The sequence below is a fragment of the Bombus huntii genome, chromosome 10 (genome assembly GCF_024542735.1).
Source record: "Bombus huntii isolate Logan2020A chromosome 10, iyBomHunt1.1, whole genome shotgun sequence".
NCBI lineage: Eukaryota > Metazoa > Arthropoda > Insecta > Hymenoptera > Apidae > Bombus > Bombus huntii.
The window spans coordinates 9531899-9820256 of record NC_066247.1 but is presented as its reverse complement, the minus strand read 5'-3'; the positions used below and the strand labels follow the sequence as shown (position 1 = coordinate 9820256).

Genomic DNA, 288358 nt, shown 5'->3' with positions numbered 1-288358 from the left:
GTGTCACATGGGGGTCTGTGTGTGCTTACCGGTAGCATGCCGATTTACATCAAGGCATGGTTGCGGTGGAAGCAGTATGGAGTGAAGAGGCGGATCAACGAGAGCCCTGAAGAAATGGCACATGTTGGGCAAGAAGAAATGAAGGATTTGGAGACGGAGGCAGAGGACAGGTGGAGATTGGAGTGGGCGTTCCACAACCCCACAATTGAACTACGAGACTGGTAGAAGATCCGCTGATCTTCTACAAAAGAAAGAGGAAGATCAACTACCATACAGATGCAGATCCTTACGTAACACGGTATCTTTAACTGGCACCGTCATAGGATCGGCAAAGAGTCGCACACCAGTTGTTGGGATTGTGGTGCGGTGCTGGATGACGCCGAACATGTGCTCTTTTGGTGCCCTAGATGGACGGAGGAGAGAACGGAGTTAAAGGTCGCGATCGGTGAAGACTTTAAATTGGAGAACCGGGCCGTTGAGAAGATGGCCGCGGAGGAGCGGTTTTGGAATAGGTTTTATGATTTCTGCACAAAGGCGATGAAATGCCGGCTTTCTAAAGAAAGGGAGATGGAGGTCAGGAGAAAAAGGGAAGGTAGGAGGAGAAGAAGGACCAGAGCGTGTTGCGAAGTGGGCAATTCTTTTAGAGCAATTCAATTAGGCCAGGGAGGAGCATACTGCACATCGACGCGCTAAGTCGAAATCCGTTGCTCATGGTCATGCTGCTAGACGTGGACGAACAAAGGATTGTTGCACGGCTAAGGAAGCCGCATTTGCAAGAAGATAATCTGCGGTAGATCCGGGACAACATCGAACAGCACGAAGCTGGCGGATACGTTTCAAAGGACGAAGTTTTGTACAAAGAAATAAAGGAGATACCATTGCTGGGCGTGCCAAAGTCAATGCAGACTCAAGTGGTTCGACGAGCTCACGAACACGGCCATCTGGGCATCACTAAAACGAAAGCGTTATTAAAAAGGGACTATCGGTTTGTGGGCATGCGCGAGAAGGTGGATAAGGTAGTGCAGAGTTGCATCGATTGTATCCTTGCGGAGAAAAAATAAGGAAAACGAGAGGAATTCCTGAACCCTATTGACAAGGAGGAGTTGTCATTTGACACTTATCGTGTCGATCATTTTGGACCATTGCCATCTACGAAGAAAAGGTACCGGTATATCTTCGTGGCGATTGATGCCTTCACAAAGTTCGTTTGGTTGTATTCCACAAAATCAACAAGTTCTGCGGAAGTTATTCGCCATTTGAGGAAGCAGTCTGTAGGTTTCGGAAATTCGAGAAGAATTATCTCGGATCGCGGGACGATATTCACAGCCGTTGCCTTTGAGGATTATTGGAATGAGAAAGGTATACAGCACGGCTGGACTACAATGCACAAGTAGAAAGAGTGAAACGGACGCTTATTCCCCTATTGACGAATTTGTCTGCGCCAACACCAGACAAGTGGTTACACCTAGAGATAGCGCAAAGGTATTTGAACGCAACCACCAGCAGAAGTACGAATGTTACCCCGTTCCAACTCTTGTTTGGAACGCGGATGAGAATGCGCGCAGCTGATCGAAGACGAGTGGGCCGTGATGTTCTAGGAGGAGCGAGATCAGCTACGCGTAAAGGCAAAAAAACGGATCGAGGAAATTCAAGCTAAAAACAGACGGACGTTTAACAAGAGACGTAAAGAGGCAACAGCGTATAAGACAGGAGATTTAGTGGCGATCGAGAGGACGCAGGTCCTGGTCCGAAGTTGCAGTCGCAGTTCCTTGGGCCGTACCGCGTGGTAAAAGTCTTGCGGAATGACTGCTATGTGGTACAACGAGAGGGCGAACACGAAGGGTCACGAACAACAACCACGGCGGCTAATCGCATGAAATGGTGGGACGTTGTTGAAGTCAGAGGTGAGGGTGAAATTAGTGATGATGAGCACATCCGAGGGCAGATGTGATTGTCAGGTACGGCCGAAAGTAGTATCATGAACGAGGGGCCTAAGGGGTGTTGTGCGGATCGTAAACAAGCGGTTGCCTAGGTGTGAATTATAAACAAGCGGTTGCTCAGCATATGCGTACTGGGGCTATGACAAAAGACAAGGGGATGCTAGGGGACGATAAACGAATTAACAGGAGTATGAATTGAGAAGTCCGAGAGTGCGGATTGCGTTGTCAAGATAGTGTTGTTAAAAGAGAGTTGAATTTGCGTTGACGAAAATTGTTAATTAATTATCTAATTGTTTTAATTAGTATACGTTTATTGCAATTGGGTCATGTTTAATAACCACTGTTTTCTGTTTAATTAACATCTGTTTAATCCATTTATCATTAATAAACTAATCATAATAATTTACGATATGGACATTTGATAACTAATAAAACAAGTTTAAGTCGTCATATTATCCTTTCTGGGGACGACTCTGAACAGGTATTCAATGTCAAGAGCGCTATAATTGTCCGAATAACTACCGACATTGGCGCTGAGATTATGCGGGAGATAGAGGAGGTGCAGCTGTCACTCCTTCTAAAGGCCTGAAGGCTACCTATGTTCATAGGCTCAGGCAGCCATCCCATAAAGTACGACCGGTTAGAATATACGCGCTTCTGCGTGAAACGATGCGTATCCTCGAAAATGAGGTTAATCTCTTCCAGGCGACGGTGGCGAGTCCAACCTTAGGGCGACTTCAAGAGGTGTGGATCATTCCAAGAGGTCTTGTCATTCCGGCAATGAATTTGGGAAGAGATCGCGGTGCCTCAGAGAAGCTCGGACGATGAGATGTCATTCGCATGTCAACGTCGGCGCTCAGAAAATGTCTTATTAGACACTAGTTACCTTCAAAGACAAAGAAATTCTGACCTGGCCTGGCCAAAATAATGCTCTAAAGAAAACCGGCCACGTTGCTGCTATTATCCTTGCGAAAGGCATAGCTACAAGATATCAACAATATTTTACGACAAAGAGCAAGTTAACTCCATTATATTATAAGATTTCTATCGTAAAACGATGTTATCAAAAACTTTTGCACGTAACTGTATATATAAATTAGCAACAAATTAGCAACACTGCGGTTTAAAGACTTACTTCAGGTTAAACACAGACGTTGATTCAAGAATCACCCAAAATTTAATGAGCTAGAGAGGAGCAGAGTTCAGTTCTAAGTTCTGCTGGGTCTGCCATTTAAGGTCTATCTACGGATTGATTGATAAAACAGATTTTAAGGATTTCAATTATTCTACATATTCGAAAGCCTTTCATAATATTATAAACTTTTGTGTTCTAGCTTCCATCATTATAGTATATTATTATGATTAAAATGATTGCCATTTTAGCTATTCTATTAATATTACTATATTCCTTGTACAAATATTGTTATTTGATATTTCTGTTCTTTGATAAATCTCTTTAAAGATAGTAACCTGTAAATTTCTACACGCCCACGATCGCTAACCACTTTCGATCTTACGAGATACCATTGGAGTAAAGCGCTCGTCTAAAGATCAGTGCCCGCTGGCCAAACACTGAACTTCGTAAATTGCCCCCCAATTGGTTTTCGAATAGAACTCTTTTGCTTGCTGTTACTTCGCAAACAGCTTCAAGGACTGTTCACAATGTAAAGTTGCAGAGGACAACCTCTCTGACGGATACTTCCATCGTGAATCTTTGTTCGCGAATAGAATAGAGTTGGTTCCAAACAGAGGACATAAAAATTTGGCCATGCAGGTCCTAAACCGTAATTCCTTCCATATATTCAATGATTGTTCGCAAACTGTTCAACAGCGTGATCTCGGTGATCGAACTTTCCCTGAACACATTTAATGAATAGCACACTTCAATAACTGTAACTTCAGTAACAATAAAAAAATTAAAAATATGTATACATTAAGATATCTACTAATTATTACACATTATATATTAATATATAACATATAATATGTTAATATAATAATTTTTATGCGGTAGTTAATGGATAAAAATCCCTATATAAAAGGGGTTTAAGAGATATTTCAACTTTAATTTGTCAAATTTATTGTGCAATAGATAGGAAAAATTGAATGGTGCAGACGGAGTACATTTTTGACGAAGCCGAATTCTTTTTACATTATTATTTCCCAAGATATAAATTAAATCAAATAAATTGGATATATGTATATGTCGGGTTTACATTAAGAATTAGGGTTAGGGGCGTGAAACGAATCTTCGTTTGGGTTACACGTTGTTGTTATGCAATAGAGAAGACATCGACTAGTGCAAATACGATTATCATAGAACCGGACAAGTAACCGTGATAATTAGATACTCGAGAAACTAATGACAATAATCCTAGGTTCAATAACGAATCCGCGGTCGACGGAATGATAGATGAACGTGCTCACAAAATCTAAGTCGGACGCGTAATATTCACTGGTCGTAAGGGGTTACTCTTTTCGTCGATGAGATCGCGAGAGAGAATGGCTTTCCGTCCCAACGATGCCACGGAGGAAAAATTATGATGGGGTGTGTCTAAGGACACGAGATCATCGGATTCGTCGGGGATAGCCTTCGTTCGGAAAGTAAGGAAAATTAGCGTTGCTGCTAATTGGTCAATCTCCACATCGGTGGTTAGAAAACGATGCTAGCCGCCCTCGAGGGAAAGTTCCTAGTGGGAGACGTCGTTCGTTGAAAAAATAGGTCTTCCCTATCTTCCCGTAGTTGGGGCAAAGACTGTTCGTCTGTTTGAAGGACTTTAGATAACTAGATCTTAGTGTTTATAACGGCCCTCGGGCTAGCTGATCACGTACTGTGGAGACGTGTCGGCATCTGGTATCCATCATACCCGAAGGATAGGATCTGCATGTGGTGAGCCACGGGACAGAAACCGTTGGAATGTTTACTGTCGCGTGCCGCTACAAATATTTCTTTTAAGGAGAGCTATAGAATTACTCCGTACCTTTGTTAGACAAAGCGTACATCTCGTGACCGCGGCTACGTTCGGCGACTGGCTGTCGCATCGAGCCAAGTTCATTATCACAAATCACGAACAAATACAATCGGATCGAAAGACGACAATTGTTTAATTACGACTATGATAGAATCTAGATTACGGCGTTAGGGGATTATCCCGAAGTTCCAAAGGGGGGGCTTCGATGTCCTTTCATCTCCGACATATATAAAAGACATTTTGTGTATATATTAAAAAATAAGACGTTTATTTCTAAAGTAATAAAAACTGATTATTCCGGAGAAGAATACTTCCGTTTAGTTATAATTTTCATACATGCATCTCTTCTTTCCCATTCCTTCATGACGTTCCGTAATAAATAAAAAACCCGAATGATCACCTTTTAACATCATTCATCTGATACTGAATTACTGAGTTTTCTCACATTTCTTATTATATCATTATGACACGAGTTTAGTCAGATTATCTAGGTACGTAGGATAAAATTCGTGGGGTCTGAAAACGTGAACTACCAGTATTCGCGAGCAACGGCCATAAAAGTTTGCCGAAGAAGTTTGCTCAAGAACACGTTCGCACATAGTACTCTTGAACACATGACCAGCCTTTGGGGAACGACGTTATCAATAACAGACACAGTAACCTGTATGGACGTTACACTACGTTCCAGGTAATCCAGAACAATCGAGATCTATATAAATAGGACCGATGAAGATTGGATCCACAATAAAACTAAATATAAAGCTCGGGTGTATCTCTCTCGGGCATTCCATTATCGCGTGTTCGCTACTGTAACAGTTCATCTGCGTTTGCTCGTTCGAAGGTTGACAAATCTTGAACAAGTGCTAGACTGGTGAAATTAGTCGTGATGCTTTTACAATTTATCAATTTATCAATTCATTAATTACAATTTATCAATTTGCAATCCGTAGGAAAGAGATAACATGTTCGATATTCTAGTTTGTAGCTGTAGAAAAATAAAACATATATTTTCTATACATCTTCTATATTGCACACCTCATTGAACATATAGAAAATCGCTAGTAGAACATAGATTATGAGAATATATTTAACTCATAAATACGTTGTGAAAATTATAGAGGAAAATATAAATAGAATGTAAGCCGGAGGTAACAAAATTATATGAAACGTTATTTAATATGTGTTGTAGAACGAATATATTATTCGCTATTTATAATATTTCATGTTTTAGTTCCCTTGTAAGATATTTATTATATTTCAATTATATACTTAGTTTTCGAATATCTTTCTGCTAAATTATATTATTTTCCTAGAACTTCATAATTGAATTTAATCTTACTGCTTGAAATGATTGACTTCCTTTTGTGAAAACACTCCTGACTAAATCTATCCGAACACTTTCCGTAATACTCAGATCTGTTAAATTTGCGAAACAAATCAAGGTTTGAATATTTTCAAAAAGATAATAGTTTCAGTAAATTTAAGTGTATCGAACATTATCACGTTGAAAGGATCTCTCCGTTCAATGCGACTAACATGCTTTTCTTATCTTCCATATATTAAACTGATATATCTATGACTGTTTATAGCACTATATCATTACTAATTCTATTCACTGCTTAAATTAATTAAATTTTTTTCTGAAAATTGCGTTTTGTTTCATCTCTTACTTGCCACGTTTTCGAATATAAATTTCGTTTAGATTAAACAACGTTTAATTTAACAATGGAGAAGTCATGACACAGGTTCATATATGTTCCTGCTCCGAATTTATATCACAGGAAGTTCCTCCTTTCTGAAGTTAAGATCACGATAAGTATCTGTTCTTCTGTCTGTTCTGATGGAAATAAGTGATCGATGAAATAGTATACAACGAAATATAATATTGTCAAATACACCGGAATCTGTTACAATATTCTTCAAGGACGGTATAGTTAATCTTCACGCAACACGGATGACTGTGATATTTGTGTTCTATCTGTTCCCTCTTCTTTTTCTATCTACTTAGAGACTCATTTTTTGCACTGATTCCTAACGAGCAATCTTGTCTGAACGTGTCGTCACTTTTGCGGATACTTGTACACGACTTCAATACGTATTCGCCATTCGGTCATTAAAGAGATTGAAAAAATTCTGATACATTTTTCTTTACGCATCGTCATCTCAAGAGTATTCCTATTAAAGCGTGCAAATGTTTCATAACGGTAATAAATACATCGAGTTCAGCAAACGTTCATATAGATAAAATTTTGAGCATCTAAATTTACTAGCGTAATGCGATGCAACATTTGCTTAAGTAGTTTCACAAACTGAGTTGAGTTTAAGAAATTGGTAGAACACTTGACAAAAAGCTTCTCGATGTTCAGGATAATATGCTCCATATATTATAAGGAACTTTTTATGAGGCAATTGTTTCAATAGACTCGGATGTTAGAAAGGATATTTTACAGGATCCTTAAATCCAAGCTGAAATTGCACTTATAAGCAGAGTTGTAGTTTTTATATAAGGATTTCATCCTTGAGTGAAAACGCTAAATATGTTTTCACTTAAATGATCTTTTTATTTGTGTTGACTGTGTCAATTTTTTTTTTTTTTTTGATTGTTTGTCTTCAAGATTTTCTTTGCATGTTGTCTACTGACAGTCTTGAATGCAGTAATTTCATATTTGCAAATCTCGAAGGATTTGTGAATAAAACTGTCGCCAGAAGCCCGAGAAGAAAGAAGCATTAGATACTTCTATTATTCAATTATAAACTTTTAAAAACTATTTACTTTTTATTTTTATTATTTATATTATTTCTGAAATAATACTGACATTTGCTATAACATTTGAATGAATTCGACATCTGTGTTTTGGTGAGAAACATAGCTGTTGACAAAGCATCCACTGCATCCGCTGCACTGTATCGTATTGATTGTATTGTCACCTATAATATTATTATAGTTAGTTTCCAACGGTACAAAGATTATTGTATGGAGAAATTACGGAGTGTGTTGTTTGTAATCATAGCGGTGAAATTTTGTGCTCGTGTTCAGCAACTGGAGATCAAATTATGCGAATTGCATTTTTCTATGCAACAAAATGCAAATACCTATAGAAAATGTGTCATGAACAACCTACTTCTCGATAAATGTGCGGACATGTTTAAGATATCCAATATTCGAATGTTTTTGAGATGTTCATCAACTTTCTTCCAGAAGCTTTTGCATCTTACAACCTTTTTCCATTGATTGCGATCTCATTGCGTATAGCTTTATTTGTAAGTATTAGGCAAGCAAATGTTTCATTTGTTCATTTATCCAAATTGAAACTTGATATTATTTCTTATTGTTGTTACTATATTACATTGCACAATCCTTGTATCAAGAGAAATATGTTAAAATTCTGGACATATATTTTACAGATAAAGCACAATTCTAGATTCCAAGTATACAAATGTATTCGTTTGTGAAATAATGAAAATCTCCTCTTCATGATTAGAAAATTGATGTGTACTGCATTGTATATCTGACAGCAATAATTGGATCCATTTCCTTCGCGTGTTCTGTTCACGTGGTCATCTGATTTCACATATAATATCACATGCATCTTCTTTCCGTTTCCGTCTCAAACTTCAAAACGCAAGTTTATCGTTTCTAATCTTTTCACTTTTATGTTTTCTTCGTTTTCTTTTACTAATGATCGTTTTGTACTGCACCATTTATTTTTATTGCCTGATTACTCTGAGTACGAGTTCTTCAAACTATTCAAAATTCCTCATCGTATAAATAGATATTGCAAGTTCAAAACACGTTGCTGTGTCATTGGTCAATCTGCATAAAGTTCTCGACCAATATCAATATCTTTAGATTTGTTATAGATTTTCCAACATATGTTGATATACGACAAATTACAACATAATATATAGTACATTGTTGGCTAGAAACTTCTTGCATATTCTACAATTCCGTCCATCTAGACGGATTGCTTTTTCATCGCTAAGTACAATTTTTCTTTAATGTTTCCTGCATTGTATACTGTGCACGTATCTTTATGAATTCTATACATTATTCTTTACGTTGAGACGTGAATGATATCTAACGTTGCAGTGTTGCAAATGTTATATCGCTGCAAAATACGTTGAACGGTTTATCGCAAAATCTACTATTTTAGCAAATAAATTTTTGGCAAAGCGATTGCTCTCTGCTCTTGTTTGTGTTATATTTCGTAGAACTTCTAAGCAATTATACTGTTATCTTTCCATTTCTACTAACAAATGAAGGAAGACTTATTTCCAAAATTCATTAAGGAATAAAACAATAAAATATTGAGTAGACTTGTACTTTATTACTCTGCTATCAAAACACGTCAACAGCAATTAATAAGAGATATAACAAGATTCTATTATGTTTCCCTCCATAAATTTCATATAATATTAATCATATAATATTCTACAACATATGACAGCGATCTTCCCAGTGCGTTTAGCATAATATATATAATTTATAAAATATATGTAACATTTCCCCTTGTAGAACATGTTAACATTTCCCCTTGGAGTCCTTAACATGCGTCATGATGTAGTCTGTATCAAATGTAGTGTCAGGTTGCACTATAACGAATAATAATATTACTGGAAAAAATGGAAAATACAAGTAACCAATGTAAAAAAGTAGGATGTCTCTTTTTTGAAGCAACACAACCTCTATACATCATCTGTTGTGTCAGTGCTTTTATATATGAGAATCATCTACAATTAATTACAACCGATCAGAATGAAATAATTACATAACTATCATACAGAATTATTTATAACACTGAGAGTAATTTAAAATTGTACGATACGATGCAAGAAATATTTTTATGTATAAAATATCGCAAATAAAAGTATAAGATAGTTTATATCAATGTAATCAGTAATTGAACGATACTATATATATCATTTGTTTTGGCAAAAAATTCTCATACTCATACAAGTCAAAAATGTAGAAAGAACGAGTTCCATCATCGGAAGATAAGTCAACGATTGCATAATTCTTGGTTTTTTGTAAAGAACTATTGCAATATTTATTGTGAAACTGTTTTTAAATATATTAGAACACTTGCGCTACTGTCATCGGTATTTATAATCTACCTCGGAATAATAACGGTAATATTTTATTGGTTATGGTAAGCAGTAGAGAACTAAGAGAACTATAGAGATTGAGGATCTCTCAGCGAAGAAAAAAAGGATATTCCTTGTCTGCAATGCCTGGAAAATATAAGCTCTCGAAAATGAGAGTCAGAAAAATGCTTTTTTTATTATTTAATTTGTAGTTTGAGGACTTTCGGTTTGGTATGGGGCTGGAATATGGAAGAAAGACTGGATAGAATACAAAGAAGATATGTGAAATTGATCTTAGGTTTAGATATGACAACACCAAATTCTATCAATATATATTGATAGAAGAATGCAAGCTAACATAAATCAAAGAAAAAGCATTAAAAAGAGCAGCAAGGTATGACGAGAAAGCCTTAGTATCAAAAAAAGGAACTAGTAAAGGAGTGCATAAAGGAAAGAGAGAGAAACTGGGGAAATGGCCAAGAAGAGAAAAGAGCAAGAAAGAGAAAGAAGGGACCAGAAGAGGTGAGAAATGGAGGGACACAGATGGAAGCAAGAGAAGAGCAAGAAAGGATGACAGCAGACCAAGTTATAGAGGAAAGAAGAAAGAGAGAAGTAGAAGAGAGGGGGGAAAGGATAAGGAAATCCAAATATAACATACATTACAGAAAAATCGTCAAAGAAGTATTACCAAAGTACTCAGAAGGGAGGATAAAGTGGAAGGACAGAAGAATATTAGCAAGATTCAGATGTGGAAAGCAAAGGAATACTGGAAAGAAGAAGGAGAAAAAAGATGCAAACTATGTAAAAGGAAAGAAGAAGACCTGAAACATGTAACAGAAGAATGTGACATAACGGGAGCACCAAAGGACATAGAAAAAACACTAAATGAGACTAGAGAAGGACTAATAGAACTAAAAGCAATAATAGAGAGGAGAAGGGTAATACAAGAAGGGGCGGAACGACAAGAAGGAAGCACAGCAAGGAGGCAAAGGCGCAAAGTTGCAATAGCTTTTTAGTCATTAGTTTTTAGTTTTTTCTAGTTTTTTAGTTTTTAGAGATAGAATAATTAAGGGAGTGCAATATAATAGAATGGATAAGAGGGGAGGTAGATATATAAGAAGCGAAATAGGTATAAGGGATGTAAAACCGAAAGTTCGTCCAAAGCCGAAAGGCGCGGACTAAGCAATAATAAATAATAAATAATTTGTAGTTTACAATTTGTTCAGCTGGACATTCCGTAAATTTTTCTAGCTTAAAAAAAAAGAATGCCATGTGATTCAGTCAAAGAGAGATGTTTCGCTGAAGATGTGCCAAGAACGGGTAGAAAACGCAAAATGACGCTGCGGCAAGATATTCGTATCGTTCGCGAAATAAAGCACAATCCATTAATTACGATTCCTGAAATAAAATGAACAGCGAACTTGAAGAAACGTTCCATTCTTCTGGAGATCGACGGAAAGTGAATTCAAAATTTACGAGAATGCTCCAATGCAATACAGATTTAAGATATCAAACTAAGATAACGAGTGTTTCACAGAAGCACGACCGTTCCTATAGAATAAACTACGTCGCACAATTAGTAAAAAATACAATCATACAAAAGTATAACAATAAACACTGAAGAAAGTTCATTTAATAGAGAAATAAATTACAGTATCGATTATTAATAAAAAATAATCTTCAACATCTGGAAAATCGTCTACTAACACATTATTGAACAAAAGGGGTATCGGACAAAATATTGGACTTTTATGAAAAATAGTATTGCCATATTAGTTTTTCTAACATTAATTTATAAAATGTTCAGATATTTTTATAACACCAAAATTCACATTTTTCAACACTTCTTATATTTAAAAAACGCTTTCTTTTAAATCAAAAGTTTTTTACTTCGAGACCTATGCAATATAGTTCAGTATACTGCAAAATGTTTTTGTTGTTTTTTCCGTATTTATTTCAAGTACAGGGCAGAGAAATCAAAGTTGTTCTAGTGTCCGAATATTTTCCGGCCTGACTATATAACCGGGGATCGGCCTTATTGAGATATTCGTAAAAAATGCCGGTATCGCTACAAAGTATATTTGACTACAGTTATGCGTATTTGGCAATGGGAACGTCAGTATTAGTTGTAGGTTACCTTTTGTTTATAAACGAGAGTAAGGCGAGCAAAGGCTTAAAATAATGGCACAACATATACGATAACGATAACCACATATACGATGTGCAGCATATGCCTGCTATAACTTATCTACTATAACTTATATACTAGCTCAATAAAAAGAGAATATCATCATTTATTAGGTTTAAGTGTGGGTTAGAGTTCTCGCCGACCGCTGCAAGGTGGGCGCAAGCGGTTGCGTGAAGTAATAACAAATTAATTATACAAATAGCATGCGTAGTGTATTATAAAAATAAAAAATGAATGAGTAATTGATATTATTTTAGGAAATAGAATAATCGTTATTGTACACTTATTATAGGCGGATGATTGAAGGATTGCAAACTCAAGAGTGTCTATCACAAAATAATAACGTGCAATCCTGGACTCTTAGAGATAAAGCAAACCTATATCTTTTCAGAGCAGCCCTTCGATCAATATCGTGCTATTTTATATATTTTTCATTACTGAGTTAAACATTTTATTTTGGATATAATATTAAGGTTTAATATATTGTTTATAGCAACATACTCCAAAGTAGCGATCTTGCTCTGTCAGTTATGCATTAGAACTGGCAATTATATTAAAAAAATGGGGTTGAACTTTACTGTAGGGAACTAAAAATCATTGTCTTTTTTATCTGCAATTTTGTAGTTTTCAATGTGTGGAATCCACAAATCCAAGTTTGAAATTACGGAATCCAATGACGCATACCATATGACTATGCAAAGCAAAACATCTTCAGAGTATTTTACATTTCTCTTTGGCGCCAAATGAGCTTATGTCCATTATATCATTCAATGAGTTGACGTCGCCATAAAAATTCGCACAATCCTCATCTTTGTCCCCATCCTTAGCTGGTCTCTAAATGAATTCTATTTCCTGAGTATGCATACATGTTACATTGAGTATATTATATTCGCAAAAAATTAGTTCGTACTAACACAATTGGCCGTCTAGCGTCAACCTGAAAATAAATACAGGAAACATTCGATAACTGCGAAAAGGTGCATAACACGATAAAAAGAGAGCGAAAAAACAACGCAGTGGTGAAAAAACGCAAATGAATTCTTTGGACGCATTGGAAAAAACTGTTACCTACAGGCCTTGACACTGATATTGTTGCAATGCGCCGTTCACGCGAACTTTTACTGAACTGTCTCGAGATTCAACTTAATGTAACCAAGTTTCTTTAGAGCATAAAGGCAGCTCTGGGAAAAAAAGGAGGATGCATGCACAGACTTGTAGAAAAATACTTAAATAAGTTTACTTAATAAAGTTCTATTACAGATCGATGATTGAAACGATGTTGAAAAGCGAGTTCCTAAGGGTGGACATCCGATTTTTCGGATTTGCCACTTTTTTAAGATGAATGGAAAATTAGAAATAATTGGTGGGTACATGTTCCAAAGAAGGTTCAGCACCTGTGTACCGGTCGCATCAAGTAGCAACAGGTTTTACCGTTCTTCAAGGTGGATCTCACCAGTAATGGGAGAACTCTCTAACCTGAACATACGGATAAGACCAGGCACTTGCAATATTAATGATTTTTATTAAAAAAAGGAATAAATATTTCAATTCATAGATTACTTATGCAACACTTCAATTTGCCGAAAACAAAAAAAGAGTATGAAAAAACAGTAATATTACAGCCTTTTTTAAAAAAAAGTAATCGAACTAATCCGGGTTTGCTGTATACAAGTGTCCTTGAGTCGTCAGAATGAAAAACCAAATACATGTATACAAAATACATGTAATCAAACACGTTTGACTCAATAGGTCAAAATGATTACCATCCACGCGCAGTCAGTGGCTCCATAAACGGTACTCATTGAAAGATCCAGAATCCAATTTATTGCTAAAATAAAATGTAAAATACCATACAAATTTTACATAATTTTACATTTCCCCGTTTTGAAAACTGATAGACTGCAAAAAAGTGATTAATTTTTGGTTTTGCCCTAAAGCAAAGTTCAGCCAAAAACGATAATAACATAGATCCAAAATTCGTCCACATTTTCCCATTTGGGCCCGTAAACGCCATAAAAGTAGTGGTTTATTTCGTCGTATCCGGAAGCAAGTAACATTTTCCTTTTTTTATTATTCTTGTGATTTAGGTTCCATGTGAACTAAAATCTCGATTAAAACAGCACACCAATACTATTGTATACAACAGAAATGCTGAAGCAAAATCAGAAGATTTATGCAGTGACACATGATATAATAGTACTTCAAAATAACGTTTATACTGATTGATGCGAAGTAATGGTAACTGCATATGGTCCATAGGTGTTTAAATAACGTGATATTGGTAAATTTTTTGAAACAATATGCAAATAAAAATACTCTTAGCAAGTCAACGCTAGAGGAAGATATTAGAGGAAGACGTTGTTCGTATTTACGACTTGGCATGGCCTGAATACTAGACGAAGATTCGTGATCACAGAAGTAAACAAGGCCCCGCGGGACTTTATTTACAAACTCCGGGTAAACAAAATAAAAATACAAAACTACCAAGAAAACAACAAGCACTCACGACGAAAGAAACAAAACGTAACGTAGTTTGATCTTTAAAAATAACGACAACAGAATTGCTGGAACCGGGAGACAGCAAGCAACACGTGTCAGCACTGTGTATGCTTACGGGCACTATATCGATATATTTTAAAACACAGCTGCAGGCGGAAAACTATGAGATAAGAAGGGTAGAATAACAGGAGCGATATAACACCCGTTCTAGGTCAGGAACCGCCTCAATTTTTATAGAAAGGATTAGGACAGTGGAAGAACGTATGGAGAAAAAGTGGAGAGAAGAATGGAGATATTACAGGGAGGATAATTGGACAAGGAGACTTATGAATGACGCTTGTATTTTTAAAAGAAGTACAGAAGGAATATTGAAGACTTTACCATGTAGAACTTGAGTGGACATGGAATATTTAACGTATATCGTAAGGCTATTAATAAGGAGGCCCACTCAAGATGCTGGGATTATAATGCTGAAGAAAATGATGCGGAGCATGCGTTGTACCACTGCCCTACGTGGATCAATGATAGAACAGTACTAGAAAAGTACTTGGGCATGCAACTCTGCTAAAGTACCTGGAAGAGAGAAGCTGGATGATAATCACTGGAAGAGATAAAGAAGGGGAGGAGTGGACATATATGGGGAGGGAGGAAACTCAGTAATAGATTATGTGATTGGAAATCAGGAGACGACAGAAGAAATAATCGACATGAAAGTAGGAAGAAGAACAGGGTCGGACCACATGCCGTTAGAAATAGAAATAGGGGGCCGGAATTACAAAAAGTGAGGAAAAGAAAGAAGAGGAGAAGGAGAAAAGGGAATGAACAAACTAAAGTGTGGAAAAATACCTGGAGGAATGTAAAGGCTGGACCTGCAAGGGAAGAACAGTAGAGGAAATGTGGACTGAAATCAAAAAGAAGATAAATGAAGCAATGCCTAAGCAGAAAGTGAAGATAAGGAAATGGGGCATGGGGGAGAAAGTGTGGTACGACAAGGAGTGAAAAGAAAGGAAAAGAGAGATGAGAAGGAAGATGACAAAGTTTATGAAAGGAAAATGCAGCAGAGAAGCGCTCACAGAGGAAAAAAGCCATTCAAGCAGTGGTGTAAACAAAAAAAGGAAAGACACGAAGAAGAAGGAATGTAGAAAATAAAGAGGATCAAAACAGAACAAGAAGCGTGAAAATATATAAATAAATACAGAAGAAGTAGAGATGGTATAGATGAGGATATAAGCGAAGAAGAGTGGAAAAATCACTTTATGGAAATTTTAGAAGGGACAGAGCACAAAGAGGGCAGAAAAACGGGGCATAGAGAGGAAGAGAAAATAACGGAGGAGAGAGAAGATGTTGCGTCGGACAACACTGTAAACCAGGCCACACACCTCGGGCAAGATGGCAGCCAGATGTCTTCGGATCCTTACTGCGTACCCTCAATAGTCTCAAGTGCCCTCCGTAAATCTCAGGAATTTATCTCGAGGGCGGTTAGCATCCTTCTTCACCCACCACCATAGTAAATAACCAATTAACAACGAAGCCTATTTCCCTCACTCTCTTAGCCAAAATCGTCATCAACAAATCCGATGGTCCCGTGAGCTAGACACACCCATCCTTAGCTTTCCTCCACCACAGCATCGTCACCGAACTGCACTGATTTTCCATCTTTCAAACAGTCAACATCTTTTGACCGGGCTTACACCCGTAGAGCAGCCACTCACTTATCTTATACATACGCACCAGCGTAACTATCTTCCTTACAAAGTTGTTGGAATAAATTGTGATTTATAACTTATTATACAGTGTTACATTCATTGAACCATCTCTATTATCTTAATCGAAACAGGGGAACGACTATTTCGCGGCGTCGAGTAACCGAATCGTAGCGAGAATTTACGCCTCTCGCTGACGCGTTTTCCTAGCGACCGCGTCTCTCCGCGAACGATCGTAACATTTTGGTCCCTTGAGCCGGATTCAGTGGCAAGTGAAAAGTGTGAACACGTAACCGGTCGAATCATTTTGGTCCTTCGAACCGGATCACGTGTCAAGTGAAAAGTGCACGCCAGTGACACCCACTGCCATACAGTGCCACGTGAATCCAACACAAACAGCAGTAGAAGCGTTATCACTCCAGCGAAGTCAGTAACGCCAGAGTCCATCAGTTTTTTGAAGAGGCATAACCCGGTGGTTGAAGAACGCAACCACGCAGCCTCGCGCCAACAACTAGAGGGTCAACTTCCGCAAGAACACGTCTTACACGTCAAACGAGACACACACGGTGACGAGTAACATTTAAACTCACAACCACGAGGTAAGCTCGTTTATTGCATTGTCTTCACAATCTACTATACCAATGGAGAACACAGACAAAATTACCTCCTTGCATCGGAGACGAGGCTTTCAAATCGGCCGATTTACTACTCTATCTACACAACGGTACCAACTTCGTTGTCGCCAACAACGAATTACGAGAGCTCTGAAACCTTCTGCAGTCCGACGATCATAAGGTAAAGGTTCAGTCCTTTTTAACCGACCGACGGATCGAATGGCGCTTCATTCCTCCCAACTCACATCACTTCGGCGGGTTGTGGGAGGCTGCAGTGAAATCCTTCAAACCACATCTCAGACGTATCGTAGGTAACGAGCTCTTAGCGCCCGCTTAGCCGCGGTGGAAACGCTAGTTTCCCATCGATCACGAAGGTTAAGCAATGGTCGCCGCGGCACGGACAAGGATGGGTGACCGTTCGGCGGGCGCTGACGAAGAGGAAGGAGGCGCACCGAAGCCATTTTTCTGGGACTATCCAAGGAGCACGAGGCAGGCGAAGCCCCCGGGACACAGGACTACCCTGGGAAACACCGATGGATCTGATATTTCTTATAGTCGGGTGGCGGCTGGCCGGTGTCCGCGGCACTAGCCAGTTCGCCGATCCGGTGCGGAAATTTCGGAGAAGTTGGTGGCCCCCACGCCTGTTAGGACCACTCACCACCTCATCACAAGGGGCTCCCTGGCACACCTGCACCAGCTCTGACCGGATCAGGGTGTGAAGAAGAGTGAGCGGCACCAGGACACGACACACCGTTGACGACCTCGGCAAAAAAAAACCAAAAACAAGAAACATGGATATAGAAAACTTAAGTAACAAAGTTTGCGGTGCAGGGGAGGGATACTCCAGTACCGGCGCAGCCGTGGGTAGTGAAGTGGGCCCCACTGCGTCGACATCTCGCGACCACGGCCGTTCGAGGGTGGACCGCCAGGCCCCCGGACGTGTTTCTACGCCTGGCGATGGAGCAGGAGACAGGAGGAGGACAACAGGAGGACAACCGGAGGACAACCGGAGGACAACAGGATGGAAACGGCGGAGGAATCTCCGAGGAGGGTGACAAGACGCTCGCTAAGAGCCGCGGACAGGCCGGAGGGCGTCTTTCTCACACCAGCGAGGCTGGACGATGGCAGGAGGATGGATCACGGGCGCGAGCGAGGTCCGACGACGAGGATCCGACCGCCTCGATCACCTCGCGCTCGGCTTCGGCGGCATCCAGGGAGAAGAAGAGGAAAATAGCAGCCACAACCCCGGAGGTGTCCGAAGAATTAGAGGCGGAGATGAGGACGAGCTCCCCGGCAGACATCAGCGCGGGCCTGACGATGCACGTGTCCGAAATAATGCACGTCGCGACGACGTCCTCAAACCTCAAGGGGACCTACATTAGATCCCTGAAGAACGCGGCGAGTTACATCACCGCCGCCTGCAACACGGAATCCTCGAGGAGGACGAGACCAGCGCGAGGCACCGACGACGTAGACACGAGGCTGTCCGTGCTGAAAAAGGAGAACGCAGCCCTCCGCCAGGAACTAAGGAGACTCGCTGCTCGAGTCCACGAATGCCCGCGATGCGCCAACGCGACGCCCGAATACGACCGTCCTCCACGAGAAGATGGAAACGACAGGACACGCCTAGACGCCCTAGAAAGAGTAGTCCGAGAACTGGGATCCTCCATTCTTAGGACCATAGAGGAACCATTCGGGGACACGCGATGGCAACACCCCCCCGAAGCACGACCGAGCAAGGACCACTCCGTCGATCCCCGCGCCGCCCAACCGACGTCGCCCCCAAGGGAACAGGAGGATGGGGGCTGGGACTGGCGGAAACAAAAAAGAAAAGAAGGAGAAGGAGGAAGGCGAACGGGACAAGGACAACCGTCGCCGCTGAAGGAGAGACGGCAAGAAGAGGACCGACCGCGCCACCACCGACGCGGGCACGGCAGCAGCAGCCCCAGCCCGGCAGGACGGCAGGCGCACCGAAACAGAGTGCCCCCGCAACGCAGAAAGGACCACTGAAGACACCCAAGGTGGCCACGCCCCCTCGCGCACCGCGAACATCCGCGGTGACCCTGACGCTGAACGAGGGAGCGAGGATGTCGTACGCCGACGTCCTGGAAGCGGCCAGAACAAGGACCCCGCTTTCGGAGCTCGGAATGGAACGTCTAGAAATGAAAAAGGCGATGACGGGGGCCATCATAATCAAAGTCCCTGGAGACAAGGACAGAGGAAAGGCGACGCTACTGGCGACGCGTCTGGCCGAGGCGCTGGACCCGACGCCGGTGAGAATCGCCACTCCAACCAGGATGGCGGAGCTACGAGCGACCGGGATAGACATCTCGGTCAAGAGGGAGGAGCTGCAGGAAGCACTGGCCTCGGCGGCAGGATGCGGCAGCGCGGAGGTACAGGTGGGCGAGATCGGCGCCACCAGAGGCGGCCTCGGGACGGCATGGATCAAGTGTCCGGCAGCAGGAGCCCGCAAGCTGGCCCAGGCAGAGAAGATAGACATCGGCTGGTCAACCGCGAGGATAAGGGCCATCCCGAAGCGGCCGTTGCAGTGCTTCAGGTGCCTGGAACTGGGACACGTACGCGCCACCTGCGTATCCAGCGAAGACCGAGGGCATCTGTGCTACAGGTGCGGCGGAAACGGACACCGCGCCAGAGACTGTCCCGCCTCCACTCCCAAGTGCCCCCTGTGCGAGTCGCTCGGGGCGCCCGCGAACCACAGGATGGGCGGAGAGGCATGCACCCCACCGAAAGTCAAGAGAAAGCGACCGATCCGCCAACCAGCAGCAGCAGCAGCAGCAGCAGCAGGCGCGGAAGGGACACCAGGAAGCGCCGCCGAACCAACAGCGGCGGACGGCCGGGAGGAGGCCATGGAGGTGACCACATAATTCAAGCGCCTCCTGCAATGCAACCTCGGTAGGTCGAGAAGGGCGCAAGATCTGCTCCTTCAGACCATCCGGGAGAACGAGGTCGCCCTGGCGGCGGTGGCCGAACCACATCGCATTCCCGACTCGCCCAACTGGGTCGGGGACCTGGACGGATCCGCAGGGATAACGTGGACGGCAGCCCCGGGCTTCCTGCTGGACCGTGGCAGCGGCTTCGTCGCGGTCGAGTGGCAGGGAGCAGCGGTGGTGGCGGTATACGTCTCCCCAAACATCGACCTGGCCGCGTACGGGGACTTCCTGGATCGAGTAGGCGAGTGCATCGGAAGATGCCTCCCCCGCCAAGTACTCGTCCTCGGGTACTTCAACGCCCACTCGACGCAATGGGGAAATCCCAGGACCAACTCTCGAGGAAGGATGCTCACCGATTGGGCAGCGGGTCTGGGGCTCCTACTGGAAAACAGGGGCTCGGCGAGCACTTGCGTGGCATGGAGAGGATCCTCGGTAGTGGACATCACGTGGGCCACCCCGGAGCTACTCAAGCGAATCCACGATTGGAGGGTGGCCGAAGGGGTGGAAACGCTATCCGATCACCTCTACATACTGATGGAGGTGGCCCTGGGGGCCGAAGACGACGCCGGAGGACGACGACGACCGGGAGAAAACCGCCGCCGCCCGCCACCGCGATGGCGTTTCAAGGAAAGGGACAAGGAGATGCTACGGGCGGCCACGATCGTATCCGCCTGGAGCTGGGACGCCCGACGGACAACCGAGCAGGAAAGCATCGACGAGAAGGCGGAGGAGCTCCGAAGATACATGTGCGCGGCGTGCGACGCCTCGATGCCGCGCTCCGTCCCGAGGGGGGAGATGCGACCAAGGAACGTACTGGTGGACTCCGGAGATCGCGGAGATGCGAGAGAACTGCGTTCGGGCCGGCAGAAGATTCCTAAGGGCCCGCCGTCGCAGGCTCACGCGCGACGAGGAACAGATCTCCAGCTGCTACGAGGAGTACAGAGAGGCGAGACGCACTCTTCAGCGGCAGATCAAAACCGCGAAAGCTCGGTGTTGGGCGGAACTGATCGAGGAGGTCGAATCCGACCAGTGGGGACGGCCCTACAAAGTAGTTACGAAGAAGCTACGACCCTTGGCGCCCCCACTGACCTCGAACATGGATCCGGCGTTGCTGGACAACGTCATCGGGACGTTGTTCCCGCTGGAGGACACGGACACGAGCCAACCAGCGCCATCCTCCCCCTCTGTCGACGACGACGACGACGACGACGACGAGGAGGCAGCGACGACGACCGCAACAGGATGGAGCGAAGAACTGCGAGTGACCGAAGAAGAACTCTTCGAAGCAGCCAGGAGGATGGCATCCCGCGACGTGGCACCCGGTCCGGACGGAATACCGGGCCGAGCGTGGGTGGAGACGATCGTCACCATGGCTCCCCGCCTGCGAAACCTGTTCACCAGATGCCTAGAGGAGGGCGTCTACCCCCGGTCATGGCGGACGGCTAAACTGGTTCTGCTGCGGAAAGAGGGCCGCCCGCCGGACTCGCCGTCCGCGTACAGGCCGATATGCCTGCTGGACGAGGTGGGAAAAATGCTCGAAAGGATCATCGCCGCCCGGCTGGAGGCTCACATGAGCGAGAGGGCGCCCGGATGGCACGACAGCCAATACGGATTCCGCCGCGGCCGCTCGACCTTGGACGCGGTGAAGAGGGTAAAGACCATGGCCGAGGACAAGGTCTCTCGAGAAGGGGTGGCAGTAGCGGTATCACTCGACGTCACCAACGCCTTCAACTCGATCCCCTGGGTCAGGATCGTGGAAGCCCTGCGACACTTCGAGGTCCCGGCGTACCTGGTAGGGATCATCCGGGCGTACCTGATCGACAGATACATCGTCTACGCCTGGAAGAACGGGGAGGAAAGAAAACGGATCGAGCGCGGCGTTCCGCAGGAGTCGGTGTTGGGACCGATACTCTGGATCACGGCCTACGACTCCGTCCTCCGATGTCCGATGCCCCGGGAGCAGGCATGGTGTGCTACGCCGACGACACCCTGGTCATGGCCGGGGGACGGCGGTGGCACGACACGGCGAATCGCACGGAGGACGCCGTGGCGTGCGCGGTGCGCGCCATTCGAAGGCTCGGCCTGACGGTGTCGCTGGCCAAATCCGAGGCACTGTGGTTCTTCGACCAGCGACGAAGAGGAACACCTCCTCCCGGACAGTCGGTGAACATCGGCGGAGAAGAGGTCCCGGTGAAACGCCAGATGAAGTACCTGGGTCTCACGATCGACAGCGGATGGACCTTCGGACCGCACTTCGAGCAACTGGTCCCGAAGGTGACGGCCGCAGCCAACGCCCTGTGCGGCCTCCTACCGAACATCGGCGCAGCAGGATCGAGAATCCGCCGACTCTACGAGGGAGTGGTTTGGTCCCGAGTCCTCTACGGGGCACCCGTCTGGGCCAGAAGCTTGACGGCCAGTCGCCGCAGCCTGACCTTGCTGCGGAGGCTGCAGAGGACGACCGCTATCCGCATAGCGAGAGGCTACAGGACGACATCGTACGCGTCGGCGACCGTGCTGGCGGCATCCCCCCGTTCGAGCTGCAAGCCCTGGCGCTCGAACGTGTGTACGAACACCAGAGGGGCCCGACGCCATCGACCGCCAGCCAGCCGGCCCCGAACATCCGGGAGGAGGCGAAGAAGGAGACGTGGGAACGATGGCGCTCGCAGCTGATCCAGGAGGACGCCGTGCGGCCGCACCGGGCCGTTCGCGCCGTGCTTCCCAACTGGGAGGCCTGGAGGGATCGAGGCGGAGCGCCGCTGACCTTCAGGATGATGCAGGTGCTCACCGGCCACGGAGTGTTCGGTGAGTACCTGCTAAGGATTCGGCGAGAGGCGACGTCCGTCTGTCACCACTGCGAGGAAGAGGAGAACACGGCGCAACACACGCTGGAGTTCTGTCCGGCGTGGGCGGAACCACGACGCGTCCTACGGCTCGAAATCGGCGAGAGCTTAGCCCCCGAAGCGGTCGTCGCGGCCATGCTCAGAGGGCGCCAGGAGTTCGCCGCCATCCGCACCTACTGCGAGCAGGTCATGCTGGCGAAGGAGCGGGCGGAAAGAAACCGGGAGCGAGCTCGCGATCCGTCCAGGACATCGCAGCGCCCGAGAAACACAACGCGCCGCAGGGGCGCGACGCCGCCACCGGCGCCGCCGCGGCCACCGTAGGAGCGCGAAGAACCAGGAAGAGGCGTCAGGGGACGGGGTCCCCAGGATGACGCGGCAGGAGCGAGGCGCTAGGGGGCGTGGTCCCCCCCCCCCCAGCGGTCCAAGAAGAGCAGGACGGCTCCCTTCGACAAAAAGGAGAGATAGACGCCCGGGGGTAACCGGTAGTAATTCGGGAGAGATCCCGGGTGCATCTCGACTCAGGCGTCAGGACAGGTCACCGTGGAGGTTTTAGCCGGTACGAATCCGGCACTACCCAGCGCCCTCTCCCCGGAGGGCGCGGGGCGCGTATGAAGGTTTCCTCCACGAAAAAAAAAAAAAAAAGGTAACGAGCTCTTAACATTTGAAAACTTCAACACACTCATCATTGAAATCGAGTCTATCCTCAACTCCCGTCCGCTGACTCCAATATCATCAGACCAAAACGATCTTCTTGTCCTTACTCCCGGTCACTTCGGTGATTCATTAACAAGTTTCCGAGAACGAGATTTCAGGGACACTCCATCCAATCGTCTCTCCAGCTGGCAACATATTCAAAAACTCAAACATTTCTGGCGCCACTGGCATCGAGAGTATCTGAACGAGCTGAACATCCGAAACAAATGGAGTAAGGGCAGTCACGACATACGAGAAGGCGCCATCGTCATTCTCAGAGAAGACAACGTTCCCCCAATGCAATGGCCACTGGGCAGAATCATCAAGGTCCAACCCGGCGCAGACGCATCATACGGACGGCTACCGTTCGATCGGAGCATCAAGCGGATGGTACCACTCACTACCATGCAGGGATACTGGACGAACGACTGAAGGCAGAGATTGAAAAGAAACGGAGAGAGCCAATTCGGATTCAGAAAAGGAAGAGAAGTGACCGATACGGTTTATGTAATAAACCACATCACAGACAAGCAGCTAGATGTGGCGACACTCGACCACGGAAATTTCCAACAGCTTCGCGGCACAAAGCTCTATACCTTCAAAGCGTAAGGCCGACAGGCCTAATGTACCATCGATATCCCTACGACTTTTTCGCCGAATATTCGGTAGAATGCATACGTGGCAACCGTCGCGGACTTCTGATAAACGCGCGCGTAGTGGGGATATCGAGGGGCAACAAAGGAAAGAATCTGTTCGGTTTTGAACCAAAAAGATTCATTTTGCCCCGAGCCGCGAAGTGCGAAAGGTTAAGAGAAGCAAACACAATTAGAGAAACGAGTCGTTAAAACTACTCTTGAGAGTTCAGTTTTAATCGTTACTTGTTATTAATTGTTGCTAAACGTAAACCGTGGTTAAACGTTATTTGTTGTTAATTGTTAAGAGTCTAATAAACGTTATTGTTGAAAATCAAGGGTATTTTCTTGCGGGCACCTTCACGGACGGTCACCTTCACGGACGGTCACCTTCACGGACTGTCACCTCATAAGTGTGAATAAATATCTTGGTTGTTAAACATATCCAAATGTTCCTTCAGTACCTATCACGACCTATCCACCTCATAGGCGAAGAAAGAGGGAAATTATATACCTGCCTAAGAGCGGCGTTCGACAGACTAAACAGAGAGAAACTGGAGGAGAAAATGAGGAATATGGGGATTAGTACAAGTGTACTCATCGAATATTACTGTTAATAAATACTGATTGTTGAATACATCTGAGTATTTCTTCCGCACCTATCACGACATCCCAACTCATGGCCATGAAGGGAAAAGAACAAGAAAGAGAAAGAAGGGACTAGAAGATGTGAGAATGGGAAGGATACAGATAGAAACAGGAGAGGAATAAGAAAAGATGACAGCAGACCAAATTATAGAAGAAAGAAGAAAGGAAGAAGCAGAAGAGAGGGAGAAAAGGATAAAGGAATCCAAGTATAATATACACTACAGAAACATAACCAAAGAAAAATTACCAAAATACTTAGAAGGGAGGATGAAGTGGAAGGACAGAAAAATACTGGCAAGATTCAGATGCGGAAACGAGACCAAAGCAAGGGAATACTAGAAAGAAGAGGGAGATAAAGATGCAGACTATCTAGAAGGAAAGAAGACCTGAGGCATGTAATAGAAGAATGTGAAATAACGGGAGGACCAAAGGACATAGGAAAAACGCTAAATGAGACTGGAGAAGGTTTAACAGAACTGAAGGCAATAACAGAGAAGAGAAGAGCAAACGACAGGAAGGATGCACAGCAAGGAGGCTAAAGACCAAAGTTGCAATAGTTTTTTAGTCGTTAGTTGCTAATTTGTAGTTTCCACTTTTAGTTTTTAGAGGTAAAATTAGCAAGGTAGTGCAATAGAATAGAGTGGAAAAGAGATGTAAGAGATGTAAAACCGAAAGTTCATTCAAAGCCGAAAGGCACGAACTAAGCAATAATAAAATAAAAGAATAATACAAGAGGATCCAACAGACCAACAGGCGATCAACATTGTGTAGTAAGCCCTATTATCATAAGAGGTAGAAACGCTACTATTCACTTCTAAGGACGTAGGAACGCTATCAGTGATGTCTAAGGATGCAAAGCCTTCAGCATTTATATTTATATAATCAAATAATAATCAAATCTATCTGCCAAGCAAAGGAAAGAGTAAAGAAAAAAACAAAGAAAAGAGGGAACACTGTAACAATCATCTCGGAACAATGTAAAAGTCAGGTCGAACAAGAACATGGGTACATGAAATTTGCATAAATGTTGAGGACTGATGGTTTAACTAACTAGCACTGTTCTAATTAGACTAATTATATGATCTCTTACGTCGTATCGCAACTTATTCCGGTTATGTCCATGAAGTGTGAGTTATCTGTAAAATTTAATCGTAGCGTTTAGCTTCCCTTCATAGACTTAGCTTATTGTAGTTCGTATCGTTGTCGTCTGTCTTGGAGCCTATATATTCATGCACACCATCAACAGAATGTTTGGATCTCTCATAAAGCGTCTTTTAACTGTTTTGCCAACCGATGCACTGATAAGGCGTCTTACTCCAACACTCACTGCTGAAGTCATGAAGACATGGATTGCATTGGGTGATCGACAGAACGACGAGTTTTTGAAATTGCATGGTCGTCCCGCGGCCTACTCTAAGAGAGCGTCGAACGATAATACCGCGCTCCTTTCTATCTGCCTAGTCGTCAAGTCACTTCAAGTCCGTTCGAATCTATCAGTTTAGAGAATCGGTACCAGTGCACTTCGCTGGGCATATGTTCTCGTACACATTCGCGGGACATTCTCTTTATATTAAACATTGTAGAAACAAACTATGTGTGGACATGATTGGCCTATCGTGCAGATAGCTAGAGAAAGAGAAAAAGAGAAAAAAGGATTAAAAAATTTAAAGGAAGGAAGAAAGCGATTTGGAAAAGAGAAAAAAAGGGCTGAAAGCCGAAAAAACATTTCTTGGCTTGGGGGAACTGGAACGCCCAAAGAACAAAAAAGAATGTAAGACAATTAATGGGGAAAATTAATTTTTATTATAAATTTATGGAAGATGCCTGCAAATTCCTGGAACCACTTCATAACTTATTAAGGAAAAATGTCAAATTCATCTGCAATGAAGAATGTGAGAAGTCATTTCAGAGGATCAAGGAACATGTCTGTTCAAGTCCGGCCCTAGCAACATATGAGCAAAACAAAGAAATATTCATTTATACAGATGCAAATGGTGATGGTTTAGGAGCCGTTTTAAAACAACCCCAAGATAACGGTATGTTACACCCGATTGCGTACTTCTCAAGAAAACTGAAACCAAACAGAATCAAAGATGAAAGCAATCTATCTCGAATGCCTTCCTCTTAAAGAAGCGATTCAATATTGGCAACATTACACATTACTGTTGCTTTGCACAGAATGCTTGATATGAAATGAACCTTATAGCGATAACGTTCGTAATGAGAACTAGCTGCAGTACGTATATAGTAGCAGATGGGTTCACGAAAATTGCATCAGGTCTAATATGGCGTTCTGCGTGTACATCAACTGTAACTCGAATGATACACGTTGCTGAACCGAATAACAAGCGTATCAACTAAAAAATTGTAAAATAGAGATAACAATGAAGTGTTTGCAAGTGATCTTAGTTAATATATCTTGAACTTTGTTGCTGTATTTTCGATGATAGCGACTAGTGTTATTTGCAAGAATTGCAAAAGAAAAATTCAATCTTCTAGAACCAGAAACCGCGGCTTAGGTTCCAAAATTGCAAGTAAGTGTGAGTACCGGATGAAATTTTTCAACTCATCTCCACTAATTGGCAATGCCAATCCATACCAAAAGTCATCTGAAATAAATCGCAGGATTGTGTTGGCGACTTTTAGAGAACGGAATGGAAAAGATAAATTTATTTTGTGGGCTAATGGATATTTTTCAGGGATCGGCTATCAATAGATACTATGGCTGTCCGGAAAATTTACATTCTGTTGTCTTACGGGTATCTAATCGTCCAATTTCGAGAGCTACCGAAAAAGACAGAAGAAAAGTTAGCGTTTCGGAAGAGAGAACGCCAGGAAAATGAGAGAATTGAATTTTTCGTTCGGGCTTGCTACACTCCTCGGGAAACACAGTAAGAATGTGCTTGATATAATTGTAAAATCTAGGTTTCCCAATCTTGCAGCGTTGCATGGGAGAATAAAACGGGCATAGAACAGCACAATGATTAGTATGAAGGTGACAAAGATAATTGCACTATAAACCATATCAGTGCTGATAAAGTGGAAACTTATGTCATCACAGAAATGTTTATGAGATCAGGAAAGAAACATCATGCCAAGTATAGTACATGTATTGGAGATGGAGATAGCGAAACACATAAAGACATTAATCCATACGAAGACATTGTTGTTTAAAAGAAAGAATATGTTGGTCATGTATAGAAACGAATAGGCACAAGGCTAAAGGACGCCAAATAATGTTAAATAAACTGTTTTCGGATAATTACAATAGCGTTTTCACAAAAAGTGGAATTTCTAACTTGAGAAGGACAAACACAATAATTTGTAAATGTCCTAGGAATAGCGAAGAGTATAATCCATGCATGTTTTAAACCAGTTAAAGCTGGATTCCAAGTCACTTTACACAAAGTTCATCTGAAACAGAACTTTTGTTTGTAATTGCTTTTGTTTGTATTTGCTTTTTAGATGAATATAATTAAGTGCTGTGGTCAAAATCTGAACCCTCGTCAATATTTTATTGCTGATCTATTAAATTTGTATTTATGAAAGAAAATGAGGCATTGGTTAGGGAAGAAGGTAATAATGGAAATAAATAATCTTTCTCCCAATACATACAATTCAAACAATGATAATATAAAAGTTATCTTTGCTTTGCGCTTAGCCATGTTATACGGTAGCGTTGGTAATATTTTATCAAATATAAATGTTGGTCCCAAAATATTGTACCGGTGGAGAATCTTCAAAGAAAATGAATTCGATAGAAATTATTCAAAAACCTCGCGTGTGCAGATATTTCGACGTTAGCACGCGAGCTAAGAATTTAATCGTAATTCGACCGTGCCAGTTTGTACTTTCAGGAAGAAAACAACTTTATTGACTGGACAGTTCTATGTAAATATTTATAAATCGCACATTAAGCGAACTTGTTTACGAGTTAAAATCCGAAGGTCTCAGCTGTAAGAACCACAAGAAAAGATAAAAGAGACCTACCTTCAGAATTTCAACCTCATAAACGTCGTGAGGTAAACTGTTTTCTTTTTGGGTTCATTCAAAACAGAATATTGGTATCTTATGATCCCAAGAATTATGATCCCATTAATACAAATATGTATATAACAAAACAAAAATGAAACGTATTCTTTTCATTTGTAATTTTAAATAACGCATAGAAAACATAACGCATACATGGAGTTTATCACCTTCTTTAAATGGTATAATGCATTCCATAATTAAAAGCGAATAAAGAAACGAACTTACCAAAGCACCATAGGAAAGAATTTATGAAGTTTTATCTTACTCGGGAGTCAGTTTGCCTGAATATCACAAAATCCATTCACCTTAAATTTCTGGCAACGAGAACTCTTCAAATTTCCTAAAAAATGAATTTTAACAGACTTTTTTTTCAATTTTTTAAATTTTAACAGGCAATGTAATATTTTAACAGATAATTTAACATTCTAACAGAAATAGTAACAAGGGAAAGATAGCGTGTGCAAAAATGCGTGAAAGGGCATTTAGAAAAATCGAAATAATTGGAAATATAATTAAAAAGTGAAGAGAAAATATCATGGGTTTCATGCCTGGAGCATAAATGTGAAAAATTTCCGCTTTTGTAACAAATTCTACATCTTTTTCTTTTTTTGTTTAAATTGAGGTGTGCATTGAATTTCATGACAAAATAATATATATTCATATATAAATATCAAAAATAGTAGTCATTTTCCTTAGTTTATTTATCAAAATGTCATTTCCTTATATTATTATGATACAAAGAATTATATATATATATGATGTATAATGCAAAATAAGGATATAAAAATTAAAATTGATTTCACAATTACACTTGAATATGGTATGAAAAGTAAGGTTTGAAAGAAAATTTCAGATACATTGATTTCCGGAGTTATTTAATTGCTTTTCATGTTTAGTTGTAAATTTCCACAATTGGCCAAATTGCAAAATTCATGCCATTGACATTAAGGAAACAATATAGAGTGTAATAAAAGGAAAACAAGAAAATACAAATTCTGACAGTGAATTTAGTAAAAAATCAAGAAAAAGTAAGACAGACGTTAGGAAACTATAGCAAAATAAAAGAAGCTCGAGAGGGCGGCGGTAACCATAACAATAAGAAAGAAACACAAGAGAAAGGTCACTAAAATAAATTACAAAGTGTAAAATAGCAGTAGAAGACAAAAAACAAACAACAAGTAGGAGCAAGGAAAATAAGTTATACAATAAAAGAAATGAAGAAATGATTTTAAATCAAACCTTAAATCCTACAGAAAGTACATATAATGTTGAAGGGAACAAAGAATATGAAAGACAAATTAAAGAAGGTAAGAAAAATTTATCATTAATTAAGAGAGATTTTATATTATAATAGAAAGATACCAGAATATAGAAAAAGGTAGGAGAAAGGAAAAGAAAATGAGCAGACGAACAAAGCAAAATGGGCAGAAGAAAGAAGCAAACTAACAAAAAAAAGTGAGGTAATAGAAGAGTCAGACAAAATTAAAAGAAGAAAAGAGAGGAAAAACTATTATTATAAAAAGGTTGTAAATAAGAGATAAAGTAGAAGAACCCAAAATGAAATTGAACATAAATAGATTAAACTTTGTTTCAGGGCATCACTCTTTTCTGGTCATTGTTTATATCCTCTAATGTTATTTCATGAATATGAAAATGAATATGAGAACGAAAAATAACAGTTTTGAGTTTAGTGATCAATTGTTTCACAAGTAGTGATCAATATATAAATTGATTTGGCAAAGGCAACTTTTGGTATTTTGTACGAGGGGAAAAATATATATAACTCAACTTATATTATAGCGAAAACATTCATGTTATGGACAGAAATTAATGCTTTAATGGTAATCTGACATAAAGACAAAGTCAACCATACACAGTGTAGGTATATGGTATAAGAATATGGATTCTCCACTACTCAACAAGAATAGATAAAACACAAACACATTTCCTAAAAAGAATATTATACATACTGAAATACCATGTAATGCCAGATTATGTGATTAAAAGCAATAAGAATAGTCTTGGAACACAAAATAATAAAATGAGGCATAAACTACATGTTAAAACTGGCAAACATGGGAGAACACATAATTAGACAGGAAAACATTGCAAAAAGTAATACACACATAATAAACTCAAATAGAGTTATGAAGCCGATGGTACAGAAATAATAATAAATTTAAACTGAACAATAATAGAAGAAATAACACAAATACTTGCTGGATAAAAGAAAGAAAGAATAGAATAATCTACTTATAGCGAAGTATATAAATATGCTAAAAATATAGAAAAAAATAATTAAAGTTTCTTGCATATGAAACTGCTATTAATAACTAAAAGGATAATCATAGTTAGAGTAGCTGGGAGACAGGAACGATCAGTGAATGCAGAAAATAGCATAAAATACAAAACAGATGAAAACAAAATGTATAATATGTGTAAGAAAAATATATTGGATAATATTAAGAATTTACAACAAAATTCATTAAAAAACAACAATAGGATGGTGATTTTTTTTCTGACAAAGAAAAATAGTTACAAGGACTGACAAATTTTATTAAAAAGCAAAAGCAGCATTAAGCTAAGATCATTTTATCATAGAAGAATAGCAATTCAGACAAATTCACAAATTATAATAATCTAAGAACAACTTAAATACTTTGTTATGTTTGTTTTGCAGTAACCAACAAATTTAAAGACTTAGCCTAAGTATAAATATGCCATAAATAATTCTATGTAGAAATAAACATAAATAATATTAAATAAATAGAACTTTTCTTATTGAAATGTGACAGTCTGTAATAAAAGATAAATTAAAAAAGAAAAAATAACTTTAACAAAAAAGAAATTTATAAAAATTTATTCTTAAAAAATTGTGGCCAATCAGATACGTGAAATAAAAGATTATTAGAAGAAACATGATTAGTCTACAAGAAGATCATACGAAAGGAGAAATGAAACATGTACCGTATTCTCTCAACATACGATTGCGAAGAAGTTTACTTACTCTATATTTCATTTCCGAACTTCTTCGTTTCCACACAGTCATAGCAGTTCAGAACTATTTTATGAAAATCAAGAATTTCCTACATCAAATTATTTGATTTGCAAGACCTCATATATTTCTAAATTACTTACACAAAATTAGCACAGCCTATGAACAATGCAAACATTAAAAAGAAATAAGCGATACAGTAGCCCAAACAAGGACAAAGGTTGAAATAAGACAACAAAAATAGCAGTTATTATTCAAATTTGTATGAAAAATCCTTCAGAAATTAAATTCTTCTTTTAATGAAAGACGGTTATGTATATGAAAATCAAAAATGCAGTAAAAATACAAAAAATATAAAAGAAGAAAACTGTATTTGTTATTACGACTTACTTTTGCATGTAGAATAATTTCCATTTCGGTTACTGCACTACCCCTGTTATTAAATAGGTTTTGGAGTTCGATATTTAATTGATTCACACAGATTCAGTTTTTATATTCTGTATTTCACCACCATGTACAGCCATATGAACACACCGGATACTCTCAGATAATTAACACGTGGCAGAAGCTAAAACAAAAGGGCGTCGTTAGAAGTCGTACCAACTTCGCATGTAGGAACTAGTGATCATACCAACATGACATTTATCTCAACAGATTAAACAGTACTGAACTCTATGATGATGCGCTAGCATGATATAATGTCGACGATGAGGTAGCGTTGTTTGCTGATTGGTTATACTTCAGGACTACATGTGGGACCTCTGTACGATCGCTGGTTAAATCGGTCACTTTGCGATATGCTTATGAAATCTAAACGTAATTCTTTTGTTAACATTTTCATAATTATACTTCAATTTTAGGATTAATTAAACAAATATTTAATAATTATTTTAATATCGATTACTATATATAACGATTATTATAATGCGAAATTTTATGTGTAAATAGTATGTTAAAATATGTAAATGTATATAAAATAAAATATATAAATGTGTGCATATGCAAAATATATTACATGTGTGTGTACCTACATTCAAAACACGTAACAGTTATACAATATTCTAGATTACGAATTTGGATTTATCGTTCATTATGTTCTTTCATTACAATTTAGTTGTCAGTTGCAAATCGATTCATAAGATTCATAAGGGAAGGATCTTTTTATTGCAAATAGACTAATGGAAAGTTTTTCTCTAAAATCAATTGCAAATAATAATTTTGAATAAAAACGGAAGAAGAAATGTCTTTCCTAAAGGAAGAAAAATGAATAAGGTATGAAAATCTAATAGCTGATAAAATTTTATTCGTTATTCCTTATTGACTGTCGATATTAGACCTTGATATTTCGTGTCAGGTATCCCTATCTCTGACATTCAATAAGAAAGGAGAACGTTTGTTTAGAACCTTACGTCCTCGAGAATGTTTCTAGTCCTATAACAAACAGTTTTTGTAAACAAAATCTTATTTTTAAAATTACATATTTACATACATTATATTTAAAAGTCTCGCTCTGACAAAATAATATTATTATACACATGTATAGCATTACAAATTAGAAACAGAAAAGACATGTACCTCTGTAGCTCATAACTTTCTTTGACGAAAATTTATTCCTATTCTAATTATAAAGTTTTTAGTAATAATAATAACAAAATAATGACTCGATGATTGAGTACATATTAACAAAAATACCCGTATCTGAAATGTTTATTATTTTGAAACTTAGTGAGGTACAATTATTTCATAAAGTTTATTATTCTCGCTTTGTTTCGTGCAAAATCAATAATTATATCTTCGTAATTTCAATTTTCACATAACTTATTCAAATTAAATAATCAATTAGATAGTCTTCCCTGAGACATAGTAGTATGTATATAATTTTTAATTAATTTTAATCTAGAGAAAGCACGCCCTGCAGAAGCGATTGGAATAATTAGTAATATTCTTAAAGTAACATAAAATTGGAAAACAAATCCTTAATTTTATGTATCATATTCGAACATTGCATTGCTGTTATATACAACAAATTTTTACTGTATATGTCACAAAATATTTTTATTTCATTAAGCATATCGCTTCTATCTACATTTCGATGATTTTCATTTTCTAAAATAATGTCCAAATTCATACGGTGTTTAATCGGTTCTTCTGCTTTCATATTTTTTAGTATTGTTATGTTATATAGAAATCTGAATGGTACAGACTCATGCTCAATGCTCAATTTGCATGAACCTTTCTCCGATTGAAAATATTCTCTGATCAGTCATAACTAAAAAGTGCTTTTTGAAAAAGATAACTTCGGTGTTATGCCAACGTGTATCTCCGCTTCATAGGCATAACAAATTTTCGTTTTCTTAATACGACGTCTTAAAAATTTAATGAAATGTCATTATTAGAGCAGGTGAACCTGTCGAAGAGCTACTTGCTCATCGATTTCGATGCCCTTGAAATATATCGTGAGATCATGATTCTGAACAACATTTTCTTATAGATACGAATGCTCGGTCTTAGTTTTCGTTATATTCATGCAAAAGTATGTTTGGTATCATAAACATATAAATCCTTTTTTTATATTTTATATAAAATTAAGAGAATAATGTTTGACATCTTATCTGTAAATAAAATAGTAGACGGTATTATTTCTTCTTCTAATGTAAACCAGCAATTTTCTCTTAATGTCCCTTTAAGATGTCTTAGAACCAACAATTTATTCTACACCGGTCAACACATATTGCTTTAATCGTGAGCTAAATCATGCTAACTCCTTTTATTCGAAGATAGATCAACTTTGGCAAATCACAGTCTCCTTAAAACACTTGCTGGAACGTTTATTTTAATTTATTTGTATGCTTGTATCTATATTTAATATATATATTATTTCGAGCATATATATGTCGCGTTCACATTATGATTAGGGTTAGGTGAGTGTAACGAATCTTCATTTGGATTAATCATTGTTGTTATGTAATAGAGAAGATATTTACTAGTGCAAATATGATTATTACAGAATTTGACAAGTAGCCGTAGTAATTAGATACTCGAGATGCTAATGACGATGATGTGAGATCGGACGAGAACGAGTGCACTCAACGTGGTATGAGAGTTGGCTGAAGTAAGTAGTTTTGTTACTTGCTCTTAATATTCAAGAAAAAAAGAATATTAAAAAAACAGATGTATGTAAAAATGAGAATGATACAATGTATGGCAATAGTCGCGTAGTACTAAAATATTTCTTTTTTTCGATGCTTATATTATAGATTATTAAAAATAGATTATTAAGGAAAGCAAAAAAAAAAAAAAATTGTAAAAATGAAAAAACCAATACCACACGCAGTTCCCAAACGGTGAACCATCTAAGTACCATTCGTGCCTAGCGTTGCTTAACTTTCGTGATCAAACGAAAACGAGTGCTTTTTTAATTTTAATTATAACGTTTATTGCCCAAAGAAATACATATTTTGTATATAAGGCCGAAAATTTTTACTATATCGAATGCTTTTTCAAGGCAGGCGGCTACTCGTTGCTTTGCATTGGGAGCCCACCAGATGTCTGACGTTAGTTTATTTATTGCGTACAGTGTGGAATGTTTGTGTCGGAAGCCGATTTGATTGTGTTGGATTACGTTGTTTTTTGTGCGGAAGGAAACTAGGGGGTTGTTTATGACTATTTCGAATACTTAGCTTATGTTGGATAGGAGGGGTCGCAGGTTTGATTTTGTCTTTGTTTCCGCGTCTTCTTTTTTTATTTTGCACTTGCCTGGTCAATGCGACTCAATATATTTTACGCACCGATAATTAAGGTTACAGTTTTGTGAGATATGACATAACAGTTGGCATTTGTGGCATTGCGTCATGTAATTTTTTCTGGTTTTTCCCCATTTTACCCTAAAGTAATTCAGACGGCTAATTTTTGGTAAGTTACTAATATTAGAATATACTTGGACTATGTAGATTGGGAGCAGTACGTTGTTATCTATTGATTTTTTATTGAGATGCGTGAAACTTTTTTTAATTGGACGTCGGACATCTATAATGCTTGCAACTCTACGAGTATTTCTATCTCAGAGATTTATTATTTACATATGTATAGAGGAATATATATAGGTACTGAATTAAACCATAGATAAACATATGATAATGAGTGGACTTGTGGAAAAAAATTATTTCCTCTTCGATTTCGATGGGTTTTAAATATATTATCCGAATATATTATTATATTGAATATATTAGTATCCGAGATATTCGCAAATAACTGTCGATAGTACTATAGTGTAGTCAGCCTATAGTTGTGTGCTGAGGCAGCGTATGGGTCAGTATTGGTTGCCCAAGTCCACCACAAATCTATCTCTTATCTTCTGTTTATAGTATATATAAACGAGAATTGGGCTAACTCAATGTCCCGTGCATAACTGCATAGGTTGTAAGAAATGTCTATTGTAAACCAATTAAATGTAAATGTCATCAATGTATTGCGTTAGGGTTAGTCTTTTTAATAGCTTCCTTGAAATAAAAACAAGTTAATTATACAAATACTGAACGAATTGATAATTGATATTATTTTTCGAAATAGAACAATTATTATTTTATGCTAATCATTTCGCGTGTAACCTACGAGTGCACTCAAATTTTTCACTCTTAACTCCTTTCTAACCTCATCTTTTGTAATTATTGCGGCTTATTTACGGTGTATTTACATGCGTGTAGTATTCGCTGGATAAACACTTCTCAAGCTTGTCGAAGGCGCGGCCCCTTTCCCCCACAGTAGTTACATGATAATAATTTTATTTGCACTAAAGTTCGTCGATTCGCGGATAAATATATCGAAAACTAAATTGAGAATGCGATAATCACGAGACTATCAATTTATATTATTTTATACGTCTTTCAAATTTACGTCAATATAAAAATATAAAAAATACGTCAATATAATTATTTTATACGTCTTTCAAATTTATTTGTGAAATTAGAAGTATTTTGAAAAATAAAGAACAAAATAAAGGATTCTGTTACATTGAACCGCTTAATTGAGCTTAATCACTAAATAAGTTCGGATTATCCTTTTCTCTTTCTTGCTTCAGTTTTTCCTCGGTCCTGTCGTTTTCGACGAACTGATCGATCGTCATAATGACATTAACAAATTAATATCTTATTCGACAATGATAACGGATTTATTTTCATTAGAAAATCGATTGACTGTGTTTACAATCAGAGCATCAGCATTTTCTTTGGCCTGATTGGTTACAAATCTAACAATGTGAAATTCACCATGAAGCATGAAGATAAATGTGCATTTAATTTCATCGTTTGAAAAAAATTGTCTTTTGAACGACGCATTTTCACCTTACGAAAAAGCTTTGTTGCTTTTGTACAAGAAGAACTGTTTTCATCGCAATGGTTATCCGAAAGAATAATTTGAAAAAACACTCTGTATAATATAAATGTGTATATCTGTACTATATGCGAATTCACCGCTAATCTACATCGACCCATTAGCACCTATTCTATGGTCATAACTGACCATATACCAGATCAGTGCTTTTCTATTCTTCGAACGAATTTCTGGTTTTTACGAACATTCATAGTAAACTTGTTTTATGTAGCGATAGTTTATTTTTTGGTAATTGTTCACTGGTAGAATGTCTACAATGAGTCAGTACATTTTCTTCCTTTTGAGTCTGATTTGCTCGATTTCTTTATTTATGTGTTGTTTCCAAACAAATTTGTCTGGATGTAGATGGTCCGGGCAAAGACCTGATTATCTAACTGTTTTGATTTGCTGTATGATGTGGTGGTTGAGAATAATAAGAGATGTGGTACCTTTCCTTAATGTGAATATAGTGAGGTTGCATTTACCCGTATTTTCAGTTTATTTCTATCTATTTGGCCGTTCCTCGAGTATTTCGATGTGAGTTTGTAGCTGTAGCTACATTAGAGTAGGTTCTAATTTATTTTATATAGTGTCGTACAGTGACAACTATCTACTTGCCAAGCCGCGTTACAAGAAAAAACCTGGGAGCACAGGAAATTACTTTGAACCCCGAGACAGTTGGGCTGATATAGTCGGCTGCCCGAAAGTTCCATTATAATATTTCCGAATTAAACATGATAGAATTTGGAAATATTGCGCTATAACGGTTTGTGAACAATATAAAGGAATACCGATAATGTGTAGGTCAAGGTGGGTGTAGTTCGTAAGATGAAGGATAGTGTAGATAAATATGACAAGGTGTATTTATAAACAAGTTATTTATTATAAATTATTTAATATGTATACAGGCCAGTCGTATTATAGCGGCGATAGTTAGAGGCAAATTATTAATTTTGGTTTTTTATCGTAGTTAATATTATGTTGGTTGTGGCCATGTTGAAGGCGAATCAGGATAGTCCTGGCCGAGGTCGGTGGTCTGGCCCTATAACAAATAATATGAACAATAATATAGCAAATAAATATCATAAACATCGATATCATTTGTAAGGGAATGCACTTTGAGCATAGTGAATTTATGTTGAACAGTTTTTGGGTACTAGATTGAAATTAGATAATAATTTTGTTACTTATGTTATAGATTTACCCGTTAATTTTAAGGAGATGCAATTGTTCAGCCGCCGTTAATTCACTGGATATGTCGTCCTTGTAGAGAAATGTTAGGTTGGCATGATCGCTAGTTACTACAAGCTAAGTTGGTACGACTTCTAACGACGCTCTTTTGTCTTAGAAGTCGACCACGTGTTAATTGACCGAGTGTATTCTGTGTGTTAAGACGTGTTGTACGAGGCGATCAAATATATTGGAGAAAATCGAATCTGCGTGAATCGATTAATTAATAAACCCAAACCTATATCCTTTAACAGCCCTAAACCAGGATATTTAAATTTTATATTATTGTATTAAATAATATTGTATTGATAGGAAGTATTTTATCGCTACAATTATGAGTTTTGATTAAATATAGCATAGTGTCGTGTCACTACGAGAAAGGAGGTCAGTCGTAAAAAATGGCAGTAATTGTATAATAACAAAGAACAAGCCAAATATACCGGAATAACTCATCGGCTAGCGGTTGTGTCTATCAAAAACAAAAGAAATTTGAAAGATCTTAGTTTATAGGACTTGTTGACAATCGATGTCACGCGGTCGATACAATGTTTGAGTGGGCTGTGTTTAGACACACAACATAATTTATAAAATAAACAATTCTTATATTTGATTTAAGAAATGATAGATGGTTTGCGAGCAGTATTTATTAGACAGTGGCTGAAATTCAGTTTATAATTTGAATTTAATAATTAAATATCTAACGAATGAGTGTTTAGTCTATAAAGCACGAATGGAACAGATGATAACAATCTACAGAGCGTTCGTGCTTGGCGGGTGTATTATTTTGTTTTGTTTACCTAGTGGATGGGTATTCTGTTGCGACGGCTTTAAATTTGTAGATGTAAATAATGGGATTGTTTGATATTATTATAAGGAGTGGGCGATCACGGCATGCACCCTGAGAGTTGTATAGCACTGGTAGAGTTATTCGAGTGGAGATAGTCGCTAACTATTGATAAACTGCGTAAAATGCACTTGCACTTGCACATAAATTCAATCGAGGTTGTTAGAATCACGTGGCAGGCTAAAGTATATGTCGGAGATGAAAGGTCATCGGAGCCTTCCCCTTGGTATTTCGGAAAGATTCCTTAACACCGTAATCTAGAATCTACCATAGCTGTAATTAAACAATTGTAGTCACCCAGTCCGATTGTAATTGTTCGAGATTTGTGATGATGAGCTTGGGCTCAAGGCGACAATTAGTCGCCGAACGTAGCCGCGGTCAAGGGATGAACGCTTTGCCTAACAAAGGTATGGAGTAATTCTATAGCTCTCCTTAAAAGAAAGATTTGTAGCGGCACGTGGCAGTAAACATTCCAACGGTTTCTATCCCGTAGCTCGCCACACGCAGATCCTGTTCTCCGGGCAGGATGTTTACCAGATGCCGACGCGTCTCCGCAGTGCGTGATCGGCTAGCCCGAGGACCGTTATAAACACTAATATCTAGTTACCTAAAATCCTTCAACAGATAAACAGTCTTTGTCCCAGTTACAGGAAGACAGGAGAGACCTATTTTTCCACGAACGACGTCACAGATGTCGCGAGCGTGTGATCATTGTGAGCTGTGTCAACTCTGTAACATTTTTGTGTGTGTCAATAAAAATAACTTCAGTGTAAAAAAATGAATAGCTTCAGTGAGGAATCCTTACCTGTCCCAAGCCTCCGCCAAGAGGACGACTCGGGCCCAGATTCGGACTTTGACTCGATATATATGTAATTGTACAGCATAAGAACATTTATATAAATAATGTAATTGTACAATAAATGTACGCAAACATTGACATTATTTATTGTTAGGGAAAAATCGACATAAATTTCCTCTATATTGTCTATTGTAATGATCAAGTTTATTTCGTTGATTGGTGGTTCATCGGCTTATTCTGTTTTTGCCGAGCACACGCGTTTTTGTGGCTTGACGGTGAACTCGACCTAGGCAGTTTTTGCATAAAGGAATGTATGTGTGTGTTTGCAGAGAATGCCTACATGAAGACAAGAGGGCTTAGTCAGCGAGTTCAAGCGGACGTCTCTCTTTACCTGGCAGTTAAATAATATTTCAATCTCCCGTAATCTTTCAATCTCCCGTAATCTTTCAATCTCCCGTAATCTTTTAATCTCCCGTAATCTTTCAATCTCCCCCTATCATACCTACATATACTATGAACAAAATACTGTATCCGGTAGCAACCTACGCATAGGTTGCACGGACGCACAACTATAGGCAGAATTCATTCAAGCGATACCGGCAGTTTTTCACGAATATCTCGGAAATTAAGCAAGTTCAGTCCTTGTATGGATAGGAAAAGATTTTTCAAAATATAGATTTGCACGACATACGCAAAAAACATCAAAATCGAAGTTTAGTCAGTCTTACTACAGTTTCAGTAAATAATGAATATAGACTAATATCTACGTAACATAGTGTAATTAATATCGCAATCTCGTTATACAAACTTGAACGAACGTATAAAGTGTCAATTTTGAACGATCCTTTAGTTTTACGATTTATTCCTTTTTTCGCTAGCCGAACCGTGGACGTCAACCGACATGCCGGTGGAAGTGTCACACGCTCAAGAAAGGCCACCCGCTCAGAAACAGTAATAAAGTAGACGAAACATCCTGCATGCCATAGCTATCGAAATAATAACAAAACAGCCCCTCCAAAGGGACTAAAACCTCCATATAAAAACCCTCCTAAATTAGCGCTCAACAGATTATTCTGTTGTAACACTTTGAACCGACACTCTGTTGGATTTATACAATAAAATTTCCATCAACTTATACGAAGTTCAATTTCAATCGGAAGCAATGTCTACTGTCCTCGCTCTCCTAACCAACATTATCATCAACAAATCCGATGGTTAGACACACCTATCACTAGCTTTCCTCCGACAGAGCATCGTCACAGAACTTTACTTATTTTTCATCGTTAGAATAGTCAACATACCTTTATCGGGTTTCTACCCTTAAATCAATCGTTTACTTAACTTGTACATACGCACCAGCGTAACTATCTCTTTACGAAGTTGTTGAAATAAACATTAATTTATACCTGTTAATTTAGTGTAAACTCAATTGAACCACCCCTATTATCGTAACAGAAATCAGGGGATCGATCAGTTTGTAACGTCGCCCAGAAGCCAGGAATCCGCCGACCTCAGGATATGCATACAACACCTGGTCATGCGATAGCGGTGAGAATAGACAGTAACCGAACTCCCACCCGTGAGATATATGAATCATAGTGAGCAGGCAAAGATCCCAGTTCTTTAGTAAGTAAGTCAGTCTGTATTTTGCTACTGAAGTGTAACTTCGCCTTTTGAATAAAGTATTGTTCATTCGCCTATCTTTTTTTATATATATCGAAGATGAAAGGAAAGCCAAAGGCCTTTTCTTGGAAATTTTGGGAACATCCTCTACTCTAGCCTAGATTTTATCCTAGCTGTAATTGTTCAAGATTTGTGATAGCGAGATTGGGTTCGAGGTGACAATTGGTCGCCGAACGTAGCCACGGTCACGGGATGGACGTTTTGCCTAACGGAGGTCTGGAGTGGTTGTATGGGTTTTCCGAGAAATGTGGTAGTGGCGGCATGCGGCCTCGGGAGCGGGCCTAGCCACGTGTGATGTTGCCTCAGAGGTGCCGATACAATGGGACATACATTGTATTAATAATCAAACTCGAGGTAGAAACTGCCTAGCAACGGTGTTTGGAACTTTCTCGATGTTTCCAACGAGTATGTATCAAACTTCAGGCAGAAACTGCCTAGCAACGGCGTTTGGAACTTTCTCGATGCTTCCAAACGAGTATAGAAAGCAAATGCAATCGTACAGCGAGAAAAATCTCCACGAGGCTGGCATTCGTGCGATTGTCTTGGAGAGTAACACATCGAGCATTTTCAACAATCGTATTTTTGCGTCTAAGATTAGTCTACGCTTAGTAAAGAGTTATTCCGTTGACCGTGGATTCGTTTAAACACAAAAACGTTGTTAATAGCATTCATTAAACTTATTATTCGTAAATCATACTATTCATTAAACTTACTATTCGTTAAATAAGTTTAATGAATAGTGCTAGTCTAATGAATAAGTCTAATGAATAGTTCAATGAATGCGCTATTAATAAAGGAACTTGTTTGGATTCAGAAGATGGATACACCTATTGGCAGCCACATCCACTATTCCTATGTAAGTTCGAGCAATATGACGTCTTGTACGAAGGAATCGCCACAAAAATTCAAGAAATAAAAACCAATAGCAACCCGACGCTACCGGGTTTTGCCTTTGCGACTCAAGAAATAACCTTTGTGCTAACCAAGACTGGAGAACAGCCTTTGTGCAGATACACCCTGTTATCCACAGAACACCCCAAGCTCTTTTTCCTAAAAACGACTAAAGGAAATACATTTATACCCAAACGTAAAACAGCAGTCAAAAATTTGGATATATTCGCATACGTTAACTCAAAATTCATTTACGTAGAAAAACTGTCAGAAGACAAATAACGGCACTCTATCAGGATATATTGACACGAAGATGCATCTCGGAAAAGAAAATAATAGAGAATGCATTAAGTCTAGCAACTATATTACCTGATGAATTTGCGTATGCAATAACCAAAACTCCAGGACACATGGCTTTGGTCGCAGGAGAAGCAGTACACATAGTTAAATGCATTCCAGTTCAAGTGAAAGTAGGCAATGCCCTGGCCGCGCTGAGTGCACTCGTTCCCGTTAGATCACGAAAGTTAAGCAGCGCCGGGCACGGATAGTACTTGGATGGGTGATCGCCTGGGATTCCGTGTGGCGTTGGCAGAGCGCGCTGGGCCCGCCGCGCCCCCCCCCCCCCCCCCATGCGGTGGTTGATACGGATGCCAGCGCGAAGGTTCGTTTCTCAGAGGAGATTCCTGATCAAGTGTTGGAGGCTTTCCTACGCCACCATTCCTCAGATCAAGCGGAGGTACTTGTCCTGAAGTACTCTCATGGTGTTTAGATAGGTTTCTTGAAATGTATCCTGATGCTCCGTGTGTAGATTTTGACTTTACTTGGTAACAGTGCCTTATTTATTCATGTGTGTATATATGCCTAAATGTGTTCCCAGCGGGTGTTATTTTATTGGAGTGATTTTGTCTATATTCTTATATTTTATTTAATAAGATATGTTTTGTTTGCTGTTTTTCTCCCTTGCATTGACACGCGGTGAGTAGCGTCGGCTTCCGGATGACGGGTTGTGCATCTTGATTGTTGATTTGGTATATTATCATTACGTAGATTTTGATTACTATTTCCATGTGATTGTTGCCTCCGGTGTTTGATTTGATTTACTGTTATGAACATAGGTTTTGGTCATTTCGATATTAACGTTTAATGATGCATACGGAGGTATCTTCGTCAGAGGTTCCCATGCGGACTGTTCCAGTGCATATCTTGTTTTGTTTTCTTTTATTTAGTTTATCCTTTTTCGTTCATTTTTTATTCACTGCAAGTAGTATTTCAGCGCGAGAAGAAGAGGGGTTGTAACCAGCCACGAGAAACAAACCATGGATTAAAACCTTATAATAAATTATTAAACCCTTAACTACTCATGGTGAACGGATTAAGAAGAAATAATAAATGACAATTAATACAATACACAGTAGCAAAAATGTTAAAATCTGTTAACGAACAGTCACGAGAAAGGAAAACTGGATCGTAATCAGCTATCAACCCGTCCATGATTGACGAATTAGAAGGAATATATGAAACACTGAAAGATAAAGGCAATACCCCGAAAGGAAAATCCCATTGTGACGCACTGACAAAATGAATCAACAAAAACTTCATAATAAAGCGAGACATGTTAATAATAAAATATCTTTGTTCTGTTACACAGAATGGGCGTTGAATTTAACAATCAGAAGAACCAATTGTTATACCTTCCGGATGGAATCTTACCTACGGACTACCCGGATGCTTACGAGGAATTGTTATTCAGTTGTTGCGTTCATCTAATCCGCTCTGCTTACTAGTTCCAATATGTTTTTATTTGTCAAGACTGATTGGATCCGGAGGATCAAGAATTACGCGAAGATACGCCAACACACTTGCTGTGTGGAGTACCGGAGCGAACTACAGCAAAGCATTGCCGAATGTGCGATATAGATATGTCACAGATACAACCCGCGACATCCAGTACTGAGTGTATAAACGCTTACATGGATCTTACCGAAACCGAAAAAAGTTTTCTGGCTTTTGGAAAGATAACTTGCCCCGCTGTCCCCCTAGATGACTACAATATCATTATCGACAACTTACACGGATAAATACATATACATATACATATTTATACATATACATACATATACATACATACATATACATATAATTGTAAATTACTATAGTAACGGGCCCAAGAAAGTAAGAATAAAAAAAAAAAGAAAAACTAAAACAACAACTCAATTGAAAACGTAACAATAACAATTCAAATATTTTTTTCGTGGCAGCGGTGGGATGCGCTCCACAGAGGATTAAAGTTCTTACGGGTATTGACAAAATATAATAGAGAATATGGCAACTCCATTAGAATCATTGAACGAAAACATGCTCTTGACATTGTCAAAAAAACTAAGAGCATGTGATGCAAATTTTCGAGTAATGAGCCGACATGAGTACAAAAACCAATGAATTACAAGACGACATGCGTTCACTCAAAACAAAAAAGGAAATCGAGACACCCGTATCACTGCCGATAATTCCTCAGGTGACAATACCGACAGACGGTAGCCCCCAACCAATTAAGTTAAAAGACGCGATCGAGTCAGTACCAATATTCGACAGACATCGACCCTCAGTATTTCAATTTTTAAGAGCATGCGAGCGCGCACGAAACATGATTCCGCGGCATCAGGAGCCTCAATTGGTAAAATTATTAATGAATAAGCTTCGCGGACACGGGTACCTCGCCGTAGAGGACAGTCAGCTAAACAGTTTGGACGATTTCGGGAACAAATTAAAGGATATGTTCGGCCCAGGGAAATCCCTTAACGAATATAAGGGAGAATTAGGAACAATATTGGAACGACCGGGGGAAGACATACTAGACTATATAGATCGCGTCAGAAACCTTAGGTTAGCAATAATGGACGGAGAAAGATGTGATTACGGTATTATATCTCAGGATGTTCAAGACACAATAGATTGGGACACAAGGGAGGCCTTCGTTAAGGGACTCCCAAACGAGGTATATTTGCGAGTAAAAATAGCGGGATACCATTCTTTAGAAGAACTCGTATCGCCAAGCTGTTAAAGCAACGCGAGAATTAAAACGAGCAAACGACAGAACGCAATACCAACGTCCGACACCTCCGAACAATTACAATCGTAACAACGTTCGTCCCCCGAGCAATAGTAAAAACATCGGAAACAACCGCCAGGATCGAATACCTATATCGCCGCCGCAAAATGGCCCAAACGCTCCGAGACAAAATGCGCTAACATGCAATTATTGCAAAAAAACCTGGGCATTTGATAAAAGATTGTTATACATTCAAAGCCAGAGTAGACGCTAGGATAATCGTACCCTATGCATCGGAACAATCGGGAAACCGGGCACGTCCTTCGGGAGAATGGGGCGAGCCACGAAGGAACGATATTCCGAATCGCCCGAGAGTACAGGCAGTAGCAAGAAAGCCGGCACCTACGCCAGTAAAACAAACACGAGCAGCGATCCCCGTAAAATCAACTACACGATCTACAACAAAAACCAGAGCGAATGTAAAGCCGGCTGTAAAACCAACGGAACCACCACCAAATACTGTGGGAAAACCTTCCTGCTGGATCAAAAAGAGAAGAAAATACGAGAAGAATTGACAAAAGAAAATCACCAAGGATCGGACTCAGATTTGGACTCTCCGGATTGCTTCAATAAAAATGAACGAAACTCCAAGTACTCCCACCGCTAGAATAGTCTCCCCAGATTTAAAAACTAAGACAAATTTACTATTAGACTCCGGATCAGAAATCAATATTGTTACGTTTTTGTTTGGTTCGTTTCGGTTGTGTTGCCGTTAATTTTTGAATTCAGATTAAATTGTAGTGTTGTCTGTTATTTAATGCGATTGACAATTAAACTCCACGTTTCGGGTGACCTGCTACGCGCAGGAGTACTGGCACGGGAGAGGATTAAAGTTGGTGAAAATAAATGTTCGCTTAATCCTATTATATTATTAGACAAATATTCTTCACAAAAAATGTTTATTCATATTCTAATTGGAAATTGTCAGAATTGTCGTTGAAATTTCAAATACTCGAAGTTACTCGAATCGTTCGCAATACGTTTTCACTCTTATTAATTACAAGATTTTAATTTGATAGATTTACAATAATTTACAAATTGACAAATGCAAACACGTCGATTAACAAGACTAACAAGAACTGGGGAACTGAGGAACTCTGAACTAAGGAATTATCTCTCTCTCTTCTATGTCGCTACGCTTATTTATATGTCGGAGATGAAAGAACACCGGAGCCTTTGAAATTTTGGATAATCCCGCAACATTGTAACCTAGAGTCTACTATAGCTGTAATTGAACAATTGTAGTTATTCAATCCGATTGTAATTGTTCGAGAGTTGTGATAATGAGCTTGGGCTCGAGTCAATCGCCGAACGTAGCCGCGGTCACGGGATGAACGCTTTGTCTAACAAAGGTATGGAGTAATTCTATAGCTCTCCTTAAAGGAAATATTCGTGGCGACACGCGACAGTAAACATTCCAACGGTTTCTGTCCCGTGGCTCCCCACATGCAGATCCTATCCTTCGGGTATGATGGATACCAGATGCCGACACGTCTCCACAGTACGTGATCAGCTAGCCCGAGGGCCGTTATAAACACTAAGATCTAGTTATCTAAAGTCCTTCAAACAGACGAACAGTCTTTGCCCCAACTACGGGAAGATAGGGGAGACATATTTTTCAACGAGCGCGGTCTCCCACTAGCAACTTTCCCTCGAGGGCGGCTAGCATCTTTTTCTAACCGCCGATATGGAGATTGACCAATTAGCAGCAACGTCAATTTCCCTTACTTTCTGAACGAAGGCTTTTCTCGACGAATCCGATGATCTCGTATCCTTAGACACACCCCATCATAATTTTTCCTCCGTGGCATCGTTGGGACGAAAAGGCATTCTCGTTCGCGATCTCATTGATGAAAGGAGTAACCCTTTACGACCAGTGAATATCACGCATCCGACTTAGATTTTGTGAGTACGTTCATCTATCATCCCGTCGACCGCGGATTCGTTATTGAACCTAGGATCATTGTCATTAGTTTCTCGTGTATCTAACTACCACGGTTACTTGTCCGGTTCTATAATAATCGTATTTGCACTAGTCAATGTCTTCTCTATTGCATAACGACAACGTGTAACCCAAACGAAGATTCGTTTCACGCCCCTAACCCTAATTCTAATGAAAACCCGACATATATATGTATTAATAAATTGGTATGTTAAATTCAATTATTTTATTAACAATAAAATGCCTCTAATTTGGCTTCAATTTAAAATTTATTTTATTTAATTTATAAATTTAATTTATATGAGAAGTAAAATTTAATTTCGACTTAAAGATTGATTTATTTTTATAAATCCTTATATAATTAAAACATTCAATTTAAATAATTACATGATCATTCTATTAATAAAGAAAAAATTAGCATAAAAAATAAAAAAATTATTAAAATAAATAAATATAGAAAATTTAATGTTTTAATATATGAAATTAAAGGGATTAGTAAAACAATTTCTACATCAAAAATTAGAAATGTTAATGAAATTAAATAAAATGGTAATGAAAATGGAATATTTATTTTTGTAATTGGATTAAATCCACATTCATAAGGTAAATTTTGTTCTATATTAAATTTTTTGTATATTGATAAAAATTTATTTAATAAAAAAATAATTATTAAAATTATAAAAATTAATAAATAATAAATTATATTAATTAAGTATATTAATTTAATATTAAATTTTTTAATTGGAAATTAAATGTAATTTTATTTTACTATATATTTAAAATTTAATTTAATTTATGATGATGTAATAAAATATATAAATGAATAATCAAATTAGATCACCAAATGTCAATATCAAATAGCAAATTCAAAATTAATACGATGAATTATTGAAAAATGATTTTTTATTATTCGGATTAAAGAATATAATAGAAATAATGTTCCAGTAAGAACGTGAATACCATGAAATCCGGTAGATAAAAAAAAAATAGATCCAAAAATTCTATCATTAATACAGAAAAATGAATTATAATATTCAAAAATTTGTATAAAATTAAAATAAAATCCTAAAAAAGTTGTTGATATTAATATTGAGATTCTTGATTTAAATTTATTATTAATTCAATGTATCCTACTATTATTATTAATTGGATATATAATACACTGCTATATAATATTGATAGTTCAAGAAAAGTATTAAAGCAGTGAAAATTATAGAGTTTTTAAGAAACAGGACGACAGAAGCAGGACAGAATCGCAATAGACGGACATTGCAAAAGTGTCTTTTGCTCCGCCTCCAAGGATTTGCACCCCCTCCCCCAAATGTTTTCAAAATTTCCTAAGGAATTATACCTGGCTTTATACCCGAGGAAATTTTATGACCGCATGAAAACATACTTCTTAGTTTCCTACTTTCTTTCATACTTCCCCATTCCTATTTTCGTAGTTAATAAGTTAAAATTAATTTTCTCTATGTATCTCAAATATTATTTATAAAAAATGAGAAAATTAAATATATAAAATATAATGATGTAAGTAATATATTTAAATTAGTATATGGGTATTCAAATATTTGTTTTCCTAATCAAGTAAGTATAATAAAAATATTAATAAATCATCAATAAAAAATTTTATTTATAAAATAAAATTTATTATTTTTTAAATTATTTAAATTAATTAATGGAATTAAATATAAAATAAAAATTGATATAAAAAGTATAATTACTCCTCCTAGTTTATTTGGAATTGTTCGTAGAATTGAATATGCAAATAAAAAATATCATTCAGGTTTAATATGAATTGGTGTAATTATTGGATTTGCTATTTTAAAATTATCTGGATCACCTAAGATGTAATGTATTTGTAAGTTAATTAATATAAATAAAATAAATGTTAAAATGATTGTAATTAAATCTTTAATTGAAAAATATGGATGAAAATTAATTTTATAAATATTTAGTTTTGAGTGTATTGGGTTTGATGATCCTGTAACATGAAGGATAATTAAATGTATAAATACTATTATTAAAATAATAAATGGTAAAATAAAATGAAATGAATAAAATCGGTTTAATGTATCATTATTAATTGAAAATCCACCTCAGATTCATTCAACTGTAAATTGTCCAATATATGGGATAGCTGAAATTAAATTAGTAATAACTATTGCTCCTCAAAAAGATATTTGACCTCATGGTAATACATATCCAAGAAATGCTGTTGCTATTGATAAAAATAAAATTGAATCTCCAATTGATTAAACTTGAAATAATTTAAATGAATAATAAAATATATTTCGTGCAATATGTAAATATATAATGAAAAAATAAAATGATGCTCCGTTTATATGAATTAATCGAATTAATCATCCTGAGTTTATATCTTTTATAATATTTGAAATTCTATTAAATGCAATATTGATATTTGGACAGTAATGTATTGATAAAAATAATCCTGAGATAATTTGAATTATTAAAAATATTCCAAGTATTGATCCAAAATTTCATAAATAATTAATATTAATTGGTGTAGGTAAATTAATAAATGATATAGGTATGAAATTAATTATGAAATAATAATTGATTTAAAATATAAAAGATTTATTTTGATAATTTCAAGAGTAACAATATTAATTTCAGAAATTATAGCTAATTTTGAAATAGATTTTAAAAAAATTAGTGCTTTATCAACATTAAGACAATTAGGTTTTATAATGAGAATTTATTCTTTAGGAATAACAGATTTGACATTTTTACATTTATTTATTCATGCGTTTTTTAAATCTATAATATTTATATGTGTTGGAAGATTGATTCATTATATAAATGGTATTCAAAATTTTCGTTTTTATTCTGGTATATTTTTTTTTATATCCTATAAAAGGATTATTAATGATATTTTCATTAATAATATTATGTGGTTTTCCATTTTTAGTGGGATTTTATTCTAAAGATTTAATTGTTGAATATTATTTTTTAAGAATTAAAAGAACTTTTAGTATAGTAAATTTAATTTTTGGAACTATTTTTACTGTACCATATTCTTTTCGTTCAATATTTATAATAATAAGAAATAATTATATAATAAATTTAATATATTTAAGAGAAGATTGCATTATAATTAGAGTTATATCAATAATTTTAATAATAATATTAATTTTAAGAAAATTTATTTTTAATTTTTTTTTATCATTTAAATATTTAATTTATATTTATAAATATTTTGTATTTAAAATGATTTTATTAGGATTAATATTATCAGTATTAATATTGAATGTTAATTTTTTTAAAAAAAGAAAAATATTTATTAAAAGATTTTTTATAATAGAATTTTTTTATAAGTTTATAATTAATCAATTAATAAATAAAATAATTTATTATGAATTTTATTTTGAAAAAGGTTTATTAGAAAAATTTATAGGAAAGATTATAAGATATATTTGTGATTTATTAGAAATAAATTTTATATTTAAAATTTCTTTTTTATTATTATTATATTTATATTTATTAATAATAATAATTTTAATTTAATTAAAATTATTATATATGTCGGAGCGGACATTAGAATTAGGGTTAGGGGCGTGAAACGAATCTTCGTTTGGGTTACACGTTGTCGTTATGCAATAGAGAAGACATTGACTAGTGCAAATACCATAGAACCGGACAAGTAACCGTGGTTATTAGATATTCGAGAGACTAATGACAATGATCCTAGGTTCAATAACGAATCCGCGGTCGACGGGATGATAGATGAACGTACTCACAAAATCTAAGTCGGATGCGTGATATTCACTGGTCGTAAAGGGTTACTCCTTTCATCAATGAGATCGCGAACGAGAATGCCTTTTCGTCCCAACGATGCCACGGAGGAAAAATTATGATGGGGTGTGTCTAAGGATACGAGATCATCGGATTCGTCGAGAAAAGCCTTCGTTCAGAAAGTAAGGGAAATTGACGTTGCTGCTAATTGGTCAATCTCCATATCGGCGGTTAGAAAAAGATGCTAGCCGCCCTCGAGGGAAAGTTGCTAGTGGGAGACCGCGCTCGTTGAAAAATATGTCTCCCCTATCTTCCCGTAGTTGGGGCAAAGACTGTTCGTCTGTTTGAAGGACTTTAGATAACTAGATCTTAGTGTTTATAACGGCCCTCGGGCTAGCTGATCACGTACTGTGGAGACGTGTCGGCATCTGGTATCCATCATACCCGAAGGATAGGATCTGCATGTGGGGAGCCACGGGACAGAAACCGTTGGAATGTTTACTGTCGCGTGTCGCCACGAATATTTCCTTTAAGGAGAGCTATAGAATTACTCCATACCTTTGCTAGACAAAGCGTTCATCCCGTGACCGCGGCTACGTTCGGCGACTTACTGTCGCCTCGAGCCCAAGCTCATTATTCCAAGTCTCGAACAAATACAATCGGATTCAATAACGACAATTGCTTAATTGCGGCTATGGTAAAATCTAAATTAAAGTATTAAGGTATTTTCCCAAAATTCCAATATACACAAGTGCAGCAAAAGAATAACGAGACCAGGAAAAAGTAAAGTACATGGACGCACAAAAGACGACGCACTAGATCTTTTTTTATTTATTGCTTTTTAAATAATTTCCGATGGACTTGCTTATGATATTCACATGATAGCTTAGAAATCGTCGAAAATTCTTCTAACTTAATTACGTTTCATTTCGTTGTAACAATCAGTTAAATATCAGATGTCCATCCAACAAAAGTTTTAATTCCAACTTTAATTTTCGTAAGAGAAGCAGTTATCTGGAGAGAGGGAAATCAAGAGAGTAAGGACAATAATGAAGTATAAGAATTTAATTTTATCGTTATATTGATGGGCGTTCTTGCAGACGCAATATCGCGGTGTAATCGTCAACAAGTAAGACTTTCATCTTGAATTTTAAAGAATTTTTAAGCAAATCGTCGCATCATTATTAAAGAAATTATCATATCATTCTTGAAGGAATCAATCAAATGTTTTTTTGTTTTATATTAGTTTATTGAATTATGCATGAACATAATAATAGAAATATAACAAAATGGATCATACCCAATTCAATAAAATAATATAAAACAGAAGTTGTTGTTCATATATTATCACCTTAAAAAACTAAAGAAACTTTTCGGACAACCTAATAATTCCTCTGCAATTTGTACACACAGTTCTGCCCGAGCAGCCGAGCTAAACGGGCGTGTGAAACAGTGCTTCAGTGAAAGTGCGGCAAGTGAGGAAAAGTAAGAGAAGAACGACAACACCCAACGCCAAATGGTGGAAAATCCAAAATGCAACAACAAATACCGCCAATAAAAATAACAAGCAAAGGCAAAACATATTTCATAAACAAAGTTACAAATATAACAAATCCAAGTCAGTCACTAAACGAAGAACAGGAGTGCTCAGCTATGAATGAAATAGAAATGGAAACATTACAAAATAATGACGAGAATAAAATCAACAACGAAGTAACCCACCAGGATGAAAGATGGAAGGTCGCAATTTACAACAAAAAACGTAAAATAACACCAAACACAAACATTAGGAAAGCTATAGAAGCAGAAAAGCAACAACGGCTACAAGAAATCACTCTCCGAAACTCCTTCAGCGCACTGCCAGAAGAGAAAAAAACACACTCAGCCGAAAAACCAATAACCCACATCGCCAAACCACCATCAACTTACATAGAAGCCCAAATAGTAGACCCCCTCATTGAACTACTGAACAACACGGCAGGAAAAGAAAATTACAGTATAAAAGAATTAAAACTAGACCAGGTAAAAGTACAAACTAACACCCCAGAAACTTTTAGAAAAGTGACAAAAGCACGAAAAGAAAAAACGCCGGATATCACATTTACCAGCTCAAAACTGATAAAAGTTACAAAGCAGTAATCAGAGGATTACACCCAAAAACAAATACAAACAACATATGCGAGGAACTAGCCAAAATCGGACACCAGGTAAGAGCAATAAACAACATAACGAGATATGATACTAAACAAGCATTACTGCTATTTCTAATAGAACTCGAACCTAAAAATAATAACAAAGAAATGTTTGAAATTAAAAAAGTTCTAAGCACAATAGTAACAGTGGAGCCACCTAGACATAAAAAAGACATACCGCAATGCATGCGGTGCCAGCAATATGGACACACAAAAATTTACTGCAACAGAAATTCGGTGTGCGTCAAAAGTACCTAACAATAAACTGTCCATACATAGGAAAAATAAATGAAGTAAAATGCTACAACTGCAATGGAAACCACCCAGCCAGTTACAAAGGCTGTGTAGTTAGAAAACAACTGCAATGTAAACTGTCTCCGCCGCTTCGAAACAGAACACACAATAACATTCACGCGCAACAGGATAGCACAGAAACTGAAACAACACCAAATCTACAGCACGTAATGCACAATAACCACAGTAACATCAACACCGTTGGTAGCCGAAGCTACGCGCAAGTAGTCAACCAATCGCCACCCTTAGACAACCAAAATCAGAATAATAACAGCAACGACACTACACAAATCAAGGAACTGCTCAAGCAATCCATCAAAAACATCGAAATGCTAACAAAAATGATAAGCGAACAAAACGCAGTTCTCAGACAGCAAACGCAACAAATAACAGTCATGTTACAACTTCTTACAAACATGCTAAGCAAAAAATAAAAACGGGCACGCTGAAAATAGCAGCCTGGAACTCAAACGGCCTACAACAATGGGCCCCAGAAATTAAAACATTCCTATATAACAACAATATAGACATATTACTTGTTTCAGAAACACACTTCAGTCCAAAAAGCTACATGAAAATACCTTACTACACCATATATGATACCGAACACCCCTCAGGTAATAATAAGAAACGATATCAAACATCACTTACACATCCAATTTAGAAAGGAATATACCCAAGCAACCACCGGTACGGTACAAACTAGCAGCAACCACTCCCATTTGCCAGCAATATATATACCATCACGACACAAAATTACATCACAAATGTGGGAAGAGTACTTCCAACACTTAGATGACAAGTATATCGCAACGGGAGACTACAATGTAAAGCACACGCTATGGGGATCAAGAATTACTACATCTCGAGGTAGAACCCTGAAAAAATACACTAGAAACAAGAACCTCAATATATTACCCACAGGAAGACAAACAGACTGGCCGACAGACCTCAGCAAAATATCTGACCTACTCAAGTTTGCAGTTACAAAGGGACTAAACGCAAATAAACTAAAAATAACACCCAGCCTCGAGTTTAGCTCCGATCATACACCCATAATAATTGCATACAGAAACAAGCCAATACTTTATAGCAATCCAGAGACACTATGCAACAAAACCTCCAAATGGCAAACTTTTAAAGAAATAATCGAGAGCAAAACCAACTGCAACATCCAATTGAAAACACCCGAACACATCGAACAGGCAGTAACAACATTGACAGAAACTATCCAAGAAGCAGCATGGGCAACCACTATACCTGATCCAACCACCAGACAAATAAAAATAATTCCGCCAGACATACTTGAAAACATTAGAGAAAAAAGAAAAGCGAAAGCAAAATTGCAAAAACATAGAACACTAGAAAACAAAAAACACCTAAACAAACTTGCAAAGGAAATAAAAAACAAAATAAAAGAGCACAACAATAACGAATTCACAAAATTCATAGAGACACTCTCTGCACACGAGAACTTCAACTGCTCCCTATGGAAAGCCACGAAGAAAATAAAGAAGCCAACCAAACTAGTCCCAGCGATCAGAAAGGCAGACAATACATGGGCAAGAAGCAACGAAGAGCAAGCTGAAGAATTTTCCAACCACCTTTCCAACACATTTACACCACATAATATCAACAATAGCAGCTCCAAATGCCATACGGACGAGGATGCGCAAACCACTAGTACCTCAACTGACAAACACTACATCATACCTAAAACAATAGCACAAGAAATTAGAAACATAATCGAGAAAACAAAACATAATAAAGCACCAGGAATCGACCTAATCAGTGGTAAAATCTTGAAAAACCTTCCGCCAAAAGCCATAACACTAATGACAATAATATTCAATGCAATACTACGAATCCAATACTTTCGTAAACTATGGAAACTAGCCAGATTATAATGTTACGTAAACCAGGCAAAGACCCACATCAAACCGCATCTTACAGACCAATATCACTACTTCCTGTGTTTTCCAAAATACTAGAGAAAATAATATACGACCGCATAAAACCAATAATAGAGAAGTAACCAACGGTCAAAGAGGAAATTAACAGATACGCAGGAAAATACAAAGAAAGAATAGGAACATACCCAAACCGGCTAGCTGTGGAAACGGTCAACACCCCAAACATGGATAGAAGACTGAAAAGGAAACACCCAGCAAACCTCACAAAGGACACAACCTAACAAACATGAAGATGGTATCCCGCTGGGGGTAGCCACCCACATGATAATCAAACAGTTAAAAAATGTCCTACCAAATGTCCAAATTAGACAGATTGTGAATGAAAAGAATTAAATAAAAAAAAAACGCGTATGGCGTTAGCCATACACGCTGGTCATCCTGCTTGTATCTCGGGCTGATAAAAATATTGATAGCATTTTTATGTTGTATGACGTCTTTAAAATTTCACACGACTCTTCCTCTCTGTCTCTCTTTAAACAAGCTTTTTTCTTATTCCTTTCAATAAACACACAACATTTCACACTTTATTTTCTATATTCGTTCAGATTCGTTGACAAAAAATTTGTAATCATCTTAAAAGAATGATTTTACATAACAAATTTTTAAAAATCTCCGATATACTTCTGTTCTAATACTTCTATTTTAATACTTCTTATTTTAAAAATCCCTAGTTATTATTATAATGTAATCAATAATATAGAAGAAGTAGTAGGAAAAGTATTATAGTTTGTATCATTAATCTATATTAATCTGATTTGGTATAGTCACCGAATAATCCTAATATACTCTACTTTAATCCGAATAAATTTCATTATAACTTATGAAAATGAGAGTGATCATTTTAATGAATTCGCAAATTGTTACGACCGTTCGCGGAGAGACGCGGTCGCTAGGAGATCGCGTCAGCGAGAGGCGTAAATTCTCGCTACGATTATGTTAATCGACGCCGCGAAATAGTCGTTCCCCTGTTTCGGTTAGGATAACAGAGGTGGTTTAATGAATGTAACACTGTATTAACAGGTTAACATAGAACAATATATTTTACAATAATATGACGAAGATGTTACAGAAATTTGACTCGACTTTGCGATATCTCTAGATAAATTCGTTTGCTCGTCAGGTTTGTCGAAGTGTCACGTTTGACTCGTCAGAAGGAACTGAACGCCCTTCGATTATTCTTTTGTCTCATTTGGAAGACGACCCCCACTATGCTCGGGTCACGCCACCGCTCGCGCCTATGATCACGTATGCCTCTTCTTGTGTGAAAAACGTAACGGTCAAAAATCGACGTTTCTAGAGCTCGCTACTTGGCGACAACTATGCTCTCGTCGATACATTGTATATGATCCGGCGGGCAGATAAGACGATCTGCCTGCGACGTTGTAGGACCGCGAGCGACGGTTAGAAAATACAGCCTGTGGTAAGCCTCGTGGCGTAACACAAATCTTTTGACATTTCGTGAACAAAAGGACTGTCATAAACACCATTTTTGGTGTTACTACCCGATTCTAGAAACTGAAATATTTTACGTCACGTAACGCGGTCGCGGTCGCGATAGGCAAATTGACAAACCTGTCAGTCCCTATGCCCATTAACATCGTTTCTCCGTCTGTCTGTCGTACATCCAGCCTCAATTACAATTTATTCCCGTCACGGAGCGCTATCACCAGCCATAGCAAATTGTCCCTGAGTTTTCTTATCAATCGGAGAACGACTACCGCTTATCGTTGACCTCGACCGCCGACCACGACGTTCAAAGTTTCCGTCTAGATTTACAAATCGACCACAACCAACGAAATTTCATTTGTTCCCTATCGACAGATTGTTTCGTAACCATTCTCGAGCAATTTCTTCGAATATCGAGGAGATGCGATGCGTTTCGCTTGCCACGCCGCGACTAACCGTTCTCGATCCAATATTTGCGCGAGAAAACGGTCAGTCGTCGATAAGGCAAGTAAAGACGAAAGTGTGAATTGAGATAGCGAATCTGTGAAAAGCGAAATCGGAGCAACTGCCGATGTCTATGGAGATGTAAGTGGAAGTTGAACTTTTCGAGGAAAACAAGAAGAATTATTGGAAGTAAACTGTAAATTTATATTTCTATGAATCAGAAATGGAATTCAGATGGAGATTCTTTTCGCTCTTGAGACATTGTATATGTCGGAGTCAGGTTGGAATTTTGGGGCGTTCAATGAACCTTTACTTACTTTACCATCGCGGGTGTAGCTAATGTTTATTGGTACAAATGTGGACTTGTGACTCTGGTCTAAGACTCGATAACGCATCCACGGTCAACGGGTTAGTAGGCTTGTTTCTTCGTCCAAGTCTAAGATGTAATGGTTACCCAGCAAGACGTTAGTTAACTCGTACAAGAGCGCGTACCGGTGAGAAAGTGACTTTCCGTCACGGTGGCGCTGCCAATGAAAACTATGATGGGTGTGTCTAAGAGAACGACATTCTCGGATTAGTGGAGAGATGTCTTCATTTGAAAACTGAGGGAAATTGACGCTGCTGTTAATTGGTCAATTTGGAACAAAGACTGCTTGTCCGTTCGAAGAACCTTAGTTAACAAAATCCTAAGGTTTAAAGCGGGTCCTCAGGCTAGCTGAACTTATGCTGCGCAGATGCATCGACATCTGGTAATCATTTTGCCCGAGGAAACCGTTGGAACCTTTTTTTTTTTTTTTTACTGTCGAGTACCTCTACGGGTATTTCTTTTAATACGGGCTATGTTATTACTCCGTGCTTTTGTTAGACGGAGCTTTCGTCCCGTTGATCGCGGCTACGTTCGGCAACTGACTGTCGCCTTGAGCTCAAGCTCATTGTCACAAATCTCAAATAAATACAATTGGGTAGAATAACGGCAAATAGTTTAATTACAATTTTTATGAATTTTCCCGAAATTTCGGAGGGGCGGCCCCGGTGTTCTCTCATCTCCGACATATATAAAGAATATTTTATTCCGAATAGTTAGTTGTTTTTGTGGTGGATAGTATAGAGGATTAATAAAGTGGAAACAAGAGATTCCTGTTGCAACCCGTCAAATATATTTGAAATAATTAAATAAGTTAATAAATATATGACGTAGAATGGTCACAAGCAGGGCTGTGAGCTTCCTTGGAGTTGGCCATCGTCGCGGAGGCGCGCGCGGATACGGTTTTCTCACGCGCGAATGAACACTCCCGACGCGGCAATCAATAGCAGCGGTGTATATCTCGTAGTGTGAACGCCGCGGGTCTTAGGTCCGGTAACGAATCCGCGGTCAACGGGAGGAGAGATAGACTGACACTGACTCGAACGTGTACTACTCGCGGATCAAGCGGTGTTGGTCCCTTCGTCGATGAGATCTCCCGGAGGAATGAATGTTCGTCCCAACGTCACCACCGAAACAACCTCTGGTAGTGTGTCTAGGTATGCCAGCTTCTCCGATCGGCGTCGCTGTCGATTGGTCGATTTGGGACAAAAGCTGCCTGTCCGTTTGCAAAAATCTTAATTGCCGAAAAAAACCCCGGTTTTATAGCGGGTCACCGGGCTGGCTGAACTTGTGCTGTGTACGTGCCTCCACGTCTGGTATTCATTGTCCGAAGGGACCGTTGGAATGTTTTACTATCAAATACCTCTATGGGTGTTTCTTTTAATGAGGGTCATACTGTAACTTCGCGCCTTTGTTGGACGGAACGCCCGTCCCGTTGAGCGCGGCTACGTTCGGCGGCTGATGGTCGCCTTGAGCCCAAGTTTATTATCGTAAGTCGCAAGCAGGTAGGATTGGGTCCAGTGACGACAAATTGTTTAGTTATAACTGTAAGCTTTAATTACAAGTTTATGGGTTTTTTCCGAGGCTCCAGGAGGAAGGCTCCGGTGTCCTTTAATCTCCGACATATAAATACTGTCGAGAGACGCTCATACAAACGTATTCGCAATGACAGTGTATGATCGCTCGCAGATAACTCGATAACTCGTATAACTCCGTTAATAACTGTTAATAACTGATTCGCTCGCGATCGCGTCCGTTTATTTATACTGGTTGGGGAGAGTCGAAAAATTCAAATTCGCCTTTGTTCTACGGTTACACGTAGCGGTGACATTGTTTTGCCCGGAGTTTATTTATCGTTACATTTCATGCGTCAAGGCTGTGTCAATGTTCCGAGTCAAAACAACAACATGAGTCGCTCCCGATTCGCATCGTCCTCTGACTCATGTGCCGTTACATCACCCCCTTCCAGTGATAACGTTTCTATTAGGTTATGTTCAAAAAATTATTTACACTGTTTTTCTTGGTAGTCGCTATTTTAAAAGTTAAATACATACTTTCGATACATACGATACATCCTGTGTCCGACAATTTACGACTCTCAACCGAAACCTGCCTGAAACCAATCGGGAAAACGGACTCTTTGCCCAGACCGCCTAACGGACCTATTCCTGGTGTTTTCTTCCGTCGTTCGATCATTATTATTTGCACCGCTTTCGTCGCGGGCGTTCGTTTGTCCTACCGGAATACGTATGTTACGAGTTTCGGCCGTTTTTTTCTCTAAGTCGTCCGGTACTATACACGCGGGTTTTAATCGGTCTATGGAAACCGTTACGTCGCGATTATTTACTTTTATAATATAATCTTTTTCATCCCTTTTTACAACTTTATGTTAAGGAAATTCGAGGATTTGGAAATACAAATAATTGACTATATTTCACACACAACAGCTATACATCTATATTACACTCTGAAGAACGTCTTGCACGCACGCTTGTCGTCAACCGACTATCCAGAATCTTCTAACGGCAGTCTTTTGTCTCAACTAAGACCTGGACGCCCTCTGACCCTTACACACACACTCTTATGTACAGTGTAAATGTATCACTTCCCTAACACTTTAAACGGCCCGTCGTACTGCGGCTGTAAAGGGCCTCCTATCGCGTCATGGCGCAAGAAAACATACAGCGATGATTTTAGATCTTTAAAAACGAAAATTTTCTTTTCGCCATGACGCGTAACCGGGTATGGCCTGACTTTCTCCATCCGCTCTCTTAGCAGGTTCGCGAATTCGAAGTTGGCCCGCTGATTAGTAAAAAGAACTTCGCCGGCAATCGTATACCAGTGCCGTAGATCATTTCGGCCGCCGTTGCGTTAAGGCGCTCCTGTATCGCGGTTATAATCGGCGAATTGTACGATCGGCAGAATTTCGACCCAGTTGCTCGTGTCGTGGTACTTGATCGCCGCTTTAAGCTGTCTATATAAGCGTTGTACCATCCCATTAGACGCGGGATGATAGGCCGACGTGCGTAGGTAGGTTACGCCGAGCAACCGGCATAACTCTTCAAACAGACGCGATTCGAATTGGCGTCCTTGGTCAGTTGTTATTTTTAAGAGAACGCCGAAACGAGAAATCCAAGTTGAAAGGAGGGCCGAGGCAACGGTTGGCGCTTCCATGTCAGCGATGGGAATGGCTTCGGGCCAATGCGAAAAACGATCGATACACGTTATACAATATTGATAGCCCTCCGAATACTGCATTACGATAATGTCTACGTGTGCTGAAAATACGTACCTGGTGATTTTACTGCGTTGGCACGGTATGCATTGTCGCGTCCACGTACGGCAATCTTTGTTTACGGACGGCCAGACAAAGCGCGTTGTGGCCAGTTCTTGCGTGGCTCGTATCCCCGGATGGAAAAGTCCGGCTAACGACTGAAATACGTTGCGTCGTAACGGTTTCGGTACGAACGGCAGCAAGGTTCTGGTCGAAATGCCGCAAAATATTTCCACATTCTTTTCGGAAAAACGAATCTTCTCTAGTCGCAGTGCGCGAGAGTCAGAGTTGAGGATTTGGCGTAGTTCATTGTCACTTTCTTGAGCTGATGCTAACGTTCGGTGATCTACCGAGTTTTCAGTTGTCCCGATGCGAGCTCCGCAGAGAGGACTTGCTTATGTAAGTCTATGGGGGCTGGTAAACCCACGTTCCCGCAGTCAGGGAGGACCATCGGGACCAGCGGCCCGCTTACGTGAGTCCTCTATGTACACCGCAGGGAAGGTCGCCGGGAGTGTAAGCGAGAGGCTCGTTTATGCTGTCTGTATGTGGCCTTGGGTAGTAGCGCACCCACGATCCCGATGCCAAGGATGGGACCGTCGGGATAAGTTCCCGGGTACCTTGTACCTTGAGGCCCCCGCTTACGTAAGTCCCATCTGGATCTGTCGAGTACGGTTAGCAGCTCGCCGGCCGGCAGTGACGTGGCGGTACATCCACATGATAGTCCCACCAATGACTTAGGATGGTACCACGGGGGTCGAGTGTAAGCCCGGAGGGAGTAGCGACCCCTCTGCTCGGCCAATTATGGGTTTGGACTCGTGGTGGCAGTGATTGATGGCCAAGATGCTGGCAAGAGGGCCGATTGAAGGGGTAATGGCTCGCCCCGAATGGTCTTCAGTGGGTGAGCAGCGTCCCGCCTGCTCTGGAACCGTCCTGGTGAGACAGTAGGGCTTGCAATCGCCCCGTTCGACCTGTAACGAGCGACAGCCCCTGCAGGCTTAGCTAATCAAGGTAGCACTGGGTGCCTTGCGCGATGGTTGGGCGTATCCCAGCCCCTATGGTCCTAGGGGTACCCGGGTGCCGGGTAAGTTGACGCCGAGGAAAGCACCCGTTAACTAAGACTGACAATACTTATCCCGATGCGAGATGGCGTATCGGCTACATCGTTTTCTACGCCTTTAACGTACCGGATATCCGCTGTAAAGTGTGCTATATAATCTAGATAGCGAAATTGTCGTGGCGAACATTTTTTAAGTTTTTGTCGAAATACGTATATGAGGGGTTTGTGGTCGGTATAGATTATAAAGTTTCTACCCTCAACGGCGTGTCGGAAGCGTTTTACGGTGGTTTACATCGCGAGCAGTTCGCGATCGTAGGCGCCATGTTTTTGTTGCGTGGGTTTTAGAGATTTCGTGGCAAACCCTAGCGGCTGTCATTTGTTGTTCACGTACTGTTGTAAAACGGCTCCTACTGCATAGTCGGGCGTGTCTACCGTAAGGCTGATGGGCGCACCTGGTATCGGATGCGCCAGCATCGTGGTGTCCGCGAGGGCACGTTTTGATTCTTCGAAACTGTCTTCCGCCTGTTTGGATCACTCGATGGGCGCGTTGCCCTTTTCCGCGCCTCTTAACAGGTCGTGAAACGGTTGTAAAATTTTTGCGGCCCCCGATATGAAACGTCGGTAGAAGTTAACCATACCGAAGTACCTGCGTAATTGTTTAACATCCGTGGGCTTCGGGATTCTGATTATCGCTTCGACACGTTCAGTCGGCGGCTTGATTCCTTCGGCGTTCACGTTGTATCCGCATTTCGAGGGATTAATGACTACACCGTAATCATTGAGGCGGTTGAATACTGTTTACAGATGTTCGCGAGGTTAGTTTTCGTCTTCTGAAGCGATAAGGAAGTCGTCTATGTACGCGTAGACGAAATCGAGACCGCGGGTGATGTCGTCGACGAATCGCTGGCACGTTTGCACGGCGTTTCAAACATCATATTGGTCGCTTCGAAATTTCCGAACGGTGCTGTAATTACCGTTTATTCCACGTCTTCCGGCACAATTGGAATTTGGTGGTAAGCGCGAACGAGATCAATTTTTGAAGAAGATGGGGGCGAAGTCTTCTATGTGTGGTGGCGTGTACCACCTATCAGGTATCATGCGAGCGTTTAACGCACGATAGTCGCCGCATGGCCGCAGGTTTCCGTACCTTTTCGGTACGACGTGCAGAGGTGACGCCCACGGGCTTTTCGATGGTCGCACCACGCCTTGCTCAATCATGAGTTCAAATTCAACTTTCACCTGCTTGAGCCGATCCGGTGCGAGGCGGCGGGGTATTTTGTAAACTGGCGGGCCTAGCGTGGTTTCGATGTTCCCGTAATTCGGCGGACGAGTGAGGCCGGGAAATTCCGCCAGTAGTTGATGATACACTGAATTACCGCAGATGGTTTTTATAGATGAAACGTTGACCGTGGCTGTGTATCCCTTCGAAGATAACTAGGTCGTCGTATCGAGAAGTCTTTTATTACGTGGGTCCACGAGCCGTAGTGACTTAGAAAATCCATACCGATAATAGGTGTTTGGACGTCGGCCACAATAAAATACCACTTAAAGGCACGCCGTAGGGACAAGTTAAGATGGACCGCGACGGTCCCGTACGTTGCGATTTGTGCCCGTTAGCCGCGAACAACTCGTACTCGCTTTATCTCGCATGTCCTCGGATTCTGCTGCGCGGGTAGATGCAAATGTCGACGCCTGTGTCTGCCAGATACGAGATACGCGTGTTTTTGTCGAATAGGAAAATGCGGCGGAACATCAAGCTGTCGTCGTTTGCCGCGTTTACAGCCGTTTCCCGGCTTCCAGTTGCACGGTGAGTTGCATTTTCTCGCGCGTTCCCGAAACGTAGCGTGGTAAAAACTAAACCATCTTGTCGCAGCGTGTTTCAGGATCTCGAACAGCGGCGGTATCTCGTACGAGAGCGTGATCGTGGTCGCGGTCGTCGACGATTATCCATGGGCAGCACGTTCATTTGCGCTTGCATCCGGATCGTCTGCTCTCTCAACGCGCTGATGGCAGCAGCGGTAGAATCACTAGCTCCGACGTTTTGTGCAGGTGGATTAGATACCGCAGTCATTCGGTCTGTGCTGACCGCGACAACCTGTCCTGGTTCCGAGTGTATTTCGTAAATGCTGCCGGCGATCCGGGTCAGCGTTTCGGGGTTCTTATCCTGCACGGCGGCCAGAATATGCTGCACGTGAACCGGCAGCCGGCCTTCCCAGATGGTAAGGATGAAGTCATCGGACGTTACGGGAGTGGCGAGGAATTTTATTTCGCTCACGTCGAATTCACATTTCGCGATATATATTACAACCCCGTACTCGTTAAGGCGTTTAAACAAAATCCGCCAGTATTCGCGGTGTTGTTCTTCGTTTTCGGATGCGATTAAAAACTCGTCTATGTATGCGTAGACGAAATCAAAGCCTCTCGTGATTTCGTCCACGAATCTCTGACACGTTTCTCTGACGTCATGTTGGTCGCTTCGAAAATGCCAAAAGATGTTGTGATCGCGGTTTTTTCTACGTCCTCCGGCGCGATTGGAATTTGATGGTAAGCGTCAACGAGATCGATTTTAGAAAAGATACGTCTACCATACAGATTCTGCGCGAAGTCCTCTATGTACGGCGGTGTGTATCTATCCGGAGTGGTGCGGGCCCGATAGTCGCCACAAGGTCGAATCCATCCGTCCTTCTTTAGAACGATGTGCAAGGGTGATGCCCATGGGCCTCTCGATGGCTGCATCGCGCCTTGCTCTATCATGACTTCGAATTTCGCCTTCGCGGCGAATTGAGCCGGCCAGATTGAGTCGATCGGGGACGAGGCGGTGTAGTTTGGCGTGACGGGGGGGGGGTCCCCCGCGTCGCCCTGATATGGTGTTGCACACCGTGTCGTAGAAAACTTCTCCGGAAAACGGGCGGTTTCGTCAAATCAGGGAATTCCGTCAGTAGATTGGGATACGATGATTCTCCGTCGATGGTCTTGATTGACGCTATGTCGGTGGTGGCGGCGAATCCCTTTGTCGACAGTTATGTAATCGTATTAAGGAACCGTTTGTTTCGTGGGTCTACGAGCAACTCATAATGACTCAGGAAGACGAAACCGATGATGGGCGTTTGCACATCGGCAACGACAAAACGGCACTTGAAAGATCGACGTAGTGATAGGTTGAGGGACACGGTGATGGTGCCATCCTAACCCCAACCTAACCGTCGCAATCCCCGTTCCGTTGGTCGCAAACAATTCATAGTCGCCCTTATTCGCGGATCCGCGTATCTTGTTACGCGGATACACGCATGTGTCGGCACCAGTGTCCACTAAAAATGAGATTTTCGTCCTCTTTGGTTCGTGTCATCTACTGCGGTCAAAATACGCCTGATGCGAACGGATAGTCGATTCCTCCACACTGTGAGGATGAAATCGTCCGGCGTGGAGGGGTTAGCAAGTTTTCTCAGGTGGTGATAAAATTCAGATGACTTCCTATCCCCCATCTCTTCGCTTTCCACCAACTTCTTCAACCTTGCACTGTCCGTATCCGTTAGAATACGAATAAGTTCGCCTTTTAACTCCGCGTACCGTCCCGTGGTTGTAGGATCCGTCATGACGCCCTCAATTTGTTGTAGAAGTCGACCGTCGAGACATTTTCCAAGAGTCGCGAATCTTATCTTGTCCGACGAGATGTCCGCCGTGCGAAGTTGCGTCTCTAATAAGGCGAACCACACGGTGATGTTTGAAGGTAGCAGAGGAGACATAGTGATTGCTACACTAGCTGTGACTTTGCTATCTTCGTTAGCGGTTGCCATTTCTTCGTTCCAAATCACGTCGGATGTCACCAATTTGTGGCGGAATTGTAGAGGATTGATGAAACGGCAACGAGAACTTACTGTTGCAACCTGTCAAATATATTTGAAATGAATTAAATAAATTATAAATAAATATAGATAATGTCCAAAGTCGCTGGTACAAACGCATTCTCAAAGACAGTGTATAATCGTTCGCAGATAACTCGTAGATATTAATCGATAACTGGTATAATTCGTATAACTCGTATAATTATCGCTTCGCTGGCGGTCGTGTCCGTTTATTTATACTGGTTGGGGGAGAGCCGAAAAATTCGAATCCGTCTTTGTTCGATGGTTGCACGTAACGGCGGCATTGTTTTACCCGGAGTCTATTTATTCTTATATTACGTGTGTCCTAACGATCTTGATACTCCGAGGCAAAACAACAACATGATTTGAATTGTCCTCTGACTCATGTGCCGCTGCAGATCAAACTTGGATGGAATAGCTTGTACTCGTGCATCTCCTTTTATGTTATTTCTAGATTCGGCGAAAGGACAAATGCCTGAAACTATTCACTGTGGCCAGCCGGATGCTTCTGGGTAGAACAAATCGTTAATCTTCGGTTGTTAACTAAAATGGTGCGATACGTATCTCAGAGTTTCTGTTGCAGACTGGTGATTCGTTTAGAGTTTAGAGTACAGGTTTCATAACGACTTCTTGTAACATTTAATGCAGTCGAAACGTTTGTTATGCCGAGCTTTGCCATAGACAATAAATGTTTAGTCTAAGAAGAAATCGTAGTGAGTGTTTCTCGATCGAAGAGTCAGTGAGTATAAAGACACAAGATGAAGTTAAGAAAAAATAAGGGAACTGAGACATATCAAAACGAGAAAGGATATTGATATTGATAATTAACTCTTCGGTAAAATTCGGTATGTTAAGATATATTTCTGCAGATGTAAAGTATATATTCGTAGAAAAAATATCTAAAAGTAAGAATGTTGCAATTAGTTTCATTAAAGATAGTAGAACGTATCTATGCTTAGAAATAATTGTGGCAAAGATCGCATTTAACCACGTGAAATTTGGGGTCAAAGGGCAAGATTGAAGTAACGATTACAGTGGCACGAATGTTGCCAAACAGTAAGCTTTGAAATTCTCGCAACTCAATCGCTAATGTAAATGCAACACAGATTCAATTAGAGATAAATACAGTGCAGTTAGTTAGCGATTTGTGAATTATACGACGGAACAGATACGTAGCAGAGAAATTCTGTTTCAGACCCGGAGATATTGACACGAGCGCAACGTCTGAAAGTAATTATAATTAGTCCTGAATAGATTTAGTTGCACTTTGATGAGCGAGAAATTTGTTTTCTTTTTGGATAACCGAAAATTTATTTGTAAGTTTTATCATGCAATTCATGTATATGCAATTTCCTATGCAATTGAAGACGATTGTTCGTTTTTAATGGATGTTGTAAGAACATTCAGCTATGGTACATATACTATAATAAAATGTAATTATCTAAAAGTAAACTATTAATTATTTCATTTAGAACCTGCAAAAAGTGTTAAATGTTAAACAATTAATCAAGTCTCTTGTTAAATTGCTGTTGATTACTGTGAGTAATTTTCTAAGACGTTAAATTAATATTTCTAAGGAGATATTTCGTTAAGTACTATTAGCCAGGGCTCTTTAGATATTTTTTGCTCCTTAATTCTTTTAATTCGTCGTTTTTTCCCAGCTCTTCCCAGGAAACTTTACGTTTTGACCTTATTTTACTCTTTTTGATAATTTACCGCTTCAACGTCGACACCGCGCCGTTCTTTCGTTCACAAAAGGCGATTACACTTTAGAGCTCGTGTCAAACTTCTTTTGTGTTCCCGAAAGGAGATTCCACGTAACGTGCAGCACGCGGTAACGCGTGAATTATTGTAAAGTACAGTGCTTATTCTTAACATTCTACCGGGACGATACATCGCGTAAATAAATCATTCCAACGAGATGGACGTGCAAATAAATTCCATCGATAATTCTAGCTTAATATTATTCGAATAAAATTCTAATGAAAGTACCACTAATTTTTTGTTCCATCTGATTTATTTTTCAGATATTAATATTGGCAAATATTGTCGTTTTTTAATTCAGACGCTACTTAAACTAAAATTTAACTTTCACTTTTTAATAATTTTTATCGAAAGGATGAGAATTTAAAGAAATCTTAATTTATGCTGTCTGGCTAATTCCTATAACGTCGTTAGCGCTCGACGAAATAAAGTAACAGAGAAATAATTACCGTCTTAATTTTTGTACTTTGTACTGTGAAAGTGTGAAGTGAAATCTCAATTTAAATAAATTACGCAAGCTACCAAGGACATTATTTATCGAAAACAACAGCGTTTCCTCGAATTCAAACATAACCTATTCTGACTCGGGACAAAATCCGGAAAATCGCGCGGTTCTTTTCGATCTTTCAAAGATCTCTCTCTTCAGAGCTGTCTGAGATAAACGAGACACTTTAGAAGGTGATTCTCCAGAAATTGTCACGCTGTTAAGATTTGTCGATTAACGGAGTTTATAATATGATCGAGACGAAACATGCTAGTTTTTTAATTCAACTATATAATTTTATTGCATCTGTTTGATTGTACTACTTTCGAAGAAAGAACAATTTTTAGAACTGTCGGAGTTTATATTTCCAACAGCGAAGAACGATATCGTAAATTTAAGAGTTTTCGAGGAACAAGAAGCGAATAAAAATTGGGATATTTCTGGGACATTATTCGAGAGTAATATTCAATACAATTTATAATAGTTACTCTTCCGTTTGCAAATTTTTTTGCTAGAATAAAAACATCTTTCGACTTATTCAATTTTGCTGGTGAAATGAACGAAAAGAAGTGTATTAAAAGCAACTTTCTTCATACTTTTCATTGTTTGCATACAATGGAAAGGAAAATATTTGAGTTTCGAAAGTTAATAATCCTCATTAAGAACTCACTAATCCAATAACACGAAGCAAAATAATTATTTTGGATATTTTAAAATTCAAGGATTTTTCACTTATCAAATTTTTAGTCTTCCTATTGTTAGGATTCGCATTTAATTTTTTTATTACCTTTTTAAAACGAGTAAAACGTAATCGAGATAAAATATTTAATTACGCTCGTTCGAACAATATTCGAAAATTACTATCGGCATAAAATAACTTTGTATCTTGAAATTTCCCGTTGAAAAATCGCAGAAGCGTGGTCGTTTAATAAATGTTCCAAAGATCAGGCGATTATTTGCGTAGCTTCGATAATTACTGTTTCAAGGGACGCCAATATCAATATACCAAAGCTTGTTTTTCGGTGTGGCGTCAATCGAAGAGGCGCGTCGAACCGGAAATTAATCGACGCCGTTACGTACTAGCGGTAACTAATACACCGACAATTAATCACTTGACAGCTGCAATCCCTGGTATCGATACATCCGTGGCCTGACCTCATCCATAAAATACAGTCCTCTGCATTGTGCTCTTTTCTCTTGATACAAAACTGAAAAAAATTGTAATCAGTAATTAACGTATCCTTTGTTAGATTTCCTTTTGCTGATTCGACGAAAGGGACAATTAATGGAGTGCACGATCTCCAATAAAATCGAATACAGGTCGCACGATTAACATTTTTGATCTCGAAAGCCAGAGGAACGTGAGAAACTTCTCGGTATTACTTTTCCTTTTTCTTTGACATTTTTCTTTGACTTCTGCAGTACGTTCGAAAAACTTGGTCGTCGAAATGTAGACGCGCGGCTGGTAATACACTCGTTTTCGACAGAAAGGAAAATAGGGAGGTGCAACTGAAAATTAAATCGATGAACCGAGGCAATATTTGCTCGTTTTATGAAAAAAAAACTGTTTTAGAGGGTCGAGTTTCAAGAAGTTTGAATGTCGATTACGAAATAACGTGAAACTTTATATTTTACGAATAATTTGGTTTATTTGGCGAACAAAATGCAGAGAGTGCAGGGAATGATGGATTTTAATAGGTATAAAGTTTTAAAATCGCGAATGGACCTGTTTCATTCGACGTAATATTACTATAAAATTTTCTCCGTATAATTAATTTCATAACGTTTATTCGTTTAACGCAATAAGAATTAATATGTCAGATAAAATTATAGTTATAAAATTAATCGTAAAAAATATAATAAAAACTGTAAAATTCCTCCATTAACAAACGAAATCTGATAGAATAGAAATTGGGAATTTTTTAGACTCTGAACGTACCAGAATGAAAATGGACTACTCGTAAACAGACAAAATCACCATTAGATTTACAGGTTTACAGTTATCACAGGTAGGTTTACAGTTATCGTTTTCAGGAACAATGTATGTAATACTTGTTCGCCGTGTTACGTCTGGGTCAAAGATGTTTCACAGATAATTCTCTATTCACGATGTATCGATGGATCGTTTGGAATTTGCCAAGTAGCTGTTAATTTCAATGAAATTATTCTTTGTAAATTTAGAACGGAAGTATTATAAATATGCCGGCATCCGACGGTTTTGTGAGAATATCTCGTTATCGAATATAATATAAATTATATTCAATGTTACAATTTTGGAAAAGCAGGTCTCAATGATTTATTATGTGATGTACGTACAATGTTACTGCTTTATGGTTAAACAAGAAAAGAAAAAATGTATAAGAGTTTATTTGTTACGGCTTAATATTCCTGTCGTATCAGCAGACGCTTCTTTCCGTATTAAAGTCTTATCGTAGATGAAAATCTCAATCTCACGCACGATATTACAAGGTCTGGATCACAATACGTTACGAGTTGTTCCTAGTTATTCTTACGAGGCGATGTCCCACGCGCCTCGCTCGTTCGTCCTTCCGGTTTCAATGCATTTATCAGCTAAACACGTGGAAGGTATCAAAAAGGAGATGAGAGCTCGGACTCAGGGTTCAGGAGAGCACAACTGGAGGGGGGAAACAAAACTCTGTCCGCTGTTACTTTCTTTATCTTGAGGGCAACGTCACCCCCTTTGATGCCCCCGCTTCCAGTTTCACGAGGATATCCTCGTCCGTTTAATGCCCGTGCTCTCGCACAGCACCTCCTTCGTTACCATAGGCTCCTTATAGGTCTGGAGACATTCCTTACCCTCCCGGACTTTCACCAAAAGGGCCTATTTCGAATTCTAGGCAACCTTTCCCTCCAGCCTTCGTTAACCGGTGGCCTCCTTTCCTCGTTGTTCCTCCTCTCTCTCACCCGTCTTTTTTCTTTTCTACCTATTTGAACAATCCATTCGCCTCCAGAGTCGTAGGTTTCTCTATCCCTGGGGTCAACTTCGCCCCTCTTCCACATACGAAGGATCGCCTCTCTTCGCCCTTTTTATCCCATCGGCCTTCGTGTCCTCAAGCGGCGACACAGTTTTCCTTTTGTTACGCTGTTTAAACTTGTTTCTCACGTCCCCGTTTCTTTTTCCAATCTAGACTATTGGAGGGGAAGTTTGTGTAGAGACGTTAACCTCAACGGGCCTTTCAACCTGTCTCCTACCTTTACGTCCCTTCTTATTTGATAATTTCTTTTTATTTACAAGTACTTTACAATCAATTCTCGCATTGAGAATTTTGAGTAAGTTTCTCTGGCGTGGCGCAGTGGTTGTTGACTATTATGATATATCTATTACCACATTTTGTTATTTCTTCTCTGACTGTGGGTATCTTGAAGTGGCGATGTATTGCTTCGTTGGTAACATACCAGGATGCATCTATTAGGGACCTTAGAGTTTTCGACTGGAAGCGTTAAACTATTTCAATTTTGAAATTACTTGCTGTTCCCTATAGTTGGATTCCGTATAATCCGATAGAGTGTAATTTTGTTCTGCGTGCTTAGATTAGAACGTCGACCAACGAACCAGTAGAATTTTTTGAGTTTAGCCTTGAGTTGCTTCGATTGGTCTATGTTGTGTTGTTTCCATGTTAGTCTCCTGTCGAGAGTCATGCCCAGGTATCTGACTGAATCCTTGTTAGGAATTGTTATATTGTTAATGGTCACCTGAGGGCAGGTTTGTTTTCGCAGCGTCAAACTGTTTCGCTGTTATATTAGAAACAAAACATGAGTTTCCAGTTTTCCTCGATGCTTTCCTTAGCAGAAGTTTGGTTAACTAATTTTATGAAACAGTATTTTGAATTATCCCTTCGTGCAGCAAAATCCGCTTCAGTCGCACGAGCCATGGAACTTAACAAGGTCAATGTTGGTAAAATTTTTTCATCCGTTTCATGACCTTGTAGACAAGCATAAATTTCGACCATATAAGATTTTTAACGTTGACGTGACAGGTATCACGATAGTACAAGAAAAGTGATTTCAAATTATCGGTTTTAAAGGCAGAAGACAGGTTGGTATAATCAGTTAGCGACAAAAGAAGACAGCTTTCCATAGCTGTCATCTGCGTTACTGTCTCGGGAAATTATGTTCCTTTGTTATAAATTTTTCCAAAAGTTTGGAAAATAAAATAACTGGGCCAACGATTCTATCATTTAAAATTCCTATTCGAGTATTTGCTAGAAATTACGTTTGCGGATTTGATTCTTAACACGTCTGGATTTTCACTTGCCGAGAAATGTTCATTCTGCATATCCACCGTTCCATATTTACTGAATGAGCCCTTGTCCGTAAATAATATTTTCGCAGGAAAATTACAGTTACACTAAATTTTGCGAGACATCCATCTGTAAAATTCTCTCTTCTCGGGAAATCTTCCGCACTCAATTCTTGAACTTTTCGAAAACTGTACGGGTGTAGCTTTTCTTTCTTCAATGCTATCCATATGGTTGTTGGTATCTTCTTCTGCAGCATAATCCATGTTTTAGCTAAACACGCTGCGATGTTCTATACCCAAAGTCTGAATCATCTTGTTGAATAGTCGGACTTCACAGATTTTAATGTACTTGCATCTAATAAATTTTGGTTGATTCTACGTAATATACTTGTTCTTTGTATCCTATTCTATTCGGAGATTTTTCACGTAACGCAAGTGCATATCGGCAAGTGTGTCAAAAGTATGACATTGTACAATAGACTACGAAAAGATGATGATGTACACTACGACCACAATATACACAATACGCAGTAAGTGCATTACACACGCAATAACATGCACTGCACACAATACACACAATACAACTCGCTCAACAATAATTGCTACATTCGCATGGACATTAAAGAACTCAGGACTTTTTTATTTGCTGATATTTCGTGTTTCTGCCAAATCGCTTTTGCTTCCTTCTCACATTTAATTTTTTCCAGAATTTCATTCGGTATTAATTTGTTTTGTCTGGTTGTTGATTTGCAATTCGTGGTTGCTTCCACTACTTGTGTGAGTTCTGTTAAATGCTTACTCAACTTCATCTGGTGTCTTGTTATTACTAGTACATTGCCTAAATAATTGTTTTATTGCAGAGTGATGTTGACTTACTGCAAAAGACTCGTTTGCGTTATATTCAATTATTATTGGAGTATGATCAGAGACGAGTCTTAGGTTTCCTGATATTCTTAGTTTGTTTAGATCTGTATCATTTGTGACTGCAAAGTCAAGCACATCCAGTGTTTTATTGAGTTCTGTTGATAAGTGAGTTAGCTCGTCAGCTGACCTTAAGGTTACTCCTAATATTACTCTGAGAGTGTACTTCCAGTATTCTAGTGTTATTTTATATTTTAATGATGCGTACAATGTTCAAATTTGGAAAGAATTTGTATTTGTTTGTACTGAGACGGTTGTAACTTATACGTGACCCTGATTAATTTGGCTATGGAGGTAGTGTTTTATGTTATTCTTAATTATTATTGCTGAACCTCCATGTGCTCTTCCTGATGAGCATACAGTATAGTGTGATATTTTTATGTAACTCTACTTGTTGTATAATGTATTATACAAAATGTTTTTATTTCATGTATTCTCTTTTGTAGCCCATTAGCGTCCCATGCTCTTATCTTTAATATATCCATTGATTTATTTTTGCATTAGTGCGCTGCTGATAAGTTGTAGCATGGCTGATATTTCTTGCACTTGTTGCTTTAATAGCGAATTCTGTTTAATTCTGTTAAATCCATGTTTTTCTATAGCTTGCCTCACGTAGCTCTTTAAATTCTGTTTAGATTCATTGCTCCAGATTAATAACTCTAACGGGGCCCGCCTACGGCACTGGAGCTGCCAGAATGGCGAAGATGCGGGTGGAGGTACTAGAGAAGGAGATCGAGGTCTTGCGGAAAGAGCAATCAGGAAAGGCCGGGTGTGTCCGTTAGGAGAATGCACGGTACTCGCTCATGTACCTTGTCTTGTAAAGGCGTCGCTCGCACCTTGTCGCCAATAAGTTCGTTTATCTTATTGGCAGCTACTTTCACCTCGCTGCCAGCCCTCATTTCTATCAAGATGTCCCCAGCTCTTGTTCTACGAATGCCCGAGCTTTCCTTAAGAACATCCTTCGCCACCATGAGATCTTTATACACCTGAAGCCATTCCTTGCCCTCTCCTACTGTTACGCCACGAGGCTTGCCACAGACTGTGTTTTCTAACCGTCGCTCGCGGTCCTACAACATCGCAGACGGATCGTCGCGGCTGCCCGGCAAACGAACATTGTAGTGGCAAGCGCATGGTTCACTAAGCAAGGCGACCTCCAGAAACGTCGACTCGTGGCCGTTATTTTACCTCGCGTAAAAGAATGTGGCGTGATCCGAACGTAGTGGGGGTCGCCTTCCAGAAAAGACCAAAATAATCGAAGGGCGGGCAGTTCCTTCTGACGAGTCAAACGTGACACACCGAACATATCAGACCAATAGCAAACGAATTTATCTAGAGATCAAAGTCGAATCAAATTTCTGTAACATCTTCATCAGATTATTGTAAAATATATTGTTCTGTGTTAACCTGTTAATACAGTGTTACATTCATTAAACCACCTCTGTTATCCTAAACGAAATAGTGGTTCCCCTGTTTCGAGAGGAAATTCAAAGAGCTCGGGCCTTCACTAATGAGGATCCTGGAAGAACGCCTACAGGAATGGCGTCATAGTCTGAAAACAAGGCAGAGAAAGGCAACCACGGTTGCGGGCAATGCCACCAATCGCCCTTGAAGTCGAACACAAGAGAAAGAAGGATGCGAAGAGACCAGTTGCTGCCAAGGCGCCTAGGACCTCACAACGAAGTCTTCGGTTTAGGACGCGATGGAGAGCGGATGTGTTGACGGGTTGCTCCCGCTAGCCGAGTATATGTACGAGGACGTAGGAGCGTTTGAGATGGGTGTGATTGTTATAGGGTGTAATGGGTCAATGAGGCGGGAAGTGTAATGTAATAATAATTGTAAGGAAGTAGTGAAATGAAATGAGAGGTATGAGTGGACTGAGGTGGCAGGAGAATGCATGGGAGTGAAATAGTGTTGGGTGATGCGGGCGAGAGTGAGTGTGTGGAAATGGAAATAGAGTTGGCATGTATGATGATTGAGTAGGTGAGCAACAAGACGTTTGTGCGTAATGGGGTGATAATATCCTCACTGAACAAGAATAAGTAAGTGGAGGATGTAATAGGAAGTGTGCAAGAAACAAAAAGTACGGTTGGTAATCGTTAATTTGAATTTATCCGTTATTAGCGACCTCGGATAAAGTCAAATAAACATCTAGACAAGACCCCATCGACTATAATGGCAGATCCACGCGTCACGGTAATTAGTCGCTTATAAACATACGCGATAGTGGATAACTGCAAATAAATAAACAATAACGTGAGCATGTCGTGTGAGTCGACACGATGTAAGTCCCTATTTTTAAGGAATAAAGTCGGGCCGGCCAGGGTTCTTATACTTATAATATTTATTTGGCCATTTATTTATTGTGACACGAGCCGAACAAGGTTCTTTGGAATAAATAAATAACTAATAGGGTGCCGAATAATGAGGGGGCTGTAGGAGTTACGTGGTGATTAGTAGGTTGGAGTATGTAACGGTTGGATATAAGCACCGCTATAATATTATAATATTTTGTTATTTTATTTATTCTTTTAGTTTATTTTACTTCTTTATTTATAACTTTATATTGATTAACTAGTAATTGTTTTATTCGTTTTATTTATTTATTATTTATTATTTAAATTATTTATTTATTTATTTATTTTTATTTATTTATTACTTATTATTTATTATTTATTTATTGATTTATGGTATTTATTACTTATTGTCCATTATTTATTATATATTGTTGTTATTTATCTATATTGTGGCGTTCTTGGCGCGCATCATCGGGTCTTTAGCAGTATGCAAGCGTTTGACAGGGGAAAATTAGATAGCACAATTATTGTAAATATAATCATTGTTTGGCTTATTTGTTGACGACCTGGCGATGTTTATGGACTTGCTTATTACATACAATATGGACAGACGGTCTAAGGTAAAAAAAACGTACGGCGCAGGAGGTTTCGGAACCCCCAGGCCCCGTCGGGAACACGAGTGGCTTACCAGGCTCGACCCGACGGTCATCATGTTACTGGAAGAACGGCGGGGGGGGGGGGTGGAACACCAGGCACCCCCTTGTGCGGTAATAGCTACTGGGGAAAAGGAAAAGGAGAAGGGCAAACTAAAGAAGACGATAGCGGGAGGAGAGAAGCCGAGGATGATGTCTGACGTGAAACCGAATGAGAATGTGATAATCTCGGTTATTCCGAGGAAGGATGGGGGAGTAAAGTGAGGATTTCTGCCCCTTTAAACCGAGTAAGAGGCTTCAGAGGAGCCCTGATTAGTGAAAGGTCGGAGGTTGGAGTGATTGAGGAATCGGAGGGGTGCTTTGGGACTAGAGGGAGCGACCACAGTACGCCCGTAGCAGGGATAGGGCTGGCCTACGCTAGAATGTTGACCAGGAGGGTGGTCGAGAGGAACGTCAGCGCAAAATCCACGAGATCGGCTATGGCTAGCGAAGTCGAGGATAGTGCGAGAAACGATACGCAGATTAGCGATGCTGACGACGAGGATCTTCTGATCTCCAGGGCTGAGTTGAAGGGGCTCACACAAGCCATGGTAGGGATGGTTAAAATGTTCAACATGGTGTTGAAGAGGCTGTTGAAAGTTGGACAAAGAGAAGGATGAAGGGATAAGGGCGATAGGCAACATGATGAAAGGTATCCTATCTACCTTGGAGTAGTGTGGGGAACACAAGGAGAGAAGAAGAAGGAGAAGGAGAGAGCCTGCCGAGGTTGTGAAAAGGGCAGACAGGGCAGAGGTGGAGAGGGAAGTGACGATAGCCAAGGGCGGATATTCAAAAAGAAAGGTATTATCGCCGGCTGAAGGTATCAGAGCTGAGGAGTATAAGAGACCCCGAAGAGGAGAGGGCACATACGCTGAGGCGTGTGGGAGGGAGAATGGAGTGATAAAGGGTGACTACAGCGAGGACTTCGAAGGTTGGGTGAGGGTAGAAAAAGGAGGAAGGAGAGGAGAGTTCGCTTAGAGCAAGCTACACCGATGGTGCACCCGGCAAGCAACCGGCGAGTTGGTACTGAAGAGAGAGGCGTACCAAGAAACCGGAGGAGGAAGGAAGCCATACTAATTAAGGTAGAGGATGGTTGTAAATGGCTTCAGTTGTATAAGAGGATAATGGCGGCGAGGAGTTCATTGGAGGGAGCCACGGCGGTCCGTAGGACGAGAGCGGGCCACATCCTGATTGAATTCGACAGGACGGTGGTGGTCAGCGAGGCGGCGGCTAAATTGAGAGCCGCCTTGAGTGATAGTATGGAGGTGGCCGCTCTGGTGAACAGGGCGACTCTACAAACAAGAAACATCGACACCCTCACCAGCAAGGAAGAGCTGGTGGAAGAAATCAGGCCACACTAGGGAATCGAGGAGAGTGGGAAGGTGGAAATTAAATCTATAAAGGCGGCACCATGGGGCACGCAAGAGGCGGTGGTGGTCCGCCCAGCGAGTGGAGTGCCTAGTGACGAGAGAGAGGAGGCTGAGAACGGGGTTAACGATAGCTTCTGTAAGGCAGTTAGCTAATATTCGGCGTTGTTACAGGTGCCACATGTTGGGGCACGTGGCGGCAAGGTGTACTGTTGCATGTCCTGGCAGAAAGTTGTGTAGGAGGTGCGGCAGCGCTGAGCATAGTATGAAAGATTGCGATAGAGAACCGAGACGCGCCATGTGTCTGAAACACGGTGGTATAAATGCAAGGCATGTAACGGGTTCGTTGGCGTGCCCTATGGTGCGCTTAGGTGGTAGGAATAGACGGGTGCCCAATTAGTGTCTTACAAATAAACCTGAACAGGTACAGGCTTGCACAAGACCTGATGATGCAGTGCGTATGTGAAAGCAGGGTGGACATAGTGGTCATCTCCGAGCCCTATAGGCAGTTGCCTTATTTATTTAATGACGAGGGTGGGGATGCATCGGTATGGGTCACCCTATTTAATGGAAAACATGCGACGAGCGAGGCGCTGATAAGAAATGTAGGGATTGTAGGGGTCAGGGTTGGTGATGTGCTTTGCGTCAGTGGGTATTGTTCCCCCAATACGGGCAGGAACCAGTTCAACGATTATTTGAAGGAACTGGAAGGGGTCATAAAGGAAGGGAGGAAAGGAGCACCGGCGATTATGGACTTTAATGCGAAATACAGCCGCTGACAATGCTCATAGAGAGAAGCATGGTCACGATCCATTCCATAGGGATCAGTATGGCTTCAGGAGAAAGAGGGGGACTCTTGAAGCCCTGGATAGGATCGTCGCAGTTGCTGAAGAGTGTAGAAGGAAGGGCCTCGTGTGTGTTCTGGTCGCCTTTGATTGTGAAGAACACCTTCAACGCTCTAAGGAGGGAGAGGATAATGGAGGAGATCCGAAGGAGACGGCTACCGGGACGGTTACAGGAGTTGTTAGCGGACTATCTGGCTGAAAGGAGAATATTGGTACACTGTCGGGACGATGTCGTAAGGAGGAACGTCTACGCAGGGGTCCCGCAGGGGTCGGTCTTAGGACCGTTACTGTGGAATCTAGTGTATGACAGGGTGCTGGAGGCGCTGGACCGGGAGAAGACGGAGGTTATCCTCTTAACAAGGAAGAGGATTCCGAAGATTTTTAATGTTGACGTGGGGGATAGGGGGGGGGAGAGATTTCCACTAGCCGTGTTGTGAAGTACCGAGGGGTAGTGTTGGATAGTGCTAGGAGATTCTCCTCCCACCTCAAAGCAGTTTGTGATAAAACGGAACGGTTCTTGGGCGCCATACGGAGCCTACTCTCAAACGTCGGTGGGGCCAACGATTTAGTCAGGAGACTGTATTATGGGGTCTGGAAGTCTGTGGTACTAAATGGCGCACCGATATGGGCCTCCTTTCTGGGAAGAGAAACAAATAGGTCGATCATGAGAAGCGTGCAAAGGGCAGCGTTGATCTGTACGTCTACCGCCTACCGTACGGTGTCACATGGGGCTCTGTGTGTGCTTACCGGTAGCATGACAATTTACATCAAGGCATGGTTGCGGTGGAAGCAGTATGAAGTGAAGAGGCGGATCAACGAGAGCCCTGAAGAAATGGCACATGTTGGGCAAGAAGAAATGAAGGATTTGGAGACGGAGGCAGAGGACAGGTGGAGATTGGAGTGGGCGTTCCACAACCCCCACAATTGAACTACGAGACTGGTAGAAGATTCGCTGATCTTCTACAAAAGAAAGAGGAAGATCAACTACCATACGATGCAGATCCTTACGGGACACGGTATCTTTAACTGTTACCGTCATAAGATCGGCAAAGAGTCTCACACCAGCTGTTGGGATTGTGGTGCGGTGATGGATGACGCCGAGCATGTGCTATTTTGGTGCCTTAGATGGACGGAGGAGAGAACGGAGTTGGAGGTCGAGATCGGTGAAGATTTTCAATTGGAGAACCGAGTCGTTGAGAAGATGGCAGCAGAGGAGCGGCTGTGGAACAGGTTTCATGACTTTTGTACAAAGGCGATGAAATGCTGGCTTTCTAAGGAAAGGGCGGTGGAGGTCAGGAGAAGATGGGAAGGAAGGAGGAGAAGAATGACCGGAGTCGAGGAGAGAGGATAAAGGATCGGGTACGTGGTGTAGAGGCCAACCTGAAGTAATGTCGAATGACTGTACCCGGTTGGTGCCTCGAGTACCGTAGCAGAGGGAAAATGAGGAGGGGTTTTTAGTGGGTATGGCGATGTCATCTGCCGAGTCCTACATAACCCGGAGACGCGGGTCTTTGGGTATGCGTAAAAGCGTTTTCCCCTCCTCGCTATTAAAAAAAATAGGACCTCACAACGAACTCCAACAGGAGGGCCGGTGCAGGAGACCAGGAAGATGGTGCTCCCACTTCCTCCGCGGTCATCTGCGGTGACCCTAACGCTGAACGAGGGGAGGAAAACATCATAAGCTGAAGTGCTAGCGACGGCTAGACAGAAAGCCGAATTCGGCATTGAACGAGTTAAAATAAAAATGGCGATGACTGAGATTATCATTCTAGAAGTTCCCGTAGACAAAGAGAGGAAGAAGGCACCCGCGCTTACAGCATGGTTGACACAGGTCCTGGATCTGACCACGGTGAAAGTTGCGGCCCCAACGGTGGAGCTGAGGGTAACTAAGATTGACATCTCGGTCGGCAAAGAAGAACTTCGGGACACCCTGGAGAGGGCCGGAGGATGCAAGGCACTGGAAGTTTGAGTAGGAGACATGAAGACTTCCAGAGGTTGGGTCAGCCTGGATAAGATGCCCGACAGTAACAGCGGGGAAATTAAGTCAAGCGGGAAGAGGGTCGAAGTCTCCCCGAAGAAACTAATAGAAGCTACAGATGCTTAGAACTGGGACACGTGAGAGTGACCTGCAGATCTACGGTAGACCGGGGGCAGCTATGGTACAGATGCGAAGGCATCGGTTACCAGGCCAAGAGCTGCTCTGCCACCGTGCCCGGGGGCCCGCTCTGTGAGTCGCTTGGTGCGCCACCCACAGAATGGGAGAGGCGGCATGCGTTCCGCCGTAAACTAAAGGGACGAGCCGGATTCGGGAGCCTGCTACGGGCTGGAGACAGGGCGACAACGTGAGAGATCTACCGCAAGAAGAGGAAAGAATCACGAGTGGGGCAGATGGCCAGGGGGAAGCCATGGATATGGACTTAGTAAAGTAAATAAATTCATGCGGCTCCACCAGACCAACTTGGAGCGATCGAAACGGGCATAAGACCTGCTCTTCCAGGCGATAAGGGAGAGCAGGGTTTTTCTGGCAATGGTAGCCGAGCCCTATTGTATACTAGACACCCCTGACAGGGTCGCAGACCTGGACGGCTTAGCCGCTATGACGTGGATGTCAGCACCGAGCACATCCGCCGCAGAGATCCTGTTCGAGCAGGGCAAGGGGTATGCCGCGATCGAGTGGGCTGGGATGGTAGTGGTGGGCGTATATGTTTCCCTGAACAGTGGCCTGGTCGCGTTTGAGGAGTTCCTGGACGTGTTTAGCGATTGCGTGAGACGATACCTTTCACGTCAGGTCCTCGTCTTGGGAGACTTTAACGCTCACTCCTCGCAGTGGGGAACACAAGGACAGATGCTCGGGGCCGGATGCTATCAGACTGGGCTGCGGGCCTCAGGCTCCTCTTACTTAACAGAGGCTCGACCAGCACATGCGTGGCATGGAGAAGATGTTCCGTCGTCGATATTACATGGGGTACCCCCAATGCCTTCCAGCGGGTCTTAGGCTGGAGAGTAGCCGAAGGGGTTGAGACTCTCGCAGTCCACCTGTATATATTCATCGAGGTCGGCCCGGAGACAATACCCGCGAGACAGACCTGCGGCATTAGGGGAATGGAACTCTCCAGCCCGCCACCAAGATGGCGCCTCAAGGATAGAGACAACGAGATGCTCCAGACAGCAGCCAGTGACGCGGCCTAGAACTGGGACGCCCGTACAGAGAAGACAAACATGTAGGAGGAGGCGGAGAACCTTCGCCGAGACGTCAAAGCGGCATGTGATGCGTCAATGACGCGCTCCGTGCCAGGGATTAAACTGGTGGACCTGGAGATCGCAAAGCTACGGATAAAGTGCATTCGGGCCCGCAGGCGGTTCTAGAGAGCCCGCTGTCGGCGGCTTTATGACGAGGAAGAAATCTACTTTTGAGTCTGTACGATAAATTGTTTTACTAATAGTGAATAGAGAAGAGGTCTTCTAACACTCCATACATCTACCCGTGTTGATGGGTTATTATTAATTATTATTAGCCATAAGTATATAGGAGGGAAGTATTTGCGCACTTTTACTCACTGGCGTTTACTGGAGAACTAAGCCCTTGCTTGTGCAGTGTTAGGAGGTTACGAGTGTTAGGTTCTGACCTATCAAACCTGAACAGGCACCTTGGCCGACATCACACGGATGCTCGCATCCAGTGGGGATGTCAATATTGTGAAAGGAGTTTCCCGAAGCTCCATGGGGCAAAATGCCACATTCCAAAGTGTAGTGGCACTAGTCAAAGGAAAGAAGGAGCGTACAAATGCAAATTTTGCCCCATGAGCTTCTGTACTCAGAGAGGATTATCCACCCACGAATGGCATGCGCACTCTGCCATGAGAAATGAAAAAAGAAGGAGAACGGGCTCTTGTGAGAGCTCGATGAAATTTATAACAGTGAAAAATTGCCAAATGTTGAAATTAGCAAAGTCCTCACTAACAGGACAGTTGAACAAATAAAATACAAGAGAAAGATATTAAAAATAGCTAGTGAGAATACAAGTCCTCAAGAGTTTGCCGAGGAGACAGAGGGAGGGTGCGATCCCGTTAATTCAGGCAATGCGCGGACATGCGTTTAGCCTGTAACTAGCGGGGAAACATATAATGAGGAGCCTACCCATCAGTGGAGACTCCAACTAGAGTACGAAATAAAGAGAGTAACCGAGGTGCCCCCGTCGTTGAAGGAGGTTAACGCTCGGTTAACAGATATTTGGGCAAAATACAAGGAAAATAAAGAAGTCCTAACAAATAATTAAAATGAGTTTATTTACGCATCTCTATATGGAGCGCTAGAGAATGTTAAAATTAAAAATGACAAAAACAAAAGTAATTCAAAATCCCAAAATAGAAGATATTATAATAATAAGAATAATAATAGAAATAAAGGGAAGGAATACTCCTACGCACGTTGCCAGGAGTTGTTTAAGGAATGTCTAAGAAAGTTGTCCGACGTTGTCGTTAACAACGATCGTGCATACCTGGAACCAACCAGGCAGCCACCGGAAGAGAGTGAAGTGAGGACGCTCTATGAAGATTTATGGCGTCGGGCAGAACCAACCAATCCCCCAATCCCAGGAAGTAGAACCTCTGAGCTGGTAATAAACGAATTGTTTCCGCCGATAACCGCCGAGGATGTGAGCGAGAAACTTAATAAAATTAGGAAAAAGGCTGCGGCAGTAGCGGATGGATTTCAAAAAGAACATTTAATGATATCTGGCCTGCCCGCAATACTAGCTAAAATTTGTAATATATTAATGTATAGTTCCCATTTTCCGACAGTATGAAAGGAAAATAGGCCTACACCAATTTCAAAGCAAAGAAACCAAGCAACCAGGTGGAGAATTGGAGGCCTATAACAGTAGGCCCCATTCTCGGCCGAATTTTCTTCTCCATCCGTGGTGGAAGGATGAGAAAAGGTATTGTGTAAAATTTAAAGCAAAAAGGTTTTACATCTGAAAATGGATGTAAAATAAACATCGATCCATTGAACGCTGCCTTAAATTATAGTAAAAAAAATAACGGGGGGATATTCACAATTGTGGATATCTCCAACGCATTTGACACAATATCCCATTCGGAGTTAAGCAGGGTGACCCTCTATCGCCACTGCTATTCAACTTATGCCTAGAACCGCTGCTGGAAATGATTGAGGAGCAAACCCGTGGCATCATTGTCAGTTGTGAAAGAAAAATATCGATCCAGGCTTTCGCTGACGACATTGTTCTACTTGGTGAAGATGAGAGGGAGGCACAACAAGAATTAATATGCTCCATTAATATCTGAAGAGCCTGGGGATGAACATATCTGGTGAGAAGAGCCAAACGTTCCAGGTGGTCGCCAAAAAGGACACATGATTCATAAAAGAATCGCGAATTAGGCTCGAAAATGTCAACATACCAACGGTTGACCCAGATGAGGCCTTCAGGTATTTAGGCGCCAAAATGGGGCCTTGGAACGGTATCCATTGTGGCATCATAGTGCTAGAAATTCTGAGCATGATCAGAAGAGTTAGAAAATTCTCTCTGAAGCCATGCTAGAAGATTGAGTTAATTACGAAGTACATCTTCCCTCGATATATTTACCATTTCCTTATAAATCTACCAAGTGACAGTGTCTTAAAATTATTGGACAGCGAAGTCAGGCAGGATATAAAGGTCATATTACATCTTGTGCATTGGACAGCCACTGGTTTCTTTTATGCTCCAAAAGCAAAAGGGGGATTAGGGCTACCGAGACTTGAACATATTATCAAACTTGGTACCGTAAAAAGCGCATTAAACAATAAGAATTCAATCGATCCAGCGGTATCTAGCTTGATCAATGGAGAAAACGACAGCAAGCTAAAGAAAATCGCAAACTCTCTAAGGATCAATTGGCCGGCCACTTCCGAAGAGGTAGAAAAAGCTAGAAAGCGACTAAAGAGCGGACATATTAAACAATGGCAAGAGTTGAGAAGTCAGGGACATGGAGTAAATGACTTCTCAAAGAGTAATACTGGCAACGTGTGGCTCGAGGAGTATAATCTGTTCAAGCCCTCGAGATTCATCGATGGCGTAAGACTTAGGACAAACACCTTTGGGACACGGACTGTATTGGCACGGACTGACAAAAGAATTGATGTAACCTCAAGTGAGCGTCTCGACTTGGGCGCCTATGAAATCTTCCTCCACGAAAAAAAGCATAACAGTTCAATGCTAATATAAACTATAAGTATTAATTAATTGATTATTATTATTATTATCAATATTAATACAGATTATTATTACAGTTTAATAGCATAATTGTGAATGTCTCTAAAAATATTATATCCATATTACGTTGTTTTGACATTAAAATTTAGTATTTATCTTACATTGTATTTTGCGTGTTAAAGATATGTATAAAACAATTGATTTTTATAACAGTTTGCATAATGTACATATAATATTAAATACATTAATTAAACACAGATATATCAATTTTCTCTAAGTAAGTGCATATTTATCAAATTTATCCTGCATGCACTTTATATATGTCGGAAATGAAAGGACACCGGGACCTTCCTTTGGAATTCTTCGGAAAACCCCCAATATTTTGCCTCTATAACTTAACTGGATTATAATTGTTTGAGATTTGTGATAAGGAGCTTGGGCTCGAGGCGACAATCAGTTACCGAACGTAGCCGCGGTCACGGGATGAACGCTTTGTCTAACAAAGTTATGGAGTAATTCTATAGCTCTCCTTAAAAGAAATATTTGTGGCGACACGCGACAGTAAACATTCCAACGGTTTCTGTCCCCTGGCTCGCCACACGCAGACCCTATTCTTCGAGTAAGATGATTGCCAGATGTCGATGCGTCTCCACAGTACATGTTCAGCTAGCCCGAGGGCCCGTTATAAATCTTAGGATTTAGTTAACTAAAATCCTCCAAACAAACAGTCTTTGTCCCAGCTACGGGAAGATAGAAGAGACCTATTTTTCAACGAACGGCGTCTCCAACTAGCAACATTCCCTCGAGGGCGGCTAGCATCTTTTTCTAACCACCAATATGGAAATTGACCAATTAGCAGCAACGTCAATTTCCCTTACTTTCTGAACGAAGGCTATCCTCGACGAATCCGATGATCTCGTGTCCTTAGACACACCCCATCATAGTTTTTCTCTGTGGCATCATCGAGACGGAAATTCATTCTTTCTTGCGATCTCATCGACGAAAAGAGTAACCCCATACGACCAGTGAATATTACGCGTTTTATTAACAAAGAGTCCGACTTAGATTTTGTGAGCCCGTACGTCTACTATCCCGTTGACCGCGGATTCGTTATTGCACTTAGGATCATTGTCATTAGTTTCTCGAGTATCTAATTACCACGGTTACTTGTCCGATTCTATAATAATCGCAGTTGCACTAGTCAATGTCTTCCCTATTGCACAACGACAATGTGTAATCCAAATGAAGATTCGTTTCACGCCCCTAACCCTAATTCTAATGTAAACCCGACATTTATAATGTAAAAAATGTATATGTAATACAAAAAGAATGTAGAATATAGGTACTAATGTTTAATCTGATTTTCTGTAATTTTGACAGTTTTGTAATCTTTTATTTTTATATTTTTATATTTTCTATATCTTTGTGCTCTTGTGTTTTTTATATAATTCTATATTCAAGTAACCGTATAAAAAGGATACGAAAAGTATGGAATGGCAATGCATGTAACGGTACGTGAATGTTACGCGTGCGCAAGATAACGAGGAGAGGTTGTATAGGAATCAAGAGGTCGTTGGACAAAGAGAACGTTTTTTAGCATTACGTTATGTTTAAGACATTCATATATTCTGCAGATATTAGTTCCTATCAGTATACCCACGTCGTTATTAACAAGATGTTTATGTATTTCCATTATCTTTGTTCTAAAATTCACTGTTATTTTGGGAATTTGTTAAAAAATCTCTTAATCCTTTTAGGAGATGTATCACTCTAAACTGAGATCTAAACTCAGATCACAGGTTTTTTTTTATTTTATAGATTAGATTCACAATTTGTCCAGTTTGGACATTTGGTAGAATTTTTTAGCTGTTAGATTATTATGTGGGTAGCTACCCCCAGTGGGATACCATCTTCGTGTTTGTTTGGTTGTGTCCTTTGTGAGGTCTGCTGGGTATTTCCCTTTCAGCCTTCTATCCATGTTTGAGGTGTTGATCGTTTCCGCAGCTAGCCAGTTTGGCTGTGTTCCTATTCTTTCTTTGTATTTTTCTGCGTGTCTGCTAATTTTCTCTTTGACCATTGGTATTCCCAGGTCCTTCCGTATGTCTTCGTTCCTAACGTACCATGGGGCGTTTACTATTGTTCTAAGAATTTTAGCTTGTACTGTCTCTATTTTGTTTATATGGCTCATTGCCGCTGCTCCCCATAGTGGTATTCCGTACGTCCAGATTGGTTTTATGATCGTTTTGTATATTTTTAATTTATTTTCTATGCTTAATTTGGATTTTCGACTTGTTAGCCAATGCAGTTGTCTCCTTGCTGTCTGTATTTTGTCTATTATTGATTTAGTATGCTGTTTCCATGTGAGTTGTGTTTCTAGGTGGTCTAGTCCTAGGTATTTGACTTGCTTTGTTTGCGGTATGTGCGTGCCGTTCAGTAGGATGTTTGATGGTGTCTGTTTTCGCAGTATGAGTGTAATATGGTTGCATTTATCGGGGTTTGCTTTTATTTGTTTATCTTGCAGCCACTTTTCTATTTTTGTGATATGTTCTTGTAGTAATTTGACTACTGTTTCTGGGTTAGTGTGCCTGACTAGTACAGCTGTGTCGTCCGTGAGTGTCAGTATTTTGTTATTGGTAGTTGTTGGTATGTTTTGTGTATAGTATTGATCCTAAGACGCTTCCTCGCGGAACCCCTGCCTTGATGTCTTTAACTTCAGAGTATGTGTCCTTGATTTTTATTACGAAGGTTCTGCTGCTTAAGTAAGATTTTATTAATTGGTATATTTGCTCCGGAAATTGTTTCCTGATTGTTTGTAGTAGGCTTTCGTGGTTTATTTTGTCAAATGCTTTATCTATGTCCATAGAGAGGGCTGTACAGTATTGTTTGTTTTCTAATGCTAGTATTATTTCTTTAATGAGCCTGTGCATTTGCTCTATAGTGGAGTGTATGTTTCTGAATCGAAATTGGTGATCTGGTATTAATTTTTCCTTCTATATTATTGGTTTTATGCGGTTGCATATTATTTCCTCTAGTATTTTGGAAAACACAGGAAGTAGTGATATTGGTCTGTAAGATGCAGTTTAGTGTGGTTCTTTGCCTGGTTTAGGTAACATTATGTCCTGTGCTAGTTTCCACAGTTTAGGAAAGTATTGGATTCTTAGTATTGCATTGAATATTATTGTCATTAGTGTTATCGCTTTTGGCGGAAGGTTTTTCAAGATTTTACCATTGATTAGGTCGATTCGTGGTGCTTTATTGTTTTTTGTTTTCTCGATTATGTTTCTAATTTCTTGTGCTGTTGTTTTAGGTATGGTATAGTGGTTGTCAGTTGAGGCACTAGTGGTAAACGCATCCTCGTCCGTATGACATTTGGGGTTGCTGTTGTTGATATTATGTGGTATAAATGTGTTTCAAAGGTGGTTGGAAAATTCTTCAGCTTGCTCTTCGTTGCTTCTTGCCCATGTGTTGTCTGCCGTCCTGATTGCTGGGACTAGTTTTATTGGTTTCTTTTTTTTTCGTGGCTTTCCATAGGGAGTAGTTGGAGTTCTCGTGAGCAGAGAGTGACTCTATGAATTTTGTGAATTCGTTATTGTTGTGCACTTTTATTTTGTTTTTTATTTCCTTTGCAAGTTTGTTTAGGTGTTTTTTGTTTTCTCGTGTTCTATGTTTTTGCCATTTTACTTTCGCTTTTCTTTTTTCTCTAATTTTTTCAAGTATGTCTGATGGAATTATTTTTGTTTGTCTGTTGGTTGGTTCAGGTATAGTGGTTGTCCATGATGCTTCTTGGATAGTTTCTGTCAATGGTGTTACTGCCTGTTCGACGTGTTCGGGTGTTTCCAATGGGATGCTGCAACTGGTTTTGCTCTCGATTATTTCTTTAAAAATTTGCCATTTGGTTGTTCTGTTGCATAGTGTCCCTGGATTGCTATAAAGTATTAATTTGTTTCTGTAAGCAATTGGGCTGTATGCAATGAGGCTGGGTGTTATTTTTAGTTTATTTGCGTTTAGTCCCTTTGTAACTGCAAAATCGAGTAGGCCAGGTATTTTGCTCAGGTCTGTCGGCCAGTATGTCTTCCTGTGGATAATATATTGAGATTGTTGTTAATGTATTTTTCCAGGGTTCTACCTCGAGGTGTGGTAATTCTTGATCCCCATAGCGTGTGGTTTGCATTGTAGTCTCCCGTTGCGATATACTTGTCACCTAAGTGTTGAAAGTACTCTTCCCACGTTTGTGATGTCATTTTGTGTCGCGGTGGTACATATACTGCTGACAACTGTAAATGGTTGCTGCTAGTTTGTACAGTAACGGTGGTTGCTTGTATATATTCCTTACTAGCTTGGCTGTGTTAGTGGTGTTTAATGTCGTTTCTTATTATTACTGCGGTCCCTCCGTGTGATTTTCCTGAGGGATGCTTGGTATCATATATTGTGTAGTACGGTATTTTTATGTAACTTTTTATAGTGAAGTGTGTTTCCGATACGAGTAGTATGTCGATATTATTATTATACAGGAATGTTTTAGTTTCTAGGGCCCTTTGTTGTAGTCCGTTAGAGTTCCAGGCTGCTATTTTAAGCATGTCCATTTTTATTTTTTACTTAGCAAGTTTGTGAGTAGTTGTAACATGACTGTTGTTTGTTGTACTTGTTGCCTTAGTATTGTGTTTTTCTCACTTACCATTTTTCTTAATATCTCTGTACCTTTAATGGATTGTCTGAGCATTTCTTTGATTTCTGTATCGTCTTCGGTGTTGTTGCTTTGATTCTGTTTGTTTGTGGGCGTTGTTTGTCTAATGTTTTGGGTTACTTGCGCGTAGCTGCGGTTTCCTTGGGGATCGGTGTTTCCGTTTATAGCTTTTGGTTCATTTTGTGCTTTCAATGTTGCTTAATTATCCGTTATACTTTGTTGTGGTTGGTAGTTATTGATTGATCTATTGCCAAGTGGTGGAAACTGTTTACGTTGTGATTGTTTTCTGATTTCGCATCCTTTATAGCTGGCTGGGTGGTTTCCATTACAGTTGTAACATTTTACTTCATTTATTTTCCCTACGTATGGACAGTGTGTTGTTAAATGCTTCGTATCGTATCTTGTCATATTGTTTATTGCTCTTGTTTGGTGACCAATTTTTGCTAATTCGTCACTTAATTTTTTGTGTTAGTTTTTGAATGTAGTCCTCTTATAACTATTTCGTAGCTCCTTTCCGTTTTCAGCTGGTATGTGTGGTACACAGCGTTTTTTCTTTTAATTCTTTTATCACTTTCCTATAATTTTCTGGGGTGTTTATTTGAATTTTTACTTGTTCTAATTTTGTTTGTTTTATTGTGTAGTTTTCCTTCCCAACTATATCGTTTAGTCGATCAATAAGCGGGTCTATTATCTGGGCGTCGACAAATATTGGTGGTGGTTTTGTAGTTTGCGTTGATTTAGTTGTGTTTTTGGTTGTTGGGTCGTCTATTTCTTCCGTAAGTGAGCTGAAGGAGTTTCTTAATGGTAATTCTTGCAGCCATCGCTGCTTTTCTGTATCTGAATTTCCTGTTATTTTTCGTTTCTTGTTATAACTTGCCACCTTCCAGCTTTCATCCTGTTGGGTTAATTCGTTATTGGTAATATTCTCTTCATTGTTTGGTATTGTTTCCATATCAACTTCGTTTGTAGCTGAGCATTCCTGTTCTTCGTTTATTGGTTGGCTTGGTTTTGATATGTTTGTTGTTTTATTTATGTAGTATTGTTCGTCTTTGTTAATTATTTTTATCGGTGGGATGTGCTTTTTCATTTTAGTTTTGCTTGTAGTCTTCTTAGTAGAAGACACGAGTTTCCACCATTTAGCTATGGGCGTTGCCGTTCGTAACTTTCTCTTCCCCACTTGCCGCACTTTTTCTGAAGCATTGTTTTACACGTCCGTTTGGCTCGGTTGCTCTGGCAGAACTCGATTTACAACATTGAGAACATTTATATCGAAAATTCTTTCTCGCATGAAGCTTCTGTATTAATACAAAAGGCACGAATTAAGATATATGATTGTTCACAAGTATTAGAGCACTTGCTGATCTTATAGATTTTATAGAAAATGTGATACATGATTGACCAAGATTATTAAGAAAATGAAGTTTACATCCGTATGAGATTAACGATCCGAAATACACACTTTGTGAAAATTCGTGACAGTTGAAGGAAAAGTAATGAATTAACGATTATGTGACAGCAATTAAAATCCGTCGATCTAAGGTCTTTATTAAATTAAATAGTTCAAAATCGTTTACATATTAGGTGATCCCATAAGTTTTTGTGTATATATTTATACACTTTTGTGTATATATTTCATGTGTCGATTTCTAAACATACGGCGATACGGGACCAATGCACTTGAGCTTAGCTGATCGAGAACAGGCTAGAGTAGATCTTCGTGGGCATAAGATCGTAATATAGTGAACACAGTGACTTCTAACAGTAAAAAATCACGAGTGAAATGCGTATCCATTTTCGACATCTCATGTTATATGAATTTCGGAAAGAAAGTTCGGTAACAATTGCCAGGAAAAACATATGTGCTGTTTACAGAGAAAATACGCTTTCATCTCGCACCTGTAGGAAGTGGTTCCAACGTTTTAGAGCTGGGAATTTCTGTTTAGAAGAGGAGGTACGCTCCGGGCGTCCTCCTCAGACAGACGGAGATAAAATTCGGGATCTTGTTGAAAAATCACCAAGTTTGACAGTTCAAGAGATGTCAAATGTCTTGAAAATACCTAAGACAACGATTCATAGGTGTTTAAAAAAAATGGGGATGGTGTCAAAGTTGAACGTTTGGGTGCCCCATAAACTTACGGAACGGAACCGTCTTGAACGAACGACAGCGTGCATGTCATTAATTGCACGTAATAAACGTGAACCATTCCTTAAACGCCCCTGGTAACTGGTGATGAAAAGTGGATACTTTTCGAAAACCCTGAACGGAAACGTAGCTGATCCCAACGAAATCAGCCACCTGAACGCTGTGCAAAACCAGGGTTACATCCACGTAAAGTTCTTTTGTGTGTATGGTGGGATTATAAAGGAATACTCTATTTTGAACTTTTATCTAGTGGTGATACCATTAATTCAGACAAATATTGCGCTCAGTTGGAAAAATTAAGAGAAGCACTAGCTGAAAAACGGCCAGGTTTAGTGAATAGGAACAACGTTATCTTCCATCACGACAATGCTAAACCGCATGTCGCGAAAAGCGTTACAAAAAAATTGTCTGAATTTAATTGAAAAATTTTACCACATCCCCCATATTCCCCAGACATTGCCTCATCTGATTACCACCTGTTCAGAGCATTACAACACTTTTTAGTAGCTAAAAAATTTGAAAATATTGACACTCTCAAAAATAGCATAGAAAATTATTTTAAAGAAAAACAAGAGAACTTTTATCGAGACGGAACCTACCAGAAAAATGGGAAGAAGTTGTACAACGAGAGGGGGATTACATTTTTTCATGAAACTGAAGGGTATGTAAACGATCTTAACATATATAACCTCTCGAAAAACGGCACGAACTTATGGGATGACCTAATAATTAAACAACTATAAATATATCAAAAGATTATAATAAAAGAATGTAATAGAATATCTAATGTCCGTACTTGTAAATACAACGAAAAACGTAACGTGTAGATTGCAGATGTTTATGAATGTAAAATTTGCGAAAAGCATATGAAAGTTATACACATAAAATATACAAATATTGATATATGCACGAAAACTATGCGTATATGCACAAAGATATGTACAATTTATGAGTAATATGTCTAATATTGATTTATTAACGTTATGTGAATTGATACAAAAGGATATTTAACAATTTCCTTTTAAATAAAAATCTATTTATGACGACGCGCCAAAATTCGCATTACGATAAATTACGATAAATTATAAATTGCTTTTCCGTATCTGCAGCACTCGAATTGTACAAGTAATGTGTGCGTTTGAGGGCCCGACCTTTTGGTCGACCGCGCCATACCTGCAGTAAAAACGCATACTGGCTTCGCATTTAGATGTTCGCGTTCGACTTGGGAATGGCGCGCATAGATGGTCGGCGCGCGACTTGCCCTCTCCTTGCGGATCATTGGACAAGTTAAACCTACCCTTTCGGGCGGCAGCTCGCTTAGCTGGCGCCACGCGATACCTGCCACCATATAGCTCGGTCCCAGCAGGTTGGCTCTCCAGCCGATTATTCCTGCTCGGCAACCATTTTGTATGCTTACCGCTTGCACCGACGGTCACAGGTTTCCTCTCCAGCTCGCACGCTTCGTGCTTTTTTCTGCGCCCCGGTTCTTCGTTACTGTTGTTTTCTTGGTTCTATCTTGTTTATTGTTCTATCTTCGATCCAGTGTTCTGTTTGTTGTATCCGTTTATTTCTTCGTTGCGATTCTTTGTTTGGTTGTTGTTGTTGTCTCTATAAACTTGAAATATAAATGCAATTTCCTTTTAAATACAGTAACGAGGTTTATTCAATTTCGATAACATTGTATTAGTAAGATATCGAAGCTAGCAACTTTTCGTTGAAGTTTATTTTATATTTCTTAAATTATTCGGGTAAAGATAACTCCACACTGACGGCCTATTGTCCACAGACAGATGTCGTAGTAATCGGCGGACAATGTCTGTCAGTGAAACTTAAGGCGCGTACGGGCAGACTACAGGCGTCTGTAGACATTGCCTGCCGACAACACATGCCAAAACATGTATATAAACTGCCTGCAAGCAACGTCGCTTGTCCACTAGAAGTTCGCCGGGTATCACTGCGTATCGATGAGTCGAAGATGCCTTGGAGATGCAACACACGGATCGTTTAAATCTACCTGTAATCCAATCAAGCTAGCCTAAAAAAAAGACAAATTCAACATTAAATTGTATCGGACATTTTGCTACAACGCTCAACTGATAGAAATCATGCTCAGGAACAAATATATGTCTTTGCTAACTTTCTAAATATATGTAGACGACGTTTTAAATTGCTAGTAGTTGAAACAAACAATATGATATATTTTTGAGTGATCTATAAGGATTTACAGGCCCACTGGGAAATCTTATTAGTGTTCTCTTGCACTATGTATTAAAGCGCATCAACACCGATAGAAGCACTGTACACGCGATATCGTCGCAGTGTCTCCTGAAAATCGGCGATAAGTCGCTCGAAACTTTACTGGAAACATTTCTCCATGTTCTACTGACAATCACATAGCATGTGTCATTGCTGGAATTTGATAAATTTGGTTGAGAACACGAAAGAATTTTCCGTTTACAGTAAAGCAAGGGACTATCGAGTTGGAACAATTCGTGTTTGAAAATAGCGTTCTATGCTAAAATAGCGGTGGAAATTATACTACATGTAAAAGTGAGTCATAAAAACAAATACAATTTTCTTATTTTCTATCTTTTTTACTTTTATCGCAAGTTTGATTTCTATACATATAACTGTTTTCAATTTAAGGAGGAACTTATTTTCTTAAGGGCTTTTCATACAAATTTGAAAAATAACTGTTGTTTTTGATCCCTTATCTCTATCTTTATCCTTCTATTTTTGTGAGACTGTATCGGTTATTTATTCTTAATATTTACAATCCGAAGTCTAATTTATGTGCCGTATTAATTTTCTGTGAATAATTTAGAGATATGTAAAATCTTGCTATATATATATATGTTTGGTACCTATTAGAAGTGCGTTCGATCTAATGTGGAAAATTCTTAATTTTAATAAAATAGTTTCAAATTGCTAAGGCTGGGGCAAACTAAGAAGTTTCTGGAATATACAGGGTAGTAAGTCGCTTCGCAGATATGTGTACATCGGGACAATATGTTACATATGTAATCCCTTACACAGTTTCATATTATCTTGTAAAATAATCATTCTTCTTTTAATATCAGTTGGTTTTTGTATTTTTATTTCATTTATCTCATAGGTTATAATTCCTTTAGGAAATTTTTGCAAAAATTTTCGCCGGAAATTTTCAGAAAACCTTATTCCTGAACAAAATTTGTTTTGTACTACGAACTGTCGCATTTAAATAAGAAAAATTCTATTTATTTAATTTTGTTATTAAGCTTATTCATATCCAACTTCAAATTATCTGTAGCTTGTTTATAATTAATTAAGTTTGAAATGTTTGTTTGTTAGTTATTACAAAAGGGTCATAGCTAAGTTTTTGAGTTGTGCTCAGGTTATTATAACTTCAGTTATTATGCTCTGAGCGTCATGTTGTTTCTTAATAAAATTCTTTAGTCTCAATAATCAATTTTCTCTGTTCATAAAGACGGTGGTTGTTTATTTTAAGAATTTTGTTCTTAATTCCAAATATTGCGGACATTCTTTTATTATGCATTAGTTGGTGTCCAATCTTCTTGGATAGGACGTATTGCATATTCCATTTTTATTTCTTTTATATTTTATCCTGTTTCCTAGACTCACTTCACAATCACGTTTGTCTCTCTGCTAATCTAACTTGTACTATTATTCTTTTAGTTATTAACAATAATTTCATATCTAAGCAACTCACTTCAATTATGTTTTCTGAGACGTTAGTATATTTATATACTTCACCGTTGATAATCCTGTAGATTATTCTATTCTCACCGTTTATTACGCCCCAAGGCTTACTATAGGCCGTGTTCCTAACCGTCGCAAACAGGTCGTCTTACATGACCGTCGAGATATACACAAAGTAGCGATAAACGCATAGTTGTCGTCAAGCAGCGAGTTCCAGAAACATCTATTCGCCTTCGGTGCGTTATTTTATCCGCATAAAGAAGCTGGTATACGTGATCATAGGCGCGAACGGTGGCGTGATCCGAGCGTAGTGGGGGTCGTCTTCCAGAGAAGACAACGAAAAGGATCGAAGAGTAATCGGTCCCTTCTGAAGAGTCAAACGTTATAAATTGCTTAGTCTAACGAATTCATTGAGAGATATCGCAAAGTCGGGTCGAATTCCTATAACATATCAACTGTATTTATCGCTAAATAATTTGTGACGCTTTTATTATTACATTCATTATTTTTAAATCGACAAGCAATATTAACCTGTTAATACAGTGTTAAATTCATTGAACCACCCCTATTATCGTAACAGAAATCAGGGGATCGATCAGTTCGTGGCGTCGGTTATCTAATTGCAACGGGAATTTACTACTCCCGTTGACGTGCTTTCTCGCGATCGCGTCTCTCCGCGAATGCTCGAATAAACACGGATTGCTTTTTAACTAAACATATTCATACCCTGTTTTCTCAAAATCGAAAGCTTAAAACATCCGTTCTTACTGATGTTATTTCAATTATATTTATATCGCGTTATTTCAATTATCTGATATATTTTTTACTTTTTTCATGTAAAATCATCATTTTACCAATTGTACCATAATTATTAGGAAGCTCTGTTAGAATTTAATCTTGGAATTGAGATTAATAATCTGTGGAAGACACAATGTTTGTGTTGAAACAATATAATGTGATATTTATTAAACAATTATTACAGGAATTATAAGTGTGTGTGTTCTGGAATGTAGTCAGTTGGCTAGTTATTCACAGACTGACTGGCTTAGTGACCCATGGCCCTTGAAAAGGTTTTGAACTCCACTCTCTATGCAGTAATGAGTGTGACCTGTGTGGGTGTCTGTGTGGCGTCACATTTGCCACAGAACCTTCTAGTAGCTTCTCGACGTGCCCATCGGGAATGTTCCATCCATATTCCTACGCTTCTTCCGCCGAATTCTCGAAAGAGCATGCACGTGCTAGCCGCCGTGGTACATCTCACGAACGCACGCTAATGAGGATATCGCTGAACAACGAAGGAAAGAATCCGTTCGATCAATCACCTCATCTGTATGCGATTAATATCGTTGTATTCCAACAAACTCTGAACAATAACTTAAACACGAAACTGTAATTTGTGTCTTTATAATTTGCAACGTTGTTAAAATTTTGTATCTCCCTTTGCAAATGCAAATAATTTAAATGAAAAAATACATGGTTTTTAAATCGTTTCTCTTATATTCGTAATAATAATTTCGTTCGACAGTGAATGCATTTATTATTCAACGACGTGATTTTCGGTTGTTTATTGGAAAGTTAGAATGCTGCTGATCCATAGAATTAGTACTGACTGTTATAGTAATATGCACAGCGAGTCATTTGTAATAAATTGTAATTACTTGTAATGTATATCGATTGTAATTACTTGTAAACCACTCAATTCATAAATGCATACATATGTGGCGGCACTCGACAGCACAAATACGACAACTCGACACTAACTAATACCAGACAACGGCAGCGCAGTGGTTAGCGCCTCGAGTTACGAACGTTCGGGATCTGGGTTCTTAAATCCCAGCGACCGTAGTCCGATTTTTCTTCCACGATTCTTAAATGAAAAGAAAATACAGCAGTACCCTAGCAGCGACATCTACAGCCAGCAGCTACAATTATCATTTGTGTCTTTGTTCTCTCCTAAAGGCCGTCCAAGGGACTTGAGAATGCAAAGAAGAAGTGCTGCAAGAACATAAAAAATATATTTACAAACCAAAACCAATTCATTACAACGCTCATCCTTCAATTACATCCTCCGTCGCGAAAATCCTCCGCTTCCTTTCTGTCAATCCATCTTGCCCATATGTGGTTCCATAGCTGCTGAATCTTATATAGACAAACAACAACTTGAGTAAGCAAGGGGGATGGATGTAGAGCCGACAAATAAAGGAAAAGGAGAGAGAAGTGTTTCGTCCTTGAGTTTATCATATTGTGGTGGCCGGGGTATTCAACGCTATGTCCTCGATTCGCTCTATGTACTCAGGTTCTAGACACCCTTGGAGGGCGGTAGATTTTTCTTCATCGCCCGCGATGCTCGCCGCCGCGAGCTATCTCTCTAGTAAGGAGAACCATAGCACTATCTTCTAGGGCATCGTCAAAGGCACGCGGACTACTTCACTGGTCGTAACTGTTTTATTCTTGTTTGACATATCGTTAGCGCGCCCGGAATCACGATCATTGAAATCTCATTAGCTCGATCACGTCGGGGTCACTTACACCTCACATATTTCAAATAAAATCTGCATAATTCTGAAGGAAACACAACTACATTTGGGTTATCTTGTTTTCACAGAAACCTGAGAATTGCTCAGAGTATTTTAATAAAATATTCAACTACTTTAAAACGCAAAAAATAGTTTATTGTATGGAATATATAGAGTGGTTCACGCAATTGTTTCGGCATAATTGGAAAATTCGAAATGTGTAGCTTTAAAAATATTGCAGAGGAAAAATCGGATTCGTCGAGGACAACCTTCGTTCAGAAAGTAAGGGAAATTGGCATTGCTGCTAATTGGTCAATTTGTATATCGGTGGTTAGAAAAGGATGCTAGCCGCTCTCGAGAGAAAGTCTCTAGTGGGAGACGTCGTTCGTTAAAAAATAGGCGTTTCGACCGTTCGCGGAGAGACGCGATCGCGAGATAGCACATCAACGAGAGTTGTAAGTTCCCGTTACGATTAAATAATCGACGCCACGAACTGATCGATCCCCTTATTTCGATTATGATAATAAGGGTAGTTCAATGAAATTCCACAGAATTAACACAAATAAATTAATGTTTATTTCAACAACTTATTAACTAGAAAGATATAAAAGGAACAAAAAAAATGTAACTGCGTTTTGATTGATAAGTAATGCGCGACGTATCAGATGTGTTGACGGTTTGACTTCTCGAAAAGTTCTGAACGCCTTTCAATTTTTTTTTTTTTTGTTTTTTCTGGAAGGCGACCCCCACTACGTTCGGATCACGCCACATTCTTTTACGCGAGGTAAAATAACGGCCACGAGTCGACGTTTCTAGAAGTCGCCCTGCTTAATGAACCACGCGCTTGCCACTACAATGTTTGTTTGCCGGGCAGACGCGACGATCCGTCTGCAACATTATAGTGGCGCGATCGACAGTTAAGAATATGACCTATGGTAAGCCGCATGGCGTAACAATAGGTTCCCCCTATCTTCCCGTAGTTGGGACAAAGACTGTTTGTCTGTTTGAAGGACTTTAGTTTCCTAAGAATTCTGCCGAATATCAATGGTCCGCCTGGCTTGGCGCGCAGGCTCTATTACAATGTTTGGGAACCCATCGTGACATATGGTGCGCCTGTGTGGGCTGATGCAATGAACTATGAGAAGAACAGGAAGATTATAAAAAGGACCCAACGTACTGCCCTGTGCATTACATTTACAGCCTACCGCACTGTATCTCATGCGGTGTTTTGTGTACTGACCGGCAACTTACCGATAAACATTAAAGCTAGGATGTTGAAAGAATCATACGAGAGAATGAAGATTTATAAGAGCTTAGCTGCTGAAGGTGAAGTGATCGATAGATACATCATGTTAAAAGAAGAACTGGATGACATAAGGAAGAAAGCCCTAATGGAGTAACAAGCGGAATAGGGCAATTACAAAGAGGACAACTTTACTAGGAAGTTGATAGGTAATGCGTCTATATTCGCCAAGAAAAGTAGAGATATCGATTACTTTACGATGCAAATGTTAATGGGGCATGGTATCTTCAACAGCTACAGGAAGAGGATCGGTAAGGGGGTCGACACTAAGTGTAGGGATTGTGGTGACCCGAACGACGATGCAGAACACGTCCTGTTCGTGTGTCCTAAATGGACCTAATGAACATAACGATCGAACTCGAGAATTTCCTGGGTCTCAGGATAAGTGTGGTCAACTTGGTGGACACCGTGGTTACCAAGAACGAATACTGGACAAAGCTCAAAGCGTTCTGCAAATCGATAATAAATTACAGAAGAGAAATGGAAATGGCTATGGGGTCAGCGAACAGGAGGAGCGGTACCAGCATGCAACGTTAAATATTCGGAGACGCGGTTAATGACAACCCTGATGAATGCTGATCGGCTATGCCGGGGTTGTCCGTGTCTAATCAAATAAAGGATCGAGGGGTTTTTAGGGCGTATGGCGATGTCACCTGCCGAGTCCTACATAACCCAGAGACGCGGATCTCTCTGGGTACGCGTAATAGCATTTTTCCCTCTTCACGCAAAAAAACCGGTTCATCTAACAAATTTTTGTTTCATGACGACGGTGTTGTCACGTAAAATAACAAAATAAAAAAAGGAATTTGAGGTAAAAAATAAAAAAAGAAAACTTTATTTTTTTTCTAACATCAATACACTTTACAATTTACTTCCGAACTCTAGGCGTGACTTTCTAAGACTGACTCTTATGATTTTACTTTCGATCGGATCCGATTACTTTCTTTTGTCATCCCTCAACATCCCCACCGTCCATGCATTTGCTAGGCGTCCGCGATCGTTGCCACGTGCTCTTTCTTCTAGAACCTTCGGTGGAAGGACCGTTGGGATGTTGATGGTTCATTAGGCACTTCAGCGATATACATTGTCGCCGAGTGCCGCCACATCTTTATCTCTATCGTCAGTCCGTCGGATTTGAAGTATGCCGGTCGTGACATACCCCCCTGGTTAGATTGATCTTGGTCCTCTAAGATCGTAGTAGAATGGAATTATTTAAATGTAGATCAAAGGATATGTTTATGCTTTTTTTTCAGGAATCGCTATGAATTGATTTTCTGCATGTTATGGTACAAAAGTTATTTCGTTAATCTTAAATATAGCAATTTTACAATATTTGTTAGTGTTCGAGAAGCTAATAATTTCAGAGGCGTAATCATGTTGTAGTTTTCGATCGTGAATTGGTTGGGTTTGTTTACAAAGCGTAATTCCTATCCCGTGAATTTAAGGCAACTAATTAAGGGTATTGTTACTAGTGCTAGGGTCAGCATTATCCTGAAAAAAGTACGCTTTCAATCGGTTACCATGTATCTTTTTCTTAGCATTGTCGATAGAAATAATGTAATAAGGAGTTTTCACATCGTTAATTCTGTAGGGTCCTAACCATTCAATGTCCAACTTATCTCTTTTATGGTCGTTGTGAATTAAAACAAAGTCTCCTTTCCTAAACACAGTCTGAGTTTTAACAATCTTTCTTTCTTGGTCTCGCTTGTATCGTTGCTTATTCTGAATAAGTGTTTTGTGAGCTGTTTCCCAATATTTATTCAACTGTTTTTGCCAAAGTGAGTACATATCATCATAGGTAAGTGTGGGAAATTTGGATATTGCGGAAGGTAAGTTAGCTTTTCGCCCAAAGGTCAATTCAAAGGGAGAGAATCCTGTTCCTTCATGTTTCGCGGTGTTGTACCCTAAACAAATGAAATTAAGTACTTCATCCCATTCTTTGTCATTGTCGTGTAATGCAGTACGAATTAAATCTTTAACTGAGGCATGCGTTCTTTCGAGGGATCCGTTACTTTGTGGGTGAAATGAAGTTGTTTTGATGTGTTTGATTTTAAAAGCTTCTTCAAATTTCGTCATTAAATCACTAACAAAATTTTGTCCCTGATCTGTTAGGATCGTTTTTGGTGCCGAAAATATGTAAATATAGTGTTCAATAAGCGCGTTAATTATGGATTCAGTTCGTTGCGTTTTAAGGGGAACTAGTATCAGATATTTCGTAAGTTCATCGTGTATTGAAAGTATGTATTGGTTTCCGCGTTTGGTTTTCGTCATCGGTCCTATGATGTCCATAGCGATTTTGTCGTTAGGGTTAAGTGGCGTGTCTGAGATTTGTGGGGATTCTTTGGGTCTGATACGTGTTAGTTTCTCCTTTTGACATGTGTCGCATGTTTTCACAAAGTTTTCTACTCTTTCTAAAAGTCCGGAAATTTTGAATTTATCCTTGATCCGTTGATACGTTTTCTGTATCCCTAAATGTCCTACGGTGTCGTTATGGTTTTCCTTTATTGCTTGTATTATTTCGTTTTCGTCTAGTTTTAAGATGGGATTAGGTGCATAAGTAATTTTCTTGTACGTGTCGTTAAAATATATTAGCATGAGTTTAATCTGTGTTTTCTCTAATTCAGTGAAGTCGTTATTTCCTATGCCGATTTTTGTTGTATCTTTAAGAATTTTGTAAAGTCTTCTGATCCAAAGTGTCTCGTCGTATTCTCCTAAGTCGTTTCGAGTTAATTGGTAAAATGTTTGGTCATTTGGTTTAATTTCTAAGAGTTTCGGATTCTCGTTGTTGTCTTTCCATGCGTTGAATGAATTAGTGTGATCAATTACTAGGTCGAGGTTAACTACTTCGTCGCGAGTTAGTGCGTGAACTCTAGATAAAGCGTCTGCAGCTGTGTTATCTTTACCCTTTGTATATTCGATTTCATAGTCATATTCTTCGAGTCTAAGTCTCCAACGAATCAGTCTGCTAGAAGGGTCTTTGCAATTGTGTAGCCACTTAAGAGCTTGGTGGTCGGTTCGAATAATGAAGCGTCGTCCTAACAAATATTGTCTTAATCTTTTCACGGCCCATACGATGGCTAAGAGTTCCTTTTCTGTCGTGGTATAGTTTCGTTCGGGTGGATTCAGTGTTCTTGAAATGTAACAACAAGGATGACCGTCTTGCGACAGTATTGCTCCTAGTCCTTCGTTACTTGCGTCGGTAGTTAAGGTAAAGGTTTTGTTAAAGTCAGGATAAGCTAATATTGGGAAATTACAGAGTTTGTCTTTTAAAGTATCAAAGCTAATCTGGTGTTTGTCAGTCCAATGGAATGGTGTGTCCTTTTTTGTTAAGTCTGTAAGGCTTTTCGCGATTTTGGAAAAGTTTCGAATAAATTTGCGATAATAACCTGCTAAACCTAAGAATGATTTCACGTCCGTGGCATTGCGGGGTAATCGAAAGTTTTTTACAGCGTCTAATTTCTTGGGGTTTGGTTTGACTCCTTCGGATGAAACTACATGGCCTAAGTATTCTAATTCCGGTTTTACGAATTCACATTTGTCCGGTTGCAATTTAAGTCCTAATTCTCTGAGTCTCTGAAATACTATCGCGAGGTTTTCGTTATGTTCTTGAATCGTTTTTCCGAATATCACTATGTCATCCAAATAAACAAAGCAGTATTTTCCTACAAGTCCAGCTAAGGCTCTGTCCATTAATCTTTGAAAGGTAGCGGGTGCGTTTTTAAGTCCGAATGGCATTCGATTGAAATGAAAATGCCCTTGCGGTGTCGAAAAAGCGGTATATTTTTTAGATTTCTCGTTCATTGGAATTTGATGGAATCCTGAGGATAAATCAAGCGCCGAAAAGAATTTTGCGTTTCCTAGTTGTGTTAAAATGTCGTCTATATCAGGTAAAGGGTAAGCGTCTTGTTCTGTGAGTTCATTTAGTTTCCTGAAATCGATAACTATCCTCCATTTCTGTTTTCCTGAGGCGTCTAATTTTTTCGGAACTACCCATACCGGAGAGTTATAAGGGGATTCGGATTCTTCTATAATATTTTTCTTCAACATGTCTCCTATTTGTCGCGAAATCTCGTCACGGTGACATTCCGGTGGTCTATACGATCGTGTGTTAATAATTTTGTCTTTGGTTAACGAAATTGTGTGCTGAGTTAAATTAGTACAGGGTAAAAGATCGGTTTCTAAATTAAAGATGTCAATATAATGAAGGATAATCTTTTCGATGGTTTCACGGATTGGTTTTTCAATGTGATCTGTTCTCACTAGACTTTTTAGTTTTGATACGTTGGAAAAGTCATGAGAATTTTGAATATTGCTAGAAATTTCAACGTTTTGCTCACCAGTGTTGATAAAACATACTTTAGTTGGTTTGCCTTCCAAATAGATTGTTTGAACTCTGTTTTCTCCAGGAGTCAAATGTATTGGTTTCTGAAATAAAATGGTTTTGTCGTTTAATCGGATTTTGTCATTGGATATTGAATAGTTATACTTCTCTAAACATGGTAGCCCAATGATTCCGTCTTCGATAATAGGGAAATTGTTCGGTACTATGTGAAAAATGTGATTTTGTCCAAAAATTCGTTTCGTTACGTATTCGTTAGTTTCGTATTTGTCTCGTCCCATAGAAAATTTTTGTTTAGGCCCTATTTGTATCGCGTTGACAGTTTTGTTACGTTTCACCAGGTTTATCCCTGCTCCTGTGTCGACCAGAAATACTCGCTCTTCGGTTCGGGTTGACAAAGGTATTGCGAGTAATCTTCCCGTGGCGATGTTGACTCGTATGTCTCGTACGGTTCGTCCATCTCCTGGTTCGATGTTGTTTCTTGTATTTCGTCCCATTCCTGGACTGCCTGAATTCTTGCGGGTGGTCGATCGCGCTGGCTCGGTGGTAGAAAATTTTGACACTTGTTGGCAATGTGTCCCAGCTTTCCGCACTTGAAGCACTTCATCTGTGCGCGTTCAGCAGGTGATCTATTTTCTACTTGGTTAAATGTAGCAGGTTTCTGAGCTACTGGCGTGTTAGGCGATCTTGATGGTACATTAGATCGTCTTACCTGCATATGCTGGTTGTCGGGGCGATTACTAACCGAAGGTAAGCGATTACATGACCAATTAGGTTGTCGTTCTTCTCGCAAGTAGCGTTCTACATCGGCTGCCTTTTTTTCAGCTTCCGGAAGATTCAAGGGTTCACTGCTTAATAGTATTCGCCCTATGTCGCGTCTGAGTCCCTTTAGGTACACACGAACAGTCTTCTTCGTGATTTCTTCAGTCATAATTTTACGTGTTAGTGGTTGTGGGTACTCATTGGTTACTGCGTACAGCAAACGGTTGAGTATTCTTCTAAACCGAATATTAAAACTTTGCACTGATTCCTCGCGTCCCTGTCTCAACTCTCGTAATTGTTCTTGGTACTCATCCGAAGTCACTTGTGCTGCTAAGTTATTTCTCAGTGCGTCGTACAGATCACTGTAACACTCAATAGGAATGTTGCGAATACTTTGGGCTGCTTTCCCCACGATTTTTTCCACTTTTATTGCTTTTAGCAATAGATCTTGCTCCATACAGCGATCCTTCATACTTCTCACTTCTTTGATGAAGTCTTCAACTCCTACATCATCATCTCCGTTGAGCGTTGGGATGTAGCGTATTGCATCCTTAGCTCGTAGAGTGGGAGGAGCGGGCGAAAAATAGCCTCTTTCTTCCACCTCGGGTTGTTCGCTGTCGAGGTGGACAGGTGGGGTGTCTGAAGCTGCTAACCCTGACAGTTTGCGTGCTTTTGCCATATTCACAGTACGATTGATTGCTGTCGACGCACTTTCATTGTCTTCGGTGATAATGGAAGCAAATTCATCGGTCGCAGGGGATCCGAACCCAGTCCGTAGCGCTGCGACGGTTTTCCCGAGATTCTCGATTTCTGCTGCCCTGTGTCTGTTCTCTTCGTCATTTTGCATAGACAAATGTAACATTTCCTCTCGTAAAAGGGCAATGTTCTCGTTCTGTTTTTGAATACTGTCCCATATTGCTCGCAACATTGGGTCAGTTGAGGTTGAAGTTTGAGATTCGTTTGCCTAGGCATTATTGCGCTGATTTATAATTTTCAGACGAAGACGAGTCTTGGCTACTGAAGCTAAATTTTCTTTCACGGTAACGTACACAGGAATTCAGTTTACCTTTTATTGTTACTTCACTTGGTTCGTGATAGTTACTTTGTTGTTGCGGATGACCGTAGTCCCAAATAATTCGATCTTCCGTAGATGATGAATGTCTTTTGGTTTCCGAACAAACACTTTTCACTATCCTGGCAGGATCGCCAAAATGTCACGTAAAATAACAAAATAAAAAAAGGAATTTGAGGTAAAAAATAAAAAAAGAAAACTTTATTTTTTTTCTAACATCAATACACTTTACAATTTACTTCCGAACTCTAGGCGTGACTTTCTAAGACTGACTCTTATGATTTTACTTTCGATCGGATCCGATTACTTTCTTTTGTCATCCCTCAACATCCCCACCGTCCATGCATTTGCTAGGCGTCCGCGATCGTTGCCACGTGCTCTTTCTTCTAGAACCTTCGGTGGAAGGACCGTTGGGATGTTGATGGTTCATTAGGCACTTCAGCGATATACATTGTCGCCGAGTGCCGCCACATCTTTATCTCTATCGTCAGTCCGTCGGATTTGAAGTATGCCGGTCGTGACAGTGTCCTCGAGATAAGGACTCATGGTAACTACAACTGCCGTACATTCTCTACTATTCTCCTCGATAGGAACATGAAGAGATCCGTTCCTTTTTTCAACTACGATCGGATTTGCAAAGTCGGATTAAGACTGATCAATTACTTTGTCTTGCCGCATTTCTATATCTACTTTAAACACCTCCTGGTGTCTATTACAATCTTTTTCCTCTACTTTACGAATAGAAGCACTTCCGTCCTTTATGTTTAATTCGACGGTATTCAGGAAGTATGTGCCAATTATGAACAAGTGTTGCATCAAGATATCTGAAACTACATGTATCGTTACAACGTACGACTCATCATCTATCACAATATTCGTCGAAAATTCTTCGAGTGTACAATTTCTTCCGGACCCGATACCAATTTTCACATACCGATTCGCTCTCATTAAAGTTAGTTCGCTACCGGTATCGGTATTGTCGCATTTCGATACGATGTGTCCGTACTCTCTACACTTAAAGCACTTGGGTCCTCTCGACCTATTCGGGCACTCTGCACACTCATATTCTTCGTCGCCGCAATTGTAACATCTCGTCTTCTTCATATCTCCAGATTGACTGGGCATCCTGCTCCTTTCAATTTTGGCTAGCTTCACAATCAATTTTGCTCTACGATAATTCTGTTCCTCGTACATGATTAATCTCTTCTTCAATTCTTTAATGGATGTAGTAGACTTATTGTTTTCTTCATCTACTATTCCTTCTACAATATGCTCCACTTTCGCCTCCTCTTCCATATCAACATGGCTGGCTATTTCAAGCATGCGGTACATATTCAAGCATGCGGTACAATTTATATTCTAGAGAAAAATGGCGCGCCCGGGCGAATAGATGGCGTTAAACGCAATGATCCCAATTGAACTGAAAAGTCGTTATGTATTAAGGGACTTGTGTGTAGAGGATGGTTAATCGTGAGATTTATTAGTCGAGATTGCCCGTTGTAGAAACCGTCAAGTATATTTTAAAATGATTAAATAAATAAGAACAGATAATGTTCGCAAAGACGCTCGTATTAACGGATTCGCTAAGACAGTGTATAACCGCTCGCTCATAACTCGTTAGTAACTGATCAATAGTCGGTAGATAGTCGGTAGAGTCATAGGACGTGGCGGATCGAGAGCGACTCATGTTGTTGTGCCTCGGAACACGGACATCGCCTTGACGCACGAAACATATCGATAGGTAAACTCCGGACAAAACAAAGTCAGCGTTATGGGCAATCGTCGATCTAAGATGAATTCAAATTTTCCGACCCCCCCCCCCCCCCCCCAGTATAAATAAACGGACGTGATCGCGAGTTTGTATATACCGAGTACCTACGAATTATCGATCAATATCTACGAGTTATTATCCGAGTCATCCGAGTTATAGTTATCGAGTTTTTCGCAAGCGACCATACCCTAGCTTCGCGAATACATTTGTACGAGCGTCTCTCGACGGTATTTATATTTATTCGTATTTATTTTATTTATTCTAAATATATTTGAGGCGTTGCAGCAGCAATTTCTCGTATTCTCTAAATTATTGATCCTCACACGATCCACTACATGATCGATAACTCTTTACGATTGCGTACGTTTAAACTGGTACAGTATAAACTGGTCGGAGGAGAATGGGAAAATTCAAATTCGTCTTCGTTCGACAGTTGCACGTAGCGGCAACATAGTTTTGTCCGGAGTTTATTTATTGCTACATTATGTATGTCCTAACGATATTGATACTCCGAGGCAAAAAAACAACATAATTTGAATTGTCCTCTAGCTCATGTACCGCTACATGTACTTTCAAGGAGCAAAACTGGCACAGTCCCGCTTGTGACGCGAAACGGATATTATCGTATCCCTTCCTTTAACGCATTTTGCCATTGAAAGACACGAATTTCTGTGACTTGTTTTATCTCTGTTATAAAAGTTGATATTTACAATTTTGTAGTTTTTATGCAAACGTAAAAGGTAAGTAAATATTAATAAATATTATAATAATATAATATAGTACTGTATAATAATATTAATAAATGCTTCGCTATTTACTTGTTTTATTTCCATTAAAGTATATTTTTCATTAGAGTACTTTCATTTTTATTTGGTGTAATAATAAACATATACGTTAATATTCATTGACATTAGTGTAATTGTAAGCTTCACTGTAAATTTAATAAAATTGATAAGAACGGTATTGTTAACAGTGTATATATTTGTAATTAAACTAGATTTTATTCTCAACGTTACTTCATTATTTTATTATTGTTTTATATAAATATTTCTTTTGAAAAATAATTTACATATGCTTCTAAGTTAAGTGTTTGTATTAATTGTTACATATGTCATAATTTCAACCACAATATTAAATTATGGTATGTATTATTACAAACTATAGTTTAATGTATATATTAAATACTTATGTAGTATCGTTGAGCTGTGCTCAGCGCTGTAGAGGTCGCTGCTGGGTACGGCCGCTCTTTTCCTCATTTTTTGTACCGTGGAAGAAAAATTCGTCGTCCGACACTAGTTAGTGTCGAGTGGTGCTATTTAACTATCGAGTGCCACCACAGGCCCTTCTTTCCACGATACTACACTTATAAAGAATTTATTTGTAGATTTATCGGTTGTAGGAATATCGGTACTACATCAAAGAATCGGATTAAAACACTAATTACCAAAGATATATTGAATATACGTTGCTTGGGTGTTAAAAAATCTGTTAACGACCATTTTGGAGATACTTTGCTCAAACACCACAACCTGGCCCTTCAACTTCAACTACGCCGAAAGTTTTGAAGAGCCGAGCAAAAAGAGAGGGTTGAAGGAAAGCTGCAATTAATATTAAAAAACAACAGTCAATGTCACTTGTTGCAAAATTACGAAGGCCATTAATTCGTGACGATGACAGTAATGTAAATGTTTGTATCATATTATGATGAAATTTAATATCTTTAATCTTACCCCGAATCTCATGTTACTGATCAATACTAACCTTTATATATAGTACCTAATAATGCTTGATATCGGTTAATTAATATGTTGAAATCTAATCGCTTAATGTATGTACATTGTGCATATAAATTCTATTATAACGTAATTAAATATATCCTACATTTTTAGAGGAAACGTGAAAACCGATCTAAAAAAAAGGAAAAGTGCTAGAAGTAGCTCAGAAGAAGAAATAACACAAAGCCCTACAAAACATAGTAAATGAGAAAAGTGTTTTAAGCGAAACAATTTCAAGGAAGATCGCGGGTACTTCACAGACATATTCACTATAAGAGAAGATGCAATACAGCCAGAAAAGTGTTCAATGACAACAAGAAATAATAATAGAAAGAGAACTTTTTCACAGAGTGAAAACACGAAGATGCATCAGCTAAAAGAAGAAGATGAGTCATTCCCTGAAGTGAAAAAGTTTCAAGCAAATATTCAGAAACAAGAAATTAAAAAGCGGCAAAACAGATCTATGACATTGTGTTTCGATCGCGGAGAGACGCGATCGCGAGGAAGCACGCCAACGGGAGTCGTAAATTCCCGTCACGATTAGATAATCGACGCCACGAAATGATCGATCCCCTATTTCGATTAGGATAATAGAGGTGGTTAATTGAATATGACACTGATGTAACAAGGTGTGAATGACACTTTATTCCAACAACTTTGTGAAGAAGATAGTTACGCTGGTGCGTATGTATAAGATAAGTGACTGACTGATCTTCGGGTGTAGACCCGGTCGAAGGATGTTGTATGTTTGTAGGTTGAAGAATCAGTGATGTTCGGTGACGATGCTGTAGCGGAGGAAAGCTAAGGATGCGTGTGCCTAGCGCACGGGACCATCGGATTTGTTGTTAATTGGTTAAACGAAGGTTGGTGGACTAGGAAGGATCTTAGCTGCTCTCGATAGAAAGTTGTTATTAGGAAGCATCGTAAGTGGGAAAACCCAACTTTCCCTTGTCAAGCCGTGGTAGACAATAATCTTTAGAAATGATTCAGAAAACAGATATTTGTTGGGTCTGAAGGACCTTAGCCAGCAAATTAGTGGGATTTATGACGGGTGCTTAAGGTTATTGAGGGTACGCCGTAAGAATGAGCGGACATCTGGGGCCTGTCTGGCCCGCGGTGTATGGCCGGGTCCAGGTAGAGTGTTGCAAGACGCAACATATAGAGTGAAGATGAAATACAACCATCTTCGGAGGAAGAGAGAATGCTCTGTTCGATCCATTTGAACAGGCAGGCACGGACACTTCAAAACTTGTTCAACTAGGATAACTAGAACGAAAACACGAGAACAAAACACTAGAGCTATTGCATGAACAAAAGCTTTGAAAAATACAAACATTGCAGAGGAAGCGATTGCATATAAATCCGCTGCGTTAAATGTGCAGGTACACACCCCACTGACCAGTGCACTAAATCACCGGAAACCCCAACGAAGTGCATCCACTGTCAAGGTGACCATTCTGCTAACTACAAAGGTCGCTCAGCCTACAAAACCTTATGTATAAATAAGTATCCCAAGCTTAGAGCCAAAGAGACAACCAATCAAATACCCAGTCTTCCGAAATTCACTACTACTTCAATCTCCTATACTACTCCCAAACAGCACAAGGAAATCAAAATAATCCAAATAACCACAGGGACCATTCTCAAAATAATGTCTCCAATTCATAAAACACAGACAACGTCTCTAGTGTCACAGTGGCCCCGGGAATGCAGCAATAGGATAATCATATCTCACATACCTTAGCCATCGAAACAGTAACTAAGCAGTAACAGGATCCCTATGTGACCGGCATCCAACGATAACCCCTCCACAGGAGCCAACCCCTTGATATAAAAAAACCTCCCAAGTCAGTACTCGACATTCTATTCTGTTGTGTTATAACATTCTGTATCGTTACTTTGTCAGTTTCTAATAAATTTTGTAATAACGATCATAATTGAAATACGAATCTATTAAGGAAATTCGAGGATTTGGTAATACAAATAATTGACTATATTTCACACACAACAGCTATACATCTATATTACACTCTGAAGAACGTCTTGCACGCACGCTGGTCGCCAACCGACTATACAGAATCTTTTAACGGCAGTCTTTTGTCTCAACTAAGACCTGGACGCCCTCTGACCCTTACACACACACTCTCATGTACAGTGTAAATGTATCACTTCCCTAACAATTTTTATGATTAGATTTAAATTATTAATATTTGTATTTTTAGTAATATTAATTAGTTCTTTTATTTAATTATATAGAATTAGATATATAAATTTAAATAATAAATATTTAATTAATCGTTTTTATTATTTAATATTAATGTTTTTAATATCAATAATTTTTTAAATTTTGAGACCTAATATATTAACTTTATTATTAGGATGAGATGGTCTGGGTTTAATTTCTTATTGTTTAATTATTTATTATCAAAAATTTTTATCATTTAATTCAGGAATAATTATAGTAATTTTAAATCGTTTAGGTGATTCTAGTTTATTAATAATTATTTCTTTTTTAGTAATTTTTGGTACATGAAATTTAATTTTATATAAAACAGATTTATTAATTTTATTAATGTTCTTTTTAATAGTATTTACAAAAAGTGCACAATTAATATTTATGATGTGATTACCAGCTGCAATAATTACTCCTACTTCTGTGTCTTCATTAGTTCATTCATCAACTTTAGTTACTGCTGGAATTTATTTATTAATCAATTATGAGATAATAATTGATTTTAAATATAAAAGATTTATTTTAATAATTTCAAGAATAACAATATTAGTTTCAGGAGTTATAGCTAATTTTGAAATAGATTTTAAGAAGATTACTGCTTTATCAACATTAAGTCAATTAGGTCTTATAATAAGAATTTATTCTTTAGGAATAACAGATTTAACATTTTTACATTTATTTATTCGTGCATTTTTTAAATCTATAATATTTATGTATGTTGGAAGATTTATTCATTATATAAATGGTATTCAGAATTTTCGTTTTTATTCTGGTATATTTTATTTATATCCAATAAAAGGATTATTAATAATATTTTCATTATTAATATTATGTGGATTTCCGTTTTTAGTAGGATTTTATTCTAAAGATTTAATTGTTGAATATTATTTTTTAAATATGAAAAGAATTTTTAGTACAATAAATTTAATTTTTGGAACAATTTTTACAGTATCATATTCTTTTCGTACAATATTTATAATAATGGGAAATAATTATATAATAAATTTAATTTATTTAAATGAAGATTGTATTATAGCTGGAATTATATCAGTAATTTTAATAATTATATTAATTTTAAGAAAATTTATTTTTAATTTTTTCTTTTATCAATTAAATATTAATTTAATTTATAGTTATAAATATCTTGTATTTAAGCTAATATTATTAGGATTAATATTTTTAGTATTAATATTAAATATTTATTTGAAAAAAATTAATATTTATCAAAAGATTTTTTATAATAGAATTTTTTTATAAATTTATAATGAGTTATTTAACAAATAAAATAATTTGTTATGAATTTTATTTTGAAAAATGTTTAGTTGAAACATTTACAGGAAAGATTATAGGATATGTTTGTGATTTATTAGAAATACATTTTAGATTAAAAATTTCTTATTTATTATTAATATATATTTATTTATTAATATTAATAATAATAATTTGATTATAAATATATTTATAAATAATTATTTAATTATTATTACTAATTTATATTTAAATTAAATAAAGAGAAAGATGAACTTGTTTAATTTAAATAGCTTATACATTTAGAGCATAATATTGAAAATATTAGGGAAATTTAAAAAATTTTTGAATATTAAAAAAAAAATATTTAAAAATATTAATATGTATGTCGGATTAGCACTGGGAGTAGGGTTGTGGGCGTCAAATGAATCTTCACGGGAATTAGCCATTGGTACGGTACACGCAGGTGTAGTTTATTACAATAATAGAGTTATTACAGTCTTGACAATTGATCACGACAATTGGCACTCGCGACACTAGTGACGATGGTCTCAGGCCCGATAACGAATCCGCGGCCAACGGGATCACAAAAGAACGTGTCGGAGATGAAAGGAAAACCGGAGCCTTCCCTTTGCAATTTTGCGAGAGTCTTCTGGTGCTTTAGCCTGGGTTTTGTCATAGCTGTAATTAAGCAGTTGTTGTCATTTGTAATTGTTCGATATATGTGATGGCGAGGGTGGGTTCGAGGTGGCAGCTGGTCGCCGAGCGTAGCCGCGGTCACGGGATAAACGTTTTGCCTGACGAAGGTGTGGATCGGTTGTATTGTTCTCCCTAGAAATCACATAGAATTGTACTTTGGAGATGTCGATATAATGGGACACACGTTGTATTAGGAATCAGACTCCAGACAGAGGCTGCCTAGCAACGACGTTTGGATCTTTCTGGATGCTTCCAAAGAGTATACAACAAACTCTTGGCAGAGTCTGCCTAGCAGCGGCGATTGGAAGCTTCTCGATGCCTCCAGCGAGCATATAACGAACAAAATGCAGTCGTACAGCGAAAAAGATTTTCATCAGATATTCATTCGTGTGATCGCCTTGGAAAGTGATACATCGAGCAATTTACCGAGTGCCTCCGCAATCGTATTTTTTTTTGTGTCTAAATTATTCTACGCATAGTAAAGAGTTATCCCGTTGACCGTGGATTCGTTTGGAATCATTAGTTAAACTTATCATTTGTTAATCTTATCATTCATTAAACTCAATATTCATAATATTTTGTAAAATCTTGTATATTCGCGTAAATATAATCTCTGTTTCATAAAACGATGGCTAATTCAAACGAAGAATCGTTACACGCCTTAAATTCTAATGTTAACCCGACATATACATATATATATATATATATATATATATATATATATATATATATATATAATATTTTAAAATATTAATAAAAAATAATAATATTACTATAAATATTTAATTATCTATAAAATTAAATTATAAAATATTAATACTTAAATATTCTACCCTTTCTTTTTAAATTGTTTAATATACAATTCTTTTTATTTTGAAAAAATGGAAATTACTATAATATAAATTGTATAATATATAATTTAAAAATTTTTTATTTATGATATATATATATATTAAATTATAAAATATCAAAAATTTTAATTATATATTAATATAAATAAAAAATATTAATGATACTATAAAATTAAAAATATTAAAAATTTTAAGATTGTATTTTTAATATTAATAAAAAAATATTAATAATATTACTATAAATATTTTATTTATAATATTTAAATAAATATAATTATTAAATTATAAAAATATTAAAAATTTTTAAATTATATTTTTAGTTCTAATAAAAAGATATTAATAATATTATTATAAATATTTTATTTATAATACTTATATAAATATAGTAATTATTATTATTATTAAATTATAAAAATATTAAAAATTTTAATTTAATATATATATATTATTTATTCATTAATACGTTCATGCTGTAATACACGAACATATGCGTTACTCTGCTACTCACGATGCATCGTAACAAGTATGCATTTTTGTATGAAAAACCGTTTATTTTCATTTTATGTTCGTTTTTAAAGTCAGATGCGATACGAAATAACGTCAGTGTTGTTTTCTGGCTGCTCGCGAACATATGATATCTATTCCATTTTCAAATTGATTTTATCTACACGTTAAAGCGAGCTGTGGAATAAATCAAACTTGCTCGAGCCTGCTTGAATCTCTGTATCATTGTATCATAATGTGAGAACTTTCACAAGCCTAAATCTTGGCAGTCTGACGATCGAGAATATTGCTATCGGAAGAATCGCTCTCATCCGTAAACAAGATATTTCCAAGGATTGCGTTATAATTTTCTTAGCGGCTAACCATCGAATATTCGTCAAACGACATAATTTCGCACACGGCGAACCTTATAACGTACACCTTTTTGGCGTATTATTTTTCCCACTTTTTTTTTTTTTTTTTTTTTTATTAACGTGGAGGACACCAGGTCGCTTCTGGGAAAAAGCGGCGTGGTAGTGGCGGACGCCAACGGACTAAAACCTCCATGATGACCGTCCCGGCAGCGATCTAGAGGGGCCCGGGAACTGGTGTGAGGGACACCCCCCCCCCCCGCGCTCAATACAACCCCTAATGGAGCGATATGCGGCCACGTCACACCGCGCCTCGTCGCCGGAGCCGCCGTGCCAGACAGTCCGGTTCCCCTGCCGGGCTGATTTGCTGCCCCGGGGCGCTGAGTTGCCAGCGCCTAAGTTTGCACCCCACCGGGGGGCGCGACGGACCTAGCGCGCCTCACCGAAGCGCTTCCATGGCCTCTGCCGCGCCCTCGCCGGTCAATTCTCTCAGGGTGAGAGTATTATTTTTCCCATTGCTGCGTGTGAAACCCCTATTGGACAAACTGTTCTTTGCAATACATCGATGGATAAACACGCAATACGTGCAATAGAATGCTCGAGGTCAATTTTGTGATCCTCTTTTTCAACAGATCTTCGCAAATCCGAAGGTGTAGAATTACCTCCCAAAGACATAAGATGACAACAAACACTTTCTTGACACACTGTATAACATTGAGGTATCCAGTTTTGCCACATACAATTTTGTCATTGTCACGTTTGACTTTGTTCATTGTAAAGTCAAATTTGCACACTCCATCTGTGAAATAGTACGAAGAAATCATAGTGACTTGTATTCCTTATGATATCATGATGCCACATAATATATAATACAATACAATAATTCGCGAACAGATCACTCGTTAATTGCTTTTAAAAGAATTACCACGGAAGCTTCCTAACACGCTACCCGGGGGCTAGGGATTTATTTCGTCGATAAGTTAGGTTATTAAACTTATGTTCTTTCATTGAAGACATCGATGGACGCTGTGTTCCAGAAATGTGTTCCAATCACACTTGGCGAAGCATAATAGTAATTTACAATAACAAATACTTAAGAATGCCTAATTTTGTTAAACATAGGGTTCAATTTACAATTATGTAAATATTACTTCTTGAAAGTAACTTCTTAATCAATTTTAACAAATTTTGTAAAATCATGTAATAAATCTTGTTATTTATCATACGCGTGTATTAAGCCAATTGCCAACCGAACATGTTCAAACTGTATTTTTTTCAAAACGGGACCTTAAGCTAAAAAGCTTTATTTCACATATTCGACTTGTTCTTGTATGTGGTATCAGCACCTAGTCGGATGCCCGCGTTATGCAGGACACCCTGATGGCGTTGAACGCAACGATTCAAATTGAACTGAAAAGTCGTTATGTTTTCAGAGGACTTGTGTGTAGAAGATGGTTGATCGTGAGATTTATTAGATAAGATTGCTCGTTGTTGAAACCTTCAAGTATATTTTCAAATGATTAAATAAATAATTATAGATAATGTTCGCAAAGACGGTAGATACTCGTAGATACTGATCCATAACTCTCGTGAACTCTTTACGATTGCGTCCGTTTAAACTGGTATAGTATAAACAGATCGGGGGAGAGTCGGAGAATTCAAATTCGTCTTTGTTCGACGGTTCGACGGTAACGTAACGGCGACATTGTTTTGCCCGGAGTTTATTTATTAATATATTATTATGTCCTCACGATCTTGATACTCCGAAGCAAAAAAAACAACAACATGATTTGAAATGTTCTCTAGCTCATGTACCGCTACGTGTACTTTCAAGGAGCAAAACTGACACAGTTCCGCTTGTGACGCGAGACGGAGATTATCGTTTCACTTCCTTTAACGCATTTTTGCCATTGAAAGACACTAATTTCTGTGACTTGCTTTATCTCTGTTATAAATCTCTCTTTATATTTAAAATTTTATAGTTTTTGTGCAAACGTAAAACGTAAGTAAATATTAATAAATATTATAATAATATAATATAATGCTATATAATAATATTAATAAATACTTCGCCATTTACTTATTTTATTTCCATTAAGGTATATTGTATTTTTCATTGCATTACTTTCATTTTTATTTAGTGTAATAATAAACGCATACGTTAATATTCATTGGCATTAGTGTAATTGTAAGCTTCACTGTAAATTTAATAAAATTTATAAGAACGGAATTATTAAAAGGGTATATATGTGTAATTAAACTAGATTCTATTCTCAATGTTACTTCATTATTTTATTATTGTTTCATATATATATATATTTTTTTAATTTACATGTGCTTCTAAGTTAATAGAACTAAACACATGTGTATGTATTAATTGCTATATACGTCATAATTTCAACCATAATATTAAATTATGGTATGTATTATTAAAAAGTATAGTTTAATGTATATAATAAATATATATCATTTATTCGTAGATTTCAAATATGGATACTGGATCAAAGAAGGAGATTAAAGAAATGATTACCAAAGATATATCGAATATACATAATTATTCCTTGGATGTTAAAAAATATATTAACAACCAGCTTGAAGACACTCTGGATTATTTACATGGTTTAATTGCTGAAATACCACAATCAGTCCCTGGCCCTTCAACTACAAAGAGGCCGAAAGTTTTGATTAATTAACATTAAAAAGCAGCAGTCAATGTCACTTGTTATAAAATTACGAAGGCTAACTCTTGATGATGACAGTAATGTAAATGTTTGTGTCATATTATGATGAAATTTAATACTTTTAATCTTACCCCATATCTTATGTTACTAATCAATACTAACCCTTATATGTAGTATCCAATAATGTTTGATATCGGTTAATTAATGCGTCAAAATCTAATTGCTTATATAATTGTATGTACATTGTGTATATAAATACTACTATAACGTTGTTAAATATATTCTAAATTTTTAGAGGAAACGTGGAGGCCGACCTAAAAAAAAGGAAAGTGCTAGAAGTAGTTCAGATGAAAAAAACACAAAAGGTCCTACAAAACATAGTAAAACAAAAAAGAATGTTTTAAGCGAAACAATTTCAAAAGAAGATGCAATACAGCCAGAAAGGATTGAACCATTAAAGTCTTCAATGACAACAAGAGATAGATAGACAACAATATAAAGAGAACTTTTTCACGGAGTGAAAACACGAAGGGTAAATATTCTAATATTATTGATGATACAGTAATTCCATCAGCAAGAAATGATATTGAAGATCCTTCAATGTGCGAGGATGCACTTGAGAAATTTACTCCTCTTATGAATTCCACGATGGACATCAATTCTACTTATACGCAGAAGATGATGGACGCTACCGCAATTGTAGAACCTTTATCACCAATAAAATCAAACGAAACTGTAGTAATTAATAAAAACTTGGCTAGTAGTATAGGAAAAAATAATGAACCTAAATTTACATCACGGTCGCCAATAACTCTGCAGGAGGAGGTTCAGCAGCTGAATCAAGCGATTGGACTCACCGAGTTCGAAGAATTATTCGCAGAAGATGAGCCATCCCGTGAAAGGGAAATGTCTAATAGAAACAAGACGAAACAGGACATTCAAAATGAAATGAAGAAAAATGTGCCCGTAAGAAGGAGAATCGAGGCCTTTGAAAAAGAAAAAATTTCAGAAAAAGCCATTGTTCAAAAACTGGCACGAAGATCTGTCGAAAAAGCAAAAAAAATCTTATTAGCGAAACAAAAGAAGGAGACTCAGATGATGACATCGCAGGTAACATTACAAACAGTATCAAAGTATTCTTCTGTTATAAAAACACAAGCTATTATTCATTCGATATTTTATCCAAAATATAGCTCCAAACAGCAAGGTCCACTTCTGTTTTGCACAGTAAACCTGACGACGACACATCGGACGATGAAGCCAGACCAAGGCGTACAATTCCACATTAGGCGCAATGTAAGTGTTGTTTTACTTAATGAGTTAATAAACATTATAATGCATGGAGTACTCGAATTTTTATCAATTTTAGCGTACATACGCGAAAATGAACTTGCAATGCAACGATAAATTCCGAAGAAAGCAGTCTATAAATTCTTTGATAGAAGAATGTGCACACCAGATTTAACTGAAATGTTTGAAAATATAGATAGGAGTAGATTACAACGCACGTCCAGTGCAATATGGAAGACATCACCGCGTTATTCCATGATGGAAAACGAATAGAAGTTATAATTTGTTAAACTGAATGTTGTTGATTTCAAATTGTGCCTTAGAGCAGGAATACTTGCCATACCTTGCGTGTAATATAAAAATGATGTTACATTGCAACTATCGTTAAAAGATGTATGTGTTCTTAAAATATACCAATGAACGTAAGACTATTTCACTTTTTATATTTTAGAATGATCATAGGCATATATTACTTTTATTATACTAATCAAATTTTACCATTTTTTCTTATTTATATGTATCTTCTTAAGAATTAATAAATAAACCAATTAATAAATAATTGTTTTGGTACGACTTTTTAATGAGAAGTAAATTTTATTAGATTTGCCTTATTATCACTGTCGTGTAATAATTCGCGAGATACGCGTGATATAATTCGCACGATTAAATAGCACTGGTGATTTCGTCTCTTCGTGTAACGAGGAGGGTCTGGTAAATGGGTCGACCGTGGACGTTCAATCTTGTAAGAGAACAAACGGCGGCACCGTATCGTCGAGCATTTTTCTTTCGGTCAACAGCCATCCATTTTATATTTAGCACATTCGGTTGCGACGCTAAATTTTCGTTACACCACTAGTTGTTTCGTCTGAAATTCGCGTGACGTAAGTGCATTACACTCTCGCACCCGTCAGCCATTCCTGCGACCACTTCGCGTGCGTTAACTCGATAATATTTCGTCTCTGTTACCTTGTCGCCGTTGCTGCTTGACACATCTCGCTTGCTGGACGACTGATCGATGAAAATTAAAACGGGACGCTGATTTACCGTATCGTTATTTTTGTGTCAGGTATTCTCTTTTTGCCGTTTCGGCGAATTATTTGCATTTCGAACTTTTTTAGTCTTATTGTTACGTCGATTCTTATATTTCAAGATCTAGTCTTGTACGTACGCTGGGGAGCGCTTTTATTTATTGATTCAACAAAGAATATCGTTGTAGGTGTCATACATGCGAGTAAAAGTAACGAAGTACGAGCAGTTTCACTGTAACATACTTCCTGATAATTTCTCGTTATTTATACCATAAGAAAGTATCAAAGAGGAACTCTTATCTCGAACGTGGATCTATTTGTCGATAATGCATGCGTGTAATACTCGAGTGTCGTTCATACAGCGTAAATATACGTGCACATACGTAAACCTTTTATGATTTTTGTATCAAAGGCAGACCTGCTATAATACTCGCAAGTGAAATATAATTCTACGAAAGAAAATGGAGCAAAAGAGTTTCGTTGGTAATATATTCTTCCTTTTTCATCACAAGTTTCCTCTTTGTTGTGCTTCTGTTACATTATAATCCTGTTAGATTTACGCGCGCAAAATTTCACTTTGTTGCACTATATCTCATCATCGCCATCTGCCGAACACCTGTGAGAAACGCGGTTTACTTTGTCTCAAAGCGAGCAAACGTCTAATTTCACAAATTGGAAAACCATCACAAACATTTGTCCTTCGCGCCATCAAAATTCTATCTTCTGAGATATTTTTCGCGTTTCCGAGGTCATCGCCACTCTCCTTAACTTTGCCTTACGATGTATAATATCTCGATGTTACGGTAGTTAGAAATTTGTATTAATTTGGAGAACCTTGCAAAAGTACGCAAATCTGCTACGATAGTCGGATAGAGAGTATCGGCAGAGATCTGTTCCTTTATCGTAAAACTCTCTCGGACAACTTAGATGCTACCAGATATCGATTCTCGCATCCAACCATTTCGTAATAAACGTAGATCATCCAAGAAATTTCTCAATTGTCATCCGTTAATTTCGCGCAACTTTTGCTTTATTTTAGCTACGTGGGAACCTATTAGTGCGCAAATGTTACCCCGAAAATGTTACTCCTCTGTGCCAAATATCGTTCACGTGTATAATCAAAGTTGCATAAAACCGCGTACAATTGCATCAGGAAATTTCTAATAATTTGCTCGTCTCGCAGGACGAAAACAGGCTCACAGAGGATCTCTCTGTCCTGGCTATCGAATGTACCGCAAGCACGTAGTTTCAAGTGTCCGTTCTCTAGAAAATTCGAAACAATTTATGGTCGATGGTCGAGTGAACGGTGCAACGGTCGAGTCGGAAAGATCAGAAAGACAAATCGTCATAGTTCGAACAGACCGGGAAGCAGAAACGCACTTCCATGATCATTTGTATCGTTGCTCGATCTGTTGCTGCTCAATGACCGACCAAGCTGTTGATTTTTCTTTTTCTGCGATGCTACTATACTCTACACTCTATGCTTTATACCGTTCTTTTGCCCGCTATTTACCTCGTACGCGAACTTTTTATCGCTAGTGGATTGCAAAAATCCTTTTTTATCACGAATTTTACGTGACAATGCATAGGTCAAGGTGGACGTAAGACAAAGGAAGGTGTAGATAAATACGACAGGGTGTATTTAAAAATAATAAGTTATTTATTACAGTTTATTTAATATGTATACAGGCTATTCGTATTATAGCAGCGATAGCTAGTGTTAAATTAACAATGACAGTTTCTATCGTAGTTAATATTATATTGGTTATTGGCCATGACGAAGGCGAATTTTGATAGCCCTGGTCGAGGTCGGTGGTCTGGATCTATAACAAATAATACTATATTAATATAGCAAAGAAATGTCGTAAATATCGATATCATTTGCAAGGCGATTCTTTTTGGGCATAGTGAAATTATGTTGATCAGTTTGTGGATATTATGTTGAAATTAGATAATAAAGTTATAGATTTACCCGTTTTAAGGGATTGTTCAGGCGCCGTTAATTCACTGGATATGTCGCCCTGAAGCAGGATGTTTAAATTTTAGATCATATATTGTACTGATAGGAAGTATTTTATCGATACAATTATGAGTTTATTTGATTAAAATATCTAACGTAGTGTCTAGTCACCAAACGAATTAGTAGATCAGCCGTGAACAATGGCAGTAATTTGTATAATAACAAAGGATAAGCCAAATATAGCAGAATGACTCATCGGCTAGCGGGAGGTTGTGTCTAATTATCAAAAGCGAAAGAAATATGAAAGATCCTAGTTTGTAGGACTTGTTGACAATCAATGTCAACAATTTTTTCGTTTGGTCCATAGAATGTTTTGAGTGGGCTGTATTTCGACACACGACAAAATTGATAACGTAAATAAATCTTATATATTTGTTTCAAGAAATGATAGCTTGTTTGTGAGCGGTATCTTTAGACAGGTTGTTGAAAACTGGATGTTAATTCGGATTTTATATTTTCAATAACTTCGCATGAGTATTTTAGTCAAATCTAGCACGAATCGAACAGGTGAAAACAATCTATACGGCGTTCGTGCTGAGGTTGTATGGTGATAGGTGCGTAAGAAACTACTCTTGGTGTTTTTAACGAACAATAGTTTATTTAGAACTAATCAACAATCAGAGTTAACAATTAACAATTAACAATTAACAATTACACTTAACAGACAACTGGTAACAACTAACAAATAACAAAGCGGCGTCGCGCTTTGCATCCGGAGCCGTTGAAAAGTTCCGTGGCCCGTGCCGCCACAGTGCTTGGCAGGTTTTTATTTTGTTTACCTAGTGGATCGGTATGATAGAGTTCGAGACATGTGGAAAGTACGGCTTCCAGGCAAGCAGGGGCTGATTCAGCGCATTAAAATAAGAAGAAAATTTCGTATAAACGTTTTCGAGTAGACGCTTGCTTTGTGTCACAGTACTTTCTTACCTATCTTTAGAGAAATTACTCGAATCGACCAGTTCCAGTTTCTACGGAAACGCGAATGCGTCGCGTCATAGATCGTCCATCTTGTTCGAACAGCTTACACGAATTTGTCGAAAATTTTGATCGTCACGCCAACTAACGTTTTATAAGTAAGAGATTTTAAACGTCCCCGTATTTAATAATCGAACGGATTCGGATCCGAAGAGCGTATTGGTCCGGAAATAAGGCCAGCACGATTTATCTATTTTCCAAGAAATCGTTCATCTGTGTAATGTTTAGCATCGCAAAATAAGCTATAAGCGGAACGTATGGTCATATTAGGCATATTATGTTATATAAAATTTTCTTCTTATTTCAGTATTCAGAATCAACCTCTGCCATATTTTCCACCTGTTCTGATTCACCTTGTATAATATATAAGAATGATAATTGCAAATATATTTGTATAATAGCTCTATGATAAGCGCTTAATAATACATACAGTGAACTTGTACAGAGTAACGTTTGCTGACTGTCGGAGGCACATTGTTGCTGTCTATGCAAAGACAAGTGCCCATTTCTTGTCGAAGAACTCCAGTCAATTCTAGCGTTTCACCCACATAAGTTTTCAACGCTGAAACATGAAAATATATAGTCGTTATTTTTTAGCTTTGCCTCTATTTGATCTTCATCTTATCTGCTTACGCGCTTAATAATAGAACTAGGTTTGGTCTACGTAAAAAGTAACTTCTTTTTATTAAGACTCATATTTATTAAGATTTAATAAGATACAATTTATTAAGATACATGTAACGAAAGGCAGGAAGTAGTAACATTTTACGTGAATTTGCATGGATCGAATATGCTGATGTGCTTACGAATAAGAGAGTATTGATCGATAATTATTAAAGCCAATTGTTTGTGACATGGAAATAAGCAAAAGTCATTTTTAAGTTTAAAGATCTTTAGTTTAGTATTGAAATGTGTTTAATGTATTTTAGCAAAAGTAGATAAAATAGGAATATTAAAAAGTTGTGTTTTGAAGACAAAATTTGACAAACATGATGCATATACAAATGCTATCTGTGGTCATTAATATATTTTTTCGTTATCGACAGAACATTTTCCCCTGATTTTATTGACATATTGGATTAATCACTTCTTTAAGTTACTCCTTGTTGAAACAACATCAAAATCGTATATAGTTTCATGCTAAAAAATCTACTAAATCCATTGACAGTGAAACGACATTTCGTATACGGTTCTTACAAGAATTATTATTATTTAAGACTTAGGAAAATGTATATACAGTAGCCACGCACACTGTGCGTATTTCTGGCGCGCGTTTCCGTTCAGTGACAGTACTTCGGCGGACTGGATTGCCGAAGCGAAAGGGTTAAAAAAATACGATAAAATCACATGTAGCTCTCTATTTGTCTAGTCGCTTTTGTAGCAATATCACTATGTCCTCTGACATACTTGAGGTTTCTTACAATTCACAAATTAAATGAACAACTGTGCAAGCGAAATCGCTGCTGTAGAATCCCCGCTTCTGTAGAATCAGTCGTATGGATTTCAAAATTTAGTGTGTCGCCGGGATTAGCGTTATCCAAAGTACGCCACAGGAATAGAACATAAAGATATTTCTCAAAATTTGTTATTGCTGGTATGATATTGCTGAAATACAAGGCTGCAGTTTCTTAATGTCGTCAAAACATTCAGTTCTTTTTTGGTCAGTCACTTTTCGCGTGTGTCACGACCGGCATACTTCAAATCCGACGGACTGACGATAGAGATAAAGATGTGGCGGCACTCGGCGACAATGTATATCGCTGATGTGCCTAATGAACCATCAACATCCCAACGGTCCTTCCACCGAAGGTTCTAGAAGAAAGAGCACGTGGCAACGATCGCGGACGCCTAGCAAATGCATGGACGGTGGGGATGTTGAGGGATGACAAAAGAAAGTAATCGGATCCGATCGAAAGTAAAATCATAAGAGTCAGTCTTAGAAAGTCACGCCTAGAGTTCGGAAGTAGATTGTAAAGTGTATTGATGTTAGAAAAAAAATAAAGTTTTCTTTTTTTATTTTTTACCTCAAATTCCTTTTTTATTTTGTTATTTTACGTGACACATACATCGACACTCTGTGTTACCACAGATTTTATACGAAATAGTGAAATTGGAAATCGAATACTGTATTCAGAGTTAAAATATAATGCTATATGGAAATGAAATAGCACTTCAAAGACTTGATAGATTTCGTTAATAAAATAAAGCAAAATAAATCTTTAATTCACTCACTACGAATTTATGGCATTGATTAAAATCAATGAATGTAGAGTTACTTCCGATTAAGGGTACAACTGTTATAAATTAAGAGCATAATTACATTGAATTAATGGGAAAATGTTGTTATAAATTATTGTTATAACTGTTAAGAATTAATGATGTAATTGTTTTAGATTAATGGCTTAAATGTTATAAATTAATGGCTTAAATGTATAAAATAATAGTTGAAATATTGTAAATTAATGGCTAAGATGTTGTAAATTAATAGCCTAAATGTTATAAATTAATAACTTACATGTATAAAATAACAGTTCAAATGTTGTAAATTAATGGCTTAGATGTTGTAAATTAATAGCTTAAATGTTATAAATTAATAGCACAAATGTTTTTGACAATTGTGGATCTTTGAAGCCGAAATAATGTTATAAGAACACTAAATTTATACTGAGGATTAATATTAAAATAGTAATCTATTTATTTCATGGACGATTTCTTATATATTCATCGATACACACTTGCGCGCGTCTCAGCACTTTCTTCTATACCCGACTGTTAACCGACTGAACAGTTTACTTTCATCTGTTTTCGAGACGCCGCGCACACACATACATCCACACGCTGATATTCACATACAAGTATCTCTACTACACACTTAACCCAGTCCAACACAGAAAATTATACATATCTCAACAAATGTTATAAATTAATAGTTTAGACGTTATAAATTAATTGCTTATATGTTATATATTAATGGCTTAAATGTTATAAATTAATAGCTTAAATATTATAAATTAATTTCTCAAGTATTGTAAATTAATGGCTTAGACGTTATAAATTACTAGTTACAATGTTGTTATTTGATATTTTTTTTTATTTACCTTATATTTAAATTCTTCTTGGATGTTCACTGTCCGGAATTTCAGGCACGAAAGAGCTCGCGCGCGACTTCCGCGTTCCTTATATATCTTGACAAGGTGTCGAGATGTCAATCAAACGTCAACGATCTCTTGACATAGCAAAGGACGGGTTTTCCATTCTAACAAAATCAAATTGAACAATTTCTTAATTTTTATCGTAAATTGGCGCCTTCGACGATTTAATACGGTATCCATTTTTATCATTTTAATAGTTTCTACAAACTAAGACTAAATTCACACCTCCTTGATACTAGTTTTCGACTATCAATTAGTTTGAACAAAAAGGGAAAAGAGCCTAACGGCAGTCGATGACGTTACTGTGAAATATGTTATGGTATTTAAATAATCAGCCAGATAAAATTCATATTAATCATTATATTATATTATCGATATTCGTTCATTTACTCGTGCTAATTACAAAATAAAATGTTCTCTTTTCTTGAATAACACCTACATCACCGTCTGCGATATTTAAATTTCTTATTTAATGCTTATTTAAAAGTCAGGTACCTTTTTAATTCCTCTCAAGTTAAACGAGTAAATTTACTCGTTATAGTTGTAACATAAAATGGCTATTTTCTTCAATACCACTTGCATCGCTGTACGCGATACAAATATTAATTATGTATCGAATAATATGTACCAATTGGCTGTAATCGCGGTTAGGTATTTCTTTGTTTGATCTATCAAGAGATCTATTAGGCTATTAGCGAAACACTTATTGATTCCTCAAAGATGTATCTTAACTTAAATCTTAAAGATTAACTAAATGATTATATTTGATTAGTATTCGACACTGTCTATCATATTCAGCCATCTTCTTTTATAATTGATACTGCTCGGATCAATTATTTTATAATAAATTGCAGATTATGCCACGGTATATTATAAGATATTTGTCTATAGCTCTTTTTTTCTAATTCATTGATTTTATTATTAGTCTCGTTGGTTTTTCCTGTGAGTATCTGCTGTACGTACATTGGAAATACATAATGGATACGTACATTATATATATATTTTAAAATATAAAAATAAAAAATTAACAATACTATTATAAATATTGCTATTATAATTAATTAATAATAATTTAATTAGATAATTAAATTAAAATAATTTATAAATATTTAACGTAATAAAATAAAATTTTTTAATAAAATTGATAAAAATTGAATTATCTTGTATATAAGTATATATTAATATATAATTATTAATTTTAAATATATTAATTTTAAAATCTTTATACATATATTTAATTTTATAAAAAAATTAAAATATAAATATAAATATTTTAACTTTAAATTGAAAAAAATGTATTATATATAATTAAATATTTATATATAAAAATTAATATAAATTATAAATATTTTATTATCTTGAGATATATAATTAAATTATTATTATTAATAGGTAATATTAATATAATTAATTTATAATTATTTATTTATTTATATATATATATATATATATATATATATATATATATATATATATACGTCGGGTTTACATTAGAATTAGGGTTAGGGGCGTGAAACGAATCTTCGTTTGGGTTACACGTTGTCGTTATGCAATAGAGAAGACATTGACTAGTGCAAATACGATTACCATAGAACCGGACAAGTAACCGTGGTTATTAGATATTCGAGAGACTAATGACAATGATCCTAGGTGCAATAACGAATCCGCGGACAACGGGATGGTAGTCGTACGCACTCGCAAAAAATCTAAGTTGGATTCTGTGTTAATATTCGCTGACCGTAAGGAGTTAATCCTTTTTTGTCGATGAGACCGCAAGAGAGAGAGACTTTCCGACCCGATGATACCCCAGAGGAAAAATATGACGGGGTGTGTCTAAGGACACGAGATCATCGGATTCGTCGGGGACATCCTACGTTCGGAAAGTAAGGGAAATTGACGTTGCTGCTAATTGGCCAATCTCCATATCGGTAGTTAGAAAAGGATGCTAGCCGCCCTTGAGGGAGGTTTGCTAGTGGGAGACGTCGTTCGTGGAAAAATAGGTCTCTCCTGTCTTCCCGTAACTGGGACAAAGACTGTGTATCTGTTGAAGGATTTTAGGTAATTAGATATTAGTGTTTATGACGGTCCTCGGGCTAGCCGATCACGTACTGTGGAGACGCGTCGACATCTGGTAAACATCCTGCCCGGAGAATAGGATCTGCGTGTGGCGAGCGACAAAAACCGTTGGAATGTTTACTGCCATGTGCCGCTACAAATCTTTCTTTTAAGGAGAGCTATAGGATTACTTAATGCCTTTGTTAGATGGAGAGTTCGTCCCGTTGACCGTGTGACACCAATTACCTCTCAGAGAAAAGGCATCGACTCCCGACTGTCGGACGCCAACGCCGCGACGCATCTTAGTCCCCATCAGAGATAAGGCCCCAACACCGACTTTCGGACTCCTTGGAATCCACACCAAACCCCCCAACATCCCCAAGCCAGGGTGTATATAAGCCGAGACTTCACCCAGCCCGGGGAGTTCTCGTTCTAGTTGCTGTTCTTGTACAACACCCCTTTCTCTGTTCAACGTTATTCTACTGTAAGTGCTAAAGTCATAATAAAGTTCGATAAAAGAGAATTAATAGTTGGGCTACGACTCAGCTTTCTTTTCTCTCGCAACCCAAGTACCAACTTTACGTGACATTTTGGCGATCCGTGCCAGGATCCATCAACTTCAAGAAAACGAAATTACGCATTTCGGCATACGTGCATCATTGAAGATTGAGGGATCAGCGGACCTCTGCAGATCAGCTCACTTTGCGTGAAAACGACTTCTACGGAAAGCGGACTACGGTCATCACCAAAACTGAAACTGGTCACGAAAAGAGGAATATTCAGGTAAAGAACTGGATTCTTTTAAATATTATCGTACTCGTCGCAATAGCTTCGCTAGTACAGACTCCAACAACAGTACAATAACCACTATGAGCAAAAAATCAGAAGACACATCTTCTGTTAGCCCTATGGCTACTGGTGTGGATCCAAGTATTCGGGCCATACTAGACGCTATGCAGAAGCAGAACGAAATCAAGTTAAGAAAACTGTTAAAGGAGACTATTAAAGCAACGACTAGTCGGAGTTATCAGGGTAGTTTAGTTTCTCATAATTTGAACAAAAGCTTGGAGAAAACAGACGTTACTGTAGGAAATGAAGAAATGGTTTTGAAAGAATTTTCAAAAGAATTGCAGTCTAATGTAGAAAATTCTTATGAAAAGAAAGTATCAATTGACACCGCTTCACAGGATTATATTTTCATTAAAACAGACTTAATGTTTGATGTCAATAGCTCAACAGAATACCAGAAAGAGTCTGTGAAACGAAAGAAAGAAGATATTGCAGTATTGTATAATGATTTGTCACCATCTTCGTCACAAGATACTCAAAATTTACAAGAATGGTTTGACAAAAAAAGTAAAAGTTTAGGAGAAGCAGAAAAAGATCATAACAAGAAGGATAATATTTCAATGAGAAATATTTTGGACGGCGATACAAATAAAGAAAACCAAATTGAAACGAAGGAATTAGAAGCAGTTAGTAAATCAACTGCTGAAAATGATACAAAATCAATAGACAACGTTGAACAAAATATATCATTAGAATCCATACAAAAAGCAAGAGATAATGCTTACAATAATGAACATTTGCTTATAGAAGAAGACCAAATGATGACAGCGAAAAATGCGTGTGACACTACAGAATCAAAAACTTCAGCAGATCTTATGTCGAGAAATTTAGATGCTAATACACAAGAGAAGTCTTTAGAGAATAAAGATGACAAGAATCCATCTCCATCTATGTTAGATAGTAGTAAACGGAGCAGTCGTTATAATGTTGCTGCAAAGCCTGCTACTTCGCCAAAATTTGAAGAAATTGTTTATAATCAAACCAGACAATCAAACACAAATAAAATTTTGCGAAGCGCTTTAAAGACGAAATTAATCGAAGACAAGTGTGAAATAATTAATAAACAAAAGGCATCGGAAAATGTAGAAAATAAATATGCCGAAGAAGAAAAAAGAGGTGTTAAACAAAAATCAATTTCAGATAGTGAAAACGAAACAACTGATACTCGTCAACGAAGGGAATTTCTTTTAACGAACACAGCTAGTGATAGCGATAGGTATAAATCTGTAGAAAATGATAATGCAGTAACGGGTGTAATAGCAACTGATGAAGCGAAACATAGAGGCAGACCTAGGAGATCGGATAAAGTCGAAGTTAAAAAAGATGAAGATACAAGGAAGATCCTACAAAATGAGAAGGGTGGATTAGAAGAACAAAGAAAACTCGAAGAAGCTACAAAAGAAGAAACTACAGAGACAGAGGTCAATTCAAAAGGTATATTAAATAATAAGTGCGATTTACTTGATACCGAAAGAGCTATTGAAATTAATGATACGGTTCAAGATATTAAATTTACTGAAGGTAGAAGCCGCACTCAAAATGATATGGAAGATGTAGTAGAAGATTCACAAGAATTATCTAATAAAAGTAAGTTATCAGAAATAAGGATTGCACTTAACAAAATTGAATATACAAAAACCATTTTACGGAATAAAAAGAATTCATTAGAAAGAGAAAGAGGAGTAAGAGAAAAGAAGAAAATGTACAGACAGAAATTATTTCAAAAAATATATCAGATGATAAATGTGATTTGCTTTAGAAAAAAAAAAAAAAGAAATGTTATCCACAAACTACATTAGGAATTTATCTATTTTAGTGAGGAGAAAGAGAAAGGATAGAGGAGTTGATCAATAGACTGTGGATTTTGAAGCGTTTATGAAAAACTTACAATTTTAATATAATATTCAATGTAAAGTCTTTGTTATAATATTCAAATAAATAGATGAAAAAAAACTGAGTTTGCATAATTACTCATGGTTTATTGATCAATCATGCGACTCGTTCAGAGGTAACTCGAGTTGTAAAGGCGACAATTTATTAAAAATGGTATATCTGACGTACGATGCATTTGCTCATGTTAAACTATTTAAATAAGTATAAAAATCACACGAAAAAAATCTACTGAAAATAATGTTGAACTAGTTAATAATAATAAATCATATAGTGAAACACAAACCTTAAATCAAGATTTTAAGTTCAAAAAAAAAAAAAAAAAAGAAAAAAAAAGAAGAAAGAAGTTGATAAAATGACAGCAACATGTAGCAGCAGGCGAGAGAAAGTAAGCCAAATTTCTAAAAGAAGAAACGATGCTCAAGAACTCGAAATTTCTCGAGTGGATATGCTAAACAACGAATTTAATGAACAGTTGAAAGAACGTGAAACAGCAATAGAAGACTTACATCAAATGTTAAAGCATCAATCGAAAATTCATAAAGTTACCTTAAATGAAGCAAGTTTGAAAATAGGAGAACTCTCTGATAAAATTAAATGTTTTAAAGGAAAAGATAGCCAGATACCGAAACGTAATGAATTACTCGAAGAAGAATAGAATAAATGGAGAAGTTTAGAAAAAATGATTACAGAAAAACTTGAAGAAGAAAAATCCCGTTAGGAAACAGCTGAAGACGAAGTGAGAAAGCTTTCCAAATATAACGAGCAACTTCTAAAAGATTATCAAGAAATCCATAAAAAAAAAAAAAAAAAAGAGAGAGAAAGGAAATACGCTGAGGTTGTTCATCATAATCACAGGTAAAGAATTAAACATGTACCTCAACTGAAAGATAAAGTCAATCGACAGGATTTGTATGCGAAGAACATAAGAACACAATATATAGAACAGCACAAGATGATCGAAAAATTGAGAGCAAAAGGAAAACGTGTGCATAATAAAGGTAAAGAGAACACATAATGTATCTCCACCAGGGGCGCATGATCCAAAATTAAATAATAAAATAAAAGGTTTTGTTACTGAGAAGTTAGAGAGATTTCATGACAACAAAAGCATTGCCTGTGCAGAGTGCAGTGTATCAATGTGCACTAAAAATGCAAGCAACGTGACGATTACTTTTAGAACACCACAAGCACCACGAAAACACAATCAAGACCAAACAAGATCAAGTTCAAAAGTGAAGTTACGCGAGCTTATTACTGCTAACGACCAAAAATTGAATTACGATCCCGAGCATCAACTCGCTGATCTTCAAGTAGAATGTTCCGACAAAGACAGGACGACACAAGAGTTCGAGAAGCATATAGAGGACATGAAGGAGGAAGTGCAAAAATTAGAATTGCAATTCGACGAGTTACAAAAAAAAAAAAAAACACACACACACGCACGTAAAAAGAGTTCAATCTTTTGGAATACAAATTGAAGAACTAACAATAAAATTAGAAGAAATAACATAAATCACAAATATGAAGTTGACTTGCTGGAACAAAAAAAAAAGGCCAAACTTAATTCATGTGTTAGTAATTCAATGGAGGAACGTGAAGCTGGAGCTAAAGATGCAAAAGAGATAAAATGTAGTTCTTGAACCACAAGGACAAATAATCTGCCCTTCAATGTGAACTAGACGAACTAAAGGGTGAATATGAAAAAGTGGGTGATTTTGGATATAAATATGAAGAAGAAACTAATAAATTGAAACTGGATTTTAGTAAAGTAAAAGATATGAACGAACAAAATAATTTTCTTAGAAAAGAACTGGAAAACGTCCAAAAACTTTCCAAAGATGTTAATAATCGCTTACTCGAGGCGAACCAAGAATTAAAAGATTCACATAGAAAACACACTCTTATTTGAAAATTGAAAAAAAAGAAAAAAAAAACATCAGGAAGAATTAGGTGATATAATAAAACTTCATGATGAAGAAAAATATAAACTGATACAGCATTGGTGTTCTGTAGAATGTCAAACTGCCATAAAGGGTTACATTGATGGAAATGTGCAGTAAATATTTAAATAACAATCCATGACTTCTTAAGTAATTGTAACAATCTTGATGTTTTACTATGGAACAACTACATGAAGTGCACAGTGACATTAATAAAGTAGAATCATCGATAAAAGTAGATGTATCTTCTTCATTAATATCAGAATCAACGACTGATATTATAAAGAATGTGCATGATATTCCAGAAAATCAAAAAAAAAATAAGTCACAGGAATGTACAGATAATACAATTCAAGATGGTTTAGTAGTAAATAAATGTGATGTAACAGATTTAAATAAAAACAAAAAAAATTTTTAAAGTAAGGAAAGTAGTGAGACAGAGAGCATAAAGAACGCTGCGATTAATGAAGTAGAACAAGAAATAATAAATAAGGACCCACAAATTGATGATCAATATAAAAAAAAAAAGATGAGAAATTTCAAGAAGAGCAAGCAGAGAATACAACTGAGATTGGAGATCATTCAAGATATGCAGGTGACACATCTTTAGATAAAGAAAGTACGAACGATGTTGAAATATTTAATACAAATGAGGGTGAACAAAACATTGAGAAACACAACGTTTGTACAGTGTTAAATATAGATACAGTTAGTGTTACTAATGCTCAGTGTCAAGCATTAATTAAAACACTTGGTGAAACTTTTGATGATAAAGCCCAAACATTGCATCTCACGGATACAGACACAGATTTGTCTAAACTAGAAGTAATGGTACTGACTGTAGAAACTACTATATATTAATGATATGAATGAAAGTACAGAAGAAAATATTGTTTTAACTGTACATGAAAAGGATGCTGTTGTAAATTCCAATGAAGAAAAAAAAATGTTTCTGCAGAACAAAAAGGAATGAAGAACGCTGAAATTGTAAATGAAGAATTTAATTCGATAGGTTAAGCACGAGAAAGTGATGGAACAATTATAAAAGTAATTTCAACAGAAATTGTGGCTCAAGAAGTTTCTGAAAATTGTAGCCAGAAATACAATTATGACAAAATAAATCATACAAAGACAAGAAACGATTCTATAACTCCTATTACCTCAGGAGTAATTAGTGATCTGGAAACTGCAGATGACATTGATATTAAAGAAAAGAATAACAAAAAACAACAAATGGAAATGGCAAGATTGATCTTTTGATAGTTCACATAAAATTAATGTAGAAAAGAAAATTATTCATAATAAAATTGTCGTACTTATACATGTTGCTAATACAGAAGGAAGGAATAAATCTATAAGTGAAGCAGATAAAGTGCGCATAACTAACAAAAGAAGTGTCATTCAGGATATCTTTGATGATTGGGGCATTGAAAATGCAGAAGATGACAGTCAGTCGGTATCTAAAGCTCCAGATACTGTGGAAATTGAATTGAAAAGTTTACTAAATGACACAAAAACACGAACTATAGAGGAAAGCACAGTTGTACTGGTTGAAGAAGAAATTACATGCATGGAAAAAGAACCAGTTGTAGATGCTGAAAAGGCTTTAGAAGTTGCTAAACAAAACAAAGAAATGCAAGTATCAAAGGAACAACTGGATAACAATCAAACTATAAAGAAACAACAAGATAGTATAAAACCATTACTCAAAGACCACTAACTCATTCTATATCACAGGCTGTTAGAAAGTCTACAAAAGATTCAACACGTGATACTGCGGCATTTCGTCAAACTTAGCAAATTATCCCTATTAATCGTAGTCGAAATTTAACCAGCCAACAACCTTCACAGGTTGAAATAGCAAAAGCATATACCACGACGAAGAAGAACAAGTACAAGTCGAACCAGTCAGAGTCCAATTCCATCGCTCCATACTGAGGAAACACCAAGATTTTGGAGGACCAAAATCAATCTAAAGAGGGGGGTATGTGACATCAATCACATCTCAACCTACATCAGTGATAATACATCGACACCCGACCTTCGGACACTTTTGGACACATCACCACCTTATCATCATAGCATACACCAAGGCTGTGACGCACCTCCGTCCACATCAGAGATAGGATATGGACCCCCGACCTTCGGATACTTTTCTACATCATAACCTACACCTAGCCCCTCAACATCCTAAAACCAAAACGTATATAAACCGAGACTTCACCCAGCTCGGGCAGTTCTTGTTCCTCTTCTAGTTGCTGTACTCATACAACCCCTATTCTCCGGTTCGGTGTTATTTTGTAAGTGTTTATAATAAAGTTTTATAAAGGAAAATAAGTAGTTGGGTTACGACTCAGCCTTCTTACTACCACCCAAGTACCAACTTTACGTGACAGGAGCCGCCTCGGACCTAAGACTGATAATATAGGACTTGGGTTAAGTAGTAGAAAGGTAGTCGCGATACACTATGTGGTTTTTAATAGTTCTTACACACGGTGTGTACGCGAACCTTTCCCACCAAACTAGATTAAGAGTGGGGCCGCTCCACTGGGATACGTCGCAAGAGAGGGTAGGAGATCCGACCGGCCTTGGATACAGTGTCCAGCCGTGGGAGGGAGGAATCCGTCTTCAATGTCTCTGCCATGTACATAGCTTTGTTTCCCCCTCCTTCCATTGTGTCTAAGGCATGAGCCTGCTAGGTAAGCCTTACTGATGAGTCCACTAGCAGGCTCTGGACGAAACACACTTTTTTTCTTCTTTTTCTCCGTCTTCCTTCATATATCCGTGATAATTGTAGCCTGCTGGCTGTAGATGTCGCTTGCCGGGGTGTAGTACTGCTGTATTTCCTTCTTATTTAGATGTCGTGGAAGAAACATCGGACTTTGGAAAAGTACGAGGCGCCGGGATTTGAACCCGGGATCCGAACGTTTGTACTCTATGGCGCTAACCACTGCGCTGCCGTCGTCCGACACTAGTTGGTTTCGAGTGGTGAGATTTGCGTTCTCGTGTGCCGCCACGAGAGGAAATCTCAGTGTGGGTGTGCTTTCTGAACGAAGAACGCGGATTCGTTGTTCACACTTTTCGTTAGGAAAGTGAGGGTGCCCATTGATTATAGCCAACGTTAATGAACGAAGATAGGAGGAGGAAGCCTCCTACCAACGTGGCTCGTGGGTGACATTGTTTATTGGAAAAATAACTACCCGCTTTCTCCGTTATTTGTAAGAGTGCGCAATAAACCTAAGTATTGTTCTAAGGACCATCCATAAACCGAAAACACTTACAGGGTTAGAGATTCCTTCAAGCTATTAAGATTACGTCAAAGGATTCAGTTTATAGTATATAGTATGTAGTAGATCAGTATATAGTATAAAGCTTCAGACGGCGCACGGACCATCGTACGCGCCGTAACATAGAGAGTTATAAGAATATACATAAAATATAATTAAACATCGCAAAAGTAACTTAATTAGAAATGACTAGAATGTATGATGTATAATATAATGAATTCAAATTGTCTAAAAAATACTACAAATTTATAGAGATTTTACTATAAAATGTTTTTAACAGAAGCTGATACAGTTATATAGCATTTTCAAGCATTTACGAACATTAATGTACGAATTTGAAATTAGCAATATTGAAGCGCGGTACTCGGAAAGACGAATGTACATGGATAATTGTATGCACTCATCAACGATACGTTTATAATTGCATGCTTGATAGAAAAATATCATCGTAAAATTGATATGATTTCATGGAAACGCGTCTAACTTGGTATCTCGAAAGTATCTTAAGCAAACTAATTAGCGTGCCTGTTATGTCTTTTAAAATGTAAATTAACATGTAACAAAGAAACCTTCATCAATTTGATTCGCTTCAAACTGCGCAAATAAGTAGTATAAATAATATTTGTGATAGATTTGGCATCAATTCCATGTTTCCTTTAATATTTGCCTTTAGAAAGTCCAATTCGTTTCACGATTATACAAATTACTAAAAAAATGTCTATATTAGTAATTTATTTATTTTGCATTAATCGTGACATGTTAGTTGCATTATGTTATATGTAAACTACCACAGAGGAAAAATGATAATCTTTCAGTTATTAGTTTTCTGATTTTAATGTCATTTTATGAGTACTTTAACACGAGGTACTTGTAAATGAAAACAACCAATTAGGTCTAAAAACATAAGCCTGTTACCAAGACTCTTATTAAATTGAACAAGCTTTTCAAAAATCGAACGTGTATATTAACGCGAACTTATTATTTGACTGATTTGACTGATTTGACTGACATCCGAAATTGGTGAGATCATATGAAATTTTGCTTTTCGCGGTTCGGTGTATAAGAACGCGTCACCGATTGCTCAACTTTCGATATAAAAAGCGGATCAAGTCTACCGGATTATCCTACAGACACGCATTAATTCGTAAGAGTTAGTCATCATCTGGATAATAATTATCTGAAGAAACTTTCAACGTGAAAATATAAAATTTTCATTGATTACATATTGCGTTCGCCATAATTGAAAAAATGGTAAACCTTCGATCTCATCTTTCTAATACACATTTTCTTTACCTCGTGATAAATAAATTCTTGGAAATTTAGGAAAATTTTCAGTGATCATTTTAAGGAATTTGACAAATTTCCAACGAGACTATGTGACACCGTTAGGTAAAAGTGATTCAAATGTAGTAGCGATATTAAACGAGAAATCTATAAAGGTGTCATTAGAAATTCTAAGAATGTCTCTGCATCTTTATCTTAGGTATTACGCCAATAGTTTTCATTACCGTGATGTAATATTTATCATGCTTATTTTGTACGTAAAACGAATCGTTGGAATATTCCCGCAGCTAACGAAGCATCTCCCAAAAGTTAAACCGAAGAAATTAACGCGAATAGTTAAGTGAAATTTTTCCATTAACTTGCTGACCAACCGGCAAATAAAAAATCATAAAAATTGTTTCAATGTGTTGAGGTCACGCATAACTTCTTTTTTCATTGACGATTACCAAACAGGTAAAATTTCGAAATTGTACGAAGGCCACGTGACCAGATCGTATTGGAATTGGAAGTGCATGGAAAAAGACAACTCGAAGTACAAACCTTGAGCTGTACTACTCGAAGTACAAACGTGAACTAATGGATGCAGAAAAGCAATTAACGCCAAACATCCGAACAGCATCTTGGAGCCCGTCATTGTTCTGAAATAAAAGAAGTGACGAATTAAAAAGACGCAGGACTAATAATAATAAAGGAAACTTAGTTCGTATTATAAATTGAATTTACATCAGAAAAGAAGCACGATCAAGCGAAACAGATCGTAGAAATGACAAATATCATCGATATACGTTTCAGTGTAATTTCACTTTTGAAAATTATTTAGTTTAATACGATCGTATTCATCGCTCTGAAACTTTCATTGTGCTGCAATTTGTGCTGCGTCTTTTTAATTTCTCTATCTTTCTGTGTTTTCGGAAAAATTACTTGAAAGATTAAGAATTGCTTGCCTTATTTTATTTTCGATTAGTTAGGATTTGATTATTCCAGGTAAGGTTTATTATTTATAACAGGTTTTATCACTTGTTTATTATTTAGGAGTTTGTTATTTTAGGATTAGTACCTTTTAGGATTTCTTATCCTTCGAGTTTCTGTTTCAGATATCTAGGTCTATTTCAAGATGTTTTATTACATTAGGATTATTTATTCGATTAAGATAATTTAAGAGTTTCACAATGTACAAAGAAATAATCGCGTGAAATTTAGATTTATGCTTTAAACGTATTAAACACGCGGTAATTTCAATGTCTATAGCCTCGAACGTGTTCTGATTAGTTGTGTCATTGTCTGTGACATTGAAATCACAAAAATCCATTGCAAGTGTGCTGTCATGCAATGTGGATGTAATTGGGTTTTTTGGGTATTTCCTGTATCATCTGATTTGTACAGTACTATTTTAACGCAAGGACAGGAAAGTTATTATATATTTCCCGTCCATTATTTGAATCGTTGTGAAGTGTAACGAATTATATTCGATTCGAGGAGATGTTAATGAATTACCCATTTCATATGTAATTACGTGGAAATAAAAATCATTGCAAAAATAATTGATCTAATGACAACGGAATTTCCAATATTTTTTTGTTTCGTCACGTCTTTTTCATAATATATCTTTTATAGGTACGTGATTTATTAATCGTTCGAATGGAAATAATTATTCGTATAATATTCAAACGATTCTAGCCATAAAATAAATTAAAACGATACCTGTAATGCAATCTGCGTATGACGTCAACCTCGATCTATGCTTATACAAGAAATTTTATCAATTAATGACTAGATATACAATAATCAAATATTATAAAATTTCCTGAAAACCTTTAGGTGTTAATATTAAGGTGTTAATATCTTTAATATTTGCAAGTTATTGTTTAGCGCTAATTAGTTAGAATGTAACAAGTGGTATACCAGAATTGAGATAATTAAGCCACACGAACAATCTTATTTAGATCTTTTTAATTTTTTAATTCTCTTTTGCTCTAATACTTCGTAAAATTAATCTTCATTAGCTACTACACTTCATAGAATAACAAGAGATAATTTTTCTTATATAACGTTTCATTCATAAAATCTATCATTAAAGTATATCTTCATAAAAATATTATTCCATACTAACGGTATATTTGGTGTCATACGAGATAACAGTTACCAGTGATGACATATGTAACTTTATAAAGATATCTCGTTTTATTATATATTAAAAGAATGTACTCATTGCTGCTATATTTCAGATGAAAAAAAGGAGGCAATGATTTTACAGTAAAATCGTTCGTTTACAACTGATTCATTTACATTTCATGATAATACTGTGCATTCTGAATATGCTATGATTTGGTTTAAAATAATAAATAGTCCATTCTTGCATACTATTGCTCCAGCTTTACTTGTATTTTCGATATTGGTATAAATAGAAAGACAATTAATGTCGTTCGAGTCTATTTTCGGATCATTTATATTACGTTTAATCCATATAGTTATTATATGAGACATAGTATCGTAAAATTTGGAAGAATAAAACGTTCGTACAGGAAGTACATTTTATAAGAACTCCAACAAATCTGCGTGTGCACCTAAAATACAAACCGATAGTGATTGTTCATAAGTTTATATACATTATCTAATGTCAATCGAAGGTATCAATTCTTTTTCTCCATAAGAGTACTTTTTCATTTATATGTGTTCAAAAATACGTTCAACCGTGAAGCATATGTCACCTACAACGAAAAAGAGTTTTCTTATACTTAATATTTCCTTTATATACCTATGAAAGTCTATTCTTCGCGTAGTATGAAATTATGAATAAATCTGGAATATTGTTCAATCTGAAAAGAAAAATAACTTATTGACATCATTCATTGATACGAGATTCAGAATGTTTGTTTTGTCTTGCAGAAAAAGAAGGCAGCCCTCCCTTTCTTTTAATGTGAAATAGAAAGCGAAAATTTGAAAACAGATTTTTTGGAAATTTACTTGCAAATATCGTTTTCAATATCGTGATTTTCTTCCCAATGGTACTGTACTTTCAAATTTTCCAGTATCCCTCTAAAAACAAAAAGTCGAACCTCGTTATTATTAACATAGGCATTACAAGGAAGAGAAGTATTAGAAAGCAGCTCCTTTTTATTATGGATTTCTTTATAATCGTGTAAATAAGAAATTCCGGAAATTTTTTCCTAAAGAATTTAATTCTTGTGTTTTGATTGATAATTATTACACTACATACTAACTTTTCGCATACTGTTCGCGTCTAACAATTTCCTAATAATAACTACTTCAAAATAACATATGTTCTTGCACGAATTCAAAAGTACGTATGATACAATTACAATTGATTCTAAAATAATAATTATTTAAAGATATTAAGATACTAATTAAACGTTTCACTATATTTCAAAATCTGGAACAACAAATTTTTATTTATAAAAAATGAAACTGTGTTTATATATTCTTTGTCATGATGCTATTTCTTATTACCATGTCGACATTTTGTAAAATTCATTTTGTTATCTCTACGCAATATGAAAATTCATATACTGCTTAATATTTTTTACATATTATCCATCCACCGCATGATATCTCCTGAAAAATCAAAATATTAATGTTATATTATTACAATGCTTCTTAAATTTCAATTTTTGACAAATTTGAAATCCAATATATTTTGCACAATTATTATTTATCAAAAAATTCCAAGTTAGTAACTTTCTATTCAAATGGCAAATAACATATACTTTGACTTACCTGTAAGTTTTTGTTCCTAATCATCATTTCCTCTTATAGAACATCGTTATTGTTCTTATAATTACTACCAGTGTCATAGATATTGTAGTGGCTACAACTGAATTAATAGAAAATGATAAATAACTGTGTATAACACTAACACATAACTGTGTATAACAATGACACATAACTTTTACTTACATATCAGTCGATAAGGGATTACTGTGATATCCTGTTGATGTTTCTTAAGGCACTTGATTAGGTGCGATACTTCCTTATGGTATACTGTAGATAAGTATTTTAGAAAATAACAAGAATAAATCTAAATTATTCAGAGGTTCCAGTTTCGGCTTAGACATAAATACAGGACCATTTGCAAAGAAGAAAGGGTGCGTTTCTACAGCCTCGTTATAGTAACCATGAATACCAATCTCTGAATTACTGGTTACTAAACATAAATATCCTATAAAATTTAATATATTTCTTTAATTTTTAATACATACATGAGTTAGTAGTTCTAAATTATGAATCATCCTACCTGTGATATTACACTTTTCCTTATAATATCATCACTCAAGTGAACAACATTAAGATCATGTAAACCATGGCATCCTATCTTACTGTGAAGATACTTAGTTATGTTATCTAACATTATAAAAATATCATCAAATTCAAGTCCTTTTATTCACATCACATGGCCACGACGATCTGGTTCTTCGTTATATAATGTTCTAAAATTTGTCGTATATATAGGATGTACAAACCGTGATATCAAGGTATCAGTTCTTCCTTCCCAAGGGACAGTTTCATTAAAATTCTGATAGAATTAAAAATTAATTATTAATATTCTAACAATCATATATGTTAAATACATTATAGTCAACGATATATACCTGAGCGAATGTAGGGGTGATTCCTTGATAATTATAAATGTCATCAGCCCACATCATTGTGCCACTTCTTTGTACTCCAGCCTCTAGATTAACAGCCTAAACAAACATACGAAATTTTATAGAAGCTGTACAAAATATGGTATATATGCGCAATATTGAAGCGTTCAAGGGGATATAAAGGTAATGTACATCACATACACGTGTACTCTCATGCAACAAAATACAATTAGATTTAATAGTATAAGCTCTTTTATTCATCATAATAGATTGGAAATTTAAGTGTCTTACGAGGGTGAGTAAAAAGTTACCCGCTCTGTCGGTGTAGAATTTATTTTAAGCAATTGTCAAAAAAGACATACATCATTTTTTGACATAATCACTCGATTTCTGTATACACTTTGTCCATTTGCCGAAGGACCTTCGTATTTTCTCATTAAAAAATGTTTTGGGCTGAGCTGCGAACCACGAATGCATCGTCGTCTTCACCTTTTCATCAGCTTTTTCGGCATCCATCTCGCATAAACTTTTTAAAATCCAAATCTGTCGTGCACTATTGCATAAGCAGAGCCGTGGCTGATTTGCAAATGATTTGCCACATTATCCAGTGTCACTCGTCTATTCCATAGAGCATAAGTTCATGAGCACGTTCAATGTTGTCATCGTGGATGTGGACGGGCGTCCAGCTGTTTTTTCATAACACTTGTGCGATCTTCTTTGAACTTTTGTGCCCATTCAAACACACTTCGTGACAAAACACTTTCTCCATAATGTGCATTAAATCTTTGATAAATATAGGCATCAAACATAACCTCCGACCACAAGAAACGAATCACAGCATCCTGCATTGTTTTCCTGCAAATCACCATTGCAAAGCGCCATTACTCACGCAACGGTCACAAACGAATTGACGTAACACAAAGAAACCTGCGCAGCAGCACTGAACAGATATTGACGTCATACGAAGAGTGCAGATGGATCAATACGGTCGACAGAAGTTTTAACTATCTGGAGTGCGGATAAATTTTTACTGAGAGTCGTATAGGAATCTATAATCTGTAAGTACACCTTTGGCTGAATGGAAATTTCTCTTACATATAGTCAAAAATGCAGAAACTGTGTATTGAATTGGAAAGTGATAAAAAATAAGTGAAGTTTTGAGGTTGCATGTGATTGCATGAGTACACAGGACGTTTTTAGCGAATAAAAAATAATTTTGAAAGACACGAGACTTATCTTGTATTTTATGCACTCTCTGTGTCCGAATTTCCAGAAGCTCTCTATCTTATGAAGTGTTTTAGATTAGCCGGAAAATTTTGTACGTACATACAAGAAGTATACGATCTAAGTGGAATATTCCATTATTCTCTTGATACAACAGAAACGAAATTTACAGAACTTCTCAGAAAGTTGGTTTATTATTACCAAATTAATAGAATTAATATACGTTTATCATCTTTACATACCTAAGTCGTGGAGGTTTATCGTGCGTAAAAAATTAGTGTCGTTTCAAAGTTACATTTCGTACATTTTAAGCCTATAATTTGTAACGTACAAAACAATGTAAATTTGAGCTGTTTCTTATCTCCACAATAAGAAAATCCAACTTTACGTTTTTTACACAATGATATTTATGGAACAGTAATATCATATTATTGCATCGCTTGGAGAATGAAGTCAAGGTACGATGTGACCCTAGTGTAAACGCTGGGATACCCAGCTGTGCCGCACTTATAAGCATAAGACACAATACCTATTAAATACGAGGTTAATTCATGTTGTATCAGCAGTGATCCGCCACGGTCAGCCTGAAAGGATCGTTAAATTTTTAATCAAAGATACTGAAATATATCGATCGAATTGTATTGAAATTATACTTATATACAGTAATAATCTTCTATTGATTTGTGTATTGAAATACTCCAATTTATAACGTACATGTTATATGTATTTTGAGCAAAACTAAGATTAGAAGGAAATTAGATTAAATACCATAACGAGGTGTGAGAAGTGGGCAAAACTATTAAATTGTGTTTATCTATTATTTTTAATGTTTAAGACGTCGATTTGATGTTAATTCGAATCGACGTGTCTTCAGATACCGTATAGTTTGTAGTAACTCTGTAACTTAATTATCGTACAAGAATCCTCTCCACCCTGAGCATGTTCGGCGCATATTATACCATCAGTGATATCAAGTGCATTAGGAAATTTGGAATAAGCTATTTTGCATTCGGCGTTCTTAATCACTGGCATTTGTACTTCCATTAATGCATTAGGTCGTGGTCGTCCTACGAAGAAAATAAGAAAGATATTTAAGACTGGAACTGTTTAATTTTATTATAAAATTGATATCACTTACTATATCTTAATGCTCCCCATCCAGCAACAAGGGGGTTATAGCCGACGAAGTTGCTCTTTCGTAGGGGCCCTTTCGTACAAATGGGATATACGTACCCTGAAAAATAAAAAAATAAATGAAAATGCAGGAAACGAATGACCAAAAGTATGAGAAAGAATTGTACACGCTTTATGACACAATATACGTGTACAGTAAGAAATTTCAGGATATGATACTTCAGTAATACTCAATAGCATATATATATATTTGAGGACTTACTCGAAAATGGCACCTCCTCCACCAATCTAAGAATGGCAATATTATGATTGTGTATGTTTTCTATTCCATCCATATGTGCACAATGTGCTGCGGTCAAAACATGCCTAGCCGATATCAGGGAACCTCAGCACTTCCATAGTGGTTTGTCTGGGTTTCGGGGATTACGAAAACCTAATGCAGCGATCCATGGCCAAGCGCCTAAAATGCAATAGTCATAGTTGTGAATATACGTAATTTTTTCTCACATAACGGGTAACAACGATTATTACCTATTCGATATTCGATCATACAGCAGACGATAAGTACATACGTACAAATACTCTGAAATAGAGATTTGATAAAGACAGAAATTAAATTTTTATTCCAGTGGAATACAAATTATTAAATAATTCTATATAATTTCTATTTGAACTATACTGAACTATAAAGTTCAAACGTGTAATTTCTGCCCTAACAGTTTTTGATCTCTATCCATATTATTACTCCTATATCAATTTTTTATTTCAAGCAAAAAGATACTCTTCCTAACATGAAGTAAAAGAAAGAAATAATTCAAGTTAATAAGTAAAGTTACTACCGATAAAATCATAGCATTATTATTTAGTCTAATTGAAATGTACATTGATGTGCTGTTTAATGCCTTTAAAGTTCATTCTTTGCAGTAAATGGCTTATTATTAATCGGAAAGAAAGACATAAAACGTACCAAGTTCAGCTGGTTTACCATCGACCACCCTGGTATGAGAGACGTTGCTAAAACCACAGTATGGTGGTCGCAAAGCCTTATACTTATACACAGTTTTTATTAAAATTTCTCTCTTCTCTTTGTTTGGATCGTTCGGACAGCAAACGATCGTAACATTGCCCTGGTATCTGCACACTGATCGTCTATAAAAATCGGTGGCTGTACGGTACTGTATCTGCCATATTTCTTGCAGAGGTTTACATTTTCTGTAGTCAAGGCACCTGCCTTCTTGATTGTCCGGTGTGGTACATTCTGGATCAAACAATTTTAAAACATTTATACAGTTCAAAGATGCGTAAGAAAGCGACACCGATTACTCAACTTTCAAAGTAAAAAGCCGATCCAGTCCACCGGATTGCCCTACAGACACGTATTAATCCGTAAGAGTTAGTCATCATGTTGATAATAATTATCTAAAGAAACTTTTCACGTGAAAATATAAAATTTTAATTGATTAGATATTGTGTTAGCCATACTTAAGAAAGAAAATGAAAATGAATGAAATGAAAGAAAAGGACGACCTTCAACCTCATTTTTTAAATAAACACTTTGTCAGTTTTGCGGTAAATAAATTCTTAGGAATTCAGGATAGTTTTTAGTGAATCATTTTGTTTCGACCGTTCGCGGAGAGACGCGATCGCGAGATAGCACGTCAACGAGAGTTGTAATTTCCCGTTACGATTAAATAATCGACGCCACGAACTGATCGATCCCCTTATTTCGATTATGATAATAAGGGTAGTTCAATGAAATTCCACAGAATTAACACAAATAAATTAATGTTTATTTCAACAACTTATTAACTAGAAAGATATAAATGGAACAAAAAAAATGTAACTGAGTTTTGGTTGATAAGTAATGCGCGACATACCACATGTGTTGATGGTTCGACTTCTCGAAAAGTCCTGAACGCCTTTCGATTTTTTTCGTTTTTTCTGGAAGGCGACCCCCACTACGTTCGGATCACGCCACATTCTTTTACGCGAGGTAAAATACGGGCCACGAGTCGACGTTTCTGGAAGTCGCCCTGCTTAATGAACCATGCGCTTGCCACTACAATGTTTGTTTGCCGGGCAGACGCGACGATCCGTCGCCGACATTATATTGCCGCGATTGATAGTTAAGAATATGACCTATGGTAAGCCGCATGGCGTAACATTCTCCCCCCGTTGAGAGGGTACCGATCAAACTAGCGAGGTGTGGTTGAAGTTCCCATCTTATTTCGTCTCGGTGGCTAGTTGTTCGGGTTTCTCGAGATCGGGTTGAATTGGCAGTGGGACAAGCCTTTTGACGCCCCGATCCAAAATGCTCTTTGCCGTCTGAACTGTAGCTGTCCGGATGACACCATCGGCGCCTGGATGAACCTTGATAACTCGGCCCAGAGGCCAATGCATGGAGGGAACGTTGTCCTCTCTGAGGATGACGATTGTGCCCTTTTGGATGCTGTGTCTACCCTTGCTCCATTTATTGCGGTTGGTTAGCTCGTTCAAATACTCCTTATGCCAGCGGTTCCAAAAATGTTGTTTAAGCTGTTGGATATGCTGCCATTTGGAGAGTCGGTTCGATGGAATGTCTCTGAAATGTCGATCACGTAAGCACATTAATGAATCGCCAATGAGGAAATGTCCGGGAGTGAGGGCTAGGAGATCATTTGGATCGGTGGAGATAGGAGTTGGCGGGCGGGAATTGAGGACTGCTTCTATTTCTATGATAAGAGTATTACGGTGTTAAGCTCATATGTTTCTGTTTCTCCACTCGCGCTGCGCCATAATATCCTTTGATATTTCCGATCCTCTGGTCGTACGAGGAATTGCCGATACATTTTCTCGATGTCGCCAGTGAGTACGTACTGATGAGCCCGGAATCTAATTAATATACAAAATAAATCTTCCTGTAACTTGGGTCCTGTGTAAAGTGTATCGTTTAGGGAGGTTCCGGTAATGCTTGGTGCCGATCCGTCGAAAACTACACGGAGTTTGGTGGTTTGACTCGATGCTTTGGTCACGCCATAATGGGGTAAATAGTATCCGTTGTCGTCGGAGTGGTTGACATTGACCTCGTCATGTGTCCCAATGCCAGGTATTCCTGTATTACCGTTCGATATTCTGATTCGAAGCGTTTGTCGTGCTGGAATCGGCGATTGAGTGAGGCGAGTCGTTTAATTGCCAGCGTTTTAGAGGATCCGAGTGACTGAAGCTGATCGTTGAAAGGTAGAGCGACGATGTATCGTCCTTCGCTGGTGCGTCGGGTGTGGGCTTGGAAGTGTTCTTCGCATCGTCGATCTGCCCTCTGAGATATGTTTAATTGAGGGTCCTTCATCGATTTCCCAAAACCGCGAGGGGTCTGCTTGTAAAGTCGTCGTGGATGTGTGAAATATGTTTGTCGCGGTTTGGGAAGTTGGACTCCCCAACTATAATTATTTTACTACAGAATCCTCAAAAACATGATGTATGTATATATATCCTGAAATATTATCAGTCTATTGTCAAGTTATAGAACATTATGGAAATTGCCAGTTAAAGTCATAAAAAACAAAAAATAGGGAAGTTCGTTAAAATATGTGATTTTCCAATCAAGATATAGAATTTATTCGAGTAATATAGATTACGGTAGAGATGGTGACGGTAACAATGAGTGGACTGATTCTTCGTGCGAAAACAAATTGGAAGCGCAGAGCGATGTATTGTTTCAGCGAATATCGATTTTAAAGCACGGTTTTAAAGTACGTGTGCGTTTGACTAGGTGTGTTAATTAATATTGCTGTCTGATTTTCGATATGTAAATACAATATCTACATATCTTTAAACTTATGATAATTGAACTAACAATTTTTTTAAATTTAAATTAAACTTATGATAATTGAACAAACAATTTTTTTAAATTTATATTAATATTTATCCTTTTAAATGCAACAATTTTTTTTAATAATAACTTCACGCGTAAGTCAGCTGCGCACATATTTGATCGTTCTTTAAAGCTTGAATCTCTGCGAAGAGAAAAAATCTTTCAACCAACAAGAACTGGTTCTACGTTTTCTATCCATTTCCTTCCAGATAAATCTCTCTATCTAAAATCCTTATTTCCGTATTTCCTTGAAAAGGTTAAAGTCGTTTTGTATAAAATCCAATGTAGAGAAGAAGGAAGATCCGCAAAAGATTCTTTCAGCTTTCCCTATGTTTGAGCTCGAATCAAAGCAATCCTATTCCCAATAGGGTGACTATGCGTTTAACTTCTCATAGAATCTCTCTGATTCCGTGTGATACCTTCGGTGTTTTTGAAGTATGTAATTGATGTCGTAACGTCAACGCTTTGCAGTGCGAATTCAATTTTGCGTTGCAATTTCCCTGTTTGCGTGGCAAAAGCATAAAATCGATAGCGCACGTTTCGATAAACACGTTTTCTTTGCTGATGGCGCACTGTAAATATAAATATTTGAATAAATATCGCGAATTTCATGTTGCTAAAAGATTTATACTATTTATTCGTAAATAACTGTTGGATATGTTTAAGTTGAAACCACTGCATTAGGTCTTTTTTCTTGTTTAAAATTATTTGTATTGGTAAATTGAATGAAAGTTCTAAAATGTAATTTGTTCTTCTTTTATAAATAGTTTACAGAGGATAAAGCGTGGGTAACTCAAGACTGTCGCGATCATGACACTATACATACCTATGTATAGCACGTATACTAAGCTAACTAAAATAGCAAGTCAGAGAAATGGAAACTTAGGAAAATCTAAAGGAAGATAAATCGTTCGAGCCTTGACAGGAATATAAGATGCTAAGTAATCTTCCTAAGTAATCTCCTCCAGCTTTTTTTATTTTGATCAATAATTATTAGTACATGTTAGGAAAACAAATAGAATTTTTGTTCTCAAGCGAGGTATAATTTAAATTTTGTATGTACACAAAAATGTTAAATATCTGTAATAAACATGGTACAATCAATTTTTTTACATAAAATTATATTGTATAGGCTATTGTTATTTAAACATTCTAAATTGGATGAAGAAAAAAAATGACGCAAATAAAACGTAGGACATTTTAATTAAAGAGACTAATATAGAGATTTATCTACTTAACTGTGATTAAATCATCTCCACTTAACGCTCTACCTCTTCTATTAATTATGCTTCGTTAAACTATGATTACAGAGGATGGGTTTTTTGATAAAATGACATTCTGACAAATATATATAGATCGATATATATAGATATAGATAGACAAATATATAGATTCTTACAACAGTAGTTATGAATGAACAGTAGTTATTGTATCAATTCCGTTCTTCAAAAGCTTCATTTGTGAAAAGACAATTCGCCAGAATATGGATTCACTGTAGTTATAGCTATAGGATTTCAATCTAGTTGACAGACTTGCTTTACGTAGACAATATCTGTCTCTTGTTCTACTTTATCGCGATTCTCTCCTCATCTTATACGCTTTGTCGAGCAAAGTAATATTGGCATATATCTCGGCTCTGGTTACAATCATTAGTTTCCGCCTAAACGGTTAGAATCACATAGCTCGCGCTCTACTCTCGTTTATTCAACATTCAGGCCATATGGTCGCATGCGACGAGTTTTATGTTAATTCCGACCGATTACAATACCTTTCTTTCGTTTACAAGGAACGACGAGACTGGCAGTTGCGTGATTTCCGCGAAAAGCCGCGATATCTGCACGATAACCTAACCTCAACCGATTTTGTTGTACTATTCTTATGTGGACTTCGTTTGTACCACTTTCGTAACAAAAATAGAATACGTAGAACACAGCATTCCGTTATGCGATATTGTCGATTCCTAACATCCGAAAAATCAGAGATAATTTTTTCCCTACAGTTGTACATTTGTGTGAAAAATTACGAACGTAAAGTTGTTTGGTGCATGCACAGTCCTCCCCTCCGCTGCATTTGCGTGGACATGCTAGAAAGATTCACTTTTCCACGGTGAAACTGTATGTATTATAATTTCATTTTTACAAAGGTCGAACATCCTACTATGCATAAATTTAATATTAATATAAGCAGGTTTCCTGTTAAGTATTACATCTGACGTATAAGCACACGTGTGTACGAGCCTTGGTTTTAAATGTCTTATAGTAGACACCGAAAAGATTATTCAGTTGGATATCTGACTCAACATCAATATTTTACTAGGAGATAACATGTTAAGAACACGTTGGTGGATGGCATGGGAGATGATGAATGAAGACATACTTCTGTGAGATACATAAAATAGTAGTCAGAACATATTTTGGCGCTTGGGGACAGCAACAGCTTTTTTTTTGTTTTTATTTATTTGTTGAAATTACAATCAATTCTCGCGTTGAGAATTTTCAGTAATTTTTCTGGCGTGGCGCAGTGACATGGCTGTTTATTTACAATAAGTTAATACTTATTATAGATAGGTATAATTTATAAGTATTATAAGTAAGTGCATATGCTTAATTTGGATAATTAAATAAATCTAACATTTAGGTCTAGCGAGTAGTGCCTCTTCAGCCTGCGAATCTGGTCCGTCGTATCGAGTAGTCCAGTGATTAGGAGGTTTCGGTGTTTCTTGACTCTTTTGCTATATCTGTCGCTATATTTTGCTATTTCCTCTTTGACTGTAGGTATCTTGAGGTCGCGATGGATGGTTTCGTTGGTAACATACCAAGGTGCGTCTATTAAGGCTCTTAGCGCTTTCGATTGGAATCGTTGTAGTATTTCGATGTTGGAGTTACTTGGACAGCAACAGCTGGTGATACTGTCATACACCTCCATTTATAAACTTTCGAAAATCGATGTGACCTTCAAACTTTAGTGTATTCTGTTTCACAGCACAAAATGTTTCCGAAACGTAAGTTTATTGTTACAATAAACTTGACTAGTGGCTCTGAAATACTATCCTTGAAAAAACAATGGGGAAATTGGAGCAAAAAAAAAAAAGAAGGAAATAAACAAAGACCTTGTTGGTTCGTAAAAATAAAATATGCTACAGGAAAAACTTTTTCCAACGGATTGAGATGCGACAAGCTTTAAAAGCTATGACGCGAATCGAGCGTTTGTCTACAAGAGCGCATTTTCGGTGGATATATATGTCGGAATGACATTGGGGATAGGGTTGTCGGTGTTTGAGGAGTCTTCATTGAAGGTAGCCATCGTTGCGGTGTAACGAAGATACGATTTATTGACACAGGTATGAATAACACAGGTTTTGACAATCTACCACGGCGGTGAGACGTCCGCGACACTAGTGACAGTGGTCTCCGGTTCAATAACGAATCCGCGGCCAACGGGATGACAGATGGGCGTTCTCGCTGAATCTAAGTCTGACTCGTAAAAATAATTGCTGAGCGTAAAGACGTTACTCTTTGGTCGACGGGAGCGCGTAAAAGAATGCCCGTCCCGTCCCGATGATGCCACAGAGGAAAACTATAATGGGGTGTGTCTAAGGACACGAGATCATCGGATTCGTCGAGGAAAGCCTTCGTTTAGGAAGTAAGGGAAATTGACGTTGCTGCTAATTGGTCAATCTCCATATCGGTGGTTAGAAAAAGATGCTAGCCGCCCTCGAGGGAAAGTTGCTAGTGGGAGACGCCGCTCGTTGAAAAATATGTCTCCCCTATCTTCCCGTAGTTGGGACAAAGACTGTTTGTCTGTTTGAAGGACTTTAGTTAACTAAACCTTAAGATTTATAACGGGCCCTCGGGCTAGCCGAACATGTACTGCGGAGACGCATCGACATCTGGCAATCATCTTACTCGAAGAATAGGGTCTGCGTGTGGCGAGCCACCAGACAGAAACCGTTGGAATGTTTACTGTCGCGTGTCGCCACGAATATTTCTTTTAAGGAGAGCTATAGAATTACTCCATACCTTTGTTAGGCAAAGCGTTCATCCCTTGACCGCGGCTACGTTGGGCGACAGACTGTCACCTCGAGCCAAAGCTCACCGTCACTAATCTCGAACAATTACAATCGGATTGAATAACTACAATAGTTTAGTTACAGTTATAGTAGACTTTAGATTGCAATGTTGCGGGGCTATCCCAAGGTTCCGGTGTCCTTTCATCTCCGACATATATTTAACTATATATATTAACTATATATTTTCCCTAGGAACAGTAAGATTTTAACGATACTTTATCAAGAGATCTTAATGTCATAAACGGTATCGAAACTTCGTAATTGATATTGTTAAGGAAGAAAATATTGGTAATCTCCTCAAACGACGAGCGCTTGATATTCACAATTAGAACTCGATATCTTAGCTTCTTATAATATCCTAATAAAATGTTATTTATCGATTACAATTGTCCTGTCGTATTTTATTGTGTTTGCTTTATAAATGTGAACTTTATTCAAAAAGAGTTCATCGATATAACGGTATTGAAGAGAACTACTCGAGAAACTATATCTAGCCCTTGGATGGAGGGATTGCTTGCTTCTTACAATCGAATAATTGGAGTGTAACTAGAAACACGAACGGTAATTTAGCAATGGAGAAGAACTTTAGAACGACAGCAATTTTCTTCTTGTTTCTTTGAGAAAGGCACCGTTCATTTTATGTTTGACGAGAATGGGGTTGTTGGACGAATTTGATTAGAAAGGAAAGATCTTTAACAAATATTCTTCCCATTGATACATTCCTATATTTTTTATTTAATTATTTGAAAATGCAATTTTGCATATACCTATGTGCAATTATATACTATAATCGCAGGCGTTTCTTTAAAATGATGTACTATTGAAACAAGGCAAAGTATCGTCGAATTCTTCTAGATTCAATTTCTCAAAAGAATGGCTCTATTGATTAACCAAACATAGTTCCCATAAGCATATACGTACTTCTCAGAAAAGATAGTTATATCTAGATCAATATTACTCCCCACAGTGACCTATATGTCAAAGAAAAAAAAGACACATCAAGTATTAAATCATACTACTATTACGTCCACTATCTCTACAAATCCTCCACTCTTGGAAAAGTCTATCTTATTCAAACGTAACGTAACTCAAATTAAATCTTTTCCATCATCATAAATACGAAACATTTATAAAATTATCATCTTCGATTATTTACTCAACATCTAGCTAACAAAATCTTCTCCATCGCCGTACCCCTTAATCCTGACCGCGTACAATTAACGTATGAATAGTTAATTTATTGAAATTTAAACGACCATTTTACGCTACTTGTACTCGAATGATTTTAGGATCTTGCTGTATCTCTTGCACAGTGTTATACTGACAGGCGAGAAACATAGAAACGTAACTTCCGATCCACTGATTTACCCTAAACACACGATGATAGGTTATACGGTGGACGCAATACAGAAGCGTTTCCGATGCAATTCGAAGGTGCGTTGTTACAATGGAGTTCATCGATCCATAGTGACTATTTCCCCGCCAACTACAGCCTGTAATAACGGAATAGCCAATAAAGTATATCCTGTCGATTTAATCGTTACCCCCACGGTGCACCGCGCGCACGGAGATCGGATCGGTGATTTTCACGTGATGTTTCGCAAATCGTGAGGCGCTCGCGTGATTCGCGCGTTTTAAGCGTTCCCGCTCTTCCCGTCCGATAGAAAGAGAAAGGGAACAGGGGGTGGAAGGAAGAGGGAAGATACGTGATGCGGGTTCAACCTGCCGCGGGAACCTTTAAAGAAGGTCGGTGCAACGGGAGAGATGTAATTTTAATAAATTGGAGAACAAGTCATTGTAAAAGATTGATATTCAGATGTTGGAGATGCAGCAGATTTACAACTCGCTGGAATTAAGTTAGTTAAGGCATTGAAAACCTAACGTCTTTTCAAAGGCGTTTGCCGCGTTTCTTTTCAAATCAAAATACATACATACGATACGTACAATGTATGCGCCTAAAGTTTTAAAGTTAATTTCTATTCAAGGAATGGACTGTTTTATTATAGATTTAGGAAATTGAAAAGAAGCAATTGCTTGTTTCTAAGAAAGAATCGCGAGAAGTACAGTTAGAAACTGTATTGTGAATCACTTTTCCTGGTTTCCGTAAGGAGGAAGTGAAAAAAAAAACGCAGACAAGTCAGCGTTTACCGCAGCTAAATGGAAGATACGCAGGTACGAGTCGTTGCAGTTTTGTCGTTGCAACGATTCCCGCTGCGTAATTTGATAATGAACAGTTGAAAAATAGCAGCGTTGTATCCGTACTCTTTAATATCCCATTATATGGAAGTTAACGACCGGAAAATACACCGCTCGACTACTTGAAGGAAGTAGCTCATAAGCAAGTCTTTTGTATCCTCGCAATGGTATAATTCCTGTAACGTCTCGTTTTCGGAGGATTTATTTCGTTGATTTGTACTTGTTTATTGCTTTTGTGTTTTCATGAATGGAGCATGTCGCATGCGAATCGTAATATGGTTTTAATGGCGTTTCGACTTCAATGATATCAGCGGCTGATTGCGCTTCCCGTAAGAAGCTTCCAATCATTATGTATTTTAGGAACAACAGATAAGGATATTTAGAGAACGAATTAATTATTCAATTGTTCGCGCAAGAAATACCTGTCTCTTTTTCGAAAGTTATAAATGCTGTTTTCAAAGAGTTCCTTAGCTCACCATAAACCAGATAAGAATTTTTGGTTCCATCTAGAAAAAGAAACCTTCAGATCAAACCGAAAGGGGTTCGGATTATATTTTCTAATCGTATTTGTATATTTCTTTTTACGGTCAGTTTGTCATCCACGTACAATCGAACAGAGAGTCCATTAATTATTTCCCTTCGACTTGTTTCAGGGGGAGCATCTCGGAAGCCATGCCGGCTGACGAGTTCGCTGGAAATCGAAACAGAAGCAAACCAAGACTGCAACCACCTTAACGAACCGCTATTATCACTGGCAAGGTCATCGGGCAGACCGGATCTAATCATGCTCACGCCGACCATGCTTCCTGTGCACTCGTTCCTCTTTCTTAACGACGTCAACCAGAAGATCGGGTGGTAAAAAATTCGAAATCGAGTTGATTGAAAATCTCAAGGAATATTAAAAAAAAATACGAATAAACAATTTGATATAGAAATCATCCATTTTGGGCAAAGAAAAGAAACAATCAGAAAAAGGAATAACCACAGAAGCTCTGAATTTCATTGCTTCCTAATGGTACTTCCTTGAATATTTTTACATTCTGGAGGCGTGAACGAACTCTGAAAAACAGAAACGACTTCTATCGGATGATCGAAAGAACTACCTGGACACTGAGTATAATTATTCACACGTGCGGATGCCATTTCCGGCATGTTTCTCCATGAAGAAGGTCAGCTTCAGTTTTTGCCACTTGTAGATAGAAGTTGAAGTGGCGGACGTCTTAACGAGGTTGCTAGAATGTCAAAGAAATAGATGAGGGAAATATTATGAAGATATATTTATGAATATCTAATTGAGCATTTAATTAAGAACTTAATCGAAAGACCAAAATAAGTTGGTTCTTGAGACCAAGTACCTATCTAAGTATAATAGTCTTTTGTACTTACGGTTTAGTAAGAGGACTCGAGTAAAACGATTACTCGTTAAAAGGAACAATAGAATAATCATGCCTCCGCAGACGGTGGTCTCTGCTTTCATGCCTAATCGCGGAGAATCTCAGCGAAAAAAGTATCCCGAAGCGTGAGCTGAAAGGTGGCTATGTAGGCTGCCTAGTGAATGCCGTCGCCATGGTGGAGCTGGCGTGTAGCAACTCACTAAGTCCAGGAACCTAATCCCGCGTCAGAAAGACAAAATTCGCTACGGAGAAAAGTAAACAAAAATATATATATAGGAAAGAAGAGACAAAGATTAAAGATCGTTAAGAATTAAAGGTAATTTAATGATAAAAGGGAGAAAGAATTGTGTAAAAATTCTACTGGGAAAGAAAAGAAAGAAGAAGCCTCCAACGAGAAAGACGTGCTCAGAAGCGAGTCCCGCGTAGCGCCATGTAGAGGAGCAGGAAGAAGCGCAGTCTTCCTCAGGCATTCCAGCGTCGAGTAATGCTGAAGCATATCCTGACGGGGCAACCGTCGTCAGCGGGCTCCAGGCACCAGCACAATGTCTACCAGGCGAGTTCGGGCTCGTTGCACGGCGGCCACCACCACCACCATCATCATTCTGGTCACCAACAGGATCAACAGCAACACCATCATTACAACCAAAACAGCAACGTTCGTGGAACGACAGGGGGAAGCCAAGGATGGGGAGTCGACGTTTACGACTCGGTGGTCCATCAAAGAGCCAACGTGCATCAGGCTGCCACCACGCCATCTTCCACTCACAGACACCCTTTGAATCATTCTCAGTTGAGCGTGAACAATCTTTCTCAACGATTGAATCACTCGCACGCTCTTAATCTGTCCACGTTGTCCACGTCGAAGCATTCTGTGAACAGCGTCAGTCCTGTTGCCGGTGGGAATAACAATAACAATAATAATAATCTGTCGACTACATTGGGGTGATATCCCCGGCGCCGCTGCACCAGGACAGCAGACCTAAAGCGAATGGAGGCTTTGATATCTCGAGACTGTCCAGATTACCCAGTTAGGCGACACCTTCGCCTGCACCTGCTCTTCAGGGTACGACTACCGGGGGACAGTTAACCGGTCCCGGTTCCACGGCGTACCCCTTGAACGCTTCCTGGTCGTCGTCCCTGTCAAGGAATCACAAGGACCACGAGGTTAGCGCGAAAGAGACGTTGACCAGTTTGGGTTTATTGTGTCTAGTGTCGTTGTTACTGGCGCTACTCTCGTTGATCTTCTTGCTGAAGATCTCACCGTTAACGGTGACGCCGAGTAGCCTGATCAGCCCGGAAGAGTATACGATTGTCTACGAGGTGACGTTAGCGCTGTGCGCACTCGCCCTCTCCCTAAACCTCTGCTGTCTCCTCATGTGCGCTATACAGTTCCTCTTCACTGTGAAACTCGTCAAGACTTCGTATCAAGGACATTGGTGAGTAGAGTTTTCGTTTTATACCACGCTGGGTAAATCTGTGATTTATAACGCTTTAAATACCTTTGTACATAATCCGTACTTTACTCAACCCGAAGGTCGAACAAGGTGTGAAAAATATATACGTTTAAAGTTTGTATCCTTAAGATACTGTTATCTTTGAAAATTCGGAAGTCAAACAAAATACACAAAGAGAAACTTCTAAAAGTGCAAATAAACGTTGAGATACAAATATCCTTTAATCCGAACTATAAATATAATGGAAAGAGGACTCTCATAGTCATCGACATTTTCCCTCCTAAATGTCAACAGCATCCATATTTACATTGTTGCTGTTGTACATGTAACTTTTCAAACTTACTTAGGTATTGATAAAGAAAAGAAAAATAAGCATTTTCCTGGTAGCTGGGAATTCGCGGGATTCGCGGTCGAACGATGATTACCATTAATTTCTATAATCTGGCGACGCTATCCTCAATCATTATCCTTGTGCCGGAATATAAGTTCTCATTCGTCCATGCGTGGCCTATCTGTGTGCGTCTGGAACAAACGCAGTGTCCCGTATCCCGTGCGATATATCAGAGGCCTGTCTAGTGTTTCTTCTCACGCGGCCTGGAGGACGAAACGCAAAAATTCACATCCTGTACTTGACGTACAAGCGTTCACCGACCGCGTGTCCCGTTTTTACTGATCAAACACGTGTCTGCAATCACAATACGATACTGTGTGGTGAGATGTATCCGTAAATGCGTATGTTTCGTGACGCGAACCTTGAAAATGAAAATTACACTTTCGTTTATTCCTCGAGCGTCGTGCACGCAGGAAATCGTATAATAATTTTATTAGTAAGATTTTTTTTATATAGACTACGCTATATTAATTTGTGACCAAGCTGAAAGATCGTGACACGCCCTTTGTGTAGAAATTGCAATATTCTCCGTTTTACCTAATAATTCTCCCAGCAAATTCAGCACGCACGTTCGCGAAAAATATTATCGAATACACACAGTGCAGTGCAGATCAAGTTACAAAGGGAATATAGATATGCTCGACTCCCGTGACACGCAACTCGAAAGCGAAAATAAGGCTCGTTAAAGACGATACATACTCCTCGAGATGGGATCTGTGGTTTCTGCTCGGAAGTTCCCTTATCGTTGGTCAATCGGATTTCTTTTTTATCTTTTTCGTTGCCGACCGAGACAAAGTAAGCATCGTCGACTCTAATTACTAGCGAATGGAAACGCGCGTTAAGTTATGCAGATTGGCCGAAATCGTCGGCCAAATCACTGTGTGTTACGTCGCGTAACACTCTACCTAGCCGAGGCCACACACCGCGGGCAAGATGGCAACCAGATGTCTTCGGATACTCACTGCGTACCCTCAACAGTCTCAAGTACCTTCCATAAATCTCATAGATTTCCTAGTAAAGGTCCTTCAAACCAAACAAACGTTTGTTTCCGAAGAATTTCCAAAGACTATTGTTTACCACGGCGTGACAAGGGAAAGTTAGTTTTTCTCACGTACGCTGCAACTTTCCTCCCACTAACCACTTTCTCTCGAGGGCGGTTAAGACCCTTCGTGTGACCAATTAACAACGAAGCCTATTCCCTCACTCTCCTAACTAAAATCGTCACCAACAAATCCGATGGTCCCGTGCGCTAGACACACCCATCCTTAGCTTTCCTCCGAGACAGCATCGTCTCCCAAGACAGTACTGATTTTACATCCTTCGAACGGTCAACATCCTTCAACCGGGTATACACACCCGTAGATCAGTCACTCACTCATCTCGTACATACGCACCAGCGTAACTGTCTTCGTTATAAGTTGTTGGAATAAACGGTGAAATATAACTTACTCTGCTGTGTCATATTCATTTAACCACCTCTGTTATCTTAACCGAAACAGGGGAACGACTACTTCGCGGCGTCGATTCACCGAATCGTAGCGAGAATTTACGCCTCTCGCTGACGCGTTTTCCTCGCGACCGCGTCTCTCCGCGAACGGTCGTAACACTGTGATTACCCTCAACGGACACGCCGTTTTGAGTTTTCTCTTCGGTTCTTTAATTCCGTCCTTTTCCTTTCGCTCAGTTTTTTGGCCAGTGGCGGTCTTTTATCGCGTGGCGAGTTTGATTCGCGTGGGAAAATGTCGTGTGCTCTTCGGCAGATAGAAAGATCATTGTTTCTTAAAGCATCCAGACGTTGTGCGTGATTGGCATATTAAAGTTTCTTGCGAATGTTACCGTGTGACCATGTCTCCCTTGTGACCGTAATTGTGCGACGATGTTTTCCTGCAAATATTACCATCTAACAAGTTTTTCCAACGAATATTACTGTTCGATCAGGTTTTACTCGAATCTTGTTCTTCCCTTGATAGGGTCCTTTCCTTATATAGAGTGTCCCAGGATTTCGCAGTCAAATCTATGCCACTATATTCCACTGACTATTTTAATGTACCAAACTACGAAGATGCGGCTGATATTGTGCGTGTTGCGTTATTCCACAACTAGGCTTGATTGGCAGGCCATTGGAACGAGATTTGTTCAAGCTGTTCGAAATGTTGGAGAACGAGCCGTTAACATTGTAATGTATGCAACTACAGAGACGTATCGTAACTTTTGTTTCGAGAACAAATAACAGAGAAGAAGAGAATAATGAAGATTGGACACGGACGAAATTAGCTGTCGATCTTGAAACTCGTGCACTGCGATTTCAAATAATCAAATTAGCATAGAATGAGATTTGGGAACGGGCAGAGTATATTCCGGAGTTTGGATATATATATATTTAGATTAAAGATTGGTTCTTTGCGAGAAACGTTTTTAAGCAACATATGAAATTCTTCGTCTATTTATAGTATATTTCATTTTACTATAGTGGGAGCAGTATTCTATAAATCGGTTTATAAGAGTGCGAATTTATTATCTTAACGCTAGCCTTGCTAAACCCGGTCAAATGACCGGTTTCAAAATTTAATTTGAAATTGTGCGTTCGTCGTTGTTTCTTTTCTTCCTCCAACTTTATGTAAATTCTTATATTATCCGACTAATCAATTTCTCAATTTTTGTTAACGTAAGAATCTACATAAAGTTAGAAGAAGAGAAGAAACAACAATGACTGTACAATTCTAAATTAAATGTTGAAACACGGCCTTTTGACCAGGCCTGGTAGAGTTAGTGTTAAATCATGCTTTGTAATTATTTATTTTGGCTGGTGGTAAGCAACGGTAACGCAAACACTGATCGAAGTAGACAGGTGTTCGTTAGACAGGTATTCAGGCCCCGGAATTTCCAGGTCACCGATTGGGGCCCCTGTTGTAAATTTCTGGTGATTCGCCCAACTATTGGTTAACTAAGAGTAAAGAGAAGAGGACAGTTTACATCTGAGCTACTGCTTCGATTAACCACATCTGGCAGAATGGCCTTTAGGGAAGAAAGTGTACCGTTTTCTGTGGTCGACCATCCTTTGTTTTCTTTTCTGAACAATAGATCTAGCTTGGACATTGATAACTAGCGGCTTATCGATCGTTCGATGACACAGGACACAGCCATTCTTTATGCTACATTATCACCACGACTAACTTTTACAGCTGTCTGCTAAGTTAATATTACCGGTTGTGTCACACTATCGCAGTGTGCCCAGAAGAGATAACCGGAGGACGATTAAAATTGCAACGTCACCGGACGCTTCTCGTTTCCCTTCTTTCTCTCTTTTCCTCGTCCTTTCGCTCAACGGTTGTTTCCCCTGCTTTGCCTCCGGGGCTTCCAGACAATTCAAGATTCTGCTGAATTGGAATGCTCGATTTTCTCCTAGAGAGCTGTTTAGCTAGAAGGAATAGTCCGAGTGTCGACGGGTATGCGAAGAACTGTCTTCTTGTGCTCTTAACCACTTAACTACGTTCGACGTGTTTATTCGTTATTGCTTGATTTTACCTGCTCACCCCATAGAGGCATTTTTGAAATTAAACTTTAAAAAGTTAAAAATTAATTGTTTCCAAAATGTTTTCAAATACTCCGAAGATCGTTGGATATTTTCGTGTTAAAATTAATAACAAAAGTAAAATATACACAGCTGTATCCGTATTATTAACAATTAATTATCCTACGATATTTTTACGGGTTACTCGCGCTCCTGAAAAATTTCTACCATGGACCTCTCCCCCATATGTAAGGAAATAAACTCCGCAGTTAACAAATTAATTGTTTCCAAAATGTTTTCAAATACTCCGAAGATCATTGGATATTTTCGTGTTAAAATTACAAAGTAAAATATGCACAGCTGTATCCGTATTATTAATAATGGAGGCTGACTCCTACGATATTTTTCTACCATAAAAATTTCTACCATAGACCTCCCCCAAATGTAAGGAAATAAACTCCGCAGTTAACAAATTAATTGTTTCCAAAATGTTTTCAAATACTCCGAAGATCACTGGATATTTTCGTGTTAAAATTACAAAGTAAAATATGCACAGCTGTATCCGTATTATTAATAATGGAAGCTGACTCCTACGATATTTTTCTACCATAAAAATTTCTACCATAGACCTCCCCCAAATGTAAGGAAATAAACTTCGCAGTTAACAAATTAATTGTTTCCAAAATGTTTTCAAATACTCCGAAGATCATTGGATATTTTCGTGTTAAAATTACAAAGTAAAAGATGCACAGCTGTATCCGTATTATTAATAATGGAGGCTGACTCCTACGATATTTTTCTACCATAAAAATTTCTACCATAGACCTCCCTCAAATGTAAGGAACTGCGGCATAAGTTCCCTAATAAACAATAGGAATTTCTGTTGTAAACTACAAATTACAAATTACGAAACCTTCCGCTCTAAATTAACTAAAGATCACCAACAATTCTCCTTCGTTCTGAAACTAATTCTCCGACAATGGTGTTCCCTATGAATGAGTCAACTGGCAACGAAAGACCAAAAGCAAGAGGGTTCTCGGTCAGTGTCTCTGGTGCACGCCAGCTAGGAAGCCTTAGCCGAAGGTCGTCCGGCTGAAGATAACTGCGAAGTCTGCAAAGTGGCATTGTTAGCGAAGGAGAAGGAGCCCTGGGGTGTGCAGACGTGCTCCGAAAGAAGCACGAACTTTAATGGTGGGTCCCAGTAGTAGACGGCCGTTCCTCTTCGCTTGCTCATTGTCACTCGAAGCTCGGTGCCCGTCCCTCCTTCCGTACCACGCTACCGAGTCTGAGACGCGAGGATGAAAGGAAAAAAGCCGAAGTATGACACAGGTCCAACGACGACACCAACGACGACACCAACGACGGCGACGACGATCACAGAGACACGAGAAGAATGAAAGACAAGCGGCGCTGCTAAGTGCCGGCTCATTACTTAAATGGTCCGTGATAAGGGATCTCTGGTGCTGCTGGCGCGAACACGCTGAACAGCAGACTTTTCGAATAAAGCCACTTTTGGACAAAGTAGTTGCTGGCTCACGAAGTTTTCTTCTTTCGTTGTTAGATGGCGCGATCCTAAAGTAGGCGTGCATTTTTCTTCGCGATCTCACGTTTCGATCGCGGATTTCGACTTATTGGGGAAACAGGTTAATTGGATTATTACTGGAGAGACGTGGATGGATGAACGTTTTCATCGTTTCGTTCAATGACGGGTGAAACGCGTGAAAAGAGTTCGTAAGGTTTAAGCTGGGTGAGAAAATACAGCTTTGAATTTCCTATAAATGAGAGTTTAACAACGACGTGTCAAACACGACGCATGGAGCATTTGTACTAAATTTCTTATTAAATCTTGTTAATTCACTAGCTAAAAAACCAACTATTACATCGAACATGATACGACCAATAAAAATAAAGATATCGATACGAAGAATACGAAACGTAGATTCTTATGAATATGTGCGTTTCTTTAGGTGTATCGCTCCTCCAAACGACAATTCGCCGAAACACACATCAACTTTAACCAATGTATGAGAAATCGTCTCTAGCGCGTTTTTATGCCAAGATGAACGCTACTGTGACCCCGAACGAACCGTGAAACTGAACGATTCGATCTGTCATTGAAAAGGCCCATCGGTCGCGAAAGTCTTGTTCGTTTTTCATCGACGGCCCGGTTTAACGTTACACGCGTGTCTGGTTTCTGTTCACGGGCGGTTCTTCGTGCGTCAGAGCGTCCGAGCATACGCGTGCACCCGTTCGTCTTTCCACCAGAAAGAGAGAAGAGGACTCTCTGTCGTGGCTGTTGGCATTCCACGCCTTCGAATCCGGCATTTCAAATTTTTTCACCGACACAGGGCACTACGGAACGGGAATAAATTTGGCGGGCCGTGACTGCGCCTTAATATTCCTACAAGCAGACAGAAAAATAGAGAAAGAAACGGGCACTCGCGTGTCTCAATGCTTGTAATTTATTTTTCGATTAATTCCCAATCACCAGCCGATAATTTTGATGTTTCCAGCTGATGATAAATCGAAAAAGTGAATAGAGGACTTCCAGTAGAATTTGCGTGATTCATTCTTGGCGTTGATTGGCGTGAATTGTTCGTCAAGACGTTATTTTTCCAAGGGTATAAAAATCTGTCAGTTAGGTGGAAACTATCAATTTGTATACGAAAGATACGATCGTATTTGAAGATTGTATCGTAGTCATCTGATTTATCGTGCAAATTTTGCACGTGACACTCTATATTAAGTTTGTTGTAGCATTAATTAATCACAGAATGTTACAAGAAAACAAATTTGGTTTGGCAAATATAATGGCCGATGTTATGTAGATATGTGTGGCGGATCGGTATCAATAGGACGCCGACAGGTCGAGCCGCGGGTACCAACCGCCAACACTAGAGGGCTACGACGACAACGAGTCTGTCTGTCTAACTCGCTAGTGGTCGAATATACGAGCGATTGATATAAATACCGCACCTAGCGAGACTCGCTCTACGTCTAAGGCAGGGACTACCGGGCATAGCCTTACTGACGAGTCCACCGGTAGTCCCGGGACGAAACGCTCTCTCTCTCTCTTTTCTTCCGTCACATATGTAATGTTCGAATTTGTAAACTATTAACTTTTTCGACAAGGAGGTATAAGGAACAAGTTAAAGTAGACGTCATGTTATGAATCATCTGCGAGATATAAAAGACTTCTTTTATGAGGGATCAACACCTCGTGAAGTCAGATTTTATTTATAACATACTTTACGATTTTGATTTATTTGTTTGAGGTGGTATGTCGTGATAGGGTCGGAAGGAAAACTCAGATTTCTTGAACGATAAATGTTTATTCACTCTAATGTCAATGAGTACACTTGATACAGGATTCGCGATTGTATTCGGTTCGCGAATGCGCGGTTATAAGATAGAGCTTGGAGCGTCATGGCGTATAAATACGTATGGTGATGTTTCGAGCTCGCGGAACACGAAGGTTTTCTTCTCGCCGTGTCGCGTAATCGGGTGAGGACTGATTTTCTCTATTCGCTCCTTTAAACGGTTCGCGAATTCCGAGTTGGCCTGTTCCTTCGTTGGTACGAAGAATTCTGTCGGCAATCGTATGCCAGTACCGTAAACCATTTCGACTACCTTTGCGTTCAGGTCCTCCTTGATAGCGGTTTTTATGCCTAATAAAACAATTGGTAGGACTTCTACCCAGTTGCTCGTATTGTGACATTTTATTGCTGCTTTTAATTGTCGATGTAGGCGCTCTACCATTCCGTTGGATGCGGGGTGATAGGCTGTTGTGCGTAAATGCTTAATGCCGAGCAACCGGCATAGTTCATTGAATAGGTTTGATTCGGACTGGCGTCCTTGATCAGTCGTTATTTTTGAAGGTACGCCGAAACGAGCTATCTATGTAGAGAGGAGGGCCGAGGCAACGGTTGTCGCTATATTGTGAAGTTTCTGCCTTCTAAGGCGTGTCGAAAATGTTTGACTGCGGTGTATATCGCGAGTAGTTCGCGATCGTACGCGCTATATTTTTGCTGAGCGGGGGTCAAAGATTTCGTTGCGAATCCTAGCGGTTGTAATTGGTTATTCGCACGTTGTTGTAATACTGCCCCCATTGCGTAGTCGGACGCATCTACCGTGAGGCTGATAGGCGCACCTGGTATCGGATGCGCCAGCATCGTGGCGTCCACGAGTGCACGTTGCGATTCGCGAAAGCTGTTTTCCTACTGCTCCGACCACTCGATGGGCGCGTTGCCCTTTTTCGCGCCTTTTAACAGGTCGTTGAGCGGCTTAAGTGTTTTTGCGGCCCCCGGTATGAAACGTCGGTAGAAGTTTATCATACCGAGGTACCTACGTAGTTGCTTGGCGTTCGCGGGCTTCGACAATTTTACAATCGCTTCGACATTTTCGGGCGGCGGCTTAATTCCGTCGGGGTTTACCGAGTATCCGAGGAATGTGATTTCGTGCACGCCGAATTCGCATTTCGTGGGGTTTATCACAACGCCGTAATTATTAAGACGGTTGAGCAAGATTTTCAAATGTTCGCGATGTTGGTTTTCGTCGTCCGAGGCTATGAGAAAATCATCGATGTTCGCGTAGACGATATCGAGCCCGCGTATGATTTCGTCGACGAACCGCTGACATGTTTGCGTGGCGTTCCGAAGTCCAAACATCATATTTGTTGTTTCGAGAAGTCCGGTAGGCGTTGTTATCGCGGTTTTTTCAATGTCCTCGGACGCAATCGGAATTTGGTGGTAAGCGCGGACTAGATCGATTTTTGAAAAGATTCGCTTACTATGCAGATGTTGCGCGAAGTCTTCGATATGTGGCGGTGAGTATCTGTCGGGTACGGTGCGGGCGTTCAACGCACGGTAGTCGCCACATGGACGCAGGTTTCCGTCCTTTTTCGGCACTACGTGCAGGGGTGATGCCCACGGGCTTTTCGATGGTCGCATCACGCCTTGCTCGATCATGTGTTCGAATTCCGCTTTTACCTCTTTAAGTCGATCAGGTGCAAGCCGACGCGGTTTGCTGTAGACTGGTGGACCAGGTGTAGTTTCGATGTGGTGTAGCATACCGTGTCGAATTCTCTCTTTTCCGAAGATCGGTGGGCGGGTGAGGTCCGGGAATTCTGCCAGGAGTTGGTGGTATGGTGATTCGCCGATGACGGTCTTGTCGGGCGCTTCGTCTGTTGTGGCGGTGTATCCCCTTGATGACGTCTGTGTTATCGTATCGATAAGCCTTTTGTTTCGCGGGTCCACGAGCAACCCGTAGTGGCTTAGAAAATCCATGCCGATGATGGGTGTTTTGACGTCGGCTACGGTAAAATCCCACTTAAATGCTCTGCGTAGGGACAGGTTTAGGTAGGGACAGGTTGGCCGCGAACAGCTCGTACTCGCTTCTGTTCACGTGTCCGTGTAGCTTGTTGCGCGGGTATACGCAAACATCTGCGCCGGTGTCGATGAGGTAGGAGATCCGCGAGTTCTTGTCCGTTACGAATATGCGGCGAGAGATGCCAAACCGTCGTCGTTTGCCGCTTTTACGGACGGCTGGTCCGGTTTTCCGAGTTCCAGGAGCAAGGGGGTGTGCACTTTCTCGCGCTTTCTCGGAACTGTGTGTGATAGTAACACAGCCCGTCTTGCCGCAGCGTATCGCGAGGGCGCGAACGGCGGCGGGATCGTGTACGCGAGCGTGATTGTACTCGTGCCCTACGGTGTTCATTGCTTCTTTGCTCGGCTACTAGCGCTCGCATCTCGCTCATATGGGCGTCCATTCGCGCTACCCGCTCGGTGACCAAGTTGGCGAAGGCTGCCATGGCGTCGCCTATTCCGCTATTCTGGCCAGGTGGGAGGGTTATCGCAGGTAGTCGGCCTGCGCTGGCCGCGGCGATCTGCCCTGATTCCAGGGTGGCTTCGTAAATGTTATCGGCAATTTGTATGCGGGAGTCCGGATCGTTGTTCTGTACAGAGGCTAGGATGCTCCGTATGCGCTGTGGAAGTCGACCTTCCCAGACGGTGAAAATGACATCGTCTGCTAACGAATTGGTGGCTAGGCTTTTGAGATCACGGTAAAACTGAGAGGGCTTCCTGTCCCCCATTTGCTCGTTCTCGATTACCTGTCGGAGTCTCTTGGCGTACGACTCTCCCAATCGTTTGATGAGCTCCTTTTTGACGTACTGGTAACGCTCTGTCGCCGGTGCGGCGTCGAATACGTCTCGAATTAATCTCGCGTGCGACTTGTCGAGATTCGCGATGACGACCTGGTATTTTTCTTGGTCACTAGTGATCCGGGCAGTTTCGAACTGCACTTCCAGCATCTTGAACCACAAGTCGACGTCATCAGACCAGAACGGTGGCACGCGGAGAAGGGCGCTAATCGAGTCTGCGTTGTCCCCGCCGGCCTTCGTACGTGCGGAGTGGGCGTTATTGGTCATTTCGAACTGATTTAGATTCATTGTGTTACATTTCACGAGCACTCGGGGATAATCACGTCGGGGTCACCAATTTGAGGTGGTATGTCGTGATAGGGTCGGAAGGAAAACTCAGATTTCTTGAACGATAAATGTTTATTCACTCTAATGTCAATGAGTACACTTGATGCAGGATTCGCGATTGTATTCGGTTCACGAATGCGCGGTTATTAGATAGAGCTTGGATAGCTACGATTCGAGATACGCTGCGAGTGCGGACAATGATTGCACGAGATGTCGAGAGCTTAGATAATTATTCGGCTCGAACCGTGTAAGTATAACGATCGTGATATACTGCGGTAACTCGCGGTAATAGACTGACATTTTTGTCGCGATGCTGCTGCGGAGGAAGACTCGTTGGGATGTGTCTAAGGATGCGAAGGCATCGGATTCGTTGAGAAAAGCTTTGGTTCGGAAAGTGAGGGAAATGTACGTTAATGTTTATTGGCTAATTCGTGTTGGTCGTTGGAAAAGGATGCTAGCTGCCCTTGAGAGGGTGTTGCTAGCGGGCAGCGTCGTATGTGAGAGATAGCAGATTTCTCGTGTGTCCCTGTGGTAGGTGGTCGACTTCGAGACTGATAAACAAAGACTGTTTGTCTCTTTGGAGGACCTTAGCTAAAATAAATCCTAAGATTTATAGCGGTCCTTAGGCTAGCTGGAAATATTCGGTACGAATGTATCGACATCTGGCTATCATCTTTTCCGCAGGTATAGGGTCTTTGTGTCGTGCGTCAAGCGACGTAAACTGTTGGGAAGTTTACTGTCAAGTGCCGCCACATGTTCAAGGAAAATGTATCTGCAGCCGGTTATAGCGGTATTTACGTTACGGATGATCTATGGGAAGATTCACACGAACAAACCTTTATGGACTAACCAAATTTATTTTGTTATTAAAAACGATCTACAGAACCGATCGACGACTGGTGTTCAATTTAAAAATTGCTTCTCTATAAAAGCAAGAAATCTAATTTACATCGTGTTCTTCATCTGTCGCCTCCATATACATCCTGGTGGCAATAAAATTCTGAATTTACGAGAAATCCGTATTTCAACTTAAGCTTATCGATGTTACCGACTGGACAAAGCCTTCGAGAGTTTAAATTAACCGATCGACCCTTCGTTGAAAGGACGAGCAAGTGCCAGGAAACTATCGCGGGAACGCTCGTAAAAGCGCGCAATGGTTCGGCGTGGTAACCTAGGAAGAGGAACAGGTGCGACTGAATCGTAACGGTTGTCGTGGCCCCTTTCAAACGATCCGTGGCCACCCTTCAGTTTCGGCGTCATTAACCCTTCCCTTCTTTCTTCCTGGTTCACTTAGAAACGAAGAAAATTCCGGAGGTAGTTTGCTCTTAGCAGCTGCCATTTTTTTTTCTTTGTTTAGTCGACACGAAGCATTTTGGAGAATTTCTGTGATTGCATCGCGAAGGTACAGAGAATAAGAAAAAGCGCTCTTTGTTCGTTGACGACTTTCTGTCAATTAGAAATAAGAGTAAACGGCATAACAGTTTTCTTCTTTGCCACTGTATACGTAATTTTTGTTAGACTTTAACAACTCGTATTTTTCGTGAGCAAATACTGTCGAGTGGTTATACACTGTATATGTGAAGCTTCGTTTTCTTCGCGCGAAATATCCATGTTGTTCTTTCTATACTTGTGTTCATATATCATGACGTTCAGCCTACACGTGCCCGAGAATGTAATGTAACAGATAATTGGGTTCGAGCTGTAAATCTTTCATTTGCAGCATGACGCGAATCTAACAACACTTCTTTCCTTGTTCAGATCATGAATATTTTTGTCGCGTGCAGGTAGAATCATATGTCTAGAGTATCCACGGGTTTCGTGTTTACTTATTTCTTTAACTAACTTCGGTTTTAACCAACTTCCTATTAACCAGCAAATTAATCAAATACTTTCAGAATCAATGACAAGAATATACCGAAAAGTGTCGAAAGAATTTTAAAGGTACAATCATTTTCCTAAAAGTTATCTTGAGACGTATTGTATCGTTAGTCTCATAGAGTTAACCACTTTTCTCTAGAATAATACTCGAACACAGCTGTAGCTTTCTATAAATTTCCTCGATATTCGATTGAATTTCCCGAGATCGTTTCCAATGACGAGATCGCAGCAGTTGTTACGAAGAATATCGGAAGAGCGAAGAACGCGTATGTGTGTCTGATCCATCATTCACGATAGTCTCTACGGTCCATGCGTATGATCCATCATCTGCGTAACCATTTTACAATCCTCACCGTGGAAATGCCGATCCGCGATGCTATTCTCGCGCGCACTCGACCGCTTAAGAGTGTCGTGTAAAATTAAGGTAAAAAGTAAGGAACTTGTTAATTTCCGACAAGGAGATAAAGTTCTTTTTATTTTTTACTCAATTTATACAATTTTTTCGGTTCGCGATGATACACTTTCGATACTTGGATTAGTTAAGAATTTTTTTATTAGACTGACTGGATGATTTTGAAGGGAGAATTTATATTCTTCCATTCGTTGGAGTGGGAGAAGGTTTTGTTTATACTTAGTGTAAAATTCGAAGAACGGCTGGAGTGATCGAATGCCACTCAGGCGGCTGAGAACGGATGCTGACCGGACGGTCACACGCGATAAGGCGTTCGGAATTTCGGTTTGTTATATACAGCTGCTCGAATTTCGTCTGTGACAAGAGCATCGTCCAGAGACGTTTCCATCATACACAAATAACTTTGTTTTTCTTCTTGCAGTCGGAAGCGTGGAGAATTCGATGTTTCTGGCTGATCTGTTGTTTTATCATTTGCGCGGCATTTTTTCGCGGTTAGAAGAAAGATGAGATTAATATCTTTGTGGTATTTTGATACTTATCGATCTGCCGATAATGTCGGTGCTGGTAGGGGAAAGCGTGGTTGAGAAGAAGCGCGCTTTTTCGATAAATTATGAATTATGGCTAACGGTAATTCACGCAATTTACATAATCTAGATGGAACAGACGCTTTTCAAGATCGCTTGTCGACTCATTTATGTTTATAATTTTCAGGAGAAGAAAATCTAAACCTTGAATATATTCAATTCGAATATGTACTGTAGCCTAAATTCGGGTCTTTTTTCGACTTTCAACGATATAGATTTTGTCTCGATTGACTTCCTGCCGGTTTACGTGCTTTTATTCTTACTCCTTCTTCTTCTTCCGGTGTCCAATGATTCCTTTGAAAATCGACGCGGTTAGTACCGAAGCGTACGCTTCCGATGCGGAAAGTACGCGATCGAAGCGCGTGGCTTCTGACCGGAAGCGTAGCCTTGCAAACGCGATTAGATTGCATTAGCTACGAGACTGAAATTAAATCTCGAGTCGGAATTGTATTTAATTTTCTTCGGGAAGTTCAATGCCGGAATCGAAAATTGGACGATTGAATAGGGATTCCTAGTTGATTTTAAACGTCCCTCTTCCTGTAACTCCCACCGAACTTGCATTGGGCGTTGTTCGTAGGCTTGTCGTGCGGCAAACCGTTTCGCAAGAGCTTATTTGCATTTCCTCTAACTGCGGTTCGCATAAGACGCGTCAAAGGAATATTGACTACTATCTATTAGGTCAGATTTTTTCACTATTTTCTGCTTCTCGTAGGATTGTAATGTTACAGTACCGGTAACACGAAGCTTGATCTACGGCAAATAATAAAATATCTTTGAGATTAAAAAATATAAAGATTTGAAAATTAGGACATTTGAAAGTTTGTACTTACTCGACTGAATTGCTATTAAGTGACGTTTAAAAATTTTAATCACGAGGTTGAAAGTAATATAGTTAGTAATTCTAACGAACACCTATCCTCAGATAGATTGGTATACACACGCGAGTCGACCGTATTCTCCGGAAATGAAAACAACTACATCCCTGGAACCTGGAACACGTGATTTTCCGCATATCCATTAAAGCAACATCGGTCAGTGATTCGTCTACGGTGCAGTCGCTAGACTCAATTAATGACCACGTTCTGGTCGTAAATATAGAAAAGGCAGCGAGATATTTTAGTTTGTTGGCTAACTGGGCTGAGGTTGGGTCAATGTTTCTGTGGATTTCATTTACCTCTTCCGGCCTCCTTATATTTTCTGAATTCTTACAATTTCCGAGATACCAGTTCATAGCAAATTGATTCTTATTATGGCGTAGGATATAGTAAATCTTATTGTCTAAAAATACAGGAAAAGATTTCATTTTAGATGATTATTTCATTAAAAGATTATTATTTTTTTAACATTTTATTCAAGCGTTTCTTAAGACATTTGTTCAAAGAGATGTCAGGTTATAAAAAATTGAATCAACCTTCCCAAAGCTCCTTAACCTCTTGTTATTTTTGATAAATCAATAGCATTACGCAATATATACCGTGTGATTTCCCTAGACGATCTAGTAGCACTCTTCTTTACAATCTTCTTTCAAAACGAGAAACAAGAAGAGGATTTACCAAATATCATTGTCATCGAAGCGCAGAGACGCTCCGGTGATTCTTATCTCCATTCATCTCTCCGAGTGAAACTATTTGACGTCGCCTTGAATAGGCTCAGACAGTTTTGTCGGCGGTCCGTGTCGTCGACTGTAGCCAGCTCGCACGATCGTGAATGGAAAGACTCGTATAAAATCAAAGGGCCGACAGACTCTTCCTGCTTAGACGAGATCAATGAGATCTCGTTCAATAGAGAAGTTACCTTCTCGACCGCCGGCGCCGTATTACCCTTCAAAGTCACCGGAAAGTCATATAAGCCAACCGATGCAGCCTAACCTTTATCCACAGATAAAATAGGTTTCTCTTATTCCATCTGAATTTCTAAAGAAACCAAGACTTGATTTCAGTCTGGTTAAAAGCTTCGCTCGATTAAAGCTGTTTTTCAAGCAATAACCTACTTTGTGAATTTCATGCACGCGAATCCAAGTATGTATGCGGCAGAAATGAAGCTTTCGTGCATGTCTAATTGTAAGTTGATGCGAAACAATGCGCATGCGCCGAAATCCCATCACTTTGCGGACCCACATTGTGCCTTTTATTAAGGCGCCTTGTTTGTTTACTCTTCTCGAGCTAATTCTTCACTATTATTATCTACATTATTTTCACTGGCTAACAACTGGTTGGTCTGCAATTGACTAACCAATACAAATTTTTCGTTACGTGCATATATTCGAAAGAATTCGAAATTAAATTATCATGTATTACGGGCAGTTACGATAGAGTGACACAAAGCAATCTGTGTTTGAATGCCTCCACTCGTGGACAATATCGATATAACCTAAATGCGATAAATCGCGAACGTTTGATTCGACTCATGGGAAATTTACGCGTTTTTGAATCGTCCCGAGTCGCACGCGAAATGCAGGTCAGAGAACCGTCTAATATTTATTGTTGAGATCGTGGGCTTGATCTTAATGGCGCGGCGGCACGCGATTCTTTACCAACTATGCTTCTTAACTCCAGCTCTCGACCTTCTTCCCTATTCAACTAGCTCGAGCAGTGAAATTGACTCTGCATGCCTGTGATTTTGGCAGGGAATGGGAGTCGAGTTCGTAGTGAATGCACATTGTGTATACGTGTTTTAGGTGGTTTGTGTGAGTTTGTTGCGGAGATTCGAGACATTTATTTAACCTCTTTATCATATTCGAGCCTGTGCGATATAACCATATCTTAAATGTAATAAGTTTTATTTTTTATTGCAAAGTTCTTGAAATATATAATGCACACAATAAGTGTATAATATTTTATATATATAAATTATATTTAAGAAGTTTGGGATAGTTTAAAGATGAAATAAATTGCTTTTTAAGTTTAATCTCTTACTTTCGACGAAATCAAGTTTCTCTGGAATTTGGTGGAGTTTAAGATTTGATATCGGTGTCGTAGGAGTTATGTGACACTTTAAGGTGGAATAAATCTAGCGAGGAGTTTAAGGTGCGGCAAAGGAGCGTGGAATGTTGCAATAGAAATTTATTGCAGTGTTAGTGCATTGGTAGATTGATCAAATTTACGTGTAGCGTGGGTAACCAATGGTAAATATTTTGCAATGTGTATAATTTCTCAGTAATCTGAGGCTTATAAAATCTATTGACAACTAATGGAAATTGTTGATTTAACAGATCAATTTTAAATTCCTCGTTAATCTAAATTTTTTTAATCCTATTTACAGCTAAACCTTATGACGAAAAATTAACGAAGTGGAATAAAAATGGCATTGTGATTCTTCTCGTCGTGTATTGGTGTCACATCAAATTTAAGAGACAGTTTTACTTGCGGATGCTGCGTGTTACGTTGGTGAAGTCGACGAAAGCGTAAAATAGGAGCTCGTCCGAAATACACTAACGCGGAAGGTTAAATTTAACGGAAAAGGCTGAGAAATTAGTTTAGAACTCGAAGTTTCATTGGTACGACGCTCTTGAAACGCATTCAAAGAGGTCGGCGACCTCGAAAGGGGATGAACGCAACTGTTTCGTGGGAATTTCTTATTGTGGCTTATTTGGATGAAGCTACTTTAAAATCAGCGCTGGATTCGTCTGTATTTTGCCCGGAAATCATAAAATGTTTAGGCCAGGCGACTCCATGTACAGAAAATGTTATGTCCACTTTTTACGTCCGTAGAATTCAACTCTTTACTACTATGCACTTCTTCTCCAAAAAAATATCGCGTTTCAATATTAAAAAAGTTTCAATAATATACTATCCATTAGAAGAATGATAACATGATAACCTTACAAATTATTAGTATTAACAAATTCTTATTGTCGTATAGAAATGCCAACTATTGCTTCGGTAAAACAAACAAAGGAATTTTACAGGTAAATTTTACAAATTACAAGTCATCTTATAACGCAAAATACGACGTATAAAATTGTCTCAATTTATTAATAGTATTAATAAATTATTATGATAACAGATGCAGGAATCTTAGCCTCATGAGAAATTAGAGATGAAAATGAGTGGGAAAAGATTAATCACTGGTCCTCCTAAAAAGATGCAGTCCCATGGATGGATGGTTGTGCGAGTATTAAAGCAGCGCAAAACCGTTCCCCGAATTCTCATCCCGGACGTCGTACGACCGAAGACAAAAACAACTCACTCGAGGGCATTGCGGAGAGACATTCATCGAGGACACAATAGTATTATTCCAGGAAGTGCTAGTTCTTCCTAGATTCCGGCTACAATGTTCTTAACGCGTGGAAATTAATCCTGACCAGGAAACATCTATAACGGCATGTATTTTCTGCCGTGATTGTAAATCTGTTTGGAACATGCGGTTTGTCCGTTAATCTATGCGCTGTTGTTCAATTGAGTCAATATTATTTGTTGGTAGATTAGTGTGTGCAAGAGCGCTCTATCCATTATTGACCAATTCGAGCACGTATTGGTAAATTTCACACCGGCAATTACGGTGAAATCGTTCGTGGTCGCTGGAAATTAGCAGTATCATTTGCGGTCGTGAGCTGATTGACACTGCGTGAGCGGGGAATTATGTGAAGCAGCTTTGCTTTGTCGTTTCATGCATTTAATAGGTTTACGGCGGTGGACAGAGTTTGTAAAAAATGAAGACAAGGTAGAAAAAGATTATTTTTCATTTTTTACTATTAGATTATTTTCAAAGTGATCTTTTCAGTGAAATATGATTGACAAAAAATAAGATCTATAATTGAATCATTATAGAAAATAGAATAATATTGATAATAAAGAAATAAAAATCAATTATAGAATAACATATAATAATAATAATAACAATAATGTGGATAGACTTTATGTTTACTTTTATATGTATAATGATACTGTTTGATCCTTGAATTAAAGTTAAGATTAACGTTGCGATTATGATTATCCTTTGTCTGACTAAATATATTTGAAGTATCAATTACAGTAGAATTTTTGAAAGATTCTTGGCTGTTAAACAAAAAACTGGTTCCTTTATTGTTAGGGAAGTGATACATTTACACTGTACATGAGAGTGTGTGTGTAAGGGTTAGAGGGCGTCAAGGACTTAGTGGAGACAAAAGACTGTTGCCAGATGTTAGAAGAATCTAGGATAGTCGGTTGGCGACCAGCGTGCGTGCAAGACGTTCTTCAGAGAGTAATATAGATGTATAACTGTTGTGTGGGAAATATAGTCAATAATTTGTATTCCCAAATCCTCGAATTTCCTTAACATTTATATTTCGCTCAATTATCATAGAATCGTGAAACTGACTTTCACTTCAAATTTTGTCTGTTTCAGGAGTAACAAGTACCTGCAAAAATCATCCATCAGCCGGATATGTGCTGTCGGAGGGTTTTTCATTAGCATTCCCGTCTTTCTAACTGGTAAGAACCAATTCCTTCAATTCTGTCAACTTTAACCTTTTGAAAGATACTAGTACATAAGTTGTACGTTTAATTTTTCTTGAATTCAGGCATGAATCTAAAAGATACTGTGAACTATCTCTGAGTGTATGAAATCAGTTTAGAAATCCAATGGAAATAAAGTTAATTTTAACGCCGAATAGTCATTATTTTTCTTAGAAAAATAAAAATGATCGTCTTTTAGGGAAGTTTTAACAGATTAATTTATAAAGAGCTGAAACAGAATATTCATGTCATGCATGAATACGGCTGGTGGATGGATCGAGATCTAATCTAAAGTTTACGTTGTGTCATGCTAGTTTACACAGCTATCATTCGCTCGATCGATCGTTAAGCTGTTGAACTCGATTCAAGACGGACATTTTGACTCTGTTCAGAAGAAAACTGCGTTTTAATAAATTTGACGGAATAGAAATTATGATAGACTACAACGTTTTTTTAATTATATCATAAAATTTATTTATTTTTTTTTTAATGTCATGTTAGAAACTTCAAATACTGTCCAAAACTTCGAACGTAATCGTTTTAGAAATTTGTAAATTACTTAACGACCAAAAATATTGAATTCTCTATTGTCTGAAGATAGATTCTCTATAATTTAAGTAATTTATTCGTCGAGAATTGATATATAAAGACTTAAATAATAAATTAATTGAAAAATAATTTGCGACTAGTATTGAAAATTTCAATGAAAAGCATATGTATATAGTTTACGCTTCGAGAATTATATGTATTGAGAATATGTATTTGCGCTGATTCTTTGTCCCGCTTGTTATGGCATACGTGTTATAATGATCCCCTAACAATGCTTTCAGGTATGATATTGTATACATTCATCCAGTTTCATTCGACGCCGGTGTCACGTAAAATGGATACTTGGGTTGCGAGAGAAAAGAAAGCTGAGTCGTAGCCCAACTATTAATTCTCTTTTATCGAACTTTATTATGACTTTGGCACTTACAGTAGAATAACGTTGAACAGAGAAAGGGGTGTTGTACAAGAACAGCAACTAGAACGAGAACTCCCCGGGCTGGATGAAGTCTCGGCTTATATACACCCTGGCTTAGGGATGTTGGGGGGTTTGGTGTGGATTCCAAGGAGTCCGAAAGTCGGGGTTGGGGCCTTATCTCTGATGGGGACTAAGATGCGTCGCGGCGTTGGCGTCCGACAGTCGGGAGTCGATGTCTTTTCTCTGAGAGGTAATTGGTGTCACACCGGCAATCGTTACGTCGGTTTTCATAGGCCTTGGCATCGTGTTTTGTGGATGCGCAATGGTCCATAACGTCTTCGTGTGGCAGAGGGTAAGAACATATCGCTTTTAAAAAAGAAAACGAACACGTTCAAACACGTCTAAATCATCTTTTATGTGTATTTTACTCGGAAATCATTTTATCGTGAAATTTTGTTTTCAGAGTTACCATAATTTATCTGGTAGAGTTCATAAAAATTTTTCTGAAATCAATTGCAAGCTTTTAGGAAACCAGGATTTTTCACATTTTTAAGAAGCGTTATAATTATATTGCTGATCTTTATTTTATTCGTGCGAAATTGAAAAGTACGCAAATGGCGCAAAATGCATAAAATGCGCTAAAATATACGTATATAAGAAAACAAATCTCGATTAAAATTTTATTTCTTTGATTATGTTCGTAAAACTACAAACTTGTATAAAAATACGCATTCTAGTTATAAGTGTTAAAACATTCGATCTAGTCCTTATCACATTCATGAAAACCTCCATTTAACCATTCGTTGTATCAACGAACATTCATATGCAAAACTTACCACCTACCACATCCTCCGCGTATTAATATAATCCCCTTTTATAAATTATACACTTTAGAGTGGACTGGTTGGGTCAGAGTGATATAAGCTTACAAGTTCTCGAGGAGTTCTACCGAAGTTACATTTACGTTTGCATAATTTCACCGAAAAAGATACTCTGTAGAATGACAGGTTCGTTTGTTTATGTGATCCGCGATCGCAACTATTTCAAGGGGATTTTATAAATAACCATACACACGATATTCAGTGTATTTTCGTATTCTCGTTTATTTTTGGGAGATTTGTAAAACTGTTGAACAAAATAATTGAGTAACGATTATATTTGCTGAGAAAAAGTCTTTTTCTCTGTACCCCTCCTTCTACTTCAAGCATGTAGTATTGACAATAAGATTGACAATGGCTGAAAGTAATCCAAAAGAGTTTTCACCATGGTTATCGGCAACGAAAAAGATTTGAATCATCTTTAATACTTATTCGTAACTAGAATCATTTCAACTAAAATGTAAATTCTTATATTATAACTTTTTTAATTTGTTATGGCCCCTGACTACAACCTAACCTATCATTCTTATTTCGTAGGAGAAGACGAATGCCGTGAAGGCGTTAGCGCGCGAACAGTGCGAAGCGGCGGTACAGCTGCAGCGTCAGCAGCAGCTGCAACAGCACCAGAACCAGCACCAGCTACAACAGCAACAACAACTACGTGGCCCGTTAACCATCCACCATGCTGGCTGCCCAACGAAAGTCGGGCCCGTGACGAACCAACTAAATACCAGCCACGCAACGCACGGCCGAGCTGCACAGTACCAACACTATCATCACCATCATCATCATCGACACGTGTCAATGTCTCCACCGCCCTTGTTGCTCTCATCGCCAGCTCCGATCGCGGCGACGCACAATCATCTGAACGTGAGCGGACACAGAAACGTGGTTACGCCACCGGATACACCAGCAGATAGATCGCCACCGAGTCCTGGAAATAAGCTAAATAGATCGCAGCATTTGCCACGGGAAGCAACCGGCAGCGTCAGTCCTGGTCTTCCGGCTGCCACATTGGATCTAAGTAGCGCAGCAACCACCAATAGTCCGCATGAATTGTCCACGTTAGTTTAGAAATTTGGTCCGAACATTATATCTTCACATAGGATTGGAGATTAATAGTTGATAGTTAATTTACACATCGATCTTTTTATTTGTAAATTGGTTCGTGGTTTAGAGTTGGTTTGTAAAAATTCGGTCCTAATTGTTAAATGATGAATATTGATTAAGAATAATAGGCATTGATGTACCAATCTTTTTTTAACTTATATACTTGAGCACACGCATTGGAGATTTCACTTTTATTCAGTGAAACAGCAACTTCATTACTCGCTTATTCAATACGGCAATTGCATATATTTCATGGACATTTTAACAATGTTTTGAATAATTTCTAACGGTACAATTGTGATGAAGTGAAAAAAATCGTGATAAGAAACAGAGAGAAAAGTTGCTCGTTAATGAATATTGACCAGAAATAAAGTAATTTCTAAAGAATATCCCGAAGACGTCGTAGATATTACGAAAGGAATGATTAATTTATACCCGCGTGTATCTTGCCATTACCATACTATTATTATTATTATTAATATTGTTAGTAATACTCGATTACATTATTATTAATATTAATATTATTGCCTTATTATTATTAATGTTATGGAACCTCTAGTCCTAGGTTACTTTCGCTGCCACGAAAGGATAAGATTTTCGAATTTTTGACTATTACGTGTAATTCAAGTTTTCCTGTTGCGCATGCGCAGTAGAAAGAAAGTTAGCGGAACTCAAATCTCGAACTATAGAGAGTTGAAAAGTAGTAAAAGTAAAAAAGCACGAATAACATTTGTATTTGTGCTGGATTAAGTTTGATAATTGAAAATTGAGTTTGATGATAACATTTTTTTCGTATTCGCTTTGGTAAATATTAGTTTTATTTAAAATTGAACAAAGCATTTTATGTTTTTCAAATACGGTACATAATCGTAATATCGAATTTTGTAAACTGATAGTAAGAAACTCTATAATTCGAGACTGGAACTTTGATCAAGTTCACATTGAACGTAAACTGACTTAATTTTGTTATTTAAGCGTGTATACTATATGTGTTTGTTCCTTCTTCTCTTGTGCGCAGGCTATAGCTTAATTACTTCCAATAAACGCAGTTATATCGAATCAATGACCGATACAAATTTAGATATTAGGATTATTTAAACAAGAGATTAAAAACTAAAAAGTATTGTTTTTATACTGCATATGTACATATGCAATATGAACGACAGTTTGTGTGATAATATGTACCCCTCTTCTTAGTTTACTTTTGTATATTTTGCGACATTTGATATTAATTTTATGAGGAACGTACTTACACTTTATCTTTGTAATTAAATGTGAAATGAAAGAAAAGAAATGACATGAGAAAAGGAAATTCGATGTATGAGTATATACGAATTGACGGAATTAAAATTTAACGCTACATTTAAATAGAAGACGTGAAATATCTTGTCATCTTAAAATAACTTGATCATTCCTATTCTTTTACATAAAAACACTTTTCGACTGTAACTTAAGAAACATGTCTGCTAACGTGAAACGTGCCAGAAAAAATTAACAACTTCCATTAAATTGGCAAATTTCTCATTAATATCGTAAAACTCGCGTTTACAAAGATCAGATCAGTGTACATAATATACAAAACAAATGCAGAATATATAAATATAGCACATACGTTCTGAATTATATTCGAATTGGGCAGGGTAACCAAGTGAAAATATGTAAATTTCACGATGTGTAATGTACACTTTATCGAACTTGTAAGTAGTGTAGAAATAGAATATTTTACACGTAACAAAATATACAAACGACAATACACAAGTTAAATTATTTGTTAGATCCATGTATAACATGCATAGTACAAAAGTGTTTTAGCTTTATGTACTGGTAATTATGAGAAATACCAACTTAATAGATGTATTTGGTATGTACCTAGTTAAGAAAACAATAAATTATTCTGAACAGATAAAGCGTTTAGTAGCTTGTGAAGTATGAATTTTCGAAAACGTAAGTATTTTATATCTAAGTAGTTAAGAAACGCGAGCAAGGGAAATCAAACAAAGGAACAAAGTTTTTTTGTTTAAAAATATTTAATTTGTTGTTCTATTATCCGAGGTTAGAAGCGATAATGTACAAAATCTGAATAAATAAGATTCTTCAATATTATTGAATTTTAATTCTAGGGTAAAGTAATATATCCGCATATTTTATTTATATACAATATGTATAAATAATGATGTGATTTGACTAATTTTGTTGAAAGAATATTTGTACTTTTTACGTAAAACTTCAGTCTTTTACAAACTTTCTTGTAATTAATAAACCAGTAAACACAATATTAATAAAATCTATTAAAATTATAAACAAACTCATAAGTTTTAATTTTAGTCCTTAAAGGTTGAAATATTTTGCTCCAATGTCGAGACATTTGTTTTAATCCAAAACATTACTATACTGAATCGATAATGTTGCATGTGCCACGAAAATGATGATAGTGTCAGATAACTTGTTGTGAAACGAAAAAGCATTGCATGTACATTTCTGTTGTTTTGTTGACCATGAGTTTGATGATCTTTTAAACTTGCCCATAGCTAAGAAATCAAACAGTATGTCTAAACGAAATTAATTTCAAATTATTTTTTAGGTTCTAAGCTTTTATCTAATCTTTCAGAAGTTGCAAAATTTATTCCACAAGAGTCTTTTTTATCATAACCAAGTACACATCTTAAAACCATTTAAGTCTTCCTTAGTAATTTCTTCTTATCTTTAATAGTAACGAAAATAATTTAGATGAACGTTTTAAAATTGACACCCTGTATATTAAAAATAAAAGATATATTTTCTTCATAATTGGATAGGCTTTTTACAATGGCAATGTACAAATATCAAAATTACAATTATACTATAACATATGTATATATATAAGCTTCACATTTAAACACAAGATTCTTTATTATATTTTTTTAATACCAATATTTTAATAATTATAACAAGGGTTTTTTAACAAGAGATGTATAACATTGTATACAAATTTTCAAAAACCTATAGATAATTTCAGTTATGCTCTTGCATCATTAATTGTTGATGGAACTCTTACCTCAATTCCATCTAGTTCCTTAGACATTACTATTTGACAGCCTAGCCGTGACCTGAAATTAAATATTATATAACTGAATATGTCAATAAATATATTTATTGCTATACAAATTAATACTAATACACAATAAGATTTCTATTTATCCATTTGAAAATCAACATTGTAAATATGCTAATTCCAACATAGATTTGTAATGATTATAGGGTCATAAATAAAAAACTATGAAAATTTATTATAATTTCAGTTTCGTAGTATTCAGAGATAGCGATTTGAAATTCTACATTGAGATGCAGATTTCGAAATACCCAATACTAACCTGTTTTTACATAAATTTAAATAGAAAAATTCACTTTATAAAATATTAAAAGGTAATAGAATTAATAATGTGAATGATTTGATACTGATTATTAATATTACTGATTATAACGTATCTGTTAATTCATATGCTAAATCCAACATGTCTAATTCTTCATCTGTTGGTTTGTCAGGAAGTGCATCATAAACTTCTTTCGAAAATATTAAACGGCACGTACTACAAGTTAATGTTCCTTCACAAGCACCTATATCAATTATATTTTAAGATTACAACATACTTATATAATAAAGTATCAAAAGTTAAAAATAATAAGAATATTAAACTTGATAAAAATGAAAATTTTCAAATATTTTCTACCTCAAAATTATTTATTTTAAATTAAGTAAATTATGCTTCTTTAAAACATACCATATCCACCTAAATCAATTTCATTATTTACTACTATGTCTAATATAGTATCTCCAACTTTCCCTTTTGCTTTGATTCTCTCTCCACTTGCTTTAACAAACGTTATATTTACTCTGAAAATAATATTTATGAAAGATAAAAATTATCTCAATATAATTATTTTCTTTATTTTTTGTGTTTCTTCAATTAATCTTCTCTTAATTATACCTTAATTATATGTATCACTTATGATAATAGAAATAATTTAAAAATAAGATATACTTGTCTTAATAATACATAAATATAATTCGTATATCATATATTTATAACAGTGTTATATTTTTAGTTGTTCACTGTCAATGTTGTTCTTATTAATACTATTCTATTAATACTATGTTATTTTTCTAGATGTTATACTCCTACAAAGAGAAAAATTTCTTAGACATTATTATTAGCATTATTATTTTGACACCAATTTTATATTGGAAGGTAAGTACTGAAATTCTATTAAAAAAAGAAGGAAAGCACAAGAAAATTTGTATCACTTACTCTTGTTTTTCTGAAAGTGGTTGCGTGGTCGATATTCTTCTTGTTGCCTGCAAAAAGGGCAACGTTGTGTTGCTCGTATATTTTGAATAATTTGATGCAATACCGAGAATTGATCTCGAAAATTTTTGTAATTGATTTACTAACGCCATTCCACTGTCATAAATATCATGAGTATGGGACACCCTGTCCGAACACCAGATAAGTATTGCGGAAAATATCAATTGTAGATCAATTGTACTTTGTGCAAAAACTTTCACGGCATTCTTCGGCTGCTATACTGGGACGTTCCTTTACTGTGATAGGTTATAAAACGATTCCTAACACAAGTGACGTATTCCTACCGGACACGTGCTCTTCGGGCCACATGTTTTATGATACAAGACCAGCAAAATGATCAATGTGTAATTTTACATATCTTACATTTTTTCCAAATGAAATATTGTTTTTATTAAACGTTTAAAACCTCAGGCAACATTTATTTCATCTGATTTCAGTTTTACAAATATATATCTATATTACATATCTGTATAAATTACGGTCTGGTTATATCAAACAGGGACCGACACTCGCTAGGGAAAACTGCCCAAAAATTGAATCGTAAAAACCAATATGAAAGACAACAAATTTCTCGTTCTGCGGAACAAATAGAAATGAGCAGAGTATCTTTATCTTTATCTGAGACATTCAAAGCGTATCACGCATACGCTAAACATGAAGAAAACTTTCTTGTCTTCCATGTTCATTTTTCCCTTTCCATTTCCGAACGGTTTCTTCTATATTTATTTATATGTTCGTGATTGATGCTATTGACAACATACAACTAAGGGGAAATGCGAATAGTAATAGATATATGTATAATTCATTATGCAATTTTATAGAATTAAATCTTATTTATCTTCAGATATAAAAACTATATTTACCAGCTGAAACACTAACGCATATGCAGTATAATATAATCTACTTAACAATCTCGTTTTAGTTATAATATGTGATTAATTCTTTTGCTATTTCGCTATAAACAGTTTCTTGTGCATACAATATTTTTTTATAGTATTCTAATATATTGTTACATATTGTAAAGAAAGTAAAGTACAGTTATTGAAGTTTGGGAACATTCAATGTTAACCTTGCTTCAAAAAATAATCTTTCGAATGAATGGGGAATAGATTTTTAGTATTATAGTTGGTATAATGTCATCATTGTTTACAATGTGTTAGAGTTAAAGAAATGAGACAAATTAATATTTCAGAAGCAAATTCAATATTTAAATGATGTTATTTTAAAATGGCAGATGATATGAATGTTCTTTTTATACGAGGAAATGGAAACGTATGTATGGTAATGGAAACGTAATGGTTTTAACATTATTTTAGTACAAGATCTTAGCATAATAGTAATTAACAGTATCCACTACCTTTTAGTCAATTTTTGAAAAATGACATATATGATAATTTGCAATAGTTTGATAATAAAATACTTGTATCAATATTAATAACGTATAATTTGCTATCTCAAAAGGATACAGACACAGCCAATGATAATGTTTGGGATGATAGTGCATTAATAGAAGCATATGATAAAGCAATATATTTAGCAAAAGAAGAAGTTATCAAGCGAATGGGAATGGATGTTGGAAATTCTCAACCGAAAGAAAACCTACAAAATCTTAAGCAGCCTAAACACGCAAGTAAATTACACAAGGTTGTGATTTTGATAGAATATTACAAATTTGATACAGAATATTATTAAATATATTGATTAAGAAGCAAATTATTTTATTTTGCTATTTACTTATATTTATTTGTATACACATCTTCTCTCTATAGAAATGGATCATAGGAGCACCTTATCGTGCAATACACTCAGAGGATGGAGAAACTTATGAAGCTATAATATCAAAAATTTACGAAAACAATGGCACGTGTTGAAGTGGTTACCACTTCTAAGAAAACTCTACATCTGGTCTTTTTTAGTTTTCTCAAGCACTGAAGCCATCGACAGCGTGTAGACAAAAGACTGCGACGAAGTCAGGCCATAAACAGTAGACAGGCGACGTTGGCTTCGGGGTTTTTCAGTTATTAGGTAACACAGCTAGCGTGCGGATCTGGACCAGCTCAAATTGTATTTTTACTTATTACACTTCTATTTAAATATATTTTCTACCTTACAATTTATCCACGTGTTTTCTCTGTTTACACACCGAATAACCTCAACAGGTTATGGGCCCAGGGCTGTAAATTGCAAGGTAGCAACGTGAAATGAATAAATTGTTAAAGTGTTGTGCTTAGTAAAATAAGGGATAGTGCTAAAATGGAATCAGCAAGTGCGAAGGTCGAGATGTTACGCGGCGAAGAAAATTGGCTCCAGTGGCGTTTTGTTATGCGTACACTTTTGGAGGAAGATGACGACCTGATCAACGTGTGTGAAGGGAATTTGTGTCATCCAGGTAACAGCGCGGAGAAAGAAATCGCTCGTGGAAGATTTTTGAAAGCAGATCGATTAGCGAGAAAATTAATCGTGACCTCAGTAGGAAAGAAACCGTTGGATCTTCTTTTATGTTGCACGACAGCACATGAAATGTGGAAAAAGCTGAATACAGTATATGACATGAAGTCGGATGAGAATTTAAATATGGTCCAGAAGCAGTTCTTCGATTTTAAATGGGAAGAATCTGAAAATGTCTCTTACAACCTATCAAAGTTGGAACTCATAGCGGCGAAGATGAAAGTCCTTGGGAGTGAAATTGGCGAGAAAATGCTGATAACACGCATTTTATCGGTGTTACCAAACAAATTCGATCATTTTCACAGTGCGTGGGATTCCGTGGAAGAAGAAAAGAAGACCTTAGACAGGCTTAGTACCAGGCTGATGACGGAAGAAATTAGATGGAAGAAAGACGACCAGGAAACATCGGTGGCACTGGTAACAAAAGGTAATAATTATAAAAGGGAACAGCAGAAGCAGTCAAGTAAACGTGAATACGAGAAACAAGGACCAAGTTGCTTTAACTGTGGAAAAGTTGGCCATCTAAAGAAGGATTGCTTTAGATGCTTTATATGCAAAAGGAAAGGCCACACCAGCAAAAACTGTTTTAAAAATAACAAAAGAAGCAACAATAGAGACAACCAGGAACCTAGAAACCAAAATCGGGATCACAGCGGAATTGGTCTATTAGGAAGTACCTCAGCGATACAAACGGCAAACGCTGATGTTTGGATAATCGACTCAGGAGCTACGGATCACATGACAGGACGACGGGAATGGTTCAGCGTTTTCGAAGAATTCGATAACACGGTGAAGATAGAGATCGGCGATGGTCCGTTCATGGATGCGTGCGGCAAAGGAAAAATCAGAGTAGAGACTTTTGTGGACGGCAAATGGGTAACATGTACAATGAACGATGTTCTATACGTACCAGGTATGAAAAGAAATCTGTTTTCGATTAGATCTGTCGCAAGAAGGGGCATAGATTTTTGTATTTCAAAGGAAGGGACCAATTGCATATTTTTACAAAATCAGAAAATAATAGCAAGAGGTTCTGTTATCGGAAATTTGTATAAAGTAGATATGCGAGTTATCATACCGTCAGTTTGTAATTTTAGCAATAGAGCGGAGTCAAACGCGGACACATTGCAGTTATGGCACGAACGGCTATGTCATCAGAACATCAGACATGTTAAAGAATTCTTAAAGAATTCAAATATGAAAGTTGTAGAGGATAATAACTTTTTCTGTGAAGGTTGCGCGTACGGGAAACAGCATAGATCGAGTTTTCACGAGAAAATCAATCGGGCGACTAAACCTCGCGAAATTATTTATACGGATGTATGTGGACCTATGGAAGTCGAGTCATTAGGCAAGAAACTGTATTTTCTGACATTTAAAGATGATTTTTCAAAATTCACAAAGATTTACTTCTTACGACGTAAGTCAGAAGTAATTGAAAAACTAAAAACCTTTTGCCTAGAAGTTGAAAATCAATTTAAGGATAAAATTAAAGAAATTCATAGTGATGGAGGGAAAGAATTCCAAAATAAAGAAGTCAAAGAATTTTTAAGAAGTCAGGGAATTAGGCACACGATTAACGTCCCATACATTCCTGAACAGAATGGTGTCGCAGAAAGGGAAAATAGAACAATAGTAGAGGCAGGTCGGTCGATGCTATATTCGAAACCAAATCTACCGCTGTTCTTATGGGCCGAAGCCATGAACACAGCAGTACATGTCATAAATAAGACGGGGCCGACAAGACAAGATAAGAAAACACCATATGAACTGTGGTACGGGAAACCGCCGAATTTAGAAAAGTTTAGGGTTTTCGGTACTGAGTGCTTTGCTCACATACCTGCGGAGAAAAGGACAAAACTTGACAAAAAGGCTAACAAAGGATATTTGGTAGGCTATTTAGATGACGGACGAGGGTATCGAGTGTACGTGCCAACAGTAAAAAATGTAATATTAAGCCGTGACGTAATATTTAAGCCTGAACTAGAAAATGCGAAATTCGTAAAATTAAGTTTACCGAAAATTGTCGAGCGCGAAGATGTGAGTGCGCAGAGCGATAGAGCATGTACGTATGAAAGTGCAGAGAGTGAACATGAAAAACAACCTCATGGAACTAGCGACAATGTGAGACAATTGAGAGATAGAGATAAGATCAAACGAACCGATTTTTATGGTAACCCAGTAACGTACGTGGCGGAAAAATTACCGGTGGATTTTAACGAAGCGATGAGATCCGAAAAGAAAGAGTTATGGGAAACAGCTATGAATGATGAAATGAAATCGCACCATGAAAATAAGACGTGAATACTTGTAGAAAAACCTAAAGATCAGAAGGTACTTAGCAATAGGTGGGTTTTAACGATAAAGCTAAATCCGGACAACTCGGAACGATACAAAGCGCGACTTGTAATAAAAGGGTGTTCACAGAAAGAAGGCATAGATTATAAGGAAACATATAGTCCCGTTGCTCGGTTTGACACAATTAGATTAATGCTCAGTATTGCAGCCAAAAATAATTTACACCTCGGACAGTTCGACATTAAAACCGCATTCTTATATGGAAGTCTGAAAGAAGATATTTATATGAAACAACCTAAAGGTTATGATGATGGTACAAATCGGGTTTGTAAATTGCTAAAGAGCCTATATGGCTTAAAGCAGTCTCCAAGATGTTGGACGGAACGTTTCACAAAATTTATCTCGAACTTAAAATTTTATCAGAGTAACGCAGATCCTTGTTTTTATATTTATACAGAAGACGACAAATTAATGTTGATGACCATATACGTAGACGATGGACTGGTAGCAGCTTCAGACGAATCTTTAATTGATAAATTCTTCGATGATTTAAATAAAGAATTCAAAATTACGAGTTCGAAAGAAGTAAAGAGTTTTCTTGGACTTGAAATTAATAGATTAGAAGATGGTTCAATATTCATTCATCAGAGTAGGTATATCGAAAACATATTGGAAAAATTTAATATGAATGAGGCAAACAGTGTTTCTACACCTATCGAGACTAATTGGAACGAAAGTAACATAGGCGATAATGATTGTAACGCACCATACAGAGAAGCCGTAGGGAACTTAATGTTTTTACAAACCGTAAGTAGGCCAGATATTAGTTTTGCAATAAATATAGCGGCGAGACACTTAGAGAATCCAAACCAGTATCAATGGAAATTAGTCAAACGAATTTTGCGCTACATAAAAGGGACCGCAGACATGGGACTCTTATATACAAAAGCAGGCAGTCTCGAAACCTTTAGCGACGCTGACTATGCAGGCGACAAAGAAACAAGAAAGTCGACATCAGGCGTTGTATGTAAGTATGCGAATGCGGCCATCACATGGCAATGTAAGCGACAACAATGTATAGCTCTATCTACGACCGAAGCTGAATATGTCAGTGCAGCCTCAGGAGCGAAAGAAATTATGTGGTTAAAGAAAATATTTCTTGAATGTAAATTAGAGATCCTTAAGTATATGCTATGTGTAGACAACACTAGTGCCGTGAAATTAATTAAGAATCCAGAATTCCATCAAAGAAGTAAGCATATTGACGTAAGATATCATTTCTTGCGAGATTTATACAATAGAGGCGAAATTGATATAACGTATGTAACAAGCGAAGAGCAATTGGCAGATATATGTACAAAGGCGTTGCCAAAACCGAGATTTGAATATTTAAGGAAAAAGTTAGGTTTGAAAAGTAAAAAAGATATTAAGAGGTAATTGTTTGTAAACATGTAGAGTTTTTAGGGAGGGTGTCGAAGTGATTATTACTTCTCAAAAAAAAAGAGGAAAAACTCTACATGATCTGTTTAGTCTTCTAGTTTTTTTTTTTTGTGTAATAAATTAATTTGTATGGAAAAGAGAAAGGCGGCTGGCAAATGTACTTGAGAAGGCATTGACAAATTAATTTTCAGATATTTACGACAAGAGTTAGAAAATATTAAGAGATAATTTGTAAATTTGAGATAATTGTTTGTAGGGATGTAGAGTTTTAGGGAGGGTGTTGAAGTGGTTACCACTTCTAAGAAAACTCTACATCTGGTCTTTTTTAGTTTTCTCAAGCACTGAAGCCATCGGTAGCGTGTAGACAAAAGACTGCGACGAAGTCAGGCCATAAACAGTAGACAGGCGACGTTGGCTTCGGGGTTTTTCCAGTTATTAGGTAACACAGCTAGCGTGCGGATCTGGACCAGCTCAAATTGTATTTTTACTTATTACACTTCTATTTAAATATATTTTCTACCTTACAATTTATCCACGTGTTTTCTCTGTTTACACACCGAATAACCTCAACAGCACGTGTGTTGTAAAATTTGTAGGTAATACCTTTAGCATGATGGTTATGTCAATTAAGAAATGTACTAAAAATACATATATATATGAAGTAAAGGCTTTCGCATAGTCTATCACAGTGTCATTCAGCAGGTCCTTAACTGGGCAGGAGTACCTGTCAATGTCTATGGGGAGACCCGTGGGATATAGGGTCATGAACCATAAACATGCATGTTACTTATTGTTCATTATTATCTGCTTGGAATATAATTCTCCTGATTAGACGAGTGATTATTACTACATATATCAAGGCAAACATTTATACATATACATTTATGCACGGGAAATTCTAATACATTGCCTGTAAGGACAGTAACCGAATGGCACTCAGTCATTCTATTAAATGACAAAAATTTCTTTTACTCTGTGTTTAGGCTATGGTAATACACAGAAAGTCGAGTTGAGTTCTCTTTTAGAATCAGAAGGTTTGCAAAGTCAAATAGCACAACAAAAGAAAGCTTTGGAAGAGAAATTCAATGAAGAGAACGATGAGACTTGTGAGACTAATTTTTCTACAAATGTAAATTCGAAAAAATATAATATAGAAAAAATGGATTGTGACTCTGAAGAAGCAAATGCGTATAAACATCACTTCATACCGGGACCATCTTTCAATTCGATGACTGATATAATGCCACCTGCACCTCCTTTACCACCACAATTAATGGCCAAGTAAGTACAATTTAAAAATTCTAATGGAATGCTGAATACTTCTAATATTAATAAGTAATTTGGAATAAATTTAACATTTTATTTGGAAAAAAAATACGAAATTTTAATAAAATGTACTAGATTACCAGATAATGATACAGACGCACTTTCAAGTATGTTGATGTCATGGTATATTAGTGGTTACATGGTATATTACACAGGTAATTATTTCATATAAGTATTTTATTGTATATTAAATTTTCAATGGACTATGTTATTTCTTTTGTAGGTTATTATCATGGTTTGAAACAAGCAAGAAACAATCAAGAGAACAGGAAGAACTGTTGATTATATCAATTTTTTCAATAACAATATAACGATAATATAAGATATAATAAAATATAAAACTCATTGTATTTATTTACTTCAATTATTTGAAATAAAGAACAGCTTTATTTTCATATAAGACTTTAAGACTTTTTTAAAAATAATTACTAAGATAAGAAAACATAAAAAATATATTTTTGATAAAATACACTCACATATATATGTCGGGTTATCATTAGGATTTAAGGCGCGTAATCCTTCGTTTGAATTAGCCATTGTTTTACGAAACAGAGAATATATTTACGCGAATAAACAAGATTTTACAAAATATTATGAATAATGAGTTTAATAAATAATAAGATTAACAAACGATAAGTTTAACTAATAATTAGATTAAAGATTAATAAGTTTAACGAACAATAAGAGGAACGAATAATTAGCCATTGTTTTACGAAACAGAGATTATATTTACGCGAATATACAAGATTTTGCAAAATATTATGAATATTGAGTTTAATGAATGATAAGATTAACAAATGATAAGTTTAACTAATGATTAGATTAAAGAATAATAAGTTTAACGAATAATAAGAGTAACGAATAACATGTTTTACGAATAATAAATTTAACGAATAATGAATTTAATTAACGCTATTAACAATGTTCCTGGGTTCAAACGAATCCACGGTCAACGGGATAACTTTTTACTATGCGTAGAATAATTTTAAACACAAAAAAATACGATTGCTAAGACACTCGGTAAATTGCTCGATGTATCACTTTCCAAGGCGATCACACGAATGAATATCTGATGAAAATCTTTTTCGCTATACGACTGCATTTGTTTGTTATATGCTCGCTGGAAACATCGAGAAGGTTCCAATCGTTGTTGCTAGGCAATTTCTGTCAAAAGTTTGTTGTATACTCTTTGGAAACATCGAGAAAGATTCAAACGCCGTTACTAGGCAGTTTCTGTCTTGAGATTGATTCCTAATACAACGTGTGTCCCATTATATCGACATCTCCAAAGTACAATTCTATGTGATTTCTAGGGAGAACAATACAACCGATCCACACCTTCGTCAGGCAAAACGTTTATCCCGTGACCGTGGCTACGTTCGGCGACCAGTTGTCACCTCGAACCCACTTTCGCTTTCACAAATATCAAACAATTACAAATGACAATTGCTTAATTACAGTTATGATAAAATCTAGGCTAAAGCATTAGAAGGCTTCCTCAAAATTGCAAAGGGAAGGCTCCGGTTTTCCTTTCATCTCCGACATATATAATACAAGGATATAATACAACCGAACATTTTAAACTTAGCCTATAGCGCGTGCGCGCACACACATGCACACACATACGAATGATTTCTCGAACGATAATCCATTTATTTATATTTTTCAATATCTGTCCTTACGATTGCGTATTTATTTGTTCCACGTATCATATTTATCTATTTGCATAACTGTAGGTGACATTTTTTTTTAACAATTTTGCTAATATTTCATAACTTTTTAATTCATATTTCAAAGTGGTAACAGGTGTTTCTTTCTTTTCAAGTCTCCTCCATATCGGGCTTATTTCTAGTAGCCACGCTTGCTTACAAAGCAATTTTATATCTGCACAAGAATATCTTTCAGTACATTTTACTATGTGGTTTACAATATCTGTATTTTCTAATAAGTGGTTGCTAAGGTATAATTTGAATATACCAAGTCGAGCAACTTCATTGGGTAATGATACGTATATTTGCTTTTCGAGACGCCTGAGTAAAGCTGCATCAATGCCCCTAATAACATATTTACAATAAATATTATCGTTCTATTATACTAATAATAATGAAGGAATACTTCAAACAACACAATAACATACTTGGAATTTGGAGAAATATTACGATATTTTCTACTTAGAAAACATTGAAATAACGTGATATACGTACCAAGGGGAATTAGTTGTAGCCAGAAGAACTACATTAGAATTCTCATTAGACACTAATCCATCCAATCTAGAAAGAAGTTCTGATCTGAACCTCTTTGCAGGTTCAGACAATATACAGTCTCCTTTATTTGTGGCGATCCAGTCAATCTCGTCGATAAAAATAATTGTAGGCGAATGACTATAGGCAAGTTCAAATAAAACCTGTTCAGTTTAACAAATGTATTATTCATTAAATATTATATTCGAAATTCCTTAAATTCATTGCCTCATCACGAATATGATATCATTTCGTTTTCCAAACAACTATTCTATTTATATATAAATGACGAAAAATAAAATCAAATCTTTTTATACCTAGAATCTCTCCTTCATAGACAAAGGAACAAAGAAACTTACATAGACAAAGCAACTTACACGTATATACTTCTCGGAATCGCCTCTCCATTTGCTGACCAATGAGCTGGCAGTTATGTTAAAAAAGGTGCAATGGCATTCTGTCGCGACTGCCTTCGCTAACTTCGTTTTCCCTGTATTGTATATTTCTTGTAAACACGTACAGAAATGAAAAGAATACGAGTATCTTACCTGTACCAGGTGGGCCGTACAGCAAAATACCTTTCCAGGGGGAAAACGGGCCATCAAAAAAGATAGGATACTTAAGGGGATACACAACGGCCTCCTTAACAGCGGTTTTACATTCCTCTATGCCTATAACGTCATCCCAATGTACATTTAATTTGTTTACTATGATCTCCTGTGACGATACAAAGATAAAATGGCATCTTCTCTATATTAAGTAAGTGTTACGTAATTTGATATTTGAAGCGTTACTGAAATCACGTCATCGTCGATATACGTTGGACGGTTTATCGACGGGAATTTTATCGTTTAAAAGCTTTACGATACGTATATTAATCGAAAATAACTTACGCATGAGATGTCCTCAGCCTCGTAATTCCGGATTATCTGAATAAAGCTTTTCAATGCATTTCAATATCTTCGATTGCATGGATTGTTCCATTGGAACGTTAAATAGCTCTTCTGATGAACGTCCATCACTCTCATTGGGGAATATTGACGTCACTGTCATTGCGAGATTAATATGATTCGTATTGTCATCAGTTATCTTCTGCTGTAGATTCGTCTCTTTCACAGGCTCACTTCTCGCTTGTTTACTAACAGATTTGGCTTTTGTCTCAATACTTCTACAAACACTGGATCATATTGTAATACGATACGTTGAATACGATACGTTGAATACGTTGAATACCGTTTAATATCGTTAAATAATTTAAATTCTTACGTTTTGCTTGCATTTGTCACTTCCCTCGTCATTTCCCTTCCAGTTATTTTCTTACACAATATGGGATATTTTTGAAATTTCATCTTGTAATAATTTTCATACTCTGCAACGATAATTTCCAAATCGATGTTGTCGCAAACCCGATGTTCGGGAGATAGACGAGCTTCCCGGAATAATACATCGCTAACGTCTATATACCTAAAAAAATGTAGTTTTTAATTAATTATAGTTTTTAACTGATTAAAAATATTTTTCGCAATGACTGAACACTATAAGATAACCATCAAACAACTGTTTTATCTCTAGGTAAGACAGGCAAAAGAATGTATTTACTATATAAATCCTCGAAGATAATTTCTTGTCTTCTGCTTTTTAATTTCCAATTTTTAGATGGATAAGAATAATTTGAATTTATACTTCATATATTTGTTTATAACTAGTTAATCTACATTATCGATTGAGTTATTCTTAACTACTGAATTACCGATGTCGAATTTTCAAATTTGGTTTCGCCTTCTCTTTCCATGGTGTCCACTGATTTCTATTTCGATTGGTCACTGACACTATTCAAAAGAATTGGAACTAGGAATATATTTTAATTATAATATACTCACCCATTGTGTTCCAAATAATCACATACAAGGTATAATATGTTCCGATGACGTTCCGAAATACGACTCTCCTCCTAATATAATTATTTTTTCATTACAATAATATAAGGTTTTTCATGTAATTTTTTGTTACATTTGCGAATTCAACGAGTTACACATGATTTTTCATGAAACACGAACGTTAAAAATATTTGATACAGCCTAATTATAAAAATTGTTAGAAGCAAAAGTCATAGATACTATGTGCGAGTATCGCATGAAACAAACAGCTATTAAGAGAACTGCAGCAATATTACAAATCAAATAACAAAACACACTCGTCTGTGACGTGGAAATTCTAAAATCTAAAATCTAGAATATTCCTTACCTTTTTTCGCAGATTATAAAATATCTTATTCATACTACCTTGCATCGATAAATCACCGTTCATAGTGACACTTTCAAATCGCCTATCGTTTCTCAATGGATACGAGAATTTCCGTTTATTACTTTAAAAACAACCCGTCCATTACGTTTCTCTTAAAAAATTCTTTCAACTCCGTTGAAAACCGAGCATCAAACAAGAGACAAACGATTTGTTGTCATGGAAATGTTTGGTTCACACATAAGCAACGCACAAATATAATGATAGAATAGCTGAGTGTGTGTACTGTATAGTAAGATGGATGCAACATGGAAATAGAAAGAGAACACCATGTATAGATACTTCCTGTCCTTGTTTAATCAGGCATGCACACTAGTGGACACTGACGCTGCTCGTATACCGCTGTTACATATTTCCTGTACAAGTGCGCGTCATTAGACAAGGACGGAACATCCTCTCTCTACTTCTCTATCGCGCTTTTAGTTCGCTCACGCGCTCTGTACTTATATCTATTACATTTCCACCATAAGCAGCGGCCGTGCAGTGACTTACAAAAGTTCCGAACGGTTCCATCCTGGGCGGACGGTTAATTGCGTTCGGTACTTCGAGGCAGGAAGGTGAGTACAGAATCGCTCCTCTTAGTACTCTTATTAGAAGTGTTATCATCGAATATAAGTTTTTTCAATAAATTCTTATCGTTTTACAATCTTTCTAGAATACAATGACGTCAGCAATCGATCATTTTCGCGAATTTATTGTAAATTAATTGGGGGAATATCTGGAGTTCTTTATCGGTTTCGACTGTAAAATCAGCAACTATTCGAATTTTTCATTCATAATTGTGACATTTTCGACTCTTCCGTTGCCAAGACCCTCTTGAGAGATTTTTGGCACGTTCCATCACCCTTGTTAAACGAGTGCACATTGGTGGATATATTGATTTTAAAAACCAATACGTGTACGAGATTTATTATCTCACTGGGACAAAGAAATCCGTTTTATTCGCGAATTTTCCGTGTTTCTTCTTAATTTTCGTGAGTGTCTGGCGCGGAGCATTATTTGAATGAACTTTTCATCGTTCAGATTATATTTCGTTTAAAAAGATTGAAATTGATGTCGAGAAGAAATGAAACAAGGTGCTCGGGCATTCTTTCGTTTCCCGGGGAAAGAGAAATATGAAAAGAACGGTCGTTCTTCCTTCTGCCATTTTCGTCCATTACCAAAATGGCATGACCCAAGTGTCCCGGGCCGTGAATCAATCAAGCGAATTTTGAATAATTTTTGAATAATATCCAGTTAATAATTTGTGAAACAAATTAATTTCATTTTATTGTTGGAAACAAATTAGTTGGATTTTTCTTTCTTTAGCAGTTTTTGCCAGAGTTGACCTGACGTGCTACTTCAGTTTCCATCTTCGCTTCTCGAAACTTCCAACGTCCTTGGTGTTGGAGTCTCCTTGCCCAGGTGAGTACATAGCTTCTAGATACTCGTCGCTGTTCATCCTTACGAGCCTCTCGAGCTTTAGTTGTCAATTGCTATCGTTAAAGGAAGAGAAGCTCGCGACAGATGTTATCGAACAAATCGTTTATTCTCGAAAAGTTCGAACTTGTTCGTTGCGTTTGAATATATATGGACGGACGCCATTTTTCATGACATCATCATGATTTGTCATGTCGTGAGTATAGCTTCTGACTACCATATGTTTGTGATTTATGTGAAATTTGACCACTATACCGTGATAGAATAATATTTCCAATGAATTATAAATATTTTACATTGTGAATTATAAATATTTGTTACAAATTATATCGTACTTGAGGTGAAAATGAACCATATATCTGCTTATGGAATATGAGGTAGTAAATCATTCGAAACATAATAACGATTAATTAAGCACATATACAATAACGTTTACGAATGAATATTGCGAATTATTGTATGGCTTTAATGCGGTATTTAATGTTTTGATTGCGGTCTTTGAAATGGTATCATAGGTGCTGATATAATATCGCGCGAAAAAGGAAAGACCAGTGGTTAATATTGCAGGTGCACCAGTGCGTTGCGCTCGTCGAGGGTGGTTTTGACGCTGGTGCCGAGGAAAGGCGCAGAACGTGTTCGATCGACCCGCGAACGTAGCCTTTTTTTTTTTTTTTTTTTTTTGTACGTGGAGAAATCCTCATGGACACTCCGCTGCTGCAATAATCGCGTAACAGCAGAGTAGTGTCGGACTCCTACCGACTAAAACTCCACGATGACCATCTTATGCGCGTGACAGGGGTGCTCCAGGAACCTCTTATGAATTAACTTCAGTTGCATCCCCTTCTCGCGTTCTCTTGTTCGAGCCGGCTATTGAGTGGGCGTTAGGGGGAGGTCGTTGCCCCTAGTGCTGTCACTTCTTCTGATCGTAGTCCGTTGGGGTGGTGGCGGGGCGACTCTGGGTCGTCTGACTGCCATCCTTCTCCATCGTCTTATCCTGCAGGGCTGAGAGTTTTTCTTTCTCTCCCTTTCCGCTCGCTCCTTCGCGAGCATAACTCGCTCGCAGAAGAGGCGGACGGCCTCGTATTCCTGTGACCCTCTCAACATCGCTTCCACAATATCTGAGGGGGTCCACGTTTCTCCTATGGCGTGCCGCAGGGTGTAGCGGGGCAGCTCCCACGCCGGGGAGTACTTGTGTCATCCTGAATGTGAGTGGGAGGCCGTGGCGACTCCTCCATGCCTCCCAGTTTGGTAGGACCGCATCCGCGCCTCGGTGTTCGCTTCTCCCGTTGATCAGTTGGGATCGCCACAGGTTCCATGTGTCCTCCTCGGCGGTTCCTGTGTCGTTTGGAGCCGCCTGCTCGGTGGGGTCTTCTCCCGGGTGCCATTCTCTCCGGCGGGTGTATCTCTTTTTGAGCGCCAGCGCCCGCAGCTCCCACGGGGGGGACGCGGCTAGGGTGGACGCCGACGCGTGAGACACCGTCCGGTATCCCCTAATGATTCTGATGACGGTCACTCTGTGCAGCCTTCTCAGGAGCAGGATGCTGCGACGGCTTGCCATCAGGTCGTCCGCCCATACTGGGGCCCCGTACATCACTCGTGACCGAACGACGCCCTCGTAGAGTCGGCGCACCGCGTCTCCGGCCCCGCCTATGTTCGGTAGTAGGCCGCACAGGGCATTGGCAGCTGCTGACACCTTCGGGATCAGTGAGTCGAAGTGCGGCTCGAACGTCCACTGGCTGTCGATGGTGAGTCCCAGATACTTCATCTGTGACCCCACCCGGACGGTTTTACCTGCCATGTTTATGCATAGGCCGGGCGGTGGTGTCCCTCGCCTCTTCCTGTCAAAGAACCAGGTGGCCTCCGACTTCGCAGGGGAGACTCTCAGGCCCAGTTCGTTCACGGCACGGATCGCACAGGCCGTTGCGATTCCGCCAATGCGCAGCGTCTCGTGCCAGCCACGACCCTCGACCAGGATTAGGGTGTCGTCCGCATAGCATACTATGGCCGCGCCTGGGGGTAGCGGGCATCGTAGTACCTCGTCGTACGCAACGTTCCATAGCATGGGGCCCAGCACCGAGCCCTGCGGGACGCCACGCTCGACGGATCGCTTTTCCTCTCCTTCCTTACTGGCGTAACACACCCACCTGTCGTCGAGGTAGGCCCGGATCAATCGGACGAGGTAGCTGGGAACCTCGAAGTCCTCCAGGGCCGTCACTATCCTGTCCCATGGCATGGTGTTGAACGCGTTGACGATGTCCAGGGAAATAGCCAGCGCCACGCCTTTCCGGGAGACCATGTCCTCCGCAATCTCTCGTACGCGTCTGACCGCGTCAATCGTCGAGCGCCCCTTCCGGAAGCCGTACTGGCTTTCGTGCAAACCTGGCACTTGGCCCGCTATGTGTCGTTTCAAGCGGGCGGCGACTACCCTCTCGAGTAGTTTGCCGACCTCGTCCAGTAGGCATATCGGCCGGTACGCTGACGGCGAGGTCGTCGGTCGGCCCTCCTTATGGAGCAGGACCAGCCTCGCTGTCCGCCACGCCCGGGGGTAGACTCCCTCCCTCAGGCATCTTGTGAAGAGGTGCCGGAGTCTGGGGGCCATGACCCCCATCACTTCCCCCCAGATCCGGCCAGGGATTCCGTCCGGGCCCGGTGCCACGTTGCGGGCGGTCATTCTTCTGGTTGCCTCCCATATCTCCTCCTCTGTGACTTCCCAGTCGTCCCTCCATTCCAGCGGTCGTGTCGTTTCCCGTGGCCGTTCCGCTGCTCTGTTTTCTTGTGGGGGAAAGAGCGTTCCGGTGATCCGCGTCAGCAGTGCAGGTTCCATTTCCGCCGTTATCAGGGGGCCCTTCGCGCGCAGTTTCCGTGTCACCGTCCTGTATGGCCTCCCCCATGGGTCCGACTCGACTGTCTCGACCAGTTCGGACCAGGCACGGTCCTTCGCTTTTTTAATTTCCCTCTGTAGCGAGCGCCGTAGCGCGCGGCACGTCCGGTAGCGCAAGGAGACTTCTTCTTCGTCGCGTCGTCGCCAGCGGCGGGCCCTTAGGTACTGTCTTCGGGCCCGGACACATCTCGTCCTCAGTTCCGCGATGCCGGGGTTCCACCAGTAAACTGCTCTGCTTCGCACCGTGCCTGGTGTGGCTCGTGGCATGGATGCGTCGCAGATTGTTGTCATGGCTTGGCGGAGGTTCTCGGCCTCCTCTTCCACGTCTGCTTCGGTCGTCGCTGTCGAGGCCTCCCAGCTCCAAGCTGTTGCTATGGCAGCCGCCCGGAGTAGGTCTTCGTTCCTCTCCTTTATTTTCCATCTGGGTGGTGGGCGCGCGTGCCTCCACCTCGGCGGGCCGCGCCCGTCGTTTGTCGTCGGCATTCCAGGTCCAGGTGCGTCCACCTCCATGAATATGTAGAGGTGGTCCGACAGCGTCTCGACCCCTTCGGCCACTCTCCAGCCTGAGATCCGCCTGAATGCCTCGGGGGAGGCCCATGTTATGTCAACAATGGAGCTCCCTCTGCACGTCACGCAGGTACTGGTCGAGCCCCTGTTCACTAGCAGAAGACCAAGTCCCGCGGCCCAGTTTGATAGCGTGCGGCCGCGCGCGTTGGTCCTGGCGTTCCCCCATTCCGTGGAGTGCGCGTTGAAGTCTCCCAGGACGAGCACTTGTCGGGAGAGTCGTCGCCTGACGCAGTCGCCAACTCCGTCCAGGAATTCTTCGAACGCTGCCCGTCCGCTGTTGGGTGACACGTACACCCCCACCACCATCATCCCTGCCCACTCGACCGCGGCGTAACCGTTGCCGCGTTCCAGCAGGGCTCCGTGGGCAAACGCCCCGGGCGTTGATGTCCAGGTGACGGCAACCATTCCGTCCGTGTCTCCGACTCACTCCGGGCCATCCAGAACTCTGTATGGTTCCGCCACCACCGCCAGGGCGACCGTGCTCTCCCGGATGGTTTGGTGGAGCAGGTCTTGTGCTCGCCTTGACCTTCCCAGGTTAGTCTGGGGGATGCGCATTCTCAGTTCCTTGGTGGCCTTTCCTTGTTCGTGACTTCCTCCGTGCCTACCTCCTTGTTCGCGGGCTTAGGGTCGCTTTGCGGCGGGGAGCCTTTCTCGCTGCCTCTTGCAGCCGTGGATCCGCGGGCGGCTCCTTTCGTTCCCTTCTTCGAGGGGGCGCAGGCCGGTCCCCCCATCCTGTGCACCGACGGTGTTCCAAGCGCCTCGCAGAGCAGGCATTTCGGGCTCGCAGTAGTGCATGCTCTCGCCTGGTGCCCTGGTTCGCCGCATCTGAAGCACAGGTGCCCCTTGTCCTCCTTGGCGGTGCAGGTCTTCCCCGTGTGTCCTATCCCAAGGCACCTGTAGCACTGTAACGGTCTCCGTTCGATGGCTTCGACCTTCGCCATCGACCAGCCTATGGCAACCTTTCCAGCCTGGGCCAGTTTCCTCACTGCACTGGCAGGGCCTCGTATCCATACGGCGCCAAGTCCGTTCCGGGCGGGGCGGATTTCTCCCAGCCGGATGTCCTCCGGCTTGCAGCCGCTCTCCCTTGCCAGGGTGTTCTGGATTTCCGCCTTGGTGGCCGCTATGTCTATCAGGGACACCCTTGCCTCCGCGGCTCGGAAGGGGGTCGCCACGCGGACCTCGTTCGGGTCCAGAGCCCGCGTCAGCTGTGCTGCGAGCGCTGCGGCCTTCTCCCTTCCCTGGTCCTCAAGGACCTCTAAGATGACACCTCCGGTGATGGTCTTCCGCATCCTCATCGTGTTGATGCCGAGCTCGGCCAGGGAGACACTGTCCTTGGCCGCAGCCAGCACCTCCGCGTAGGATTGGCTCGATTTGTCCGTCAGGGTGATTGTTACCGCTGACGTCCGCGGTGCGCGCGGGAGGGGCCCCCTGCCTCCCCCTCTTCGTGTGTTCGCCGAGCACTCTACGGAGTTTTCCTCTGGCTCTCCGCCCCTGTCTCGGGGATCAGCTTCGCCGCCTGCTTCCTCCCTGCCTCCTTCTTCTTTCCTCTTCTTTTCCTTCCGACGGTCTGCCATTCGGTGTCCGCCGTTCGGCCTCCCTTGGGCGCTGGGGCGCTTGGGGCTCCAGGCTCCATCCCTCTCGTGTTCGCGGCAGGGGCGACCTCCTTTCCTTCTCCTTTTTCTGTTCCCTGCAGTTGTTCCTCCAGTCGGTGCAGCAAGGATCTCATCTCCTCTACTTGGTGCTCGACTGCAGCGAGACGCGCCCTGTAGCTGTTCTCATCCGCGGTGGGGCGCGAGGCCGGCTCTTTTCGGAGTGCCTCTACCACCGCCTCCAGTGTTGCTATGCGTCCTTGCGCTATAGCGAGTGCGTCGGTGACAGGGTCCGTTCTCCTCACTAACTCTGTCACGCCCGCGGTGATGGTTCTCGCCGCCTCCTTCAGGGTTTTCCCCTGCGTGACCTTGTGGCCGCGGGGCGCCTCGGCAGCCCTGGCCACCTCGGCGGCCCGGCGAATCAGTTCGGCTCCTATGTCCGCCGTTGTGGCTGATCTCATTTCTTCAGCCGGGTCCGCGGGGAGTTCGGGGGATTCGTTGGCCTTCTTCCTCTTCGCTCGGGGTGCTTCTCTGGCGGGGGTTTCCTCCTCCTCTGTTGCTTCCTCAGTCCATATTCCCTCCTTGTCCAGCGTGAAGCGGGAGGGTCCCTCCTTTGGCGGCATCGCCTTCGTCATGCTCCTGGTGCTAACGTGCGGCAGCTCCGCAGCCAGTTCCGTTTCCCTCCGTCCCTTGGCGTTTTCCTCTGCCTCCTTCTCTTTCGCCATGGATGCGTCCGTTTCCCCGTTGGGCGGGAAATGTCGCTCGGTCAGCACTTGCCACTCTACCAGTCGCTGTCACTTTCAAGTGGCCCGCGCAACGCGCTTCGACGCACGCGCCAATATGGCTGCGTCTGGGTAGTTCCTCGAGTAGCCCGTGTAGCGGCGCTGTTGTCACGCGTCCTAATATGGCTGCTCCACCGTCCTAACCTCACACTTGTTGGTTTGGTTTAACTCCTCCTTGTCCAGGCAGGACTTCCCGTATCCACACCCGTTTTGCGCTCACAGGTACTAGTCCTCCACTCTGGTTGCCTCCCTTGCCCAGGCTCTCCAGTTTTCCGGAGATTTCGATTACGCTCGCAGCTCCGTCCTCTCTACGTCTGCCTCCCATGTATCCCTACCACTTTTTCCCGCGAACGTAGCCTGTGCTCATACTGCGACAGAGTTCGTTTCAGTTAGGCTCAATCGCTGTTTGTCCGTCGACAGCGTATAGTCGCGTCGGCCTACGATTCCTTTTTTCTTCTTGTTTCTTGCGAACTCTCTCGCAACAGCCGTTCTATACGTACGCCGCCAGTATATCGCGTGATCATCGTTTCCGTTACTTCCCTTACCCTCTCACGCCCTTCGAAGGAGACCTCCCTTTGGTTTTTCCTTGTTTGGAGGGAATTCATCGCTCGGACACATGGACTGCGAAGCACGAGGGTTGATCGAGGCATCAGCGTGATGTACTTTTCAGGTTTCATATTTTCTCTATGATACTTTCTAAGGAGAATTTGGAAGATATACATTTTTAGGAAATAAAGGTTTTTATGGAGTCATCGATAATTTAGAATTTAATTAACTCTCTTATAACAGGTATTCCAATTTTTTAATATATAAATTTAGTTTCCTCTATGGTGTTAGAGAACATAATGCGGGCATTTTATGATATAACGAATATATTCGTATATATTTTAATTTATTCATTCGTCAAATTTCCCTAGTAGGCCGGCCTGCAGCTCACATGCAGCACTTAGTAAAAATTTGTTTTGTTAGAGGTTGGCCATTCTTCTTGCTATAAAAATATCGTGAAGTCATATCATATGATAAAGCACCTTCTGAAAGCTAGATGCTCGATAACGAGCCTAATGATTCTGGGTAGTTTGTAATGTCAAGCTTTGAATTGGCGAGATCGCTCTGCTGTCAAACCGCCGTCCAGCGGCGACCACATTCTTTAACCACGTTCAAGGGGTATATCACGCTACAGAAACCATCAAAGGGTTTGCAAGTTAGTTGCCTTTTAGAAGTGGGGCAGTTGGTTGTTATATGTCATCCGTAGTTGCTGGCTGTTCTCCTTAGTCGCCATACATCATAGAGACGACAGTTATAGTCGCCAGTTGTCCTTGCTAATGGTTGCTTGTTGTCGCTAGTTAGTTCTCGTTATCGTTATGTATTCCATCAATCACGTGAAATTTAACGTATGGGATTTTATTCTTCTTTATTCTTTCTGTAGGGAGATTTTTTAAGACGAGGAAAATATAGAATATTTCAAGACGACGGTAAGGTTTGAATTTAAATAACTATTTTATGATACAACAAAGTGGAAAAACGATTTAATTTTACAAAGTTTAAGGTAATTTTTTAAAAAACTTCGAATTTAAAAGATTCAAATAGATATCTTAAACGTAATTAAACCCTCCATATCGTAAGAAATTAAATGAAATTGCGCAAGAAAGTTAATACATTTAATGTATTATTTTAAACATTTATTTAAAAACATTTATTTAAAATTTAAGTGTAGGCGTTGACGCGCGCGCGCCATTCGAAGCATTTGTCAGTTCGTTACACCTGCGGTAAAAGTTGTAACTACGAAGAAGCTTAACACATGGTGCGTCTCAAGACGACAGTAAAAAGTATTAAGAGATTTTTCGAGATTTTTTCTTTTAAGTTTCCAAGTACTTTTTCTATTTAACTTCTTTTTTTTGCATTTTCTCACAATATTCGATAAATAGAGACGAAATATGACAGTTCTTAGTTCGGGGATTTATTGGTTCGAAAGTTACTTCAAAAGTGTTTCTGGAGTTCGTGCGGTTAATACTTTTAAACTACTAAGTACGACTTATTCCGTATGGCTGGACAAATCTTTGTTGATACTGTAAGCGTAACTGGTCCGGATATTGTCTTGTGGAGATAGAAAAATACACGAAGTATTGAATGAACTACATATTTTTTTAATTCTTTTAGTTCTTCATATATTGATAATAGAACGATATTCCGCTACTTTGAGCACAATATAGTAATGTTTAAATAAATAATAAAATTTACGCATTTCGTCTTCATGCGTCGATAAGAAAATGCAAAAAAAGTTAAAGAAAGATGATGCGTAGATGCGAAGTTTAGTCAGCAATAATATTTAAAACCTCTAAAATATATTGTACACATTTATTTGCAAATAAGCTCAATGAAATTAAACTGTAACTGTGTTTCCAATAATGTCTTCGATGTATTGCTCGCCATTATGTCGGATTAACAACTCTAAGTGATCGACCTTAATCACTAAATGGCGGCCGTGATTCAGTGGTATAGCTTTACATATGACGGACATCGCAGGCGTTTATAAGACGTCTATTGTGAAACGTTTCCAATAGCACCGTTTATGTGATGGTGAAATCTGAATATATATATATATCGCTGAAATATATATCGCTTATCACTTGAGTCTGACACGATCGTTTTTAAATAGAATCACAATTTTTTATTCTTTACAAAATCAGTCTATAAAGATTATGTGCAAATAAAATAGATAAATAGATAAATGGTTGTACAAACTTATAAAACAGATATTACAAGTATATCTAAATAAATGATATATTTATAAATTGTAATATTTGATCTAAAGTTTAAATAAATAAAAGAGATACTCGTGACTTACAATAAAAGTATTTTTTTTTCAATTTTTAAACAAAGCAAAAGTGGATAACAATTTTTCAAAATGTAAAAATCAACACAATGGTTGGTTTCTTTAATTAATCAATAAGGTTTAAAGTTAATTAATGTCCAGAGTGGTTTGTACATTTTGTATTTCGCCGTATTTCAACGTTCGATGTGTAAATAGAACTTGATGCCTGAAATATCGAAAAAATAATTAAATCCGATCGTTCCGTCGAATTTGCAAATTGTATACTCGTGTAAAATCGAGTGCGCTTGTGTATGCTGATACGAAATGTGGTAGTATATTTTTCTTTTTTCGATTATCGTTATCACTTTTTGTGTGGAAAAATTAATTCCGTGAAATGGAAGTGCAATCAATACGGTTTATCACGAAATAATAGCACAACGACGGTACATATTGGTATTGACGTCAGCTTCACAAAATTTCTCGAGTATCGCGGTCGACTATTTGGGTTAAGAATTCATTTTCAAGGTTCTACAAGCACGAGTATCTTATGGATATGAAATTTTCAGTGTACATTTTAATAACCATATTTCATATTGCATGCTGCGGTCCAAGAAAAATTCGCAGTTAATATTCTGCTAATCCCTGCTGCTTTTAAAGACCATAAGTAAGGTCCGTAAGGTCGTCCGTAAGGTTTAAAAGATTTCGAGTAGATTTGTATTACGTATTTTATCTTCTAATTTTTAAAGAGAGGGTCGTGTTTAATTAATTGAAAATGACGAAACTGTAATGGGACATTATTATCAAATATTAAACGTGGTTCCATTGGGTACTTTTATGGTCTTTGCGAGATATATATGCATTATACGTTGCTATTAGCAACGCGTAGCGATGAACGATGGAGAGCAGTACCTTCGTTATCTCGTCTCGGTTGTGTACATATCAGTAATGCACAGTACTCGTACTAAATATCTTACAAATTCCATACAGATTTTCAGATTAGTTTCGAATAATACCAACACGACCATGATAGTCACAGTACAGTATTAAATAGTGCCACTATGCATAATACACTCCTAAAATGTTTCTACAAATATATTTATCCGAATATTTTTGTCAGCTACTATATCCTAACCACGATTTATTAAACAATATATAGATTTAAAAAAGAATATATAACGACATTACTTGTTTAGGCTAGATTGGTTTAACTTGTATAGTTTTAATAACTGTGTGAGGTCAAACAAGAACTTATCGTTAGTTTGGCGAGATTTGATTACACGAAGCAACATAATTGCTTTGAAACTCAGGACAGAAAACAATGTCAACCGGTAGACGCGTTTGTCTGGTGAACGTGTAACGCGTGAATAATAGATAGCGACAATCACGCGAACGCTAGTTACAGCTGACTTGGCTTACATTGTAGCATTCAAACTAGAGTATACGAGCCGTAAGCGCTATTGAAAGTTCAAAGGCCGACTAGTGAGCTTCATCCTATCTCATTTTTTAATCAGGCGATGGATCGACGAATCGTATTGATTTCGAGGATTATTATAGTTCTGTGGCAATTTTAAAGCGTGATTTGTCTAATCTTGTCTCGTTAGCTACAGACTCTTTGGCGAGCAGCCTGAAACTTGATCCAGTTTCGAGAAAATGAAAAATTCGTTTCTTCTCTTTGCTTCCCTGTTCCTTCTTTCCTCCTTTTTCCCTTTTTACATCGCGTTAAGACCCGTTAAATAATATTGACTGCCGTGGACGCTGGCTGAGAAGTGCACTTTATAACTAGCTTTAAAATCACTGACGTCGATGAGGACAAAGGTAAGTTAGAGGGTCATTTATCTGAGCTGGTGTTATTCGACCTGAACTCTGCAGCTTTTCAGAGCTTCTTTCGTTTTTTTTTTAAGAGCAGAGATGTTAACTGGTCTTTTGTTACGTGTAAGAAGTATGTACTAAAGCTTATTTAGCACCAATTGGTTGCTCAAAGTCGAGATATACATACCTATATTATATTAATACGTTACAGAAGATTACGCGTTGGTTAGCTTATGAGAATTTATAGTGTGTCACAGATGACAAAAGCAGAATGACTACTTTTTCATAAACGATATATGTATATGAATTGAAAGTTTAACTATTACGCCACATACTTCTCTCGATAAACGTCGTCGAGTGCATATTGTTAAGGAATATTAGCCATTTGAATTCAATAGTTTCGAAGAAACTAATGCTTCTGTGAAGTTTTTGCAGGCTGTTAATTTTTTATTGAGATACTACAAAGTTTGAATAACTTCGATTAGAAATAAAAATCACATTACATTAACGCGTAGAATGTAACGTAACGTAGATAATGTAAATATAAATTATATTACAAGGAAATAATACGGGTAAGTAATGTGAAACATTCTGGTTAAAATTGCATCCTTTGAAGGCTAGGACACACAGTACTTACGAAGTAGATTAAGTACCAAATGGGGTACTTAAGAAAATTCATGTTGTCATTGTTTAATAAACATCTTTAGCTAATAGCTTTCTGCAAAAGCTGGTTTAAGTTATGCTAGCTTATTCCTTATTAATTGCAATTATATTGTTCGTATCTCCTAGAGGATTAACAATCCATTTTTATAATGGATAATAAAAGTAAATTCCTATTAGGTTGTCCCAAGTTTCTTTCGTTTTATAAAGAAATGACAGATGCACAACATATTTTGTTTTATGTTATTCTATATTATTTTACATTAAATTGGAAAAAGGTGGATCACACGTAATTCAATAAAATAATATAAAACGAAAAATGTTGTACATCTATTACTTTCTTATAAAACGAAAGAAACTTTTGGAACAATCTAATATTTCTCTACTACGACGCTTTTACAGTGCTAAAATATTTGATAAAAATGTTAAGAAATTCTAATATTGATTTAAGCGTATCGATTCATCTGCTCTTCATATTTAATCAAACAGAAATTGTTAATTATGATTTCCACTTAAAAGCGGATTGCATATTATGAGGATAAATTATCAAATTCATCTCTAATATAGACATTAGAGAATCATTCATAGCCGCAATCCTGTTTACCGCTAACATTCCTGGTACTCAATAATTCATTAGGTGACTGCTTTAGCCGCACAGAATACACCTACAAATAATTAATCGCGATTAAAATTCCATCGACTTTTGAAAATCCCTCATGTGATCTATTTCATGCGATGAGAATACGTATAAATTGAGATTGCGATCGACCATCCTCAGTCGGATAAATCGAGTGATTCAAATTATAACACAAAAAAAAGTTAAAACTAGTTACATTATCTTATTCAATTTTTATGTATTATTTGGCGGAAGAAACTTTGGTAATTGGTAAGTAAAGTTCACCTCCTTAATGTTAATGATTTTAATATGTTATTAAGCTCAAAGTTCTAAGGAATTTTCTATATATATATATATATATATACATATACATAACTGTATGCGTATATGTATAATATACGTATAACAACCAAAGTTCAGCTCTCAAGTGTACGCAAAACTTTTATGTTCATTTTACGCTATACCAGTATGTTTCATGAATTTGTTTGCTAACAGTATCGAAACAAATAACAAGCAGAGGACGAGCTATTCATGAATTGTTTTGCCAGCGTGTACGCTCCCAATATTTTCTATTTGAGAAAACATACTTGTTGCTATTGCAACTACAAATATTTTTACAGTCGACGCTTTTGCCGTGAATCATTGGCTAACATGTAAAATCGAGAAAAAACATGGTTTATTGTGATGGAAATGTGGAAAACCGCAAAACCGATATAGAAGGGAAAATAAAGGAAAGGAAGGTAGATAAGTAGAAGCTTGGGGTCAAGTTTAATTCACTGAAACCGAGCTGCTTGTATTATCACAAAACAAAATTGCCAGTACGTCATTTCCGTACTCTCGTCCTCGCGAAAATGGTTTCGCTTGTCAAGGAAAAACGAAGAGACAGGGAAGAGAGGAAAAAGCAGACGGAGAGCGCTTTTAAAAAGCTGGCGAACCGTGTGTTACCACAACGAGACACGCGATACTATTTGTCGCTTTAAATTGTGCCGCAACTCGTTTTTGAGATCTTTGCCAGGGGCGCGTTAAAACATGCTGAAAATATATTTCTGGCTTTTCTGGGGTTTAACTGAAATATGACAAATAACGTTGTAAAACATATGTACTTATGACTTACAGAGTAATTGAGTGTACAAAATATATAGTATACAAAATAGCCAGCGATTTAGGGCTTTAAAAGATCAAAAGGAAAGAAAAGAAAAGAAAAGAAGAAAGATAATATGTTGTGGCAGTCTAAGTCGATCTAAGAAAATAGATAAAGGGAGGGAGGGGCAAAGCTAGTTAATCTGGAAAGAATCCAAGCGTCAATTTCAAGCATTTACAGAGAATCAAGCGGGCTGGTTAAAGTCGTGAGTTGAGCAATTATCCCGCGTTAGGTTCAATCAGGTTAGTCCCACGCGAAATTGATCCAACCATGCGAAAACGAGTGTATTCTGATTTCTGTCGCAGATACTTCTGGCTAGTGCAGTACCTACACGGTGGTTGTTGAAATAGCCGCTTCTCATCTATTTTCCGCAGCACGGACATCATCCTTTGATCCCTTACGACTAACGAAGTTTTCGAAGATGTACGGCAGTTTGAGATTCTACTTGAAAATGATCATGATTGCGGTCTGTGTGCCGTCTGCTCTTCTTTTTGTCCTTCCGTTAAAAACTGGTAAGTTGATACTGATTAATTATGCCATCGAAACCATATATAATGGCTACAAAAATGCCGCTAATATAATATTCCTTCTTTCTTGTATCTTCTTTCTTGTATATATATATATATATATATATATATATATATATATATATATATATATATATATATATATATATATATATATATATATATATATATATATATATATATATATATGAATTTCTTTCGGTCCCGAATGCGTTAAAAGAGAGCGCAAAGAAGTCGAAATTACTTATTGTAATTAGTAAAACGACCTGAGAGGCAGACAGATACAAGAAAGAAGGAACATTATATTAGCGACATTTTTGTAGCCATTATATAGGGTTTCGATCGCATAATTAATCAGTATCAACTTACCAGTCTTTAACGAAAGGACAAAAAGAAGAGCAGACGGCACACAGACCGCAATCATGATCATTTTCAAGTAGAATCTCAAACTGCCGTACATCTTCGAAAACTTCGTTAGTCGTAAGGGATCAAAGGATGATGTCCGCGCTGCGGAAAATAGATGAGAAGCGGCTATTTCAACAACCACCGTGTAGGTACTGCACTAGCCAGAAGTATCTGCGACAGAAATCAGAATACACTCGTTTTCGCATGGTTGGATCAATTTCGCGTGGGACTAACCTGATTGAACCTAACGCGGGATAATTGCTCAACTCACGACTTTAACCAGCCCGCTTGATTCTCTGTAAATGCTTGAAATTGACGCTTGGATTCTTTCCAGATTAACTAGCTTTGCCCCTCCCTCCCTTTATCTATTTTCTTAGATCGACTTAGACTGCCACAACATATTATCTTTCTTCTTTTCTTTTCTTTTCTTTCCTTTTGATCTCTTAAAGCCCTAAATCGCTGGCTATTTTGTATACTATATATTTTGTACACTCAATTACTCTGTAAGTCATAAGTACATATGTTTTACAACGTTATTTGTCATATTTCAGTTAAACCCCAGAAAAGCCAGAAATATATTTTCAGCATATTTTAACGCGCCCCTGGCAAAGATCTCAAAAACGAGTTGCGGCACAATTTAAAGCGACAAATAGCATCGCGGGTCTCGTTGTGGTAACACACGGTTCGCCGGTTTTTTTTTTTTTTTTTTTTTTTTTTTTGATATCGGTGACTGCCATATTCTCTTGAGTTTCCAAATCGTAAAGAATCTTTCCCCAGGGATTGGTCAACTGTGTATGTCCCCATGCGACGTAACTTGCTTAAGGAACACGAGCCGGTGATATGCAGGCAACGTATAATTGATTATCATTCGCTCTGAAACGCTGAAGTAATGACCAGTGCAGTGGTCCAGTGGTCATATTGAATGCCGCTGGATATATCAGCATTTGGCAACCTAACCCAGAGAAGCAGGAAATATGAAGCCACCGAATACCAATTAACTTCGTAGTTGCACGGTTCACATTCCATCATTTCTGAATATGCGAGGACAGTCCTCTTATTGTGCTTTTAATTCTTTTATTTGTTTCATTTTCAGCAAATATACTGGTTTTTTAAATTAAGCTTCTTTTTATACAGAGTTACAGATTATATTAATTTTATATAGAATATATTTAAGAAAGATATTTAATTTTTTGCTAGTTAAGTATTGATCGATTAAGTTACTGTACCTTTGTTCCGATAAATGCGTGCCATTTCCTCGAATCTAATATCATAGCAAATGCCAATACCTATTTTGCAGCCCTTCACATCGAACGTCGTTAGGGAGTTACCAGGACTGAGTGAATCACTCTCTCGAAAAGTAATCTTATTAGGAATGTCAATGTCGAATAGATGTACCTAATAACATAAAAATGTAGTCGCTAATTCTATTGCTGCAACTTTTGTAATTTAATATCAAAGTTACCAACTCCTAAACTTTAATTATTTTTTATTTAATAACTGACAGCGTTTTTATCACTTTCTTTTATTAAAAAATCTTATCATTTAATAATGTTTAAAAAGGAGAAAAAATAAGTATAATAATATTTTAAGTATGTGAAAAATTTATATTACACATTACAACAAAAATGGGCGTTTCCCGTATCATAACGTATTTTATAAACCGTAAATTATAGAATTGGTTATAGTATACGTATGTACATATGTATATTCCTAGATAGAGTCACTTTCTTCACCCCAATATTTTCAAATTCAAAGCCACAAAGGAATATATTACTTACCTTTCGGTGTCTTGCTATCAAAGTTCCATCGGGACCCCAAATAGTACAGGTATTGTACAATTTAGCGCCCTCTATTTCAGGCATCGTACCACCAACTACATAGATGTTGTTTTATTTAGCTGCGTTCGATGAAGCAACGCTCGTTTCACCATCAGGAATACTCTCGGCGTATTTTGGAAAGTACTCTGCATTGCAATATTTCAATTAATGAAAAATAACTGTCTTTTGTTCCAACCATAAATTAAATTGAAATATTTGCCAGTTTTTTATTTTTTAAATTATTAAAATAACTAAGTTTTATATTTCGACTTAATTAAAAATGCAATTACTTAGCTAATAGTATATATAATAAATTGTTTCTACAGGTTCAAAATGAAAAATGAATATTTAGAAATATTTAATTACGACAATGCTATTTGTGTTAGCATCAGTGGCTTGTTACTCAACGACTTTGCTAGTACTTTTTGAAACATAAAGTTAGTTTTCAATTAACACTTATACTAGAGGCGGAATTATAAATGCAAAATAATTGATAATACTAATTTATAAGTACCTAATTATTAGTATCTTCAAAAATATATTTATACAAAAATCACGATAATCATGAAAATGGGGAAATCCTATATTCTCGAATCAATTCACAATTTATTTTGTATATTAATTAGATTCCGCGCTCATCAGTACGTACTCACTCGTACGTACTCGAGAAAATGTATCGGCAATTCCTCGTACGACCAGAGGATCGGAAATATCAAAGGATATTATGGCGCAGCGCGAGTGGAGAAACAGAAACATATGAGCTTAACACCGTAATACTCTTATCATAGAAATAGAAGCAGTCCTCAATTCCCGCCCGCTAACTCCTATCTCCACCGATCCAAATGATTTCCTAGCCCTCACTCCCGGACATTTCCTCATTGGCGATTCATTAATGTGCTTACGTGATCGAGATTTCAGAGACATTCCATTGAACCGACTCTCCAAATGGCAGCATATCCAACAACTTAAACAACATTTTTGGAACCGCTGGCATAAGGAGTATTTGAACGAGCTAACCAACCGCAATAAATGGAGCAAGGGTGGACACAGCATGCAAAAGGGCACAATCGTCATCCTCAGAGAGGACAACGTTCCCTCTGTCACGTAAAATAACAAAATAAAAAAGGAATTTGAGGTAAAAAATAAAAAAAGAAAACTTTATTTTTTTCTAACATCAATACACTTTACAATCTACTTCCGAACTCTAGGCGTGACTTTCTAAGACTGACTCTTATGATTTTACTTTCGATCGGATCCGATTACTTTCTTTTGTCATCCCTCAACATCCCCACCGTCCATGCATTTGCTAGGCGTCCGCGATCGTTGCCACGTGCTCTTTCTTCTAGAACTTTCGGTGGAAGGACCGTTGGGATGTTGATGGTTCATTAGGCACTTCAGCGATATACATTGTCGCCGAGTGCTTTATCTCTATCGTCAGTCCGTCGGATTTGAAGTATGCCGGTCGTGACATACCCCCCTGGTTAGATTGATCTTGGTCCTCTAAGATCGAAGTAGAATGGAATTATTTAAATGTAGATCAAAGGATATGTTTACGCTTTTTTTTCAGAGATCGCTATGAATTGATTTTCTGCATGTGATGGTACAAAAGTTATTTCGTTAATCTTAAATATAGCAATTTTACAATATTTGTTAGTGTTCGAGAAGCTAATAATTTCAGAGGCGTAATCATGTTGTAGTTTTCGATCGTGAATTGATTGGGTTTGTTTACAAAGCGTAATTCCTATCCCGTGAATTTAAGGCAACTAATTAAGGGTATTGTTACTAGTGCTAGGGTCAGCATTATCCTGAAAAAAGTACGCTTTCAATCGGTTACCATGTATCTTTTTCTTAGCATTGTCGATAGAAATAATGTAATAAGGAGTTTTCACATCGTTAATCCTGTAGGGTCCTAACCATTCAATGTCCAACTTATCTCTTTTATGGTCGTTGTGAATTAAAACAAAGTCTCCTTTCCTAAACACAGTCTGAGTTTTAACAATCTTTCTTTCTTGGTCTCGCTTGTATCGTTGCTTATTCTGAATAAGTGTTTTGTGAGCTGTTTCCCAATATTTATTCAACTGTTTTTGCCAAAGTGAGTACATATCATCATAGGTAAGTGTGGGAAATTTGGATATTGCGGAAGGTAAGTTAGCTTTTCGCCCAAAGGTCAATTCAAAGGGAGAGAATCCTGTTCCTTCATGTTTCGCGGTGTTGTACCCTAAACAAATGAAATTAAGTACTTCATCCCATTCTTTGTCATTGTCGTGTAATGCAGTACGAATTAAATCTTTAACTGAGGCATGCGTTCTTTCGAGGGATCCGTTACTTTGTGGGTGAAATGAAGTTGTTTTGATGTGTTTGATTTTAAAAGCTTCTTCAAATTTCGTCATTAAATCACTAACAAAATTTTGTCCCTGATCTGTTAGGATCGTTTTTGGTGCCGAAAATATGTAAATATAGTGTTCAATGAGCGCGTTAATTATGGATTCAGTTCGTTGCGTTTTAAGGGGAACTAGTATCAGATATTTCGTAAGTTCATCGTGTATTGAAAGTATGTATTGGTTTCCGCGTTTGGTTTTCGTCATCGGTCCTATGATGTCCATAGCGATTTTGTCGTTAGGGTTAAGTGGCGTGTCTGAGATTTGTGGGGATTCTTTGGGTCTGATACGTGTTAGTTTCTCCTTTTGACATGTGTCGCATGTTTTCACAAAGTTTTCTACTCTTTCTAAAAGTCCGGAAATTTTGAATTTATCCTTGATCCGTTGATACGTTTCCTGTATCCCTAAATGTCCTACGGTGTCGTTATGGTTTTCCTTTATTGCTTGTATTATTTCGTTTTCGTCTAGTTTTAAGATGGGATTAGGTGCATAAGTAATTTTCTTGTACGTGTCGTTAAAATATATTAGCATGAGTTTAATCTGTGTTTTCTCTAATTCAGTGAAGTCGTTATTTCCTATGCCGATTTTTGTTGTATCTTTAAGAATTTTGTAAAGTCTTCTGATCCAAAGTGTCTCGTCGTATTCTCCTAAGTCGTTTCGAGTTAATTGGTAAAATGTTTGGTCATTTGGTTTAATTTCTAAGAGTTTCGGATTCTCGTTGTTGTCTTTCCATGCGTTGAATGAATTAGTGTGATCAATTACTAGGTCGAGGTTAACTACTTCGTCGCGAGTTACTGCGTGAACTCTAGATAAAGCGTCTGCAGCTGTGTTATCTTTACCCTTTGTATATTCGATTTCATAGTCATATTCTTCGAGTCTAAGTCTCCAACGAATCAGTCTGCTAGAAGGGTCTTTGCAATTGTGTAGCCACTTAAGAGCTTGGTGGTCGGTTCGAATAATGAAGCGTCGTCCTAACAAATATTGTCTTAATCTTTTCACGACCCATACGATGGCTAAGAGTTCCTTTTCTGTCGTGGTATAGTTTCGTTCGGGTGGATTCAGTGTTCTTGAAATGTAACAACAAGGATGACCGTCTTGCGACAGTATTGCTCCTAGTCCTTCGTTACTTGCGTCGGTAGTTAAGGTAAAGGTTTTGTTAAAGTCTGGATAAGCTAATATTGGGAAATTATAGAGTTTGTCTTTTAAAGTATCAAAGCTAATCTGGCGTTTGTCAGTCCAATGGAATGGTGTATCCTTTTTTTGTTAAGTCTGTAAGGCTTTTCGCGATTTTGGAAAAGTTTCGACTAAATTTGCGGTAATAACCTGCTAAACCTAAGAATGATTTCACGTCCGTGCCACTGCGAGGTAATCGAAAGTTTTTTACAGCGTCTAATTTCTTGGGGTTTGGTTTGACTCCTTCGGATGAAACTACATGGCCTAAGTATTCTAATTCCGGTTTTACGAATTCACATTTGTCCGGTTGCAATTTAAGTCCTAATTCTCTGAGTCTCTGAAATACTATCGTGAGGTTTTCGTTATGTTCTTGAATCGTTTTTCCGAATATCACTATGTCATCCAAATAAACAAAGCAGTATTTTCCTACAAGTCCAGCTAAGGCTCTGTCCATTAATCTTTGAAAGGTAGCGGGTGCGTTTTTAAGTCCGAATGGCATTCGATTGAAATGAAAATGCCCTTGCGGTGTCGAAAAAGCGGTATATTTTTTAGATTTCTCGTTCATTGGAATTTGATGGAATCCTGAGGATAAATCAAGTGCCGAAAAGAATTTTGCGTTTCCTAGTTGTGTTAAAATGTCGTTTATATCAGGTAAAGGGTCTTGTTCTGTGAGTTCATTTAGTTTCCTGAAATCGATAACTATCCTCCATTTCTGTTTTCCTGAGGCGTCTAATTTTTTCGGAACTACCCATACCAGAGAGTTATAAGGGGATTCGGATCCTTCTATAATATTTTTCTTCAACATGTCTCCTACTTGTCGCAAAATCTCGTCACGGTGACATTCCGGTGGTCTATACGATCGTGTGTTAATAATTTTGTCTTTGGTTAACGAAATTGTGTGCTGAGTTAAATTAGTACAGGGTAAAAGATCGGTTTCTAAATTAAAGATGTCAATATAATGGAGGATAATCTTTTCGATGGATTCACGGATTGGTTTTTCAATGTGATCTGTTCTCACTAGGCTTTTTAGTTTTGGTACGTTGGAAAAGTCATGAGAATTTTGAATATTGCTAGAAATTTCAATGTTTTGCTCACCAGTGTTGATAAAACATACTTTAGTTGGTTTGCCTTCCAAATAGATTGTTTGAACTCTGTTTTCTCCAGGAGTCAAATGTATTGGTTTCTGAAATAAAATGGTTTTGTCGTTTAATCGGATTTTGTCATTGGATATTGAATAGTTATACTTCTCTAAATATGGTAGCCCAATGATTCCGTCTTCGATAATAGGGAAATTGTTCGGCACTATGTGAAAAATGTGATTTTGTCCAAAAATTCGTTTCGTTACGTATTCGTTAGTTTCGTATTTGTCTCGTCCCATAGAAAATTTTTGTTTAGGCCCTATTTGTATCGCGTTGACAGTTTTGTTACGTTTCATCAGGTTTATTCCTGCTTCTGTGTCGACCAGAAATACTCGCTCTTCGGTTCGGGTTGACAAAGGTATTGCGAGTAATCTTCCCGTGGCGATGTTGACTCGTATGTCTCGTACGGTTCGTCCATCTCCTGGTTCGATGTTGTTTCTTGTATTTCGTCCCATTCCTGGACTGCCTGAATCCTTGCGGGTGGTCGATCGCGCTGGCTCGGTGGTAGAAAATTTTGACACTTGTTAGCAATGTGTCCCAGCTTTCCGCACTTGAAGCACTTCATCTGCATATGCTGGTTGTCGGGGCGATTACTAACCGAAGGTAAGCGATTACATGACCAATTAGATTGTCGTTCTTCTCGCAAGTAGCGTTCTACATCGGCTGCCTTTTTTTCAGCTTCCGGAAGATTCAAGGGTTCACTGCTTAATAGTATTCGCCCTATGTCGCGTCTGAGTCCCTTTAGGTACACACGAACAGTCTTCTTCGTGATTTCTTCAGTCATAATTTTACGTGTTAGTGATTGTGGGTACTCATTGGTTACTGCGTACAGCAAACGGTTGAGTATTCTTCTAAACCGAATATTAAAACTTTGCACTGATTCCTCGCGTCCCTGTCTCAACTCTCGTAATTGTTCTTGGTACTCATCCGAAGTCACTTGTGCTGCTAAGTTATTTCTCAGTGCCTCGTACAGATCACTGTAACACTCAATAGGAATGTTGCGAATACTTTGGGCTGCTTTCCCCACGATTTTTTCCACTTTTATTGCTTTTAGCAATAGATCTTGCTCCATACAGCGATCCTTCATACTTCTCACTTCTTTGATGAAGTCTTCAACTCCTACATCATCATCTCCGTTGAGCGTTGGGATGTAGCGTATTGCATCTTAGCTCGTAGAGTGGGAGGAGCGGGCGGAAAATAGCCTCTTTCTTCCACCTCGGGTTGTTCGATGTCGAGGTGAACAGGTGGGGTGTCTGAAGCTGCTAACCCTGACAGTTTGCGTGCTTTTGCCATATTCACGGTACGATTGATTGCTGTCGACGCACTTTCATTGTCTTCGGTGATAATGGAAGCAAATTCATCGGTCGCATGGGATCCGAACCCAGTCCGTAGCGCTGCGACGGTTTTCCCGAGATTCTCGATTTCTGCTGTAATGTGTCTGTTCTCTTCGTCATTTTGCATAGACAAACGTAACATTTCCTCTCGTAAAAGGGCAATGTTCTCGTTCTGTTTTTGAATACTGTCCCATATTGCTCGCAACATTGGGTCAGTTGAGGTTGAAGTTTGAGATTCGTTTGCCTTAGACATTATTGCGCTGATTTATAATTTTCAGACGAAGACGAGTCTTGGCTACTGAAGCTAAATTTTCTTTCACGGTAACGTACAAAGGAATTCAGTTTACCTTTTATTGTTACTTCACTTGGTTCGTGATAGTTACTTTGTTGTTGCGGATGACCGTAGTCCCAAATAATTCGATCTTCCGTAGATAATGAATGTCTTTTGGTTTCCGAACAAACACTTTTCACTATCCTGGCAGGATCGCCAAAATGTCACGTAAAATAACAAAATAAAAAAAGGAATTTGAGGTAAAAAATAAAAAAAGAAAACTTTATTTTTTTTCTAACATCAATACACTTTACAATCTACTTCCGAACTCTAGGCGTGACTTTCTAAGACTGACTCTTATGATTTTACTTTCGATCGGATCCGATTACATTCTTTTGTCATCCCTCAACATCCCCACCGTCCATGCATTTGCTAGGCGTCCGTGATCGTTGCCACGTGCTCTTTCTTCTAGAACCTTCGGTGGAAGGACCGTTGGGATGTTGATGGTTCATTAGGCACTTCAGCGATATACATTGTCGCCGAGTGCTTTATCTCTATCGTCAGTCCGTCGGATTTGAAGTATGCCGGTCGTGACAGTGTCATCCGGACAGCTACAGTTCAGACGGCAAAGAGCATTTTGGATCGGGGCGTCAAAAGGCTTGTCCCACTGCCAATTCAACCCGATCTCGAGAAACCCGAACAACTAGCCACCGAGACGAAATAAGATGGGAACTTCAACCACACCTCGCTAGTTTGATCGGTACCCTCTCAACAGGGGGAGAATGTTACGCCATGCGGCTTACCATAGGTCATATTCTTAACTATCGATCGCGGCACTATAATGTCGGCGACGGATCGTCGCGTCTGCCCGGCAAACAAACATTGTAGTGGCAAGCGCATGGTTCATTAAGCAGGGCGACTTCCAGAAACGTCGACTCGTGGCCCGTATTTTACCTCGCGTAAAAGAATGTGGCGTGATCCGAACGTAGTGGGGGTCGCCTTCCAGAAAAAACGAAAAAAATCGAAAGGCGTTCAGAACTTTTCGAGAAGTCGAACCGTCAACACATGTGGTATGTCGCGCATTACTTATCAACCAAAACGCAGTTACATTTTTTTTGTTCCATTTATATCTTTCTAGTTAATAAGTTGTTGAAATAAACATTAATTTATTTGTGTTAATTCTGTGGAATTTCATTGAACTACCCTTATTATCATAATCGAAATAAGGGGATCGATCAGTTCGTGGCGTTGATTATTTAATCGTAACGGGAACTTACAACTCTCGTTGACGTGCTATCTCGCGATCGCGTCTCTCCGCGAACGGTCGAAACAAAATGATTCACTAAAAACTGTCCTGAATTCCTAAGAATTTATTTACCGCAAAACTGACAAAGTGTTTATTTAAAAAATGAGGTTGAAGGTCGTCCTTTTCTTTCATTTCATTCATTTTCATTTTCTTTCTTAAGTATGGCTAACACAATATCTAATCAATTAAAATTTTATATTTTCACGTGAAAAGTTTCTTTAGATAATTATTATCAACATGATGACTAACTCTTACGGATTAATACGTGTCTGTAGGGCAATCCGGTGGACTTGATCGGCTTTTTACTTTGAAAGTTGAGTAAGCGGTGTCGCTTTCTTACGCATCTTTGAACTGTATAAATGTTTTAAAATTGTTTGATCCAGAATGTACCACACCGGACAATCAAGAAGGCAGGTGCCTTGACTACAGAAAATGTAAACCTCTGCAAGAAATATGGCAGATACAGTACCGTACAGCCACCGATTTTTATAGACGATCAGTGTGCAGATACCAGGGCAATGTTACGATCGTTTGCTGTCCGAACGATCCAAACAAAGAGAAGAGAGAAATTTTAATAAAAACTGTGTATAAGTATAAGGCTTTGCGACCACCATACTGTGGTTTTAGCAACGTCTCTCATACCAGGGTGGTCGATGGTAAACCAGCTGAACTTGGTACGTTTTATGTCTTTCTTTCCGATTAATAATAAGCCATTTACTGCAAAGAATGAACTTTAAAGGCATTAAACAGCACATCAATGTACATTTCAATTAGACTAAATAATAATGCTATGATTTTATCGGTAGTAACTTTACTTATTAACTTGAATTATTTCTTTCTTTTACTTCATGTTAGGAAGAGTATCTTTTTGCTTGAAATAAAAAATTGATATAGGAGTAATAATATGGATAGAGATCAAAAACTGTTAGGGCAGAAATTACACGTTTGAACTTTATAGTTCAGTATAGTTCAAATAGAAATTATATAGAATTATTTAATAATTTGTATTCCACTGGAATAAAAATTTAATTTCTGTCTTTATCAAATCTCTATTTCAGAGTATTTGTACGTATGTACTTATCGTCTGCTGTATGATCGAATATCGAATAGGTAATAATCGTTGTTACCCGTTATGTGAGAAAAAATTACGTATATTCACAACTATGACTATTGCATTTTAGGCGCTTGGCCATGGATCGCTGCATTAGGTTTTCGTAATCCCCGAAAGCCAGACAAACCACTATGGAAGTGCGGAGGTTCCCTGATATCGGCTAGGCATGTTTTGACCGCAGCACATTGTGCACATATGGATGGAATAGAAAACATACACAATCATAATATTGCCATTCTTAGATTGGTGGAGGAGGTGCCATTTTCGAGTAAGTCCTCAAATATATGTATATATATGCTATTGAGTATTACTGAAGTATCATATCCTGAAATTTCTTACTGTACACATATATTGTGTCATAAAGCGTGTATAATTCTTTCTCATACTTTGGTCATTCGTTTCCTGCATTTTCATTTATTTTTTTATTTTTCAGGGTACGTATATCCCATTTGTACGAAAGAGCAACTTCGTCGGCTATAACCCCCTTGTTGCTGGATGGGGAGCGTTAAGATATAGTAAGTGATATCAATTTTATAATAAAATTAAACAGTTCCAGTCTTAAATATCTTTCTTATTTTCTTCGTAGGACGACCACGACCTAATGCATTAATGGAAGTACAAATGCCAGTGATTAAGAACGCCGAATGCAAAATAGCTTATTCCAAATTTCCTAATGCACTTGATATCACTGATGGTATAATATGCGCCGAACATGCTCAGGGTGGAGAGGATTCTTGTACGATAATTAAGTTACAGAGTTACTACAAACTATACGGTATCTGAAGACACGTCGATTCGAATTAACATCAAATCGACGTCTTAAACATTAAAAATAATAGATAAACACAATTTAATAGTTTTGCCCACTTCTCACACCTCGTTATGGTATTTAATCTAATTTCCTTCTAATCTTAGTTTTGCTCAAAATACATATAACATGTACGTTATAAATTGGAGTATTTCAATACACAAATCAATAGAAGATTATTACTGTATATAAGTATAATTTCAATACAATTCGATCGATATATTTCAGTATCTTTGATTAAAAATTTAACGATCCTTTCAGGCTGACCGTGGCGGACCACTGCTGATACAACATGAATTAACCTCGTATTTAATAGGTATTGTGTCTTATGCTTATAAGTGCGGCACAGCTGGGTATCCCAGCGTTTACACTAGGGTCACATCGTACCTTGACTTCATTCTCCAAGCGATGCAATAATATGATATTACTGTTCCATAAATATCATTGTGTAAAAAACGTAAAGTTGGATTTTCTTATTGTGGAGATAAGAAACAGCTCAAATTTACATTGTTTTGTACGTTACAAATTATAGGCTTAAAATGTACGAAATGTAACTTTGAAACGACACTAATTTTTTACGCACGATAAACCTCCACGACTTAGGTATGTAAAGATGATAAACGTATATTAATTCTATTAATTTGGTAATAATACACCAACTTTCTGAGAAGTTCTGTAAATTTCGTTTCTGTTGTATCAAGAGAATAATGGAATATTCCACTTAGATCGTATACTTCTTGTAGGTACGTACAAAATTTTCCAGCTAATCTAAAACACTTCATAAGATAGAGAGCTTCTGGAAATTCGGACACAGAGAGTGCATAAAATACAAGATAAGTCTCGTGTCTTTCAAAATTATTTTTTATTCGCTAAAAACGTCCTGTGTACTCATGCAATCACATGCAACCTCGAAACTTCACTTATTTTTTATCACTTTCCAATTCAATACACAGTTTCTGCATTTTTGACTATATGTAAGAGAAATTTCCATTCAGCCAAAGGTGTACTTACGGATTATAGATTCCTATACGACTCTCAGTAAAAATTTATCCGCACTCCAGATAGTTAAAACTTCTGTCGACCGTATTGATCCATCTGCACTCTTCGTATGACGTCAATATCTGTTCAGTGCTGCTGCGCAGGTTTCTTTGTGTTACGTCAATTCGTTTGTGACCGTTGCGCGAGTAATGGCGCTTTGCAATGGTGATTTGCAGGAAAACAGTGCAGGATGCTGTGATTCGTTTCTTGTGGTCGGAGGTTATGTTTGATGCTTATATTTATCAAAGATTTAATGCACATTATGGAGAAAGTGTTTTGTCACGAAGTGTGTTTGAATGGGCACAAAAGTTCAAAGAAGATCGCACAAGTGTTATGAAAAAACAGCTGGACGCCCGTCCACATCCACGATGACAACATTGAACGTGCTCATGAACTTATTCTCTATGGAATAGACGAGTGACACTGGATAATGTGGCAAATCATTTGCAAATCAGCCACGGCTCTGCTTATGCAATAGTGCACGACAGATTTGGGTTTTAAAAAGTTTGTGCGAGATGGATGCCGAAAAAGCTGATGAAAAGGTGAAGACGACGATGCATTCGTGGTTCGCAGCTCAGCCCAAAAAATTTTTTAATGAGAAAATACGAAGGTCCTTCGGCAAATGGACAAAGTGTATACAGAAATCGAGTGATTATGTTAAAAAATGATGTATGTCTTTTTTGACAATTGCTTAAAATAAATTCTACACCGACAGAGCGGGTAACTTTTTACTCACCCTCGTAAGACACTTAAATTTCCAATCTATTATGATGAATAAAAGAGCTTATACTATTAAATCTAATTGTATTTTGTTGCATGAGAGTACACGTGTATGTGATGTACATTACCTTTATATCCCCTTGAACGCTTCAATATTGCGCATATATACCATATTTTGTACAGCTTCTATAAAATTTCGTATGTTTGTTTAGGCTGTTAATCTAGAGGCTGGAGTACAAAGAAGTGGCACAATGATGTGGGCTGATGACATTTATAATTATCAAGGAATCACCCCTACATTCGCTCAGGTATATATCGTTGACTATAATGTATTTAACATATATGATTGTTAGAATATTAATAATTAATTTTTAATTCTATCAGAATTTTAATGAAACTGTCCCTTGGGAAGGAAGAACTGATACCTTGATATCACGGTTTGTACATCCTATATACACGACAAATTTTAGAACATTATATAACGAAGAACCAGATCGTCGTGGCCATGTGATGTGAATAAAAGGACTTGCATCTGATGATATTTTTATAATGTTAGATAACATAACTAAGCATCTTCACAGTAAGATAGGATGACATGGTTTACATGATCTTAATGTTGTTCACTTGAGTGATGATATTATAAGGAAAAGTGTAATATCACAGGTAGGATGATTCATAATTTAGAACTACTAACTCATGTATGTATTAAAAATTAAAGAAATATATTAAATTTTATAGGATATTTATGTTTAGTAACCAGTAATTCAGAGATTGGTATTCATGGTTACTATAACGAGGCTGTAGAAACGCACCCTTTCTTCTTTGCAAATGGTCCTGTATTTATGTCTAAGCCGAAACTGGAACCTCTGAATAATTTAGATTTATTCTTGTTATTTTCTAAAATACTTATCTACAGTATACCATAAGGAATGATACCGTATCGCACCTAATCAAGTGCCTTAAGAAACATCAACAGGATATCACAGTAATCCCTTATCGACTGATATGTAAGTAAAAGTTATGTGTCATTGTTATACACAGTTATGTGTTAGTGTTATACACAGTTATTTATCATTTTCTATTAATTCAGTTGTAGCCACTACAATATCTATGACACTGGTAGTAATTATAAGAACAATAACGATGTTCTATAAGAGGAAATGATGATTAGGAACAAAAACTTACAGGTAAGTCAAAGTATATGTTATTTGCCATTTGAATAGAAAGTTACTAACTTGGAATTTTTTGATAAATAATAATTGTGCAAAATATATTGGATTTCAAATTTGTCAAAAATTGAAATTTAAGAAGCATTGTAATAATATAACATTAATATTTTGATTTTTCAGGAGATATCATGCGGTGGATGGATAATATGTAAAAAATATTAAGCAGTATATGAATTTTCATATTGCGTAGAGATAACAAAATGAATTTTAAAAAATGTCGACATGGTAATAAGAAATAGCATCATGACAAAGAATATATAAAGACAGTTTCATTTCTTATAAATAAAAATTTGTTGTTCCAGATTTTGAAATATAGTGAAACGTTTAATTAGTATCTTAATATCTTTAAATAATTATTATTTTAGAATCAATTGTAATTGTATCATACGTACTTTTGAATTCGTGCAAGAACATATGTTATTTTGAAGTAGTTATTATTAGGAAATTGTTAGACGCGAACAGTATGCGAAAAGTTAGTATGTAGTGTAATAATTATCAATCAAAACACAAGAATTAAATTCTTTAGGAAAAAATTTCCGGAATTTCTTATTTACACGATTATAAAGAAATCCATAATAAAAAGGAGCTGCTTTCTAATACTTCTCTTCCTTGTAATGCCTATGTTAATAATAACGAGGTTCGACTTTTTGTTTTTAGAGGGATACTGGAAAATTTGAAAGTACAGTACCATTGGGAAGAAAATCACGATATTGAAAACGATATTTGCAAGTAAATTTCCAAAAAATCTGTTTTCAAATTTTCGCTTTCTATTTCACATTAAAAGAAAGGGAGGGCTGCCTTCTTTTTCTGCAAGACAAAACAAACATTCTGAATCTCGTATCAATGAATGATGTCAATAAGTTATTTTTCTTTTCAGATTGAACAATATTCCAGATTTATTCATAATTTCATACTACGCGAAGAATAGACTTTCATAGGTATATAAAGGAAATATTAAGTATAGGAAAACTCTTTTTCATTGTAGGTGACATATGCTTCACGGTTGAACGTATTTTTGAACACATATAAATGAAAAAGTACTCTTATGGAGAAAAAGAATTGATACCTTCGATTGACATTAGATAATGTATATAAACTTATGAACAATCACTATCGGTTTGTATTTTAGGTGCACACGCAGATTTGTTGGAGTTCTTATAAAATGTACTTCCTGTACGAACGTTTTATTCTTCCAAATTTTACGATACTATGTCTCATATAATAACTATATGGATTAAACGTAATATAAATGATCCGAAAATAGACTCGAACGACATTAATTGTCTTTCTATTTATACCAATATCGAAAATACAAGTAAAGCTGGAGCAATAGTATGCAAGAATGGACTATTTATTATTTTAAACCAAATCATAGCATATTCAGAATGCACAGTATTATCATGAAATGTAAATGAATCAGTTGTAAACGAACGATTTTACTGTAAAATCATTGCCTCCTTTTTTTCATCTGAAATATAGCAGCAATGAGTACATTCTTTTAATATATAATAAAACGAGATATCTTTATAAAGTTACATATGTCATCACTGGTATCTGTTATCTCGTATGACACCAAATATACCGTTAGTATGGAATAATATTTTTATGAAGATATACTTTAATGATAGATTTTATGAATGAAACGTTATATAAGAAAAATTATCTCTTGTTATTCTATGAAGTGTAGTAGCTAATGAAGATTAATTTTACGAAGTATTAGAGCAAAAGAGAATTAAAAAATTAAAAAGATCTAAATAAGATTGTTCGTGTGGCTTAATTATCTCAATTCTGGTATACCACTTGTTACATTCTAACTAATTAGCGCTAAACAATAACTTGCAAATATTAAAGATATTAACACCTTAATATTAACACCTAAAGGTTTTCAGGAAATTTTATAATATTTGATTATTGTATATCTAGTCATTAATTGATAAAATTTCTTGTATAAGCATAGATCGAGGTTGACGTCATACGCAGATTGCATTACAGGTATCGTTTTAATTTATTTTATGGCTAGAATCGTTTGAATATTATACGAATAATTATTTCCATTCGAACGATTAATAAATCACGTACCTATAAAAGATATATTATGAAAAAGACGTGACGAAACAAAAAAATATTGGAAATTCCGTTGTCATTAGATCAATTATTTTTGCAATGATTTTTATTTCCACGTAATTACATATGAAATGGGTAATTCATTAACATCTCCTCGAATCGAATATAATTCGTTACACTTCACAACGATTCAAATAATGGACGGGAAATATATAATAACTTTCCTGTCCTTGCGTTAAAATAGTACTGTACAAATCAGATGATACAGGAAATACCCAAAAAACCCAATTACATCCACATTGCATGACAGCACACTTGCAATGGATTTTTGTGATTTCAATGTCACAGACAATGACACAACTAATCAGAACACGTTCGAGGCTATAGACATTGAAATTACCGCGTGTTTAATACGTTTAAAGCATAAATCTAAATTTCACGCGATTATTTCTTTGTACATTGTGAAACTCTTAAATTATCTTAATCGAATAAATAATCCTAATGTAATAAAACATCTTGAAATAGACCTAGATATCTGAAACAGAAACTCGAAGGATAAGAAATCCTAAAAGGTACTAATCCTAAAATAACAAACTCCTAAATAATAAACAAGTGATAAAACCTGTTATAAATAATAAACCTTACCTGGAATAATCAAATCCTAACTAATCGAAAATAAAATAAGGCAAGCAATTCTTAATCTTTCAAGTAATTTTTCCGAAAACACAGAAAGATAGAGAAATTAAAAAGACGCAGCACAAATTGCAGCACAATGAAAGTTTCAGAGCGATGAATACGATCGTATTAAACTAAATAATTTTCAAAAGTGAAATTACACTGAAACGTATATCGATGATATTTGTCATTTCTACGATCTGTTTCGCTTGATCGTGCTTCTTTTCTGATGTAAATTCAATTTATAATACGAACTAAGTTTCCTTTATTATTATTAGTCCTGCGTCTTTTTAATTCGTCACTTCTTTTATTTCAGAACAATGACGGGCTCCAAGATGCTGTTCGGATGTTTGGCGTTAATTGCTTTTCTGCATCCATTAGTTCACGTTTGTACTTCGAGTAGTACAGCTCAAGGTTTGTACTTCGAGTTGTCTTTTTCCATGCACTTCCAATTCCAATACGATCTGGTCACGTGGCCTTCGTACAATTTCGAAATTTTACCTGTTTGGTAATCGTCAATGAAAAAAGAAGTTATGCGTGACCTCAACACATTGAAACAATTTTTATGATTTTTTATTTGCCGGTTGGTCAGCAAGTTAATGGAAAAATTTCACTTAACTATTCGCGTTAATTTCTTCGGTTTAACTTTTGGGAGATGCTTCGTTAGCTGCGGGAATATTCCAACGATTCGTTTTACGTACAAAATAAGCATGATAAATATTACATCACGGTAATGAAAACTATTGGCGTAATACCTAAGATAAAGATGCAGAGACATTCTTAGAATTTCTAATGACACCTTTATAGATTTCTCGTTTAATATCGCTACTACATTTGAATCACTTTTACCTAACGGTGTCACATAGTCTCGTTGGAAATTTGTCAAATTCCTTAAAATGATCACTGAAAATTTTCCTAAATTTCCAAGAATTTATTTATCACGAGGTAAAGAAAATGTGTATTAGAAAGATGAGATCGAAGGTTTACCATTTTTTCAATTATGGCGAACGCAATATGTAATCAATGAAAATTTTATATTTTCACGTTGAAAGTTTCTTCAGATAATTATTATCCAGATGATGACTAACTCTTACGAATTAATGCGTGTCTGTAGGATAATCCGGTAGACTTGATCCGCTTTTTATATCGAAAGTTGAGCAATCGGTGACGCGTTCTTATACACCGAACCGCGAAAAGCAAAATTTCATATGATCTCACCAATTTCGGATGTCAGTCAAATCAGTCAAATCAGTCAAATAATAAGTTCGCGTTAATATACACGTTCGATTTTTGAAAAGCTTGTTCAATTTAATAAGAGTCTTGGTAACAGGCTTATGTTTTTAGACCTAATTGGTTGTTTTCATTTACAAGTACCTCGTGTTAAAGTACTCATAAAATGACATTAAAATCAGAAAACTAATAACTGAAAGATTATCATTTTTCCTCTGTGGTAGTTTACATATAACATAATGCAACTAACATGTCACGATTAATGCAAAATAAATAAATTACTAATATAGACATTTTTTTAGTAATTTGTATAATCGTGAAACGAATTGGACTTTCTAAAGGCAAATATTAAAGGAAACATGGAATTGATGCCAAATCTATCACAAATATTATTTATACTACTTATTTGCGCAGTTTGAAGCGAATCAAATTGATGAAGGTTTCTTTGTTACATGTTAATTTACATTTTAAAAGACATAACAGGCACGCTAATTAGTTTGCTTAAGATACTTTCGAGATACCAAGTTAGACGCGTTTCCATGAAATCATATCAATTTTACGATGATATTTTTCTATCAAGCATGCAATTATAAACGTATCGTTGATGAGTGCATACAATTATCCATGTACATTCGTCTTTCCGAGTACCGCGCTTCAATATTGCTAATTTCAAATTCGTACATTAATGTTCGTAAATGCTTGAAAATGCTATATAACTGTATCAGCTTCTGTTAAAAACATTTTATAGTAAAATCTCTATAAATTTGTAGTATTTTTTAGACAATTTGAATTCATTATATTATACATCATACATTCTAGTCATTTCTAATTAAGTTACTTTTGCGATGTTTAATTATATTTTATGTATATTCTTATAACTCTCTATGTTACGGCGCGTACGATGGTCCGTGCGCCGTCTGAAGCTTTATACTATATACTGATCTACTACATACTATATACTATAAACTGAATCCTTTGACGTAATCTTAATAGCTTGAAGGAATCTCTAACCCTGTAAGTGTTTTCGGTTTATGGATGGTCCTTAGAACAATACTTAGGTTTATTGCGCACTCTTACAAATAACGGAGAAAGCGGGTAGTTATTTTTCCAATAAACAATGTCACCCACGAGCCACGTTGGTAGGAGGCTTCCTCCTCCTATCTTCGTTCATTAACGTTGGCTATAATCAATGGGCACCCTCACTTTCCTAACGAAAAGTGTGAACAACGAATCCGCGTTCTTCGTTCAGAAAGCACACCCACACTGAGATTTCCTCTCGTGGCGGCACACGAGAACGCAAATCTCACCACTCGAAACCAACTAGTGTCGGACGACGGCAGCGCAGTGGTTAGCGCCATAGAGTACAAACGTTCGGATCCCGGGTTCAAATCCCGGCGCCTCGTACTTTTCCAAAGTCCGATGTTTCTTCCACGACATCTAAATAAGAAGGAAATACAGCAGTACTACACCCCGGCAAGCGACATCTACAGCCAGCAGGCTACAATTATCACGGATATATGAAGGAAGACGGAGAAAAAGAAGAAAAAAAGTGTGTTTCGTCCAGAGCCTGCTAGTGGACTCATCAGTAAGGCTTACCTAGCAGGCTCATGCCTTAGACACAATGGAAGGAGGGGGAAACAAAGCTATGTACATGGCAGAGACATTGAAGACGGATTCCTCCCTCCCACGGCTGGACACTGTATCCAAGGCCGGTCGGATCTCCTACCCTCTCTTGCGACGTATCCCAGTGGAGCGGCCCCACTCTTAATCTAGTTTGGTGGGAAAGGTTCGCGTACACACCGTGTGTAAGAACTATTAAAAACCACATAGTGTATCGCGACTACCTTTCTACTACTTAACCCAAGTCCTATATTATCAGTCTTAGGTCCGAGGCGGCTCCTGTCACGTAAAGTTGGTACTTGGGTGGTAGTAAGAAGGCTGAGTCGTAACCCAACTACTTATTTTCCTTTATAAAACTTTATTATAAACACTTACAAAATAACACCGAACCGGAGAATAGGGGTTGTATGAGTACAGCAACTAGAAGAGGAACAAGAACTGCCCGAGCTGGGTGAAGTCTCGGTTTATATACGTTTTGGTTTTAGGATGTTGAGGGGCTAGGTGTAGGTTATGATGTAGAAAAGTATCCGAAGGTCGGGGGTCCATATCCTATCTCTGATGTGGACGGAGGTGCGTCACAGCCTTGGTGTATGCTATGATGATAAGGTGGTGATGTGTCCAAAAGTGTCCGAAGGTCGGGTGTCGATGTATTATCACTGATGTAGGTTGAGATGTGATTGATGTCACATACCCCCCTCTTTAGATTGATTTTGGTCCTCCAAAATCTTGGTGTTTCCTCAGTATGGAGCGATGGAATTGGACTCTGACTGGTTCGACTTGTACTTGTTCTTCTTCGTCGTGGTATATGCTTTTGCTATTTCAACCTGTGAAGGTTGTTGGCTGGTTAAATTTCGACTACGATTAATAGGGATAATTTGCTAAGTTTGACGAAATGCCGCAGTATCACGTGTTGAATCTTTTGTAGACTTTCTAACAGCCTGTGATATAGAATGAGTTAGTGGTCTTTGAGTAATGGTTTTATACTATCTTGTTGTTTCTTTATAGTTTGATTGTTATCCAGTTGTTCCTTTGATACTTGCATTTCTTTGTTTTGTTTAGCAACTTCTAAAGCCTTTTCAGCATCTACAACTGGTTCTTTTTCCATGCATGTAATTTCTTCTTCAACCAGTACAACTGTGCTTTCCTCTATAGTTCGTGTTTTTGTGTCATTTAGTAAACTTTTCAATTCAATTTCCACAGTATCTGGAGCTTTAGATACCGACTGACTGTCATCTTCTGCATTTTCAATGCCCCAATCATCAAAGATATCCTGAATGACACTTCTTTTGTTAGTTATGCGCACTTTATCTGCTTCACTTATAGATTTATTCCTTCCTTCTGTATTAGCAACATGTATAAGTACGACAATTTTATTATGAATAATTTTCTTTTCTACATTAATTTTATGTGAACTATCAAAAGATCAATCTTGCCATTTCCATTTGTTGTTTTTTGTTATTCTTTTCTTTAATATCAATGTCATCTGCAGTTTCCAGATCACTAATTACTCCTGAGGTAATAGGAGTTATAGAATCGTTTCTTGTCTTTGTATGATTTATTTTGTCATAATTGTATTTCTGGCTACAATTTTCAGAAACTTCTTGAGCCACAATTTCTGTTGAAATTACTTTTATAATTGTTCCATCACTTTCTCGTGCTTAACCTATCGAATTAAATTCTTCATTTACAATTTCAGCGTTCTTCATTCCTTTTTGTTCTGCAGAAACATTTTTTTTTCTTCATTGGAATTTACAACAGCATCCTTTTCATGTACAGTTAAAACAATATTTTCTTCTGTACTTTCATTCATATCATTAATATATAGTAGTTTCTACAGTCAGTACCATTACTTCTAGTTTAGACAAATCTGTGTCTGTATCCGTGAGATGCAATGTTTGGGCTTTATCATCAAAAGTTTCACCAAGTGTTTTAATTAATGCTTGACACTGAGCATTAGTAACACTAACTGTATCTATATTTAACACTGTACAAACGTTGTGTTTCTCAATGTTTTGTTCACCCTCATTTGTATTAAATATTTCAACATCGTTCGTACTTTCTTTATCTAAAGATGTGTCACCTGCATATCTTGAATGATCTCCAATCTCAGTTGTATTCTCTGCTTGCTCTTCTTGAAATTTCTCATCTTTTTTTTTTTATATTGATCATCAATTTGTGGGTCCTTATTTATTATTTCTTGTTCTACTTCATTAATCGCAACGTTCTTTATGCTCTCTGTCTCACTACTTTCCTTACTTTAAAAATTTTTTTTTGTTTTTATTTAAATCTGTTACATCACATTTATTTACTACTAAACCATCTTGAATTGTATTATCTGTACATTCCTGTGACTTATTTTTTTTTTTGATTTTCTGGAATATCATGCACATTCTTTATAATATCAGTCGTTGATTCTGATATTAATGAAGAAGATACATCTACTTTTATCGATGATTCTACTTTATTAATGTCACTGTGCACTTCATGTAGTTGTTCCATAGTAAAACATCAAGATTGTTACAATTACTTAAGAAGTCATGGATTGTTATTTAAATATTTACTGCACATTTCCATCAATGTAACCCTTTATGGCAGTTTGACATTCTACAGAACACCAATGCTGTATCAGTTTATATTTTTCTTCATCATGAAGTTTTATTATATCACCTAATTCTTCCTGATGTTTTTTTTCTTTTTTTTTCAATTTTCAAATAAGAATGTGTTTTCTATGTGAATCTTTTAATTCTTGGTTCGCCTCGAGTAAGCGATTATTAACATCTTTGGAAAGTTTTTGGACGTTTTCCAGTTCTTTTCTAAGAAAATTATTTTGTTCGTTCATATCTTTTACTTTACTAAAATCCAGTTTCAATTTATTAGTTTCTTCTTCATATTTATATCCAAAATCACCCACTTTTTCATATTCACCCTTTAGTTCGTCTAGTTCACATTGAAGGGCAGATTATTTGTCCTTGTGGTTCAAGAAATACATTTTATCTCTTTTGCATTTTTAGCTCCAGCTTCACGTTCCTCCATTGAATTACTAACACATGAATTAAGTTTGGCCTTTTTTTTTTGTTCCAGCAAGTCAACTTCATATTTGTGACTTATGTTATTTCTTCTAATTTTATTGTTAGTTCTTCAATTTGTATTCCAAAAGATTGAACTCTTTTTACGTGCGTGTGTGTGTGTGTGTTTTTTTTGTAACTCGTCGAATTGCAATTCTAATTTTTGCACTTCCTTCTTCATGTCCTCTATATGCTTCTCGAACTCTTGTGTCGTCCTGTCTTTGTCGGAACATTCTACTTGAAGATCAGTGTTACGACGCCTAAAACATCTGCACGCCAGCCCGCGCGACCGGACAACAACCGACCTGCGTAACGTCACTTCGACCCTCAATAAACCTAAGGACCCACCATAACTTTCACTTCCCTGCATTGTTTCGCCATATGTCTTCAATCCGTTTGTCTTGAAGAATTGCTAAAGCTTAAAAATATGCTCGAAACACAGTCGGTTTTAGAGGTGTCCTTGGGTTTATTAGTCGCATTTAAAACACGGAGAAAGCGGGTATGCACCCATTAGGAAAATCCGAATAGCCCTGTAATAAAACAAGCTAGGTTTTTCTCACGCACACAGTCATTTACGCACCACGATGGTAGGAGACTCCCTACTCATCCCTTCGAGCAGTAGTGCAGGTCATGACCAATCGACACCGCGGTTCGTTACCCTCACTTTTCCTAACGAAAGTGGGACCAACGAATCCGCGTTCTTTAGGCACAGGGGCACACCCACACCGAACTTTTCTTCCGTATTAAAAAAAAAAAAAAGAGCGACAGACAGTCTATCAACTAACGCCTAACGCGGCAGTCTACACATAGCGCGAGAGTCGCATACTTCATGCACATCTTTTGTCGGTTCTCGGTGTTGTCGAACATACATCTTCTCTCCTAAACATATCATAGTGCTAAGTCCATTGACACATTAATTTCCATTATAAGAGCCCTGCTCTACCGTACATATCTATCGCATCTTCGTGCGACAAGTTGTTAACTATTTATTTCTCTACGTCAGTGTAACTAAGTGTTGGAAATATATACTTTATAATACTGTGAATCCCAGTGTTATACAAATTCAATCACCCCTTATTATCTCAACGGAAAACAGGGGATCGATCAATTCGTGGTGTCGATTGTTATAATCGTAACAGGGATTTACGACCCCCGTTGACATCTCTCCTCGCGAGTACGTCTCCCCGCGATTGGCCGAAGAAACAATCAGCGAGTTGATGCTCGGGATCGTAATTCAATTTTTGGTCGTTAGCAGTAATAAGCTCGCGTAACTTCACTTTTGAACTTGATCTTGTTTGGTCTTGATTGTGTTTTCGTGGTGCTTGTGGTGTTCTAAAAGTAATCGTCACGTTGCTTGCATTTTTAGTGCACATTGATACACTGCACTCTGCACAGGCAATGCTTTTGTTGTCATGAAATCTCTCTAACTTTTCAGTAACAAAACCTTTTATTTTATTATTTAATTTTGGATCATTCGCCCCTGGTGGAGATACATTATGTGTTCTCTTTACCTTTATTATGCACACGTTTTCCTTTTGCTCTCAATTTTTCGATCATCTTGTGCTGTTCTATATATTGTGTTCTTATGTTCTTCGCATATAAATCCTGTCGATTGACTTTATCTTTCAGTTGAGGTACATGTTTAATTCTTTACCTGTGATTATGATGAACAACCTCAGCGTATTTCCTTTCTCTCTCTTTTTTTTTTTATGGATTTCTTGATAATCTTTTAGAAGTTGCTCGTTATATTTGGAAAGCTTTCTCACTTCGTCTTCAGCTGTTTCCTAACGGGATTTTTCTTCTTCAAGTTTTTCTGTAATCATTTTTTCTAAACTTCTCCATTTATTCTGTTCTTCTTCGAGTAATTCATTACGTTTCGGTATCTGGCTATCTTTTCCTTTAAAACATTTAATTTTATCAGAGAGTTCTCCTATTTTCAAACTTGCTTCATTTAAGGTAACTTTATGAATTTCCGATTGATGCTTTAACATTTGATGTAAGTCTTCTATTGCTGTTTCACGTCCTTTCAACTGTTCATTAAATTCGTTGTTTAGCATATCCACTCGAGAAATTTCGAGTTCTTGAGCATCGTTTCTTCTTTTAGAAATTTGGCTTATTTTCTCTCGCCTGCTGCTACATGTTGCTGTCATTTTATCAACTTCTTTCTTCTTTTTTTTTCTTTTTTTTTTTTTTTTGAACTTAAAATCTTGATTTAAGGTTTGTGTTTCACTATATGATTTATTATTATTAACTAGTTCAACATTATTTTCAGTAGATTTTTTTTCGCGTGATTTTTATACTTATTTAAATAGTTTAACATGAGCAAATGCATCGTACGTCAGATATACCATTTTTAATAAATTGTCGCCTTTACAACTCGAGTTACCTCTGAACGAGTCGCATGATTGATCAATAAGCCATGAGTAATTATGCAAACTCAGTTTTTTCATCTATTTATTTGAATATTATAACAAAGACTTTACATTGAATATTTTATTAAAATTGTAAGTTTTTCATAAACGCTTCAAAATCCACAGTCTATTGATCAACTCCTCTATCCTTCCTCTTTCTCCTCACTAAAATAGATAAATTCCTAATGTAGTTTGTGGATAATATTTTTTTTTTTTCTAAAGCAAATCACATTTATCATCTGATATATTTTTTGAAATAATTTCTGTCTGTACATTTTCTTCTTTTCCCTTACTCCTCTTTCTCTTTCTAATGAATTCTTTTTATTCCGTAAAATGGTTTTTGTATATTCAATTTTGTTAAGTGCAATCCTTATTTCTGATAACTTACTTTTATTAGATAATTCTTGTGAATCTTCTACTACATCTTCCATATCATTTTGAGTGCGGCTTCTACCTTCAGTAAATTTAATATCTTGAACCGTATCATTAATTTCAATAGCTCTTTCGGTATCAAGTAAATCGCACTTATTATTTAATATACCTTTTGAATTGACTTTTGTCTCTGTAGTTTCTTCTTTTGTATCTTCTTCGAGTTTTCTTTGTTCTTTTAATCCACCCTTCTCATTTTGTAGGATCTTCCTTGTATCTTCATCTTTTTTAACTTCGACTTTATCCGATCTCCTAGGTCTGCCTCTATGTTTCGCTTCATCAGTTGCTATTACACCCGTTACTGCATTATCATTTTCTACAGATTTATACCTATCGCTATCACTAGCTGTGTTCGTTAAAAGAACTTCCCTTCGTTGACGAGTATCAGTTGTTTCGTTTTCACTATCTGAAATTGATTTTTGTTTAACACCTCTTTTTTCTTCTTTGGCATATTTATTTTCTACATTTTGCGATGCCTTTTGTTTATTAATTATTTCACACTTGTCTTCGATTAATTTCGTCTTTAAAACGCTTCGCAAAATTTTATTTGTGTTTGATTGTCTGGTTTGATTATAAACAATTTCTTCAAATTTTGGCGAAGTAGCAGGCTTTGCAGCAACATTATAACGACTGCTCCGTTTACTACTATCTAACATAGATGGAGATGGATTCTTGTCATCTTTATTCTCTAAAGACTTCTCTTGTGTATTAGCATCTAAATTTCTCGACATAAGATCTGCTGAAGTTTTTGATTCTGTAGTGTCACACGCATTTTTCGCTGTCATCATTTGGTCTTCTTCTATAAGCAAATGTTCATTATTGTAAGCATTATCTCTTGCTTTTTGTATGGATTCTAATGATATATTTTGTTCAACGTTGTCTATTGATTTTGTATCATTTTCAGCAGTTGATTTACTAACTGCTTCTAATTCCTTCGTTTCAATTTGGTTTTCTTTATTTGTATCGCCGTCCAAAATATTTCTCATTGAAATATTATCCTTCTTGTTATGATCTTTTTCTGCTTCTCCTAAACTTTTACTTTTTTTGTCAAACCATTCTTGTAAATTTTGAGTATCTTGTGACGAAGATGGTGACAAATCATTATACAATACTGCAATATCTTCTTTCCTTCGTTTCACAGACTCTTTCTGGTATTCTGTTGAGCTATTGACATCAAACATTAAGTCTGTTTTAATGAAAATATAATCCTGTGAAGCGGTGTCAATTGATACTTTCTTTTCATAAGAATTTTCTACATTAGACTGCAATTCTTTTGAAAATTCTTTCAAAACCATTTCTTCATTTCCTACAGTAACGTCTGTTTTCTCCAAGCTTTTGTTCAAATTATGAGAAACTAAACTACCCTGATAACTCCGACTAGTCGCTGCTTTAATAGTCTCCTTTAACAGTTTTCTTAACTTGATTTCGTTCTGCTTCTGCATAGCGTCTAGTATGGCCCGAATACTTGGATCCACACCAGTAGCCATAGGGCTAACAGAAGATGTGTCTTCTGATTTTTTGCTCATAGTGGTTATTGTACTGTTGTTGGAATCTGTACTAGCGAAGCTATTGCGACGAGTACGATAATATTTAAAAGAATCCAGTTCTTTACCTGAATATTCCTCTTTTCGTGACCAGTTTCAGTTTTGGTGATGACCGTAGTCCGCTTTCCGTAGAAGTCGTTTTCACGCAAAGTGAGCTGATCTGCAGAGGTCCGCTGATCCCTCAATCTTCAATGATGCACGTATGCCGAAATGCGTAATTTCGTTTTCTTGAAGTTGATGGATCCTGGCACGGATCGCCAAAATGTCACGTAAAGTTGGTACTTGGGTTGCGAGAGAAAAGAAAGCTGAGTCGTAGCCCAACTATTAATTCTCTTTTATCGAACTTTATTATGACTTTGGCACTTACAGTAGAATAACGTTGAACAGAGAAAGGGGTGTTGTACAAGAACAGCAACTAGAACGAGAACTCCCCGGGCTGGATGAAGTCTCGGCTTATATACACCCTGGCTTGGGGATGTTGGGGGGTTTGGTGTGGATTCCAAGGAGTCCGAAAGTCGGTGTTGGGGCCTTATCTCTGATGGGGACTAAGATGCGTCGCGGCGTTGGCGTCCGACAGTCGGGAGTCGATGCCTTTTCTCTGAGAGGTAATTGGTGTCACACGGTCAACGGGACGAACTCTCCATCTAACAAAGGCATTAAGTAATCCTATAGCTCTCCTTAAAAGAAAGATTTGTAGCGGCACATGGCAGTAAACATTCCAACGGTTTCTGTCGCTCGCCACACGCAGATCCTATTCTCCGGGCAGGATGTTTACCAGATGTCGACGCGTCTCCACAGTACGTGATCGGCTAGCCCGAGGACCGTCATAAACACTAATATCTAGTTACCTAAAATCCTTCAACAGATACACAGTCTTTGTCCCAGTTACGGGAAGACAGGAGAGACCTATTTTTCCACGAACGACGTCTCCCACTAGCAAACCTCCCTCAAGGGCGGCTAGCATCCTTTTCTAACTACCGATATGGAGATTGGCCAATTAGCAGCAACGTCAATTTCCCTTACTTTCCGACCGTAGGATGTCCCCGACGAATCCGATGATCTCGTGTCCTTAGACACACCCCGTCATATTTTTCCTCTGGGGTATCATCGGGTCGGAAAGTCTCTCTCTCTTGCGGTCTCATCGACAAAAAAGGATTAACTCCTTACGGTCAGCGAATATTAACACAGAATCCAACTTAGATTTTTTGCGAGTGCGTACGACTACCGTCCCGTTGTCCGCGGATTCGTTATTGCACCTAGGATCATTGTCATTAGTCTCTCGAATATCTAATAACCACGGTTACTTGTCCGGTTCTATGGTAATCGTATTTGCACTAGTCAATGTCTTCTCTATTGCATAACGACAACGTGTAACCCAAACGAAGATTCGTTTCACGCCTCTAACCCTAATTCTAATGTAAACCCGACGTATATATATATATATATATATAAATAAATAAATAATTATAAATTAATTATATTAATATTACCTATTAATAATAATAATTTAATTATATATCTCAAGATAATAAAATATTTATAATTTATATTAATTTTTATATATAAATATTTAATTATATATAATACATTTTTTTCAATTTAAAGTTAAAATATTTATATTTATATTTTAATTTTTTTATAAAATTAAATATATGTATAAAGATTTTAAAATTAATATATTTAAAATTAATAATTATATATTAATATATACTTATATACAAGATAATTCAATTTTTATCAATTTTATTAAATAATTTTATTTTATTACGTTAAATATTTATAAATTATTTTAATTTAATTATCTAATTAAATTATTATTAATTAATTATAATAGCAATATTTATAATAGTATTGTTAATTTTTTATTTTTATATTTTAAAATATATATATAATGTACGTATCCATTATGTATTTCCAATGTACGTACAGCAGATACTCACAGGAAAAACCAACGAGACTAATAATAAAATCAATGAATTAGAAAAAAAGAGCTATAGACAAATATCTTATAATATACCGTGGCATAATCTGCAATTTATTATAAAATAATTGATCCGAGCAGTATCAATTATAAAAGAAGATGGCTGAATATGATAGACAGTGTCGAATACTAATCAAATATAATCATTTAGTTAATCTTTAAGATTTAAGTTAAGATACATCTTTGAGGAATCAATAAGTGTTTCGCTAATAGCCTAATAGATCTCTTGATAGATCAAACGAAGAAATACCTAACCGCGATTACAGCCAATTGGTACATATTATTCGATACATAATTAATATTTGTATCGCGTACAGCGATGCAAGTGGTATTGAAGAAAATAGCCATTTTATGTTACAACTATAACGAGTAAATTTACTCGTTTAACTTGAGAGGAATTAAAAAGGTACCTGACTTTTAAATAAGCATTAAATAAGAAATTTAAATATCGCAGACGGTGATGTAGGTGTTATTCAAGAAAAGAGAACATTTTATTTTGTAATTAGCACGAGTAAATGAACGAATATCGATAATATAATATAAGGATTAATATGAATTTTATCTGGCTGATTATTTAAATACCATAACATATTTCACAGTAACGTCATCGACTGCCGTTAGGTTCTTTTCCCTTTTTGTTCAAACTAATTGATAGTCGAAAACTAGTATCAAGGAGGTGTGAATTTAGTCTTAGTTTGTAGAAACTATTAAAATGATAAAAATGGATACCGTATTAAATCGTCGAAGGCGCCAATTTACGATAAAAATTAAGAAATTGTTCAATTTGATTTTGTTACAATGGAAAACCCCTTCTTTGCTATGTCAAGAGATCGTTAACGTTTGATTGACATCTCGACACCTTGTCAAGATATATAAGGAACGCGGAAGTCGCGCGCGAGCTCTTTCGTGCCTGAAATTCCGGACAGTGAACATCCAAGAAGAATTTAAATATAAGGTAAATAAAAAAAATATCAAATAACAACATTGTAACTAGTAGTTTATAACGTCTAAGCCATTAATTTACAATACTTGAGAAATTAATTTATAATATTTAAGCTATTAATTTATAACATTTAAGCCATTAATATATAACATATAAGCAATTAATTTATAACGTCTAAACTATTAATTTATAACATTTGTTGAGATATGTATAATTTTCTGTGTTGGACTGGGTTAAATGTGTAGTAGAGATACTTGTATGTGAACATCAGCGTGTGGATGTATGTGTGTGCGCGGCGTCTCGAAAACAGATGAATGTAAACTGTCCAGTCGGTTAACAGTCGGGTATAGAAGAAAGTGCTGAGACGCGTGCAAGTGTGTATCGATGAATATATAAGAAATCGTCCATGAAATAAATATATTACTATTTTAAAATTAATCCTCAGTATAAATTTAGTGTTCTTATAACATTATTTCGACTTCAAAGATCCACAATTCTCAACAACATTTGTGCTATTAATTTATAACATTTAAGTTATTAATTTACAACATCTAAGTCATTAATTTACAACATTTGAACTGTTATTTTATACATGTAAGTTATTAATTTATAACATTTAGGCTATTAATTTACAACATCTTAGCCATTAATTTACAATATTTCAACTATTATTTTATACATTTAAGCCATTAATTTATAACATTTAAGCCATTAATCTAAAACAATTACATCATTAATTCTTAACAGTTATAACAATAATTTATAACAACATTTTCCCATTAATTCAATGTAATTATGCTCTTAATTTATAACAGTTGTACCCTTAATCGGAAGTAACTCTACATTCATTGATTTTAATCAATGCCATAAATTCGTAGTGAGTGAATTAAAGATTTATTTTGCTTTATTTTATTAACGAAATCTATCAAGTCTTTGAAGTGCTATTTCATTTCCATATAGCATTATATTTTAACTCTGAATACAGTATTCGATTTCCAATTTCACTATTTCGTATAAAATCTGTGGTAACACAGAGTGTCGATGTATGTGTCACGTAAAATAACAAAATAAAAAAGGAATTTGAGGTAAAAAATAAAAAAAGAAAACTTTATTTTTTTTCTAACATCAATACACTTTACAATCTACTTCCGAACTCTAGGCGTGACTTTCTAAGACTGACTCTTATGATTTTACTTTCGATCGGATCCGATTACTTTCTTTTGTCATCCCTCAACATCCCCACCGTCCATGCATTTGCTAGGCGTCCGCGATCGTTGCCACGTGCTCTTTCTTCTAGAACCTTCGGTGGAAGGACCGTTGGGATGTTGATGGTTCATTAGGCACATCAGCGATATACATTGTCGCCGAGTGCTTTATCTCTATCGTCAGTCCGTCGGATTTGAAGTATGCCGGTCGTGACATATGTAACGATATATGGTATAACGTTATAACGTATTACTTTACATGATATAACTTTATAACGTATTACGTTATATGTTATAACGTTATAACGTTATAACGTTATAACGTTATAACGTAATACGTTATATGGTATGAAGGTATAACGTATTATGTTATATGGTATGACGTTATAACTTATTACGTTATATGGGATGACGTTATAACGTATTACGTTATATGGGACGACCTGTTTCTGTCTGGAGATTGATTCCTAATACAACGTGTGTCCCATTATATCAGCATCTCTAAAGTACAATTCTATGTGATTTCTAGGGAGAACAATACAACCGATCCACACCTTCGTCAGGCAAAACGTTTATCCCGTGACCGTGGCTACGTTCGGCGACCAGTTGTCGCCTCGAACCCACTTTCGCTTTCACAAATGTCAAACAATTACAAATGACAATTGCTTAATTACAGTTATGATAAAATCTAGGCTAAAGCATTAGAAGGCTTCCTCAAAATTGCAAAGGGAAGGCTCCGGTTTTCCTTTCATCTCCGACATATATAATAACCTGTTAATAGCAGCGTTCTCTTCAAGTTAACTACCCTTATTATCCCAAAAGAAATAAGGGATTGAACGATTCGTGGCGTCGATTAGTCAATCGTAACGGGAATTTACGACTCCCGTTGGCGCACTTCCTCGAGATCGCGTCTCCCCACGAACGTGCGAATTTACATATTTAACAATATATATATATGGCGGGTTAATGTTGAAATTTTGGGTGTTTGGGCGTTAATTTTAGTTTCTTTACATTTTTTCCCTTTAGAAATACCTGCACTTTATCATTTATGGAAGTTTTGTTAACAGAAACGAAAAATTTAGAAAAGATATGTATAATCAAGGAATCTCAGGATAGCACACTTAGACTGCAGATTTTTCTGTATGCAAAAGTAAGTCAAAGGAAGAGGATGAAGTTTTCTTGTATAAGGCTTTGTTTCTGCTTGAGCTAGCTTACAATGAAATACGTTCAGTGTGACAGAGTATCGACAACTATTTCAAACTTTAGCTTTAAATACAAAAAGTTTACGCGCAAAAATAAGCTGAAGAAAGGAAAAATGTTTTTTTTCTTGTTTGACGTCTTATCCTGTCTGGCGGTATGGAATTATTCTGGAAAAGCCTGTATATGTACAGAGTATATAAACAATACACTTATTTGACCGGACCACCTTAATTCTACAACTCTAGATGATACAGTTTTACAAACGTCTACTCATCGCGAGGACCAACTTGCCAACTTTTCAAAATAAGCTATGAGTCGCAATTGAACCGTTTTCTGGAGAAATGACGTTGAAATTCCATTGGGTCTTACATCGAGATTATTCGCAACAAGTTTATATTTCGCAGTCAGGTAGAAAGTAAGCAATGTGACATTAACGAGAAAACAACAAGTTTTCGTTAGCAGGTGGGATAGCCCGTGATAAACAGAATGGAGCAATCAGTGTGATTTCACATTATTATAGAATTATCTACTGTGTGAAAAAAGACTTTCAAACAAAGATTCTGATTTTATTAGCTTTCTTTTAGAATAATAGAAAATAAAATTTGTAAATAACAATTAATCTCATTATTTTAAATAATATATTTAAACTTGTTGAAATTGCAAATAATTTATTTCTGTCTTTTAACATTTAAACAATTATTTAAATGAAAATTTATTTAATAGTGCCCAGTATTGCGCGCAACACATTTTTGGAACAACGAACAATTCGATAGTCGGTAATAGAGATAGATGGCAAAATAATTGGATTTATTGATAAAATGAGGATTAAATTGATTAGAAAAAGTAAATTGATTAAAATGTATACAAATCCTACATATACAAGAATAATATCTTGCACATCATGGTATCCAAATATACTTTCCCAGTAAAGTTCCATTTGATCCTCGTGCTAAGTAGCATACGGTGCCAGCAAACGTCAATTTTTACAAAATTTTGCATGAATCAATCGATCCAGAGGCTCCGATCCTCCGAAATCACGCTAGTGGACACTTATACGCCCTGACACTTTTTACACATGCTGTACATAAAAATATATGTATCGAAACTGTTGTTATTTCTATACTCAGAGGTAAGATCAGAGTAGTTATTATTTTATTGAATGGATAAATCTATTACACCGTTCTGAGCCAAAAAAAGGCTTTATTGCACACGCTTACAAAAACTAGGGATAAAAACAAAAAAGCATCTTAAGCCTATCGATTAAATCTATCGATTGTAACTAGCATCATCCTCTAGTTACTATTTCTTATCACTAACGCATCTGCATATGGATGGCGAGCACGAACTCACGTTGTCATTTTCAACAGAAACTTTGATACAAAGTACGCAGATTTGTGTATAAATACATTACGGTTGAAAAATTGTTGAATATTTACTACTGTGTATCTGTTATACTTGATCGTTAACACCTGTTTTTTTCGCCTGCCTAACTTACTATCCTCAAAACATTATCAGATTATACATTTTGTTCGGCTGATAAAATGGAATTTCTTGGAATTTAGAGCTCCCTTTACATTCACTTGTTATTGTACGAGTATTTTGCTCGTTCACCAGCCGTTCACTCATTTTATTTTGCAATCGTGACAATTTGATGCTGCTTCTCCACTCTGTATAACGTGTTACCTACAAACACCAATATGTATATAATCTGATGCATTAATTACTATACGATACACCATGAGGACGTTAATACACGCAAAACGAAATAGATAAACAGTATCTGCTAAAATTATAGCTATAATATATAATATAATATATAATATAATATAATATATTTTTGTTACAGGCGACTTCTCCAAAAGTCAAAAGCTTGTCTTGTTATTGGCACGTACCGTAAACACTCGACTAATTGCGTATTTCTTAAAGCTATATTTCCCCTCTTTACAACTTTTTTACGAGATTAGTTTGAAATCAGCCCAATTGATAAACCATTTCAATTTTCAATCTCTATATTCAAAATTTATTATAATCAATTCTATTTTAGTTTTTGCTATCAAAGGAACATAAATTGGAAGTTGAAACAAAAAACATGGGTTCTAATTAAATATTACTATCTGCTTCTATTCTTAATCGTTACGAATTATTTATACATTATTACCAATTATCAATTGTTTATTATACATTGCTCGTTGCATTCACCCTATTACCCTTACACTTCCGTATCATCAACCATATTGCTATCTTCGAATAATTTTCCTCAAACGCAAAATCTCCCACATACCTAACCTTTTAATTTCAAAGCTAATTAATTCAGGGACATCTTCGATCTTTAACAAGCGTGTATCCTACCAATGATTAGCAGCTACTCTTCATTAATTCATTAATTCATTGATTCAATGTGTAACGTTTCGAGTATGTACATCGCATGTCGTATCATTGTATCGGTATTGTATCTGTTGATTCGAAAGATAGCTGGTTACTCAGGTGGCTAAATTGATCTCGCCATAGACGAAACTTATTTGTGTATCCATCTATGTATATATAAAAGATATACACAAGCAAACAGATAAGGCAATCGAGAATCAATGGATTCAATAGCCGGTAAATATTTACAAAAAAAGGAGATACCGCCGATTTTGACATTTTTTAAATATTTTGTTAATGTTATCAGTTTGAGTAAGATTTTATTCGAGGATTGCCGTTCATTAAAAAGTTAATATCAAAAAAGTTCAATGAGTCATTTGCATTTAAGAGAGTGTACTTAGTCAGATTCTTAGTAAACACTTATCCAACAGCCGATCGTTTAGTAATTTTCGATTCGATTATTCGTGTTCGTTTTTTCGTGTTCGATAACGTTTTGCAGAAGAAAATTCGATTCAATGTTTGTAATATGTCGTGTATACAATTTTAATAATTGCATTCGATAATTGCACAAAAATCGGGACTGAAACGTTACAATTATGGAGACTCTATTCCTCAAAATTGACAACGCGAATGAAAGAGAAAGAGAGCCTCGTTAAAGGCTGGCGATAAGTTGAAAGATTCTTATTTGCGATTTTTGATCAATGAAATTTTTGCTAATATGTTTCTTGCATTTTACTGGTTAAAATGACACCAAACACGATAAAATTTGGAACATATTTGTTTACTTAATAATTGATAATTAAATATTATTCATATTATATCATGTTTGATCTTATTTTAGTCGGGGAAATCCTACAAATGCGTTAGTGGAAATTTAATTTTAAAAAGCCTAAAATAAGGCAATTTTCAGTTTTGAATGATTACTCGGATACATTGTCTTAGCGATAACTGATAATATTGTATCATGTTACACTGCTCGATCGCAATGGACCGCCAAACTTCCGCGATACCTCAGGGAAATCTGCCCTTCTCAAAGTGGATACGACGGCTGTGTAACTACGTAGAGGACATTTTCGTGCAATTATCGAATGTTTGTACTAACCGTTTAATTTTTGTTCCAAAATTTTTATTCTTTATATTAGATGAATAATTCAAATATCCCACTGTGAAGTACCTGTGTTATTATTGATTGGTGTTTTATAATTATATTAAACAACGAATACTGAATAACGAAGTATTTTTCGGTTAAGGATTTCTTTCGTTATTCATAATTAATAATTATTGTATATAGCAATTTCGACAAAGTAACGAAGATGTAGAGTCGAATTCGAGTACGATAAGTAGTCACAGAAAATTTATCTTTTCTCCAATTGATTGCGTCTCCTAGTTTAATGGTGTTTTATAAACGGGCCGCTTATCTTGAAAATGGTAAATCCATTTTCCTTTGTTTCGGAATATTGAAACATTACGTTCGATTGGACTATTTTACTACGTTTTATGACCTTGAGTGACCTTAAATGACCGCGATATTTAAATCCGTCTTCAAAAGAGCAACAATGGGACAAATAGGTATTCAAAACTACACGGCTACACTTAAAAAAAAACGAAGCCTATTAAAGTGTTCTTTAAAACTCGTAAACGCGTCCATCTGAGAAAAACTTTTTCCATCGCGTAATAGCCTCCTCGAAACCAAACAACTTTTGTTTCAAACATTTCCCTGCGTCTCAAAAAATTGAAAGAATTATTCAGGTGGTTTGCTGTTGAAGACTCAGCCTGTATATCCCCAAAATTCCATGTAGTTCTGATTGTTAGGCAAACTGATATTGTAATCTAACACGAGTCAACCTCATCAAGGGGCGAGAGGGAGGGGGTGTCAATAGACTAAACACAGAAGTATTCGCCTCTATATGTACCTCTATTCGCTATTTTGAACATGAACAGAAAGATAACAGTACGGAGTGGGTGAGAAAAGCATTAAGAATTTTGATCCAGTATTTTTTAATCTCTTTATTGTGACATGAAAACTACGGAAAAAGTAATTTAAAAAAGCGACCAGATATCAATGACCTACGAAAAAGATAAAATTCATCCGGACAGAAAGAAGGAAGAAAACTATTTAAGGTTTCATCAGAGAAAAAGAATCGAGGAAAAGGCTTGGTTATTGATCTTGTGAAACAGGAACGTCATAAATGCTAGTATAGGTAATCTTGCAGAAATTGTTAAGAATCTTTATCGTAGTTTGGTATGAAAAATATCGAATAATTTGGATTTCGAATCACATACAAAATAAGATGCAGGGGAGAGTCGCACAGTACCTTGTGCTAGAGTTGGTAAAAATGAAAATTTACAAAGTGACTTTATAGCACAAATGGAACTTGATAAAAGTAGGAAAATTAATTTTATGAAATTCAATAATACGAATTGACGAATTGACAATGTGCAAGAATAGTAATGTCGGAATTTGTAGGAAACGAAAAATTGTCGTCCAGTACCGATCAATTATTTAATTATTTGATCTTTTGCTCTAAATGGTTAATAATGTTTTAAAAAGTCCTCTAGATGTCAGTATACATATTCTTATTCAAATTTGATTTTTATGTATATCGTATGGAAAATACTTAATATTTTCTTGATCTGCGCATTCGACGTGTGCCCAGACTTCACATTCGTCGTTTTTGAAACATTGGAAGCTTCAGTGACCTGTCTTTGGGCCATTTTATTTTTGAAGAGTAGCTTCGAAGCCCCATTCATGTTCTCCTCTGACCATTTCTCTCTTTTCTGTTTTGGACTTTCAAACATTTTTCTATGGGAAAAGGTAGAAGAAAAATTAAACGGACACCTTCTAATTTAGTCTCAGTTGCCAAAATATTGAACTTACAGGTAAAAGAAATTCGGTCTATGACTAAATCATCGGTATTGGACGACAAATACGTTGAACAAATACGTTTTAGATTATAATGTATATAATATACAAAGGAAATTATAAAAGTGGGGCAAATAACTGGTAATTACACTTAATAAATTAGATATAGTATACATTAAAAAACATTTTACTTACCTGAAAAACAACATGTCAACTCTAGAAAATAATTTTTAATTTTCGAAATATCAATGTATATGTTTGACATATCAGATCAATATGGCTCCGAAATATGTTACACGGAATTGTTCATTTTCATTTGTTTGTTCCAATAAAAGCGCTAATATCTGGTGAAAAATCCTATGTATTTAGAAATTAACAGAAATGTTAAGTGAGCTGTTATTTTGCCCGCATTGTATTTCTTACATGTAATGCCTGTTACACGTTTTATCTTTAAAATAGCAAACTCATTATTTACTCGAGATTTATTCCTAGCGCACGAATATTTTTCAATAGAGCGATGCAAAGTTTTACTGTATCTCGGATCATCACAAGTTAATCAAAATCTTGAGGATTCGATTTCACCTGCTCAAAGTGACTTTTGCAGGCAAAAGAAATTGTTCCTCGGATACTTTAATATTTTTTACTAAATTTCATCAAAAATAGAATTTTATTTGCTAATAGAAGATAACTATGTTTTGGTACTCCTACAGAACAATATCACGACATTCGCTAAAATTACAAATATTGTACAGTATATTCACTACAAGGCTAATTGAAATAGCTTGTAATCCAACATATAAGAATGCTACTTGCAAAGTATCTTTGCTAGTAACAGTTTAAAGTAGAGAGATATTCCTAAAAAATCATATATTTTATACATATATGTACGTAGTATATACAGTGGATATAACTATCTTTCTGAATTTATAAAATAACAGTATATAATAATAAATAATAATAATAATAAAAAAATAATATAATAATAAATAAAAATAACATAATAATAATAAATTTATAGAATAACAATATTCCAATATTTATATTTTTCCTTGTTGCAATTTTGTAAACCGTCAAAGCGTTTACAACAGAAATTCCCAGAAGGAATTGAATACCAAGTTTTCTGTACCATTCGATTCCTTTTCTAATTGTGGTGGCATAAGAAACCATTTGATCGGAATAATCTATACCACACTTTCCTTCGTTATATTCGACAACAGCTAGCGGTTTTAATGTAGCGAACAAGCGAAACGAAAGATCATTCTTGAGGCCATCACTTGAGCGATTCGCATTACTAAAATATCGATAGGAGCACCTAGCAGAGAACGCTTGGTACTGCTGTACGCGTGGCCTGACGCAGATTTTTTTGAAAACACGCGTGGCAGTCAATGTGTTAATAAACTATTAAACTACATGTCGTGAAGAAGTATCCCCTTTATGAACATTTATTAATAGCTCTAGAGTTGATAATATTAGCTTGAGGAAGTTCTGTATGTACGTATAATTGATAGTACTCGCGTACACCTGTGCGTGTAAAACGTTTCAAGTTAATAAAGAGAACATGATACACGTGGAATAGGTATGAATAAAAATTACAAGAAGCCGGAGAATATTCTAAAACGTATGCCATGATAAAATATAAATTGTAAAGAGTTATAGATCATGTTATTATATATTAAAATTATGCTTAACAAGCAGATATTAGCGTAAATATGACGCTGCGTTAATTAAATCCAACAATATTGAGAAAAGAACAAATTGAACAATACCTAGAAATAATTTAGAAAAACACTGTTAGATCAATTTCAAATTGGGTTTTCTTTACTCGATGTCAAACTTAACTCTTATTCGTCTTTTGCATAAACTCTTTTCGTGATATGAAACTTTAGAGTTGACATGCTGCTGATATTAATTGCACACGCAGAATAAGATTTTCCAAATTGAACCGAAACGATTTAGACAGAAAAATGTAATACTTTCAATACTCATAACAATTATTTATGCATTCCGCATATAAACCTACCGAATATTTATTACTTACTTTTAGCTCAAAAATATTTCATATACTACTACCAAGCAAATATTAGATTGAAGAGGAAATCATACATGAAAGATGTCACTTTTTTTAATAAAAAGTTCGTTCTCATCAAAGTTTCTGGCAATTTATTACATACCTGTGTACAAAGTGGATTACTTTGTAACACAACTGGAAAGTAACTTTCTTTAGTAATGATTTACGTAATAAATTACGCAAAAAGTAAAAAGAAGATTATATTTTAAATCATATTCTAAGAATAACTGTATTTTAAACGTGATTTCAAAAGAATTTTGAATTTAAAGATTCGTCAAAAGTACATACGTACTTACTACTTCGACACGATCTAGGCTAATTATGTGTACTAATGTTTATACATCTTGATAGTAGCTGTATTCAAAGAGCGCGTCGAATCTTTTTATAGTATTTGCCTTTTTATGTATTAAAAGTATTGTAGTAACTGATGGTTTCTTAGAGTAAGGACAAGCGATGATGGTAGAGTTCAAAGTTTAGTGTATTTTAATAAGTGATATTCAATAACAAAAGGACCGACTACAATATCGTCGCACGCCGACTCACACTCCGTATCCGCTCAACTCGCACTCTGCTTCTCGACTGACTCTCTGGCCGTTGTAGCACTCTATTGTCTTTTGCTAGGCCCACCGCACACGTGTTCTGCAGACACTCGTAGCCAGGGTCACGTAGGTCTTTTCGGCAAGGCTATTTACTTGAAGGACCCGGTAATGCATTGATGGAGCCGACAGCGCCTCGGCTCTCGCGACATTGTCTGTAGTTAGCTCGACGTTTCTTGGGCCCTTCTCCCCGATACTACAGTATCATTAGAGATATTCTTCTTATTATCGCAAATATGTATTGTTCTGCTCATTGCATCGACAAGTGAACGGATTTTAAGCTTCCTATTCTTTTACATTTTCAATATTTCCAGAGTTATTTGTTTTCAGTAGAAAAAATATTAATTCCTGCCACTTTTGAGAGGAATTGTTTAGAAGTGTATCCTGTTTATCTCGAATCGCTCAAATATATCGGGGAAAAAATGAATGACACAAAAATCGAATGACATCGAAAAGGATATACTATTATATTCGTGTGTATTTACCTTGCGTGTATTGTCTTAACATGAAATCTCTTGCGTGTTAAAATATTTCAATGGATATCTCCATTTTTTGTTACATAATCACGCAGCTGACGTTCAGACATCTCTAAAATACTAGAAACTTGCGTCTTTCGCACCATCCGCTATCGTAATAGAAACTTTCAAATTCGACAGAGCAATACAAAGCACGTGTCACGTAAAATAACAAAATAAAAAAGGAATTTGAGGTAAAAAAATGAAAAAAGAAAACTTTATTTTTTTTCTAACATCAATACACTTTACAATCTACTTCCGAACTCTAGGCGTGACTTTCTAAGACTGACTCTTATGATTTTACTTTCGATCGGATCCGATTACTTTCTTTTGTCATCCCTCAACATCCCCACCGTCCATGCATTTGCTAGGCGTCCGCGATCGTTGCCACGTGCTCTTTCTTCTAGAACCTTCGGTGGAAGGACCGTTGGGATGTTGATGGTTCATTAGGCACATCAGCGATATACATTGTCGCCGAGTGCCGCCACATCTTTATCTCTATCGTCAGTCCGTCGGATTTGAAGTATGCCGGTCGTGACACACGCGAAAAGTGACTGACCAAAAAAGAACTGAATGTTTTGACGACATTAAGAAACTGCAGCCTTGTATTTCAGCAATATCATACCAGCAATAACAAATTTTGAGAAATATCTTTATGTTCTATTCCTGTGGCGTACTTTGGATAACGCTAATCCCGGCGACACACTAAATTTTGAAATCCATACGACTGATTCTACAGAAGCGGGGATTCTCCAGCAGCGATTTCGCTTGCACAGTTGTTCATTTAATTTGTGAATTGTAAGAAACCTCAAGTATGTCAGAGGACATAGTGATATTGCTACAAAAGCGACTAGACAAATAGAGAGCTACATGTGATTTTATCGTATTTTTTTAACCCTTTCGCTTCGGCAATCCAGTCCGCCGAAGTACTGTCACTGAACGGAAACGCGCGCCAGAAATACGCACAGTGTGCGTGGCTACTGTATATACATTTTCCTAAGTCTTAAATAATAATAATTCTTGTAAGAACCGTATACGAAATGTCGTTTCACTGTCAATGGATTTAGTAGATTTTTTAGCATGAAACAATATACGATTTTGATGTTGTTTCAACAAGGAGTAACTTAAAGAAGTGATTAATCCAATATGTCAATAAAATCAGGGGAAAATGTTCTGTCGATAACGAAAAAATATATTAATGACCACAGATAGCATTTGTATATGCATCATGTTTGTCAAATTTTGTCTTCAAAACACAACTTTTTAATATTCCTATTTTATCTACTTTTGCTAAAATACATTAAACACATTTCAATACTAAACTAAAGATCTTTAAACTTAAAAATGACTTTTGCTTATTTCCATGTCACAAACAATTGGCTTTAATAATTATCGATCAATACTCTCTTATTCGTAAGCACATCAGCATATTCGATCCATGCAAATTCACGTAAAATGTTACTACTTCCTGCCTTTCGTTACATGTATCTTAATAAATTGTATCTTATTAAATCTTAATAAATATGAGTCTTAATAAAAAGAAGTTACTTTTTACGTAGACCAAACCTAGTTCTATTATTAAGCGCGTAAGCAGATAAGATGAAGATCAAATAGAGGCAAAGCTAAAAAATAACGACTATATATTTTCATGTTTCAGCGTTGAAAACTTATGTGGGTGAAACGCTAGAATTGACTGGAGTTCTTCGACAAGAAATGGGCACTTGTCTTTGCATAGACAGCAACAATGTGCCTCCGACAGTCAGCAAACGTTACTCTGTACAAGTTCACTGTATGTATTATTAAGCGCTTATCATAGAGCTATTATACAAATATATTTGCAATTATCATTCTTATATATTATACAAGGTGAATCAGAACAGGTGGAAAATATGGCAGAGGTTGATTCTGAATACTGAAATAAGAAGAAAATTTTATATAACATAATATGCCTAATATGACCATACGTTCCGCTTATAGCTTATTTTGCGATGCTAAACATTACACAGATGAACGATTTCTTGGAAAATAGATAAATCGTGCTGGCCTTATTTCCGGACCAATACGCTCTTCGGATCCGAATCCGTTCGATTATTAAATACGGGGACGTTTAAAATCTCTTACTTATAAAACGTTAGTTGACGTGACGATCAAAATTTTCGACAAATTCGTGTAAGCTGTTCGAACAAGATGGACGATCTATGACGCGACGCATTCGCGTTTCCGTAGAAACTGGAACTGGTCGATTCGAGTAATTTCTCTAAAGATAGGTAAGAAAGTACTGTGACACAAAGCAAGCGTCTACTCGAAAACGTTTATACGAAATTTTCTTCTTATTTTAATGCGCTGAATCAGCCCCTGCTTGCCTGGAAGCCGTACTTTCCACATGTCTCGAACTCTATCATACCGATCCACTAGGTAAACAAAATAAAAACCTGCCAAGCACTGTGGCGGCACGGGCCACGGAACTTTTCAACGGCTCCGGATGCAAAGCGCGACGCCGCTTTGTTATTTGTTAGTTGTTACCAGTTGTCTGTTAAGTGTAATTGTTAATTGTTAATTGTTAATTGTTAACTCTGATTGTTGATTAGTTCTAAATAAACTATTGTTCGTTAAAAACACCAAGAGTAGTTTCTTACGCACCTATCACCATACAACCTCAGCACGAACGCCGTATAGATTGTTTTCACCTGTTCGATTCGTGCTAGATTTGACTAAAATACTCATGCGAAGTTATTGAAAATATAAAATCCGAATTAACATCCAGTTTTCAACAACCTGTCTAAAGATACCGCTCACAAACAAGCTATCATTTCTTGAAACAAATATATAAGATTTATTTACGTTATCAATTTTGTCGTGTGTCGAAATACAGCCCACTCAAAACATTCTATAGACCAAACGAAAAAATTGTTGACATTGATTGTCAACAAGTCCTACAAACTAGGATCTTTCATATTTCTTTCGCTTTTGGTAATTAGACACAACCTCCCGCTAGCCGATGAGTCATTCTGCTATATTTGGCTTATCCTTTGTTATTATACAAATTACTGCCATTGTTCACGGCTGATCTACTAATTCGTTTGGTGACTAGACACTACGTTAGATATTTTAATCAAATAAACTCATAATTGTATCGATAAAATACTTCCTATCAGTACAATATATGATCTAAAATTTAAACATCCTGCTTCAGGGCGACATATCCAGTGAATTAACGGCGCCTGAACAATCCCTTAAAACGGGTAAATCTATAACTTTATTATCTAATTTCAACATAATATCCACAAACTGATCAACATAATTTCACTATGCCCAAAAAGAATCGCCTTGCAAATGATATCGATATTTACGACATTTCTTTGCTATATTAATATAGTATTATTTGTTATAGATCCAGACCACCGACCTCGACCAGGGCTATCAAAATTCGCCTTCGTCATGGCCAATAACCAATATAATATTAACTACGATAGAAACTGTCATTGTTAATTTAACACTAGCTATCGCTGCTATAATACGAATAGCCTGTATACATATTAAATAAACTGTAATAAATAACTTATTATTTTTAAATACACCCTGTCGTATTTATCTACACCTTCCTTTGTCTTACGTCCACCTTGACCTATGCATTGTCACGTAAAATTCGTGATAAAAAAGGATTTTTGCAATCCACTAGCGATAAAAAGTTCGCGTACGAGGTAAATAGCGGGCAAAAGAACGGTATAAAGCATAGAGTGTAGAGTATAGTAGCATCGCAGAAAAAGAAAAATCAACAGCTTGGTCGGTCATTGAGCAGCAACAGATCGAGCAACGATACAAATGATCATGGAAGTGCGTTTCTGCTTCCCGGTCTGTTCGAACTATGACGATTTGTCTTTCTGATCTTTCCGACTCGACCGTTGCACCGTTCACTCGACCATCGACCATAAATTGTTTCGAATTTTCTAGAGAACGGACACTTGAAACTACGTGCTTGCGGTACATTCGATAGCCAGGACAGAGGGATCCTTCGTGAGCCTGTTTTCGTCCTGCGAGACGAGCAAATTATTAGAAATTTCCTGATGCAATTGTACGCGGTTTTATGCAACTTTGATTATACACGTGAACGATATTTGGCACAGAGGAGTAACATTTTCGGGGTAACATTTGCGCACTAGTAGGTTCCCACGTAGCTAAAATAAAGCAAAAGTTGCGCGAAATTAACGGATGACAATTGAGAAATTTCTTGGATGATCTACGTTTATTACGAAATGGTTGGATGCGAGAATCGATATCTGGTAGCATCTAAGTTGTCCGAGAGAGTTTCACGATAAAGGAACAGATCTCTGCCGATACTCTCTATCCGACTATCGTAGCAGATTTGCGTACTTTTGCAAGGTTCTCCAAATTAATACAAATTTCTAACTACCGTAACATCGAGATATTATACATCGTAAGGCAAAGTTAAGGAGAGTGGCGATGACCTCGGAAACGCGAAAAATATCTCAGAAGATAGAATTTTGATGGCGCGAAGGACAAATGTTCGTGATGGTTTTCCAATTTGTGAAATTAGACGTTTGCTCGCTTTGAGACAAAGTAAACCGCGTTTCTCACAGGTGTTCGGCAGATGGCGATGATGAGATATAGTGCAACAAAGTGAAATTTTGCGCGCGTAAATCTAACAGGATTATAATGTAACAGAAGCACAACAAAGAGGAAACTTGTGATGAAAAAGGAAGAATATATTACCAACGAAACTCTTTTGCTCCATTTTCTTTCGTAGAATTATATTTCACTTGCGAGTATTATAGCAGGTCTGCCTTTGATACAAAAATCATAAAAGGTTTACGTATGTGCACGTATATTTACGCTGTATGAACGACACTCGAGTATTACACGCATGCATTATCGACAAATAGATCCACGTTCGAGATAAGAGTTCCTCTTTGATACTTTCTTATGGTATAAATAACGAGAAATTATCAGGAAGTATGTTACAGTGAAACTGCTCGTACTTCGTTACTTTTACTCGCATGTATGACACCTACAACGATATTCTTTGTTGAATCAATAAATAAAAGCGCTCCCCAGCGTACGTACAAGACTAGATCTTGAAATATAAGAATCGACGTAACAATAAGACTAAAAAAGTTCGAAATGAAAATAATTCGCCGAAACGGCAAAAAGAGAATACCTGACACAAAAATAACGATACGGTAAATCAGCGTCCCGTTTTAATTTTCATCGATCAGTCGTCCAGCAAGCGAGATGTGTCAAGCAGCAACGGCGACAAGGTAACAGAGACGAAATATTATCGAGTTAACGCACGCGAAGTGGTCGCAGGAATGGCTGACGGGTGCGAGAGTGTAATGCACTTACGTCACGCGAATTTCAGACGAAACAACTGGTGGTGTAACGAAAATTTAGCGTCGCAACCGAATGTGCTGAATATAAAATGGATGGCTGTTGACCGAAAGAAAAATGCTCGACGATACGGTTCCGCCGTTTGTTCTCTTACAAGATTGAACGTCCACGGTCGACCCATTTACCAGACCCTCCTCGTTACACGAAGAGACGAAATCACCAGTGCTATTTAATCGTGCGAATTATATCACGCGTATCTCGCGAATTATTACACGACAGTGATAATAAGGCAAATCTAATAAAATTTACTTCTCATTAAAAAGTCGTACCAAAACAATTATTTATTAATTGGTTTATTTATTAATTCTTAAGAAGATACATATAAATAAGAAAAAATGGTAAAATTTGATTAGTATAATAAAAGTAATATATGCCTATGATCATTCTAAAATATAAAAAGTGAAATAGTCTTACGTTCATTGGTATATGTTAAGAACACATACATCTTTTAACGATAGTTGCAATGTAACATCATTTTTATATTACACGCAAGGTATGGCAAGTATTCCTGCTCTAAGGCACAATTTGAAATCAACAACATTCAGTTTAACAAATTATAACTTCTATTCGTTTTCCATCATGGAATAACGCGGTGATGTCTTCCATATTGCACTGGACGTGCGTTGTAATCTACTCCTATCTATATTTTCAAACATTTCAGTTAAATCTGGTGTGCACATTCTTCTATCAAAGAATTTATAGACTGCTTTCTTCGGAATTTATCGTTGCATTGCAAGTTCATTTTCGCGTATGTACGCTAAAATTGATAAAAATTCGAGTACTCCATGCATTATAATGTTTATTAACTCATTAAGTAAAACAACACTTACATTGCGCCTAATGTGGAATTGTACGCCTTGGTCTGGCTTCATCGTCCGATGTGTCGTCGTCAGGTTTACTGTGCAAAACAGAAGTGGACCTTGCTGTTTGGAGCTATATTTTGGATAAAATATCGAATGAATAATAGCTTGTGTTTTTATAACAGAAGAATACTTTGATACTGTTTGTAATGTTACCTGCGATGTCATCATCTGAGTCTCCTTCTTTTGTTTCGCTAATAAGATTTTTTTTGCTTTTTCGACAGATCTTCGTGCCAGTTTTTGAACAATGGCTTTTTCTGAAATTTTTTCTTTTTCAAAGGCCTCGATTCTCCTTCTTACGGGCACATTTTTCTTCATTTCATTTTGAATGTCCTGTTTCGTCATGTTTCTATTAGACATTTCCCTTTCACGGGATGGCTCATCTTCTGCGAATAATTCTTCGAACTCGGTGAGTCCAATCGCTTGATTCAGCTGCTGAACCTCCTCCTGCAGAGTTATTGGCGACCGTGATGTAAATTTAGGTTCATTATTTTTTCCTATACTACTAGCCAAGTTTTTATTAATTACTACAGTTTCGTTTGATTTTATTGGTGATAAAGGTTCTACAATTGCGGTAGCGTCCATCATCTTCTACGTATAAGTAGAATTGATGTCCATCGTGGAATTCATAAGAGGAGTAAATTTCTCAAGTGCATCCTCGCACACTGAAGGATCTTCAATATCATTTCTTGCTGATGGAATTACTGTATCATCAATAATATTAGAATATTTACCCTTCGTGTTTTCACTCCGTGAAAAAGTTCTCTTTATATTGTTGTCTATCTATCTCTTGTTGTCATTGAAGACTTTAATGGTTCAATCCTTTCTGGCTGTATTGCATCTTCTTTTGAAATTGTTTCGCTTAAAACATTCTTTTTTGTTTTACTATGTTTTGTAGGACCTTTTGTGTTTTTTTCATCTGAACTACTTCTAGCACTTTCCTTTTTTTTAGGTCGGCCTCCACGTTTCCTCTAAAAATTTAGAATATATTTAACAACGTTATAGTAGTATTTATATACACAATGTACATACAATTGTATAAGCAATTAGATTTTGACGCATTAATTAACCGATATCAAACATTATTGGGTACTACATATAAGGGTTAGTATTGATTAATAACATAAGATATGGGGTAAGATTAAAAGTATTAAATTTCATCATAATATAACACAAACATTTACATTACTGTCATCATCAAGAGTTAGCCTTCGTAATTTTATAACAAGTGACATTGACTGCTGCTTTTTTATGTTAATTAATCAAAACTTTCGGCCTCTTTGTAGTTGAAGGGCCAGGGACTGATTGTGGTATTTCAGCAATTAAACATGTAAATAATCCAGAGTGTCTTCAAGCTGGTTGTTAATATATTTTTTAACATCCAAGGAATAATTATGTATATTCGATATATCTTTGGTAATCATTTCTTTAATCTCCTTCTTTGATCCAGTATCCATATTTGAAATCTACGAATAAATGATATATATTTAATATATACATTAAACTATACTTTTTAATAATACATACCATAATTTAATATTATGGTTGAAATTATGACGTATATAGCAATTAATACATACACATGTGTTTAGTTCTATTAACTTAGAAGCACATGTAAATTAAAAAAATATATATATATATATGAAACAATAATAAAATAATGAAGTAACATTGAGAATAGAATCTAGTTTAATTACACATATATACCCTTTTAATAATTCCGTTCTTATAAATTTTATTAAATTTACAGTGAAGCTTACAATTACACTAATGCCAATGAATATTAACGTGTGCGTTTATTATTACACTAAATAAAAATGAAAGTAATGCAATGAAAAATACAATATACCTTAAATAAAATAAGTAAATAGCGAAGTATTTATTAATATTATTATATAGCATTATATTATATTATTATAATATTTATTAATATTTACTTACGTTTTACGTTTGCACAAAAACTATAAAATTTTAAATATAAAGAGAGATTTATAACAGAGATAAAGCAAGTCACAGAAATTAGTGTCTTTCAATGGCAAAAATGCGTTAAAGGAAGTGAAACGATAATCTCCGTCTCGCGTCACAAGCGGAACTGTGTCAGTTTTGCTCCTTGAAAGTACACGTAGCGGTACATGAGCTAGAGAACATTTCAAATCATGTTGTTGTTTTTTTTGCTTCGGAGTATCAAGATCGTGAGGACATAATAATATATTAATAAATAAACTCCGGGCAAAACAATGTCGCCGTTACGTTACCGTCGAACCGTCGAACAAAGACGAATTTGAATTCTCCGACTCTCCCCCGATCTGTTTATACTATACCAGTTTAAACGGACGCAATCGTAAAGAGTTCACGAGAGTTATGGATCAGTATCTACGAGTATCTACCGTCTTTGCGAACATTATCTATAATTATTTATTTAATCATTTGAAAATATACTTGAAGGTTTCAACAACGAGCAATCTTGTCTAATAAATCTCACGATCAACCATCTTCTACACACAAGTCCTCTGAAAACATAACGACTTTTCAGTTCAATTTGAATCGTTGCGTTCAACGCCATCAGTGTGTCCTGCATAACGCGGGCATCCGACTAGGTGCTGATACCACATACAAGAACAAGTCGAATATGTGAAATAAAGCTTTTTAGCTTAAGGTCCCGTTTTGAAAAAAATACAGTTTGAACATGTTCGGTTGGCAATTGGCTTAATACACGCGTATGATAAATAACAAGATTTATTACATGATTTTACAAAATTTGTTAAAATTGATTAAGAAGTTACTTTCAAGAAGTAATATTTACATAATTGTAAATTGAACCCTATGTTTAACAAAATTAGGCATTCTTAAGTATTTGTTATTGTAAATTACTATTATGCTTCGCCAAATGTGATTGGAACACATTTCTGGAACACAGCGTCCATCGATGTCTTCAATGAAAGAACATAAGTTTAATAACCTAACTTATCGACGAAATAAATCCCTAGCTCCCGGGTAGCGTGTTAGGAAGCTTCCGTGGTAATTCTTTTAAAAGCAATTAACGAGTGATCTGTTCGCGAATTATTGTATTGTATTATATATTATGTGGCATCATGATATCATAAGGAATACAAGTCACTATGATTTCTTCGTACTATTTCACAGATGGAGTGTGCAAATTTGACTTTACAATGAACAAAGTCAAACGTGACAATGACAAAATTGTATGTGGCAAAACTGGATACCTCAATGTTATACAGTGTGTCAAGAAAGTGTTTGTTGTCATCTTATGTCTTTGGGAGGTAATTCTACACCTTCGGATTTGCGAAGATCTGTTGAAAAAGAGGATCACAAAATTGACCTCGAGCATTCTATTGCACGTATTGCGTGTTTATCCATCGATGTATTGCAAAGAACAGTTTGTCCAATAGGGGTTTCACACGCAGCAATGGGAAAAATAATACTCTCACCCTGAGAGAATTGACCGGCGAGGGCGCGGCAGAGGCCATGGAAGCGCTTCGGTGAGGCGCGCTAGGTCCGTCGCGCCCCCCGGTGGGGTGCAAACTTAGGCGCTGGCAACTCAGCGCCCCGGGGCAGCAAATCAGCCCGGCAGGGGAACCGGACTGTCTGGCACGGCGGCTCCGGCGACGAGGCGCGGTGTGACGTGGCCGCATATCGCTCCATTAGGGGTTGTATTGAGCGCGGGGGGGGGGGGTGTGTCCCTCACACCAGTTCCCGGGCCCCTCTAGATCGCTGCCGGGACGGTCATCATGGAGGTTTTAGTCCGTTGGCGTCCGCCACTACCACGCCGCTTTTTCCCAGAAGCGACCTGGTGTCCTCCACGTTAATAAAAAAAAAAAAAAAAAAAAAAAAAAGTGGGAAAAATAATACGCCAAAAAGGTGTACGTTATAAGGTTCGCCGTGTGCGAAATTATGTCGTTTGACGAATATTCGATGGTTAGCCGCTAAGAAAATTATAACGCAATCCTTGGAAATATCTTGTTTACGGATGAGAGCGATTCTTCCGATAGCAATATTCTCGATCGTCAGACTGCCAAGATTTAGGCTTGTGAAAGTTCTCACATTATGATACAATGATACAGAGATTCAAGCAGGCTCGAGCAAGTTTGATTTATTCCACAGCTCGCTTTAACGTGTAGATAAAATCAATTTGAAAATGGAATAGATATCATATGTTCGCGAGCAGCCAGAAAACAACACTGACGTTATTTCGTATCGCATCTGACTTTAAAAACGAACATAAAATGAAAATAAACGGTTTTTCATACAAAAATGCATACTTGTTACGATGCATCGTGAGTAGCAGAGTAACGCATATGTTCGTGTATTACAGCATGAATGTATTAATGAATAAATAATATATATATTAAATTAAAATTTTTAATATTTTTATAATTTAATAATAATAATAATTACTATATTTATATAAGTATTATAAATAAAATATTTATAATAATATTATTAATATCTTTTTATTAGAACTAAAAATATAATTTAAAAATTTTTAATATTTTTATAATTTAATAATTATATTTATTTAAATATTATAAATAAAATATTTATAGTAATATTATTAATATTTTTTTATTAATATTAAAAATACAATCTTAAAATTTTTAATATTTTTAATTTTATAGTATCATTAATATTTTTTATTTATATTAATATATAATTAAAATTTTTGATATTTTATAATTTAATATATATATATATCATAAATAAAAAATTTTTAAATTATATATTATACAATTTATATTATAGTAATTTCCATTTTTTCAAAATAAAAAGAATTGTATATTAAACAATTTAAAAATAAAGGGTAGAATATTTAAGTATTAATATTTTATAATTTAATTTTATAGATAATTAAATATTTATAGTAATATTATTATTTTTTATTAATATTTTAAAATATTATATATATATATATATATATATATATATATATATATATGTATATGTCGGGTTAACATTAGAATTTAAGGCGTGTAACGATTCTTCGTTTGAATTAGCCATCGTTTTATGAAACAGAGATTATATTTACGCGAATATACAAGATTTTACAAAATATTATGAATATTGAGTTTAATGAATGATAAGATTAACAAATGATAAGTTTAACTAATGATTCCAAACGAATCCACGGTCAACGGGATAACTCTTTACTATGCGTAGAATAATTTAGACACAAAAAAAAATACGATTGCGGAGGCACTCGGTAAATTGCTCGATGTATCACTTTCCAAGGCGATCACACGAATGAATATCTGATGAAAATCTTTTTCGCTGTACGACTGCATTTTGTTCGTTATATGCTCGCTGGAGGCATCGAGAAGCTTCCAATCGCCGCTGCTAGGCAGACTCTGCCAAGAGTTTGTTGTATACTCTTTGGAAGCATCCAGAAAGATCCAAACGTCGTTGCTAGGCAGCCTCTGTCTGGAGTCTGATTCCTAATACAACGTGTGTCCCATTATATCGACATCTCCAAAGTACAATTCTATGTGATTTCTAGGGAGAACAATACAACCGATCCACACCTTCGTCAGGCAAAACGTTTATCCCGTGACCGCGGCTACGCTCGGCGACCAGCTGCCACCTCGAACCCACCCTCGCCATCACATATATCGAACAATTACAAATGACAACAACTGCTTAATTACAGCTATGACAAAACCCAGGCTAAAGCACCAGAAGACTCTCGCAAAATTGCAAAGGGAAGGCTCCGGTTTTCCTTTCATCTCCGACACGTTCTTTTGTGATCCCGTTGGCCGCGGATTCGTTATCGGGCCTGAGACCATCGTCACTAGTGTCGCGAGTGCCAATTGTCGTGATCAATTGTCAAGACTGTAATAACTCTATTATTGTAATAAACTACACCTGCGTGTACCGTACCAATGGCTAATTCCCGTGAAGATTCATTTGACGCCCACAACCCTACTCCCAGTGCTAATCCGACATACATATTAATATTTTTAAATATTTTTTTTTTAATATTCAAAAATTTTTTAAATTTCCCTAATATTTTCAATATTATGCTCTAAATGTATAAGCTATTTAAATTAAACAAGTTCATCTTTCTCTTTATTTAATTTAAATATAAATTAGTAATAATAATTAAATAATTATTTATAAATATATTTATAATCAAATTATTATTATTAATATTAATAAATAAATATATATTAATAATAAATAAGAAATTTTTAATCTAAAATGTATTTCTAATAAATCACAAACATATCCTATAATCTTTCCTGTAAATGTTTCAACTAAACATTTTTCAAAATAAAATTCATAATAAATTATTTTATTTGTTAAATAACTCATCATAAATTTATAAAAAAATTCTATTATAAAAAATCTTTTGATAAATATTAATTTTTTTCAAATAAATATTTAATATTAATACTAAAAATATTAATCCTAATAATATTAGCTTAAATACAAGATATTTATAACTATAAATTAAATTAATATTTAATTGATAAAAGAAAAAATTAAAAATAAATTTTCTTAAAATTAATATAATTATTAAAATTACTGATATAATTCCAGCTATAATACAATCTTCATTTAAATAAATTAAATTTATTATATAATTATTTCCCATTATTATAAATATTGTACGAAAAGAATATGATACTGTAAAAATTGTTCCAAAAATTAAATTTATTGTACTAAAAATTCTTTTCATATTTAAAAAATAATATTCAACAATTAAATCTTTAGAATAAAATCCTACTAAAAACGGAAATCCACATAATATTAATAATGAAAATATTATTAATAATCCTTTTATTGGATATAAATAAAATATACCAGAATAAAAACGAAAATTCTGAATACCATTTATATAATGAATAAATCTTCCAACACACATAAATATTATAGATTTAAAAAATGCACGAATAAATAAATGTAAAAATGTTAAATCTGTTATTCCTAAAGAATAAATTCTTATTATAAGACGTAATTGACTTAATGTTGATAAAGCAGTAATCTTCTTAAAATCTATTTCAAAATTAGCTATAACTCCTGAAACTAATATTGTTATTCTTGAAATTATTAAAATAAATCTTTTATATTTAAAATCAATTATTATCTCATAATTGATTAATAAATAAATTCCAGCAGTAACTAAAGTTGATGAATGAACTAATGAAGACACAGAAGTAGGAGTAATTATTGCAGCTGGTAATCACATCATAAATATTAATTGTGCACTTTTTGTAAATACTATTAAAAAGAACATTAATAAAATTAATAAATCTATTTTATATAAAATTAAATTTCATGCACCAAAAATTACTAAAAAAGAAATAATTATTAATAAACTAGAATCACCTAAACGATTTAAAATTACTATAATTATTCCTGAATTAAATGATAAAAATTTTTGATAATAAATAATTAAACAATAAGAAATTAAACCCAGACCATCTCATCCTAATAATAAAGTTAATATATTAGGTCTCAAAATTTAAAAAATTATTGATATTAAAAACATTAATATTAAATAATAAAAACGATTAATTAAATATTTATTATTTAAATTTATATATCTAATTCTATATAATTAAATAAAAGAACTAATTAATATTACTAAAAATACAAATATTAATAATTTAAATCTAATCATAAAAATTGTTAGGGAAGTGATACATTTACACTGTACATGAGAGTGTGTGTGTAAGGGTCAGAGGGCGTCCAGGTCTTAGTTGAGACAAAAGACTGCCGTTAAAAGATTCTGTATAGTCGGTTGGCGACCAGCGTGCGTGCAAGACGTTCTTCAGAGTGTAATATAGATGTACAGCTGTTGTGTGTGAAATATAGTCAATTATTTGTATTACCAAATCCTCGAATTTCCTTAATAGATTCGTATTTCAATTATGATCGTTATTACAAAATTTATTAGAAACTGACAAAGTAACGATACAGAATGTTATAACACAACAGAATAGAATGCCGAGTACTGACTTGGGAGGTTTTTTTATATCAAGGGGTTGGCTCCTGTGGAGGGGTTATCGTTGGATGCCGGTCACATAGGGATCCTGTTACTGCTTAGTTACTGTTTCGATGGCTAAGGTATGTGAGATATGATTATCCTATTGCTGCATTCCCGGGGCCACTGTGACACTAGAGACGTTGTCTGTGTTTTATGAATTGGAGACATTATTTTGAGAATGGTCCCTGTGGTTATTTGGATTATTTTGATTTCCTTGTACTGTTTGGGAGTAGTATAGGAGATTGAAGTAGTAGTGAATTTCGGAAGACTGAGTATTTGATTGGTTGTCTCTTTGGCTCTAAGCTTGGGATACTTATTTATATATAAGGTTTTGTAGGCTGAGCGGCCTTTGTAGTTAGCAGAATGGTCACCTTGACAGTGGATGCACTTCGTTGGGGTTTCCGGTGATTTAGTGCACTGGTCAGTGGGGTGTGTACCTGCACATTTAACGCAGCGGATTTATATGCAATCGCTTCCTCTGCAATGTTTGTATTTTTCAAAGCTTTTGTTCATGCAATAGCTCTAGTGTTTTGTTCTCGTGCTTTCGTTCTAGTTATCCTAGTTGAACAAGTTTTGAAGTGTCCGTGCCTGCCTGTTCAAATGGATCGAATAGAGCATTCTCTCTTCCTCCGAAGATGGTTGTATTTCATCTTCACTCAATATGTTGCGTCGTGCAACACTCTACCTGGACCCGGCCATACACCGCGGGCCAGACAGGCCCCGGATGTCCGCTCATTCTTACGGCGTACCCTCAATAATCTTAAGCACCCGTCATAAATCCCACTAATTTGCTTGCTAAGGTCCTTCAGACCCAACAAACATCTGTTTTCTGAATCATTTCTAAAGATTATTGTCTACCACGGCTTGACAAGGGAAAGTTGGGTTTTCCCACGTACGATGCTTCCTAATAACAACTTTCTATCGAGAGCAGCTAAGACCCTTCCTAGTCCACCAACCTTCGTTTAACCAATTAACCTTCGACCGGGTCTACACCCGAAGATCAGTCAGTCACTTATCTTATATATACGCACCAGCGTAACTATCTTCTTCACAAAGTTGTTGGAATAAACTGTCATTCACACCTTGTTACATCAGTGTCATATTCAATTAACCACCTCTATTATCCTAATCGAAATAGGGGATCGATCATTTCGTGGCGTCGATTATCTAATCGTGACGGGAATTTACGACTCCCGTTGGCGTGCTTCCTCGCGATCGCGTCTCTCCGCGATCGAAACACAATGTCATAGATCTGTTTTGCCGCTTTTTAATTTCTTGTTTCTGAATATTTGCTTGAAACTTTTTCACTTCAGGGAATGACTCATCTTCTTCTTTTAGCTGATGCATCTTCGTGTTTTCACTCTGTGAAAAAGTTCTCTTTCTATTACTATTTCTTGTTGTCATTGAACACTTTTCTGGCTGTATTGCATCTTCTCTTATAGAAAGATGATCCTGTAAATGTGTCTGTGAAGTACCCGCGATCTTCCTTGAAATTGTTTCGCTTAAAACACTTTTCTCATTTACTATGTTTTGTAGGGCTTTGTGTTATTTCTTCTTCTGAGCTACTTCTAGCACTTTCCTTTTTTTTTAGATCGGTTTTCACGTTTCCTCTAAAAATGTAGGATATATTTAATTACGTTATAATAGAATTTATATGCACAATGTACATACATTAAGCGATTAGATTTCAACATATTAATTAACCAATATCAAGCATTATTAGGTACTATATATAAAGGTTAGTATTGATCACTAACATGAGATTCGGGGTAAGGTTAAAGATATTAAATTTCATCATAATATGATACAAACATTTACATTACTGTCATCGTCACGAATTAATGGCCTTCGTAATTTTGCAACAAGTGACATTGACTGTTGTTTTTTAATATTAATTGCAGCTTTCCTTCAACCCTCTCTTTTTGCTCGGCTCTTCAAAACTTTCGGCGTAGTTGAAGTTGAAGGGCCAGGTTGTGGTGTTTGAGCAAAGTATCTCCAAAATGGTCGTTAACAGATTTTTTAACACCCAAGCAACGTATATTCAATATATCTTTAGTAATTAGTGCTTTAATCCGATTCTTTGATGTAGTACCGATATTCCTACAACCGATAAATCTACAAATAAATTCTTTATAAGTGTAGTATCGTGGAAAGAAGGGCCTGTGGTGGCACTCGATAGTTAAATAGCACCACTCGACACTAACTAGTGTCGGACGACGAATTTTTCTTCCACGGTACAAAAAATGAGGAAAAGAGCGGCCGTACCCAGCAGCGACCTCTACAGCGCTGAGCACAGCTCAACGATACTACATAAGTATTTAATATATACATTAAACTATACTTTTTAATAATACATACCATAATTTAATATTGTGGTTGAAATTATGACATATGTAACAATTAATACAAACACTTAACTTAGAAGCATATGTAAATTATTTTTCAAAAGAAATATTTATATGAAACAATAATAAAATAATGAAGTAACGTTGAGAATAAAATCTAGTTTAATTACAAATATATACACTGTTAACAATACCATTCTTATCAATTTTATTAAATTTACAGTGAAGCTTACAATTACACTAATGTCAATGAATATTAACGTATATGTTTATTATTACACCAAATAAAAGTGAAAGTACTCTAATGAAAAATACAATATACTTTAATGGAAATAAAACAAGTAAATAGCGAAGCATTTATTAATATTATTATACAGTACTATATTATATTATTATAATATTTATTAATATTTACTTACCTTTTACGTTTGCATAAAAACTACAAAATTGTAAATATCAACTTTTATAACAGAGATAAAACAAGTCACAGAAATTCGTGTCTTTCAATGGCAAAATGCGTTAAAGGAAGGGATACGATAATATCCGTTTCGCGTCACAAGCGGGACTGTGCCAGTTTTGCTCCTTGAAAGTACATGTAGCGGTACATGAACTAAGGGACAATTCAAATTATGTTGTTTTTTTGCCTCGGAGTATCAATATCGTTAGGACATACATAATGTAGGAATAAATAAACTCCGGACAAAACTATGTTGCCGCTAGGTGCAACTGTCGAACGAAGACGAATTTGAATTTTCCGATTCTCCTCCGACCAGTTTATACTGTACCAGTTTAAACGGACGCAATAGTAAAGAGTTATCGATCATGTAATGGATCGTGTTAGGATCAATAATTTAGAGAATACGAGAAATTGCTGCTGCAACGCCTCAAATATATTTAGAATAAATAAAATAAATACGAATAAATATAAATACCGTCGAGAGACGCTCGTACAAATGTATTCGCGAAGCTAGGGTATGGTCGCTTGCGAAAAACTCGATAACTATAACTCGGATGACTCGGATAATAACTCGTAGATATTGATCGATAATTCGTAGGTACTCGGTATATACAAACTCGCGATCACGTCCGTTTATTTATACTGGGGGGGGGGGGGGGGGGGGGAGGTCGGAAAATTTGAATTCATCTTAGATCGACGATTGCCCATAACGCTGACTTTGTTTTGTCCGGAGTTTACCTATCGATATGTTTCGTGCGTCAAGGCGATGTCCGTGTTCCGAGGCACAACAACATGAGTCGCTCTCGATCCGCCACGTCCTATGACTCTACCGACTATCTACCGAGTATTGATCAGTTACTAACGAGTTATGAGCGAGCGGTTATACACTGTCTTAGCGAATCCGTTAATACGAGCGTCTTTGCGAACATTATCTGTTCTTATTTATTTAATCATTTTAAAATATACTTGACGGTTTCTACAACGGGCAATCTCGTCTAATAAATCTCACGATTAACCATCCTCTACACACAAGTCCCTTAATACATAACGACTTTTCAGTTCAATTGGGATCATTGCGTTTAACGCCATCTATTCGCCCGGGCGCGCCATTTTTCTCTAGAATATAAATTGTACCGCATGCTTGAATATGTACCGCATGCTTGAAATAGCCAGCCATGTTGATATGGAAGAGGAGGCGAAAGTGGAGCATATTGTAGAAGGAATAGTAGATGAAGAAAACAATAAGTCTACTACATCCATTAAAGAATTGAAGAAGAGATTAATCATGTACGAGGAACAGAATTATCGTAGAGCAAAATTGATTGTGAAGCTAGCCAAAATTGAAAGGAGCAGGATGCCCAGTCAATCTGGAGATATGAAGAAGACGAGATGTTACAATTGCGGCGACGAAGAATATGAGTGTGCAGAGTGCCCGAATAGGTCGAGAGGACCCAAGTGCTTTAAGTGTAGAGAGTACGGACACATCGTATCGAAATGCGACAATACCGATACCGGTAGCGAACTAACTTTAATGAGAGCGAATCGGTATGTGAAAATTGGTATCGGGTCCGGAAGAAATTGTACACTCGAAGAATTTTCGACGAATATTGTGATAGATGATGAGTCGTACGTTGTAACGATACATGTAGTTTCAGATACCTTGATGCAACACTCGTTCATAATTGGCACATACTTCCTGAATACCGTCGAATTAAACATAAAGGACGGAAATGCTTCTATTCGTAAAGTAGAGGAAAAAGATTGTAATAGACACCCGGAGGTGTTTAAAGTAGATATAGAAATGCGGCAAGACAAAGTAATTGATCAGTCTTAATCCGACTTTGCAAATCCGATCGTAGTTGAAAAAAGGAGCGGATCTCTTCATGTTCCTATCGAGGAGAATAGTAGAGAATGTACGACAGTTGTAGTTACCATGAGTCCTTATCTCGAGGACACCGTCGTCATGAAACAAAAATTTGTTAGATGAACCGGTTTTTTTGCGTGAAGAAGGAAAAATGCTATTACGCGTACCCAGAGAGATCCGCGTCTCTGGGTTATGTAGGACTCGGCAGGTGACATCGCCATACGCCCTAAAAACCCCTCGATTCTTTATTTGATTAGACACGGACAACCCCGGCATAGCCGATCAGCATTCATCAGGGTTGTCATTAACCGCGTCTCCGAATATTTAACGTTGCATGCTGGTACCGCTCCTCCTGTTCGCTGACCCCATAGCCATTTCCATTTCTCTTCTGCAATTTATTATCGATTTGCAGAACGCTTTGAGCTTTGTCCATTATTCGTCCTTGGAAACCACGGTGTCCGCCAAGTTAACCACACTTATCCTGAGACCCAGGAAATTCTCGAGTTCGATCGTTATGTTCATTAGGTCCATTTAGGACACACGAACAGGACGTGTTCTGCATCGTCGTTCGGGTCACCACAATCCCTACACTTAGTGTCGACCCCCTTACCGATCCTCTTCCTGTAGCTGTTGAAGATACCATGCCCCATTAACATTTGCATCGTAAAGTAATCGATATCTCTACTTTTCTTGGCGAATATAGACGCATTACCTATCAACTTCCTAGTAAAGTTGTCCTCTTTGTAATTGCCCTATTCCGCTTGTTACTCCATTAGGGCTTTCTTCCTTATGTCATCCAGTTCTTCTTTTAACATGATGTATCTATCGATCACTTCACCTTCAACAGCTAAGCTCTTATAAATCTTCATTCTCTCGTATGATTCTTTCAACATCCTAGCTTTAATGTTTATCGGTAAGTTGCCGGTCAATACACCGCATGAAATACAGTGCGGTAGGCTGTAAATGTAATGCACAGGGCAGTACGTTGGGTCCTTTTTATAATCTTCCTGTTCTTCTCATAGTTCATTGCATCAGCCCACACAGGCGCACCATATGTCACGATGGGTTCCCAAACATTGTAATAGAGCCTGCGCGCCAAGCCAGGCGGACCATTGATATTCGGCAGAATTCTTAGGAAACTAAAGTCCTTCAAACAGACAAACAGTCTTTGTCCCAACTACGGGAAGATAGGGGAAACCTATTGTTACGCCATGCGGCTTACCATAGGTCATATTCTTAACTGTCGATCGCGCCACTATAATGTTGCAGACGGATCGTCGCGTCTGCCCGGCAAACAAACATTGTAGTGGCAAGCGCGTGGTTCATTAAGCAGGGTGACTTCCAGAAACGTCGACTCGTGGCCGTTATTTTACCTCGCGTAAAAGAATGTGGCGTGATCCGAACGTAGTGGGGGTCGCCTTCCAGAAAAAACGAAAAAAAAATCGAAAGGCGATCAGAACTTTTCGAGAAGTCAAACCGTCAACACATCTGATACGTCGCGCATTACTTATCAATCAAAACGCAGTTACATTTTTTTTGTTCCTTTTATATCTTTCTAGTTAATAAGTTGTTGAAATAAACATTAATTTATTTGTGTTAATTCTGTGGAATTTCATTGAACTACCCTTATTATCATAATCGAAATAAGGGGATCGATCAGTTCGTGGCGTCGATTATTTAATCGTAACGGGAACTTACAACTCTCGTTGATGTGCTATCTCGCGATCGCGTCTCTCCGCGAACGGTCGAAACGCCTATTTTTTAACGAACGACGTCTCCCACTAGAGACTTTCTCTCGAGAGCGGCTAGCATCCTTTTCTAACCACCGATATACAAATTGACCAATTAGCAGCAATGCCAATTTCCCTTACTTTCTGAACGAAGGTTGTCCTCGACGAATCCGATTTTTCCTCTGCAATATTTTTAAAGCTACACATTTCGAATTTTCCAATTATGCCGAAACAATTGCGTGAACCACTCTATATATTCCATACAATAAACTATTTTTTGCGTTTTAAAGTAGTTGAATATTTTATTAAAATACTCTGAGCAATTCTCAGGTTTCTGTGAAAACAAGATAACCCAAATGTAGTTGTGTTTCCTTCAGAATTATGCAGATTTTATTTGAAATATGTGAGGTGTAAGTGACCCCGACGTGATCGAGCTAATGAGATTTCAATGATCGTGATTCCGGGCGCGCTAACGATATGTCAAACAAGAATAAAACAGTTACGACCAGTGAAGTAGTCCGCGTGCCTTTGACGATGCCCTAGAAGATAGTGCTATGGTTCTCCTTACTAGAGAGATAGCTCGCGGCGGCGAGCATCGCGGGCGATGAAGAAAAATCTACCGCCCTCCAAGGGTGTCTAGAACCTGAGTACATAGAGCGAATCGAGGACATAGCGTTGAATACCCCGGCCACCACAATATGATAAACTCAAGGACGAAACACTTCTCTCTCCTTTTCCTTTATTTGTCGGCTCTACATCCATCCCCCTTGCTTACTCAAGTTGTTGTTTGTCTATATAAGATTCAGCAGCTATGGAACCACATATGGGCAAGATGGTTTGACAGAAAGGAAGCGGAGGATTTTCGCGACGGAGGATGTAATTGAAGGATGAGCGTTGTAATGAATTGGTTTTGGTTTCTAAATATATTTGTTATGTTCTTGCAGCACTTCTTCTTTGCATTCTCAAGTCCCTTGGACGGCCTTTAGGAGAGAACAAAGACACAAATGATAATTGTAGCTGCTGGCTGTAGATGTCGCTGCTAGGGTACTGCTGTATTTTCTTTTCATTTAAGAATCGTGGAAGAAAAATCGGACTACGGTCGCTGGGATTTAAGAACCCAGATCCCGAACGTTCGTAACTCGAGGCGCTAACCACTGCGCTGCCGTTGTCTGGTATTAGTTAGTGTCGAGTTGTCGTATTTGTGCTGTCGAGTGCCGCCACATATGTATGCATTTATGAATTGAGTGGTTTACAAGTAATTACAATCGATATACATTACAAGTAATTACAATTTATTACAAATGACTCGCTGTGCATATTACTATAACAGTCAGTACTAATTCTATGGATCAGCAGCATTCTAACTTTCCAATAAACAACCGAAAATCACGTCGTTGAATAATAAATGCATTCACTGTCGAACGAAATTATTATTACGAATATAAGAGAAACGATTTAAAAACCATGTATTTTTTCATTTAAATTATTTGCATTTGCAAAGGGAGATACAAAATTTTAACAACGTTGCAAATTATAAAGACACAAATTACAGTTTCGTGTTTAAGTTATTGTTCAGAGTTTGTTGGAATACAACGATATTAATCGCATACAGATGAGGTGATTGATCGAACGGATTCTTTCCTTCGTTGTTCAGCGATATCCTCATTAGCGTGCGTTCGTGAGATGTACCACGGCGGCTAGCACGTGCATGCTCTTTCGAGAATTCGGCGGAAGAAGCGTAGGAATATGGATGGAACATTCCCGATGGGCACGTCGAGAAGCTACTAGAAGGTTCTGTGGCAAATGTGACGCCACACAGACACCCACACAGGTCACACTCATTACTGCATAGAGAGTGGAGTTCAAAACCTTTTCAAGGGCCATGGGTCACTAAGCCAGTCAGTCTGTGAATAACTAGCCAACTGACTACATTCCAGAACACACACACTTATAATTCCTGTAATAATTGTTTAATAAATATCACATTATATTGTTTCAACACAAACATTGTGTCTTCCACAGATTATTAATCTCAATTCCAAGATTAAATTCTAACAGAGCTTCCTAATAATTATGGTACAATTGGTAAAATGATGATTTTACATGAAAAAAGTAAAAAATATATCAGATAATTGAAATAACGCGATATAAATATAATTGAAATAACATCAGTAAGAACGGATGTTTTAAGCTTTCGATTTTGAGAAAACAGGGTATGAATATGTTTAGTTAAAAAGCAATCCGTGTTTATTCGAGCATTCGCGGAGAGACGCGATCGCGAGAAAGCACGTCAACGGGAGTAGTAAATTCCCGTTGCAATTAGATAACCGACGCCACGAACTGATCGATCCCCTGATTTCTGTTACGATAATAGGGGTGGTTCAATGAATTTAACACTGTATTAACAGGTTAATATTGCTTGTCGATTTAAAAATAATGAATGTAATAATAAAAGCGTCACAAATTATTTAGCGATAAATACAGTTGATATGTTATAGGAATTCGACCCGACTTTGCGATATCTCTCAATGAATTCGTTAGACTAAGCAATTTATAACGTTTGACTCTTCAGAAGGGACCGATTACTCTTCGATCCTTTTCGTTGTCTTCTCTGGAAGACGACCCCCACTACGCTCGGATCACGCCACCGTTCGCGCCTATGATCACGTATACCAGCTTCTTTATGCGGATAAAATAACGCACCGAAGGCGAATAGATGTTTCTGGAACTCGCTGCTTGACGACAACTATGCGTTTATCGCTACTTTGTGTATATCTCGACGGTCATGTAAGACGATCTGTTTGCAACGGTTAGGAACACGGCCTATAGTAAGCCTTGGGGCGTAATAAACGGTGAGAATAGAATAATCTACAGGATTATCAACGGTGAAGTATATAAATATACTAACGTCTCAGAAAACATAATTGAAGTGAGTTGCTTAGATATGAAATTATTGTTAATAACTAAAAGAATAATAGTACAAGTTAGATTAGCAGAGAGACAAACGTGATTGTGAAGTGAGTCTAGGAAACAGGATAAAATATAAAAGAAATAAAAATGGAATATGCAATACGTCCTATCCAAGAAGATTGGACACCAACTAATGCATAATAAAAGAATGTCCGCAATATTTGGAATTAAGAACAAAATTCTTAAAATAAACAACCACCGTCTTTATGAACAGAGAAAATTGATTATTGAGACTAAAGAATTTTATTAAGAAACAACATGACGCTCAGAGCATAATAACTGAAGTTATAATAACCTGAGCACAACTCAAAAACTTAGCTATGACCCTTTTGTAATAACTAACAAACAAACATTTCAAACTTAATTAATTATAAACAAGCTACAGATAATTTGAAGTTGGATATGAATAAGCTTAATAACAAAATTAAATAAATAGAATTTTTCTTATTTAAATGCGACAGTTCGTAGTACAAAACAAATTTTGTTCAGGAATAAGGTTTTCTGAAAATTTCCGGCGAAAATTTTTGCAAAAATTTCCTAAAGGAATTATAACCTATGAGATAAATGAAATAAAAATACAAAAACCAACTGATATTAAAAGAAGAATGATTATTTTACAAGATAATATGAAACTGTGTAAGGGATTACATATGTAACATATTGTCCCGATGTACACATATCTGCGAAGCGACTTACTACCCTGTATATTCCAGAAACTTCTTAGTTTGCCCAGCCTTAGCAATTTGAAACTATTTTATTAAAATTAAGAATTTTCCACATTAGATCGAACGCACTTCTAATAGGTACCAAACATATATATATAGCAAGATTTTACATATCTCTAAATTATTCACAGAAAATTAATACGGCACATAAATTAGACTTCGGATTGTAAATATTAAGAATAAATAACCGATACAGTCTCACAAAAATAGAAGGATAAAGATAGAGATAAGGGATCAAAAACAACAGTTATTTTTTAAATTTGTATGAAAAGCCCTTAAGAAAATAAGTTCCTCCTTAAATTGAAAACAGTTATATGTATAGAAATCAAACTTGCGATAAAAGTAAAAAAGATAGAAAATAAGAAAATTGTATTTGTTTTTATGACTCACTTTTACATGTAGTATAATTTCCACCGCTATTTTAGCATAGAACGCTATTTTCAAACACGAATTGTTCCAACTCGATAGTCCCTTGCTTTACTGTAAACGGAAAATTCTTTCGTGTTCTCAACCAAATTTATCAAATTCCAGCAATGACACATGCTATGTGATTGTCAGTAGAACATGGAGAAATGTTTCCAGTAAAGTTTCGAGCGACTTATCGCCGATTTTCAGGAGACACTGCGACGATATCGCGTGTACAGTGCTTCTATCGGTGTTGATGCGCTTTAATACATAGTGCAAGAGAACACTAATAAGATTTCCCAGTGGGCCTGTAAATCCTTATAGATCACTCAAAAATATATCATATTGTTTGTTTCAACTACTAGCAATTTAAAACGTCGTCTACATATATTTAGAAAGTTAGCAAAGACATATATTTGTTCCTGAGCATGATTTCTATCAGTTGAGCAAATTGTAGCAAAATGTCCGATACAATTTAATGTTGAATTTGTCTTTTTTTAGGCTAGCTTGATTTGATTACAGGTAGATTTAAACGATCCGTGTGTTGCATCTCCAAGGCATCTTCGACTCATCGATACGCAGTGATACCCGGCAAACTTCTAGTGGACAAGCGACGTTGCTTGCAGGCAGTTTATATACATGTTTTGGCATGTGTTGTCGGCAGGCAATGTCTACAGACGCCTGTAGTCTGCCCGTACGCGCCTTAAGTTTCACTGACAGACATTGTCCGCCGATTACTACGACATCTGTCTGTGGACAATAGGCCGTCAGTGTGGAGTTATCTTTACCCGAATAATTTAAGAAATATAAAATAAACTTCAACGAAAAGTTGCTAGCTTCGATATCTTACTAATACAATGTTATCGAAATTGAATAAACCTCGTTACTGTATTTAAAAGGAAATTGCATTTATATTTCAAGTTTATAGAGACAACAACAACAACCAAACAAAGAATCGCAACGAAGAAATAAACGGATACAACAAACAGAACACTGGATCGAAGATAGAACAATAAACAAGATAGAACCAAGAAAACAACAGTAACGAAGAACCGGGGCGCAGAAAAAAGCACGAAGCGTGCGAGCTGGAGAGGAAACCTGTGACCGTCGGTGCAAGCGGTAAGCATACAAAATGGTTGCCGAGCAGGAATAATCGGCTGGAGAGCCAACCTGCTGGGACCGAGCTATATGGTGGCAGGTATCGCGTGGCGCCAGCTAAGCGAGCTGTCGCCCGAAAGGGTAGGTTTAACTTGTCCAATGATCCGCAAGGAGAGGGCAAGTCGCGCGCCGACCATCTATGCGCGCCATTCCCAAGTCGAACGCGAACATCTAAATGCGAAGCCAGTATGCGTTTTTACTGCAGGTATGGCGCGGTCGACCAAAAGGTCGGGCCCTCAAACGCACACATTACTTGTACAATTCGAGTGCTGCAGATACGGAAAAGCAATTTATAATTTATCGTAATTTATCGTAATGCGAATTTTGGCGCGTCGTCATAAATAGATTTTTATTTAAAACGAAATTCTTAAATATCCTTTTGTATCAATTCACATAACGTTAATAAATCAATATTAGACATATTACTCATAAATTGTACATATCTTTGTGCATATACGCATAGTTTTCGTGCATATATCAATATTTGTATATTTTATGTGTATAACTTTCATATGCTTTTCGCAAATTTTACATTCATAAACATCTGCAATCTACACGTTACGTTTTTCGTTGTATTTACAAGTACGGACATTAGATATTCTATTACATTCTTTTATTATAATCTTTTGATATATTTATAGTTGTTTAATTATTAGGTCATCCCATAAGTTCGTGCCGTTTTTCGAGAGGTTATATATGTTAAGATCGTTTACATACCTTTCAGTTTCATGAAAAAATGTAATCCCCCTCTCGTTGTACAACTTCTTCCCATTTTTCTGGTAGGTTCCGTCTCGATAAAAGTTCTCTTGTTTTTCTTTAAAATAATTTTCTATGCTATTTTTGAGAGTGTCAATATTTTCAAATTTTTTAGCTACTAAAAAGTGTTGTAATGCTCTGAACAGGTGGTAATCAGATGAGGCAATGTCTGGGGAATATGGGGGATGTGGTAAAATTTTTCAATTAAATTCAGACAATTTTTTTGTAACGCTTTTCGCGACATGCGGTTTAGCATTGTCGTGATGGAAGATAACGTTGTTCCTATTCACTAAACCTGGCCGTTTTTCAGCTAGTGCTTCCCTTAATTTTTCCAACTGAGCGCAATATTTGTCTGAATTAATGGTATCACCACTAGATAAAAGTTCAAAATAGAGTATTCCTTTATAATCCCACCATACACACAAAAGAACTTTACGTGGATGTAACCCTGGTTTTGCACAGCGTTCAGGCGGCTGATTTCGTTGGGATCAGCTACGTTTCCGTTCAGGGTTTTCGAAAAGTATCCACTTTTCATCACCAGTTATCAGGAGCGTTTAAGGAATGGTTCACGTTTATTACGTGCAATTAATGACATGCACGCTGTCGTTCGTTCAAGACGGTTCCGTTCCGTAAGTTCATGGGGCACCCAAACGTTCAACTTTGACACCATCCCCATTTTTTTTAAACACCTATGAATCGTTGCCTTAGGTATTTTCAGGACATTTGGCATCTCTTGAACTGTCAAACTTGGTGATTTTTCAACAAGATCCCGAATTTTATCTCCGTCTGTCTGAGGAGGACGCCCGGAGCGTACCTCCTCTTCTAAACAGAAATTCCCAGCTCTAAAACGTTGGAACCACTTCCTACAGGTGCGAGATGAAAGCGTATTTTCTCCGTAAACAGCACATATGTTTTTCCTGGCAATTGTTACCGAACTTTCTTTCCGAAATTCATATAACATGAGATGTCGAAAATGGATACGCATTTCACTCGTGATTTTTTACTGTTAGAAGTCACTGTGTTCACTATATTACGATCTTATGCCCACGAAGATCTACTCTAGCCTGTTCTCGATCAGCTAAGCTCAAGTGCATTGGTCCCGTATCGCCGTATGTTTAGAAATCGACACATGAAATATATACACAAAAGTGTATAAATATATACACAAAAACTTATGGGATCACCTAATATGTAAACGATTTTGAACTATTTAATTTAATAAAGACCTTAGATCGACGGATTTTAATTGCTGTCACATAATCGTTAATTCATTACTTTTCCTCCAACTGTCACGAATTTTCACAAAGTGTGTATTTCGGATCGTTAATCTCATACGGATGTAAACTTCATTTTCTTAATAATCTTGGTCAATCATGTATCATTGCTTACAGAAACAAATTAATACTTTATAGCAATCCAGGGACACTATGCAACAGAACAACCAAATGGCAAATTTTTAAAGAAATAATCGAGAGCAAAACCAGTTGCAGCATCCCATTGGAAACACCCGAACACGTCGAACAGGCAGTAACACCATTGACAGAAACTATCCAAGAAGCATCATGGACAACCACTATACCTGAACCAACCAACAGACAAACAAAAATAATTCCATCAGACATACTTGAAAAAATTAGAGAAAAAAGAAAAGCGAAAGCAAAATGGCAAAAACATAGAACACGAGAAAACAAAAAACACCTAAACAAACTTGCAAAGGAAATAAAAAACAAAATAAAAGTGCACAACAATAACGAATTCACAAAATTCATAGAGTCACTCTCTGCTCACGAGAACTCCAACTACTCCCTATGGAAAGCCACGAAAAAAAAAGAAACCAATAAAACTAGTCCCAGCAATCAGGACGGCAGACAACACATGGGCAAGAAGCAACGAAGAGCAAGCTGAAGAATTTTCCAACCACCTTTGAAACACATTTATACCACATAATATCAACAACAGCAACCCCAAATGTCATACGGACGAGGATGCGTTTACCACTAGTGCCTCAACTGACAACCACTATACCATATCTAAAACAACAGCACAAGAAATTAGAAACATAATCGAGAAAACAAAAAACAATAAAGCACCACGAATCGACCTAATCAATGGTAAAATCTTGAAAAACCTTCCGCCAAAAGCGATAACACTAATGACTATAATATTCAATGCAATACTAAGAATCCAATACTTTCCTAAACTGTGGAAACTAGCACAGGACATAATGTTACCTAAACCAGGCAAAGAACCACACCAAACTGCATCTTACAGACCAATATCACTACTTCCTGTGTTTTCCAAAATACTAGAGGAAATAATATGCAACCGCATAAAACCAATAATATAGAAGGAAAAATTAATACCAGATCACCAATTTCGATTCAGAAACATACACTCCACTATAGAGCAAATGCACAGGCTCATTAAAGAAATAATACTAGCATTAGAAAACAAACAATACTGTACAGCCCTCTCTATGGACATAGATAAAGCATTTGACAAAATAAACCACGAAAGCCTACTACAAACAATCAGGAAACAATTTCCGGAGCAAATATACCAATTAATAAAATCTTACTTAAGCAGCAGAACCTTCGTAATAAAAATCAAGGACACATACTCTGAAGTTAAAGACATCAAGGCAGGGGTTCCGCGAGGAAGCGTCTTAGGATCAATACTATACACAAAACATACCAACAACTACCAATAGCAAAATACTGACACTCACGGACGACACAGCTGTACTAGTCAGGCACACTAACCCAGAAACAGTAGTCAAATTACTACAAGAACATATCACAAAAATAGAAAAGTGGCTGCAAGATAAACAAATAAAAGCAAACCCCGATAAATGCAACCATATTACACTCATACTGCGAAAACAGACACCATCAAACATCCTACTGAACGGCACGCACATACCGCAAACAAAGCAAGTCAAATACCTAGGACTAGACCACCTAGAAACACAACTCACATGGAAACAGCATACTAAATCAATAATAGACAAAATACAGACAGCAAGGAGACAACTGCATTGGCTAACAAGTCGAAAATCCAAATTAAGCATAGAAAATAAATTAAAAATATACAAAACGATCATAAAACCAATCTGGACGTACGGAATACCACTATGGGGAGCAGCGGCAATGAGCCATATAAACAAAATAGAGACAGTACAAGCTAAAATTCTTAGAACAATAGTAAACGCCCCATGGTACGTTAGAAACGAAGGCATACGGAAGGACCTGGGAATACCAATGGTCAAAGAGAAAATTAGCAGACACGCAGAAAAATACAAAGAAAGAATAGGAACACAGCCAAACTGGCTAGCTGCGGAAACCATCAACACCTCAAACATGGATAGAAGACTGAAAGGGAAATACCCAGCAGACCTCACAAAGGACACAACCAAACAAACACGAAGATGGTATCCCACTGGGGGTAGCTACCCACATAATAATCTAACAGCTAAAAAATTCTACCAAATGTCCAAACTGGACAAATTGTGAATCTAATCTATAAAATAAAAAAAAACCTGTGATCTGAGTTTAGATCTCAGTTTAGAGTGATACATCTCCTAAAAGGATTAAGAGATTTTTTAACAAATTCCCAAAATAACAGTGAATTTTAGAACAAAGATAATGGAAATACATAAACATCTTGTTAATAACGACGTGGGTATACTGATAGGAACTAATATCTGCAGAATATATGAATGTCTTAAACATAACGTAATGCTAAAAAACGTTCTCTTTGTCCAACGACCTCTTGATTCCTATACAACCTCTCCTCGTTATCTTGCGCACGCGTAACATTCACGTACCGTTACATGCATTGCCATTCCATACTTTTCGTATCCTTTTTATACGGTTACTTGAATATAGAATTATATAAAAAACACAAGAGCACAAAGATATAGAAAATATAAAAATATAAAAATAAAAGATTACAAAACTGTCAAAATTACAGAAAATCAGATTAAACATTAGTACCTATATTCTACATTCTTTTTGTATTACATATACATTTTTTACATTATAAATGTCGGGTTTACATTAGAATTAGGGTTAGGGGCGTGAAACGAATCTTCATTTGGATTACACATTGTCGTTGTGCAATAGGGAAGACATTGACTAGTGCAACTGCGATTATTATAGAATCGGACAAGTAACCGTGGTAATTAGATACTCGAGAAATTAATGACAATGATCCTAAGTGCAATAACGAATCCGCGGTCAACGGGATAGTAGACGTACGGGCTCACAAAATCTAAGTCGGACTCTTTGTTAATAAAACGCGTAATATTCACTGGTCGTATGGGGTTACTCTTTTCGTCGATGAGATCGCAAGAAAGAATGAATTTCCGTCTCGATGATGCCACAGAGAAAAACTATGATGGGGTGTGTCTAAGGACACGAGATCATCGGATTTGTCGAGGATAGCCTTCGTTCAGAAAGTAAGGGAAATTGACGTTGCTGCTAATTGGTCAATTTCCATATTGGTGGTTAGAAAAAGATGCTAGCCGCCCTCGAGGGAATGTTGCTAGTTGGAGACGCCGTTCGTTGAAAAATAGGTCTCTTCTATCTTCCCGTAGCTGGGACAAAGACTGTTTGTTTGGAGGACTTTAGTTAACTAAATCCTAAGATTTATAACGGGCCCTCGGGCTAGCTGAACATGTACTGTGGAGACGCATCGAAATCTGGCAATCATCTTACTCGAAGAATAGGGTCTGCGTGTGGCGAGCCAGGGGACAGAAACCGTTGGAATGTTTACTGTCGCGTGTCGCCACAAATATTTCTTTTAAGGAGAGCTATAGAATTACTCCATAACTTTGTTAGACAAAGCGTTCATCCCGTGACCGCGGCTACGTTCGGTAACTGATTGTCGCCTCGAGCCCAAGCTCCTTATCACAAATCTCAAACAATTATAATCCAGTTAAGTTATAGAGGCAAAATATTGGGGGTTTTCCGAAGAATTCCAAAGGAAGGTCCCGGTGTCCTTTCATTTCCGACATATATAAAGTGCATGCAGGATAAATTTGATAAATATGCACTTACTTAGAGAAAATTGATATATCTGTGTTTAATTAATGTATTTAATATTATATGTACATTATGCAAACTGTTATAAAAATCAATTGTTTTATACATATCTTTAGCACGCAAAATACAATGTAAGATAAATACTAAATTTTAATGTCAAAACAACGTAATATGGATATAATATTTTTAGAGACATTCACAATTATGCTATTAAACTGTAGTAATAATCTGTATTAATATTGATAATAATAATAATAATCAATTAATTAATACTTATAGTTTATATTAGCATTGAACTGTTATGCTTTTTTTCGTGGAGGAAGATTTCATAGGCGCCCAAGTCGAGACGCTCACTTGAGGTTACATCAATTCTTTTGTCAGTCCGTGCCAATACAGTCCGTGTCCCAAAGGTGTTTGTCCTAAGTCTTACGCCATCGATGAATCTCGAGGGCTTGAACAGATTATACTCCTCGAGCCACACGTTGCCAGTATTACTCTTTGAGAAGTCATTTACTCCATGTCCCTGACTTCTCAACTCTTGCCATTGTTTAATATGTCCGCTCTTTAGTCGCTTTCTAGCTTTTTCTACCTCTTCGGAAGTGGCCGGCCAATTGATCCTTAGAGAGTTTGCGATTTTCTTTAGCTTGCTGTCGTTTTCTCCATTGATCAAGCTAGATACCGCTGGATCGACTGAATTCTTATTGTTTAATGCGCTTTTTACGGTACCAAGTTTGATAATATGTTCAAGTCTCGGTAGCCCTAATCCCCCTTTTGCTTTTGGAGCATAAAAGAAACCAGTGGCTGTCCAATGCACAAGATGTAATATGACCTTTATATCCTGCCTGACTTCGCTGTCCAATAATTTTAAGACACTGTCACTTGGTAGATTTATAAGGAAATGGTAAATATATCGAGGGAAGATGTACTTCGTAATTAACTCAATCTTCTAGCATGGCTTCAGAGAGAATTTTCTAACTCTTCTGACCATGCTCAGAATTTCTAGCACTATGATGCCACAATGGATACCGTTCCAAGGCCCCATTTTGGCGCCTAAATACCTGAAGGCCTCATCTGGGTCAACCGTTGGTATGTTGACATTTTCGAGCCTAATTCGCGATTCTTTTATGAATCATGTGTCCTTTTTGGCGACCACCTGGAACGTTTGGCTCTTCTCACCAGATATGTTCATCCCCAGGCTCTTCAGATATTAATGGAGCATATTAATTCTTGTTGTGCCTCCCTCTCATCTTCACCAAGTAGAACAATGTCGTCAGCGAAAGCCAGGATCGATATTTTTCTTTCACAACTGACAATGATGCCACGGGTTTGCTCCTCAATCATTTCCAGCAGCGGTTCTAGGCATAAGTTGAATAGCAGTGGCGATAGAGGGTCACCCTGCTTAACTCCGAATGGGATATTGTGTCAAATGCGTTGGAGATATCCACAATTGTGAATATCCCCCCGTTATTTTTTTTACTATAATTTAAGGCAGCGTTCAATGGATCGATGTTTATTTTACATCCATTTTCAGATGTAAAACCTTTTTGCTTTAAATTTTACACAATACCTTTTCTCATCCTTCCGCCACGGATGGAGAAGAAAATTCGGCCGAGAATGGGGCCTACTGTTATAGGCCTCCAATTCTCCACCTGGTTGCTTGGTTTCTTTGCTTTGAAATTGGTGTAGGCCTATTTTCCTTTCATACTGTCGGAAAATGGGAACTATACATTAATATATTACAAATTTTAGCTAGTATTGCGGGCAGGCCAGATATCATTAAATGTTCTTTTTGAAATCCATCCGCTACTGCCGCAGCCTTTTTCCTAATTTTATTAAGTTTCTCGCTCACATCCTCGGCGGTTATCGGCGGAAACAATTCGTTTATTACCAGCTCAGAGGTTCTACTTCCTGGGATTGGGGGATTGGTTGGTTCTGCCCGACGCCATAAATCTTCATAGAGCGTCCTCACTTCACTCTCTTCCGGTGGCTGCCTGGTTGGTTCCAGGTATGCACGATCGTTGTTAACGACAACGTCGGACAACTTTCTTAGACATTCCTTAAACAACTCCTGGCAACGTGCGTAGGAGTATTCCTTCCCTTTATTTCTATTATTATTCTTATTATTATAATATCTTCCATTTTGGGATTTTGAATTACTTTTGTTTTTGTCATTTTTAATTTTAACATTCTCTAGCGCTCCATATAGAGATGCGTAAATAAACTCATTTTAATTATTTGTTAGGACTTCTTTATTTTCCTTGTATTTTGCCCAAATATCTGTTAACCGAGCGTTAACCTCCTTCAACGACGGGGGCACCTCGGTTACTCTCTTTATTTCGTACTCTAGTTGGAGTCTCCACTGATGGGTAGGCTCCTCATTATATGTTTCCCCGCTAGTTACAGGCTAAACGCATGTCCGCGCATTGCCTGAATTAACGGGATCGCACCCTCCCTCTGTCTCCTCGGCAAACTCTTGAGGACTTGTATTCTCACTAGCTATTTTTAATATCTTTCTCTTGTATTTTATTTGTTCAACTGTCCTGTTAGTGAGGACTTTGCTAATTTCAACATTTGGCAATTTTTCACTGTTATAAATTTCATCGAGCTCTCACAAGAGCCCGTTCTCCTTCTTTTTTCATTTCTCATGGCAGAGTGCGCATGCCATTCGTGGGTGGATAATCCTCTCTGAGTACAGAAGCTCATGGGGCAAAATTTGCATTTGTACGCTCCTTCTTTCCTTTGACTAGTGCCACTACACTTTGGAATGTGGCATTTTGCCCCATGGAGCTTCGGGAAACTCCTTTCACAATATTGACATCCCCACTGGATGCGAGCATCCGTGTGATGTCGGCCAAGGTGCCTGTTCAGGTTTGATAGGTCAGAACCTAACACTCGTAACCTCCTAACACTGCACAAGCAAGGGCTTAGTTCTCCAGTAAACGCCAGTGAGTAAAAGTGCGCAAATACTTCCCTCCTATATACTTATGGCTAATAATAATTAATAATAACCCATCAACACGGGTAGATGTATGGAGTGTTAGAAGACCTCTTCTCTATTCACTATTAGTAAAACAATTTATCGTACAGACTCAAAAGTAGATTTCTTCCTCGTCATAAAGCCGCCGACAGCGGGCTCTCTAGAACCGCCTGCGGGCCCGAATGCACTTTATCCGTAGCTTTGCGATCTCCAGGTCCACCAGTTTAATCCCTGGCACGGAGCGCGTCATTGACGCATCACATGCCGCTTTGACGTCTCGGCGAAGGTTCTCCGCCTCCTCCTACATGTTTGTCTTCTCTGTACGGGCGTCCCAGTTCTAGGCCGCGTCACTGGCTGCTGTCTGGAGCATCTCGTTGTCTCTATCCTTGAGGCGCCATCTTGGTGGCGGGCTGGAGAGTTCCATTCCCCTAATGCCGCAGGTCTGTCTCGCGGGTATTGTCTCCGGGCCGACCTCGATGAATATATACAGGTGGACTGCGAGAGTCTCAACCCCTTCGGCTACTCTCCAGCCTAAGACCCGCTGGAAGGCATTGGGGGTACCCCATGTAATATCGACGACGGAACATCTTCTCCATGCCACGCATGTGCTGGTCGAGCCTCTGTTAAGTAAGAGGAGCCTGAGGCCCGCAGCCCAGTCTGATAGCATCCGGCCCCGAGCATCTGTCCTTGTGTTCCCCACTGCGAGGAGTGAGCGTTAAAGTCTCCCAAGACGAGGACCTGACGTGAAAGGTATCGTCTCACGCAATCGCTAAACACGTCCAGGAACTCCTCAAACGCGACCAGGCCACTGTTCAGGGAAACATATACGCCCACCACTACCATCCCAGCCCACTCGATCGCGGCATACCCCTTGCCCTGCTCGAACAGGATCTCTGCGGCGGATGTGCTCGGTGCTGACATCCACGTCATAGCGGCTAAGCCGTCCAGGTCTGCGACCCTGTCAGGGGTGTCTAGTATACAATAGGGCTCGGCTACCATTGCCAGAAAAACCCTGCTCTCCCTTATCGCCTGGAAGAGCAGGTCTTATGCCCGTTTCGATCGCTCCAAGTTGGTCTGGTGGAGCCGCATGAATTTATTTACTTTACTAAGTCCATATCCATGGCTTCCCCCTGGCCATCTGCCCCACTCGTGATTCTTTCCTCTTCTTGCGGTAGATCTCTCACGTTGTCGCCCTGTCTCCAGCCCGTAGCAGGCTCCCGAATCCGGCTCGTCCCTTTAGTTTACGGCGGAACGCATGCCGCCTCTCCCATTCTGTGGGTGGCGCACCAAGCGACTCACAGAGCGGGCCCCCGGGCACGGTGGCAGAGCAGCTCTTGGCCTGGTAACCGATGCCTTCGCATCTGTACCATAGCTGCCCCCGGTCTACCGTAGATCTGCAGGTCACTCTCACGTGTCCCAGTTCTAAGCATCTGTAGCTTCTATTAGTTTCTTCGGGGAGACTTCGACCCTCTTCCCGCTTGACTTAATTTCCCCGCTGTTACTGTCGGGCATCTTATCCAGGCTGACCCAACCTCTGGAAGTCTTCATGTCTCCTACTCAAACTTCCAGTGCCTTGCATCCTCCGGCCCTCTCCAGGGTGTCCCGAAGTTCTTCTTTGCCGACCGAGATGTCAATCTTAGTTACCCTCAGCTCCACCGTTGGGGCCGCAACTTTCACCGTGGTCAGATCCAGGACCTGTGTCAACCATGCTGTAAGCGCGGGTGCCTTCTTCCTCTCTTTGTCTACGGGAACTTCTAGAATGATAATCTCAGTCATCGCCATTTTTATTTTAACTCGTTCAATGCCGAATTCGG

General features: G+C 37.7%; 7 protein-coding genes, 6 long non-coding RNA genes and 2 pseudogenes across 25 annotated transcripts; 5 read left to right on the top strand and 10 right to left on the bottom strand.

The window, feature by feature from the left end:
* Positions 1 to 43079: 43079 nt before the first annotated feature.
* On the top strand, positions 43080 to 43197 carry LOC126870797 (5S ribosomal RNA; annotated as a pseudogene).
* Positions 43198 to 103774: 60577 nt separating this feature from the next.
* On the bottom strand, positions 103775 to 105452 carry LOC126870558 (uncharacterized). Its single transcript, XM_050628378.1, has 2 exons — positions 104556 to 105452; positions 103775 to 104450 (listed from the first exon to the last, which is right to left on the bottom strand). Exons 1-2 carry the CDS (start codon positions 105450 to 105452, stop codon positions 104187 to 104189), a joined length of 1161 nt encoding a protein of 386 aa, XP_050484335.1. The 3' UTR covers positions 103775 to 104186.
* Positions 105453 to 118090: 12638 nt separating this feature from the next.
* On the top strand, positions 118091 to 119627 carry LOC126870173 (uncharacterized). 2 transcript variants are annotated; one of them, XM_050627661.1, is made up of 3 exons: positions 118091 to 118899; positions 118983 to 119085; positions 119159 to 119627. In XM_050627661.1, the coding sequence occupies exons 1-2, from the start codon at positions 118390 to 118392 to the stop codon at positions 119076 to 119078; spliced, it is 606 nt and encodes a 201-aa protein (XP_050483618.1). In that variant the 5' UTR covers positions 118091 to 118389; the 3' UTR covers positions 119079 to 119085; positions 119159 to 119627. The 2 variants fall into 2 exon arrangements, with proteins under 2 accessions (XP_050483618.1, XP_050483616.1); XM_050627659.1 differs by having other exon boundaries at positions 118091 to 119085.
* Positions 119628 to 122825: 3198 nt separating this feature from the next.
* Positions 122826 to 126338, bottom strand: LOC126870205 (uncharacterized). Its single transcript, XR_007691232.1, has 3 exons — positions 126201 to 126338; positions 123533 to 123664; positions 122826 to 122906 (listed from the first exon to the last, which is right to left on the bottom strand). It is a non-coding gene; the product is annotated as an uncharacterized LOC126870205 (long non-coding RNA).
* Positions 126339 to 135383: 9045 nt separating this feature from the next.
* Positions 135384 to 141548, bottom strand: LOC126870198 (uncharacterized). Of its 3 annotated transcripts, none has more exons than XR_007691225.1 (4): positions 141298 to 141542; positions 140527 to 141135; positions 135482 to 140378; positions 135384 to 135407 (listed from the first exon to the last, which is right to left on the bottom strand). It is a non-coding gene; the product is annotated as an uncharacterized LOC126870198 (long non-coding RNA). The 3 variants fall into 3 exon arrangements; XR_007691224.1 differs by lacking the exon at positions 135384 to 135407 and having other exon boundaries at positions 137167 to 138200; positions 139264 to 140378; XR_007691223.1 differs by lacking the exon at positions 135384 to 135407 and having other exon boundaries at positions 139913 to 140378; positions 141298 to 141394; positions 141478 to 141548.
* On the bottom strand, positions 141548 to 143969 carry LOC126870192 (uncharacterized). Of its 3 annotated transcripts, none has more exons than XR_007691214.1 (5): positions 143633 to 143969; positions 142458 to 143222; positions 142170 to 142265; positions 141815 to 142093; positions 141548 to 141739 (listed from the first exon to the last, which is right to left on the bottom strand). It is a non-coding gene; the product is annotated as an uncharacterized LOC126870192 (long non-coding RNA). The 3 variants fall into 3 exon arrangements; XR_007691213.1 differs by having other exon boundaries at positions 142478 to 143222; XR_007691215.1 differs by lacking the exon at positions 142458 to 143222.
* On the top strand, positions 143135 to 181240 carry LOC126870188 (uncharacterized; annotated as a pseudogene).
* Positions 181241 to 181893: 653 nt separating this feature from the next.
* Positions 181894 to 183755, bottom strand: LOC126870180 (adrenodoxin-like protein 2, mitochondrial). Of its 4 annotated transcripts, none has more exons than XR_007691188.1 (5): positions 183427 to 183472; positions 183106 to 183296; positions 182899 to 183011; positions 182491 to 182734; positions 181894 to 182226 (listed from the first exon to the last, which is right to left on the bottom strand). XR_007691188.1 is itself a non-coding variant. In XM_050627672.1 (4 exons), exons 1-4 carry the CDS (start codon positions 183573 to 183575, stop codon positions 182136 to 182138), a joined length of 486 nt encoding a protein of 161 aa, XP_050483629.1. In that variant the 5' UTR covers positions 183576 to 183754; the 3' UTR covers positions 181894 to 182135. The 4 variants fall into 4 exon arrangements, 1 of the variants encoding a protein (XP_050483629.1); XR_007691189.1 differs by having other exon boundaries at positions 183160 to 183296; XR_007691187.1 differs by lacking the exon at positions 183106 to 183296 and having other exon boundaries at positions 183427 to 183755.
* A 7559-nt stretch (positions 183756 to 191314) lies between these two features.
* On the bottom strand, positions 191315 to 195119 carry LOC126870557 (katanin p60 ATPase-containing subunit A-like 2). Its single transcript, XM_050628377.1, has 7 exons — positions 195116 to 195119; positions 194986 to 195064; positions 194129 to 194174; positions 193784 to 193952; positions 193613 to 193725; positions 193200 to 193399; positions 191315 to 193049 (listed from the first exon to the last, which is right to left on the bottom strand). The coding sequence occupies exons 1-7, from the start codon at positions 195117 to 195119 to the stop codon at positions 192710 to 192712; spliced, it is 951 nt and encodes a 316-aa protein (XP_050484334.1). The 3' UTR covers positions 191315 to 192709.
* A 5841-nt stretch (positions 195120 to 200960) lies between these two features.
* LOC126870544 (uncharacterized) lies at positions 200961 to 201698 on the bottom strand. The gene has a single exon (XM_050628352.1). It carries the CDS (start codon positions 201696 to 201698, stop codon positions 200961 to 200963), a length of 738 nt encoding a protein of 245 aa, XP_050484309.1.
* A 3417-nt stretch (positions 201699 to 205115) lies between these two features.
* LOC126870184 (omega-amidase NIT2-A-like) lies at positions 205116 to 223182 on the bottom strand. Of its 3 annotated transcripts, none has more exons than XM_050627678.1 (4): positions 223093 to 223182; positions 212523 to 212707; positions 211971 to 212139; positions 205116 to 205812 (listed from the first exon to the last, which is right to left on the bottom strand). In XM_050627678.1, the coding sequence occupies exons 2-4, from the start codon at positions 212604 to 212606 to the stop codon at positions 205781 to 205783; spliced, it is 285 nt and encodes a 94-aa protein (XP_050483635.1). In that variant the 5' UTR covers positions 212607 to 212707; positions 223093 to 223182; the 3' UTR covers positions 205116 to 205780. The 3 variants fall into 3 exon arrangements, with proteins under 3 accessions (XP_050483635.1, XP_050483634.1, XP_050483636.1); XM_050627677.1 differs by lacking the exon at positions 205116 to 205812 and adding an exon at positions 210687 to 211696; XM_050627679.1 differs by lacking the exon at positions 205116 to 205812 and adding an exon at positions 210700 to 210915.
* Positions 223183 to 223269: 87 nt separating this feature from the next.
* On the top strand, positions 223270 to 226411 carry LOC126870193 (uncharacterized). Of its 2 annotated transcripts, none has more exons than XR_007691216.1 (8): positions 223270 to 223839; positions 224052 to 224147; positions 224224 to 224502; positions 224578 to 224846; positions 224930 to 225026; positions 225189 to 225293; positions 225371 to 225797; positions 225946 to 226411. It is a non-coding gene; the product is annotated as an uncharacterized LOC126870193 (long non-coding RNA). The 2 variants fall into 2 exon arrangements; XR_007691217.1 differs by having other exon boundaries at positions 223270 to 223859.
* Positions 226135 to 232101, bottom strand: LOC126870206 (uncharacterized). Its single transcript, XR_007691233.1, has 2 exons — positions 230540 to 232101; positions 226135 to 230474 (listed from the first exon to the last, which is right to left on the bottom strand). It is a non-coding gene; the product is annotated as an uncharacterized LOC126870206 (long non-coding RNA).
* An 8804-nt stretch (positions 232102 to 240905) lies between these two features.
* On the top strand, positions 240906 to 254337 carry LOC126870203 (uncharacterized). Its single transcript, XR_007691230.1, has 3 exons — positions 240906 to 241042; positions 253499 to 253630; positions 254257 to 254337. It is a non-coding gene; the product is annotated as an uncharacterized LOC126870203 (long non-coding RNA).
* Positions 254338 to 257686: 3349 nt separating this feature from the next.
* LOC126870175 (uncharacterized) lies at positions 257687 to 258771 on the bottom strand. Of its 2 annotated transcripts, XM_050627664.1 has the most exons (3): positions 258264 to 258771; positions 258078 to 258180; positions 257687 to 258004 (listed from the first exon to the last, which is right to left on the bottom strand). In XM_050627664.1, the coding sequence occupies exons 1-2, from the start codon at positions 258693 to 258695 to the stop codon at positions 258085 to 258087; spliced, it is 528 nt and encodes a 175-aa protein (XP_050483621.1). In that variant the 5' UTR covers positions 258696 to 258771; the 3' UTR covers positions 257687 to 258004; positions 258078 to 258084. The 2 variants fall into 2 exon arrangements, with proteins under 2 accessions (XP_050483621.1, XP_050483620.1); XM_050627663.1 differs by having other exon boundaries at positions 258078 to 258771.
* Between the last annotated feature and the right edge of the window lie 29587 nt (positions 258772 to 288358).

Coding starts and splice junctions, on each gene's coding strand:
- LOC126870558 (XM_050628378.1), bottom strand. CDS start 105,452: ATGCAAAATGACGAAGAGAACAGACACAGGGCAGCAGAAATCGAGAAT. Junction 104,451..104,555: donor CCGACAACCAGCATATGCAG/GTAAGACGATCT, acceptor GAACGCGCACAG/ATGAAGTGCTTCAAGTGCGG.
- LOC126870173 (XM_050627659.1), top strand. CDS start 118,390: ATGTGCGAGGATGCACTTGAGAAATTTACTCCTCTTATGAATTCCACG. Junction 119,086..119,158: donor AATTCCACATTAGGCGCAAT/GTAAGTGTTGTT, acceptor TATCAATTTTAG/CGTACATACGCGAAAATGAA.
- LOC126870180 (XM_050627672.1), bottom strand. CDS start 183,575: ATGGCGTTAGTAAATCAATTACAAAAATTTTCGAGATCAATTCTCGGT. Junction 183,012..183,426: donor CCACTTTCAGAAAAACAAGA/GTAAGTGATACA, acceptor TATTATTTTCAG/AGTAAATATAACGTTTGTTA. Junction 182,227..182,601: donor GCATATGAATTAACAGATAC/GTTATAATCAGT, acceptor ATTTAATTTCAG/GTCACGGCTAGGCTGTCAAA.
- LOC126870557 (XM_050628377.1), bottom strand. Junction 194,175..194,985: donor AATTTGAAAATTCGACATCG/GTAATTCAGTAG, acceptor TGCATTGAAAAG/CTTTATTCAGATAATCCGGA. Junction 193,400..193,612: donor ATTCCGAGAAGTATATACGT/GTAAGTTGCTTT, acceptor TAAACTGAACAG/GTTTTATTTGAACTTGCCTA.
- LOC126870544 (XM_050628352.1), bottom strand. CDS start 201,698: ATGAGGATGCGGAAGACCATCACCGGAGGTGTCATCTTAGAGGTCCTT.
- LOC126870184 (XM_050627677.1), bottom strand. CDS start 212,606: ATGCCTGAAATAGAGGGCGCTAAATTGTACAATACCTGTACTATTTGG. Junction 212,140..212,522: donor TGATAGCAAGACACCGAAAG/GTAAGTAATATA, acceptor TTATGTTATTAG/GTACATCTATTCGACATTGA. Junction 211,697..211,970: donor ACGCATTTATCGGAACAAAG/GTACAGTAACTT, acceptor TCTCTGGGTTAG/GTTGCCAAATGCTGATATAT.
- LOC126870175 (XM_050627663.1), bottom strand. CDS start 258,695: ATGATGGACGCTACCGCAATTGTAGAACCTTTATCACCAATAAAATCA. Junction 258,005..258,077: donor AATTCCACATTAGGCGCAAT/GTAAGTGTTGTT, acceptor TATCAATTTTAG/CGTACATACGCGAAAATGAA.